The sequence below is a fragment of the Tursiops truncatus genome, chromosome 1 (genome assembly GCF_011762595.2).
Source record: "Tursiops truncatus isolate mTurTru1 chromosome 1, mTurTru1.mat.Y, whole genome shotgun sequence".
Taxonomy (NCBI): Eukaryota; Metazoa; Chordata; class Mammalia; order Artiodactyla; family Delphinidae; genus Tursiops; species Tursiops truncatus.
In genome coordinates this window covers 178,799,992-179,051,363 of record NC_047034.1, presented here as the reverse complement: position 1 = coordinate 179,051,363, position 251,372 = coordinate 178,799,992, and the positions used below count along the sequence as shown (strand labels likewise).

Here is a 251,372-nt window from a genome sequence, read left to right as displayed (position 1 = left end):
CATTGGACCGATAAGAAAATATGATGTGCCAATTCAGTGCTGACTCAGCACCCACTGCTCATAGGAAATTCCTGGCATAGCTATTTTCTTGCAAATCCCGAGAATGTGTCAAGGAATGCAAGACAGTCCCATTAGATGGATGGCCCCAGACTGTGGAGCTCTAAGAAGGGAGAGAGAACGCCACGTGGTTCTGAGCCCACATGTGGGAAGCTCAGCAGTGTCTCATTAAGACCACTGCTGGACTGCTGGAAAGACTCAAACTTTTAGAACAGAAAGAGAAAAAGGACTGAGTTTTAACGCATTTCAAACTGTAAGGCCGGCTAGCTTAGAAGGGTTTCCCCTATACCCTATTTAGAAATAGTGAAACACCAAAAAGACGCCACGCCAAAAGAACAGTTGGTTTTATCTCAATCACACAAACATTGAAAAAGGGAGCCTCATGTTTGACTAGTGTTTAAAAAACAACAACACTTGCCATTTTTACCACTGTTTCCTCTGTAGAGAAACTTTGGAACTGGCACAAGAGGAAAAGGGTTTCCACGTTGCCGTTCTTATCATTAGAAATTGTGGAAGTCATCAGCTGCGTTATGCTTGCGAGAGCAGCTGGACCTGTGTGCGTGTCATTGGTTGAGTGTCTGCGACAAAATGCTTGGCTGCGGTCCCCGTGGCTTACATGGGTGCATCTTTTTTTGGGGGGACTGTTTTCAATTTTAATTTTTTTGAAGCACAGTTGATTTACAATGTTGTGTTAATTTCTGCTGTATAACAAAGTGATTCAGTTATACATATATATATACATTCTTTTTTTTTTAATTAAAAAATTTTTTTTGGCTGCGTTGGGTGTTCGTTGCTGCACACGGGCTTTCTCTAGTTGCAGCGAGCGGGGGCTGCTCTTCGTTGCAGTGCACGGACTTCTCATTGCGGTGGCTTCTCTTGTTGCGGAGCATGGGCTCTAGGAGCACGGGCTCAGTAGTTGTGGTGTGCAGGCTCAGTAGTTGTGGCGCAGCACGGGCTTAGTTGCTCCACGGCATGTGGGATCTTCCCGGACCAGGGCTCAAACCCGTGTCCCCTGCATTGACAGGCGGATTCTTAACCACTGCTCCACCAGGGAAGTCCGCATTCTTTTTTTTTAAATATTTTTTTCCATTATGGTTTATCATCTGATATTGAATGTAGTTCTCTGTGCTATACAGTATGTGTGCTTCTTAAAGAAGTCTATAAGTTAAGAACGCTCCAGACAGGGCACCTAGAAGGTAAAGGCGTAAAGAAAAGTCCCTTCTCACTCCACCCTCCAACTTTCTAGTGTTTCCCCCTCCCAAAGGTAAGGACTAAAGGGCGTGGAGGCTGACCATCTGGGGCAGCACTTCTGAAACTTCAGTTCACGTCAGAATCACCTGGGCGATTTGTTAAGACACAAAGCATGGGGCTCCTCTTCTCCAGGAGTTTCTGATTCAGTAGGTCTGGGGTGGGACCCTGGGATCTGCCTTTCTCACAGTTTCCTGGAAAATGCTGATGCAGCGAATCCAGCCCCCACCACCCCCGCACTTTGAGAAGCACTCATACAGAGGCACATCCCACAAGAAAAGGGTGTGGACATCCCCATTTCCGACACATCCGACTCCTTAATATTCTGAAGGTGGACAGGTATTTACAGAACTGTCCACACTTAACAAAGAAAATCTGAAGTCAACCCTTCACTCTCTCCTGGCACCTAAGTCACACTGATACTGACTCACCAAGAAACGATGGGGCTGTGTTGTGGCTGCATTCTAGTTCCCTAAGAAAAGGAACTGGCTACAAAATTATTCACATTTCATTCTTAACTATTCTTGACGATTAACGTTTTATTTTTAAAGGATTAACGTTGACAACATGTTTATTCTTGGTCCACCAGTGGCAGAACAAATGACAAGCAGACTCTTGATTATGGACTTTGGAACTCCAAGCTCACATCTCCTAAATGAAGCTGGAGGAAGGATGCTGGGAAGGACCTAGCTCCCCCAGGGCAGGCATTTGGTCCAGAGGATGATCCGACGTCCAGTGGTGAGTTTAATCCTCCCCCACAAACACACTTCCCCTTCTTGGAATCATTCTGCTTTTTTTTTTTTAAATTTTTAAATTGAAGTCTAGTTGATTTACAATGTTGTGTTAGTTTCAGGTGTACAGCAAAGTGATTCAGTCTCTCTCTATATATATACGTATGCATTCTTTTTCAGATTCTTTTCCATTACAGGTGATTACAAGATACTGAGTAGAGTTCCCTGTGCTGTATAGTAGGTCCTTGTTGTTTATTTTATGTATAGTGTTGTGTGTCTGTTAGCCCCAAACTCTTAATTTATCCCTCCCCCTTTCCCCTTTGGTAACGGTAAGATTGTGTGAGTCTGTTTCTGGTTTGTAGACAAGTTCATTTGTATCATTGTTTTAGATTCCATCATTCCTGACTCTTCCCTTTCTCTCCCACTCTGCATACTGTCCGCCAGTAAGTCCTGACTGCTCAGCCTTCAGCGTCCATCCAGAGCCTGACCCCTTCTCTCCACTCCCACCTCTCTCACTCCGGAGCCACCCACCATCACCTCCTGCCATGACTGTGCAATTACTTCGTAACTGGTCTCTTTTGCTTTTTCCGCTGCCGCCCCTCCTGGCCCCCAAGTGTCTATGCTCCACACTGTGGCCAAATTGATGATTCCTGTGTCAGATCAAGGCACTCCTATCCCCTCTGACGGCTTCCCACTGCACCCAGAATGAAAGCCGCAGTCCTCACACTGCTAGCAAAGCCCCACTTCAACAGATCTGCTCGCTTGCTGCTTTGAACTCTGAGCACATCTCCCACTGTGTTCTGTGCTGTTACTGTAGTTTAGCTTCCCTGTTCTGCCTCCAATCCACAGGGAAGCTCTTGCGACAGGGTCTTTGCACTGGCTCCCTTCCCTGCCTGGGATGCTCTTTCCCCAGGGACCCACAAGGCTCTTTCTCACCCGCTTCTATCTTTGCCCAGATATCACCTGAGGGCTGCCCTCCCTGACTGCCCTTCTGGAAATTGCAATTCCATTCCTCACTCTTACTGCCCTCATTCCCCTTTCCAACCTGAATTTATGTTCCGCATAACACTTACCACTATCTGATATATGTACTTAACTTTTGCACTTTACCATCTATCTCCCATTATAAGAACGTTGAAATCCACAAAGGCAGTTTTGCTACAGGGGCTGCCATATAGTGGGTGCTAATAAATATTTGCTGAATGAACTCCCACGTCAAGTGTAAGAATAGGTGGGCTAGGGAATGAGAGGAGGACGGGAGGGAAGGTCTGCGAAGGCGGGGGTCGGGGAGGTGAGTGGCAGGTGATCAAACTTTTTGGTCTCAGACAAGAAGCTGCACAGAACCCAAGAAGCACGTGCCCGAGGTACTGTCCTCTGAGAGCTCCCCCTCTATGTATTTTCTCTTTTTCTTTCCTCTCCTCCAGGTAGGTAGCTGGCTCTGCATCCCATTGCCTCTGACGAGCTCTGGGACTGGCAGACTGCAGGGGTAGCTGCAAGACTCTGCTTTTGTTTCTTTTTTCCTCTTACGAATTTATTTATTTATGGCTGCGTTGGGTCTTTGTTGCTGTGCGCGGGCCTTCTCTAGTTGCGGCGAGCGGGGGCTACTCTTCGTTGTGGTGCAAGGGCTTCTCATGGCTGTGACTTCTCTTGTTGTGGAGCATGGGGTCTAGGCACACGGGCTTCAGTAGTTGTGGCTCATGGGCTCAGTAGTTGTGGTGCACAGGCTTAGTTGCTCTGAGGCATGTGGGATCTTCCCGGACCAAGGCTCAAACCTGTGTCCCCTGCATTGGCAGGTGGATTCTTAACCCCTGTGTCACCAGGGAAGTCCCCAACTTGATATATTTTTTTACTGAGGTAAAATATACATAACATAAAACGTACCATTAAAATTTTTTTTGTTGAAGTACAGTTAATTTACAATGTTGTGTTAGTTTCTGGTGTATGACAAAGTGATTCAGTTATATATATATATATATCTAATCTCCATATACACACAGATATATATATATATATATATATATATATATATATATATACTTTTTCAGATCCTTTACCGTTATGGTTTACTGCAGTATACTGACTATAGTTCCCTGTGCTATAGAGTAGTTCCTTGTTGTTTGTCTATTTTATATATAGTAGTTTGCATCTGCCAGTTCCAAACTCCTAATTTATCCCTTCCCCTCCCCCTCGCTTTCCCCTTTGGTAACCAAAAATTTTTCTTTTTTTTCTTTTTATTAAATTTATTAAATTTATTAATTTATTTTTGGCTGTGTTGGGTCTTTGTTGCTGTGCGTGCGGGCTTTCTCTAGTTGTGGCGAGCGGGGGCCACACTTCATTGTGGTGCAAGGGCTTCTCTTTGGCGTGGTTTCTTTTGTTGCAGAGCACGGGGTCTAGGCATGCAGGCTTCAGTAGTTGTGGCACACGGGTTCAGTAGTTGTGGCTCACGGGCTCTAGAGCACAGGCTCAGTAGTTGTGGCACACGGGCTTAGTTGCTCCACAGCTCTTCCCAGACCAGGGCTCGAACCCGTGTCCCCTGCATTGGCAGGGCTCAGAACCACTGAGCCACCAGGGAAGGCCCCAATATTTGTCTTCTATGTCTGAGAGTCTGTTTCTGTTTTGTAAGTAAGTTAATTTGTATCATAGTTTAGATTCCACATATAAGTGATGTCACATGGTATTTGTCTTTCTCTTTCTGGCTTACGTCACTTAGTGTGATAATGTCTGCGTCCAACCATGTTGCTGCAAATGTCATTATTTCATTCTTTTTTATGGCTAAGTCTTCTTTAGCCATTCATCTGTTGATCGACATTTAAGTTGCTTGCTGTTAGTGGGAATGGAAACTGGTTCAGCCACTATGGAAAGCAGTATGGAGGTTCCTTAAAAAACTAAAATGGATTCCATATATATGTGTTAGCATACGGTATTTGTTTTTCTCTTTCTGACCTACTTCACTGTCATGAGGAACCTAGGGGCAAGACAGGAATAAAGACACAGACCTGATAGAGAATGGACTTGAGGATACGGGGAAGGGGAAGGGTAAGCTGGAACGAAGTGAGAGAGGCGTGGACATATATACACTACCAAACGTAAGGTAGATAGCTAGTGGGAAGCAGCCCCATAGCACAGGGAGATCAGCTCGGTGCTTTGTGACCACCTAGAGGGGTGGGATAGGGAGGTGGGAGGGAGGGAGATGCAAGGAGGAAGAGATATGGGGACATATGTATAACTGATTCACTTTGTTATAAAGCAGAGACTAACACACCATTGTAAAGCAATTATACTCCAATAAAGATGTTAAAAAAAAAACACTAAAATGGAGTTACCATATCATCCAGCAATCCCACTCTTGGGCATATTATCTGGATAAAACTCTAATTTGAAAAGACTTGCACATCCCACTGTTCATAGCAGCACTATTTAAAATTAACCATTTTTCAGTGTACAGCTCAGTGGTATTAAGCACATTCACATTGTTGTGCAACTGTCGCCACCATCCATCTCCAGAACCTTTCATCTTCCCCAGTTGAACTCTGCACCCATTAAACACTCATTCTCCATTTTTCCCTCTCCTCAGCCCTTGGCAGCCACCCTTCTATTCTCTATCTCTATGCATCTGACTACCCTAGGGACCTCATATAAGTAGAATCCTATAATATCTTTCTTTTTGTGACTGGCTTATTTGTGACGTAGCGTAATAGCCTGAGGATTCATCCATTTTGTAGCACGTCAGAATTTCATTCTTTTTTGACAGATGAATGGTATTCCACTGTATGAATACCATGTCTTGTTTATCCATTCATCCATCGATGGACACTTGGGTGGCTTTTACCTTTTGTCTATTGTGAAGAGAGCTACTATAAACATGGGTGTACAAATACCTGTTCAAGTCCTTGCTTTCAAACCTTTGGGGTATATGCCCAGAAGTGGAATTGCTGGATCCTATGATCATTCTATGTTTGATTTTTTGAGGAGCCCCCGTACTATTTTCCACAGCAACTGCACTGTTTTACGCTCCCACCAGTAATGTACAAGGGTTCCCGTTCCTCCACATTTCTGCCAACGCTTGTTATTCTGTTCTTCTTTTTTCTCTCTTTTGATAATAGTCAATCTAATGGTTGTGAAATGGTTCTAACCTGACTTTTCTGTGACTTTTTTCTCTATGGACACTTCCTTCTCAAAGGAAGTGTCCATAGAGACACTTCCCCTTCCCTCTTTTCCTCCACATTTTTTGGGTTTTCTTTTCTACTTTTCTGGTTGTTTTCTCCCCTCATTCATGCTAGCATTTTCCAGAGCTTCATCCAAGCTCTCTCATTCTATATACTCATGTACTCCTTATAATTCCTAACCTCCATATGCTCATAAATTCCATCCACTCATTGTATATTCATTGTAACTTCATCGACACCCTGACTTCACCTCCTGCTTGGACGGTGTGGATTCTCAAATCCTTATCCCTAATCCAGATTTTCCTGAGCTCTGGACTTGTATGTCCAATCATCTACGAAAAACAGGAATTAAAAAGCATTTGAAAAAGCTAATATTTGTGTCAGGCACAGGGGTGTGTGGTTTATAAGCACTTTGTCCTTTAAACTTTGTTTTTAATCCTTTGACACTCTCACCAACCCTATCGTTAACTCCTTACTGTTACTTAGTAAACTGAGGCTTAGGGGAGCAACTTCGAGGTCACTTTATTCCAAAGTCCATGTTTTTCATCCTGGCCCCCATATGACCATTACTGGCTACTCCAGACTCCTTCGAGCAAACATTTCTCACCCTGAGATGTAATCACGTATTTTCTTCTGTCTCTATCACTGGACTAGAATAGATGAGGACAACAGGGGCAAAACTTTTTTTAAAATTTTTATCTACTTCTGGATTCCCAGGTCCATAGTGCTTGGTGTCAGAGTATGTGCCCAACTAGTGCTTGTTTAATATATGAATGAATGAGTGGACGGCATGCATCTCATACCATCTTTATTTATTCGTGATCACCTGACACCAGTGTCCCTGTTATGCATACATATCACGTAGGCTTCTACTAAAGAAATTAATGATTCAATTTTTGTTGTTTTAGAACTAAACTTGATGATTAAATGTTACGTGTAGGCAGAATCTTGCATGATGTGAAATTGGATGCAATTTTTTTTTTTTCCTGGACAAGGGAAGAAATAGCAGAGAAGTAATTCACAGATGGGAATTTAAATGTTTAATTTCACTATTAAGTAATTCAATGATATTTAATAATTATTTAATTATATTATTATTAATTATTTAACTATATTTAATAATTATTGTCCAGTATTTGCTTTTTCTTCAGAAGATAACTATCATTTGAATAATAATAGTGAATTCATTTTATTTTTATTTATTTATTTTAAAATAGTCATTTCTCTTGCTTTCATGGTAGCAATATTCTTTTTATTTATTTATTTTTTGGCTGTGTCACGCAGAGTGTGAGATCTCAGTTCCCCTATCAGGGATCAAAGCCACACCCCATGCATTGGAAGCACGGAGTCTTAACCACTGGACCGCCAAGGAAGTCCCCGTGAATTCGTTTTAAAAGCGGAATTGCTGCTTTTAAAAACAATGTGTTTTTATTTGTAACTGCCCTGCCAAATGTATTGCTACTCCCACTGACTTTCTGAGTTTTACTTAATTAATAAAATAACTTATTGAAAAAAAAACCCAATGTGTTTTAAAAATAGGTAGCATGTATATGTTAAAAAAATCAGATAGGGTTTATGATGAGAAGCCTTCTTCCCACCCCTGTCTCCGGACCCCAGGTCTTTATCTCAGAGGTAACCCCCTGTCACCACTTTCCTGGGTATCACTCCGAAGTGCGCTCGGCATTCACATGCGTTTATAAATGCGCCCCCCCCCCCCACATCTTTCTTTTTTAAACAAATGGGATCACCTTGTTCTGCACCTGGATTTTTTCACTTTTTAATATATCTCAACAATTGTTCCATATTGATGCATGGAGGGCAGCCTCATATATCTTCACGGGCATAACCAGCACCGCTGAAACTGTTCTTACCCAAGTACTTGGGGTGGCAGAAATGTCTAGGTGGCAACAAGGACACGATTTATTTGAAACCTTCAGTTTTATTTGCCTTTCACACCAATTTTCCATTCTGCTTCCTAGTGCATCTGTGCTTATTTTAATATAAAGATCATATTTTGAAACAGTTGCTCTAGAAAGATGCGTTTGTGTATTCAGAGATTTATACCCCTCTGCAGGCACGTGCACCCAGTTTAACATGGAAACATGACATCGTGGGACCATCACAGTGATGCTATGAGGCAGGCAGGGCAGGGATTACTAAGCCTTTTCTGAAGATGAGGTGACTGGGGCCCAGCAATGTTGCGTGACCTGCCCCAGGTGAGGGCACAGGCAGGAGGGCACCAGCACCTGAGAACATGCCCTACTGCCTCTCAGGACACAGATGAAAGCTGATAGAAAACCAGGATCTTAAAAGACAAAGTGCACCCGGGTTTACATTGAAGGGATACTTGTATAACGTGTTTTGCTGAGTGTGGGATGAAAGACCTGGGAAATGTAGTCTTAGTTAATATGGCAGGAAATGGGACCAATGCTCTTTTAAGAAGCACCGAAGTGTTGAATGTTAGTGTGAGAATAGCCCATGTAAGTTATGGGCTAAATTGTGCTCCCCTGAAATTCGTTTCCTGAAGTCCTAATGCCGGGTACCTCAGAACGTGATTATATTTGGAGGTAGGGCTTCAGAAAAGGTGATGATGTTAAAATGAGGTCATTAGGGTGGGCCCTGATTCAATATAACTGTTGTCCTCATAAGGAGAGGAAATCTGGACACACAAGAGAGACACCGTGAATGCTTGGGTGTAGAGGAATGTACCACCCTGTCCGTGGTACTTTGTTATCACAGCCTGAGCAGATGAATACAGCATCCATTCAAGGGCTGTCTTCTCCTCTATGTGAATTTCCTGCCTCTGCAACGACTTGGTTCCTTTGGATAGGGCCGGGCTGAGTGTTCACTCACTCACTCATTCATTCATTCATTCAGTATTTACTGCACAGTGTCCTGTGCCTGGTCCAATCTAGGTGTCAGGCACACAGCAGTACCTGTGGCAAAGTCCCTGTTATCCTGGAGCTACCATGTCCAAAATGACCTGCTCTCCACTGTCTTCTCCAGGTGAGACACTGCGAACATTTACTAGAGAAAAGGGGGAAAGAAGAGACATTAAAAGTAAATTAAACGATCCAAATCACAAGTTCCAAATGTTTGTTTGTGTGCTTTTGCTTTTAAACATAAGCTTTGTTTGTAGATTGCCTTGCTGACATGGACGTGCAAGAAAAAGGAACAGAGGTGGATTCTAATTATGCTTCTCTTCATTATGAAAGTGGTTCAAAATGCCCAGCACAGCCGATTTGCAGGCTGACGACTGTGACGGCGCTCAGAGTTATTGATTTCCTTGCCTGCGTTTGTGTGTTTCCAGAGACCACCCAGATTCAGCGAAGAGCCTGGATGCTACCGGCGCTGTTTAGGATCAGATCCCCTCTTGGCAGGGAAGATGAGGGGGGAGACGGAATGACCAGCGTGTGGGTTGGCTTCTCTCTCCATCAGCAGCTCCACCTGCTTCCCCGGTCCTTTATGCTACTGGGTGCCAGAAAGAGCTAGAGAATCTGGCCGTGACTCATCTGCCTCCCCAACTTTGCTCTCAGAATGTGCTCTCCGGACTTTCTCAGGCGAGCCTGAGTGGTTCATTGCAGGTACCCATCATTAATGTGCCTTCCACGCTTCTTAATTCCCTCTAGGACTTCAACAATCATCGCAAACATGGGCAGGGGATCCTTCCCAGAGCAAGGCATTCATCATGACGGTACCCAGACTCCAGCGCAGGAATCACTTCCATTGCCAATGGGAAGAGGGAGCCAACAGGTATTTTTAAAGAGGCTCTATCCACTGGAGGATCGAAAAGAAAATATCCTCTTTAAGCATTTAGTCACACACATCAAAGGAAACAACAGTTTCAATCTTCATTTGCATCGTAGAGGCATTAGATGTGGTCCAGTCACACTGAGCTCCGCTTGAAAAGGCAGAGGTACCAGTACTTTTCAAGCCTTGACGGAGACAGAGAGAAAATGCAGCCAGGCAGATAATATATCACCCTGCCAAGGCATTTTCCATTTTTAAAAGGACAGAACAATTTTACATTATTTCTGGAGCCTCTTTGCAGCAAATATCCCTTGACATTTGTTCCAGAGCCCTGTCCAACCAGCCTAAAAGCGCTGGCTGGTCCCAGCCTGCTGCTCCCGTGTGCTGGGGCCCGCACTCTGACTTTTGGTCTTGAAGCACCAGATGTGAGAAGGACAAGAGGGCCCGTTGTTTTTAGAAGCACAGGCAGATGGAGGCTGGCTCTGCAGAAGGGGCCAATTAAGACACCACCCTGGTGGAAAGAACATGGTGTTTCGGGTCACTTGAAGATGCCCAATGAAGAATCAACACTCAGGGTTTCGAGCCACAGGGGTGAAAACGCAAGGAGGGTTTGGGATTTTCAGCGAATTCCCTAGAAGGCCCAAGGGGATTCAGAGATTAAAAACAATGAAGTGTGCTTGCATTTGATGGTGGGGCCTCTTGGGAAAGCAGAAAACGGTCACTAGTTCTGGAATCATTAGTACAAATGACTTCTAGTTAGGGTAACAAATGAACACATTTTCCCAGACCTGAAGAATCAAGGTTGGGCTGTTTGGTTAAAATTTCCCAAACTCAGGTGGTCTCAGGTCGACACCTGGCCACGTGTGAGGTCTTCTGTTAGAAGGCAAACCCTGGTTTTATTGTTTCTAATCCTCAGCCCTGGCTGGCCTGAAAAATCTCAGGATGCTGAATGATTAATTCCAACCTGCCCTAGAAAACGTTAGTCAGCTGGTAAAAGGAAATAGCCCAACGTGAAGGCAAGAAGAGCAAATTGACTTTATCTGTGAGTGATTATGCTTGACAAGATGAAAAAAGAAAGAAATCTTTTGTCACTGAAGAAAACTGTGCTTTGAGAAATCTTTGCACAAGTCTTAAGGCTCTGCGTTACACGGTTTGAATTAAAATGGAAATAATCCCAGCCCCCCTTTCTCTCCAAATAAGCAGCAGAGAAACAAAACTTAATTTTCCCACGTTGACTGCAGCAGAGTTTTGGAAATCAGATCAGGAGTTCCACATCTACTCCAGAGCGGCACTTTCATTAACTAGCAGATATTCTCTTTAAAGAAACCTATTACTGAATTGCTATTTACTACTAAAATGTTCATTTTCCTTTAAGTATTGTCACACATGTAGTCTGATTCTTTGTGGGTGGGAGAGTGAGGCAGATGGATCTCTCCTCCAATAAAAACGAAGAGCCAATTTTCCTTCTGAAAGGGGAAAAGATCAGGACAAAATTATTCTTCTGATTTCACATTTATCTCGTACTCACAGCATCTGTCTGCTTAGAATTTGAAAGAATGAGTCGTAGGGAGGAAAACAAAATGTTTTGACTCAACCTATGATTCCAATTTTACTGCTTTTTTTCACCAATTAAAAACAAAATTAACCTTTTTTTAAAAATTCCAAACTCTTTTTATATTTTCAGCATTTTTCTCTTCTATATCCACAGGGCTAACCCCCTCACCTCTTTCGAGTCTTGGTAGAAATGTCAATTTCTTTTTTCTTTCTTTTTTTTTTTTTTTTGCGGTACGCGGGCCTCTCACTGCTGTGGCCTCTCCCGTTGCGGAGCACAGGCTCCGGACGCGCAGGCTCAGCGGCCATGGCTCACGGGCCCAGCCGCTCCGCGGCATGTGGGATCTTCCCGGACCGGGGCATGAACCCGTGTCCCCTGCATCGGCAGGCAGACTCTCAACCACTGTGCCACCAGGGAAGCCCTGAATTTATTTCTTTATTATGTTTATTGTCTCCTGAAGATAAGCACCAAGAGACCTGGGATCTGGGTTTTGTTCAGTGATGTACTCTGATTTCACAGAGGGGTGCCTGTCCCTTAGTAGATGCTGCATAAATGCCGAATGATGCAGCCACTATGGAGAACAGCATGGAGGTTCCTCAAATAACTAAAAATAGAACTACCATATGATCCAGCAACCCCACTACTGGGCATATAGCCGGACAAAACTATAACTCAAAAAGATACATGCACCCCTATGTTCATAGCAGCACTATCTATAATAACCAAGACGTGGAAGCAACCTAAATGTCCATTGACAGATGAATGGATAAAGCAGATGTGGTATACACACACACACACACACACACACACACAGGAATACTACTCAGCCATTAAAAAGAATGAAATCATGCCATTTGCAGCAACATGGATGGAACTAGAGATGATCATACTAAGTAAAAAACTAGAGATGATCATACTAAGTAAAATGAGTCAGAAAGAGAAAGACAAATACCATATGATATCACTTACATGTGGAATCTAAAATATGACACGAATGAACTTATCTACAAAACAGAAACAGACTCACAGACACAGAGAACAGACTTGTAGTTGCCAAGGGGGAGGAGGCATGGGGGAGGGATGGAGTGGGAGTCTGGGGTCAGCAGATGCAAATCATCATACAGAGAATGGATAAAAAACAAGGTCCTTGTGCATAGCACAGGGAACTATATTCGGTATCCTGTGATAAACCAAAATGGAAAAGAATATGAAAAAGAATATATGTATGTATAAATGAATCACTTTGTGGTACAGCAGAAAGTAACACAACATTGTAAATCAACTATACTTCTTTCTTTTAAAAAATTTATTTATTTATTTATTTTGGCTGCACTGGGTCCCAGATGTGGAACGTGGGATCTTAGCTGAGGCATGTGGACTTAGTTGCAATATGCGTGTGGGATCTAGTTCCCCAACCAGGTATCAAACCCAGGCCCCCTGCATTGGGAGCACAGAGTCCCACCCACTGGACCACCAGGGAAGTCCCTCAACTATACTTCAGTAAAATAAATTTTAAAAATGCTGAATGAGAATGTCCGGAAAAATTTGCCTGTGATTTGGAAACGAAGAGCATCCTTTCAGCACAGTGTTGGGCATTGCCTAGTGGACCCTCTGGGGAGGAGCTGATTCTCCAGGAACAAGCACCTTTAACTCCTTTCTATGGACTCAGCAGAAGTAGAAACCTGAGAGTAATGCAAATGATTCTTGCCCATGGATGTAATTAATTTTTGTCCTACAGGAAAGATAACCCCAAATATGACACTTCATTGCCCTGTAGGATGTGAATGAACTTTGCATCTTTTAGCAAGCATTCTTCCTTGTCTACGAATATACCTGTGTTCTTCAAATTCTCCTTTGAACCAGTTTCAACGCCTTACTAGTTCCCTCATTAATTAAAGAGCTAAAGAAAACTCTCCGTACATATTCACTTTATTTCATGATTTTAAAATTTTTTTGAAAATTATCATTGAGTAAAAGAGTGAATTACACTCCCTCCCCTAGGAAACCTTATCATGTTCCATAGTTGTAGATGCCATTGAATGCTGGTTACTCATCAATTTTGTATCTCTTAGCCACAACCTCTCTGGGCCTCAGATGCATATATCCAGTTGCCTTCTTGATATCTCCACTTGGATATGTAATAGACATTTCAGAATTTAAAAGTCCTAAATGGAATTCTTATCCTTAACTTGCTCTGTCCCTGTCTTTAAGTGGCAACACTATTAACTCAGCCGCTCAGGCAAAATTCTAAGAGTGAAACCTTGGCCCAAAGCATTTCTTTCTTAAATAATTCACTTCCAATTCATCAGCAAAAGCTGGGCAATATCTCTACCTTCAGTACATATTCCAAATCCACGTACCTCTTAGGACGTCCACTTTGGTCTAAGACCTGTGGCTGGTTTTTGTAAAGTTCTTTTGGGACATAGGCATACCTCTTTATTTCCATATTGTCCATGGTTGCTTTTGCACTGCAATGGCAGTTGTGACAGTTGAGTAGTTGTGACAGAGACCATAGGGTCTGCAAAGCTTAAATATTTACTACCTGGTCCTTTACCGAAAAAAATTTGCCCCGCCCTGGTATGTTGGACTGAATGATGGCCCCCAAAGATATCAGGTCATGATCCCTGGAACCTGTAACTGTGACCTTATTTGGAAAAAGTCTTTGCAGATGTGATCAAGTTAAGGGTCTTGAGATGAGGCAGATGATCCAGGATTACCTGGGTGGTCTCTAAATGCCATCACAAACGTCCTTATAAGAGAGACGCAGAGGGAGATTTGGAACACACACACACAGGAGAGGGCAATGTGAAGATGGGGCAGACAGAGATTTGATGCTGGCCTCAAAGATGGGCGTGGCGGCCACAAGCCGAGGATGGTTGGCAGGCACTAGAAGCTGGAAGAGGCAAAGAACGGTTATTCCCTGGAGCCTCCGGAGAGAGCACAGCACTGCCAACACCTTGATTTTGGCTCAGTGAAACTGACTTTTGGAACTCTGGCCTCCAGAACTGTGAGAGAAGAAACTTAACGTTGTTTGAAGCCACTAAGGTAACTTGTTACTGCTGCCACAGGAAATGAATGCACCTTGTTTAAGCCACCATCAAGTCTTGATGACTGCAAGAGTCTCCCAACAAGTCTCTCTGCTTCCGCTCTTGCTCCATTGTAGGATATTCTGCACATCATGGCAGGGGGATACTTTTACAGCACCGCTGAGATAATACTCTCAGCTCAATACCCTCCATCAGCTTTCTGGGACCGTGGAATTCAAAGTCCTGTGTGAACTGGCTTTAGATTCCTCTTTGGATTCTTGTTCCAGAGCTCCTTCTGAGTGGTTTCATCACAGTTCCTACAACACCCCGAGTGTGCATCTGCCCCAGGGCTTTTGCGCTTGCTGTTCCCTCTGCCCAGAATATTCCTCCCCCACATAACTGCCTGGCTCTCCTCAATTCCTTCAGGCCTGAGACCTCACCTTATCTAAAGCAGCACCTTCATCCCTCCACCCTCTCCTTCTATGTTTTTTCCCAGTATTTATCCTTCTCTAACCTGCGATCATACATTTGCTTGTTTATCACGTCTCTCCCACTTCCATATCAGCTCCAGGAGAGCAGGATTTTTGTCTGTTTTGTTCACTGTTGTATCCCCAGCACCTAGAACCAGTATCTGGTACATGGGAGGCACCCAATAAATATTTGTTGGATGAATGTACCTGGCAAAAATATTTAAACCATATCAAACGAAGAGTAAGCCTTATTTTATTTTCTGTTCCACCCTCAAAGGCAACTACAGGCAATACATTTCTTGTTATTCTTCCAGAAACTTTTTCTGTATATACAAGAATATCTATATATGCAATGAACGTTGTATCTATACATACACAAGAATAGTATACATTATAACCTGTGCCTTTCTTTTTTTTTCAGTGACACATTTAAGCTGAAGAACCTTCCATAACAGCACACATTGATTTACCCCCATCTTTTTAACGGCTGTGTAATATGCCACAGATTAATACACAAAGAAAAATACATTGCTCACTTCGTTTGAAAAACAGAAAAGCTAATGACAAGGAAATGCCTCTGAGTCTACACCTTTCTTATTTTCTAGGGTAGACAGCATCGGTCTGATTCTTCTTGGGCACTGGCTTCTCCGTGACTGCCAAAGAAAACTATTGATAGTCTTTGATAGAGTGGCAGCTTTTCCCTTCAGGTGTTTTGACAGGTCATTTTACTTGCAACAACTAAACAAAGTTTCCCTGGGAGACCGAGAGTCGACATAAATTACATTGGAACGTGTTGCAGCAAATAAGCGAGAAAACAGAGAAAACAAACATGTGAGCCCTCCACATGGTCTCACCAGTCTTCAGTGGTAGCTGGGGGTGACTTCAGCAACCTTACCATCCCCCTCAGCCTCCTGGAAGCACCCCAGATAAACAGACAATGGATGTGCAAGCTGGGCCCCGCTGTGCATATGCTGAAGTCCTCTTGCCCCCTCCCTCCAATCACACTGCTCTCCCCAAGTCCTTGTTCTATAGAGATTTTGGGGCTCCACTGATGTCTCTCTGGGTCCCAGGAATCAGAGGTGGCATCCTGGTCTCCTAGATCTGTTTTTTCTTTTTCTGGCCAGAGGTATTTTTATTTTATGTAATAAATACATATATAGTGTTAACAAAGTTCAAGGCATTATTCTAAGTTCTTAACAAAGATCAACTAATTCTTACAATTGTCTGAGGTTGGTACTGTTATTATCTCCATTTTCTGGTTAGGAAATCTCAGAGAGGTGAAGGAACTTGCTGGAAGTCACACAGCTGGTGAACAAGAGTCATGATGTGAACCCAGGCAGTCTAGTTTCCGAGTCCACTGTCTTGCTGGTCTCCTAGATCTGTTAACTTTGGAAGTCATGAAGCGCCCATCCGAACCAGCAAAGCCCCATCTCTTTAGCATTTTCCCTCTTTAGAAAAAAAAAAAAAAGGCATTTCTTTGGTCCTGAGTTTGGATTGAATAAAAGAAACTATCCGGCTCTCATACCAGAAGACTCAAGAAGGAGGGGAAACACTCCAGTTTTAAAGGGAAAGTCTAGGAAAAACTGGGTTGACTCTTTATTAGGGTATGGAGGTGAGATACATTCTATCAAAGGTGTTTAGCTATAACTCCAGGGAGGGTCCCTGGAGAGCGGGTGCACTCAGGTATGTTGTATGCAATAGTTGGGTGATGTGGAAAGATTTTATGATTGTTTAAACAACATCTCCTTTTCTACTGAAGTATAGTTGATTTACAATGTTGTGTTAATTTCTGCTGTACAGCAAAGTGATTCAGTTATACATATATATACATTTCTTTTTTTATATTCTTTTCCATTGTGGTTTATCACAGGATATTGAATGCAGCTCCCTCTCTATACAGTACGACCTGTTGTTTATCCATTCTATATATAATAGTTTGCACCTGCTAACTCCAAATTCCCATTCCATCTCATCCTCACCCCTCCTCCCCCTGGGCAACCACAAGTCTGTTCTCTATGTCTGTGAATCTCTTTCTGTTTCCTAGATACATTCATTTGTGTCATACTGTAGATTTGACATATAAGTGACATCATATATTTGTCTTTCTCTTTCTCACTTATTTCTCTTAGTATGATCATCTCTAGTTCCATCCATGTTGCAGTAAATGGCATTATTTCATTCCTTTTCATGGCTGAGTAGTATTCTATTAAAAACATCTCTTGAAACTCCTATTGCGATGGATAATGTGCTGTTCTAGTATTTTTTAAAATTATTATTATTATTATTTTTTTTTGCGGTACGAGGGCCTCTCACTGCTGTGGCCTCTCCCGTTGCGGAGCACAGGCTCCGGACACGCAGGCTCAGCGGCGACGGCTCACGGGGCCAGCCGCTCCGTGGCACGTGGGATCTTCCCCGACCGGGGCACGAACCCGTGTCCCCTGCATCGGCAGGCGGACTCTCAACCACTGCGCCACCAGGGAAGCCCTAATTATTATTTTTTTAAAAGTTTTTTTTGATGTGTACCATTTTTAAAGTCTTTATTGAGTTTGTTACAATATTACTTCTGTTCTATGTTTTTTTGTTTTTTGGCCTCAAGGCATGTGGGATCTTAGCTCCCCAACCAGGGATTGAACCCGCACCCCCTGCACCAGAAGGTGAAGTCTTAACCACTGAACCGCCAGGGAAGTCCCTGTTCTGGCTTTTAATATTAAAAGGAAAACAAAACAGCCATTAGTGGTGTGGTTTGTCCTTAGACTACTGTCCATTCTGCCTTACTACACTTCAGTAAATACTGAACAAGGGAAACGACTTATTCATTTCAAAATTTCAGCAGATTACTGGTCCGCAAATCGGGCCTTTTATGTTCAAATTATATTTCAAGTGAGCTGAAATTCAGGTCTACTAGGCGTAGATCTCCTTATATTTGGGGTATCAGACAAGTCTTTACTCTTGTATACTGATGGTAGGTATTCCGAGATTGCAATGGTTGCCAGAACTGCTGAATGGACATGGGGGGAGGAGGGAAGATGAGTGTTTGCAGGATAGGGAAAACAAGGAATATTAGTGAAAGGTTTGTTCTCAGAAGCTCACAAGTTTTCATTATTTTTTATCTTGTAAAGGCGAGGGGACAAAGGATCTCTCTGTATTATTTCCTATAATGGCATGCAAATCTACAGTGATCTCGAAATTTAAAAAATTACTTAAAGGAAAGGCAAGGGGAGAAACTTATTGGAAGCAGGACTTTTGGATATCATCATTACCTTTCTAAGCTAAGGAAGACACAAATAGAATAATTCTTTCTTTCTTGACCTGTGTTGGTGAGTTTCCCTTTTAGGAGTCTTTGAGCTCTCAAATGGGTTCAGTTCAGTCCTTGCTTTCGTCTCTCAACCCAGTAACATGGAGCTTCGGTACCTTGAGTTTAAGGAAGCAAGTCCAAGCACTTTTATTATTATCATCAGCAGTAACAATAGTCACTTTAATTACTTCAGAAAGCTGACCAGGAAACAAAGCTCTTTTACAAATATGTTTGAGGTAAAAAGTAACCATTTAATATTCCCACTATTTACCTATGTCCATCTGGTCCTGGACAGTAACATTCTTTCCTTGAAGAACATTAGGGCCAAAATGGCCAAGGATTCAAAGGATGGAATGGGGCGTCCAGCACATCTTCTGACTCCTCTGCTTTCCAACTGGGCTCTTTTAGCAACTCAGGTCACTTCCCTTACTGGAAGTACCCACCTCTTGGTTACCCTCCCAAGCAAAGGCAAACACCAGCTGTTATGAACTGAATGTTTGTGTTTCCCCCCAGATTCATGTGTTGAAACCTTACCTTCCATGTGATGGTATTAGGAGGTGGGGCCTTCAGGAGGTGATTAGGATTAAATGAGGCCATGGGGGATGGGGTGTGCCATGATGGGGTTAGTGTCCTTTTAAGAGTCATGAGACAGTTTGCTCTCTGCTCCCTGATCTCCGACTTCCAGCCTCCAGAACTGGAGGGAGTAAATTTCTGTTGCTATAAGCCACCCAATCCTTGGTACTTTGTTACAGTCTCCGGAATGGTCTAGGACACCAGCCAGCCAGTCCACCTAAAAACATCTCATTCTGCAGCCCAGAGGCTTTCAAACTCATTGGTCTCAGGATACATTCACTACACTCATAAAAATAATTGAGGACTCCAAAGAGCTTTTGTTTTGTTTATCTGTTGTGTATGGGCTGTATAGAAATACAAAAAAAAATTATTAGTTCATTAAAAATAGAAACCCATTACATGTTAACATACATCATATTTTTTATAACTTCATTTTCCAAAACAAAAAAAGTTAGTGATAAGAGCAGCACTGTTTGGCTGCACTTGAGGCCCAGGTGATATTCATTACCTTCTCCTGTGTCGCCACTGCACCTTGACCTGCTGTTGTTCACATCTGTTCACCCTGCTAGGCTGTGAGCTCCTTGGAGGGAGACACTCAACTTTATTCAACCTTACATCCTCAGGATCTAACAGAGTCTGGTCTCCAGTACACACTGGATAACATTATCTTTAAATTTAAGTATATGTTTTAATTATAAAAACAGCATAGCTATATTATATGAGAGACAATAAGAGAAACCACTCACAATACCCCAAATATCATTTCTTGGGTGTATTTTATATCAGTCTTTTTTTAAAATGCAGTTTTTTCTACCTGGAATCACATCATATGTAACAAGTGGATGCCATAATTTTGAAAACTTCTTTCCCCCCACCTAGCAACGGGTAAACTTTTCTTTCTGTGTTTAATGTCTGTGACTACCATGATGTTCTATTGTGTAGATACAACACAATTTAGTTATTAAACATCCAGCATTAGCACAATTCTTTTTTTGTTGTAATAAATACGGTGATTCTGTGAAGAATACCTTCACACATATAGCTTTTTGGCATTTAGTGTTATTTCCTTAGAATAGATTCCCAGAAGTAAGATTACTGGGTCAAAAGATGCAGACTTTTTATGGCTTTTAATACATACTGTAAAATTGCTTTTCAAAAAGGGTTACATTAATTTTCAATGCCACCAGCACTTTTAAGAATATGTTTCACCACACAGATCGTCAACATAGGTGGTATTAAGAATGCTAATTGATAAAATATTGTATCCTAGTTGTTAAAATTTTGCATTTTTTGACCCTCATAAAATGAAAGTTTGTTGAAGAATTAGTGTATAATACAAAACATTCTTTTGGGACATCTTTACTTCTTCTGAAAAACTTAAGAAATTTTCAGTTGTGAAGACGAGAAAAAGAACACATGTTTTTAGGACTGGCACAAAATTCACTTTGACACTCAATCGTGGTGCCAAAATACTCAAACGAGGACCTTTCGCTGCTGCTGCTAGCTGTCATCCACGGGAAGCAAAGGACAAAACAAAATGTAAAGGACTGAAAGGTTCTCACTGCAAACCGTACAAGATTCACACAGAGCGGCTGGAGCTCTGCTTTTCATTCAACTTTTCTTCCTTTTCTTAAAACTTGGAGATTTCAGCCCTCTCCTTTGTTTCCGGTCTTACCTGCCCACGTGCACAATTCCTGAATTTCTCTGGGAGGGGGCATTTTCATCTTTGCCATCTCATCTGGCTTTAGGCTTGTCTGTACAGTGTGTGCTGGTTTACTAGATGTGGACGGATTTCCAGAGAAGCTGCAGCGGTGTTTCTGTTCCCCCCCAGGATGGATCCTAACCCGCTTCTGAGCTCTCTCCCCGCGACTGAAACCCAGCTGTCTCCCCACCTCGCACAGGGCGTGAGTGAGGTGGACGCCGAAATATTTGATCGGAAAACCCACGAATGTGAGCCCAGGACCGAAGCAAACTTGGCCTGCCTCGCCCACCGAGCACGCTCGCCGAGGTTTAACGTTTCTATAAGATTCTGCTCAGCGGCCTCATCCTGGGACAGGCATCTATGAGTCATCGGCTCTGCGGGTCACATGGCCAACGTGACCAAAATAAAGTTTCAGTATTTTAAGCCTCTAGAAAAGGGGACAACGGAGCATACCGGGGGCGGGCAACGACAGGCACAAGCGGGCCAGGCACCCGCTCGAGGGGCCGCGGCGGCGCGGGCCGAGGGGGCGGGGCGCCGGTGAGGGGGGAGGGGAAGGGGCGGGACCTGGCGGAGGCGCGCCCCTCCCCCACCGCCCGCAGCGACGCCCGGACCCCAGGGCCGGCCGGCTCTCGAGCGCGGCGCCCGGCCGACGCCAGCCCCGAGGCCCCCGGCCCTCGCTGCCCCCCGGAAGCGACAGGCCGAGGGATCCCGGAGATTCCGCCGCGTCCTCCACTGCCACCGGGACCCCACGCGCCGGCAGCGGCTTCCCCGGGAACGTCCTTCAGCCCCGGGAGCACGCGGGAAAAGCCCCAACGCGCCAATGAGCGAGCGCCTTCCTCATGACGGTCACGCTCGGGGGCGGGGCTTCCCTTCGCCGCTCCCGAGTTCCGGGAGCCCCCTTTGATTGGTCTGGACGGCCTGGGAAACACTGTAGTAACGCCCAATCAAAACGCCACGTCTCGGCCTCGAGGAAATATTCCGTGTCGGCCCCTTCCTGATTGGGCAGTTCTTTCGTGCTCTGGCCACTGGAAAGCTTTGTTTAGGTCTGGAAGGCGGGCTTTCCTGGGAGTGGGTGGGGAGGGGGCGTTGATTCTTGACCAATCCTTTCATTCCGTTGGGTGGTGACTAGCCAATGGGCCGGATGGATAGGACGCTCCTCCCGGAGAGTAGTGAGACCCCTGGTGCGGGACGATTGGTGGCGGGAGCGATGAGTGGCAGCCGCGCGGCCCAACGGGCTCAGTGCGTGGGCCGCGGGGCGGGGCCAGGGCGGGTGCGCGGCGGCGGCGGGGTGGCTGGGCCGGCGGCGGCGGCGGCGGTACGAGGCGCGCGCTCGGGGTCCCGGTCGCGAGGAGGAGGAGGATGTGGCGCGCGGAGGGGAAATGGCTGCCGAAAACAAGCCGGAAGGTAAGAGCCGGAGCGTGAGGGGCCGGGGGTGGCGCGGCGGGCGGCGGGACCCGGCCCCGCCGGACATCCCGGGCATCGGCGGCGCCGGGCGGGAGCGCGGGGGCGCGGCGGCGGCGGCGGCGGGCGGGCGCCCCGGGCCGGGGAGGGGGCGGTGGGTGGGGGGGCGGAGCGCGGCCGGGTCCTGAGGTGACACGCGGGGCGGCGGAGCGCGGCGCCGCACACCCCCACCCGGGGGCGGGCTGGGGCCGGAGGGGCGGGGGGCCGGCGGGCGGGGGCCGGGCCCAGCGAGGAGGAGGAGCCGCGGAGGGAGGGCCGGCGCCTCCCCCACCCGGACCGGGCATCCCCGCCGCTCCCGGGCCCGGCGCGGCCCCCGCCCCCCGCGCCGGGCCCGGTGGGGGCCGCGGGGCGGAAAGTTTATCCTCCTCAGGCCCCCTCCGGCCCCGCGCCCCGCTGCCCCGGACCGGTCCCTGTCGGGGCACCGCCGGCGCTTAGCCTCGCCGTCCCTGGTTCTCGGCGGCGGGGCCGGGCAGTCTCTGTCCAGCCTCACCCTGGAGCCCCGTGGGCGCCTCCCAGAGCCGGAGGGGTCCCCGCGCTTCTCCCCACCAGGGGGACCCCCTCCTGCTGAGCGTCCCCGGGCCGAAGGGCCTCGTGTGACCCCTCCCCCTTCCGTTCCTGGGAGGGGGCCTGCGCAGCATCCCCGCCCCCAGCAGTCGCTCCCATCCTACTCTTGCCCTTGCACCCCTCGCAGCCAGGAGGGTGGGGTCTTCGTTTCTGTGGCAAGTGATGATCTCCATATTCCCTTGCCCTTTACCTTCTGTGACCCTGATCCTCCTTTGGCAGAGGGGTCCGTATCATCCTCTCATCCTCTGTGGAATCTTTTGGGGCCTCTGCACACCATTTATTGACCCTTTTGTCAGGACAAGGGGACTCGGGCTCCCCATGTTCTTCTTCTCTCACCCAGTGGATAGTGGGGGCCTGTGCAGCTCTGAAGTCATTTCTAAATAGGAAAGCACATACTTCTTACAGATTATGCACGCTCTCCGCACACTTTCCTGGGTTAGGGTGAGCTCATTTCCTGAATACCCTTTGAGTTGCCCTCTCTCTCTTTTGGGAGGAACTGGACATTCCACTGCTCCTTTCCCCATCTGTCTCTCTCCCCTGACACGTCTCTCTCCTTGGAGTTTCTCGTCTGGGTGAGGGTGGTTGCCCCATCAGATATAGGGCCGGGGTCCCGGCAGTGACGGCCTGTGTCTGAGGAAAACGGGTCTATTTTTGCTTCCAGTTTACTCTCGCTCTTAGGTCGGGGCAGCATTCATCAGTTGACGCTACCCTCCCCCCCCCCGAAAGAGGTTCATGTGCCCTTGGCTTTTGGTGTTCGGATTACTGTCTTCTGTGCAGTGAGAACCAGACTTCATACATCCTACATTCAAGAGACTTTGAACCTTCCCTGGAAATAAACTTCCCATTTCTTTTTTAAGAGAACTCATATCCTCCTTATGGCTTCTGTTTCCCAGTCAGCCATATTTAGTGAGCCTGTTACCTTGACTTTTTCTAATTTTCTTAAATTGTATTCATGTTGGCTGGGTAAGAAGAAGCCATATGCCTTTCCATCCAGAAAAGGGAGTGTAGACACCCATGTCGCCCACATGCCATTCGGGAAGAGGTTGCTAGTGTGCTCCTTGTTGTACTAGAACCTTCCTTGGGCCCTGGTGTTGTCTCTCGTGGGATGCAAACATTTCTTTCAATCTTATAGGTTCCAGGTGAAGGGGAAATTTAGATGCTTTCTGTTTTTTTGCTGCTCTGGTTCCTTTTTGGCAAAAAATGATACTATGCATTTGTTTATATGTATATATGCACATAGGCATGTATTTATATGTGAAATCATATCCTTTACTTATACACAGGAAGTTGGAAGGGTTAGATGACTCTCTGTACATCTTGGGTGTATATGGGGACCTTGACGTGTAAGGACATAGCTATGTATCACTGTTGTTGGTAACTCTTCAGGCTTAGAGGAATCAGAAGACTCATTGATAAATGGCCAATTCTTAACCGCTCTTTCCTTTGTCATTTGTACTGTACTGAATAAGCAGAATGACATCCTGAATGTCCACCAAGTCCCTGAATACACAAAGTGTAGAGGGCTTGCCCATGTGCGCCAAAACTTAGGCATTCTGAATTTAGGGGTGGTCTTCTCTGCTTGGTTCTTCACGGGGTGAAAAGTTCCCATCTTGACTTCTTTACTGCCGTGTAGGAGAGAGAGATTTCATGTATTTTGGGCACAGGATAGGGGCAGGTGAGAAGAATATGTGTTTCTCTGACAGAACTAGGAATGAATGGCCATAAATATGTCACTGTTTTATTTTGACCATTTAAATAATTGAGAGAGGTTGTGCACATTAGGAAAAGTTACCTTTGGGAAGGCCTATGACACTTTGTGGAAGGGTGGGAGGGATGATTCTCCAGGTTTTCTCTGAGCATCACAGTTTGTGTATTTGGCCATTTCCCCTTGGCTCTGGGGCCCCTCCCTCCCCTCCCTCCCATAGCTGGAATGGTTGTTGGGTGCCTCACTCAGCAGCCCAGTCTTACTTTGGGACAGGTCGAGTGTGGAGCCCCGTCCTCCCCGACAAGCTTTGTCAAGACTGCGCTTTTGGACCTTGAAGCGCTTTTCTAGCCAGGAGACTCTCTACCTGGGTTACTGAGTCCGGGGCAAGGTTACCTGGAGGATTGCTCAGCATGAGTCGTTGACTTCACGGCTTTGCCCCTCAGTCAGTATTGAGTTATCCGGTGGGTATCATACCCATTGTCTGAAAGTTGTGCTTTTGACCTCAATTTCCTTTTTTTTTTTTTTAAAGTTTTTATGCTATTTCTATTCTGCCTGCATCTATATTCAGTTGGTGGAATTGTGTATTTTTAGGGTGTAGTATTAACGACCCTGGGAAAACAAGAGTTGACTATCTGCTGTATATGTTGGCGTGTTCCCAGTAGAGTCCTCTCTCTTCCAGTGGTGGATCCTCTCCTGCTCTTCCCTGTACCACCGACTGCCTTTTGGAATTTTCCCTGCCCACCAGGGTGCTCCATTCCGAGGGCAGTAGAACGAAAATGGTAAAGGTTAGAGGAACACACTGGAGGTTAGTGTGCAAAGTTAATGTTCCTTTCTTGGAGTTTGATGCAGTTGTGCTTTCTGTGTCACCTGTCCCCGTAGATTATTGGAGATCAGCTTTTTCCTCTTACTTTTCCAGTGCACGGTCAGGTAGACAGGTTCTGTTCTCTTAATGATTTTTCTTTTTTATATCTTTCTGTTAGAGCATCACTCTCCCCTGCCCGCAGCCCCCTCTCCCCTTACCCCCAGCTTTCTGGACAAGGTTGGGTGACCCACGGGACATCTCTTCCCTGGCCTTTTTGAAGACCTGACTTATCCTGCGCCTGGGAAATGTTGGGTTTCTTCATCTCATTGTTCAGTGGATTCAGAATGTTGACGTGTTCGCGGCAACCTGTACTCATGGTCAGGTTGGGTCAGATTTTCCTTTTCCAAACAGTAGGGTTGCTCTTGCCTCCTCTTTGAGACATCTTTATATATCCTGCTTATCCACATTTTTCCATTTCTTTAGTTTTTAGGCTTTTCTCTTAAAATAACCTATTCTTTAGAGTCAGGTGGCATTATTTTAGCTCTCTGTTTATGCTGGGTGTGGCCCCTGTGCCTGGTGGGATTATATTTCTTTCTGGCTGCTTCTCAGTTGGCCCATCTTCTAGCTTAACATTTCTTCCCTTCCTCATTCCTCTGGGCCATTCTTCGTTTCCCATTTCCTGAGTTTTGGGGAAATACATCTTTGTGTGCAGTTGTACTTCTTTCTAATTTCCTTATGGAAAAAGCAACAGAAGGTGATTCTCATGTTCTCTTCCTTTCCCCTCCTAGTTGTGTGCATTGCCTCCTTTGTGGGACCTTTGCATTTGGCCTTTTGGAGAGAAGTTGTTTTTACATCCACGTTCCCATCACTGAGTGCATTCATCCTGGAGACCTTCATTCACTGAGCTTGTATTACGTGCAGGGATCTGTGTGTGCGTGGGGGGGCAGGTTATGTGACTGCTTGAGACCATAGGGGTCTTGTTAGCCTTTTAGTGCAAATGACATCGCTGCGTATCTTGTGCTTGTCTTTTTATGTATTCGTGTAAGGAATTCTTTTCTGAACTTGTTTGGATTGTACTCTTACAAAGAGATAACTCTAATAGTGTACTATCCCATTGAGCTTTTCCCTGTCCCTGCAGGAGTCGGGGTGGTGGAGAGGGTGGAGGGCAGACTGGGAGAAGCACTCAACAGCCTTCCTTCAGACTGTGTGTGGGGTGTGTGGGGGTGTGGGTGTGTGTGTAGAAAAAGTAGTCAGTCTTCTTCCTAAATGTCTAGGTATAACTTCTAGGTCATTTAGATATATGTTGATTGGGGCCCTTGTATAACATCTGAACAGCAGCATAGTGGGGATGGTATAGAACGTGAAATCAAATACATCCTTTCTAGAAGGAAGTGATAGCACATTTTCTCATGATTAACTGGTAAATTTCATATTATCAGCTAGTAAGGACAGTATGTGCTGCTGGTACATTTTCGCTGCCAGGAAGTGTTATATCTAAATTTTACGCCTAATTGTAGTGACCATTCTTAGGCTAGGTATCTGGTATACATATCACTGCTTTTGTTTATTATGTGACTTTTAATTCTTTACACTTTTTATTGGTACTGTTATTTGTGTCTTTTCTTTATTTTGGTAAATAGCCTTATAGTATTTTGGGGTGTAGGTTTGGTGTACCTAATGATGAGAGTAATGATAAAGAATTAACCTGAAGTGCACTTTTTCTTTTCCTCCTATGTTAAATCAGATTTCCCCTCTACAATATCTGTAGAAACCAATTTTGCTAGTGTTTCAGTCTTAAGAAGAGCTCTTGTTTAAGATTGTTGTAGTATGGGGTTTGCCATTGTCCTTTATCTGTGTGAATATGTGACTGAATATTTTCTGTGGGGACAAGGTGATGTGTGTTTCTGTTGTATTTCCATTATAACAGATCATTTTCTAAAATGTTCTGTATCTTCTGGAATTACTTACCATGATCTTTTTTTTTCTTTTTGATGTTCTAGGTGACTTAAATCCTACCTCCCTTTCTTCCCACAAGGTTTGTTTATTGCCCTTCTCATTGTTATTATAATAAAAAATTGTAGATTACTGTATTTATAGCCTTTCTGTCATTCAGTAAAGAGGGATGCCCACCATTCTTTTTGTCCTGTAGTAAGAGGCAGTGTTACTCCTTGTAGGGAGATGGAATGGGATTTAAGCCACAAGGTAAGGGGTGATGGTAGTATTTGTAACTGGATAGCATCCTCGGTGAAACACTGTGTCCTTTTGGCGCCTGGGCCTCCCCGTGTAGAATTTTGGAAATTTTTGTTTTTGCTGCATTTAGCCAACTTCTTTCTGTTTCTTTGCCTTGATAACGATACACTTCTTTGGGCAGAGGCAGCAAGTATGCTACTGATACTTCATTTGGGGCCTTCATTCACGAGGTAGTGTGGGGTCTTCTAATGTCATGCTGCCTGTCTTAGTACCATCTCTGGTCTTTGGTGTCTTTGAGGGTGAGGGCAGGAAGTGTTCTGGCTCCGCTTCTATGTCCATAGAACATGAGTTAGGATGCACGGTCATTCACCCCCTATTCCAGATTATAGTGTGTAATCTGTCTTTCTTTTCTTTTTATTTATTTTTTGAATACCTAATCAGGTTCAGGATATAGTTGATCAGACGCTATTAGATCCCTGTATCTTGTGCCATCCATGGATGTCGTGGCCATCAGTCCTGCGATTAAGATGTGTTACCATTCTGTCATTGGGACTTGTAAACATATAGATGGTCTTCCGTCCTGTGATATTTGTCATGTATTTGTAAGGAGAGTGTTTCTTTGTATATATTGACAAGGACAGCCATCCTTGAATTTTTTATATGGTGGGACGCAGTAAAGGGTGTTTTTTTTTCTCCCCATCAGTATGCTGGCTGTGTATTTCTGAGGTTCTCTTGCATCTTTCTGCTTTGAACGCCATTGCTTGTAGAAGGTCATGGGCCTCCTTGTGTAAAGATTGGTAATGCTTCCTGAGCATTTTTTAGTTCATTACCCTGGACTAAAAAAGAAATATGTACCCCACTGCAAAGAGAGGCCAAGTGTCAGCCACATTACTTCCCTTTTCACTTTTTTTAAAGAGGGTCGTTCATTTACTTTCAGCTAATTGACATACCGTAAGCTGGAATGACCAGAGATATTTTTGAAATGGTTCTTCTTCTACATTCACCCCAGTGTTTTGCTCATTCTTGGTAGAATTGCATGTTCTCTTCCACATGAGTCCCTCATTTGGAAAAGTGCAGTCCCATTTTATTTCTCTTTTTCAGATTTAGCAAGGCCCTTCAAGACATGTAATGAACGTATCCCTTTCTGAGCCTGTTAGGAGAGGGTATCGGCAGGGGAGGAAGACGTGCTGGCTGGGGCTGGACCCCTCACTCTGCTCTCTGCAGTTTGGCTTTGTACTTACAGGTGCCTGATGTGACGTGCCTTCAAGTAAATGTTTGGGGCTGAGTTCTGAACAGTTTTAAACACGTCATCACCTGGACACTGATTAAGTGGCATTAATCTCACCCGTGATCTCACTTCCTAATGTCACCCAAAATACAACCCCCCCCCCCACCCCCACCGCCCAAATCTAAAAACAGCACTCATAACAAAATCCCCAGAAAGGAAACCATGAAGGCCGGCTCTGACCCCGCCTCCTCTGCGGCTCAGCTGCTAGCTTTGGACACGTTGTCAGTCGCTCCTTTTTGCATAGACAGCCTTCAGTGGGGTTGGCAGGTGACACAGACCGTTCAGTCATTTAACAGACCGTGCCGGTCTCTCCTATCTTTCCTTAGCAGTTACCACAAGGTAAGATCATGTATTTAGTCACTTAAAAACACTTGCCAAGTGGATTTTTCCTCCTTTATTTCCACCTAACCTTTAGAATGAATACTGGAATTTGTCTTCTCATGGTAATAGTGAGTTACTGTGTCCCTACTTTTGTGCCCAACCTCTATGAGAAAATGGGGCACTAACTCTCTGAAACGGCAGTCCGACTCACCAGGACTCGGACCTTCTCTCTGTGGCCTGCACATCATTGCGGAGATGACTTATAACTTTCAGCTAAATCTAGTGTCTGTAACAAGTGATAAACCAGATATCTAAGTCTATTGAATCTTTTTTACAGCATACGTTTAACAGTATGTATCTGTGTTATATTAGAATGATATGCAGATACAGCCAGAGGTACTCCTGCAACTAAAAAAAAAGAAAGAGAGAAAGAAAACAAAGGCTTTTTTCTACTTTGAAAAACAGGTACTATCTTTTCTTCCTTCATCAGGGTTGATTTAGATTGCCAGAAAGCATTTCTGAGGGTACAGCAATACAATCAAGAGTTAGTCTTTTTAAAACTTAGATTTGGTTTTTAATTCTTAGCTGAAAAGTTATTTTTATTTATTTATTTATTTTTGCGGCATGTGGGCCTCTCACTGTTGCGGCCTCTCCCGTTGCGGAGCACAGGCTCCAGACGCGCAGGCTCAGCGGCCATGGCTCACGGGCCCAGCTGCTCCGCGGCACGTGGGATCTTCCCGGACCGGGGCACGAACCCGTGTCCCCTGCATCAGCAGGCGGACTCTCAACCACTGCACCACCAGGGAAGTCCCCTGAAAAGTTATTCTTGAGGAGGTATGTGCCCCACTGGTTTTCTGGGGCACATGGATATCAAACCATTTGGAAGCAATAAAAAGAAATTGGTACAAAGTGGGAGGTTATCAAAGACAAGGAAAAGATGCGATAGTGAAGAAATTACCCATTTATTTTATTTTATTTTTTTTTACCCATTTATTTTTAAAAAATAATCTCAAAATGATGACTGTGATTGTAAATTCAGAAATTCTAAGGAAAAAAAATGGAACGTTGGTATGGTTACCATGCTGAAATCGGCAAATATACTTATTGTATGAAGAACACTCCCCAAAATGGGGATGCTTAGAAGATAAAGAAGTTGATGGGATTGGTTATTTTAAAATGTTAAGTGTTTTTTCTCTTTTAAAAAGTAATTGAAATAAAGTAACCCTTAGTTAAGAGAATGTAAACTTTAATGGAAGTTCAGCAGAATGAAACATTTAAAAAGTGAAATTTGAAGATAAGGATTTTTTATTGTGAATCCACAAGGGGGTAGTGATGTTCTATCAAAGATACTTGTGGTGGAAATGTGAGATGATCTCTTTTAACATTTTAGATTTTCAGATAAAACCGGTATGTTTGCATTTTAACTTAATAAGATCTTTTTAAAATGTTTATTGGCAAAATTGTTTACTGCTTAAATTAAAAAAAAAAATCCGTTTTGGGTGAATGGCTATTTTAAGCCATGTGAGTGGTAAAGAAGAGAAAATGTCCCTGTAGTTTTGTGCTCTGGAGGGGTGATCGAGGCTCTGAGGGTCACTTATTTTCTAAGACTGTAATAATCTTAAGTTTCCTGGGAAACATTAGGAATCTAGGAATCAGTTACTTAAGTGTCCTGAATAATAGGATTTTAGTAAATTGTGTCTAAACTTCATAGACGTTTGTAATACTAGTTGTATTTTTTTTTTAGTAGTTGTATTTTAAGTTCTGTCAAGAGATGAAAAATGTGAACAGTCCACATACTAGCTATTCTTAATAGTTCTAAGTAAATCAGTTTTTTTTTTGCAATACGCGGGCCTCTCACTGTTGTGTCCTCTCCCGTTGCGGAGCACAGGCTCCGGACGCACAGGCTCAGCGGCCATGGCTCATGGGCCCGGCCGCTCTGCGGCATGGGGGATCTTACTGGACCGGGGCACGAACCCGTGTCCCCTGCACTGGCAGGCGGACTCTCAACCACTGCGCCACCAGGGAAGCCCCTAAATCAAATTTTTATAATCTCTTTTTTTATTAGTTTATATTACATCATTAGATAAAAGCATTTTTTCCCCTGTTACATAAAACTTGCCTGAGGTCACTGAGTCCCACCCTGTATATTCAGAATTGTTTAAATATTAGGCATGGGGCTTCCCTGGTGGCACAGTGGTTGAGAGTCCGCCTGACGATGCAGGGGACATGGGTTCGTGCCCCGGTCCGGGAAGATCCCACATGCCGTGGAGCCTGCGTGTCCGGAGCCTGTGCTCCGCAACGGGAGAGGCCACAACAGTGAGAGGCCCGCGTACCGCAAAAAAAAATTAGGCATGGTTTGGCAATGCCAGATAGGTTTTAGTGAAGAACTAAAACTATGTTGTGTGCTCTTTTTTGAATGTGATGGCACACGGCGGGAGGAAGATTTAAGATGCGAATGAGACTTTGTTCTTATTTAGAGACATAGCTAACCATACTTTAAAAAAAATAGTACTTTTAACAATAATATGAAATATTTCCGTGGTTTAGAAGTTATGATTGTTCATGGCATATGCCATGTGTATTTTTCATATTTGGCCTAGGGAAAAGGTTGTTAATGTGGTTCTTTCTCTCTCTCTCTTCTCTCTTTTTTCCCCTCCCTTGTTTTGAGCAAGGGCTTTTTCTATCTTATATCCTTTATTAAATGACTAGTGGCTTAACATCCCCAAAGATGCACTGTTTCTTCACAGACTACCCTGAGCTCTGCTGGGAGCTGAACTATGACGTCAGCGTTTTCATTCATGAGTTTGGTTCTTCCAAATCTCTTCTCTTGTTCTGTGTTCCCAAGCTGAGTTCTGGCACATGGACAAATCAGTTTACCATCAGCCCATAAATCAGCGATAAAAGGTAAAACAAAAGATAAGATACTGGAGTTGTTTCAACAGAGCTGGAGTTGCTCATGCTGATTTGCATCAGTGTAGCTTGGACAAGGTTTCTGGCGAAACAGATTGAATCCTAAAAACAGTCAGTTTAATTATCTCATGATTTTGTGGATTGAGCTGTGTTGTGAACATATTGACACTACATTTTTGTTCTCCCATGAAGTTCAGGGTGCTGTGCTGTAGCTCCTTTGTTATAAAGCAGCATTTCTGTTGTAATTTGGCTAAATCAGAGGATTCTACTTTATTTCAGAGAGGTTAGGCCTGCAGATTAAATTATATTCTATGCAAATTACTTTTGGAATACATTTGGTTTTTTTTGAGGGGGGAGGGATTCTCTTCCTCTTGAAATATTTTAAATAACTATTGTTTGATACTTAGAGTTTCAGTATGTTGTGATTATAATTATGTAACTGGCATGGCAGCTCTTGTGTCGGGGTTGGGTTTTATCTTCCTAGATCACATACTCCTGTAGCTGTTGACTCTAGCTTCTCCTCCAGGGAGGTCACTGCTTGTAATTTAGTGCTGCGTGAGAGCAGTTCTTGAAGAAATCTTGTTTGGAGTTTGCCTCTGCAGGGCCGTGTTGGAGGCTGAGCCTCTGGCGTCTGGCATCTTTCGGGCCTCCTGTAGTTGATGAATGGTGAGCTATAAAAAAAAGTTCATTTTCTCTGGTTTCTTGGGGGTTTGTTGACTTTCCAGTTATTTAATTGCCAAGAAACATCTAGAAGTAAAATGTGTTATATTTAAAAATCATTTTGGCTCAGTTACAATTTATGGTTAGAGATGATTCAAATTGCAACCATTTTGATTGATACCCAGTGTTACTCCTGAGATGACTTTTTAAACCTCCTGACAACTCAGAGATATTGTCTTCTCCCAGCCTTAAATGAAATGAGAGCTTGGTGTTCCTTTAGGTTGAGCCAAGTTTTCTGGTGGGGAACAGAGATTCGTGGTCTGTTATTTAGCTTCCTCCTTTAAGTAGATGCTCTGAGGAAAAAAATGAGAGCAAGTAGACATGCATAAGCATTTGAAGCTGACTTAAATGACATTTATTATTTTCTCTAAGAACTGAATCATTTTAAAATTATTTAAACACAATCTCCAGGAAGGAATCTAATTGTAAATACTGTTGAAGAAAGGAATAGTTAATGGTAGAGGGTTTCCGTAAACACGCAGTCATTTTCAAAACGGTGTTCTACTGTGTACTGCTGTAGGATTTATGAAAAGTTATGGGTTTTGATATCAGATTTCAAAATGTTGGGCAGCCTAGCTGTAGTGCCAGCAATATCATTTTTGTCTTACCCTGAACCAAACAGTGCTAGATGAGTCCTCTGGCCACAAAGGCTTAGGTTTCCTGTATGGCTTTGAGAACAAGTCCACTGTGGTTCCCAGCGCGTACTCTTCTCTTTCAGTAGCCAGGAACACTGGCGAACAGGAGCAAGGACCCCAGCTAGAGGTGTATTTGCTGTGCTTGCTGCCACTTCTGTAGGCTGGGTGCTAGGAGCCTCTCTCCCTGGCCTCTGCAGCCTTCTCTTCCTTACCAGATCCTACTTCGTCACTCTTGATTCTGGCTCAGCATCTCATCTTGCTTTTCCTAGGCTTCTGCTCTCGTGTAATGAGTTAGTCGGTCATAATTTTAAGGGGATTCACGTGTTGGGTAGAGGGTAGTCCTGGCGACAGCCTCTAAAGTTCCTTCCCAATCTGACTTATGATGCTAAGAAAACGAAGTTGCATGTGTGGGATTTCGCTTCATGGCTTGCTGTGCTGGTGTGCAGCTGTCTTATTCTGTGTAACTCTCTTTTCCTTTTGAGGTACTTGCTCCAGGTCAGGCCGTCTGTGTACGAGGAATTTGAACTATAGTCACCGAGGTGCCTCCTTTCTGGTATACGGAGAGGGCTTAATTTTTTAGGTCTAACACGTTGCGAGTTAAAAATTGCAAAAGAAATTGTTAAAGTTGTTAAAGATGCACAGCACAAAAATGTTGATTCTGCTTAGTTCTTCCCTGTGACACATTTCAGGTCTTTATTCTGATATGGATGAGAGTTTATAGTGTTGGAAAAACAGACTTAGATAACACACGATGACAGATGCGAGAGTGTCTGCTAACCTCAGACATTTATGTTTAAGGTAGTATTATTTATATTCATTTAGCTTTATTTCCTGGAGTTGATTAGTATAACTGTTATTAGGATGTATCTATTGCTAGACTCTTCCTACTAAGAAAGTCTTGTGGATTGGGGAGTTTCGGTGAGTCCACTGTAATTGATCATATAGCATCTTCACTTGTGCATACTCCCCGGGCTGCTCCAGGCCTGGCGTTTGGAGATACCTTGAATATAATTTAGTTTTTGAAAGTTTCTTTCATATTTAAAGATACTGAGGGTCAAGTTAAAGTTCCCGGTGTTCTTGGCAACATTCTCTGCCTTATCCTTTCTGTCTCTGCCATTATGAAATGTGCTGGCTGAATCATTTGCTTTGACAAAGCTTCTGATGGAGGTCTCTTCCTCATTTAATTTTATCAGTAACAGGCTGTTGTGCTTACAAAGAGAGCTATAACAAGCGGAAGGTGACGAGTGGGTACTCAACATTTTTGAAGTACTTGTTTTTCTTCCTAGGGGTCCTCTAGAAATTGATCATGGATTACTTGACCAAGTTCAAGGCCCAGAGGTTTATTCCAGGCACTCTGGGAGGCAAGGACCATCAGTCTTTTTCCACTGAATCTGATTATTCTACAGATGACCCATTGCTGCCCGTATGGGTGTCTTCTGATGCAAATCAGGTGATAGTGGCAGCCTTTCTAACTGGGCTGGATCTCCTTGACAGCCGGTGTGTGTCCTCTGCCGGTATTTTTAGGCTCCAGCTTCTGTGGCCGGGGCTGGAGGAGCCGAGGATGGACTTAGCCGCCCTGGGGCTGCTCCAGGTGGTTGCGGGTGTTCTCTGCCGTCTCCCCGCCAGCGCCTTTAGCACCACCTTGTCGCTTGATGACAGAGCATAGACGGAAATCCCTGTTTAATACAAAAGAATGAAAAAGTCGTGGTTTTCAGAGCGCTTTTAAAGATAAACAGTGGTGAGCGGTGATGGTGCACAACGGCGTGAATGTACTTAATGCCACTGAATTGTACACTCAGAAAGGGTTAAAGTGGTACATTTTAGGTTATGTGTATTTTTCCACAATTAAAAAATAACCCCAAATGGATTTAAAACCCAATGAGAAAAGTAGCTATAAGGAGCTAAAAGTAAATGTATGGCAATGTTTTCATTACACTAAGTTGGCAGGTTGTGCCTTAAATAAAGCATCAAAATCCCTTGCCCCCCCCCACCCTGCCGACCCGTGCATGCGTGCGCGCGCGCGCACACACACACACACACACACACTAAACGAACATCAGGTGGCTCTGAGGTTCATTTATATAGAAAGTGGACACTAGGACACTTGATGTCAGGGAGGGGAAGCTGGCCCTCCTTTAGTTGGAGCTGTTTTTCTTGCAGGGAACACAAGCCACTTAGGTTAAGTGAAGGTGGTTTTTGTATAAGGAGAGCAGAGGCCAACTGGACAGTCTGGGAACTGCACCCGGAGAGCCTGGAGTGGCCTTTTCCTCTGGAGCCCCTGGGGCTGAGCGGGGGTCATGGCTCTGCTGGCCCCCCTCTCTGCTGCTCCCCGTTTCTCCTTGCACACAGGGCTTCTCACTCGCACGCAGGCTTCTTGCCTCACCGTAGTCGGAACGCAGTGGGCAGGGGTCCCGGTCATGGCTTCTGTGCATCCTGACTCTGGTTCCAGGGCTCACTGTCATCTGACTCCAGTCTCTATGGCGTGTGTTTAAAATACTCTAGACTGAGGTTTGGACTGACTCCTCTCAGCCACTTGCTTTGTTCCATGGCTGGGTGTTCACCCCGGTCCAGTGCACGCTGAGAGAGGGCTGGTTAGGGTTGCTGGCCTGCTGATCACTTAGAGGGGCTTAAGGTGAAGGATTGTGGGAGAAGGGGACTGTAGCAGGGGGTCCTGATGCCTTGACCTCTGTCTCCATCAGACAGTGTAAAAGAAAGAATATTGACTCCAAAATGGATTTCTCATGTCCACTCGCTATAGCGAGTAAACTTTTTGCAGAGAAAATGTTCCCTGTGGCTACAGCTATGAGGCGGAGCATCCTCAGCCAGCCAGCCCACTTGTGTGTGGAGCAAGTCAGCAGTGGGTGTAGCAGCTGTCCCAGGGCTCGTGCTTGGAGTGGTGGTGAAGCAGCCGGGACCCGTGGGAACCTGGTGGCCTGGCAGCCATTGCCCTGGTGGTTCTCAGGGAGAACCAGGCAGTGTGAGGGATGCCAGTGTCTTCTGAGGTGTCCCACGGTTGAGATGCTTGGGTGGGCTCCCTTGCCTTTCCCCTTCTTGTGGACCACTAAACCTGGACGGTTGGAGACATTGCCTCTGAAGAGGGAGTCTGGAGGGAGGAAACGGAACAGCCTCTGTCTTAAGCACATGCGGCTACCTGTATGCATACTTGTTTGGCTTTTTCTTCGTATCCTTCCTGCGTCTAATCTCAGGTTTTTCTTGATTTCTCATGGTAGAAGGAGGAAGTAAAATTATAGTAAACAGTAGAAGACTGAAAGCAGGGGTTTGGAGGTCTATGTAAAAGGGCTAGTAGCCAGCACACCAATGAAGTCTGAAAATACAGCTGCTTAGTAATTGATGTTTCATAGTGATGACCTTGAGTGTATTCACAGAAGCAATACTAAGTATGCTCTGCTTAACAAAAGAGGAAAGTATATAATGTTTTAAAGATACATAAAGGGATTTGATTCCTTTTTAGTAACAGCTTTATTGAGGTATAATTCATATAACATAAAATTCACCCTTTTAAAATATACAGTTAAGTGGTTTTTAGTATATTTACACAGTTGTGTAACTATCACCACTATCTAATTCTAGAACATCTTCATCACTCCAAAAAGAAACCTCTACCCGTGAGTAGGCACTCTCCTTTCCTCCCTCTCCTCTGCTCTAGGCAATTAGAAATCCACTCTCTGTCTTTATGGATTTGCCAATTCTGGACATTTCATATAGATGGAATCCTACAATATGTGGCCTTTTGTGACTGGCTTCTTTCCCTTAGCATAATGTTTTCATCCACGTTATACTATATATCAGAACTTCATTTCTTTATGGTGGAATAATACTCTATTATATAGATATACCACATTTTATTTATCTGTCCACCAGTTGATGGACATTTCAGTTATTTCCACTTTTTGGCTACTATGAATAATGCTGCTATGAACATTTGTGTACATGTTTTTGCATGGACATGTGTTTTCACTTCTCTCCGGTGTACACCCAGGAGTGGAATTGCTAGGTCATGTGGTAACTCTGTGATTAACTTTTGAGGAACTGCCTGACTGCTTTCTAAAGTGGCTGCATCATATTACATTCCCGCCAGTGATGTTTGAAGGTTCCAATTTCTCCACAGCCTTGCTGGCACTTGTTATCTGTCTTTTTTTTTTTTTTTTTTTTTTTTTTGCGGTACGCGGGCCTCTCACTGTTGTGGCCTCTCCCATTGCGGAGCACAGGCTCCGGACCGGCAGGCTCAGTGGCCATGGCTCACGGGCCCAGCCGCTCCGTGGCATGTGGGATCTTCCCGGACTGGGGCACGAACCCGTGTCCCCCTCTTCGGCAGGCGGACTCTCAACCACTGCGCCACCAGGGAAGCCCTGTTATCTGTCTTTTTGATTACAGCCATTCTAGTGGATGTGAAGTGGTATCTTATTGTGGTTTTGATTTGCATTTTCTAAAGGCTAATGATGTTGAGCATCTCTTCTTGTGCTTATTGGCCATTTGTGTGTCTCCTTTGAAGGAATGTGTATTCAAGGCCTTGGCCCATTTTTGAATCGAGTTGTTTGGTTTTTTGCTTTTGAGTTGTAGGCATTTTTGATATATTCTGAATATCAATCCCTTATCAGATGTATGATTTGCACATATTTTCTCCCATTCTGTGGATTGTCTTTTCACTTTCTTGCTGGTTTCCTTTGAAGCACAAAAGTTTTAAATTTTGATTGAGTTCAGTCTATCTGTTTTTTCTTCTGTTGCTTATGCTTTTGCTGTCATAATTAAGAAACCATTGCCTAATCCAAGGTCATGAAGATTTACACCTATGTTTTCTTGTCAGAGTTTAATAGTTTTAGCTTTTACATTTAGGTCTCTGATTCATTTTGGGTTTTTGTATGTTGTGAGGTAGGTAGGCTTCCAGCTTCATCCTTTTTTGCATGTGGATATCAGTTGTCCCAGTACCATTTGTTGAAAAGACCATTCTTTTCCCATTGAAGTATCTTGGCACCTTAGCCAAAAATCAGTTGGCCATAAGTGTGTGGGCTTGGTTTTGGAGTCTCAGTTCTAATCCATTGATCTGTATGTCTCTCCTTATGCCAGTACCACACTGTCTTGATTACTGTAGCTTTGTAGTTAAGTTTTGAAATTGGGAAGTGTCTGTCCCCCAACCGTTCTTCTTTTTCAAGATTGTTCTGAATATTCTGGGTTCCTTGATTTTCCATATGAATATCCAGATCAGCTTGTCAATTTCTACAAAAAAGGCTGTTTTGATATTGATAGGGATTATATATTAAATGGGTGGATCAATCTGGGGAGTTTAAATCCTTTTTATGGATCTGCTGGAACTAGTCCTGCCTAACTCAAGCACCCAAGCATCTTGCCTTAAAAAAAAATTGTTGTTTAAACTTATTAATATAGTAGCCTGTGTTGTTGAAAAACCTAATTCTCTATGAGGCTGGAATTGGACTTTTCAGGTTCCAAGACAGCAAATAGTTACTCATATGGCCTGTATAGGTCGGCTTCTTGTGGTGTGTGTTCTTTTGATGTGAAAGTTTGCTGATGCCTTGCGTGTTTAGAAAAAATGTGGTATTCTGGTTAACACTCATTCTGATTAATAGAGAATTAACAGGTTCCACTCATGAATATTTAATTATAAAAGAGTTAGAATATATTACAGTAATATGACATTAAATTTTATGTAATTGTCATTATTATTATTGGAGGTGTCAGAAATTATTTTAGGATCTTGTAGTCCTGTGGAGGCCATGTGACTATCAGTTACTCTTATACTCTTAAGGCAGCTCATTTACTCAGCACATAATAATAAAGTGCCAGGCCCAGAGAAGGACAGTCATGGTCCCTGTCCTCACGCAGCTGACAGGGAAACCAGCGTTAATCAAGGTGCTGTGTGTGATTACAACTGATACACTGCACTTGCCTTCTTAGTGCTGTATCACGTCCACGCTATGCAGGCGAGTGTAGTGCATCAGAAAGGGATTTGCTCATCTGAAAGCTTGGAGGAGCCTTCTTGAGCTGAACTCTGAAGGAAAATAGGAATTAATTGAGGGAAGAGTGAAGGAAAGAAGTTTTAGGTAATCGGATGGCTGGTTAGGGAGATACATGGGGATACTGTGGTTATATCTGGCTGTTTGTAGCTTTTTTTTTTTTTTTTTTGCGGTACGCGGGCCTCTCACTGTTGTGGCCTCTCCCGTTGCGGAGCACAGGCTCCGGACGCGCAGGCTCAGCGGCCATGGCTCACGGGCCTGGCCGCTCCGTGGCATGTGGGATCTTCCCGGACCGGGGCACGAACCTGTGTCCCCTGTATCAGCAGGCGGACTCTCAACCACTGTGCCACCAGGGAAGCCCTGTTTGTAGCTTTTGAGGAGTCCCTGAAGCCTTGACTCTGGTCTTTACCCCTTAAGTGCCTTGTGACTTTGAGCAAGTAACAACCTTTCTGAGCTTATCTACTTACTGTTTTTTTATCTTATGAGGCAGTGTGTAGCCATTTTTACTTAGAGATACTTACTGAAAACATACAGAAATTTAGGCTTGTGATTGATTGTATTTATATAATTCAAAAATAATTATTTTTTCATGACCCTCTTTGGTTGTTTACTTAGAAGTGCAATGCTGATAAATTGAATATTTTTCTGAACATTTTTCCTAGTCTTGGAAATCAGGATTCACTTCTGTTCATAATACTCCAGAAGCTTCCACCCTGCAGGGGAACAGATATGGATGTAACTGAGTCAAGGCAGGTCATGATGCATGGTGTAATCATGCGCTGGAAGGAACTGGGAAGACTTCTGGAAGGAGGTAGAATTTGACCTGGCATTATTGACAGGCAAACATGCTGGTTTGACGAGAAATTCCAAGCGGAGGAAATGGAGCAAAGGCACAGAGCCAGGAGTACCGGGGAGGCTGGGGTTCCTGGTGCATGTGGGTAGATGAGCCGGGCAAAGTAGGTAGGGGCTGGGCTGTAGGGGCTTGGAAAGTCAGACTGAGGAGCCTGGCGTTTACTCTCTCTGCTTTGGGAGAGGCTTTTAGGCTTTTTTGTTGTTGTTTTGTTTGTTTTTTTAGCGGAGGAGTGGGATTGATTGCTTAGTCAGTTCTGCTTGAAGGTGCTAATAAGGACCTGCTTACTGCTCCGGTGTCCTCGCCAGCGTCCCACTGTGGGGAATTGTTTTAGATTCTGGGTGTCTCGGGGCACCATGCTTTCTCTTGGTTTTAGGCCGTGCGCGCTGTCCTCGCCTTGGCTTAGGAGGCGCACTTTCCTCTAAAACAAATACACACATACTTACACATACGGTCTGTTTTGCTGCCTCTCCTCGTCCTCTGGGTTTCTGCTTAAATAACACTTTTCGGAGTAAGCCTTCTTGACCTAGATCGGGTTGTGTGCCCTTCCCTGGTGCACCCACAGTACTTTATGGTTTTCCTGGTCCTAGATCTTTTACTTGTGTTGAACTTGCTTGTTTACTTCTCTTTCTCCTTCAGTTAGATTTACATCTTTAGTGGTCAGAGGCTTGAATACCTGGCACCTGGGGTGGGCTTAGTAAATGTTTGTTGGTTGAATGAATGAATGAGCAAAGAGGAAGGACTGGAGTTGGGAGACAGTAGCTCCTGGCAGGAACGTCGGTAGCAGTGGGTTGGAAAAAGGAGCTGGTGTGACTGAGCTGTATGTGTATGTGTGAGAGAGGCACAGTTTTGTGCCTGACTGACCATGGGCCTTGAGGGATGAGAAGAGTTGGAGGTGACTTTAGCTTGTGAACCTCAACAGCTGGTGTTAGTGAGGCCATTAACTGAGGGAGGGAGGAATAAGGAGGGATATCTTTGGGGGAGACTGGATGCAAACGTATCGGTTCTGTTTTAGGTGTAATTGGGGTAGCGTTATCATGTATGCGTACAATATGACATTGGGAGTGTGGATCAGAGATTAGGGAATCATTCATATCACCCTGTTTTTTCTCTTCATTGAACTTTCAGAGGGCAAGGGAGCCCTGGTGATGGAGTGCATAGAGGTCAGCCTCCCTGGCACAGGGCGGGGTGGAGAAGGGTGGTGAGTGGACCTGGAGGGGCAAATAGAGCCTCTGGCAGAGTATGTAAGTTTCATGAACGTAGAACCTTGATTGTCTTGCTTGTGGCTATTATACAGCTCTGTGCCCAGAACAGTGCCTGTTGGTTGAAAGAATGAATCAGTTCAGATGAATTAGGAGTAGAATTCACAACAGTGGGTGAAATTGTCATGGGAAAAGAGAAGGGACTTGTGGGCAGAAATGTGGTGAATGCTTCCATTTAAGTGACACCAGAGGGGAGAGGACCAGAGGAGACCAAGGAAGAATGGTCAGAGAGGTGTGGTAGAACAAGAACATAAAGTCAGGGACGCTTAGTGCAAAGGGTTGTAAGGAGGTTATCAGTTGTAATGCCGAGAGGTTGAGTAGAATGAAGACTAAGAAAAAGGTACTGATTTTTGTCAATTTGATAGTGAGTTGAGAGGATGAGAAAGAGGTAGTGAGAGAGTAGACAATTCTTTCAAGGGTTTTGGTGGTAAATGCAGAGTGCTGGTAAAATGATAGTGAAATGATTGATCAAGTCCAAGGTGAGAAAAGAAATCACTGGGCCCTGATCAGTGTATTAGTTATCTTTGCTGCTGTAACAAATTACCATAAACTTAGTGGTTTAGAAAAAGACACATTTATTATCTGGTTCTGTGGGTCCGGAGTTCAGGCAGGGCTTTGCTGGACCTGTTGCTTCATGGCCTCCCAAGCCTGCAGTCAAGGTCTCATTTGAAGGCCCGACTGGGGAAGGGTACTCTTCTAAGCTCACGTGGTTCCTTCATGGGCAGAGCCAGCACGGTAGCTTGCTTCATCAGAACCAGCAAAGGAGAGTCTGCTAGGAAGACAGGAGGCACGATGCATGTTGCCTATTCATGGAAGTGATGTCCCAGTGCCACATTCTGTTGTCAGAAGAAAGTCACTAGGTCCAGTGCACACTCAAGGGGAGGAGGTTATACAAGAGTGTGTGCTAACTTCAGGGGGTGGGGGTCATGGGCAGTCCACCGTGGAGTTCCAGTAGGGAGGGGTGATGGCCCTAGGGGGCATAGGGCAGTTCTTCGGATAGATGCCCTATAGGGCAGGATGGGAAGTTTTGGAGGTGCAGTTCCAGCTGAGGGTTCAGGTATGTCGCGTTGGGGACCCTTCTGAGGAAGCCTTCCCTGCCGTCTCTCTTCATCCCCGATGAGAGGCGTAGGTGCCTCTTGAAGTGCTCTCTCCTATTAGATGGATTAACAGACTGTATTGTAATTGTCATTGATAAACCCTCTGCTCTGCGAAAATTGAATTATTTATCAGCAAATTCTTGGCCAATGGGGGTATCTGTCCTGCTTGCCTTAGGATGTTGCTAAGGATAAAATCAGGTAATTCATGTGGAAGTATTTTATGGAATGTAAAGAGATTTGCAAACAAAAGGCGTTGCCACTTTCCCCCCATGTTCAGTAGAGCACGTGGACTATAGCGTACATTTTACTTGTTAACTTGGGTTCATTTTGTTGTACCTAAGTTACTGAACTGGGCTTTATTTAATGCTGTGATATTTTTAGGACTTTTCCAGTAGACTGTTTGCTTTTATGATAAATGACCCCAAACTGCTGCACCTTTCAAGTCCTTGTATCTAGTTTATTGTTTTTTAAAAATCTGTCCTTGCTGTTCCTTGTCACTTTTGCTTCTACTTATCTGTCAGTCTCTAGCTGTCCTTTCCCCTTCTGATTTGTTGCTTCTGATCTTCTCTGGGCTTGGCAACCTGATAATTAAGCTTATTAGAACTATGCATGGTTTAATAGTAATCAAGCTAGGACTGTGGATCAGAGAGCCCTTCTCACAGTGAAGTGTGTGAGCTTTTGCGCGTGGACAGATGTCTTTGGCCACTGAGAGTGTCTTGGCATTCTTCCTAGTTCTGGCAACATTTGGATGAGGTGAGGCCCCACGTGGCCAGGTTCCATTCAAGGGGACGCCTCATTGCTCTGCTATGAGAAACAGTGTTCTCCTCCCCTTTGGTTTTGTTTTTTTTTAAAAAAATTTATTTATTTATTTATTTATGGCTACATTGGGTCCTCGTTGCTGCGCGTGGGCTTTCTCTAGTTGCGGCAAGCAGGGGCTACTCTTCGTTGCAGTGCATGGGCTTCTCATTGCGATGGCTTCTCTTGTTGCGGAGCATGGGCTCTAGGCGTGCCGGCATCAGTAGTTGTGGCTCACAGGGTCTAGAGCGCAGGCTCAGTAGTTGTGGCACACAGGCTTAGTTGCTCCGTGGCATGTGGAATCTACCCGGACCAGAGCTCAAACCCGTGTCCCCTGCATTGGCAGGCGGATTCTTAACCACTGCGCCACCAGGGAAGTCCCCTCCCCTTTGGTTTTGATGAGGTTTTAGTTTTGGGGCCGTAGCAAATAGTGATCGGTTATGGGTGGTCTGTGGTTCATGGACTAAAAAATGTTTGAGAAGCACGGAAAATCTTTCTACGAGATCAACATCCAGACTTGTGTGTGTGTAGCTGTTGTGTTGCTGGCCTTTCCTTTAGGATGTTGAACTCCCAGCTTGCATTCCTAGGTATTCTTCCATGTTCCTCGTATGTTTTGGCTTTTCTGTCAGAGCAACTTGTGAACTTTTTCTGCCCCAACTTTTGCATTGGTTCTTTGTGGAGAAGCATTATTGCATTATTGGGAGAGAGCCTGTGTTCTGTGGGAACAGCCCAGGAGTTGTGTAGGGAGCCCTGCTCCTGGTTCTTGCTCTGTCCTCTCCCAGCCTGTGCCCCTTGGCAGGTGTCTCTGCCTGTGCCTTGATGCCTTTTCTAGAACAGACATCATGTCTGCTCTGCTGCCTTCTGGGGCCAGAATAAGATTTTAAATGTGAAAATGCTTGTTATATGTACATAATATCAAATGGAATGCCTAGCTTGTTGAGTTGATATTTTATATCTCTCTTTGAGTAGTTAAAAAAGTTATCAGTATTAGTAATGGTAAGTGCTACTGAGACAGTGTAATTTTAAATTTCATATAGCGTTTTTTTTTTCTGAATATGTTCTACTAGAATCTATTTATACAGGTGAGGACATTTAATAAGTGCTCTTTGATTATTTTCAGAGTATTGAGTATACTGGCTTCCTAGCCAAATTAAATTTATAAAAATTCTAATGATATTGCGATTCATACCTAGAAAGAATTTTTTTTTTCATTCTGAAATCAGTTTAAATACGCTTTACATGAATCTCTGGTAGTAGTGAATCAATTAATGTGATTTCTCAGGTCATAAATCAGGCTCGATATATTGTAGTATTAGTTCCTGTATTAGCTTCGTAGCCCTTCAACTGTTTTGTGCTTTGTTTTAGCAACTTGTTTGCTGTTGAACTCAATTCTAGGTGTTGAACTCAATTTGAGAGCCTAAAATGGTTTGTGCCCCAATTACCTTAGAGGTTACTGCTTCACTTTCTTACTGCGCTGGCCCCAGTAGTAGGAAGTCAGCCACCTAGCAGACTCGCAGTTTTCCTTTTAACTTGAGTACACACTTTAATTTTGTCTCTAATACATGAGCACAAAATATTTTTGTACTGTACCATGTAATTTTTTCCCCCACTAACCTTTTGTGGTTTGTGTTTAGGGTGCATGTTGGCTTTCTAGTCTCAGAGGTCATTAGCCCGGTTTTATCGAGGCTTCCAGAGCCTGGTCTCTGACAGACCCTGTGTTCCTCTTTGTCGAGCAGCCCTGTGCTCTCAATGGTAGCGTTGGCTCTGTTGTTGTCCGTCAACATGGTAGAGTATTTTCACCCCCTTAGTTCTTCTTACTGGGTCGAAAGTAGCTCTTGTCTTACTGCTTGATTGTTCATGTTCCAGAAGACAGGTGGCAACTCGGGGTGGCCTCAGGAGAGGGAGACAGAGGTTCTTAAAAAGACTGCTGGTCTTCAGTAAATCCTACCGTCACCAGAGCAAGAGATGGGACCATTCTTTTTCCTTTCCATGAACTTCTGGGAATGCCATTCGTCCATGAATTCAACGAATATTTGTGCTTCTATTATGTGCCAGACATTAAGTACCAAAAAAGCCAGACATCCCTTCAAGGATGTCCTGGATGTAGTCTTATCTTGAATATGTTAGAAAAATATTTATCGGAGTAGAAAAACTGCTAGATTGGGTTTAGATGCTGAATGGCCTTAGGGATTAAAGGTGGAGGTTGTAGGTTTAGAAGGTATTTCTGAAAGGAATGACTCTTCTATAATTAAAAAAAAAACCAAACAGTTACAGATGACATTGTGGCAGAGACTGCTAGCTGATTGCGAAACCTAGCTCCTCTTCCTGGGCAGGTAGCCAGACTGCATTTCCCAATCTCCCTTGCAATTAGGTGTGGCTTTGTGGCCATATCCTAGCCAATGGCGTGAGAGCTGAGAAGTGTGCCACTTCCAGGCCTGGCCCGTAGAACCGTCCGGCTCGGTTATCCGTGTCCTTTACCTCTGCTGGCTGATGCAGAAGAGCCCAGTGACGTAGGAAGGCTCCTGCCATGAGATGGAAGGAGATGTGGGGCCTGAGCCGCTGCTTGGAGGAGAGCTGCCTCCTGATCTACTGTGTTGGACTTTACACGAGCAGGAAGTAAATATTTATGGTATTTGAGCCATGACACAGTTTGTTCTAAGAGTTAGCCTGCCTAACTAGGCACGATGCCTAGAATGCTAGGCAAAACTGGTGAGTTTAGTAAAGGTGCTGAGAATTTCGGACTCTGCCTTAATTTTGATTTTTTATATGTCATGTTATGTGTAATGATCAGTGAATTTCAAGGCTCAGTTTAAAGCTATGTGACAAAATCTTTTTAATGTATCACTTTTAATTGATACAGCTGGTTTATTGCATTCAATGGGGCATCTCTCTGCCTTTGTTTTAATAAGCTATGTGGGTCCTCAGCTAGTTTTAAAGGGACTCTATGGAGACTTAAGCATTGTCAGTCCTTATTTCAAAGAACTGTAAATACAGTTTTCATCATGCAGCTTCTCTGTCCAAAAGCCAGTAATCACTTCTCATTATATAGCATTTTGTTTCATTTATTCCATCATCCAAAACTATATATATATATTTATATATATATATTTTAGTATATAAAACGAATGTGGCTATGTGTAACCCTCTGACCTAGGTTCTCTGAAGGGAGGCAAAAATGGATAAAACATATTTCATGCCTCCAAGGAGTTTGTGCTGGTACACAGATAGTTACTAGGTTTCCATACTGCTCTCATCTCCTCACTTCAGGCTTTAATAAATCATGTATTATTTCTTCATTACATTTTTTTTTTTTTTTTTTTTTTAGTATTGTCTCCAATTAGATATACCTTTTGAAGGCAGGGAATACTTTAAAGAGCTTCTGTGTCCTCTCTTGGGTACTTCTAGCGGACACTGGACTGTACTTAATTGAGTAACCATCTTTGTAGTGTCTTTTGCTTTTCTTGCTTGGATATTCTGGTATAGTTTTGTATTATAGTTTGTGTTAACAGGCAAAAGTACTTTCTCAGTCTATTAGGAATCCATGGAATTGTGCAGTCAGGAGTGTTGGGACTGGATCTTTATTAGATCTAATTCCTCATCTTTTAGATCATCTAGTTTCTGATAGTCTAGGTGTGGCCGGTGTCAAAGCACATTAAATTTATAAATTTAATTTGGCTAGGAATCATGGGGGTGTCTCAGAGGCACAGACTCAGGCACCACTCAGACCTGTGGGTCAGAACCTGCAAGAGCCTCAGATGACCCACATGTGCGTTAAAGTTGGGGATGCGCTGCTCAAGGTCAACCTGTGATTTTATTCTCGAGAAAACTGGCAAAGTCAGAGAGTTAGCAGCGTCATGCAGCTGTTTGTTTCAGTGGCTCCCATCCTGGATACACCTTGGGATCACTTGGGAACCTTTAAAAAATACTGATGCCTGGGTTCCATCTCCATACATTCTGGCTGAAGTGGTCAGGATTGCAGCCTGGGCATCAGAATTTAAAAAATCTCCCTAGATGACTGAAGTGCAGCCACGCTGAGAGCCGCTCAACCTAGTTAATGAGAGAATCCGGGTTTCCTGATGCTCTAATCAAGTAGTCCCTTTGCTCCACACATGGATGTACTTTCAGAAACAGAGCTCTCCCTACCTGATTTTTCATTGTAGAGCATCACTCCGTTTTATTTCCTTCACAGCATTTATCCCACTTACCACCTGCCTCCCCCACTGGCATGTACCCCATGAGTGTGGGACCTTTGTTAGTCTTGTGTACTGCTGGGTCCCAGCTCCTAGGACGGTGCGTCTGGCACACGTGAGGTGCTCCTTTCATGTGTGTAGAACACATGGAAGGAGTTATGATAAAGATGGAGGCATCCGGCAGGAGGGAAATACAGGCTATTCAGACAGCACCAGTTGGGCTGCTCGCCTCAGTCAGCGGGAGGCTCCCGAGGGCAGAGAGGTCCGAGTCAGACTTGAGAGCCAGCCAGGGAGGGCAGCATGCAGACTGGAATCCAGAGCTGGCGTTAGAGCTTGTACTTTTCCCACTCGGCCCTTGCCTGTGCGCAGAGAGCTCAGCTGTCTGTCCCGGCCTTGCCAGCAGGCGGTGGTGGGCCTGGCTCAGGACCCCGTGGCTCCAGATCCTCCGACCAGTGAGTGCCCCTCTCTGCACTCCGGAGCCAGTCTGGCTTCCAGAGCCAGGTCTCGGCCTGGTGAAAGGACCTAGCTCAGAGGCTGGCCCCGGGGTACTTCATACAAGGTAGCCATTGCTTGTGTGAGTTTGCTTGTTTCGCCTTATTTGCTTTGAGACTCACGTTGTGTTTTTTAGGGTGGGATGTCATTTGATTTCACTCTCAAGTTATGTGAGTGAGTTTCTTTCCTGGTTAAATGAACTATTAAGACTTCATTTATTACGCTAGTGCTATTGAGAAATCACGGTTGGTTGTTCGTGATATTTCTGTTACATATGTTGTTTTTAGCGTTTAATTCTTTTGATTTGTTATTTGATACATTTTACCACTAATTTACCTGTCATCAAACTTTGAAGTCAGGTGTAAAAGTTCTTTTTATGAAGTCATTCACTAATGTGTTCCACTGTACATTAGTGGTTTTTAAAACTTTTGAGAAGACCATTGTGAGATGTCTTGATCAGTGGTAAACCTAAGCTATCTTGTTTTTTGGTAATAGGAAGCCAGAAAATGTTAAGTCTTGAACGTAAAACATTCTTTTTAACACCGTAAAATTTCAAGTTTCAATTTGGAAACCACATTAAGATGAGATGTTGCATTACGGTGCTGAGAAGGCTGTTGCTGGCGACTCTCAAAGATGTTGCCTGAAGTCTAGAATCCCACACTCGGTTGGGGGAGAGACTAATGTTGAATTTTCCAAAGGAACACGAATGCTGAGTCCATAGTTCACAGGGAGAACCCTCAGGCCTGGATTGCTAACCAGTAGTTACCACTATTGATTAAATCAAGCAGAAGAAGGACAGTAAAAGTACTGGAACAAGAATTTTCCAGAAACAAGAAATAAATGATTAGGAGCTGATGGTTATCCTGGTAGCTGGGGTCGCATTGTGGAGAAAGACTTTTTCTGTGGTGAAGCACCCACTTCCCGTGGCTCCAAGGGAGAGGAAGATCAGAGCCTTAGGGGAGTGAGCTTAGTCAGATTTCAGCACTCTTCGCGGCACAAAAAATCCAGGCAGCCATCAGTGTATTGTCAGAAAATGTTAACGTTGTTAAAGATTATCCTCACTGGGGCTTCCCTGGTGGCGCAGTGGTAGAGAGTCTGCCTACCGATGCAGGGGACGCGGGTTTGTGCCCGGTCCGGGAAGATCCCACATGCCGCGGAGCGGCTGGGCCCGTGAGCCATGGCCACTGAACCTGCACGTCCGGAGCCTGTGCTCTGCAATGGGAGAGGCCACAACAGTGAGAGGCCCGCGTACCACAAAAAAAAAAAAAGATGATCCTCATTAACCGTAGTAACAATGGCATTTTATATTGAGTGGTACTCTTGAATCTAAAGCCCTTATCTGTGCAGTATCCCATCCAATTCTCTGTACTTTTTTGGATGAGGTAATACAGAGAGGTTAAATTACTTTCCCAAGGACAGCTAGTAAGTAAGAGAACTGAGTTTTTTATATTTTAAACATGAAATGTTGAGGGTGATTGTTGAACTGTCTTTGGTTTTCTAGGTATATAAATCTGTGGTTTATAGTGCTGGAGGAATAATCTAAAAATTTATTTAATATTACAACTGAACAAAAAGGGACCCAGACTAATTGGCTGGCAAGACTCAGAGAAATTCCCCCCCTCCTTTTTAAAAGTTACTGTGGTATAGGTTTTTTTTTTTTAAATATCTTTATTGGAGTATAACTGCTTTACAATGTTGTGTTAGTTTCTGCTGTACAACATGGTGTAGGTTTTTATATGAAAGCTTTAATTTTATCTACATGAAGCAGCCTGAGAGCAGAGACCTGGTCTTCCACCGTCTCCCTGACTCACTCCGCCCGCCATGCTGTTAGTTGGCACTCACAGGTCCGTTTGAATCAGTCAGGTATGGGCCTTGCTGTTGGGAAGCGGTAATGATGTCGTTGAATGTTGACTGAGCTGCAGAATGAAATGGCATTGGTTCTTCTTAGTAACAATTTACTGTACGTACAGCACATATGCTCCCTGTTAAAAAAAACTGCTCAGGTACTGGAGGTTCAGCAGCATATATCTTTTTTTCACACACGTGTACTTTACATTTTGAAACACTGTTAGCCTACAGAAACATCGCAGGTGTAGTGCAGAGAACTTCTTTCCCCATGTGAGAGAGTGAGTTGCCGGTATGTTTCATCGCCCTTGACTGTCAGTACTTTATTATGTGTTTCCTACAAACAAGAACATTCTCCTCCATCACCACAATGCAGGCATCAAAATCAGGAAATGAACACACAGACCTCTCTACCGTCGAATCCTCCGAGCTATTCTGGTGGTGCCAGTTGACCCAGTGCTGACCTTGTAGAGAAAGGCCCCGCGGGGACCCTGGGTGGCGCTTGATTGTCTCCTCAGCCTCCTTTGATCCAGAACAGTTCTCAGTCCTTTCTGACTTCCATGACCTTGACGTTTGTGAAGACTACAGGCCATTTTGTGGAATGTTCCTCAATTTGGATTTGTCCGATGTTTCCTCATGATTAGATTCAGGTTTTGCATCTTTGGCAGGAATATCACAGAAGAGCCAGTATTTATCTTTTTCAAAGATTAGTTTTACATTTTATTTTCTGTTTCCTTAGAGCGTTTCCCAAAGTGTATTCTGCGGAACTAGCACCTACTGTGTTCTCAACACCGTGCCACCTATAGAAGGTAGGATTCGAAAGCTTTTGACTTACAGGAAGGGGTGGGCTTGGCAGTGAGAGTAATTCCATCACTGTAGTGCAGGAAAGCCTGTGATGAGGAGGCCTGGGTTCTGCCTTTAACTTGCTGTGTGATCTTAGATGAGTTACTTAATCCATCTGGGGGTAGCAAAATAATACTCCCCTCGTAAAGTTTCTGTGAGGATTACAAAGGCAAAGGGTTTAATCACATGGAAAACTCAGAGCACTCTGCAAATGTTAGATACACTAATACAACGATTTTGTAATTCTAGTGTCAAATTCTGGGTGACTTAGAGTAGGAGCCTTGTGGTATTGCCGGAAAAGCCAGAGGTCATGTCTGAATCCCATTTGAGCCACTTACTAGCTGTAGATCTTGGGCAAATTAATCTGAACCTCAGGTTCTTCATCTGTAAAATGGGGGTGATTATGCCCAGACGGGTTATTGTGACGATTAAATGAAGGAGGACAATGTAAAATCCTTTCTGGATGCCTGATATAGAGTCCCACAAATGTCTGCTCCCTCATAAATAGTAGAAAATAAATGTACTTGATCACATGTAGCTCAGATTGAAGTTGAGTGGGACGAAGCAGGAGAGGATGCCCCAAACCCAAATTGACGGCAATTGATCGCAAGGCTTCTGGGCCTCGCCGCTTTATCTGCCCCCACCTACATGTTTTTAGATTGAAAATATAAAATTCAGGTAAACAGTGAGAAGTTTATTAAACCTGAGTTTGAGTTGACCTAGACCTGGGTCAGAGGTTTGGTAATATGATTGACAGGGAGAGGGTATCTGGCCACCTAAAAATAGAAAGGGTAAGATTTGATGATCACACGCACTCTAAGAAGAGGAAAGGGGTTGTGAAATAGCAAAACTAGTTATACTTTTCTATTAAAAAAACTTATTATTTTTTTTAACCTTTAAAAAATCTTTTGGATAATTACAACTGAGTTTAATTAATTTTGGAGAATTTCTTTCGAGAAGAATAAGAGGAAATCATACCAAGGCTTGGCACATCGTTGGTGCTTAATTAATATTTATTTTGGATGGATAGCGATTTGAAGGTCTTAGATTAGTAATGGCAGTATTTGCTGCTGTGAGCACTGTGCTGACTTGAATTTAACAATATGTGCTTATGTTTCCCTGAATCAGTTCCTATCCTACTAATTAAATCTAAGCACATAATAATTAGAGCTAAACAGAAAATTGTAGCGCTTCCTTTTAATTTTACCACTCCAAGTTGTTGATCAGATATATTCCCAGTAAGACTGAGCAATTTGGTACACTGTTAGACCAGCTTATTTTGAACAGTTTGTTCTAGAGGTTGAGAGGTTAATCATAATCAACTTGATTGAATGACAGTGTTTGTAATTATTCACAAAACCAAAATTATTGAATTTTTATTAATTATGAATCAAAATAAAATGTATACATCATTTCCAGGTTAGACTTAATACAGTTATGATTTACCTTGTAGAAGTCAACAGTGTGTTCCAAGGAAAAGGTCAAATACATTTCTTTGGATTTAAATGAAGGATTTGGTAATGTGAAATCTCAGATTTAGAAATAAAACATGAAAATAAGAATTCTGCTTTTTGTCTAATTAACTAAGTGAATGAGCATTCTCGTACATTTTAGAAAGTTTTAGTTGAGTTATACGATGCCTCTAAAGTTATTATTTGGAAAATATTTGAAGGTTGACTGGAAAAGGTGGTTCATTCTCTGGAATTAATAGCTGTCAGCCAAACAAATCATCTGTCAATTTCAAGAGCTTCACAAGTTCTTTTTATTGTGAAGTAGGTTAGAAAATTATTTTGTGAAGTCATGTATCAGACACGCATATTTTGCTAGATAATGATAGTGAAGTGTTTTACTGTATTTGGTTGACACTTCCATTTTGCAGTGTCAGAGTTTAACTCGGGATTTAAATACCGAGATGCAGTTGAAACCACTGTATAACTTACTTTTAACATTAACTCAAGATACTGTTGGAATCCTTGTACTGAGACAAGGATTTAAAAACTGGTACATGTGTTATCTAATTATGATATCAATTATAGTTACTCCAAAAACATTAAAAAGCAACATTTAATTAAACAACACAACTTTATACAGTATAGCCATGTGAGCAGTTCTTTTCTAATGTGAAAGCAAAGTTACTCTTTATTCCATTTTAACTAGAAAAACTGAAATTTGAAAAGGCGAGTTTTAACAGTTTGGCTGTTTGAATTCCTGATATTCTTTTCCCAGTGTGAAAACTGCCCTCTTCATAATGCACAGTGGGAAAATTTACCCATTGTTATGTTTCTTAAAAACATCCAATTTATATACAGCATGAACCTAAAATTCTGGAAATAGCACAGTTTAAAAACTGATTAAGGGGAACCCGTTGGCCTGTCATACTTCTATTCCTTTTGAACCCATGGCCGCACATCCCCATATAGTGCTAAATTTAGGAACTTGATTGAGACAGTGCTCACACAGCTATTCTCCTTTTCCTCTTTAAAAGCCTTTGGGCCGATTCACTGCTGCCTGATTTGGTATCAGAGTGGAAGACAGAAAGAAGCCTTTTCTCTAGCAGTTAGTTGTGCTGTTGAGAAGAGTGCTCGCTCGCTCGCTCCGTCTCTCTCTCTCTCTCTCTCTCTCTCTCTCTGTCTGTCTCTGTCTCTGTCTCTCTCTGTCTCTCCCCAACCCCACACACACCCACACATACACCCACACACTCACTCATATGCTTCCTATGCCGCAGGACAGCCGGGTTCTTCAAGGAGGCTAAAAGGACAGATGATTAACATCAGGTTGTGACCACAAACATAGAAATAGAAGCGGGGGTTTCATATTCCATTCATTGTCAAAATTATACATAAATAGTTTTTTCAGAGCTGTGACTAGTCATATACTATTCAAAGTAAGCCAATTGATTGAGCGTCTAGCATAGTACTGTTTTCATAGAAGGTACCCTGTAATTGGTAAATATCGGAATTGAGTATAGATTTTAGAATTTTTTCACCTCTACTTTGAAGATTCTACACATCAGGGGAGATTTTTAAAGAGCAGAGTAAAACCACTTTAGGGAAAGAGAGAAGGGAGGTAAAGGCTCATGTGATTTGGTATTGTGCACTTTAAAGTTTTATGGCCATGGTACCTCCCTTGAGAGGATGAAGTGCAGGGAGCATGCATAAGCACATAAAATTACAAAGGTTTTATAGTGTGTAATTAATACAGAACTTTCTATGAACTTGCTTTTACTTAAACCCTTTTTGTTTTTTGGTTTTGTAGCAAGGTTTTTTAAAAGTTTAATTTTATTTTGCTATTAAATTAAAATTTTGCAGTCAATTTTTAAGTTTTTCAAGTTTTTATACTGCTTATAGAAATAGAGGATAGGCATTATAATTCAATTGGTTGTGTAGTTCATGGACCAAAAAAGATTTAATATGCTAAAACTCTCAAGTTCTTCCCTATGGGAAGATGTAGTAAATTTCTTAGATGTTATTTCTGTACCCAGTATTTCCCTGTTAAGATCTTTTCCTTGAGAAGAAATGTGTTAATCAGATGAAAAGTGTTTGGAGAAGATTTTATTATGACTGTAGAAGTATTTTTTATTCTTTTATGTTTTTCGCATGTTCAAAAAATAGTCTATGCTAAACAAAATTGTAGTAAATGACTGGAAAAATATACTACTGTATTTCACTTTCAACATTCTTAACTAATACCCGTATGCCCATATAAGGTTGTTTAATTGTAAGGCATTTAAAATTACTGAATGTGACAGTAAATTCTCTAGGGATCTATGCCTGGAGGAGAATTAGAGATTATCTCATTCTCCTTGATTTGGGAAGGCTGAAAATATTAAGTAACTTACCCAAGGTCACACAATTAGAAAGTAGCAGAACTGGGCCAGAATCCTGGGCTCTTGACTTCGAGTCCTTTCTTACCTTACTGATATCAGAGTTAAGTCATTTCACCTGTGACTTTCTGGAGCGAATTCAGTCTTCAGTATTTTAATATATTGCTCCTTGGCACCCAGTTATGCATTGTACCTTTTGGATGTTGGGGCTTCCATTTGGCATTAAAAAAAATTGGAGTGGGTAATTTGAAACTCTGACCTAAATGTGTCAAACCTGGCAAGAAATTAGGAGCCAGGCAAAGGGACTTTGTTACAGGAATGAAACAAGAAATGATATGTAAATAAATAAGTGAATGAAAGAAGGAAATGATCTGTTTTAGAAAGTATCAGGGAGACTGATTATCAGATAGACATACCATCTAGTCTGAAAGTAAGGAGCTTTTCCCTCACTGATTTAGAAGAGTTACGTTTTGATGAAATACATTAATCGTGTAGATATATATGTAAATCAGATTAATTAAAAGTGTATGTTTTTAGATTTAGGCTAGAAAGGCCAGCCTCTGTATTACCTAGGTAGCTAACTGGAGGTTTAAATTCCTTATATGTATAAGATTTGTAATTTTCTTTGGAAAGGATAAGTATCATTTGTATTCTACGGGATGAAGTAGTATTAATTTATCAATAAAGTAAGCAGTCATATTTTATTATAATTCCTCTTTTCTAAAAACCTTAAAAACATTTTCAGCTGTTAATAGAAGATTTCTAGGTGTTGTGAGTTTAAATCATTTTATAGTTTTGATGTACTTCATGGAAACCTGGTGAAAGACCCTTTAAAAGCGATGTTCTGTTTATGGGCAGCTGCTGGGGTATTCCCTGTTCATTTGCTCGCCACGGAGCAAAAAGCTCAATCTTATTTTAGAGCCTCTTGACCAGATTCCTGCTGCCATCTATCTGATAAGTGTGTAAATGAGTTTTGTTAACTAAGAGGAATAATGCTCTTGGTCTCCCAGTGACTAAAACTCAGCTGCTGTTTCTGACCTTGCCAGTGTACTTAACAGGAGATTTTCTCTATGATCTTCTCTGAATTTATTGTTTTCTTCTTTATAGATGATCATGGGAACAGCAATAGTAGTCATGTAAAAATCTTTTTACCGAAAAAGCTGCTTGAATGTCTGCCGAAATGTTCAAGTTTACCCAAAGAGAGGCACCGTTGGAACACTAATGAGGTAGATAAATTTCTATTTTTAGGGGTACAATTTTTTTAAGGGCAAACTCGCTAGGTCATTTTGCATAGTACTACTTTATATTAGCTTTAAATTCAAAATATTGAACTAGGAAATTGTAAATGAGAAGAATACTTAATTTGGATTTGACAGAAACCAACATGTTTTTTGACCTATCTCTGATCTGCTTGGCTTGTGTTGCAAACTATCAAATGTGCACGCTGACTTACTAAGGTAGCATGAGTTTCTTCTGTCTTTGTGTTTTCTTGCATTTTGGTGTGTTGCATTTGGTGGTTGACTCTGTTTGCATCTCAGTTAAACCTTAGTTCTTACGTTGTCATGAATTGATAAGGGTACAGCTCCAGTATTCTACAGAATGTGCCATGTCTTGACAATGTGAAGTTTCTGTAGAATTTGGAAGGGCAGGGTTCTTATTAGCAAAATAGCTCTTGTCCTCTCTGATGAAGAAAGTTTGCATGGAGAATTAACTGGTTTACCTTAACGATAGGAATTTGTATTAAGAATGAAGGCTGTATAGTAGGTTGTTGATCTGACATTCAGTTAGAAGGAAGATTGATGAAGTAGAGTGAATCAGAGTTTATTTTGTTGGATGATGTTTCCTTTTTTGGTAAATCTTAATCTGGAAGTCTCAATATTAGGGGTGGATTGCTTTGTCATCTTTTTTATTTTGAAATCTGACTATTTCAATTTAGGGTAATACCCATTTAGTGTGGTGATGAGAATTGGGTCTGTGTCCATCATGCTGGGAATTCTATTCCTTTAATTCAAATGGCTGGGGTTATTGGTTTTGCAAAGTTGGTCTCAATCAATTCGTGTTGCTGGTTCAACATTTATCAGTACTTCAAAGTTAAATTATAAATATAACACCCTGCCCTGTATTGGGCACTCAGTTTTATTAAGATACAAGAAGAAAATAGTGCTGCCTATTTACCCTTATTTTTAAAAAATCGTTTTCTCAAATTCTTGACTTACAATGCTTTTGTTTTGAGTTATGAGGTTATGTGAAAGTCTCTTCATTTATCCTAGTTTACAGAGTTAAATACTCACTAGAATCTCATAGTTTTGTTACCTTGTCTCAACTGATTTTAAACTTCTTTTAAGGTATGCGTATTTTGATTATTTGAATAAATTATATTTCCCCCCTCAGACAGAATACTTTTGTTTTGACAAACAGCTAGTTTGGAGGCCTGTTGTTTTAATCAGTCATCTATTAACTGTTTCAAACATTTTAGACATGAAAACAAAGTAAAGGTGCTGAAAATTAGTCCTAATCGTAGATCATTACTCTGTCAGCAAAATAGTACAATTTGGGAGCCATTCAGTAAGTCAAAACTAGGTCATGAAATATTAAAGAACTCAGTAAGTTTCTTAGTAATCCCTGAAACAGGATTTGATACTATGTTATTATACATTAGTTCCAGTTTTTTTATAAATGTAACAAAACATAATTTTTTCAGTATTATCTTTTTATGTAATTGGCAATTTATTTTAATTATGACTTGAAATTATATTTGAAACCAGCAATTGCTTAGTGAATTAAAGTTAGTGGTCTTAGGAGTCTTACGAAGCTGTAGGCAACGGTGTCAGAAGTTTAGTCGGTACATTCTTTAGCTGAGTGGTTTCAACATTTAGTCGGTAGATTCTTTAGCTGAGTGGTTTCAACATTTAGTCGGTAGATTCTTTAGCTGAGTGGTTTCAAAACTTTCTGGAACTTTTGAGCACAGCCCTTCAACTTTCACACATTTGTTTACCTCTGAATTATTTACGTGTTCCACCTTACTAATATTTTAGATACATTGTGAAACACCCAATAAGGAATTTTTATAGAGGACAAAATTAAGAGGCAGATAAGAAGTCGTTCTGCATTTTCTTCTAGGACCCAGTACACCTAGCCCCTCGGAGACCGCTGGTTTAGGTCCCAGTGTGGCTTCAGTTCAAGTCCTAAGAGGGGAGACTGCGTCCCCTTCCGACCGGTGCAGCGTGAGACTGGGGGCTGAGAAATGTGGGGTGGTTGCGCGAGCTGTCACTGCTGCTGAAATGTGGGTAGAAGAGCGTGTGCTCCTGTGGAAGGCGGGGGCGTGGCAGGGGGCCTCGGCTGGCAGGGGCCAAGGCACACGCCCTCTTCCCTTGCCATGGGTTGTGCTTTTGGTGATCTCCCTGCTGAAAACCGACAAAAACTCCTACGACAGAACTGAATTCAAAGGCTGGCCCATATTTCTGTGTGGAGGACTTTGGCTTTTTTTTCTTGTTGATTTTTGGCTTTAGGAAAAAAACGGGAATCTTGGAGTGGCAGCAGGAGTTTTTAATTCTGTAGGGTGTTACGTGGTGATGGTGACATGTCATTTTTTTTTTTTTTACTGGCTCGGATAATAGAAACAAAACAATTAGTACTCCTGTGAAAGTACTTGTTTCTCTGACCTGGCTGGGTTTGGCATTTTCCCATGTCTTTCAGTCTGCCATCCTTAATGTTGCCACTGAGACCTGAAGGGGCTGTGTCGCAGTGGGGCTTTGTGACCCCGGGTAAGGCGGAGTCAGTCACGTTCGGGCAGCATTGCCCGTGGAATCTTCAGTCGTTCAGGGAGTAGAGTGTAGCCACCCCGCTTTGCGAAGGGCCCACCCTCCCCCTGGGGGTGGGGTAGCTTGCTGTGTTCTGGCGGAGGACCCCGTGAAGGAGTAGGCTGCTGCTTAGGAGCTGTGTTGTACAGAAACTACATTCCTGTTGATCCCACTTCCTGGGACCAGGCACTCGCACTGGGAGGTGCATGTGGCACCAGCGCAGTTGCGAGCACAGCCGATGTGGGTGTTTTCCATCTCACTCTCTGCACAGCATCTGTTCGCCAAGTAGACTGGCGGCCGGGGTTGCCTGTATGAGATGTCAACTGTCATCTTTCTCTGTCACCCGTGTTCTCTCTCTCTCTCTCTGATGGGTGTATACAGTTGAGTTCCTGGGTATAATTTGACTCCTCTGTACTTTTGAGACAGCCCTTTCCTCAGACCTGTGTTGTAACATCTGCGGTTACTTGAGAAAACCCACCGTGTATACTGTGCGTGTGCATCCATTGAGAGAGGGAGGGCGAGATGATGCCCTTTCACGTGTCGCCGCGTATCAGCACCCGCTCCCTGCTGGTGACTGGGTGCTGTGTATCGTTAGTTCTGAGCCTTCTAATGATATTGCAAGGTGTGTAATGTTTCCTTTTACAGATGAGGGAGTGTGGGTAGAAAGTGGTGAAATAATTCGGTCAAGGTAGCACACTTGACAGGGCCTGTCTCTCTCTGTCTGAGCTTCATTTCTTCTACGTTGCTGATTAATTCTTGGGAACATTCATTCTACTGTGTGTCGTCTAGGCTTTGAATTAAAGACGCATAACCCTTAACCACATTAGCGTACCTGGCAGATCCATTCTGGAATTTAGTTTCGGATTAAAAAGAGTTAATATAAGATTAGTATTGTGGGTTCACATGCAAATTTGGTAAAGCTGAAAGTCACTGAAGAGGAAGACTCTTAGAAGATAAGACCGATTTTAGGGCCTACTTAAGCACTTTTAACCTTTTCTAACTCACTGGAATAAGTAAAATCTCCTGCCCTTCTTGAATGTTATTTGCAATTGCAAAATAACTGTTGTATCTAAAAACAAATCAATTGTAGATTATGCTTTCTCAGCCATAAACACTCTTTTCCCAGGTTCTGAAAACAATACGGAGATGGTGATGATGGTCATTATGGCAGCGAACATTTATTGACCATCTACTGTTATGCTAGGCACTGTTGAGTTCTTTCTGTGAATAATCACGTTTACTCCTTGAACTAATACTATGAGGTAGGTCTTGTGATTATTCTTACAATATAGATGAGGAAACTTGAGCCACAGAGATGTTAAAGTACCTGAAAGTGGTGGCCTTGGAAGTCCAAGCCTATAGCCTGATTTTGGAGTCCATACTTTTCTACAGTTCTGTCCCGAAGAACGATTTCAAATAAGACCTTCCCAAGATCTCGTGCTGTTTAGTGACTTCTAATCCTTTTGTTTTTATTCATTTGCTTCTTTTTTCACTTTGCATTTTCCAGTATTATACGTAAACTTAATGTATTTTTTTCTGAGGATTAAAAAAAAAAGTAGCAAACACTCATTTCTTAGGGAAGGAGTTTTGATTCTTAATAATGAATATTCACATGTGGGCTCTGGGTGAGGAAGAAAATATATTAAAAAATAGAAACTTTGTACCTGTGCACAACTGGAGGGTTGATAGGCTTGATTTTTATATCCTGGGCAGGAGAGAAAGAATGTATTAAACACAGAGCACATTTGTTAAAGAACCAACTCTTATTTCATAATCAGTTTGGTATTCACACCTTCATTAGGTGAACTATTACAATTTTCTGCATTTTAAGTTAATATTTTTAAAGCCCAGAGCCAGAAATAATTATGCTAATGCAGCTTTCTGATTACACAAATGACTACTTCATAATTACACATATTAGTACTCCATATATGTTGTCCAGACTGAAATTCCTTCTGTTTAGTCATTAATTAGCTGTTTGACTTAAAATGTAACTACTGCATTCCCCACTTGCTGGATCTGGATTTCAAATGGCATTCTTCCAAAGCCAAACTAATGCAGCACCATGAACCTTTTATAATGAAAATGTTCTCCTTACCTATGTTCAGATCATTTTTGTGTGCTGCTATTTTTGAACTATTAATGCTCTTTCTTTTGTTTGTTTTTCTGCTAATACAAAGTTTCTCCAGAGTAAGCAAACAAAAAAGAATTCTAGCTTGTATTGATCTTAAAGAAAGTTGCAGCACAGGTTTGTAGTTAGTGATAGCTTCAGAGATTTTCATGTTAAATGCATTTTTTTAATGGTAAAAATGTCTGTCGAGGGAGCAGTACACATATAGACTGATGCATTCTCAGCCATACCAGAGAAGCTGAAGAAGAAAAACTCCTTGAGTATAATGCTTTTCAAAGGGAGAGAAGTACCCTTTTAAGTCCTGAATACTTTTTTCCCTCAACTTTTTATATTCAAGTGAGAAAAATGGACTTTATGACTTTGAAAATTGTTAAATTATATTTCATTCCGGTTATTTTGTTTTAACAACAAGACGCCACCTTACTTTAAAAAAGTTTTAAAATCATTTTTTTGTATAGGCATATATTCTTGAGTATTTTTGTCTTTTTAATTTTTGTCTGTATAACTTATAAAGTCACAGATTTAGGGCTGTAATTTTTTTCATTGATTGGTTTTACTAGTATATTTACATATTATCTTTTTGAAACATAGACCCATATTTTTGGGGGATTATTTAAGACTCTTTAAATTTCCAAGATGTGAGCTAAACTGAAAAGTATTTTTATATTCTGATTCTAAAGGTGAGTGAGATAGTTTGGCAGTGTTAAGGGTTTTTTAAAATTTAATTTATTTACTTTTGGCTGCATTGGGTCTTCGTTGCTGTGCACGGGCTTTCTCTAGTTGGGGTGAGCGGGGGCTACTCTTCGTTGCGGTGCATGGGCTTCTCATTGCAGTGGCTTCTCTTGTTGCGTGCAGAGCACAGGCTCTAGGTGCACGGGCTTCAGTAGTTACGGCATGCAGGCTCAGTAGTTGTGGCTCGCGGGCTCTAGAGCACAGGCTCAGTAGTTGTGGCACATGGGCTTAGGTGCTCCGCGGCATGTGGGATCTTCCTGGACCAGGGCTCGAACCCATATCCCCTGCATTGGCAGGCGGATTCTTAACCACTGTGCCACCAAGGAAGCTCCAGTGTTAAGGGTTTGACTGGTCCCAGGTCATTCTCTGAGGCCAGGCAGGGCTTTTCTGGTTAAATCACAAAAAGGAAAATGCACACATGACCCACAATACACAGAGCCAGGTTTTAAGAGTGAAAGCGTTTGATTTTTATATATGGTACCAAATTTGTAATTAAATGTTAATTTTGTAGCAGTTGGATTAACCATAATTCCTCTGTTTAACTTAGTATGAAGTGAGGTAAATGGATACTGAGATCCAAATGAGCACAGGCCCGTTTGTCAGACAGCCTGCGTCACCTTGGCGTTGGTGGTAGCAAAGGTAGCAGCAGAGGGTGCATTGGAAAGCTGGAGGCAGCACGTCCTTCCATGTCAGTGAGGGGAGACAGGAGAAGAGAGATCAATACGGATGGGGTTTGGCTCTGAGGAGCAGTAAAAGAAGCAGATCTTATTACCTGCAGAGAGTGGGGTAGTGTTTATAAAATTTGAATAAGATGTTAAAGAAATCCTTATTTAAAGGAAGAACATTTCTGTAGACCCAGCACAGTTTGACCTAAACTATTTTTATTATATTACTTCAAAATGTAGCACATAGAAGAATATTTGGCCCATACTCAGTGTTCAGTAAATATTTGCTGGATGAATGAAATATGGAAGAACACAAAAAACTCAGGATAAATTTCTTAATTCTTAGAATTCTTCTGTGAATATAAAACTCAAATAGATATATACATTACATAAAAGAAACCACAAAACTAATAACATTTATATTAAGAACATTAGTTCAATGCAACGGATGATGTTTTGCCCAAACTGAATTGGCTCTTGCAACATGAATATAACCCTGACTGTTCTTAGGCAGGTTCTTTTGAATTTGGCACGTGGCACTACTGTGTGCCCTGCAGTTATCCTGCCCCTCCCCCACTGAACTAGTCATAAACAGCTTTTTGCTCAGCAAGCCTTTCTCTAAGTCTGTCATTAGGCCTTGGCGCAAATATATCATTTAGTCTTAAGTTCACTTCTGGTTTTTCTCATCAGTTCAAGAACAACTTAAATGACGCTACTGGATACCCCTGCCACTGTAATTGCAAACCATAGACTTGAGCAATGAATTCGCGTGTTAGAATATATTTGTTATAGGTTTTACTTTTTCAGATTGTGAATTAAGATGTGAAATGAAAACTTTCTTAGTGAACCCAAGGATCACTGATGTCTTGGAAAGGATACAGAGTTGGCAGGTTAGAAACAGGTATAGTCTTGGCTCTGCCCCCAGTCAGCTGAGTGTTAGGTATGATACCTGCTAAGCCTCTTTTGTGTCTTTGGTGGTCGTGTGAGGTTATGCTTTGAGACCTTTAAAGATTTGTCTTAAGCCCAGCTCTCCAGTTTTGGAGGCTAGATCACTGTTGCTTCCAGAGTTGTTTGAGAGTGCCAGCCTGGGAGTTTACTTTTTTTTTTTTTAAACATCTTTATTGGGGTATAATTGCTTTACAATAGTGTGTTAGTTTTTGCTTTATAACAAAGTGAATCAGTTATACATATACATATGTTCCCATATCTCTTCCCTCTTGTGTCTCCCTCCCTCCCACCCTCCCTATCCCACCCCTCCAGGCGGTCACAAAGCACCGAGCTGTTCTCCCTGTGCTCTGCGGCTGCTTCCCACTAGCTATCTACCTTATGTTTGGTAGTGTATATATGTCCATGCCTCTCTCTCGCTTTGTCACAGCTCACCCTTCCCCCTCCCCATATCCTCAAGTCCGTTCTCTAGTAGGTCTGTGTCTTTATTCCTGTCTTACCCCTAGGTTCTTCATGACATTTTTTTTTTAATTCCATATATATGTGTTAGCATACGGTATTTCTCATTCTGACTTACTTCACTCTGTATGACAGACTCTAGGTCTATCCACCTCATTACAAATAGTTCAATTTCGTTTCTTTTTATGGCTGAGTAATATTCCATTGTATATATATGTGCCACATCTTCTTTATCCATTCATCCGATGATGGGCACTTAGGTTGTTTCCATCTCCAGGCTATTGTAAATTGAGCTGCAGTGAACATTTTGGTACATGACTCTTTTTGAATTATGCTTTTCTCAGGGTATATGCTCAGTAGTGGGATTGCTGGGTCATATGGTAGTTCTATTTGTAGTCTTTTAAGGAACCTCCATACTGTTCTCCATAGTGGCTGTACCAATTCACATTCCCACCAGCAGGGCAGGAGTGTTCCCTTTTCTCCACACCCTCTCCAGCATTTATTGTTTGTAGATTTTTTGATGATGGCCATTCTGACTGCTGTGAGATGATATCTCATTGTAGTTTTCATTTGCATTTCTCTAATGATTAATGATGTTGAGCATTCTTTCATGTGTTTGTTGGCAATCTGTATATCTTCTTTGGAGAAATGTCTATTTAGGTCTTCTGCCCATTTTTGGATTGGCTTGTTTTTTTGTTATTGAGCTGCATGAGCTGCTTGTAAATTAATCCTTTGTCAGTTGCTTCATTTGCAAATATTTTCTCCCATTCTGAGGGTTGTCTTTTGGTCTTGTTTATGGTTTCCTTTGCTGTGCAAAAGCTTTGAAGTTTCATTAGGTTGCATTTGTTTATTTTTGTTTTTATTTCCATTTCTCTAGGAGGTGGGTCAAAAAGGATCTTGCTGTGATTTATGTCATAGAGTGTTCTGCCTATGTTTTCCTCTAAGAGTTTGATAGTTTCTGGCCTTAAAAAAAAACAACAACTCTTAATCATCCTTTCATTTATTTTTATGTTTAAGGTGTACAATTCAGTGGTCTGTAGTATGTACACAAAGTGGTGCGCCCATCACCACCATCTAATTCCACAACATTTTCATCACCCTCTGGGGGTTTTCTGTCCCTCTGGCCTTGGTGGAGTCGGCACCTTCAAGGGGCAGGCAGCCTCTCTTCAGGGGGCTGCCTGTTCTTCTTTGGTATCTTCTCCAAGTTTTCATACCCGTCTAGCACTGGAGTTGACAACTGAAGAGTTTGTGCTTTTACCCAGGTCTTAACGTATAGCGCTGTCTCCTGACATTGTTTTTTAAAATGTTAAGGTGCAAATGAGGATGCATTTTGGACCCACATTTTTTAAGTTGGATGGTAGGGGCTTGTAGAGTTTTCAGTTGCATTAAAACTCTGTATATTCTATGGACTCTTTATCGATGGGCTGTGTGGGGATAAAAGAGCCCACTGCTTTCAGTAATGTTGGGAGATTTTGGTGGTGGTTACTCCCATGAGGAGAAGCTGAGACCCACTGAAACATCAGCTGAGACAGAAGAGGGAAGAACACCTGGAAAGGCTGGCATTCTTAAAAAAAAATTTTTTTAAAAAATTTATTTATTTTTGGCTGTGTTGGGTCTTCGTTGCTGTGCGCGGGCTTTCTCTAGTTGCCGCGAGCGGGGGTTACTCTTTGTCGCTGTGCACGGGCTTCTCATTGCAGTGGCTTCTCTTGTTGAGGAGCACGGCTCTAGGAGTGCGGGCTTCAGTAGTTGTGGCTCGTGGGCTCTAGAGCGCGGGCTCAGTAGTTGTGGTGCACGGGCTTAGTTGCTCCGTGGCATGTGGGATCTTCCCGGACCAGGGCTCGAATGTGTGTCCGCTATATTGGCAGGCGGATTCTTAACCACTGGGCCACCAGGGAAGCCCAGCATTCTTTAGCTTAGTGATTTTCTTGCCGAGCTGGCGTCAGAATTACCTGGAGGGCTTGTTAGCACCCAGATTGCTGGGCTCCACCCCAGCGTTTCTGCCCTAGTAGGTCTGGGGTGGGGCCTGAGAATGGGCGTGTCTAACGTGTTCCAGGTGAAACTCATCAAGATGAGGACTCCCAGCCTCCCGGACATGTATTCTGAGCAACTTCACTTGGCTTTAGTCTCAGCTTTGCTACCCCTCAACCACTCAGGTATATGTCAGTGTGCGTTGGCTATATGGGATGTAGTTATGCTTTCTAGAGTCTTTTTCTCATGTCTCATGTGCCTAGAAGTCAGGAAATGCAGTTATTTTTGGGGTATTTACCTAAAGTAATATAGGGAGCCCTTTTTAAAGTATGGGTGGCAGTGGTAGGGGTATGTGGAGGCATATTCCAATTTTTGTGACTTTTTTTTTTAAGAGGGAGCATGAAGGATAATCTCCACCCCATCCCCTCCTTCCATCTCCATTTGGCCCAGATAGCTGAAAACAGCCGAACCCTAAAGCTGACAGCATCTACCTACTTACCTACCTACTTGTCTACCACCTTCCAGTCTTTTTAATACTACCTACCAAATGTTTCTAATGATAAATTATGTTGTCTTGGTGATTATGAAATTCTGTTGGAGATTTTAAAAGAAGTTCCTAAAAAAATAACCTGTTTTCTAGTTTTAATGCTTTTTAGAAGCCTGGGGGAAAAAAGAAAAAGTGCAAAAAGAATTCCTTTCTAGATGGATGAGAAACCACAGATGGGCTGGGGTGAATGTGATGAAAGATAAGTGTGTGTTTGGGAGAGTGTTTTCTCTGTTAGGGAGAATTTTACGGGCAGGATGTGTGGATTTCATGGAGCTTTCTCATAGGCTTCAGTGGTTGTGTGTTCTCTGGTCTGGTGAAGAGTGTAGAGTTGAAATAAATGTAACATTTAAAGAACCTGCTGTTTACATTTGGGGAGAAATGTGGAAAGTGGGAGAAGCTCCAGCTCTGGGGAATTGAACAGGGTTTAGTGGGTGTGTGTGCGCGTCCGGGTCGGGCAGCTGCGGTAGAACCAAGGTGGAATTCTGAGGCAAGCTTCATTTAGCGCTGAATTCCAAAGGAGTTGACGGAAAAAAGGGAAAGGTTCCTGTGTCCAAGAAACCAGGAAGCTGAAAAGTAGCTTGACCTGGGCTGGAAACTAGAGCCACCTGAGCCTGAAGTTAAAGTGAGCAGGTGCCTGAGGGGCTGGGCTCCAGGTATAGTCACAGCCGAAACCCTTGAACCCAGGCCATGCCTTCCATTTTTTGCTGTTTTTTATTATTAAGATTTAAGTTTTAGAGTGGTTTAAGGTTCACAGCAAAATTGAGGGGAGGGTACAGAGAGTTCCCACACGCCCCCTGCCCCCTCATTTGTGCACGCTCTCCCACTGTCAGCATCCCCCACTGGAGTGGTACCTTTCTACAGTCAGTGAACTTACGTCGTCCACGTGTCATCATCATCGAGAGTCCATAGTTTACATTACGGTTCACTCTTGGTGTTGCACATTCTGTGGGTTTGGACAAATGTATAATGACATGCATCCATCAGTGTAGTTTCATACAATGATTAGATTAGTTTCACACAATGATTTGATTAGTTTTACTGCCCTAACAATCCTCTGTGCTCTGCCAGTTTATCCCCCCAGCCCCTGGCAACTGCTGATCTCTCTATTGTCTCCACGGTTTTGCCTTGTCCAGAATGTCAGAGAGTTGGAATCGTGCAGCACGTAACCTTTTCAGATTGGTTTCTTGCACTTAGTAATATGCACTTAAGGTTCCTCCCTGTCCTTTTATGGCTTGGTAGCTCATTTCTTTTTAGCGCTAAATAATACTCCATTGTTTGGGTGAACTGCAGTTTATTTATCCATTCACCTGCTGAAGGACATCTTGGTTGCTTCCAGGTTTTGGCAATTATGAATAAAGCTGATATAAACATTCATGTTCAGGATTTTGCATAGACATAAGTTTCCAACTCCTTCGGGTAAATATCAAAGAGTGCAATTGCTGGATCGTATGGTAAGACTGTTTAGTTTAGTAAGAAACTGCCAAAACTGTCTTCCAAAGTGGCTGTACTGTTTTGTGTTCCCACCAGCAATGAATGAGAGTTCTTTCTGCTCCGCATCCTTACCAACGTTTGGTGTTGTCCGTGTTCTGGATTTTGGCCATTCTAATAGGTACATAGTGGTATCTCACTGTTGTCTTAATTTGCATTTCCTTGGTGACATGTGATGTGGAGCATCTTTTTTTTGTTTTTTATAAATTTATTTATTTAAAAAAATTTTATTTGTTTTTGTCTGCGTTGGGTCTTCATTGCTGCACGTGGGCTTTCTCTAGTTGCAGAGAGCTGGGTCTACTCTTCATTGTGGTGCGTGGGCTTCTCATTGGGGGGCTTCTCTTGTTGTGGAGCACAGGCTCTAGGCGCGTGGGCTTCAGTAGTTGTGGCACACGGGCTCAGTAGTTGTGGCTCACGGGCTCCAGAGCGCAGGCTCAGTAGTTGTGGCGCACGGGCTTAGTTGCTCTGGGGCATGTGGGATCTTCCCAGACCAGGGCTCAAACCCATGTCCCCTGCTTTGGCAAGCAGATTCTTAACCACTGTGCCACCAGGGAAGTCCCTCAAGTTGATTTTTGTGAAGGATGTAAGGCCTGTGTCTAAATTCACAGTTTTTGACACATGTATGTCCATTTATTCCAACACTATCTGGAAGTGTTGGAAAGACTGTTTTTACTCCACTGTATTGCCTTTGTTCTTTTGTCAAAGATCAGTTGATTATGTTTACGTGGGTCTATATTTGGGCTTTCTATTCTGTGTTTCACTGATCTATTTGTCTATTCTTCGGACAGTATCACACTGTTGTGATTATTGTAGCTTCGTAGTAAGTTTTGAGATCGGATGGTGCCAGTCCTCTGATTTTGTTCTTCTCATTCAATACTAAGTTGGTTATTCTAGGCCTCTCCTTGTAAACTTTAGAATCAATTTGTTGCTGGGATTTTGATTAGGATTGTGTTGAATCTATAGATCAAGTTGAGAAGAACTGACAATAGTGAGTCTTCCTATCCATGAATATGGACTATCTCTCCATTTATTTAGTTTTTTAAAATTTAATTCATCAGAGTTTTGGAGTTTTCCTCATATAGCTCTTACACATATTTTGTTTTTATACCTAATTCCTTTTTTGGGGGGTGTGCTAATGTAAATAGTATTGTGTTTTAAATTTCAAATTTCGCTCGTTCATTTCTGATGTATAGGAAAGTGATAGACTTTCTATTATTAATCTTGTATAATCGCTTATTAGCTCCAGGAATTTTTCAAGAAGCCAAGCCCCCGAAAGAGAGACCATCATTTTGTGTGTAGCTCATGCCTGAAATAGTTCTTTTTTTTTTTTTTCTTTTTCTGCGATACGCGGGCCTCTCACTGTTGTGGCCTCTCCCGTTGCGGAGCACAGGCTCCAGACGCGCAGGCTCAGCGGCCATGGCTCACGGGCCCAGCCGCTCCACAGCATGTGGGATCTTCCTGGACCGGGGCACGAACCCGTGTCCCCTGCATCGGCAGGTGGACTCGCAACCACTGCGTCACCAGGGAAGCCCAATAGTTCTCTTTTAAAGAGGTCAGTGGGTATCACTGTTGGGAAGGGGGAAAGTCTCAACACAGAAGGTCAAGGAAAAAGTGTTGAGAGGTCACACCCTCTTAGTGCGCTGTGTGGGGGGACAGAGAAGCTGCCGAGAGGGAGGCTTTCCGATGTTACCTGGGGTTCTTATTTAGGAAAGGCTGCAAAAGGCTGCCTTTTCAGAAAGAGAAGGGGAAAAGACACTTAAATACAAGTTTAGAAAGAATTGAAAGAAAGGGAAAATGTCATCTGCTTCCCATTTCTGAGGAAGGATACATTAAAATAGCTTCAGATTAAGCAGGATCTGTGAAATCGAGGTCAGAATGTAGTCATTTCCCATTTTTCCTGACATGTCTTTAAACTATGTGGTGACAGGCTCCCCTTTCCCGGCATCAGAAGACCAGTTGTTAATGTGCATTTTAAAGTTTTATTTTATTTTTGTGCTGTTGAGCAAAATTTAGACTTCCTAACTCTAATCATTTAAGAATCATTTTTGTTAAATGCTTTAATTATTATCAATCAAGACTCTGTATTTAAGCATTTTCCAGTAATTTTTAACAATCCATTCCTCAGGCAATTCAGAGAACCTGCTGTGTGGTGATTATGTATCTTTTATTTCATAAATGAGGATAGTGAGACATAAGTGTTTTGGAATCAGCATTGATCATCATCTAATATAGCGTATAATTTACTTCTTTTTATTGTGTATTGTGTGGCTGCCCCTGCTAGGCTGTCAGGTCCTGGTGGACAGAAATCCTCATGTGCTCTGTTCACTGATGGATCACAAGAGCTTAGAATTAACTTAGGGGCACCTACTGGGTGTTCAGTGACTGTTCCTTAAATGAACGAGTGCGTGAAGAATCCAACAACAGATGCTGTTTAGGTCTGTACTCAAGTGTGCTGCTAATACGTCATCCCTGAGTGCGACAGCCCGGCTTAGTGATAGTCATTGGTGTCGCCAAACAGATCTACGGGAGCTGCCCCTGAAGAACTTGAGACCTGGAGGAGGGGGTGGGAATGTGTGCTTCCTGCACGCGAGCAGCTTCCAGCTTCCCTCCGTCACAGGAGGGAGGATTGAGGCAGCACGCTCTCTTCTTTGTCTCAGACCCCACGGTTCTCTGCGTCAGGGTGAGTGAGGGTGAGGCCGGAAGCAAGGCAGGAAGCCTTGGGGGAGGGAGGACTTTCCCCACCCCGACTTCACACAGTGCAGCCCAGGTTGAAAGATGGCCAGGTCACCCCGAAGCCTGCCATCAGAGAGGAACAGTTGACTTTCTGATGTAAGTCTCTTCAGACATTTTCCTGCGCTGATGCGGGCATATATTTTATTATTTGTTAACTCAGAATGGGTTTACTGTACATGTAGTTTTGTAGCCTGGCTTTTCTCCTAATATGTTGCGTATATCTTGGGCCTTTTGGACAGTGGGCCACAGCATCGTGTTTATTGACCTCAGCCTGCTGGTGTTCCGTTGGGTTTCATGCCTTCATTCATGCCTTCGGCAACATTTTTGAGGGCTAATATGTGCCAGGCACTGGTTGAGGGTGCTAAGGATCCCAGACAGACGAGGTTCCTGTTGTCGTGCAGCTTATAGTTTAGAAGGGAAGACGGTACACGAGCAAGTAAGTAGATAAGAATTTCAGAGAGTGCTAAGAAGAAAACAGAACAGAATACTGAGGTGTGAGCACGTGAGGTGGGTTGGTTGTGGAAGGCCTTTGTTAGAGGCATTTGAGCGGAGATCCGAATGATGAAGGAGGGCTGCTTGAGGATCTAGGGGAACATTTTAGGCAGAGGGAATAGAAGTGCAAATGCCCTGAGGCAGGAATGCATTTGGCTTGAGGAACAATATAGGCAACATTGTGGCTGGAGCAGAGCGGACATCGGGAAGGTGATCGGCAGGGTAGGCAGGGGCTGGATCCTGAAGTGCTTTGTAGGCACAAAGACTTGGAATTTTACGAGTAACAGGAAGTCATCAGAGGCTGAACTATCAGGAGGTGATAGGCATAATGTGGATTCTTTATTTTCAAAGCTGTTCTCTGGCTGCTCTGTGACTGACGGGGAAGCAGAGAGGCCAGTTAGAGGCTGTTGCAGTAATTGGCGATCTTGGGAAGAGACGATGGAAGCAGTGGAGAAGGTGAAAAGTGGGGTGTCTTTTGGAGGCAGCGGTGTCAGGACTCATGGGATTGGAGATGGGGGGTGGGGGAGGAGAGATCAAGACGGGTTCCTCGTTTGCGGACTCAGCTACCGCACTGGTGCTGGTGTTCATAGCTGAGACAAAGGAGGCCGAAGGGGGCGTGGCGGGGGTGGGTCACGAGTGCTCTCCCGGGCTGTATCGACTGGAGATGTCTCTTAGACACTGAAGTGGCTGTGCTGAGTGGGCCACTGTCTCGAAGCCTGAGTGAGGTCCTGTCTGGAGACATAAATTGGAGGGCTGCTAGACCGGATGAGATCACTCTGGGGCAAAAGATGGATGGAGAAGGGAGGAGATAAGCCCTGAGTGGAGCGGGGTGGGGGAGCCAGCCACGCAGGCTGCGGAGAGCCAGGGAGTAGAGGGGAACCAGGCAAGCGGGAGCTGGGAGCCGGGAGAAGGAGGGGCCCAAGGAGGCTGTATCGGTTTTCTATTTGCTGCTGTAACAAAATGACCACAAACCGAGTGGCTAAAGCAGCGCAGGTTTATTGTTAGAGTTCTGTAGGTCGGCCAGCCGTCTGGCAAGGGTCTCACTGGGCCAGAATCGCGGTGTGGCCAGGGCTGCGTTCCTTCCTGGAGGCCCCAGGGGAGGCTGTTCCCTGCCCTGCTGCACCTTCCAGAGGCTGCTCACGCTCCGGGGCTCGGAGCCCCTCCCTCCCTGTTCAAAGCCATCGCCGTGGCGTCTCTCCGACCCCGCTGTGCCGTCACTTCTCTTTCTCCGACCTGGCCTCTCTCTTCTCCCTCTTCAGTTTTAAGGACCCCTGTGGTTCCATTGGGCCCACACAAGTCGTCCAGGATCCTTTCCCTGTTTTAAGGCCGCCTGATTAGCAACCTTAATTGTTCTATATTTACAGGTTCTGGTGATTAGAACATGGCTATCCTGGGAGGAGGCACTGTTCTTCCTGCCACAGAGGGTGTCATCAGAGGGGACGGAGTAGTCAAGTCAAGTGAGGGCGGGGCCGCCACCGCTGGGTTTGGGCACCGGGAGGCCCTTGGTCACCCTGGTGAATGGTTCCAGTGGAATGTGGGTGGAAGAGCCAATGAGGCGAGGATGGCAGGTGTTAAGGAATGAAGAACCCAGAGTCGAACCAAGATGTGGTTTATAGACATGAAGGTACCTGAAGAAAGAGTTAATGTGGTTATTCTGAAATAAGGAGCAGACGTACTGATGCCTCTCTGCTTGCCCCTGGGCCAGTGGGCAGAGCCCTGGTCATTGGCGGCCGCACCTCCCCACGTCAGGTGCTCTGTCACCCCACGGGCGGCTGGCCACATTTCTGAAGTCAGCGTGGAACTCGTGCCTTTTATCCCTTGGGGACTGGCTGTGGTCTGGCCACAACTCAGTGCTTCGGTGAGAGTGTGTCCTATGTGCAGTGCAGAGCTGCAGTCCCTTCCTGTCCTTTCCTTACTTCATTACGTTTTAATGACATTCATACCCAACAGTATTTATCGAACACTAGGCTCTGGGGAAAACAGGGACGAACCAAACAGATCCCTGCTCTGTGGAGCTTGCCTTCTGGAGGACCTGTCTCAAACGAATGGGTACATCCGAAGCTGTCATAAAGCTGTCATCTCCCTGGAGGCGAGGCATTAAGTTTGCGCGGTCCACTCTCTTCTGGAAATCTCGGGTGCTCCAACCAGCTGGTGGACCCTCCGTTTACCTCGTTACTGTGGCACCTGCTGGAGGTGACCCGTGTTTCCTGCTCCTTACCCGCAGCTGCCCACGGTTACCCCTGCTCTTAGGAGCTAATTCCCACTTATGCTCTTTCTCTGAGAGGTCTTCTTTTCCTTTCTTTCTTCCTTCTCCGGCTTAAATTCCAGACTTCATAGTACATAGTCACTCTCTTATAGGTACCTTGACTTTCCTGCCCTCCTCTCCTCCTCCTCTCACATCGAGCTGGACAAATCCCGATCCCGAATGAACCCTACCTGCTGGCTTCTCTGTGCCTTCACCCAAGCAGCTCAGTGTTGCTGGAGAAACAAGATAAAGACTCAGACTTGCGTCTCTGTAAATTCTTGATCCCCAGCGTCAAGTGGGCAGTGACCACTACCCACAGTTTTGTGAGATTCCCCTCCAGCCGCGCGTGTTCTCACTCTCCACAACCACGTCATACTGCCTGCATTCTTCATGCTAGACCACTCCTTCGCCGTCACCACCACCCCACGCCTCTCAGCCCCTGAACCCCCCCCCAACATTTAGCAAATAAAGGCAGCAGGTGCTCCAGAGCTTCCTGCCACCAAGCCGGGACTGTGTCTTCCCTCCTTCTGTCAGAGGCTGGTCTGTTCACGTGAGCTCTGGACGCGGACCCTCTCCTCTCCAGGGACTTCAGTCCGGCGGTTGTTTTGTGTTCTCCTGCATCATCAGTCCCTCTGTTTGTACCAGATCGTTCTGATTCACATACAGAGGTCTTCTGGGTGTGCCCAATCTGCAACAGAAAATAAACAACCTCCCTCTCCATCAATAGCCCCATTTTAAAATCCTCAACATCAAAACTTCTCAAGAAAGCAATCCACTTATTTCTTCCACTTTATTGGTTTCCAGTTATTCTTCACCTATTCCTGTCCCCCCGCCTCCCCTGCCCGAAACTGCCCATCTTTTCCAACATCATACAAATCGCCAAACCCAGGAGACACGATCCTCACCTTATGCAGCCTCTTAACAGCTTTCAGCGTGGTCGTCCCTCCCTTCCTCCCGAGATGCTTCTCTGTGCTGACACCCTCCTCTGGGTGTTCCTCCTGCCTCTCGTACCACCCCCCCCCCCCCCCCAATCACATCTCTTTTCTCAGTCCAGCCTTTCCAGGGTGAAGTTCCCTGGGGCTTCTGCCCTCCACCTCTCTTCTCATACAACGTTCTCTCGTTAAGTAGTTTCAGCTCCTAACAGAGCTCAAAATACTGTCTACATGTTTCAAATTAAGCCCTGACTTTTCCTCATTTACTCAGATGCCTTACTTGCACCTCAGACATAATCATCCAGAACTGAACTGTCGGTCTTTCCCCAGATCTGCTGCCCCTACAGTGGTCCTTATTTTTTATTTCACCCCTTGATAGAGTTTGCAGCCCCAAACCCTATCAAGCGCCCCCCTCCTCTCTCTGTCACAGGGTTTCTCGGGCCCTTTTGCATTCGAGTGAGGAAGCCTGTGGACATGTTTTCAGAATCAGTCTTGAATAGTTATAAAAATCTTAATGAAACACAGATTTGTGACATGGTGCTATATATACTTCTTAAATGTTCTTAAATAACAGATCTAGTGGTGGGTCTGTAGCTACCATAAATTTGAAGTAATGATAAACACAAATGATACTTCATAGTAATGATAGTAACAGGGATTAAAAAAGAGTCTGAGATTCAAAAGTCACAGGTACTGCCCGTATTGCTGAGTTGTTGCCTGTATTCACAATTAAGCACAATACTGTATTTCATTTGGAGGTTACTGACGTAAGGGTGTAGTTCTTTTCTCATCCAAGTTCATGGACCCCCTGTTCTATCTTCACTTGTTTAATCCTTCCAGTTCCCATTGCCACTGTCACTGCTGCTCACCTGCATGTCCACAGGAGCCTCCTCCTGCCATGCCTCGACTCTGGACCTCCTCTGGTTCATTCTCCCCACAGCAGCCAGAGTTACCTTTTTAAAATAGTAAAATGCAAATCGAATCACGTTTCTTCCCCAGCTTGCACTCTTCAGGAGCTTTCACTGCTCCCTGGATATAAACTCAAGTACATTAAGGTGCCCGGCGGAGCCTGCCTCTCTCTAGCCTTACCCGGGGCCCTCCCTCCCTCCCACGCTTGCTGAGCTCCAGCCACCCCTCCTTGCTTCCAGGTCTTCACCTGTGCCTGGCTCTTCCCCACCTCAGGGCCCTGGAACATGCTGTTTCCACCCTTAGTTACACTCAGTAATCTATTGCCGCATGACGGTGTTACCATAAACTTAGCAGCTTTAAACACCATATGTTTTTTACCTCACAAGTTTTTGTGGGTCTGGTGTCCAGGCCCGGCTTAGCTGGGCCCTCTGCCTTAAGGCTGCATGCAGTCAGGTTGCCGGGCAGGGGTGGAATCTTATCTGAAGGCTTGATTGTGGAAGGAGACTCTTTGTAGCTAAGGAGGTTGTCGGCGGCATTTATTTCCAGGTGAGCCAATGTACTGTGGACTTCAGTGTCTCATTGGTTATCAGCTGAAGGTGGCCCTCAGTGCCTCTTTACCTGTGTCTTCCTAACACGGCCACTTGGCTAAAAGCCAGCAAGGGGGAGAGAGTCCTAGCAAGAAGGATGCTACAGTCTTATCTGATGGAATCACACGCACACACTCACTCCCATCCCTTGGCTGTGTTCTGTTGGTTAGAATCGATTCACGGTCACTCCCGCGTTCAAGGGGAGGGGTTTGCACAGGAGGCCAGGGTCATGGGAGCCACTGTAGAGCTGGTCCAGCTCCCTCCCACCCCACCCTCAACCCACACACCTATGCTTGAAAGAAGAAACAAATTTCCACATGCCTCTCCGGAGAAATGCCTCACATACAGAATCCCTGTGGTCAGGCCACCGTGTGCCAAACTGTACACGACACGCAGGAGCTGAATCTACCTCTTTAGGAACTTGCGGTCCTGAAGACGTTCAAGGTAGTAGATTCAGACAAGGGGGAGAGGACGTCCTCCTCAAATTTCTCCTCATTCCTCTTTTCTTTCTTCCTTTCATTCACCATCAGGTACACAATTCCTACCATGTGCCAAGTGCTGGGGTTAGAAACAGGAGGAACACGACAGGAGCTTGCAGTTTGGAACTGTGTTTCTCAGTTGAATACTTGTATTTTTGAACCGGAAGGTCTGGCAGTTTTCAAACTTAAAAAAATTTTTTTTGAGTGTTTGAGCCTTTCTTTCCAAACATAAACTTATGGGTAAGCTGAATCTGTAAAACAGATGAAAGTGGAGATGCTCTGCTTGAAGCTGGGGAGTGGGGCCAGCTCTTCCCGCTTGGGCTTCTGGCCGCCTCCAGCAGCAGCTGCCCCAGCCAGCCCTTAACCCTGGCTGTTAGCAAGCAAGGTTAGAACACGACTGCTGTCGTCCACGCCGGCACTGGAGCTCAGGAAGCTGCCGCCCAGAGGGGGAGACCAAGTTAGTGCAGACCAGGTCCATGCACGCTCTGGACCAGCGGCTCTCACATGGGGCCGGTGCTGCCCCTTCAGAGGCTGTTTAGCAACAAGTGGGATAGCTTTTGGGGTGTCGGAGTGAGTGTGTATGTGGGTGTTCCGTGATTCTGTGCAAAGTGGTCAGCATGCCCCCCGAGAAGCCCAGTCCTGCTCCCGCTCCCAGGCCCGCGCTCTGTCTCTGTGTTGGCGGTTCTCACTCCTGGCCGCGTGTTAGAGTCACCTGGACAGCCTTTTTTTTTTTTTTTGGCTCCGTTGGGTCTTTGTTGTTGCGCACAGGCTTTCTCTAGTTGTGGCGAGCGGGGGCTACTCTTCGTTGTGGTGCATGGGCCTCTCATTGCAGTGGCTTCTCTTGTTGCAGAGCCCGGGCTCTAGGTGCCCGGGCTTCAGTAGTTGCGGCACGCGGGCTCAGTAGTTGTGGCTGGTGGGCTCTAGAACGCAGGCTCAGTAGTTGTGGCGCACGGGCTTAGTTGCTCCGTGGCATGTGGGATCTTCCCAGACCAGGGCTCGAACCCGTGTCCCCTGCTTTGGCGGGTGGATTCTCAACCACTGCGCCGCCAGGGAAGTCCTGAACAGCTTTTTAAACATACCGGGGCCTGAGCCCCACCCCTGAGCAATTAAACTGAGGTCTCTGGGGTGGGGCCCCGGGCTTGGGGTTTTAAAAGCTCCCTGGGAGATTCTAAAGTGCAGCCAGGTTGGGAATTACCGCCTTAAATCTTCTGTTGACTGCTTTCAGAAGAAGTCTTCACTGTAATTAAACAAATTGTTGTTAAAAGTAAGCAAAAGGAAATCTGGAGGGGAACATCTGTAATAGATAAGTGGGCTTTATTAAATGTGCAGTTACTTTATTAGAACACAGATCATTGGAACGAACTGACAGTTTGGAATTTGGATTAAAACTCTTTAAGCCACGGATAACATCAAAGTCTGGTGTCTGTGAGGGCACAGGTTTTCTGTTTCTGTTTTTTTCTGTGGCCTTCTTTATCCTTTTTTCCCTTCTGAATATTTCAGCCTGATATGAAACACCTATTTGTAACAAATCACTTTTTCTTTCCTTCCCATAGTCCATCTCCATCAGTTAGATGCTCTTCTTTACTCATACCTTAAGGTTCTTTTCTGTCTGTTCCATTACCCACCCAGTCCCAAAACGCTGTGACAGTGAGCATTTCTGATGACGTGGCCATCCAGTTTGGAAAGACACCGTACTTAAAAGATGATCAGTTTCTGAGAAACTTAAGTTGTTAGAAAACTTTATATTGTTGGCTCGGGGAAAGATCTGGAAAAATGACCAAGACGTTAGCTCAGACCTCATGGAGGGAGTTGAGAGGGCACGTATTGGCTACTAATGGCCTCTCATAACTTTTCATTGAGGATAGTCTTACTAGTCTGAAAGTAATTATAAGCATCCTCATTGTACATTCCCATAGTTCTTTTACTGTACTGTTTCTGTCTGAAACTGACATAATCTCACTATGACAACAAATTTAGTATGATTTTAAAAATATTTCACAAATATATAGTGAAGATTGATCTCACTTTGCTTTCTTTTACCAAAATATTTTTTTTCCTCCATGCCCACTCAATTTTTTTTTTTTTTTTTTGCGGTACGCGGGCCTCTCACTGTTGTGTCCTCTCCCTTCGCGGAGCACAGGCTCTGGACGCGCAGGCTCAGCGGCCATGGCTCACGGGCCCAGCCACTCCGCGGCATGTGGGATCTTCCTGGACCGGGGCACGAACCTGTGTCCCCTGCATCGGCAGGCGGACTCTCAACCACTGCGCCACCAGGGAAGCACCCACTCATTAATTTTTGATTTTCTTACTGTTTAATTCTTTTTTTTGCATTATTCATCTGTACCATTGAATTATCTGCTTGTCATTTTCTGTAAATTGATGCCAAGTCTAAATGGTTTAGACTTGTACCATTTCACTCTTTTATGAGATTGCATTGGAAATACAATTTAATCTTTAGTCAGGTTGACTTTTTTTTTTAACTTTATTTATTATTTTAGCATCTTTTTTTTTAACATCTTTATCGGAGTATAATTGCTTTACAATGGTGTGTTAGTTTCTGCTGTGTCACAAAGTGAATCAGCTATACGTATACATATATCCCCATATCCCCTCCCTCTTGCGTCTCCCTCCCACCCTCCCTATCCCACCCCTGTAGGTGGTCACAGAGCACTGAGCTGATCTCCCTGTGCTACGCGGCTGCTTCCCACTAGCTATCTGTTTTACATTTGGTAGTGTATGTATGTCAGTGTTACTCTATTACTTCGTCCCAGCTTACCCTGCTCCCTCCCCACATCCTCAAGTCCATTCTCTACGTCTGTGTCTTTATTCCTGTCCGGCTCCTAGGTTCTTCAGAACTTTTTTTTTTTTTTTTTTTTTTTTTAGATTCCATATATATGTGTTAGCGAATGGTATTTGCTTTTCTCTTTCTGACTTGCTTCACTCTGTATGACAGACTCTAGGTCCGTACACCTCACTACAGATAACTCAGTTTCGTTTCTTTTTATGGCTGAGTAATATTCCATTGTATATATGTGCCACATCTTCTTTATCCACTCACCTGTCGATGGACACTTAGGTTGCTTCCATGTCCTGGCTCTTGTAAACAGTGCTGCAGTGAACATTGTGGTACATGACTCTTTTTGAATTATGCTTTTCTCCAGGTATATGCCCAGTAGTGGGATTGCTGGGTCGTATGGTAGTTCTACTTTTAGTTTTTTAAGGAACCTCCATACTGTTCTCCACAGTGGCTGTATCAACTTACATTCCCACCAACAGTGCAAGAGTGTTCCCTTTTCTCCACACCCTCTGCAGCATTTATTGTTTGTAGAGTTTTTGATGATGGCCATTCTGACCGGTGTGAGGTGATGTCTCATTGTAGTTTTTTTTTTTTTTAACATCTTTATTGGATCATTGTAGTTTTGATTTGCATTTCTCTGATGGTTAGTGATGTTGAGCATCCTTTCATTGTTTGTTGGCCATCTGTACGTCTTCCTTGGAGAAATGTCTATTTAGGTCTTCTGCCCATTTTTGGATTGCGTTGTTTGTTTTTTTGATGTTGAGCTGCATGAGCTGCTTGTAAATTTTGCAGATTAATCCTTTGTCAGTTGCTTTATTTGCAAATATTTTCTCCCATTCTGAGGGTTGTCTTTTGGTCTTATTTATGGTTTCCTGTGCTGTGCAAAAGCTTTTAAATTTCATTAGGTCCCGTTGGTTTATTTTTGTTTTTATTTCCATTTCTCTAGGAGGTGGGTCAAAAAGGATCTTGCTGTGATTTATGTCATAGAGTGTTCTGCCTCTGTTTTCCTCTAAGAGTTTTATAGTGTCTGGCCTTACATTTAGGTCTTTAATCCATTTTGAGTTTATTTTTGTGTATGGTGTTAGGGAGTGTTCTAATTTCATTCTTTTACATGTAGCTGTCCAGTTTTCCCAGCACCACTTATTGAAGAGGCTGTCCTTTCTCCATTGTATATTCTCACCTCCTTTATCAAAAATAAGGTGACCATATGTGCATGGGTCTATCTCTGGGCTTTCTATCCTGTTCCATTGATCGATATTTCTGTTTTATTGCCAGTGCCATACTGTCTTGATTACTGTAGCTTTGTAGTATAGTCTGAAGTCAGGGAGCCTGATTCCTCCAGCTCCGTTTTTCTTTCTCAAGATTGCTTTGGCTATTCGGGGTCTTTTGTGTTTCCATACAAATTGTGAAATTTTTTGTTCTAGTTCTGTGAAAAATGCATTTGGTAGTTGGATAGGGATTGCATTGAATCTGTAGATTGCTTTGGGTAGTGTAGTCATTTTCACAATGTTGATTCTTCCAGTCAAGACCATGGTATATCTCTCCATCTGTTTGTATCATCTTTAATTTCTTTCATCAGTGTCTTATAGTTTTCTGCATACAGGTCTCTGTCTCATTAGGTAGGTTTATTCCCTGGTATTTTATTCTTTTTGTTGCAGTGGTAAATGGGAGTGTTTGCTTAATTTCATTTTCAGATTTTTCATCATTAGTGTATAGAAAGGCAAGAGATTTCTGTGCATTAATTTTGTATCCTGCTACTTTACCAGATTCATTGATTAGCTCTAGTAGTTTTCCGGTAACATCTTTAGGATTCTCTATGTATAGTATCATGTCATCTGCAAACAGCTTTACTTCTTCTTTTCCTATTTGCATTCCTTTTATTTTTCTTCTCTGATTGCTGTGGCTAAAACTTCCAAAACTATGTTGAATAAGAGTGGTGAGAGTGGGCAACCTTGTTTTGTTCCTGGTCTTAGAGGAAATGGTTTCAGTTTTTCACCACTGAGAATGATGTTGGCTGTGGGTTTGTCATATATGGCCTTTATTATGTTGAGGTAAGTTCCCTCTATGCCTACTTTCTGGAGGGTTTTTTATCATAAATGGGTGTTGTATTTTGTCATAACCTTTTTCTGCATCTATGGAGATGATCATATGCTTTTCCTCCTTCAGTTTGTTAATATGGTTTATCACATTGATTGATTTGCATATATTGAAGAATCCTTGCATTCCTGGAATAAACCCCACTTGATCATGGTATATGATCCTTTTAATGTGCTGTTGGATTCTGTTTGCTAGTATTTTGTTGAGGATTTTTGCATCTTTGTTCATCAGTGATATTGGCCTGTAGTTTTCTTTCTTTGTGACATCCTTGTCTGGTTTTGGTATCAGGGTGATGGTGGCCTCATAGAATGGGTTTGGGAGTGTTCCTTCCTCCACTATATTTTGGAAGAGTTTGAGAAGGATAGGTGTTAGCTCTTCTGTAAGTGTTTGATAGAATTCGCCTGTGAAGCCATCTGGTCCTGGACTTTTGTTGGAAGATTTTTATTCACAGTCTCAATTTCAGTGCTTGTGATTGGTCTGTTTGTATTTTCTATTTCTTCCTGGTTCAGCCTCGGAAGGTTGTGCTTTTCGAAGAATGTGTCCATTTCTTCCAGGTTGTCCATTTTATTGGCATATAGTTGCTTGTAGTAATCTCTCACGATCCTTTGTAATTCTGCTGTGTCAGTTGTTACTTCTCCTTTTTTCATTTCTAATTCTATTGATTTGTGTCTTCTCCCTTTTTTTCTTGATGAGTCTGGCTAATGGTTTATCAATTTTGTTTTATTTTTTCAAAGAACCAGCTTTTAGTTTTATTGATCTTTGCTATTGTTTCCTTCATTTCTGATCTGATCTTTATGTTTTCTTTCCTTTTGCTAACTTTGGGTTTTTTTTGTTCTTTCTCTAATTGCTTTAGGTGTAAGGTTAGGTTGTTTATTTGAGATGTTTCTTGTTTCTTGAGGTGGGATTGTATGCTATAAACTTCCCTCTTAGAACTGCTTTTGCTGCATCCCATAGGTTTTGGGTCATTGTGTTTTCATTGTAATTTGTTTCTAGGTACTTTTTGATTTCCTCAGTGATCTCTTGGTTATTTAGTAGTGTATTGTTTAGACTCCATGTGTTTGTGTTTTTTTTTTTTTTTTTGCGGTATGCGGGCTTCTCACTGTTGTGGCCTCTCCTGTTGTGGAGCACAGGCTCCGGACGCTCAGGCTCAGTGGCCATGGCACACGGGCCCAGCCGCTTTGCAGCATGTGGGATCCTCCCGGACCAGGGCACGAACCTGTGTCCCCTGCATTGGCAGGTGGACTCTCAACCACTGCGCCACCAGGGAAGCCCCTGTGTTTGTATTTTTTACGGATTTTTTTTCTGTAATTGATAGCTAGCCTCATAGTGTTGTGGTTGGAAAAGATACTTGATACGATTTAAGTTTTCTTAAATTTACCAGGGCTTGATTTGTGACCCAAGATATGATCTATCATGGAAAATGTTCCATGAACACTTGAGAAGAAAGTGTATTCTGTTGTTTTTGGATGGAATGTCCTATAAATATCAATTAAGTCCATTTTGTTTAATGTATCATTTAAAGCTTGTGTTTCCTTATTTATTTTCATTTTGGATGATCTGTCCATTGGTGAAAGTGGGCTGTTAAAGTCCCCTACTATGATTGTGTTACTGTCGATTTCCCGTTTTATGGTTGTTAGCATTTGCCTTATGTATTGATGTGCTCCTGTGTTGGGTGCATAAATATTTACAGTTGTTATATCTTCTTCTTGGATTGATCCTTTGATCATTATGTAGTATCCTTCTTTGTCTCTTGTAATAGTCTTTATTTTAAAATCTATTTTGTCTGATATGAGAATTGCTACTCCAGTTTTCTTTTGATTTCCATTTGCATGGAATATCTTTTTCCATCCCCTCACTTGCAGTCTGTATGTGTCCCCAGCTCTGAAGTGGGTCTCTTGTAGACAGCATATATACGGGTATTGTTTTTGTATCCATTCAGCCAGTCTATGTCTTTTGGTTGGAGCATTTAATCCATTTCCATTTAAGGTAATTATCGATATGTATGTTCCTATTCCCATTTTCTTAATTGTTTTGGGTTTGATTTTGTAGGTCTTTTCCTTCTCTTGTGTTTCCTGCCTAGAGAAGTCCCTTTAGCATTTGTTCCAAAGCTGGTTTGGTGGTGCTGAATTCTCTTAACTTTTGCTTGTCTGTTAAGGTTTTAATTTCTCTGTCGAATCTGAATGAGATCCTTGCTGGGTAGAATAATCTTGGTTGTAGGTTTTTACCCTTTCATCATTTAAAATATGTCCTGCCAGTCCCTTCTGGCTTGCAGAGTTTCTGCTGAAAGATCAGCTGTTAACCTTATGGGGATTCCCTTGTATGTTATTTGTTGCTTTTCCCTTGTTGGTTTTAATATTTTTTCTTTGTATTTAATTTTTGATAGTTTGATTAATATGTGTCTTGACGTATTTCTCCTTGGATTTATCCTGTATGGGACTCTGCGCTTCCTGGACTTGATTGGCTATTTCCTTTCCCATGTTAGGGAAGTTTTCAAGTATAATCTCTTCAAATGTTTTCTCAGACCCTTTCTTTTTCTCTTCTTTTTTTGCGACCCCTATAATTCAAATGTTGGTGTGTTTAATGTTGTCACAGAGGTCTCTGAGACTGTTGTCAATTCTTTTCATTCTTTTTTCTTTATTCTGCTCTGCAGTAGTTATTTCCACTATTTTATCTTCCAGGTCACTTATCCGTTCTTCTGCCTCAGTTATTCTACTATTGATCCCATCTAGAGTATTTTTCATTTCATTTATTGTGTTGTTCATCGTTGCTTGTTTCATCTTTAGTTCTTCTAGGTCCTTGTTAAATGTTTCTTGCATTTTGTCTATTCTATTTCCAAGATTTTGGATCATCTTCACTATCATTACTCTGAATTCTTTTTCAGGTAGACTGCCTATTTCCTCTTCATTTGTTTGGTCTGGTGGGTTTTTATCTTGCTCCTTCATCTGCTGCATATTTCTCTGTCTTCTCATTTTGCTTAACTGTGTTTGGGGTCTCCTTTTCGCAGGCTGCAGGTTCGTAATTCCTGTTGTTTTTGGTGTCTGCTCCCAGTGGGTAAGGTTGGTTCAGTGGGTTGTGTAGGCTTCCTGGTAGAGGGGACTAGTGCCTGTGTTCTGGTGGATGAGGCTGGATCTTGTCTTTCTGGTGGGCAGGGCTGCGTCCAGTGGTGTGTTTTGGGGTGTCTGTGAACCTAGTATGATTTTAGGCAACCTCTCTGCTAATGGGTTGGGTTGTGTTCCTGTCTTGCTAGTTGTTTGGCATGTGGCATCTAGCACTGGAGCTTGTTGGCCGTTGGGTGGAGCTGGGTCTCAGTGTTGAGACGGAGATCTTTGCGAGACCTCTCACCGATTGATATTACTTGGGGCCAGGCGGCCTCTGGTGGCCCAGTGTCCTGAGTTTGGCTTCTCCCACCTCAGAAGCTCAGGCCTGACACCAGGCAAGAGCACCAAGGTCCTGTCAGCCTGAAGAAAAGGGAGAAAAAAAGAAAGAAAAAAAATAAAAATAAAAACATTATTAAAATGAAAAAATAAATAAGAAATAAAAAAGTAATAATAATAAAAAAAGAAGAGAGCAACCAAACCAATAAACAAATCCAGCAGTTGTAATAAGCGCTAAAAACTATACTAAGATAAACATAAAAATCAGAAATAAGTCAGTTGCGGACAGCAAACCCCAAGTCTACAGTTGCTCCCAAAGTCCACCACCTCAATTTTGGGATGATTCGTTGTCTTTTCAGGTATTCCACAGATGCAGGTACATCAAGTTGATTGTGGAGATTTACTCCGCTTCTCCTGAGGCTGCTGGGAGAGATTCCCCTTCTCTTCTTTGTTAGCACAGCTCCTGGCGTTCAGCTTTGGGTTTGGCCCCTCTTCTGCATGTAGGTCACCCTCTGGCGTCTGTTCCCATCCAGACAGGATGGGGTTAAAGCAGAGGCTGATTAGGGGGCTCTGGCTCATTCAGGTTGTGGGGAGGAAGGGGTACGGTAGTTATAATTGGAATGTGGGGCAAGCCTGCGGCGGCAGAGGCCAGCATGATGTTGCACCGGCCTGAGGTGCGTCGTGTGTTCCCCCCGGGAAGTGTCCCTGGATCTCGGGACCCTGGCAGTGGCGGGCCGCACAGGCTCCCGGGAGGGGAGGTGTGGCTAGTGACCTGTGCTTGCACACAGCCTTCTTTCTTTATTTATTTATGTTTTTGAGGTATGCGGGCCTCTCACTGTTGTGGCCTCTCCCATTGCGGAGCACAGGCTCCGGACACGCAGGCTCAACGGCCATGGCTCACGGGCCCATCCGCTCTGCGGCGTGTGGGATCTTCCTGGACAGGGCACGAAACCCGTGTCCCCTGCATCGGCAGGCGGACTCTCAACCACTGCGCCACCAGGGAAGCCCCACACAGCCTTCTTGGTGGCGGCAGCAGCAGCCTTAGTGTTTCATGCCCGTCTCTGGTGTCTGATAGCCGTGGCTCGCGCCCGTCTCTGGAGCTCATTTAGGTGGTGCTCTGAATCCCCTCTCCTCATGCACCCCGAAACAATAGTCTCTTGCCTCTTAGGCAGTTCCAGACTTTTTCCCAGACTCCCTCCCGGCTAGCTGTGGCGCACTAGCCTGCTTCAGGCTGTGTTCACGCAGCCAACCCCAGTCCTCTGCCCGGAATCTGACCTCCGAAGCCCGAGCCTCAGCTCCCAGCCCTCACCCGCCCCAGCGGGTGAGTAGACAAGCCTCTTGGGTTGGTGAGTGCTGGTCGGCACCGATCCTCCATTTGGGAATCTCTGTGCTTTGCCCTCTGCACCCCTACTGCTGCATTCTCCTCCATGGCTCTGAAGCTTCCTCCCTGCCCACTCCCCGTCTCCATCAGTGAAGGGGCTTCCTAGTGTGTGGAAACTTTTCCTCCTTCACAGCTCCCTCCCAGAGGTGCAGGTCCTGTCCCTTTTCTTTTGTCTCTGTTTTTTCTTTTGCCCTACCCAGGTACGTGGGGATTTTCTTGCCTTTTGGGAAGTCTGACGTATTCTGCCAGTGTTCAGTAGGTGTTCTGTAGGAGTTGTTCCACATGTAGTTGTATTTTTGATGTATTTGTGGAGAGGAAGGTGATCTCCATGTCGTACTCCTCCGTCATCTTGAAGATCCCCCCAGGTTGACTTTTTTAATTTTTGAAATGTGGGCTGGGAGTGTCCTAGGCACGTGAGAAATGTTATGTGCATGTTGTATATATGTATGTCTGTGCATGTTCCGTGTATGTGGGTAAGGATGAGGTGTGGTGGTAAGAGCTCTCTTGGTGGGAGCTGTACTCCCACATGAGTGTGCACAGCTGAGTGGGCAGCACTAAGCTGGTAAGAGTCTGTTTGCTGGATCCGGCAGCCTCCCTTCTGCTGTTCAGTCCATTGCCAGCACCCTGTGTCTCCGGGAGAATCATTCTTTATTTTTGTAGGATGGTTTGGATGATTCCATGAGTTAACAGGGGCAACACGTAACGTAATATTTATAAAACATTAGTTCACTTGCCCATGGTTGGTAGTATATAAATGTTAAGTAAGACACCAAAAGCACTAACTTTATATAAAGTAAAAGGTTGATATGTTGGATTACATTAAAATAACTTCTGTTTATCAAAAGATGGTATTATGTGAATGAAAAGTCAAGTCAAAGTGTGGGATTGGCCAACAGAATGTAATATAATCAGAATATTTTGAGAAGTCCTGCAAGTTAGTAAGAAAGAGACAGACAAGCCCAATAGGAAAATGGGCAAGGGACTTGAACAGGCACTTCACAGACGGTCAGGAAACATGGGAAAAGGTGCTTCACCTCCTCAGTCATCAGACAGACGTAGAATAAACCACAGTGAGATGCCATCACACACCCAGATGACTGCATTCAAAAAGACAATGTCAGGTGCTGGCAGGGAACAGAGCAGTGGGGGCTTTCACGCACTGCTGACGGTCATCTGCATCAGTGCTGGAAATCTAGAATTATCTAGAATTGTCTGCACTGTGTGTCTCAGCAGTTCCTCTCCTGATGTATGTTCCCAACAGAAGTATGTGCATATACGTTCCAAAGACATGTGCAAGAATGTCCTCAGGAGTGTGATTCCAAATTCCTCAAAACTAGAACTGCCCGAATGCTCACAACAACAGAATGGAAAAATTAATTGTGATATATTCATGTACTGTAACCTGGACAGCCACGAAAATGAATGAACTGATGGTATATTCAAGAAACGAATAACTCTCACAAGCATAGTATGGCATGAAAGAAACCAGACTCTCAAATTTATTTATTATATGATTCTGGATACAAGTTCAGAACAGTTCAAAGCCAGGAAAAATAATTTATGGTTGTAGTCAGGAGTAGTTACTTTGGGGAGTAGGGAGACTGTATTAGTGGAGCTTCTGGGGTGCTGGTAAGGTTCTGTTTCTTAAATTTGGGTGTGATACATGTACAGAGACACAGGTACACTTATGACATGTGCTCTTTTTGTATGTTACATTTCAGTAAAAAGTTCATTGAAATGGTATATGGTATAAAATAGTTTATTAAAGTGCAGTGAGAAGTGAGCAAGGAACAGCTGTGTGCAGCAGCATGGAGGAATCTCACAAAATACAGTGTTTGATTCTGTGTTTACGAAGTTCGAAAAGAGTCAATGCTGAGCTATTGTTTAGAGAAACAAGTAGCTGGTGTGTATCAGGATTCAGTCAGGGAAGCAGAACCACTGGGAGTATTATGGAATAAGGGATTTATTTATTACAGAAGTAAGTCTGTACATAATCCTGGGAGAAGGTGAAAAAATAGAGCCCAGAGGAGGAATTAGAAGGTCAGAGAAGGGTCATGAACCACCTCCTGAAACACTGGGGTGGGTGGCCCAGGCAGCCTGCCGGGGTCTGGGAGACTTCTGGGAGGACAGGCTATCCTTTCATGTGTTTGCTGCCCAGCTTCTAGTGTTAGGGGAACTAAAGCTAGTGTCCAAAGAGGAAACATGTGGATGAGCTGGAACTCTCTGGCACCTCAGTTTCTATCTGTCACCACCTCTAACCGTGCAGGCATTCAGAGAGTGGAGGCTGTTCTGTTCCACCTTTTAAATCTTGGGCAGACTCAGGGAAGGGGATCCTGGGAAATTCCAACTTAACCACATCGATGGAGATAAAAACTGCTGCAGTGATGGTCGCACAACTCTGTGAATATCCTAAAAGTACTCTTTATGGTATGTGAATTATATCTCAATAAAGCTGTTATTTAAAGAAAATTGCCACAGGTTGTGAAAACTCTAAAGAAAAGCAAGGAAATAATTGGTACAAAAGTCAGGGTAGTGCTTACCTGTGGGAGAGAGGAGGGGTTGTGAAAAGCAGTTCTGGGGTGTTAAAAACTTCCCCCTTGTAGGTGGGGGGGGGCCGTTCCACAAATGTTTGCTTTATTATTATACAGTCTTGTGTAAACACATATTGCAGAACACACAGAAGACATGAATTCACAGTCTAGTGTGGTAGGCGGAGAAATCAGTGCCGTTTATAAGGTTATGGGGGTACCGTATGCTGTAGTCTTCGTTTTCTAGTTTTTTAATGACTGGAAGATGTTAACATGGCTGATTGACAATATGCTCCTTCTTGAGATCTGGAAGTTTCAGTAGTCATGGCTTCCTATCAGTTTGTATCCATGTCACTCTGAACTGGAGGGTAGTACCTGTGGTCTGTTTTTTAACAAGGTCTTCACGTCTCCTGACAGGTCTGTGAGTGTTTTGAAACAGGTTAATGGGATATTTCTGTCACTTTTCACTGTATATATTTGATTTTAAAATTTGAACTAAGATTTCTTTGTGCTTAAAAGTATACTTTACAAATTTATTAAAACTTTCATATCAAATCCTTTTTGATAATCTGAGAAATCGAAACATTCTTTTCACCTAACTTATTGGAAAATGCCTTTATCTACTCTCCATTTACATGGAGCCACTTTTCTTTTGGATGTTTGTTGTGGCTCTTTTATTCTCTTTGTAATGAGGAAGCAATTGCCCAAATAAAGAAAGATATGCAGCTGTCCTGCCTGGGGCTGTAGTTGTACCATAGTTAGGAAATAGATGTGAAGGTTTTTACAAAAGTTCAAAAACAAAGTGTCTTGTACCATTTGTATGCAAAGACTAGAAAAATTTTTGCTCTAGTTATGTAGACTTTTAGCTTCTTTTTCTGGTGTAGAACTATATCTATCTATCTCATGTTTTTTGAATGAGATGATTTAACTCCTTAACTAACAGGAGCCCTTGAACAAGTGATTTTTACACGGGTTAAATTTGTAATACAGAGCCTCATTAGTATTACTTAGAGTGCTTCTAAGCTATTTGTAAAACTTCAGAGATACATTTGTTACCTAATGAGATTACAATTTGAGTCAGATGTCACTCTTCATAGTTTTCCATTAAGAAATATATTTTTGATAATTTTTATAAACCAGTTTGTTAAGTAAGCATCATGTCTGTTAATCTTCTTATTCAGTGAGCATTTTGAGTGCCTACTGTGTGCCCAAGCCCTGAGGTAAGCCGGGCCATTCAGAGGTGAATAAAAGGGTGTCACAGTCATATGGGGAAGACACGTAAAAAATAATTGCAAAGTGGTGTGATAAGGGATAAAATGGAATTGTGAGGTATGTGTGTACAAGATAAACTTGAGGCATATAAGTGGTGGATGTTTTATAAAATATGACACTAAGACTGTATTTTGAAGATGATTATGAGTTTGCTGGACAAAGAATCAGCAAGAAAACTTTCCTGGCTGAAGGAACCACATGAGCAAAGGATTGGAAGAAGGCAGTAGTTTGGCTTGCTTGAGTAATTAGGTATGGCTGGGTCAGGGTTTAAGGAGAGAGAGATATGAATTAAGGTTAGTGAGGTAGGCAACAACCAGCTCACAGAAAGCCTTGTATGCCATGCTGGGTTTACATTTTTACCTTACAAGTAGTCAGGATCACTTGAAAGATTTTAATCAGAAAAGTAGAATGATCAGATTTTCATTTTACACAGCCACTCTGTGGGCAGTTTAGAGAATGGTTTGGAGGGAAGTTGGGAATTGGGGAGGAATCCATACCAGAGATAATTAAGACCTATTTTAATGCAGCGGCAGTAGAGAAGGATCTGACCAGAGACCTAGAATCAGTAGGATATATCCTGACCTCTAAGATGTGATGCAAAGGAGAGGAGGAGCTACTGAGATTCTGGCTTGGATGATGGTGGTATGTAGATAATGAAATACAGAAAGAAAAGTAGGTTTGAGGAGGCACTGAAATTATATTTGTATAGTGTGTCTTAGAGAGTGCATGTGGAACATGTAGGAAGAGATCTTAGAGGGTAGTTGGATATAGATCTGGGAAGTCAAGAGAGAGCTGGAAGAAACTGACAGTACAGGTGAACAAGGAGAGTAGGGAGAATGAGAGAAGAGAGAGGTTCTAGTAATGAACGGTTTCCATCATCTTCTCTGGAGCATGAGACTGAATAAGGGAAATGGGAAGAAAATTAAGCTTGTAAAGGAGACTCAGAAGGACTAGTTGAAGAGGAATAGAGCTGAGGGGTTACAGAAACCAAGGGAAGTTGGAGTAGCAAGGAGAATGAACAAAAGGGTCAGCAGTGCCAGATAGCAAAGTAAAATTATACAAATATCAAGAAAGTAGTTTTTGATTTATAAGAGATTTATACACTATTTAGAGGAGGAAATAGAGGGTTAATTACTTAAATGAATTTGGGACAGTTGGCTTACCAATTAAAAAAATAAGTTAAGTCTGTCTCATACCTTATACCAAAATAAGTCTAAAGAAGTAAATGTAAAAAGTGGAAATGATAATACACTAGAAGAAAATATGAGTCTGTATTTACATAATGTTCAGTGTTCTTATCATGACATCAGAATTAGAAAGGAGAAGATGGATAAACTGGACTACATATAAACTCACCATTTCTATGTGCTAAAATTAAAATGTAAATGGGAAACTAGGAGAAGTATTTGTCACATATTTGACAGAGGTTTAATATCCTTAATATATAAAAGATCTATCAGTAAAATGAATGACTGGAGATTTCTGGTTAAGCTGTGATGAGTAACAGGTTAAGCAGTTACTCATCGAAGATGTATTTATCTACCGTCCAAAATTTTGGTAAAATGACAGAAAAGAATCACAAAATATAAACCCGCAAAGATAGAAAATATGGGAGTGGGGAAATTTTTGCTAATGGTAGACAGAGTGGTTGGGCCCTCTTTCCTGCAAGTAGAAAAGCTGGACAAAATTTAAAACAAAATTTGTGTGAAGGTAATAGAGGTAACAAAACAGTGAAGATTTGTGGGCTTGAGATCCGGGGAAGTAAGGAAGCTCATAGATGCAAGACCAGATTTGCATCCACTTTTGCCCTGGAGGATCGATCTGCTGATTCAAGAAGAAGCAAGCAAATGAGAAGTTGGAAAGCTGAGGAGATTTTGATAGATTTAAGGAACTGGAGAGTGGGGGACAAAAATTGGAGTTTGGTATAAGTCAGGGAGGAAGGGGCCCTGGAAAACTCCTTAGGCTTTGAGTCCCAAAGGCCTGTATCCTGGGAACAGTGATCTCTGAGAAGTACTGAAGTTGAATTTCAGATCCCCTCGGTCCTTGATTAGATCAAGGTGATCTTGACAGCACCAAATGTGAATTTTTTCTGGAAGAAGATAACATCACCCAGAGCCTCAAATGATCTCTAGATTTATTTACAGTGTCTGGTACTTACCCACTAGATGAGAATTTAGGACAATTTGACAGAAAATCAAGAGGAACAGCAGACTATGCCAATGGATTGTCAGCGATCCAGATAATAGAGTAATTAAATACCATCACATATGTAATATGTTTAAAGAAATAAAAGATAAGATTGAGAATCGGGGAACTAGAACTTAAAAAAAAAAAGAACAAAACGTAAATTCTAGAATTGAAGGTCTATAACTGAATTAATTGAGATTAAGATCTCAATGGTTGGGTTTAACAGTAGATTTGTATAGTAATAAATTGAAAATAAATATTCAGAATGATAAAATATGGAGAGAAAAATGATGGGCAATACATAAAAGATTCTAAGAGACATGGGATTCAGTGAAAATATTTAACAATGTGTAATTGAAATCTGAGTAGGAAAGGAAGGAGGAATAGTACAGAAGCAATATTTGTAGAGATAATGGCTGAGAATTCTCTATAACAGACAAGCCTCTCAAATCAAGAAATACTGTAGACCCTGCACCAGATAAATTCAAATAAAATTTCACTGAAACATAAGATTGCTGAAAACCAAAGATAATGAGAGAATCTTAAACACCTAGAGAAAAATTACGTATTACATTCAAAAGAGCAGTAAGGCTGACAGCTGATTTCTCAACACAAGCAACAGAAGTCAGAAGACAATGGAACAGTATTTTCAAAATGTAAACAGTATTTTCAAAATGTAAACAGTATTTTCAAGAAGGTAAACTGCCAGACTGGAATTCTATACCCAGCAAAACATCCTGCAAAAGGGAAGGCAAAAATATCATCCTTTTAGATCAACAAAATGGAAAAAATTAATACACACCAGACCTGCACTAAAGGGGAGTACTAATAAAGATTCTTCTTTGGGCAGAAGGGAAATGATCCTGGCTGGCAGCTTTAAGATGTAGGAAAAGGTGAAGACCAAAGAGAGGGTAAATGCAAATGAATGTTGATATATGAAACAACAATAATAATGTCTTGTGTGGTTTAAAATATGTATGGAATTAAAAATTTTAATAATAGCATATGAGTTGTGGGGATGTAAATAGGGTTAGTATCCTGTGGTCTTTGCATTGTCCAGGAAGTAGTAAAATTATTAATCTACTTGAGACTTTGATAAGTCAAGGATGCATGTTGTAATCTCTAGGATATTCATTAAAAGAACATTAAAAGAATATATACCTACTAGCTAATGGAGAGGAAATATAGAGGAGGAGGAGGAGGAGGAGGAGTAATAGTAGTAGTAGTAGCCCAAGGAAACTTGATTAATCCAAAAGAAGACAGAAAAGGAACATCGAGTTTGTGGGAATAATAGGAAGCAAATGGTAGGATGATAGATTTACACTCAGGATATCAGTAATTATATTATTATTTATTTTTTAAAATATGGAACGCGTCACGAACTTGCGTGTCATCCTTGCGCAGGAGCCATGCTAATCTTCTCTGTATTGTTCCAATTTTAGTATATGTGCCGCCGAAGCGAGCACAGTAATTATATTATTGATAAATAAAAATGAACTAAAAATTTCAATTAAAAGACAAAGATTGAGAGATTAAATTAAAAAAAAAGGTGGATCACAACTCTGTACTGCTTGCAAGGATGCATAAAAGTGGAAGGAAAGTAAAATGGTAGAAAAAGACATATCACTCAAACACTAACCGAAAGAAAACTGGTGTACCTATGTTAATAAAGTGGAATTTAGGGCAGAAAAGCATTATTAGAGATAAAGAGAGACATTTCATAATGATAAAATACTCAATTCAATAGTTCTACATCTGTACGTGCCTAAAAACATGGCCTCAAAATACAGAAAGGAAAAATTGACAAAACTAACAAAGAATAGACACATCCACAATCATAGTGGGAAGTCTTAATACACTTAATTAACTGATTGAATAAACAAAGAATCACTTGATGATCTCAATAACACACCTAACAGTCTTGACCTAATTGAGGTCACAGTGGGTTTGCCAGTAGATTAGAAACAGTAGGAGAGACCTAGGAGATTGAAAATAACAAATATTGAAAATGAAATACAGAATAAAATGAAATATGCAATAAATAGGACATTGCACCCAATAACTATTATACATGCTTTTTATATACACATGGAACATTTATAAAAATTGCTGATCTATAAAGCAAGTGTTGACAGATTTCAAAAGATTTAAATCAGAGCATCAGACTTATTACAAAGATAGGTTTACTATTTGAAAAATCAATCAGTAGAAATCACTGAGTTAATAGGGTAAAGCAGAAAAATAATGTGATAATGTCAATCGATGTAAAAATTGCCTTTGGTAAAATTCAGCATCTGTTCAAAATGAAATCCCTTAAGACATTATGAGTAAAAGGTAAATTCCTTAATTTGATAGAGATTACTTAGAAAAATCCTATAGCAGACATCATGTTTAATGGTGAAGTGTTGAAAGTTTTCCTCCTGAGACTGGGAATAGAAATAAGTTATTTTCGGGCTTCCCTGGTGGCGCAGTGGTTGAGAGTCCGCCTGCCGATGCAGGGGACACGGGTTTGTGCCCTGGTTTGGGAAGGTCCCACATGCTGCGGAGCGGCTGGGCCTGTGAGCCGTGGCTGCTGAGCCTGCACGTCCGGAGCCTGTGCTCCGCAACGGGAAAGGCCACAGCAGTGAGAGCCCTGTGTACCGCAAAAAAAAAAAAAAAAAAAAAAAAAAGTTATTTTCACCATTACCACTACTTTATTATTTTATTTAGAGACCCTACCTAGTTCAATATGACAAGAAAAATAAAAGGTACAAGGATCAGAAAGGAATGAATAGAACTGTTTTTGTAGATGACATGATTGTGTATGTAGAAAAAAAAATCTCCTTGTAACTTATTGTAATTAATAAATAAGGTTGCAAGATTCAAAGTAACTCTGGACACAATTGCAGTTTTGTGTATCAACAACAAATAGAAAGTGAAATAAAAATATCATTTGTAGTAACATACACAGTCATATTTTTCAGAATAAATGTAAAGAAATGTAAGGCATCTATACAGGGAAAAAATAAACACTGAGAGAAGTTAAAGGTCTAAATCAATAGATGGATATACCATGTTAATGGATTAGAAGAATCAGTGTTGTAAGATGCTGATTCTTCCCAAATTCAACTATGCCTTCAGTATAGTACTAATCAGAATGCCAGCAGATGTTTTCTTGATGGACTTGTCAAACTGATGTTAACATAGGAGTGCAGACAGCAGGGATGGCCAAAATAATTTTGAAGAAAAACAAACTGAGCAGACTTACTATACTGGGTAGCAAGACTTACTGTAAAGCTATAGTCATTAAAATAATATGGTTTTAGTAAAAGGCTAGACAAGTTGACCAAACAAGCAAAATAGTCCAGACACAGATCCGTTCGTATCTGGACACCTGATTTATCGCACAGGAGGCTCTGCAGGATGGCAGAGAAAGAACAGTCTTTTCAATAAATGTGTTTAGTTAGTTAGATACTCATGTAGGGAAGGGGAAAGAAACGCGACCCTTACACTACACACATTAATTCCAAATCTGTATCAGCCTGGATCAAAGCAGGAGAAAAAAAAAACAAAGAGTAAATTGAAGGAAAAAGTTTAATATGAACATTTTATGTTTTTGCGGTACGCGGGCCTCTCACTGTTGTGGCCTCTCCCGTTGTGGAGCACAGGCTCTGGACGCGCAGGCTCAGCAGCCACGGCTCAGGGGCCCAGGCGCTCTGCGGCATGTGGGATCTTCCCGGACCGGGGCACGAACCCGCGTCCCCTGCATCAGCAGGCGGACTCTCAACCACTGTGCTACCAGGGAAGCCCTAATATGAACATTTAAAATCGGGTTGTTTGTTCTTTTGATGTTGAGTTGTATGAGCTGTTTATATATTTGGGGTATTAATCCCTTATCAGTCATATTACTTGCAAATATTTTTTCCCACTCAGTAGGTTGTCTTTTCATTTTGCTGATATAAAACATAATTTGTAAAAAAATGAACATTTTTCACCATAACAGGGAATGGAAGTAATGAGGGATAGGCTCATAAAAAGTGAAGAGAACTCTAAAGGATATAAGAATAGCAGACGTACAGCGTAGCTGCATCCTCTAGAGCTGAGGCAGAGCCCCCAAGGAAGAGTCCCACCCTGCCCAGGGCTGAGACCCATTCCTCGTCCCCAGGGCAGGCTGTGATGTGAGGCTTGCTGCAAGGCGGAGAAGTCGTGGTGGTGTCACACTGGTAGAACCTGATGGAAAGCCGCCCTCTGGAGCTTGCCATAAGCCACTCTCCTGTGCCGGAGGAAGGTGCCTCGTGGGGAGACGTCTCACTGGAGGCGCCCTGGGGGAAGCTGCGGGGGGGTGCTGGGCTGTGTGTGCTGCCATCTCCGGAGGCCTGGGAGGCGGCCCGCACGGCAGGAGCTGAGCGAAGGGGATGCTGCACATATGGGTGAAGACGCCTGGGCTGTAGGAGGATGCTGTGGAGGAACACACCTAAGTAAGATCACCGGAAGGAAGGCTCTGTGTAACAGGATGTCAAGGTGGTAGCAGTTTTTTTTTCCTCTCCTCAGGAATAGGATTATGGTGTCCCTAACCCCTGTATTCGTTCAGCATTTATTTAATAAATGTTAAACATTCTCTCTGTGCCAGACAGCGTATTTGTCACCAGATACATAAGAGAGGACAAAATAGACGTTGAACTTGCTTTTGCCGAGTCTGTGGTCTAGTAGGACAGCCAGCCATTCAGTTGGTCAGTTGAGCTCCTTTTTTCAGACACTGTTCCAGTCCCTGGGGACGTATAGCATGGTCATCAAGACACAGTTTGCCTTTAAAGGGAAACAGCCATTAAGCAGATAATTGTAAGAATAAGTATGTATTTACAAAATGAAGGTTGTGAAAGGTTGTTCAAGAGCAGAGGACCTAATATAGATCAGAAACCAGGGAAAGACTCCCAGGAAGTGAACTTCTTGTGATGGGAGGGACGGGAGGGTTAGAGAGATCAGTGGTCAGGGAGGGGAGTGTTGTGGACAGAGGCAGGCTTGCGGGAAGGCTCTCCGGGGTGAAGAGGCTGGCACATCTGAAGGAGTGGGAGAGGCAGGGTGGCTGGAGGGCAGGGTGCGCTGAGGGTGGCAGAGGGCAGACAACAGCGGCTCTGTGCCTTCGCCTCCGAGAGGAGCCGGGCTGGAGGCTGGGCGGCTGGGCCGGCGTCTAGAGCAGGTTGGTAGGTGTGAGCAACCTGTGCTGGGAGGGAGAGACCACAGAGAGGAGAGGAGGCCATCATTAACCCAACAAATACACGAGTGTCTCTGTGCCAGGCAGTTTCTAAACTCCTGGAATAGAAAAAACAAAAAAAAAGCCTGTCTGCAGGGAGCTTAATTTCTAAAGGGGAGGATAAAAATAAAATGAGTTGCCAAGTGCATTGTAGGAAAAAAAGTCTATTTACCTGCTTCAGATGCCAGTCGCAAGTCCAGGTTGTCACCTGTGCTGCTGACCGGAGGTTCCATGACCCCCTCCCTCGGGTTCAATTAATTTGCTAGAGTCACTCACAGAACTCAGGGAAGTACTTACTTACTACCACTTTATTAAAGGGCACAGATGAACACCCAGACGAAGAGATACATAGGCCGAGGTCTTGGGAGGGTCCTGAGTGCAGGAGTGTCTGTCCCTGTGGAGTTGGGGTGTGTCACTCTCCCAGTGTGGATGTGTTCACATCCACAACCTGGAAGCTTTCTGAATCCGGTGCTACTGGGGCTTTATGGAGGCTTCCTCTTGATCAATTATTAATTTCCTTTCCAGCCTCCTTCCCTCTCTGAAGAATGGGGGGCAGGGCTGAAAATTCCAAGCTGCTTTTCGTGGCTTGGTCTTTCTGGTGACCAGCCCCCACCCAGAGCCATCCTGGAGGGCCCCCTCTCCTGCCTCCAGCCCCCCCAACAGGTGGCCTCACTAGAACAAAAGATGCTCTTAGTGCTTTTATCACTTTGAATTTACAAGGGTTTCAGGAGCCCTGTGTCAGGGACCGGTCAAAGACCAAATATGGGAACAAAAGATGTTCTTAACACTTAGGAAATTACAAGGGTTTTAGGAGTTCTCTGCCAGGAACTGGGCCTAGAGACCAGTATATACTTACTATTATCCCACACTGAGGGACCCAAAGGAGATTAGTTGTAGACGAAGATTTATTGTAGGGAAGGTCTGCATGTTGTAGGGATATTAGTACTGATACCCCCAATTCAAATTACAATTATATTTTCTTTGAAAGGATTTAATTATCCAATTATATTTGGAATTCTTTGAGTTAGCTTTGTTTCATGGCGTTAGTTTTGTCCACTCTTTGTTTCTCAGTTGTATTAATATAATTTACAGATCTACTCATCCTTCCAGGCATTACCCAATTGAGAGGTGACTGTTTTTAGTAATTTTAAAATCAAATCAAATTGGAATTATATATTGATTTATATATTGAAGTTCTTTTCTAGCCTGTCTTGCTTTAAGCATTATACTGCCTTACAGTGGTGTGTGTATGTATGTATGTGTGTGTATATGTATGTATATGTGTGTATATGTGTGTGTATGTGTGTGTGGTGTGTGTGTGTGTATGGTATGTGTGTGTGTCACTCCCCTCCACGGCCCCCCCCCCCCCCAAGGAATCATAGATACCTCTTCTCTGTTTTTCTCCCAATGCCCAAATCTGTTGTGGTCATCTTGCATGCCAGTGCATATGTGTGGAGGTGGATGTACATAACTTGCAGAGCATGGAGTTTCTATAAAAATTGTTAACCAGTCCCTTATTGCTTACCCAGTATTCTGCACACCTCTCCAGTTATTTTCTTAGGGCCTGCCGACATAGCTGCTCACCAAAGAGCACAAGCATTTGCCATATTCCCTCTAGAGAGGCACTGATCGGTACTCTCAGTAGCTGAATATGAGAATGTTCGGCTCCCTAAACTCTAACCAACACTAGGGATTATCAGTTTTTTAAATCTTTCTTAGTTCAGTGGGTGAAAAAATTATGTCTTTTTAAAAAAATTTTTTTTGCGGTATGTGGGCCTCTCACTGTTGTGGCCTCTCCCGTTGTGGAGCACAGGCTCCGGACGCGCAGGCTCAGCGGCCATGGCTCACGGGCCCATCCGCTTTGCGGCATGTGGGATCTTCCTGGACCGGGGCACGAACCTGTGTCCCCTGCATCGGCAGGCGGACTCTCAACCACTGCACCACCAGGGAAGCCCTATGTCTTCTTTTAATTTGCATTTCTTTGTGTGCTCCTGAGATTTAACATGTTTTGGCCACATGTGTTACTTTTTTGAATTGTCTGTTCATTCTTTTGTTCTTTTTTCTCGTAGATTCTTTACCCTTTTTATTTCTGATTTCTATGTGTTTTTCTTAAAAAAGTGTGTATGTATAATTTTTTCCTGGCTAGAAACCTATATTTCAGTCTTTTTTTTTTTTTAAACAATTCTTTTTTTTTAGATGTTGGAGGTAGGAGTTTATTTATTAATTAATTAATTTTTGCTGTGTTGGGTCTTCGTTTATGTGCAAGGACTTTCTCTAGTTGTGGCAAGCGGGGGCCACTCTTCATCGTGGTGCGCGGGCCTCTCGCTATTGCGGCCTCTCTTGTTGCGGAGCACAGGCTCTAGAGCGCAGGTTCAGTACTTGTGGCTCACGGGCCTAGTTGCTCCGCGGCATGTGGGATCCTCCCAGACCAGGGCTCGAACCCGTGTCCCCTGCATTAGCAGGCAGATTCTCAACCACTGCGCCACCAGGGAAGCCCTATATTTCAGTCTTAATTGTCTTCGTTGCGTCCTCACGTCAGTCCTGTGAGTCACGCCTTCAAACTTTGACTCTTTCTGGCCTTGACAGCATACCTAGGAAAGGTTTCCTTACCCCAGTTATTAATTATTCTCCCTGGATTTTCTTCTTTGTTTTGAATTTTTATCCTTAGATGTTTAATACACATAGACATTTTGTATATATTGGCAGAGTGAGGTAGAGCTTCTTATTTCTTTTTTCTCCCCAAATAGATGCTTATTATTGAATCATTGATCCTTTCCTACTGATTTGAAATGTTGCCTTTACCTTGTGCTAAATTTCCACAGATACACGGTTTTGTATCTGGATGCTCTCTGTTCATTGATCTGCTTATCTTATGCCTGCATCAAGTACCACGTTGTTCTTTCCTTTTTCTTTTTTTGTCCCTTACACATTGATTTAGTTTTTGTTGATCTGACTTAGTGTGAAGAGAAAATTGTTGCTCCTATTCTATCCTTAAAAATCTAGCAGAAGTGAGATGTGGCTTTGTAGTAGAGGTTCATTTGTTTCTCTAAGTTGAGGTGACAATCTTTCTTTTTTTTTTTTTTCCTTTTGGCAGCAGAAGTTGTGGGTTGATGAAGAAAACTAATTTAAAGCAGCTTTTCTTGCCACTGAAAATAGAATTGAAATAATCTGTAATTTTCATTTCTTTAGCCATTGTTTCTCAGCTTTTCTCACATCTTAGAACACATCAAAAATAAAAGTATTTATAAGGCATATGGGATTAATGGATGAGTACTCTTGAGATCAGAGACCACTGGTCCGGGGTCTGGGTGGCCCAGGCCCCCTTGCAGAGCATGAGGGGATCAACATCTGTGACTTGTGTGTGTTGTGACACACATCATTAGGGACGTGTTTGGAAAGTGCTGATCTAGGTTAAAGTATCCAGCTTCAAATATTTTTCATTGTAAATCATTATAGCTTGATATGAATTTAACATTCTGAGACTCAGACTTCTTTTTAAAAAGTTTTAATTGTGCTAAGACGTATATAACGTAAAATTTACCATCTTAACCATTTTAAAGTATACAGTTCCTTGGCATTAAATAAATTCACACTGTTGTGCAACTAACTCCCTGTTCCCTTCTCCCTCCAGCCCTGGCAGACACCTTGCTACTTCCTGTCTCTCTGAATGTGATAACTCTAAGTGCCTCATATAAGTGGGATTGTACAGCGTTGGTCTTTTTGTGACTGGCTTATTTCTCTTAGCATAATGTCCTCAAGATTCATCCACATGTCATTTCCTTCCTTTTTAAAGGCTGAATAATATTTCACTATGTATATACCACACTGTTTATCCATTCATCCATCGATAGACGCCTAGGTTGCCTCCACCTTTAGGTGTTGTGAGTAATGTTGCTGTGACCGTGGGTGTGCAAATCTGAGAGCCAGACTTCTTGTAAGAGTTAGTTTTCCTCATTTTTTCACCTCTTACTCAGCTATTCCAGTCTGAATTTAATTCCCATTCTTCTTCTGAAAGCTCTTTCGTAGATCACTAGTGATCTCAGAATTGTTAAAGATAAGGAGCATTTTCCAGGGCTTACTTGATTTCTCAGACATATTCACACAGGTTGACTGTGCTTTTCCCTTGGCCTCTGGGTTGGCATATGCACCCCTGGGTTCTTCTCCCCCGTGTTGGATGTTCCATCTTGCTCTCTTCTACCAGCACCTAAGGTGGGATTTCCTCAGGGCTTGAGACTAGACCTTCTTCTTGTGTGACTGGTAAACGTGGATATTTCTCAGGAAGCAACCGAGGCCCTTCACCTCCTGATATCCACTTTTGCTCTCAGTGACCCTGCCCACTCCCATAGTTTCAGCCTGCCGAGGGCGCCTGCATTTGTTTTGAGCTCAGCTCTCTCTGCCGAGGGCCCCACCAGAGCTGCCCACCTGGTATCTGATTCCTCCAGTGCAGGATCTTGTCCTGTTTCATGTGTCTGAAATGAGCTTGTGGTCTTCCCGTCTGTCTCTCCCGTCTCAATAAAGGGCACCTCCCAGGTGCTTAAGTCAGACCAGGGGGCCAGTTTTAAGATAAACTTTTACATTTAGAGTAGTTTTAGATTTATAGGAAAGTTGCAAGGATATTACAGAGTTCCTGTGTACCACACACCCAGTGTCCCCTAATAACATTAGGGTGGTACGTTCATCCCAGCCAGTAACCAGTACTGATATAGGATTATAAGCTAAACTCCACACATTCTTCATATTTCCTTAGTTTTCCCCTGATGTCCTTTTCTGCTCCAGGACCCCATCCAGGAGGCCACCTGACATTTAGTCATCATGTCTCCTCAGGCTCCTCTGGACTGTGACAGTTTCTCAGACTTCCCTTGTTTTTGGTGACCTTGACAGATCAGGTATTTGTTGATGTCCTTCAGTTTGGGTTCGTCTGCTGTTTTGCTTGTGATTAGGCTGGGATTATGGGTTTTGGGAAGGAAGACCTTGAAGGTGCAGAGCCCTTCTCCTCTCATCTTACCAGGGGCGCCTGCTATCAACAAGACTTCTCACTGTGATGCTCTTAACCTCCATCACCTGGCTGAGGCAGTGCTTATCAGTTTTCTCCAATCTAGAGTTACTGTTTTTTTCCTCTCAGAGGTCATTTTTTTCTTTTTTTGTTACAGCACAACTTATATATTTCAAAGGACAAAAAGTTAGTATCATTTACAGTATCTTAAGATAAACTGCCTTTGAATGGGAGCTTCCTTTTCAGTACTTTGAAGTCTACAAGACGTATCTAGAAAATTTACTACCGTGGAAAACGAAGACTGCTTAAATCGAATGGGGGGTAGGGGAGGGCCTGTGGTTTTTCTTTTCGATTAATTGCTGTAACACCGTCCATCAGGAGGCTGAGGGAGTTTCATATTTTCTTTAGACATCATTAGGTGCCGAAGCTCTTGCAGGACAACTTTGATGCTATATGAATTCTGCCATTTTGCTAGCACTGATATGGCTCTCGGGTCCACCACTCCATTAGAACTATTAACTCCATTCATATTAATTTTTGTTACAGATCTTACACAGGGGGGTGCTTCTGGGTATTTAGGTCCACATTCTATTTTAAGGCTGTATATTCGGTTTTCATAAATTGTCCGAGCCTGTGGTGGCTGCCATCTTGCATCGCTGTCGCTCCTCTGAGGTCATTTTTGACACCTCCTTCGTCTTTTATGTATTGAATCCAAGACTACTAGCTCTATTTCCAAATAAATTTCCGGTCTAAATCACTCTTTACAGCCACCTCTCCAGTCCAGGCCACAATTACCTGTGCCCAGACGGCTTCTAGAGATCTCCTGGCCCCTGTCCCTACTTGCACCCTTGCCCCCTCCCAACCCAGTCTCCACCCAGATGCCAGAGTGGTTTTTTAAAAATGCCAGTTGGATTATGGTACCCCATTTCTCAATCCCTTGAATAATTTTCCATCGTATACTTAAGATACCGTCCAACTTCTCAACATGGTCCTCAAGGCCTGTGTAATCTTGTCTGTCACCCCTCCGGCCTCCTGCCTGGCCTCTCTCCCCTTGTTCTCTGTTCTCTCCCCGAGTTCCTTCTACACTCATGTTCTTCCTCCCACGTTGCCTTTTACGTGTCGTTTTTTCTTCTTCTTAGAATATGGTCCCTGTCCACCTTGTCATCTTCCAGATCTCAGCTAAACATTATTTCCCCAGGGAAAATTGCCTGACCCCCTAGCAGAATTGATGAGGTACCCTTGCTGTGTATTTCCGTAGCATCCTGCACTCTGCTCATGGTGCTTGAAATGACTTGTTCTGTGTCTGAATCCTCGCCTCAGTGGCTAAGATAGACAAAGCTGGGACGTCTTCTCTGCTGTTCATCACACGTCCCGGGCACCTGGTAACCGAGCCTGCCCCATGGTTAGGTGTTCAATATACATTTGTTGAACGAATGAGTTTGTCTTTAAGTTAAATTAGTGAGTAGAACTGCAGAGTGGAAAATCATTACTCTTCCTTTTTTTGTGTGCAAGTTCTTGAATTTATATCTGTGGTTCCCCTGATTGAAGTCCCACATGTATCCTTCTAAATCCATTGTGTAAGGGGCGGTGGGATAGGTACGGTAGTGTATGTAGAAGAGTACATTCCCCTCTGCTGCCCCTGAGGACCTTACTATTCATTCATTGCCTTATTCCCCAAACATGACTGGGAACCTCAGTGTGCAGAGCCCTGTGCAGAGCACGGACATGGGAGGCTGTCAGGGTTGGCGGAACACCTTCCATACCTGTCAGGGCCAGAGCCATGGAGTAGGACAGACCTGGACAGATGGAGTTTCAATTCTAGCTCTGACATTTTTAAGATTTATGTCTTGAACCTTAACCGTTGCTCATCTGAAAAGATGGGGATAGCAGTATCCCTCTTGTAAACCTTGGAAAGAATCAGATAAGCAAAAGAATGCAAGATGATCAGCATCATAATAGTAATCACAGAGCCAGTGTTTATTGCTTTTTTTTAAAAAAACATCTTTATTGGAGTATAATTGCTTTACATTGTTGTGTTAGTTGCTGCTGTATAGCAAAGTGAATCAGCTATACGTATACATATATCCCCACATCCACTCCCTCTTGTGTCTCCCTCCCACCCTCCCTATCCCACCCCTCTAGGTGGTCACAAAGCACCAAGCTGATCTCCCTGTGCTATGCGGCTGCTTCCCACTAGCTATCTATTTTACATTTGGTAGTGTGTATATGTCAGTGCCACTCTCTCACTTCGTCCCTTCCTCCTCCCCACGTCCTCAGTTCCATTCTTTACATCTGCGTCTTTATTCCTGTCCTGCCCCTAGGTTCATCAGAACCATTTTTTCGTTCTTTTTTTTTTTTTTTAGATTCCATATATATGTGTTAGCATACGGTATTTGTCTTTCTCTTTCTGACTTGCTTCACTCTGTGTGACAGACTCTAGGTCCATCCACCTCACTACAGATAACTCAATTTTGTTTGTTTTTATGGCTGAGTAATATTCCATTGTATATATTTGCCACATCTTTATGTTTATTGCTTTTTAAGTCCTAAGCACCATGCTACTCAGTTTATATTACTTATTTTCATTAATACTCATAGCAACCCTATAAGGTAGGGGTGTTGTTATCTTCATGTTATAAATGAAGAAAATGTGACTTAGTTAAAAAAACTAAATAATTTGTCCAAGGTCATAGAAGTAGTAAGTGGTAGAGCTATTACTGGAACCTAGAATTGGTTCTAATTGGAAAAGAACTCCCTGTATCTTATATATAGCTACCCTATCTTTCAGTATAGCTTTATTCTTTGGGGTTTTAGAGACTTTTAAGGCATCCATTGGCATTTAAAAACTTAAGGGCCACCTTAAGCTGATAGCAGCTGGAATTTGTTTCTTTACCCTTTGGCAGCTCTGACATCTGTGCCTGGATGTCTGCAGGAGGCGGGTGTGTGTGGAGACTGGAGGATGGGGTGGACCCACCTGGGCAGTTTTTCTTTTCTCTTCTTTAAAGTAAATAAATAAATAAAACATTAAGTACTTTTGTAAATAAATAAAATTATTTTTGGCTGCTTTGGGTCTTCATTGCTGCGCGCAGGCTTTCTCTAGTTGTGGTGAGGGGGGCTACTCTTCGTTGTGGTGCGTGGGCTTCTCATTGCGGTGGCTTCTCTTGTTGCGGAGCATGGGCTCTAGGCGTGGGCTTCAGTAGTTGTGGCTCGAGGGTTCTAGGCGTGCGGGCTCAAGTAGTTGTGGTGTGTGGGCTCAGTAGTTGTAGCTCGTGGGTTCTAGAGCACAGGCTCAGTAGTTGTGGTGCACGGGCTTAGTTGCTCCGTGGCATGTGGGATCTTCCTGGACCAGAGCTTGAACCCGTGTCCTCTGCATTGGCAGGTGGATTCTTAACCACTGTGCCACCAGGGAAGTCCTGGGCAGTTTTTCTTAAAGTGAGGATTGTGGACTGTTCTAGTCAGACTCACCTGGGGTTTTACTAATGCAGATTGTTTAGCTCCTCTTTTGATGTACTAAACTGTAATCTCTTAGGGGAAGGACTTGAGAATTATTTTTACAAATGACTTGGTTTAAATAGAGGATTCTTATTCATCTGAAGCTTGAGAATCAATGACTAGAGGAAGTGGGAAATGTTGGAGTCTAATCGTTCTGACTGTCACTGTAGGAAGCCAGTAGAGCAATTAAAGTAAGCACTGCGTTGTAGGTTAGTAAACTTAAAAACAGGTCATGCAGAAATAAAGTCAGCAGTGGGTGGGTCTGTTTCGCTTTTGTTTTATTTCTTATAAATTTGTGTTTGGGGAAATTTGGCATGTATTGTATTATTCTTTTTCCCTAGTGGGGATAGTACCTGAAAGGAACGGGTCTCAGTTGTGGTAGAGTTGACATAATATAAATGCTAAGTCTGAGGAAGAAATTTAAGAATATTTGGTGAATTTGCATATCATTTGCAAAGCTAGGAGTATGTCTAAAGCTGATTTTTCAAGTCTCTTAGAGAAACTGTCATACTGTGCCTTGATTTTCAGTTTAGAAACTATGGTAATTTCAGGTTTGCGGCTAATATGAAAGCTAGTAATCAGTATCAAACGTTTTAAATTTATAATATTTATGTATTTATTTATGCATTTATTTTATTTTATTAAAATTTTAAAAAATATATATACATACACACTTAAATTTTTTTCCAGTTTCTTTGCCCAGTTTTAATTAATTAATTAATTTATTTTTATATATACATCTTTATTGGAGTATAATTGCTTTACAATGTTGTGTCAATTTCTGCTGTACAACAGTGAATCAGCTATATGCATACATATATCCCCATATCCCCTCCCTCTTGAGCCTCCCTCCCACCCCTCTAGGTCGTCACAAAGCACTGAGCTGATCTCCCTGTGCTATATGCATTTATTTTAAACAGTGAGATTACTTTTATTATTTCACCTAAGAAGACCAGAACCAGGTGGTTCCAGAATTGGTTGGTTCAGTGGCTTGGAAGGTGGCTCCCACTGTCTCCCCTGTGACTCTTGGCTTCTTCTGCATGGTGGCTACAGCATGGCTGTGTGGTTTAAAGTGTGCAGGGAGAGGGCAAAGTCCCTGCCTTTTGACCGCCCCCCATTCTTTAAAAAAATTTTTTTTAACTAAAAATACTTGATTAATCCAAAAGAAGGCAGAAAGGAAGAGCAAAGGAACAAAGAACACAGGAAATAAATAGAAAACAGCAAGATGGTTCACTAAAACCCAACCATATCTGATTAAAAGGTGGGAGATTGACAGACAAGATTTAAGAGAGCAGGACCCTTTAATTCTTCTTGAACTTTGTTCTGGGATGCAACTAAGTTACTTTTAAGCAGTTTGAACCTTTAAGGTTTTGCTTTGTTAGGTGGGTCTGCAGTAGTGCTCAGTCTAAGGCTAATTTTTTCTCCACTCCTGAGGCCTTCTACACAGTGCTTGAGTACTCTGCCCAATGCTTGGTGAATTTAGAGTTTTTCAGTCTCTGACCCCATTCTTAAATAGCTTTTTTGAGGTATAATTGGCATATAATAAATTGCACATACTTTTGAGAAGTGTGCACATGCACACACCCCATGGCCATCACCATTCCACCAGAATGAGTGTATCCATCACTCTTAAGAGTTCCCTTGTGCTCATGGCAGCCCCTTCCTCCCACTTGCTTTCTCCTTTTGTGAAATCTTCGAAGCTATTAGGGAAAAAATTATATTGTTGAGGATAAAGTCCTAGGTAGAAAGGTATTTAACTTGTAGTTTTAGCTTTTGTTTTCTTTTTGAGGATTGTGGTGGAAATAATATGATGATTGATTGTAGGTGTATGTTGCTGTATCATTTATAAAATGTTTTGAGAAACAGGCACATATTTTAGAACAGACTATCTTTGAGAAGCTTGACAGAGGAAATATATTTTCAGAAAGGTTGAAAAAAATGGCAGAGCTGGTGTCTGTTGTGGGAAGGGGGTCAGGGACGGGGTACCTCTCGCTGGCTGTGCTGCCCTGGGCCCCACTTGGAGGAGCCACAAACATGGAGACCAAATGCTTTTATTTTCTTGGTTTTTCAGCCAGGCAGTATTTCTAATATGCTGAAGAAACTAACAAATTCTAACATGAAAGGGTAAAAGAAATATAGTCCCCACTTAACAGAAGGATATACTTAGCTCAAGTGCATTTTATTCTAGTGAATTACCTGTTTTATTGAGTGACGCTTTGGTGATTTATTTATTTATGTTTATAGATTAAAATTTTTTTCTGCCTCATCACTATAATAAACTTTTGGCTGGACATTTCTCCTTTTACTCTCTGAATACACTTGATAAGATTAGTTTCTGCTGCAGAGAGCATTATATTGTTGAGTTAATAGCCATTTTGTAAAGAATTAGTAAAATATATAGGGCTCTATTTTAATGGGTTTCTTCAGCTGTCTCGTAGCTTCTCTGACTCTCTGAATTTTCTTGGCTCTTTATTTTTTTCTTTCTTTCTGGTTGTTCTATGTGTTTTGAAAGTAATATGCTTGAGGTGAGAATGGCAGCATTTCTGTCATGATTTAACCGTATTAGAAATGATGTTCTTTGTTCTATGTCTGTTTAGTTGAGAAATGAACCAATTCTCTTTGCTTATAAATGCTGGCTGGTCCTTGGCCCAAAATAAAAAAACCCAAACCCAAAAACCAACAACCATAAACAAAAAACACCAAACCAAAGCAAAAAGCGCAAAAAACAACCCCCAAAAACTTAGAGTACAAATTGAGCATGTTGGAAAACATATCCCTACAAAACGTTGTCCAGGAAGTGAGAGCATAATATGGGTGAGAATTTCCCTGGCAAAGTCTTCTTTGCTAGAACTCCAGTGACTTGTTGGTCTTGTGAAAGTGAAACTTGGTGTGTCTCTTATTTCAGTAACATAACTCACCAGTGCTGTGGTACAGTTTTCTTTCCGGTTTTATCTTGAGGGTAGGGTATACTAGTTATGCTCCTAAGGTCTTAGGAGTTAGTAGGGTTTTTGAGCATTCCCTGTTTAGTTCAGTTACTGCTTGTCCTTTGAAGAGGACTCTCCTTCTCTACCCCTTGATGTAACAGTGCTAGTTCTGCGGCTTAGGATTTGTTGTGGGTTAAAGAACCCCCCTCCGCCTACACCCTGAATCTTTGCATGTATTGGTATGTATGAATCCCGTTCATTTGTGGTCCTTAAGGCACTCTTTCTGGGGCCCAGGAATGGGGCTAGTAGAATGTTCTGTTTCCTACGTTTCAGCTTGGGCCAGCCCTTCGGGAAAAAGCAAAAAGCTCCTCAGGTCCCATAGCCTCTAGAATTTGGAGCAGAACTGTTGCTTCAACAGACTTCCGGTTAAGTAGGCAGGTGTCAGACTGTTTCTGTGGGAAGAAGGATGTGTGTCCCAGATACCTGCCTCCACAAAGGGGCTCTGGCCTCAGCTCTTTGTTGTTGCAGCTGAATCCGTGCTCCCCAGTTGTGCTGGCCCCTGGCTGTTTCTAGCCCTCTTATTACTTATTAAATTATATTCTAGGATCCTTGAATAGTAGGGACGTGGTAAACTCCTTCCTGGTAGCCCTTCCCTTCTTCCACCCCAAATAGCAAACGCATTTGAAAACATTAGCTGAAATCCTTCATATTACAGATTTTCTTAAATCACCTAAAATGTTATCATTACTGGCACAAATTTATTCAAATTGTTGGAATTTCTAAGTGCCTAGGTGGGGAGTGTTCTGTTTGTTTTGTGTTTATTACTTAGATTATATTCATTTCCGTGAAATTATTTGTGGGAATTTCGTTGGTTGTAATGCTTTCAGGTCCTCAAAGAGCACTTCCTTCTATTTGGGGATCACATAATGTTGGCATAGGCTGGTGTGTGCAACTTTTGGCAGGGCTTAAGCTAGTAGAAAATTTGGGCTAACACATTTTTTTTCTGAGTCGGTGAATTTTAGAAATGATTTAGAATTTCGAGAAGCATCTATAAGTATTCTCCTCTTGTTGTCCAGAAGTTTTTTAATAAATACATGTGTTTTGATAATGAAGGGGTACATATATTTGATCTGAATATACTTTTTCTCATTTTTAATAGGAAATATTTTAATAAAACAAAACTTGGCTAATGGTATACTTGCTGGCTTCTTGCCTTTTCTTACAAACGTGCTAAAGTGGTCTGAATAACAGTGCTACTAAAACAACATATGCCTTGTTTTGATGGGGTATCGATTCCTTCTATAGTGTTCAAAATTGTTGCATGCCTCCCAGCAACAAATACGTATGTGACAGACTTTACATGAGATGAGCATCCCAGATAAATGAAATGCTAGTTTACTTTTCAGTAGCTCTGGAACTTAAAAAGAAAGTCGTTTTTTAGAAATGTGGCCTTGAGGCGCTAACACACTTGTGTCTAGTGCATGAAGCTCTGCAAGTTATTTTTTAACAAAACCTAATTGGGGGAACAAAATCTTTATAGAGTATATTTATTGATTGCTCTAAGCCACCAGAAAGAGTATTCTGTTCCTCTTAATAAAATCCTTTGGGGCAGTTGTCTATATTTTAATATGGAAGTATTTGGGGAATTTGATTTTATCAGGGTAAACTCAAATGTTAGATATTGTAAGATTGAAACTAAGCTAGGAGACTGGAAGAACGAATGGTACTTACAGTTCCTTTTGGCTAGTGGTGCTCTCGTTTACCCTCGTAGATGGAGAGGCGCTATTTCTATTGTTGCCTGTCCAGCAGCAAGTAAGGAATTTGGATCCTGAAATCAGGAAAGTGTAGCCTGCTCAAGTTTAGTTTCAGAGATAGACTAAAGATCACTAATAGTAGTCATTTTATTTACTAGTGAAAGGAATATGGAAATTATTTACTGTAACTCCTAATCGTTATGCTTGCTGTTGCCGCAAAGTTAATAAGTATGTTTGTCATGATATCCGTGGTGGCCACATGATGCAAAACAAAACCTTAGCCCTTTCTGTCCTTTTAAGGTTTATTAATGTCCTTTTTGGTTTGTTAATGAGGGAGATGAGTAAATAATAACAGGAAATTTAGGCCTAAACTGTCTTTTTCTGTTGTTAAGATATTGCTGGTGTCAAGCTTCTATTAATTCTGTGTAATTCCAGTGGAGACAGCAAGTTATTTTGCTTAAAATGTCGTGTCCCCCCCCACCCCGCACCAACCCTGTCCCGCAGTGAGAGTTGAATGTGAGAACAGATCTTAATAGATATAGTTACACAGTTTATTTTATCATGTATCACTTTATTGCTGTCTTCTAGAACATTGTTATACTAAATGTTCCAATAATGGAAATTTTATGCAGCTACTTCAAATGAAACAAATTTGCAAAAACTCAATTTTGGAACTCATTCCTTGAGGAGAGGAAAAAAACTCACCACGCTGTGACCAAATTAGATTTCTGATGTGTTGGCAACTTAACAAACACTGTCATTTCCAGAAAACAGGGTGTGGGGTCCAGTGGAATTGTCAGCACTTCTTAGTCACTTATAATGGGAGATATTTGGGGTTTTAATATGATTGAATGGTTAAATTTTTACAAAAGGTAATTAAAATTTGGTGTTGTACCTAAATAAAAATGGCTCTACACGGAATCAGGAATGACTGTGTTCTATTACAGGGGAGTCTTCTTTTCAAGAACTTGATTTTAAATTCTCGGAGATATTAGTTTTACTTACTGGAGCTCCTTTGTTTTGCAGAGATCATGATGCAGCCGTCCTTTTGGATTTCTTTTTAATAATGTGTGACCCTTCACCTTTGATCCCCTGACCTGCATTACCTTGGTAACCATTTCATTTTTTAATTTAATTTCATTTTTTGATTTTGGTGTACAAGCTGTAACATTTCATCTCTCAAAGTGTAACACGCTGATTTCCTCAAATAGAGATACCCCTTTGAGCGATAAATTTGCAAAATGCTGTCTTCATTTTCTGTATTAAAATTCATTTCAGTTTTAAAAATAAAGTGTAATCTGTGTTTTCATCCTTTTAAAATTTAAGTTTAATGAGTGCATTTCCCCATGCAGTATATTTCCTCTTCTATTCATGTTTTGCAGTAGCCAAATGAACTTGGTGTTCACACATAACTTGCATACACAGCGGACACCCAGAGCCCCCCCACCCCCCCATGCCCCTGCCCCGCCCCTTCTCACACACACCCCCTCACCATCACCACACACCCCCTCACCACCACCACACACCCCTTCCTTTGCAGATTAACTCATCTTTCAGAAATAGTGGCAACTTGAACTTACTGGTCTCAGCTGCCACATTCTACAACCTCACATTATGTTTTATATTTTCAAGTGTTGGTGGGAGGAAAAGTTTAGCCCTTTAATTCCATGTACGGACTGGAAGATAAGAAAGTTGTCTCATTTCCAAAATTCACCTTTCCCCCTCCTTCAGTATTTTATTCTTTATTTGAGGTATAAGTTAAGAACGAGCAACATTTTTAACCTGATCAAAAGTGGCCTTTTGTCTCTGCTGAAACCTGGTCAGTCAGCTGTGATGGTCCATATACCAGATTGCTTTATGCCATATGCTGTTTCATGACTGTTTTTCAGACAATGCATTTTTAATTGTATTCCACTTTTCAAAAAATTCTTATTCAAAAGCAAAAAAACTGAAATCTAAAAAATGAAACTTGAGTTAATTCTTGGAACTGACAAGATATTCCTGAGAATTCATGTTCTTTAAAAAAAAAAATCATGTGAAATCTCCTAGCATGGCCTGCTGAAGCACAGATTATTTTTTAAGTGTCTCATTATTTTATTCTCCAACATTTAATGCTGACGCTTTAATTGCACACAGCTGAAGCTGCTGAATGAGCACTGAAATGGATTTAAGTCCTCTCTGAGCTTTGTTGATACCTATAAAAGTTTATGTCATTCATTAGAACCACAAATTAAAATTAGCTGTAGTGAGCTGCTCAGTGGAGATTGGAACTCTTAGGAACACTTCTTCAGGCTTACTAGCTCGTCTTTGTCTGTTACACTTACATCCCTGGGAAATTGCCTTTGGCCTGTTGGGTACCTTTTCACAGAATTGCAAAATATCAGAGCTGAGAAGTATGAGTAGGTAAAACATTCCATGATTACAAAGCCAGAAAGCACATGGAATGAATGTTCCAGAAGCTAGGAGCATTTATTTATCCAACCTTGCATTTTAAGGTGATTTTTTTTTTTTTATGATAATGCTTTCAGAGTTGCATAGGAATGTATTCCGTATCCTTCTAGCACCAGAAGAAGAATGTGTAGCTTGGAGTTTATTGAACAGGCGTCGCAGGGCTGAAAGGGGCTGTGAGTGGCGGTCTTCTGCACTCCTCTTGCTTAAGCAGCCCTATACCTGCCCGACCCCTGAGGGGGAGCTAGCTGATGAGAGTCACAAGCTCCCTGTTGACAGAATCAGGGCCTCTTGACATCTCCCTGAAGGCTCCTAGGTCCTCTAGAGACAGTCAAATACTTTATTCATAAGTCCAGTAGGAGCTAAGGAGACGTTAATAGGCACCCAAGAGAAATGTTTTTATTGTGATAATTTTATTTTGCAGTTACGTCGACGAGAGCTGGTATACGGACACATTCGTTACCTATTTTCAGTGAGCAGTGCTTATTTGGTTAGTATTTAGGAATTCTGGTGAGTTGTAAGCCACACGGATGTAGTTTCTGTGAGCATGATTCAGTGAGAAAACCCTAGGCTGAGAGTCAGAAAACCTGCTTTGGACCAGCCGGGTCTCTGGATGTGCCAGGGGTATCTTGTGAGGTAGCGACACACAAAACTCAGAAACTCAAATAGCAAGACTTCAAAAGACTTCCACGTTAGGGTTGAAAACAGTGAAATCAGTTGTTCCACTTAACGTACAGGAATGTGTAGAACATTTCACTGATTCGACTTCCGTTTTATCCTGTGTGAAACGTAGATATTGTACGTCTCCTGCTTGCTTTTTAGGGTTGTTGGCAGGATAAATGAAAATGCGTGATGGACACCCTGGGAACCCAGAAGAAAGGTGCCTTTGAAAGTAAACCTCATGCGAGGGCTGTGCGCTCAGCAGCGGCAGTCTTCATGCTGAGAGGCTGCTGTAGTGCATCCTCTGGGAGCGGCCGGGAGCGTGGGCGCTGGGGCCAGGCTGCCTTGCGTCGCATCCCACCTCGGCCCTTTGCAGGTGGTCGGATCGAGACAGTTAGCTAACCCCTCTGTGCCGCAGCTTCCTCTTTAAAGTGGGGTTGATAATAACAGTACCTGCTCAGAGCGTCATGAAGAGTCCTAGGGGAGCTGCTGCATGTGAAGTGTGTACTTAGAGCAGCGGCCGGCAGGCAGTGTGGCCGTGGCCGTGGCATCTGGGCCCGATCCTGTGCGCCAGGAGAAACCCAGGCAGCGTGGGAGTTCCCATGAAGTGGAATTTCATGAAATGGAATTTTCTACACCTTGCAGAAAACTAAACTTGAAAGAGTGTCCCTGTTAGTATTCTGCTATTGTCTTGGAGGCCCAGGCATGCTTACAGGAAGAGGCACTGGGTAGTTTATGGGAATCAGGCACCTCTCAAACAATGTAAGTTCAGGTGCTGCAAGTTAAATCTGGGCTCCTAACCTTTTAGGAAGAAAAGTTTAGATAATTAAGAGCTTATTGGCCCTTTGTTGATAGGTTCTTTTGTTTTAGCTATTTTTGGCTATGGAGGCACAGGAAAGACCCGTGGGAGAGACCCCATCCTTTACTTAGTCAGCACTTACTCATTCTCTCAGCTTCAGTCAGCTGTCTAGTGAGCTTTCACAGAGTCAGAAAGCATTTATGTGTTGAGAGATTTTTACCTTGCTGTAGGAGGCTTCACTGCTTCATCCTCAGTAGAATAAGGGGGAAGAAAGTGACCGCTGTGTGTCACATATTCCCAAGCGTTTCCACATAATTATATACATTTATCTATGAGGTCGGTGGTGTTTGTTAACCCTGTTTTGCACCTGAGAACACTGACACTCAGGTCGGTTAAATAAACTCGTGCAGGGTCACACCCCTAGTAGGTTGCAAAACTGGGACTTGAATCCAGGAGCTGCCCTTCTGGTACCTGCTGCCTTGTGCTTGCCGGCAAGCCTGGCTGCACCCCTGACAGGAGATCCTGCCATTTGGTTGCAGGGGCCTCCTCTGCATGCATTTGTGTCCCTCAGCCGTCAGTGCCCCAGACTTACTTAGTGAGGCCTCCAGCACCCCACCACCCGCATCACCAGGAAGCCCCCGCCGTTCACGTGGCGCCTGGAGGGGCTGCATAGCAGCGGCTTCCTTGCTCTTGGCTGCACGTCCAGGATCCCTTGTACAGCTTTAAAATGTGGAGCACTGGCCCCATCCCAGACTCTGAGCTGCCTGTACTAGCAGAGAACCATCGATCAGAGCACAAAGATGCAGGATGTTTATGTTACTCGTAAGTAAGGAAAAGCTATCACTAATCCAGAACACGGGCCAGTGCCGTTAATTCTATAGTTAGCTGCATTGTAAGCTACAGTGGGCCTTTGTGGGCCAGTGTGGTGGTGCACTCACCAGCAACCAGCAGCCATTTTGTGGGAAGAGTCCCAGCTATTTCGGTGGGATGCAGTCTTCTGGAAGTGGGCATCTGACCATCACAAAAACCAGGTTTGAGATCGCTCATGGGGCGAAATGAAGCAGTGGGCTGTCTCCTTTCTCCTTCGCCTTTTCACTTTCTTTTCTCTGCCCTACTTGCGTGCATTTATTTTTTACAACCCTCCTTCCCTCTCCTCCCCAACCCTTCCCTGTCTTATCTTTCCTCTGTTTCTCTTTTTCTCCATCGTCTGCCAGATGCTTCTGAGTGTATCTGTCATCAGACTGTAAATGCTTGAAATCCTGCAAGGGGCCGGGCACATCGCAGGTGTTCCTAGCAGTTGACGCATCTCGGTATGTCCTGGGATCTTTCAGAGGTGAAGGCGCTACCCTGAGTCACCTTGAAAGTTGTCAGATTTTGTTTGTGATCATCAACCTTAAGTTGGGTGCTTTATCTTGAGAATTCAGATAATCTGGCATGACAGTTTGAGAAACGCCGTCACTAACTAGGACAGAGTGCTGGCCAACGATGGACTTGACCCCTCTAGAGGCACTGGCATCCGGCTTTTAGTGTATTTGCTGCTGAAGGTCTGAGGTCATGGGTCAGGCCCCCCATTTTGGTGACGAGGAGCCATTCCTGAGAGGGGGAGCCCTTCCCGGAGGCCCTCAGCCAGTCCAGACTTGCTGCCCGGGGAGGGGAGCAGAGCCAGCGCTGGGGCGCGTGGATGCCCTGCGGCCGTGCACGGTGACCTGTGTGCCTCGGGAGATGACGGAGAAATACCCGGCCCTGATGGGTAGGCTGGTGGGTAGGAGGGGCCCCTGCGCTGAGCAGGCCCCTTGGGGGGCAGTTCTGATGGCGTTTAACCCCTCTGGAGGCGGTAGGAGACCAAGAAACATGGTCCAAGTGTGAAAAGTTATTTTTTGTCATTCTTCAGTGAAAATCTGCCCTCGCCAGCAGGGGGGCGACTGAAGGCCAAGGCGGCAGCAGGATCATTGCTCAGTCAGGAGCGAAGGGGAAGCATCTCCTGTTTGTGCTCGTTTGTGGGTGCCATCTCCCTGGGAAACCGTGGCCCTGGTTACCGTGGCACCAGGTGACATGCCTCCGAATCACAGGATTTAGACCAGACTTTCCACTTTCCACATGTGTCTCTAGGTGGGTTCAGAACTATACCATGTGATAGACACATGTGCCCGCACAGAGCGTGGATATTAGTCAGCCTGTGGTGTCGAGTTCTCCTCTCTCTTCTTATTGATCCTTTGGAGTATTTCACCCCTCTCCGCCCCTCGTTTTCCCCTGGGAGAAGCCCAAAGGACATTTCTCCTTCTTCCGTAGCAATGGGAAGACGACTGGCAGGGAGGGGGGCAAGTTGTTGGCGGCCGTTTGACTCTGGGTTTCTCGTACCTGCTCTGGCATGTTTAACGGCATGTGGCACAAGTGCTGGCACGTAGGAGACACCCAGCAAACGTTCACTCTCCTTTCAGCTGTCATTAGCACAGGTAATTAAGAACAGGAGCTGATAGACTTCACGTATCTGTGCAGAGATACATCTGTAATTAAAGTTTTAATTAAAGAAACACCAGACCAGGCAGATGGTTCTTATCCCCGCATCCTGTAAACTAAACAGCCATGGCTTTTTGATCTTGCAAACAAGCAAAGCAGAGGGTAGCAGCGGCGCTCCCAGAAGTGGACCAGAGGGGAGAGATAGTCTTATTAACTAGCCATAATCTAATTTTGGTAGCATTCTGTGCGATGCCAAAGCCAGGGATAATCATCGCAGTTTGAAATGGAAATTCAATACATCAAAGTTCTGTCCCAGCCAAAGCTTTTAAGCCTCAAGTCAAGGGCATTACCAGAGCCCAGCTGGTATATCACAAGGCATGTGGTTTCGTGCTAGATCACAAAAGCTGACAAAGTGTTATTTAGGATCATCAGCTAAATACAGTATTAAATTAGCACGCCATCATCCTGACTTTTCAGGTTCTTGCCCCCGTGTAGCAGTGCAGGACTGAGATGGGACGGGTGCTGCCTGCCTCATGTGTGTCCTCTGTGCTGTGTCACGGTGACCTGAGTGACCAGCCAGCTGCAGAGTGAAAAAACGAAACCATCACTGGGATACCAGGAAAAGACAGATCTCAGGTCTTATCATTTCTGGGAAAAAACCTGCCCCCAGTGGCCCTGGCCATTTGCTCCGCTATGTCCCTGTCAGCAGGAGGCCAGAGCCGTGCAGGCAGGGGTCAGGCAGTTCACTTTGACCTCTTGGGGTTCACCCCCTCCTTGACCCCCAATTTCTTACCCTTCCTCATAGTCTTTTACTTATCCAGGCACACGGTTTTCTGGCATTCAGCACAGGGAGGCACTTATACACCTGAACTCTCTACTAATGGATATAGGTGTTTTTTTTTAAAAATTTATTTTATTTGTTTATTTTTGGCTGTGTTGGGTCTTTGTTGCTGCGCGTGGGCTTTCTCTAGTTGCGGCGAGCGGGGTTACTCTTCGTTGCGGTGTGTGGGCTTCTCATCGCGGTGGCTTCTCTTGTTGCGGAGCATGGGCTCTAGGTGCGTGGGCTTCAGTAGTTGTGGATTGCAGGCTTCGGTAGTTGTGGCTCACGGGCTCTAGAGCGCAGGCTCAGTAGTTGTGGCACACGGGCTTACTTGCTCCACGGCATGTGAGATCTTCCTGGACCAGGGCTCAAACCCGTGTCCCCTGCATTGGCAGGCGGATTCTTAACCACTGTGCCACCAGGGAAGCCCTATAGGTGTGTTTTTACCACCTACATCTCACTCATTTGTTTCCCACTTGGTAGAACCAATACTGAAGATGTTCCTTATTTCACAGGGAAACGTCTTAGAGGGTCAGGAGGGCAGTTGTCTGCTTTGCTTAATGGTGTGTGACCCTATCGTTCCTGTTTCTTTTAAAGGAAGTAGGGGGTTCTCACTGGAAGAAGAGCCCGTGTGACACCAGGATATGTATCAGTATCTTCACAGTAAAGACTCGTCCCCAGAACGGTAGAACTCGGAAGTACTTTAGCTCACGTTAATACCATTTATAAATCAAACCTCAGTCCTCTTAGGAGAGTGGCCGAATCCATAGTGCTGTGATGGTTGTGAGTGACTGAGTGTGTATGACGGGTGGACGGAAATGTTTTTACCACCTTTTTGCTCGGGAAAGACTTTTATTTGACGAGATGTTCTTTGTTTTTAGAAGTCAATTAAATGTCGGCTACTTTGAGTAAGCAGTCTTTTGTGCTTGTATCCAGGAAATTTGGTCAGGCCTGTACAGAACTGTGCTACTGGGTTGGCATTTTGCATGCGGAATTTGAGCCTGACTATGGAATCTGTTTCTTCTCCAATCTGGTTAGAGACCTGAACACGTGACCTCTGAGGCGGCAGCACAGTTTGAGATCGTAGAAGGCCCCTTACGAAGTGACACTGGTGCTCCTCGGAGCACGGCGGTTATGGCTCACTTCAAGGCTTCTCCACAGAGAGAAGCATCTGCAAACACACCTGGAATAGTAGGGTTTTTATTTCTCTTTCTGCGGTGGGTTTTAAGAAAGCTTTGCCCTTCCTGGTATCAGTGTGGTGCTGGGGGTGGGGGAGTGTTCTGCCCTCTCTGAGAGGGACTTAAATTCAAAGGTTTATACATTCGTTTAATAAGTATTTATGGAAAGCCTAGTACCAGGCACTGTCCTAGGTGCCCGGAGTAAAGCAGTAAACAAATCAAGGCCATTTCTGTCACAAAGAGCCTATTTTCTGGGAAGGGTCAGTAAACAATAAACAAAAAGCAAGTAACACTAACTGAGTGATCACATGTGCCAGTTACATTTATTACCTCATCAGCGCTCAGAACACTGAGGAGGTAGGGGCTGTTATTGTCCCCATTTCACAGAGGAGGAAACTGAGGTACAGAGAGGTAAAAATAACTCGCTCAATGTCACACAGCTAGTACATGGTGCTGTTGGCATTCCAGCCCAGGTAATCTGCCTCCAGATTTCATGCTCTTAAACACTACGCTATTTTGTCTCCCTGTTAAAAAACTGCCTGATCAGTTTATTTCTACCTAAATAAATATCATAAAGAAACATCATATGACAGTGAGTGTGACGCAGAACAGCGAAGCAAGGTAAACCGTTTCAAGGGTCCCTGGATGTTGGTGTGCGTGCGCGTGCTGCTCTGGCTGGCATGGCTGGAGCAGGTGTCTCTCCTAAGGTGATTTGAAGGAAGTGACACATTGATGCATGTAGCTATCTGGGCTAAGAGTATTCCAAGCAGAGGGAACAGCAAAGGCAGAGGCCCCAGGGTAGATGTGGGCTTGGCAATAGCAAAAGAGAAGCAGGGAGGCCGCCACGGTCGCGTCGAGTGAGCACAGTGGACAGGAGCAGATGAGGCGGTCAGCAGCGAGATCCCGCGGGGCCTTATAGGGCGTGGGAAGGTCTTTGATTTTACTGAATGAGAAGGGGAGCCATCCAAGAACTTTTGAGCAGGAAAACAACGTGATTAAAAGGATCACTTTGAATGCAGTGCAGAGAGTAGTCTAGGGCCGGGGTCGGCAATACTGTGTAGGCCTGAGCGCCAGATCCAGCCTGCCACCTGTTTTTGTGCAGCCAGCAAACTAAGAATGCTTTTCACATTTTTAGATGGCTGAAAAAGTAAGGTGAATAGTAATATGTTGTGGCACCTGAAACGTACATGAAGTCCAGGTTTCAGTGTCCGTTTAAGTTCCAGTTTTATTCGCACAGGGCCGTGCTCATTTGTCTGCGTATTGTCTGAGCCTGCTTCCAAGCTGCAACGGCCAAGTCGAGTAGTTGCAGCAGAGACCATCCGGCCCACAGTCTACAGTATTGACTGTCTGGCTCTTTAAGAAAAAGTTTGCTGATTCCTGGTTTAGGGGGATAGGGATGGAGTCAGGGAGACCAGTGAGGAGACTGTGACAGGGGCCGGGGGTGGCTTGGACCAGAGCAGCAAGAAGTGATCAGCTGCTGGTTGTGTTTCAAAGGGAGAGCTGATTGGCTCTCTGCAGACATGGGGAGTTGGGGGCGATGCCAGGGTTTTTGCACCGAGCAACTGTAAATGCAGTTCCCATTCACCGAGATGGGGAAGATGGTGGGAGCAGCAGGCTGGGAGGTGGGTGAGGAGAAAGGTCTCGGCTGTGTTAACTTCATGATGCCGCGTGGAGGTGTCCAGTAAGCAGTCACAGTTCAGAGGAGGGGCCTAGCCTTGAGCCAGTCTTCAGTGTTGTCAGCGTATCGAAGGTTCTTAAAGCTCTGGGATAGATGAAATCCGTAGTGGGTGTGGATGGATGGAGAAGTTCAGACACAGAGTGCGGGAGGTACCCAGTGGTAAGGGGAGGGGTGAGAAGGAAGTGAAGGAGATGGGAAGGAACGCCAGGGAAGGAAATGGGAGAGCGGGGTGTCCTGAAGGAACGTGTTTCCAAGCAGAGAGCCTGATCGTCTGTGTTCAAGTGTTGCTAAACGTCAGGTCAGATACAGGCTGAGAACTGACCCTGGATCTGGCAGCGTGGAGGTCATTGGTGACTTTGATAAGAGCCGGATGAGTGAAATGGTGAGGACGTCACCGATTCCAGCTGGTTCAAGCAAAAATGGGAGGAGAGGAAGCGGAGCAGGTGCTTTCAAGGAGTTGTATTTGCTGCTGCCCCAGTGCGGGCCAGGAGAGGGCAGAGAGTTGGATTTAACCTGGGATGGGGATTTTGCCAGGGAAGTGCTGGGAAGGGAGGGAGGGGCAAGGGAGCTGAGCACTGATGTGACGGTGGGCAGTGGACTCTGAGCTTGGCCGGGAGCAAAAGTGGAGCACGAGGGAGACGAGGGGCAACAAGAAGCCCTGGGGTCGCTGGACTCGAGGAGTGGGGCCATGGAATTGTTGGCGTAGGGACAGTCAGAGAGTGGGATGCTTCAATCTGGTATCACCAAGGGGTGCAGTTACGGTTAACATCAAGGTCTAGGGCAGTGCTGTCCAGTAGAAATATAATGGAGCCGCACGTGTAATTTGTAATGTTCTAGGACCCATATTTTTAAAAAGTATAAACAAACGAAATTAATTTTAATAATATATTTTCTTTAGCCCCATGTATTATGTGAACATGTAATTAATATAAAAACTGTTGAGATATTTTGCCTTTATTCTGTACTACATCTTTGACATTTGATATGGATTTTATGCTTCCAAAGCATCTTAGTTCAGACCAGGCACATTTCAATAGCCATGTGTGGCTTGTGGCTACCATACCGGACAGCGTAGGTCTTGGGAATGATCGTGGAAATACAGTCCAAGGGTATGGGGGGCATTGGGTTAAGGAACAGGGAGGCCAGGGTTTGTGAAGGATTGTCTGTGCGGATCTGAAACCACTTATGGTCCTGATGAGACGAGCAGGGTCGGAGAGGCAGGAGAGGGAGACCGGGGCTGTTGGTAGGGTTGCTGCTGCAGTGGCCTCTGCTCTAACTTTCTACCCACCAAGGAGCCCTTCTGCCCCTGATCCCGTTACACTTCTCAAAGCATCTGTGAGGTTCTGAGGGATTGTTCTTGCCTCAAGTCAGATCCAAGTGGTAACTCCTTGGAATTAGGGGCTTGAGGCAAGAATTCTGAGTCACAGAAAACATCAGAACACAAGGCCGTAATTTTGCAGGATCTCCACCAAATGGCAACTTTTCACTGGGGTTTTGACTTTTATCCTTTAGATTCCTATCTTTAATTTGGCATAATCTTCACATTCCTCAAATTCTATTAATTGTATTTAACAATGCTAAATGTGTTTGAATCCCTGCAGAAGCCCACATTTAGTAGCTTTGAGGCAGTCCCATGTAATAGAGTATACAGAACCTGCCTGCCGTCTGATGCTTTTAAAAGGCAGGCGTGGTCAGCCTTTTATTATGCAAAGACTTCACATACGTGTGTGTGTGTGTGTGTGTGTGTGTGTGTGTGTGTGTACAGGCAGACGTCAGAGATACTGTGGGTTTGGTTCCAGACCAGTGCAATAAATTAAATAATGCAGTAAAGAGAGTCACATGAATTTTTTTGGTTTCCCAGTGCATTTAAAAGTTATGTTTACACTATACTGTACTCTGTTAAGTGTGCAATAATAGCATTATGTCTAAAAAACAAGGAACATACTTTAATTAAAAACATACTTTATTGCTAGAAAATGTTAACCATCATCAAGCCTTCAGCGAGTTGTAATCTTTTTGCAAGAGTAGCATCAAAGATCGTAGAATAATAATAGAAAAGTTTGAAATATCGCAAGAGTTACCAAAACGTGACACAGAGACGTGAAGTAGGCAAATGCTGTTTGAAAAATGGTGCTTATAGACTTGCTTGTTACAGGGCTGCCACCAACCTTCCAATCTGTCAAAAACGCGATATTGTGAGGTGCAATAAAACGAGGTATGCCTCTGTGTGTGTGTGTGTGTGTGTGTGTGTATAGGCTTTGATCCACAGTGTGTCTTTAAAGGTTAATCAACATTGAAGGTGAGGTCAGAAAGCTATTTTTTAGCCTTGTAGGCTAGGGAAAGTGATGAACTGTTTGGAAAGAGTAAACAGGATACCTCAGCAGCACACGCTCTTAATACTTCCCATACCAATAATGAACCCCCCGGGGAAAAGGTGAATGGCTACCCTGATTCTGTCCCTTTATCAAGTTGAAATTACTTTAGGTTCCCTTTAGTTTGTTTTCTGTATTAAGATTAACCCCCAAATCCTCAAAAGTCCTATCAGCCCCCAAATTAGGGGGAGCCCACTTTGAGCCGAGCATTTGTGAACCATATGCCCTTGGATGACTTAGTGTTGAGGGCGTCGTTGCTTGTTGATTCCATGTGAGCTGACATCACGAGGAAGCGGGGTCTACCTGGTAGTCTGTGTTTTCAGCATCCCAACTTCAGTAATGCCCTCAGTATCACAGAGAATCCGCTTGGTCCCTGACTGTGCACTTTTATATTTTAAGTTTATCTTTTAAGTATGACGGCCTTCTCGCCCATTGTAGTCACAGGAAAGAAAAAACTCAGTAAACACAATTTAGTAATAATGAAAGCTTACTCATTATATAAGTTTTGTTAAACTCTATTCTAATTCAAATGTTTCCATCTGACGGGGAAATGAATACCAAAAGCTGGAAGTTAAGCAAGAAATTAAAAGAACGTTAATGGCTTAATTGCCGTTTGTTTTGAGGTTTTCCTCCCCAGTAAGTGGTATTTTACTTATAAAGTCACTCCTTTACACACACATCTTTATGACGAATGGACTGGAATGTATCCCAGCAAAAGAAGAGCTATTTTATGATGCCACTTGTAAATTATAACACGTTACGTTAGAGAACCAAAGGATTAGCTTTTTAAAATCATCGTTAGCGTAATTACTTAATTTGCTACACACACAATCCTGATTTCTTAGAAAGTGAAGGTCAGCGTGTCGAGGAGACCAGGAAGGTGAGCATTTGGACATCTGTTCATTTTTTAAAAATTTAGACGTGGGTCGCTAGCGTGCTCTTGTTATAAGTCTAGCCTCAAAAAATCCAGAGTGTAGCATTTAAATTTGTAATTTATTCCTTCAGAACTTTACTGCTGAAATTTAAGCTGTAACCACGTAGTCGGTGTAACCTCAGCCAAGGCAGGTGTCTGGCCTGCAGTAGGCAAGCTCCTGCCCCTCCTGCCTCCTCAGGGTGCAGAGACCCCACACGCACGCCAGCTCTCTGGATGGTTCTGTGCACTGTCATCTGCATCTGCCCTTACTAGTAACGTACTCATTAACCTGATGCCCCCGTCTCTGGATGTAGATGTAGGTGCAGGGAGAGAAATACCAGAGCCCACAGCCCAGCACGCCTGCACCAGCCACCTCTCACCTCACCCCCACTGCCGGACACTTCTGTCCCTCACACGTGCTGTTTCTTTCTCTCCCCTGGCCCTTCCTCCCCAGATCTGCTTTATCTCGCAGAAGTTCCTTCTAGACGCCAGCCCAGCTGTCACTTCTCCACACACCCTTTCTGCACAGCCTGACCTGTTGGTTCACTCTTACCGTGGGCACTGCTTTCCATCCCTCTGAGGGCCCTTGCCACCTTGTATTGTAATTTCTCTCTTTATCGGCATCTTTAATTCACGAAACTGTGAGTCTGGAGCAGGTGCTGGGCCTCACCTATTTCTTTTTCCATAGCACCCAGCCCAGCATCTGCATGTAGTTGTGGGTGGCTGAATGGGGCAGGTGACACACTGTGGTCATGTACCTTCAAGCCAAAGAGGTACACTTAATAACTGTTTTGAGGGAAGAGAATAGATACTGTTTTTGTTGGTACACATCTTAAAATTTTGGTAGCAGAAAGCAGATGGGCAAAGAGCAATAGAAAACAAGTCAGAAACTGCTGTCTGATTCCATAGAGACAATCACGTTATGGTAAAAAAAAAAAATATATATATATATACACACACACACACACACACACACACATATATGTATATATAAAATTTACATTTGATCGCCTTGAAACCTTCCATCTGTTGTTCTGCTGTCTTAACTAATTATTTAATTGAATAGCACCTAGGGAAATAGATAGAAATGTCACGAGAGCTTCCCTTGTAAGAAGCTCTTTTCTTTTTGTAATGTGTCCTTTTTAGGACGCCTTCAAGGCTTGTGAAATCGACTGTCTTCTGAGCATTGGACACGTGCCTGAATATGATGGTTCTTTTTTACTTACCTCGATTCATTGGAATTCAATGGTCATGCTAATATTCAGTCAATTTGAGGACTGGTTGGAAATCAGTCGCAAAATCAAAAAACAAATCAGACAGCATCACTCCCCCCAGAACACCATGCGTTCCCAACTTGCCCTGTAAGACTCATTGGTACAGTGTTCAGTGTCTTACCCCAAATCACTTAGTTTATGGCTCTTCCCCCCAAGAGTACCTAAGCAAGGGGTTGTAAATGAGAGACAGATTCGAGAAAACAGATCTGAGGCTTTCCTTCACCATCAGTGTGCATTTGGGTAATTTTAAGGGGACTGTAGAAATCACCTATGGCTTATTATTGGGATCTTACATAATTAGCAACTGGTAGTCCGTTTCCTTATTCTGTATCCTTTGAAATCCTGTATTTTTCTAACCTGTGAAACTGGCCTAGGAAGTAACGATTGGGAGTGCTTGGAATTCAGTTTAAGAAGTTCACCTTTTTAGTCCTGTGCTTCAACTAATAGTCTCTAGCAGGGGAGCCTCTCGAAACATTGTGTTCTGTTATATCAATGTGTACTTAGACACGTTAATCTGAATTAGAGAGCTGATTGTACATAATGACTCCCCCGGGATGCTATGTTAGAAAAAAACAAAACAAAAACTTAAGTAGTTTACTGAATATGCATAGTCAGTAAAAAATTCTTCTAAAATTAATGTTAATTGAATCTGAACCTTGATCATCTTCAAACCTTTAATTTGATCCTTTACAAAAGTTTTGTGGCCTCTTAAAGATACAACCTGCAACCCAATGAAAGTTATGCTGTAATGATTACGAAAAGAACGGCTGTAAAAGAACCAATTTTGAGTTACCGTAGAGAAATAAGTCAGATGTGTGGGAACATATATGTACATATATGCATGTACATATACATACGTATATATACGTTTAACATATACTTTAGTTTGCCTTTACCCAGAGGTCTCTTCTCTCTGCCTCTGGAAATGGGGCAAACTTTCTTCAGTTAAAAACAGAAATAGAAGCGACGGTCTTGACCCATTTTACACTTATTTATTTCAGGCTCTCACCACACACTTGTTCATGGGCGCAGCAAGAAGAGAGATCCACAGAGCTGGAGCCGTGAGGGCTGACATATTGGAATGAAAGCTGGCAGAATTCGTAGGGAGAGCTTTGCCATCCTGCCAGCTCCATATCTGGCTTCAAGACAATTCTATTAGTGAATTAATTGTACTCAAAACCTGAAATTAATTTGAACTGAATGTTACTAAAAAGATTAAAGTGACCCAGTCTTGCTTCATCCAGAGTTATTATGAAGGAGATCTCTGGCCTGACCTAGCTCAGGTAGAGGGGGTCTCTGTCCACATGCCACCTGGTCACAGAGGCCTTGTGACCACCCATATGCCCAGATGCCACTCTCGGTCCCCTTAGCGAGCTGCTATTTTTGTAAGAGCAACAGTCTGTTTGTTGGTCTGACTCCTGGGAGAATGGAAGCTCCATGAGAGCAGGGCCTCTGTCATGTCTACCCTGTGTCCCCAGCACGTAGGACAGAGCCTGCACAGCGTGGAGTCTAAATAAATGCTGCCCAATGGGTCACCTAGCACTGCATCCTTCCTGAACGTTTTCCTTTTAATTTGCCTTTTATACATGACTTCTAAAAATGATAAAGCAGTGAAATTTGGGGAGAAATATAAAAATTTTGTTGTGATTGAAATGACTGTCAGACTAGTAGAGGGTGTTCATAAGAGCACATCAGGACTTGGAATTATGAATTATAAAACTTACTACATGTTATGGTATCCATGCCTCCTGATGAAGAAACAGATGCAAGAAAAACATGAGTCATGTCTGGAATATTTTAATATCAAGACATCTAATGAGAGTCTAGAAAGAAACATTGAAAAATAAAATAGGGAGGTATGGGCTTCCCTGGTGGCGCGGTGGTTGAGAGTCTGCCTGCCGATGCAGGGGACACGGGTTCGTGCCCCGGTCCGGGAAGATCCCACATGCTGCGGAGCTGCTAGGCCCACTTGAGCCATGGCTGCTGAGCCTGCGTGTCTGGAGCCTGTGCTCCGCAACGGGAGAGGCCCGCGTACCGCAAAAAAAAAACAAAAAAAAAGAAAATAGGGAGGTAGAAAATAAGCAGACATTAAAATCTTTTCTTGATATTTAATCATTTAAGAGAATAAAATTTGGCATCAAGTAAACAAGGTAAACCAAAATATTTCCTAGATCAAATGGGCATTAACAAAGATACAGAGGGAACTTGAAGGTATTTATTTAGATATTAGTAACAGAGTACTTTTGTTCCAGATTACCTTCATGAATGTGACAGGGACTCCATCTTTATTCTTTGTGTGTTGGCATAGGCTGGAATACCCATGTTGTTCTTGAAGATGTTGTTCTTTGAGGAGGTGGTTCCTTCCCTCCCTCCCTCCCTCCTCCCTCCCTCCCTCCCTCCCTCCTCCCTCCCTCCCTCCCTCCCTCCCTCCTCCCTCCCTCCCTCCCTCCCTCCTCCCTCCCTCCCTCCCTCCCTCTTTGCCCCCTTCCTTCCCTCCCTCCCTTCCTTCCTTCCCTCCCTCCCTCCCTCCCTCCCTCCCTCTCTCTCTCCCTCCCTCCTCCCTCCCTCCCTCCCTCCCTCCCTCCTCCCTCCCTCCCTCCCTCCATCCTCCCTCCCTCCCTCCCTCTTTGCCCCCTTCCTTCCCTCCCTTCCTTCCTTCCCTCCCTTCCTTCCTTCCCTCCCTTCCTTCCTTCCCTCCCTCCCTCCCTCCCTCCCTCCCTCCTCCCTCCTTCCTCCTTCCTCCCTCCCTCCCTCCCTCCCTCCTCCCTCCCTCCCTCTCTCTCTCCCGCAAAAACAAAACCAAGGAGACAGTACCCTGTGATGGGGGCTGTTGCCTCAAGGTGAGTTTATTTGTGGCACCAGCTCGTGACGAATTGTCTAAAGGACTGAAACTTCTTTTCAGGTGTAGCGTATTTTATTGGTCCAATTTTGTCCATTTCAGTGTAAACTTCAGTTATTTATTGGACACTGAAGGAATCAACTAAAAGCAGAAAAAGCAGGACCAATTGAGCTGGCATTTTATGTCACACAGAGAAGTAACCAGCATTTCTGATCAAACAGTAAATATGTTTCAGTTCCTTTTAACTTAAGTGTGAAAAGCCAAGATTTTTATGATTTTTATGTACCACAAAGCAAAACAAAACCCCTTTCAGGGCATAATGCATTTTTCATTAAACTGATCACTGAACTCTTGATGTAATCTTATCGTCGCATGGAAGTGTAAGAAGTGTGAATTCTGGGGTGAAGAAATAATTGCAGAAGGGGGTTAATGAAGCAGAACTCACAAGTCTGAATTTATAGTCTTGTGGACAAATAAATCATCGGTGGAAGACACAAATGTAAAGAAAAATTCTTGATTGCCTTCAAGAAATGCAAGTTTGAACTTTTTACTAAAATAGAGTTTTATAGCCTCTCAGAGGGATGTTGTATTAAATAAGTGTAATGTACTCAGAATAGCAACCTAGGGCGTAATGAGCACCGGTAAATGTTCGCTATTTATTCTTACAGGGATTTTCATACAAAAGATTAAATCATGTTTTAATCATGCATAATAAACTACTATAATTTTATTATGGTACGTGTCCACTGGTAATTCAATGAAGAGTGGCTTTTTAAAGCAACGAAGAAGTGAAGTGTTTTTCTTTGTGCTCTTTTGTGTACACGTCAGAGCTGCTGGGACATGTTATACAAACGACAGCCCCAGTGACAAAAGATGCAGGAGCAAATGTGTAACTCTTAGCTCTATTTTGAAATCCATTATTTTCATAAATCTGAAGAGTTGGTTAACTTACTGTTTTTAGCCTACTCTGCTGCGTCATATGTGTACTTCTAAGTTTTACGGAATTAAATTGAAATTTATGACTACCAAGTCCTTAAAGCCCGTATCAAATTTGTCCTTTCATTAATTTGAAATTTAGCTTTCATTCAACATTCCTGCAGTTCAAAATGTGTGACTTCAGAATTTCAAGAGCGATTACATGAGTTAGTGCCCTCTGGTGGCACACAGGACATCAGGCAGAGAGGGTGACCCATGAGCCTTCAGATGGCTCTTCTAAAGGGGAGCCACCTTATAATTGGTTATTTCTGAGCTTTCCTTTTGGTGGGTTTTGAGAAGTTGCATGGTGGTTGGTTTATGCCCACCTGTGATTTTGTATTTTTCACGTGTGTGGTGCTTGTCAGTTTCCTATTCCGTGGAGCTGTGGCCCTGAGTTCACTAGAAACAGCCTTTCAGGGAGCCTCCTTTATTTATTTATTTTTTTATAAATGTATTTATTTATTTATTTTTGGCTGCATTGGGTCTTCGTTGCTGCGCGCGGGCTTTCTCTAGTTGCAGCGAGCGGGGGCTACTCTTCGTTGCAGTGCGTGGGCTTCTTACTGTGGTGGTTCCTCTTGTCGTGGAGCACGGGCTCTCGATGCGCGGGCTTTAATAGTTGTCGCGCCCGGGCTCAGCAGGTGTGGCACGTGGGCTCTAGAGCGCAGGCCCAGTAGGTGTGGTGCACGGGCTTAGTTGCTCTGCGGCATGTGTGATCTTCCTGGACCAGGGCTCAGACCCATGTCCCCCTGCATTGGCAGGTGGATTCTTAACCACTGCTGCCATCAGGGAAGTACCCAGGGAGCCTTCTTTAGAAGCTTAGCTTGTGGGTCGATTTCTGGGTTGAAAACATTTTCAGGTGAACTTGCTGTAAGAAGGTATACCAACGTCAAGGTTTTCCACGGGGCACCAGGACATCCATTTTTAGATGTATCTCTTAACTTGCCTTCTCAAGGAGGGGACCATGTCACTTCCTGGACTGATGGCCTTTGGGTGACTCACTGGTACGGCTGAGATGAGCCTGCCCAGTAGATTAGTATTACGTGGACGTCCGTGTCCCGTTTCCATCTTCCCTAGTGGGCAGCACCCCCATTCCCACTTAGGTCCCCTGGCCAGACCTGGTTACGCTTTGGGCTTTGGGCTTTGTGGTCAGGCGGACCAGGAACTGGATCCCACCTCCACCTCTGAAGAACTGTGGGATCCCCTGGGAAGATTGTTCTTTTATGAGTTTCTTTAGATGTCAGGTAGGACTGCTGCTGCTGATTCTAACCTGTGTCAAGAGATGGTTGTGAGGTTGAAATTAGTTGATATGTGAAAAAGTCTTACATTGAACTGCACAGAGTGCTATTAAATATGTTAGCTTCCTTTTCTTCCTCAAAAGCAAGCTTCTCCCCCCTTTTTAAATTTAACAGATCATTTCGAAAAATGAACTTTTAATTTTGGAATAGTTTTATATTTACAGCAAAGTTGCAAAAATGGTACAGAGTTCTCATATACTCCTTACCTAGTTTTTCCTGCAAGCCTCACTTTTATACTGTTGAGTTTTCCTGATAACTTTTCATGTATAATCCCTGTGAACTTTGATCAAATTAGGCTGTAAGTGCCAATTCACTGCTTTGCTAAGGCTGAAATGATGGCCTTGAATACCTGAGTTTTGCTGTAGATGTGGCATTTGCTTCCAAACCCTCTTTGTGTTTTTATGTTGGTCCATGTCTGTGACCGTTTGACATCAGAATACCTTCTTTGATTTTCCAGGATCTTAACACCTAAATAGTTTCCCTGTTTATGCAGTTAATGAGCTGTGCAACCAAAGGAAAGACGAAATAGGCAGTTTATGTCATTATTTCAGCTGGGCATTTTTGCAGTCTGAGGGCTACTTCTCACACCATCAGTTTAAGTCAAGGTAGAAGCACATGCATTTTCAGTCCCCCCCTCCCCTAATCCCCCAATATTTCTAATATTCAGAAATACAGGAAGAAACTTGCTGGGTTTCCCAGTTAAAAGTTCACTGGCTAGTTTTAATATATCAGTAACCTATAATTAGCATTATTATATAAACCCAGAATATCAGCAACTCCAATTTTATGTGCCTTTACGGTTAAGCAAATGATTTCACAGACATGTTATTTGGTTTCTTAACAACCCCGAGAAAGAGGCAGGGAAAGCCTTGTCACCCCTGGTTGAGGTCACATAGCAAGAGTTGGAGTTGAAGTTCAGTAGAGGCATCCTGCAGATATAGACTGAGCCCCTCCAGCCCATGTCTGCCTGGTACTCCTGCAAGGATGTGGCTGTGAAAATGCTCCTTTCCTCCCCCGTTTAAATTGGCCAACTTCCACCCCAGTGATATTTGTGCTTTTAATATGCAAAACACTTCTTCAATACTTAATTGACAGTTGATGTATTTTGTTTCAGCCCAGATCCTTACTGAGTATTGTGAAATCAGCAATATTAGGCTTGATTTAACAGAGTCTCCCTATGCTGTGCCTTCAGCAGAAATAACTGGTCTGTGCCGTCACCGAGCTTCCACAGGCCCCAGTATAACTGCAGCTTCTTCTGAGGCGGCATCCTGTTTGTGATCTTTGGGTACACCCTGTACTGCAGAGACACCTTGACATTAGGGACACGAGCAGCATCTTTCCTACAAGAGTCACTGAGATATTTGAATGGGAAGATGATGTAGTTCGAAAAAGTGATAAATGGGCCAGGTTTTTTGAAAGCTAGCAGACGTCTTATTTAAACATTTAGATCTGAACAGAAAACAAAAATGAGTCTCAAAAAATTGTTTTTGCAAATATTGTGGGGTAGATGCTTTAAATTCGAATACCTGTTTCTGTGGTTTAAAAATTTAATTTTGTCGTCACGTACGTTTGTTTGGCTTTGGTTAGGTCTCTATTTTTATCAGCTCATTTTAACCCTTCTGGAACCATGAGTTCAGAGGAACCCATTGGTGGCTGTAGTGGCAGCTTTTCCCAGGCTGTTAAGTTCTCACTGATCACTTGGCTGAGTTTGGTGGGTGGTGTTTGTTTTTTTTTTTTTTTTTTTTTTTTTTTTTTTTTTTTTTTGCGGTACGCGGGCCGCTCCGGACGCACAGGCTCAGCGGCCATGGCTCACGGGCCCAGCTGCTCTGCGGCACGTGGGATCCTCCCGGACCGGGGCACGAACCCACGTCCCCCGCATCGGCAGGCGGACTCCCAACCACTGCGCCACGAGGGAAGCCCGGTGGTCTTTTTTAAAATCAATAAAGTAGACGAATCTACAAAGCCAAAGTCAAGTGTAAGAATTAAGACACATTTTTATTATTTTAAGATACATTTTAATCTTTTGAGGTTCTCACAGTCTCATTAAGAACCATCTTTTTAAAGAAATTGTTTTAAGCTGACAGAGCATCCAGGTGCTTGCCCGGTTCTAGCCTGGCAGCTCAGGATTCTGGAGCAGCATCCGGGATAAATCCCCAGTGGCTTTTCTAATGGCCTCTAGCCTGGGTGGATACACTGCTGTCTTACAGCAATGTCGGATGTCACTTGATAAATCTTTGTTTTCATTGTTTTGGTTACCCTCTTTAGGTTTGGTGCCTTTTAGGAAGTTATAGAACAAATGGGATGGTCTGGCTGGACTGAGAGGTTGGGTCACCATTGATCTGAGATGGTCCCTATTGATATGTTTGGAAAATGTAAAGTGAAGACTTTAGCTTCCTGTGCACATTATGGGGGAGATGCATGTTTTACTAGGATTTTGTCCCATCGGGGGGGCTCCCATGGGACTGATGCCAGAAAGTCAGACGAGATGGGGTCCCAGGCTTCCTGTGGCTGGTGGACTTTGCTGTGGATCACTCGACAAGTGTGTTACCACTTTTCTTTCTTTGAGTCCTGTGACCTGGGTCACCAGTCTGAGAGAGAGATGATTTGTGTCCACTTGTAGCTTACTGACACTGATTGGAAAAGAGATTAAGATTTTGGTTATGTAAGTTACAATAATGATCAAAAACATCAAGCCCACTGCCCACAAATGATCCAGTTATCCAAATAGTTATTGAGATTACACGTCTTTCTGCCACAGATGGGTGCTTCTTTCCCTGTCTTTTTTCTTTCTGTTTTCTTTACCCACCGGATAGATTCATATGAAGAACTAAACAAGGCCCCGGTATTTACATGTTGAGAAATGAGATCTGTGTTCAGAGGTACCTTGTGGCACACACAGTTTAGTGAGTGGAGGAGGGGGCAGTCGTTTCTTTGCAGGTTGGGTGTTACAACCCACCTGTCTGTCCTGGACTGAAATATGCATTTGGAGTGGGGTTTGCATTTTAAATTCAATTTTGAGAACCAGCCATTCGCTGTGAAAGTGAAGTTGCTGGGAAGTTTGTTTTAAAAGATGCTACCACCCTCTTATTTCCATGAATCCAACAAAAATAGCGTGGAATAAAATTTAATTATGCTATACTGAATATTTCATGTGGAATTAAGGGGCAAGAGTTGCCTTTAAAAAGCATTAGGTTTGGAAAGAATAAAGGCTTTGTAGGTTCTTTGAAAGTTACTGTAATTAAAGGTTTGCTCACATGTATTTTTCCTTTTTTGAAGAGTTTAAAGAAACCCATCCCTCCCTTCCGAAATTGATTACCTCTCAAACCTCAGCCCTGCTTGGCAGTAAATACGGTGAGGCTGTTGCTTTGCTGATTTGACGGCTTCTTTCTGTTAAATGTAAAATAGGCTTTTAATCTTCTGATTTAGATGTTTAATAGAAAGTAAATGTGTGACTTGCTTTGGTTTCTGCTGAACCTGTATTTAAATCCACACAAACGGTTCGACTAAAGTGAAAACATCACTGGACTAGCTATTTTAAACATTTCAGGATGTAAGAATGCAAAATGGGGTTCCCTTTTAAAAGTAGACATGGCTGCTTGCATTTACATAATTACCACTAACCAGTACAACATTTTAAATGGTGACAAACTTAGGGTAGAAAAAGTATCTGTTTTTAAAAGCCTGGTTAAAGGAAGCTGAAAATGCTCCGTGAGCAGCTCTTCGTCTGGAAGGCCTGGGCAGAGCCAGGAAGCAGAGTCTCCCGGTCCAGAGGGTGGTGTCGCGGGCGGAGTCGGGTGAGTAGCTCGGGCAGCTTCTTCTGGACTCTCGTCAGGCCTCCCTTAGGCTGGAACTTACCTTTCATTTTGGAGCATGATTATAAGTATTAGTTCCCAAGTCTGCCTTTCAGTTTTGCAGGGGGTGCAGTATTCTCTGTCCACTGTTAAAAGGTGGCTGGTGAGGGTTGAAGTTCACTGTTGGTGGAAAGAGCCTGGAGAATACTTGTGAAAGTGAAGACGAGGGCTGACATCCAAACCCAGCAGTGCTTCAAGCCAGAGGCTCAGGAGTGTCCTTGATTCTGCCCTTTCCCTCAACCCAAACGTGGACTCCATCTGTAGGTCCTTCGGTTCTCCTTCCAGGACGTGTTCTGCTTTGCACGTCTCCACGGGTACCTCCCGAGTCCAAGCATCCTTCGTTTTCCTTGCCTGGACATCCATCACCTTTTCCCGGGTGGACTCCTCGGCTCCCTGGGCGGGGCCCGGGTGAGTTATTCAGAATGTAATCAGGATGAGGTCACTAGCTTGCTTGAACCCTGCGGTGACTTTCCATCCGTGTGATGTACAGTCGGCCTTCGTGGTCTGGTCCTGCCATGGCTCACACTTCCCACCGTTTGCCCTCCTCCTGGGCACACTGACGCTGCCTGTACCCGGAACACATCAAGTGTGCTTCTCTCCCATTGGCTGTTTCTTCTGCGTGATGCCCTCCCCTCCTCCCCCTCTTGCTATGCTGGCTTCTTCATGCCATTCAGGTCTCCCCTCAAATGTCATCTTCCTAGAGAGGCCCTTCCCGGTCAACCCAATCTAGCATAGTCCCCCTTCATTCTGTCATCTGGCAGGTTTCGTGTGTGTGTTTTTAATAGCATTTATTACTGTCTGGAATGTTTTATCTTTCTTTTCCTTCCTTCTCTCCTCCCCACCCCACTAGAATGCATGCTCTTTTAGGGCAGGGACCTTGTCTCCTCAGCTGTATTCCCAGCAGCTAGAAGTGACTGTACGTGTGCACAGATCATCACTGATAAAGTGGATGCAGGCGAGGAACCCCGGAGATCACTGCTGTCCTAGGGGAGCGCTGACCTGGTATAACTGGGCCCCTAGAAGGACAGTCCTGAAGTCCTTTGGGGAACCGTTGAGGAAACACTGCTGTAAACCTTGCCTTTAGACATTGAAAGTTGGCATTCCGGGATTCACGGAATGGCTGTGCTTCAGCAGAATGGGCCTGTGTCCTGAGGAGGATGTGAATGTGGTTGCCCCCGCCCATGAAGAGTTCATGTTGCCGGCATTCTTGGCTCTCAGTGGGCGCCCCCCCAGCGGTGCTCTGCGTCTTTGCTGGGGCCGTGGGACAGGGCGGCGCTGCCTCCCTTGCCGGAGGCTGAATGTGAACTCACTTGCACCCAGCTTGAAAGCCAGGCCTCATTTTCTGTGTTTTCTCCTGTGGCGTGTTTCTTAGGAGCGTGATGGGGACGCTATGTTCAACCTTCATTCTGGGGTGAGGGAACGAATCTGCTAAGATACCGATATTTGCAGAAATCTAAACTTTGGTGGGGAGCTTTCTTTTTGCTTCCTTGGTTTTTCCTCCTGGAGACATCTCAGATTTTTAGGAGGAAAATGTGGTAAGTCTGCTGATACCTAGAAAGTTGGTGACAGTGCCTGGAAGTAGTTAATTGAACCCTTCACGTTCACCTTCCTCAGGGAGAAAAGAATCATATTTCCAGCTCACTGAATCTCAGCTATATCACGCCATTCCATGCTGGTGATTGAAGCATTTACTTTGGTCTCAAATGCGCTAGTTGGGGACTGGGTTGTAGAGCCCAGGAGACCCGTCTGCTAAGCAAAATCTCCCCTGTGCAGCTTTCCATTCTTGCTGCTACCTTGATCAGCACGTTGTTACAGTGGTTAGGCTGTATGAAAGAAACAGTAACTTCTCAGATGATTTGTAGTGAAATGGACCTTTTTGGCGCTCAGACCTGTGGACAGAGCCCTTGAGCAGGAGGGCTGAGTCGTTTTCGAGCGTCAGCTCATTGGACTCGGCTTAAGACAGTCTCCCCCTTCCACGTGTGACGGAGCCTCACGCACTCAAGTCAAGGCACTTGACTGCCTGCTCCCGGCTTGCCTGGCCTGTGCAGGATTGAGACATGTGAGATGAAGGTGGGTAGATAGGGCTGGAAGAGGGGTTTTGACCAGTTTATGGAGGGTCCTGTTTGTAAGAAGTGGGCAGCACAGCAGGCAGTGTTCCCACCATGAGTTGCTGGTGTGTGTTTAGGGTCAGCTGGTCGCAGGGAGAGGAGTTGGGAGTGCCTGTCAGTCATTGGTTTCCTAGTTACCGAACACTCAGTAAGCCTGTCTCCACTGGAGCCACTTTTCTCTGATAACAAACACTAGAAACCATCCACTGCATACTCTTAAATGGTCTCGCTTTCCTGATTCGACCCTTTGGTTGATTGCTTTTGAAATTAACATGCTGGCTTAGTCAACTGAATACTCTAAACCTATTCCCATACATACCTGGCTACTAGTGGTCAATAATCCCGTTAAGTATTTGAAGGGCAGTGACTTTCCCATGTGGCTTATTAGAAATTAGTGTGTATGGTACACTTGACAGTGTGTGTGCTCCTTGTTATTTGTTTGAAAATGAAGCAGACAGGGCCGTCTGATCCAGCTTGAATAAGTGAGGCTGGCCCTTCTTGATGGACACACTGGTTGCATTTCACTGGCCATATTTCCCTGGCCTTGGATGTTAGCAAGGGAAAAGCACTCATTTACCATTGTTCATTTCTCCTTTCTAACCCTTAAAAGAGCCTAAATGATTTCCTGCTCACGAACTGCTTGGTTGTCTTTTTCTGGTATGTCCTCTCTTGTCTTAGATATTTGCAGACATTTCTGGCTGTCCACCAGCCAGTAACTTCCGTCTTCATTGCAGACGCTGTGTTTAGTGGTATCTGAAACCCCCCACCGATTCAAAGTGGTTGCCTTAGGAAAGCTGAGATTCCAGTGGTTCAGTTAGTAAGATGCAGTTCTATGTTCCTTGCCTTGGTACTGTGGTTGGCTCATTAAATGTTTCTTATTATTTTTTAAATAGATAAATTAATTAATTTGTTTTTGGCCGCGCTGGGTCTTTGTTGCTGCCCGCGGGCTTTCTCTAGTTGAGGCGAGAGGGGGCTACTCTTCCTTGCGGTGCGCGGGCTTCTCATCGCGGTGGCTTTTCTTGTTGCGGAGCACGGGCTCTAGGTGTGCAGGCTCAGTAGTTGTGGCTCGCGGGCTCTAGAGCGCAGGCTCAGTAGTTGTGGTGCACGGGCTTAGTTGCTTCCCAGCATGTAGGATTTTCCCGGGCCAGGGATCGAACCCGTGTCCCCTGCATTGGCAGGCGGATTCTTAACCACTGTGCCACCAGGGAAGTCCCTAAATGTTTCTTAAAGTTGGTTGAGAGACTTAAATATTTGTTAAATTTTAGTATGTCCTGATCTAGAGGAAACTAATCATTATGTATACTTTACAAGATTCATCTGTTGCCCATTCCTCAGGTCGGAGTGATGGAAGGAGAGGTTATAAATTCTCTCTTTCAGGCATATAAGTTAGAGCTCACAGACAGTGAGAAAATGGGCTCGTCATTGGGAACAGTTATTCTGGGTGGAATTGGCTTGTGGGTTGGCCCCTCAGCGTGGTACAGAAGGTTTCCAGGGGGAGTTCAGGGAAGACACTGGAAAGAGACTTCCCGAGTCTCATCTCAGATGGACTCTCCTCTACTTCAGTTGGCCAAGGTTAACTGGCCCAGCTAGCCTGATCCCTAGAAGGGCCACTGGCCTCTTATCACATAGCAGACCTCCTGGTTGACAACAGGTACTTGGTTGCCATGGAGCCCTGGTTTGTTTTGTTTGAACTGTTATCTCTCTTTTTTTTTTTTTTTTTTGCGGTACGTGGGCCTCTCACCGCTGTGGCCTCTCCCGTTGCAGAGCACGGGCTCCAGAGGCGCAGGCTCAGTGGCCATGGCTCACAAGTCCAGCCGCTCCGCGGCATGTGGGATCCTCCCGGACCGGGGCACGAACCCGCGTCCCCCGCATCGGCAGGCGGACTCCCAACCACTGTGCCACCAGGGGAGCCCTGAACTGTTATCTCTTAATGGAGTAGTAACTGATCTAGACCCAGCACCAAGGTGCTCAGGCCTTCCATCCCTCTTCTGTGCCTCAGTGCTCTCGTGAGGATCCACAGGGAGAACCAGGTGGTTTTCTAGGGTCCCTGAGATCATCTGGGTGGGGGAGGGTCTGCCACCCTGGACAGCTCGGCCGCCATCGTGGAAGCGTGGCCAGCCCGCTTATCCATCTTAGATGCACCGAGGGTGATGAATCATAATCATGGCAGTGTAGTGGCTGAGCCTCAGGCCCCAGCCAGGGTGTGCTGGCTTGTAGTGTTTTCCTGATGGATGGAGCCTATTCTGGGAAGCAGCGTATTGTCTCACATGAACAGGCTTTCTAAAATAAATGACCGCTTTCTTAATATTTTCAATCATTTTCTTCAGCACGTGTTTTGTAGCCGTGCTTTGAAAGCTTGCCAAATATATGCCTTTGCACAACTCCCTGTAGGGCTGGATATACAACCAGACCAAGCAGTGTGATTTAAGGTTGAACGTAATTGGGAACTCAGCAATCACTTGCCTTGCATTTGATAGAATGGCAGCGGAGTGCTCTAGAGTTATTTCTCTGTTAAAAAAATTATATATATAACACACAAATGCACATACATATATAGTCTCACTGCCTCATAATAGAGAAATCACATGTGAGGCTATTGGGCAGACACACTAGCATGATAAGTAATTACTTGATTTTTGTGATGGAGGCAATCATTAACTTCAAACAGATCCTAGTGGTTGATACCATAGATCTGACTGAGGACGTTAGTCAAATTGTATAAGATTGCAGGATGGAAAAAAATCAGATGGGGGCAGAAATACATTTAAAACCCAATCCCTTGTCAAGTCTTTCATCAGTTGATCTGTTTCCTTGTTTTTGTGGACTTCAGTAATTGAGCCATAAACTTGGTGAACTTGATGCTGCCTTCCTGTTCAACAAGGGTGTTTTCAGTTTTTACATTTCAAACACTGCTATGTGTTTATTGTCATTGGATTATTGGTTACCTGTAATTGAGACTTTATCACGTGCCTCCTGTGCTGGTGGAAAAAGTGCTATTAACAGCCCCACTCCCTGGAGCTCTTTGAAAAATCACATGTGAAATCCAAAGTTTGTTTACAAGGCCCACCGAGATCTTATTATCAGAAGCTTATGGTAAATATCCAGGTGATAGAGGGTGGAGAGGCACTAAGACGTCTGCTTCGTTCCCTGGGCTGCTGGTGTTCTGCAGGCTTGTTGCCAACACTGACACCACCGGAGAAAGAGGCGATGTATAGAAGGAGTAACTGAAGCTGTGTGTAGGTTGTCCCGTCCACCCGAATGCCCGGATGACCGCATCCCACTGCCATGCAGCGAAACAGCCTCCCACCCTCCTTGTAAGAGGGCGTTAATCTAACAAGAGAAGGAAATAAAACTCTGAGATAAAAATCTGCCATCTCAACTTAACGCAGTTAAATTTTCTCCAAGGCTTTTTTTTTTCCCCCCTGAAATTTGGAACACTTTCTTATCATTGAAAAGCACCTATCCTTTGTAGTTTCAGACAAAGTAATCTATCTCCAGAATGTAACCTGTATTTGCACACAACATGATTATGAAAAATCCTGGGGAATAAATATATACATATATGCAGCGCATGAAAGAATGAGTGAATTCAACAAGGCTGCAAGATGTAAGGTCAATTGTATTTCTATATGTTAGGAAAAAAAAGAAAAATTAAAAAATCAATACCATTTACAATCGTTTCAAAAACATCAAATACCTTAGAGTAAAACTGAGTAAATGTGTGTAAAGACTTCTACACTGAAAACTACAAAACATTGCTGGGAAGCATGAGAGAAGAGCTACGTAAATGGAGGGCTGTACTGCGGATTGAGAGATTCAATGTAGTTAAGATGCCCCCTTTCCCTAAAATGATTGATGAATTCTGTGCCATCCTAGTCAGAGTTTAGACAAGTTGACTGTAAAGTTTATATGGAAATGCAAAGGACCTAGAAAAACCAAATCAATTTTGAAAAAGAACAAAGCTAGAAGATTGCAATGCCTGATTTTCAAGACTTCCTATAAAGCTACCGTAATCAAGACAGTTTGGTATTGCAAAAGGATAGACACATAGATCAATGGGATAGAACAGACAGTACAGAAATAGACCCACACATACATGGTCAGTTGATTTTTGACAAAGGTGCAAAGGCAATTCAATGGAGAAAGGATAGTCTTTTCAACAAATCATAATGGAACAGTTAGACATCATATGCAAAAAACATGAACCTCTCGACCCATACCTTGGACCATGTACAAAAATTAACTCAAAATGAATTATAGGCCAAAGTTTAGATTCTAAAACTGTAAAGCTTCCAGAAGAAAAAAGGGAAAGTTTTTGTGACTTTGGAACAAGCAAAGATTTCTTAGATACCAAAAGGCCAATCCACAAGAGAAAAAAAATGTATTTCAGACTTGATCAAAATTTTAAAATTCGAGCTTCCCTGGTGGCGCAGTGGTTGAGAGTCCGCCTGCCGATGCAGGGGACACGGGTTCGTGCCCTGGTCCGGGAAGATCCCACATGCCGCGGGGCGGCTGGGCCTGTGAGCCATGGCCGCTGAGCCTGCGTGTCCGGAGCCTGTGCTCCGCAATGGGAGAGGCCACAACAGTGAGAGGCCTGCGTACCGCCAAAAAAAAAAAAATTTTTTTTTAAATTCTCTTCTTCCAAAGATACCGTTAAGACAATGGAAAGATACAGACTGGGAGGGAACTTTTGTAAAGCATATGTCTAATAAAGGACTAATATTCAGGATATATGAAGAACTCTTAAAACTCAATAGTATGCAAACAACGCAGTTTAAAAATGGGCAAGAGATTTGAATAGACACTTTAAGATGTACAGATGGCGGCAAAGCACATGAAAGAAGTTCAACCTCATTATCAGGGAAATGAGACTAAAAGCCACAATGAGGTACTAGTAAACACCTGTTAGAATGCCTTCAAAACAAAAACAGGGATTTCCCTGGTGGTCCAGCGGTTAAGACTCCACGCTCCCAGTGCAGGGGGCCCAGGTTCGATCCCTGGTCCGGGAACTAGATTCCACATGACAAAACTAAGAGCCCACATGCCACAATGAAGATCCTGTGTGCTGCAACTAAGACCTGGTGTAGCCAAGTAAATAGATATATAAATATATAAAACAAAACAAAAACAAAAACAAAACCTGATAACACCAACTCTCATACCTTGCTGGTGGGAAGGCAGAGTGGCACAGCCATTTTGGAAGGAGGTTTGGCAGTGTCTTATAAATCTACCCTGGAAAACAATTTTAAATCTCTACTCACAATATGACCCAGCAATCCCACTTCTAGGTATTTACCTAAGAGAATGAAAAGTTGTGTTTTCAGTGCCTTTATTCATGATTTCCAGTAGCTGAAAACCCAAATGGCATTCGTTCAACTGGTGAATGAATCAACACCTTTGTTGGAGTACTACTCAGTAATAAAAACAGACTGATACAATGTGGCTGAATCTCACATGCATTCTGTGAGTGGAAAGAAGCCAGAGACTCAACAGGCTATGTACTGCCTGACAACATTTATCTGACATTCTGGAAAAGGTAAAACTATATGGAAAGAAAACAGATCAGTGGTTGCTGGGCATTGGATGTGGAGGTGAGTTGACCAAGAAGGGCACACAGGAACTTTTGGGGGTGATGGAAATTTTCTGTATTTTGATTATGGTTGTGGTCACACAACCCTGTTTGTCAGAACATATACACCTGTGCACTTTTGAGCAGTTACTTCACGAAGGAAGATCCCCGGATGGCCAATAAACATGTGGCTAGGTGCTGGACATCTGACTCATCAGGGAATACAAATGAAAACCACCATGAGATACCACCTATTAGAATGGCTCAAATAAGAATGACTGCCAACATCAAATATTAGTGAGATTGTGGAGTATTACGTGCATTCAGTGGTACAACCTCTTTGGAGACCTGTTTGGCACTTTTTATGAAGTTGAACATCTACAGTATGATCCAGCAATTCCAGTACCTTAGAAGAAAATACACATTCATGAAAAGACTTGTGCAGGAATGTTCATGTAAAGCCCCGAACTGGAAACAGCCCAAATACCTATCATCTGAAAAATGGGTAAATAAATTGTTACCACAATGGAACACCACTGAGCAATACAAGGAATGAACGACTGATATAACCATACGGATGGATCTAGAAAACAAAAGAAGTACAAGCCAATCTATGGTGGTAAAGTGGCTTCTTGAGGGCAGGGAGGGCAAGTGACCGGGAAGAGCAAGGAAGCTGCCTCGGTGATGGAAAAGGACTAGATGCCAATTGGGGCTGTGATCACCTGGGCATAGGTAGTTAAAACTCATCAGATTAAGGTCTCTACATTTTATTGTATGGCAGTTGTACTTTAATGGAAGCGTCTTAAAATCTCACTTGGGTAGACATTTTGTTGAGTCCTGACTTTTTTTAGCTGTCCCTTCTGTTTGGTTATCATTATGTGCACTTTGCATAACCCACGTTTCTTTCTTTCTTTTTTGCCGTACGCGGGCCTCTCACTGTTGTGGCCTCTCCCGTTGTGGAGCACAGGCTCTGGACGCGCAGGCTCAGCGGCCATGGCTCACGGGCCGAGCCGCTCCGCGGCATGTGGGATCTTCCCGGACCGGGACACGAACCCATGTCCCCTGCGTCGGCAGGCGGACTCTCAACCCCTGCGCCACCAGGGAAGCCCAACCCACGTTTCTATTTGGTACATGTCGTTGATGTTATCCAGTATTCTCCTGGAGTTAATAGGGAAGGCTCAACTTTCTGATTGATTGATTTGACATGTCTCAAAGCTTCAGAATATCAAAGGGACAGGTAAGTAACCTGTGTTTTTGACCCTGGGTCCCATAGGACCTGACTTTATTTACCCATTTCACCATTCACTGAGAACCTCAGTGTTGCAAAGAACTTGAAGACTTTCCATGTGCCTTAATCATCGGAGCACCCCCTTCTAGAAGGAAATGTGGCTGGAATTCCAGCCTTATGGATTGAGCTGGATGTGGGGATGGGTTTGGAAAAGAAGCTCTTGCTCCAGCTCCTTTAAACCCCAGGGTCCTTGCTTTTCTCTCTGGACTCTCCATGAGCCGTGTCGTCCATGGGCACGGCTTCAACCATCACCACTTTTTGGATGATTCCCAAGGTATCTGCAGCTCACACTTCTCTTTGAGTTGCGGCTAGTAAAGATCCAGATGTCTACTCCGAATGGCTCTTTCTCGTTTACTCACAAATGTGCTGCTGTTCTCACTTGCTGTAAAGTTTCTCTCAGACCTTTCCTGCCACTATTTTCTCTTTCCACTTCCCTTCCCGTCTTCTCCTTGACCATAGAAGTCGGGCCTCTGCCTCCCCACCCATTCACTAGAACCTTCTCATTTTAGGACTCTCTGCAACATTTGTTGATGTTAATTGTCCCTTTCTTTCCTCGAAGAAAAACCATCCTCCCCCTTGGTCTGGGACGCCGTCCTCTCTCCTGCTTACCGCACAGACGCTGCCTTTTTCCTGGCTCCCCTTTGAGATTCCAGGGCCTCTGTGTGTGTCCTTGGCCCTCTTTTCTCTTGTAAGAGGACTCTGGCATAAAAGAAACTGTTTCTTTCTCATGGTTTCAGTGTCCATGGTACACCCATGATGCCGCATCTGTATCTTCAGGCCCCGCCTCCCTCCTGAGTTTCACATCTGTGTTTCATTGCATACTGAGCGTTTCACACTCACTGTCCAAACCAAACTCATCAATCCTCCAGCTACTGTTCCCTCTGGTTCTGGGTGTCCCCTGAGACCAGTAGCCCAGGCCCACCGCTCCTTGGTGCCTTTGGTGCTCTCTGGAGTCTGTGGGTGAACATCTGTCACTTCTGCCTGTTCTTCTTTGTGTCCCTCCCCCACTTCCGTCTTCTCCATCCCTCCCACCACTGCCCCAGAGTGGGCCCCCGTGAGCCCCTGACCTGTTCCTGGGTCTCCCTGCCTTCTTCCCCCTTTCTCTACAACCCACTTCTGCTTTCAGTTCCCCCCCGCTCCGCAAGGTAAAGCCTCAGCTCCTTAGAATGACAGTGAAGCCCTTGGTCCACGCAGTGCCTGCCCCGTCTGTCCCTGCGTGATGGTAGCACCGTGAGTTTCAGTGACATTTATCCTCCTGTGTTATCCTCGTCCCCCGGCAGAATGGGCTGTTCCGTGCTTTGGGTTGGTGCTGCACTTCACATATTTCTTTGTTAGTAATTCGTGAGTGTGTATACACACACCGGGGACAGTACTGGATCTCTCACTCGTGTGTCCTGGGCCCAGACACAGGGCCTCATACACAGAGGGGCTCACATAGGGTTATTGAAGTCCGCCTGGGCAGCCTGGTGGAAGCACCTGCCTCTCCCTCCCTGGAAAAGCTCCACGCTCCCACACTCGGGGCTCCCCCAGGTGCCCCAAGGGGTGCGGAGCTGGTGCTGTACTTTCCTGAGTGTCTGTGCTCTGGCCACAGGAGCCCCCCGAGTCACCCACCATCTCTTCTGACGACCAGGAGGGACCACTCTGGGATCTGGAAGCTTTCTAGAGTCGATGCTAAGAAGAGGGATTGCCTCTTTCATGTCACGTCCCAAGTGGACCTGGCGATCGGACTCTCCCAGGCTTCCCTTCCTGGGGAGGGGCGGGGAGGAGAATGGAGAGGAACCCACTCACTACCTGGCGTCCTTCCACAGGAGGCGGAAAGGTTGGCTCCCAACAGGGGAGTTGTCTTCCACGCCAAGTGCAGGTGCTGTGTCTGGGCTACTGATGCTGATGAGAGGTGGCAGAACAGGCCCGTGTCGTGTCTGCTGCTTCTCACTCCTGGCAGGGCCGTGGGTGGGCCGTGGTCTCTCTTCTGGCCTTAAATGAAGTGGCTCTTGGTGCCAGAGAAGAGGCTCTATTCTAGCCTGGTCCTACCCCACTGACACAGAAAGCCAGGGTGGCGGCAGGGATGGGCCGGGGATCGCGGCCCCGGTAGCGGTGGAGCGGGCGTTTTTCTTTGATGTCTTTAATAATTACTGTTTAAGCAACAGAAGGCAGAGTGAGATTGTCTCAGAGGCAGATCAGAGCCACGTGAGTCTGGAGGTCGGCTCAGAAATCTGCCTCCCCTTCTCGCTAGGTGGCCGTTAATTCGATGTATTTTTTATTTTATTTTCCCTCCCCCTCATTTTTGAGTGCGGCAGTCTTTTCCCTAAAGGGAGTGCGGGAGGAAGGTGCTATGTGAAATATTCTCATAGTTATTATTTGCCTGCGGCAACGCAAGTTTCTTCAGTAAGTCAAAATATGCATTTCAGCGAAGTTTAAACCTGCCAGGCTGAGCAGCTGCGGGTGACGGAGGCGGAGCGGAGGTGACCGCTAGGAGGTCGGTGCCGTCTGAGCCGGGACTCGGCCTTGCTGTCCCTGGGGTTGGAAGAGGAAGTGGAGACGTCAGTTTCAGGCCTCAGTATTTAAATATTTGTGATTCGTCTGTTCTAAGTGCTTTGCAGTTTGTTTGCTTTTTAAAACTCCAGTGTGTGGTTTCCACTGCGTCCTTGAGTTGGAGAAACAGTAAGAGTCATGGGCTGTCCTGGCCTGAGCAGCAGCGTCCACCTTCACTATTTGCTGAGTTGCCAGACATCTGGGCCCTGGGACGGAGGAGGGGACACAGTCCCTGACCTCTGGGAACACTCGCTGCGAAGAGACAGGACAAACCAACTTGCAGCCTCAGCTGCTGCACCCTCCGCCTCCTGGCCGCCCACCTCCCTTGGTCCCCAGGTTCGTGGGAGGGGCGCAGAAGTTTTGAAGGGCGAGATTGGGACGCCGCAGCTTAATTCAGGAACTCGGGCGAAGCCTGCTGTGGGGTGAGCTTCGAATGAAGGCCAGGCAGGAGTCCTGGGCCTTGTCCAAACTGCCGCTTGGTGACCTTCCGGAGCTGGGGCACCTCCCGGGGCTCATGTGACTCTTGCCAGGTAGCGAGCTGGCATGGTTCCCTGGGTTGCCGGTCCCTTCCCTGCGAGACACTGAAGGCTCTGGGAGGGGGAGCAGCGGGTACTGGGCCAGCCTGACAGGGAGGATGGGCAGCCACCCAGGCAGGGACTGTGGCCCTGACTTCTGAGAGAGAGAGCCAGCCGCCTGCCCTCTGCGCTTGCCCCCAGACAGAAGCTGGCGCGAAGCCCAGCTGAGCTCCCATCACGCTTGTGGTGAAATCTAGAGCCCGCCCGTGACCTCCGGGCCTCGGGTGGTCTGGCTTCAGCTCCTGTGTTCTTGATGGCTGTGTACTTGTGTTCCTTCTGCCTGGAACCCCAGACCGTTCTCACCATGCCTCCTCCCCTCAGCTCTGCTCAGATGCCCCGTTCACATGGCTCCCCTTGTCACCCCATCGAAGAGCACCCCTCACCCTGTGTGTCTGCTGGTTTTCTTCAAGGCGCCTCAGCTGCCTGACACGCACCACCTCCTTGCGTCTTATCCGTCTCCCTGCAGATAAGGCACAGGAAGGGGTTTTTAATGCCCAACCTCCACTGTGGCCCCTGGCCTTCCGAGCCTGGCAGAGTGGGTGCCTGGCATCTGTGGAGGACTCCCAGCTGCTCTCCATGCTGCGCAGGTGGATGGCCGGGGCTTTTGTCTTTTTTTTTTTTTAAGTAATTAATTAATTTTTGGCTGCGTTGGATCTTTGTTGCTGCGTGCAGGCTTTCTCTAGTTGCGGCGAGCGGGGACTACTCTTTTTTGCCGTGTGCAGGCTTCTCATTGTGGTGACTTCTCTTGTTGTGGAGTACGGGCTCTAGGCGCACGGGCTTCAGTAGTTGTGGCGCGTGGGCTCAGTAGTTATAGCACACGGATTCAGTGGTTGTGGCGTGTGGGCTCAGTAGTTGTGGCTCGCGGGATCTAGAGTGCAGGCTCAGTAGTTGTGGCGCACGGGCTCTGCGGTGTGTGGGATCTTCCTGGACCAGAGCTCGAACCCCTGTTGCCTGCACTGGCAGGTGGATTCCTAACCACTGCGCCACCAGGGAAGTCCCGGTGCTTCTGTCTTGCTCCCACCATGCAGCCCTTTTACCCACAGCTTATCCGTTTCCTGGCACACAGGACACTTTGCAGCTCACTGCAGATGCTAAGCTAGAGTATTCAAGAAGCAGACTGAAAGAAAGTTCAGTGCGTTTTCCCCAAGAAAAGGTTTTTGTGTCAGCGAATTGGCAACTTGCTCACCTCCTGATTCTCCCCATAAATTCAAGCCTCTTAGGACACTGGTCCTGTCACCCTTCTCCGGGTTTGGCACAGTCTGAGTTCACAGTCGTGAACCAAAATCTGCATCCATTTTATTTTCTTGGAGTGGAGTTGGGAAGGTGGACATAAAATTTTTAAAAATATGCTTTGATTCAACTTTTATAAAAATACTATTCACGAGGCATTGTGTACGATGTTGTGAGACCAGACTCTACAGGTAGCTGGGAATCTGTCCTGAGATGCTCCTTGCCTCGTCCTCCCAGCACTACTTAGTGGGACAGTCTTTGCCAGCCTCCTGAATGTGCAATTTTTCACCAGGAGTTGTTATTGGCAGGTGAGTGTGAAGTATTAATTTAGCCAGATTCTAGCATCTTCAGAATCACACATGAGTATTGAGAAATCATTGCTGAAACTGCTCGATCAATTTAAATTTAATTAAAAGGCATCGAATCAAAGAATAACATGGTGAAGTACAATAATAACCACAAGCATCCTGGTCATTTTACATCCTAATCCCTTTTCTGTTTTTTCAATGGAGGCAGGTAGGATTAAGCAGGCTGACTTGCACGTTCTCTTTTACTCTCCAGGAAAATGAGGATTTCCTTGCCTTAAGAGAAAAAATTTGTCTGCTTTGGTCGTCCGAAGTATTATATGTGGGCTTTTAATAATTTAGATGAAAGGGTGCGTGAAGTAAAGTCACCTCATATTCTTTATTCGGATAGAGTATTTCTGAATTAATGCAAAATACGTGTGAAAGGTCAGTTTTGCCTCCCTGTTCCAGCTGCATTTGGAAGAGAAATACGACTAACTCTTCTTTCTAAGCAAAAATCATAGAAATGCTGCTGGCCCCTTGGGGCGGGGCGGGAACAGCCACCATCTGGAAATTCATAGCCAGAAAGGGCCCGCCTCGGGGCTGCTGGGCCCCGGGGCCTCTCCAACAGGGGCGCAGTTCCCAGGTGAACGTGCTCCACCCTGAGGTGGGGCCCTAGAGCAGACCCCTGGGTCAGTTGGCACAGCTGAGGACTGAGCTATACCTGGCAGAGCTGCAGTTGTGTGCGAGGGGGAGAGAACGCTGGGGTAGAGAAGGCTCTAGTCCTCCTAGGAGCTGGTGCGGCTGTAGAGCTGTTCATTTGTAATGTGGGTCTAAGCGCAGCAGGTGGGGTGGCCCACCAGAGGCAGCCCTGTGACAGGTGAGGCCTGGGTGCACCCACCTGCCTCCCTGGGGTGACCTCAGATCGTGAGTGTGACCCGGGTGAAATTAATACGTGTGCGCGAAAAGACTTGTGAAAAGCTCCCGAGTGAGCTGTCCGGGTCTGGTTCTTTCGGGCTCAGCTCTCAGAGGGGATGGCGGCTTCTGGGTTTCCTCCCTCCCATGTTACCCTAACACCAAGGAAGGTTTCCTGCATCTGCTCTGCTCTTCACCCTGAGGGCGGCCCAGCCTGTTTCGAGCTCTGAGCAGCTAACCTCGTCCCGCTCACTGGTCCCCGAGTCCGTGGGCCTTTCACGATGTGCCATTGTGGGGTCTGCAGCCGTCCCTTCTCTGCTCTTGGCTTTATCTGTATCGTGACTGGGCCCTGGGGTCTGGCCACACCCCCTCACTGCCCTTGTGGAGCAGATGTGCTGAAGCAGTGTTAACTTTTTTGGGGCCCAGGTGGCTGCTCAGGGATCGAAGGGACACTTTGTGTATCTTCTTCTGCTGGGTCATCATTGAAGTTCACCATCCAGGTGATTCCAAAGCCGCCAAGGGCTTTACCTAGGCGACCTGCTGGGAAAGAAAAGAAGGGTTGTCATGTCAACACACCAGTATGGTAACCTTTTTTCTTCTTTTTTCCCCAGTTATCTTCCAGCTTCTGCATGGGTAGAGTCACCTGGGTGGCCCAAAACTACCCGTGTGTCTCTTTGGAGCCAGGCTGGAGCATAACTTTGCAGGGTTAACCCTCTCTACTGAAATGTTTCTGCTGTATTTGAGGCTTACAAGATGAATATATATATATATATATATTTTTTTTTTTTCTTGGAAGTGGGGAGAAATGCTGGTCTTGTTTCTTTTCTTTTTTTTCATTCAGTTTCTTATTTATTTATTTATATTTCCCCCCACTTTATTTATTTATTACATCTTTATTGGAGTATAATTGCTTTACAATGATGTGTTAGTTTCTGCTTTATAACAAAGTGAATCAGCTATATATATACATATATCCCCATATCTCCTCCCTCTTGCATCTCCCTCCCTATTTATTTATTTTTAAATTGAAGTATAGTTGATTTACAACATGTTTCAGGTGTATAGCACAGTGATTCAGGTATATATCCATCTATCTATGTATCTATGTATCTGTCTATCTGTCCTTTTTCAGATTCTTTTCCCTTATAGGTTAGCTGGTCTTGTTTCTTGAAGGGAAAATGCTAAAATGACTTGATGTGATGTTTGGAAGCAGCCCTCTGCTTAACTTGTGTCCCTCCAGCAGGTCGTGGTTTGGGAAGGCCACCACGTCCTCTTGGTCCATCTTTGTCTCCTGTGTTTGCAGAGCGCAGCGAACAGGGTCAGGAACCCACGCTGACTCTTTAATGGGGAAGTATTTAAAAGCTGGAGCTGAGGGCTTCCCTGGTGGCGCAGTGGTTGAGGGTCCGCCTGCCGGTGCGGGGGACGCGGGTTCATGCCCCGTTCCGGGAGGGTCCCAAGTGCCGCAGAGCGGCTGGGCCCGTGAGCCGTGGCTGCTGGGCCTGCCCGTCCGGAGCCTGTGCTCCGCGGAGGGAGGGGCCGCGGCGGTGGGAGGCCCGCGTACGGCAAAAAAAAAAAAAAAAAAAAAAAGCTGGAGCTGTGCTCTCCTGTCCCCTAGCGGGTCTCTGCATGGGACCCTGTGGTTAGCTGGGTCCGGGGTGCTTTGGGCCTGGCCCCCAGGCCGCCAGCCATTCCGGCACCAGCACCTCTTGCTGGGCTTCCGGCAGCTCGGAGCCTTCTGCTGGGAGAGCTTTGTTTGTCATTGCTCGACAGCCAGGAAACTGAAGTGGCGGGCGAGGCACGGACCTGAAAGGTGGCTGCGTGTCCCCGTTGCCGTCCTCCAGGCTGTCATCCTAAATTGCTGTGCACCTGCTGATGAGTTGATGAGGCATCACCTTGCGTTTGGAGCGGCTGCGTTAATTACATCCTCACAGCCATCCCCTGTGCCCACCACTCCTGGCAGCTTCCTTTGCTTTAAATTAATAGACCAAATTAGAGGGAAATGGGGAGGGTGTCCCTGGAGGCCAGATGCCCTCTGCTCCCCGGACGCAGATGATGACTTTTGTTAAGGACCAGGAAGCGCAGTCCATAAGGCGGTCCCTGGAGGGCGTTGGGGCGCCTGGGAGGCCACATGAATGAAGGTGGCTCCTCTGAGCTGGGAGGGCCCTGCCTGTGCTCGTTTTCTTTGGCACCTCGTGCCCTCGTGGGCGACGGGGAGGAGGGGGCTGAGCGATTGTCCCACCTGCTGGCAATTATCGTCCATCCAGAAAATAAGACCTTAGTGACACACCTGAAAGCCTGGAAACAAAGCTCATCTGCAGAGTCTTTGCATGTGTTTTGTCATCTCTAAATGCCCCGAAAGGTAGACCAACAAGGGCAGAGCAGGTCCAGGACCCAGAGCCCTCCTGCCAGGCCCCTCCCTTTACCGCATCCCTGCCTCCGGCTGTAAGGACAGGCAGCCGAGTCTGTGGCTTGAGCTGCGGAGGGCAGTTAACTTCCCTGAGCTATTTTCATCATCTGAAAAATGGGAACACCGAGCCTGCCTCTTGGGTCTGCTGTGAAACGTAAGCCCTCAAACTTCATTACTTCTCTCTGCTTCCGTGCCTGCTGTCTGCTTCCTGCCCTGTGCCCAGCCTCAAGCTTATTCCTGGCACACGCTAGGTGTTTGGTACATATTTGCTGAGCAAGTGAAAGTGACAGTGATTTGCACAATGGTAGCTAAGGACACCCCACCCCTTATCTTCCTGAATCCCTGCCCCCTTGCCTCCCCTCCCCTGCCCTCCACTGTAGCTGTAACTGTAGGGCCAGAGGTGATGGCCAGGGTGTTAGGATCCCTCAGGTGGTGGGTGGCCTGGAGGGGTGAGCAGTACAAGCCTGGTTTGAGAAGCATAAGGAAGGCTTTGCCTCCCTACTTTTTCACTTCAGTTGCTTGGGTTTCATCTGGATTAGCAGGTATTTTAGGAGCCTCCCAGAAAGTCACACACTCTTGAGTTCACTGGCTGGGGTAGCCATAACCCTGAAGGTCAAGTCCTTTCCGATTGGCTGCTGCAGCATGCTTCGCAGGCCAGCAGGGTAAGCGGCAGTGGTGTCCCCGTTTGTTTCTGAATAAGACATTATTCCCAAGAAGTCACCAAGTGTGAAAACGTGTGTTATCTTGCTAATGGGACACTAATGAAATATTAAAGTGCATCTCTCTTCCTGTCAGTTTCCTGGGAGCCACTCCATCCTCTTGATTCTAGTCTATCTTTACATAAAGAGCCCCAGGGAATTAACATTTCTTATACTTTTCAAAATAACCTTGGTATTTCTGCTGCCGCAGTGGAGAAGTTCGTAATTTCCACTTGGTGACCGGCTGGGTTGAGACCGGCTCTCCCTCTGCAGGGGGTGCCCTACCTGGGGGGGGGGGTTCCCTTTTGTCAGTCCTCCCAGCACCTGTCCTCCTGGCTGACAGCTTCTCCCAGCTCCCTTGTGGTCCCCACTGTCTCCCTCTCAGCAGAAGACTTGACCCCAGTGCGCAGGGGATACTCTGTTGTAGCCACTCTGGGCTGAGCCAGGCCACTGCCAGTTGCCATACATGGGTCACAGAATACTTCCCACTACCCGGTCAGGCAGCTGGGGAGGCGTTTCTGTTCCCACTTTGCAGGGAAGGCAGCTTGGGCTCCATGAGGTTAAGTGGCCTGCCCAAAGGTACCCCGCTGGTAAGTCAGAGGCAGGATTTGAACCCAGCCCACGCCCTGTAACGCCAGCGCTGGGCTGCTTTCCCCAGCAACCCCGTCCAGCTACAGGTGTGACCTACCCAGGTTGCCATCAGTGTACCATGACCTTGAGTGAGTCACGTTATCTATGCTTCAGTTCCCCCTCTCTGAAAGGGCCTAAGTGCCACCCTTCCTTCTCTATGTGTGAACGTTCCTGGGGACAGAGGCCATGGAGGAGGGGTTGGACTTCTGGGGCCAGTTTCTCCCCCTGGCCTCTAGATTGGAGCCCTCATCTTTGCTCTGGCCGCCACATCCTCTGGCTCAGATGCTTGGGGAGGTTGAGTCCCCTACACCCCCCACCTGTGAGTCCCACACAGCTGGACACTGGCTCCATCAGGTTGCTCATTGCACTGCTGGGGAGCCTGTGGGTCCCCCCAGAGCCACTTGCCTTTGGGGTTCCCCACACCCCCATCCTTGTTGGGGTGCCCTCCCCAGCACAGTGCAGTCATGGCAAGGGAGGCATTCTGCTTGATCCCCGGGAGTTTTTGGCCAGGTGCTGGCCCCTGCCTAGAGTACCTTGCTCCTCCCTCACCCCACTTAGCTTCTTCCAGCAGAGACTCAGGTCAGCTTCTTCCTGGAAGCTTCCACTAACTGTTCCCTACCCTGAATGCTGTTCTTTCTCTTCCTGAGTGTTTCTGAGTTGCTTTATGCATGAGCATTTCTGTGTGAGCCCCTCAAACTGTGCTGTGCCGGGCTCCGCACTCCATGCCGGAGACCAAGCTGAGGAACGGGCAGAGGAGGGAGGTGTGGGGAGGGGACCAGGAGAGACTCGCAGAGGAGGTGGCCTGGATTTTGGTTCTGAAGGCAGAGTAGGGTGTTTGAGAGGTAAAGAGGGGGCCCTTCCTAGGGGAAGGAATAGCACAAATGCAGGCATGGGAGCAGGCAAGGATGGATTTGGAGGCAAATGAATAGTCCATTTTGTCTGGAGCACAGGGTTCATGTCAGCATCTCGAGAGGGGGCAAAGACCCTGCACTAGGGCAAGGGTCTCTGTCAGATGGTCTAAACTGCCTGTGGGGGTGCTGAGCATAATCACACTTGATCACTTCTGAGGGATTCTGGTTGCTGCCTGCCTCCCCCAGTTGAATGTAGGTTGCAAGAAGGCAGGGCTTTTCCACTGTTGTGCCTCTGGTGTTAGGACAGCACCTGGTACGTTTAACAAGTACTGAATTCTCAAGTAAATGAATGTGCACTTGAATTAAGGCAGAGCAATTCACACACAGAGCTACTAGCTAGGATGGCCTAGCTAGTGGCCATCCATGGCCATTTATCGTGGCCTCTGCCCAGTGGTACTAGTTGTAGGCCACATGGGGTGCTCTCAGTCTCTTCTCAGCGCCTGGTCCCAGGCAGACCCATAGGGAGGGTGGCACAGGTGCATGGTTGGGTCACAGACCTTTCCCTCTTTGAGATGCAGCCCGCTTAGGCCTGGCTTGCGGAAGTCGGGGCTTTTAGTTCAGCAGGTCTGAGGAAACGGGGAGCCCCTGTTAGCCAGGGAGGTGCCAGGAGCCACCAACTCTGGGGCCAGTGTTCTGCTGCTTTCTCTCCCCTCCTCAGGAACACATTCTTGTCTCCATCCCACCAGCTTTGTCTTTTGAAGAAAAATTAAGTCTTATTTATTTTTAAAACCAAACCACTAGGGAAATGTGTCACAGTCTTGAAACAGCAAACAGACAGGCTATGTTATCAAGTAATAAGTTGGTAAAAACGCAACAAGGTCCTTAATAAAACGATAAGGTGCCTGAACTGCGGCAAGAACAATGCATGTCACACAAGCGGTATTTGGTGACGGGGGGCTGTCCCGTTTTTTGCTCTAAAGGAGTCACAGCTCGCCCCTGAGTTGCTGACTTTTTCTCCTTTGACCTTCGTGTTGCCAAGGGATTGTTTCAACAGAGCTCTGTTATTACAGGGGACAAAGTAAGCAATACTGGGTTTAGGCTTTCATTCTATTTTGTTTTATGGAAACCAGATTTTTCCAAAGCCAGTACTTCATAACTCTCTTAATTAATAAGCAGCGAACAATTCCTCTTTCGCTGTTCATTCCTGAATACTAGCATACAGCACAGTCAAAATCCCCTTTCCCTTCAAGGGTGAGTGTCACTGCAAGATTGTCTTGTCACTCTGCTGACTCTGCTGCAGACAGCCTCAGGGCTCATCACGGCTGCCAGTTAGAGGGGAGGTTTGCTTCCCCTGCCAGTGTGATAGCGCTTCTTATGTTTTTGCAGGGTCTCCAGGCTGAAAGATGTCATGTGTGAGAATTTTAAGAAATGCACATGCACATTCTGACGGCCAGAACTGAACATCCGCAAGGGCCCTTTCAAAGTTTTTATCCAAACTACCTCCCCCAACTCTACATCTTAAAGTAGCTTCATGCCCTTGTACATAAAACAAAACCACGCAAAACAAAGCCCCAGAGGCCCCCTTTCCCCTTCTAAATTAGTGACCTCCTGGATTTTGTTTTACTTCCAGTTTGTGGAACATGTTGTAGTGATCTTTCAGACAAACAGGAGGCTGGCAACGAACAGAAACAGCTCTCCTCACACCCCACCAGCTCATAGGCGGGTCAGGTGAACCTGCCAGCCTGCTGGTATCTGTGTACTAAGAGAATCTGGTACCTTGGAGGGCTCTGGTTTGGTGCAAGGGAGACTCCCTGTTGCCGGGATAAGCCCTGGCCACATGAAATTCAGCCTCACACAAACTCTCCTGTGCTATCTCTGACCCAAATTTTAGCACCAGGTTTTTTCACTTTCTAGGATTCACACACAAAGAACCAGTGTCCAGAGGCAAGTGACATAGGCCTTAAACTTGCTGCCATCCTTAATTTCCTCATTCATAAACTTTCCTTAGAAAACCCAAATCCCCGTTCCTCTTTTTAAATAGATTCCTGCCTTCAGCCCCGATGGCCAGTAGCAGACAGCTATTTCCCAATGGACGAGAGAGACTCCTTCATCTTCTTGGTCTTGGTTGGGATGAGGTTCACGTGGCCATCCACACACTTGGTCACGGAACTCTCCAGCTGCCGCTTCACCTGAAGCTCTTTACTCCCCGCGTCTATTGAATCCCTGGCTTTGTCGTTGCAGTGTATGGTGCACAGGGCCAGGCGGTCCTGGAACTTCTCCAACTCGCAGGTCACCAGGGCCTGGGCTTGAGCCAGAGGTGCATGGCAGCGCTCAATGCACTGGTGCACTTGCTGCATGGATGCCTGGTCGTCCTCACAACAGCCGGTGCTGCACCGGAACGTGAGGCCCTGCATCTTCCGGATGTTCTCTCTCCAGACTCTTCACCACAGAGTCCGCCGCCTCCTGCACCCGGAGCTGCTGCAGCTCTGCTATGGCGACCCCGCGCAGCTCCCGGCCGCGCCGGCGCCCACACGCTCACCAGCTTTTTATCTTAATTTACGAGCTGCTGTAGCACCAATGAAGACGTACTGTACTGCCTGGGAAAAAACCACGGCCGAAGTCTAATTCTGTACGATTCAAAGGCACGCCTTTGGCCGGAGCTGCTTCAGAAATAAGAAAAGTAGGAGACACAGCCCTGCTCGGGCTTGCTGGACTTGTCAGGGAGCCTTGTCCTGGCCGTCTCCTATTGGCCCTGGGCTTCATGAAGCCTTCTGATTTATTTTTCTAGTCACTATTTTTTGAAAAAAGAAAAGCTGCCTTAATGGAAACTTCTAAAATCCAGGAGCTTTGGATTCCTCTACTTTGTCAGGCAAAAGTGGATTCATTTAGGTAGGTTTAGCCACAAAAATGCACATATTTATGAAGGCTTCAAAAATTAGATTTTTCACTTCTTTTACTCCGGGAACCTAAAAACCAGACTTGGAAGATAATTTTTGTAGTGGGGTATGTGCATTCAGTCAACTAAGAAATCTAGCAGTTTTCGAAGGTCTCAGAATTTCTGCATCTCATAATTCCTTTGTCCGGTCCTCTTGGGGACTTGCTCCTGAGTTCTTTTCCTGCCCAGCCTCCTGATTCGGAGGTGAGGTGTCGGTGTGACTGCAGTTTGAGAAGTTTCACAAGAAGGTGAGGAGTGGCCAGAGGAGGGGGGATGGGGAGAATAGAGCTGAGCGAGCCTTGCTTTTCAAGATGGGGGAGCCCAGCGCAGCCTGGATGGAGAGGGAGGGCTGGACTTTCTTTGCTGGAGGCAGGTCCACGGGCAGAGCCTGGGGGCGAGAGGAGGTGGTGTGCCGTGGAGGGCGTGAGGGCCCACGTGGTGAATGAGCCAGAGGCAGCCGTGGGCCTCTGGCCTCCCCCTCCAGCAGCTGTGGCCACTGGCATGGTGGGAGACGCTGGTCTGGGGAGGAGGATAGAGTCAGTGATGTTCACGGTCGCTGAGGAAGCGAACAGGCAGCCCTGCTGCTGACCAAGCCTTTCTCTGAGGTCGGGGTCTGGAGGCGGGGTAGCCCTCCACCTTACAAACAAGAGTCTGGTCCCAGCATTATGCCACTCCCAGTTGCTGGCGTGGGACCGATGCCCCCCTTCCCACCCTGGTCTGTGGCCGGTTGCTCTCTGGTGGGTCCCTCACGCTGGGTGTGGGCAGTGGAGCCCCCAAATCTCCAGGGCACGTCCTGTGAACGCCCTCCTGTTCCCAGGCCCAGCTGCCTCGGAGGTGACCACGCTGCCTGGGAAGGGGTCGAGAAGGGGGCCGGGGTACACAGTGTGTCTGCGTTCTTCCTCTGTGCTTTCTCCTGCCACCGGGTGGGAATCCCCAGGACAGTAGAAATCTCCGGGTGTCTCCCTGGCTGGGGCTCCCCCACCTGTCAGCACAGAGCCAGGCCTTTCCCAGGCATCACAAAGTAGAAAGCGCATCTGTTTTCCAAGAAAGGACGCTGAGAGAGATGGCCAAATTGAGTTAGGAGTGCCAGGAATCCAGACCCACGAGTTCCTGTAAGGCCCGCCTTACCTCTGAACTACAGCTGCTTCCCGCGTTTCTGCAGGGAAACCGAGCCGCTCTCCCCGCGGCATTTACAACGGCTTGATTTACAGGCCCGCATGCTCGCTGCGCACTGCACATCCATCCTCTCTCCGTCTTTAAACTTTTAAGCCTTTGCCTTATGAATGAGGCGACTGATTTTCTAGGTTCCCTGGGCTTTTTATATGAGGTCTTTTTCTTTCTTCTCTGCTGGTTTCTCCGTAAACATGTTCTGAACACCTACTCTGTGCAAGACCTGTGACGGGCTCCCCAGGGGTCCAGAAACGAACTTGTCAGAGTTCTGGGCCTCAAGGACTTTGCATTCAAGGGCGGGTGGGAGGGGAGATGCCCAACATGCAGAGAGGTTCCCTACTCGGTGTCCCCACTGAGCAACCCTGTAACGGACGCTTATTCTGCGCTGACTCCGTGTGAAGTGCTCGGGCCTAGTGCTGATGGCCAGGACCGACGAGGACCCCGAGCTCACTCCGTGGGGAGGGGGCGGTGTGTCGGGGGTAGGAGGACAGGATCACAGACCACTCCTGGAGCCCACAGCAAAGCCTGTGTGCTCTGGTGGGGGGGTCAGGGATGGTTTCTCTGAGTGAGCGATGGCTAAGCTGAGACCTGGGGGCTGAGCAGGAGGTCGCAGGTGAAGGGGGCAGGGGAGAGGGAATTGTTCCAGGCAGGTGGAGTTACCCCGTGAAGATGTGGCATCCAGAGAGAGCACGGCGTGTCCGAGAAACCGCCCGAAGTCCAGAGAGTGTGCAGCGTGGAGCAAGGCAGAGGTTGGGGTGCTGGAGCTGTCTCTGCCCCAGGCGGAGCGGAGCCCCAACAGCGGTGGCCAGCGTGTGTGACGAGCCTGGGGAGACACTGGGGGGCCCAGGTCGGGCGGCTGATGCGATTTCTGTTGCTCGGAGGCAGGGCCACGGTGGCAAGACCGTACGTGAGGAAAACTGTTCAGAGACCCTGAACTTGCTGCCATTAATCTCAGTGACAACTGGGCCAGAGTGGGAGAGAAGTGACAGGTTCGAGACATTGTTAAGGAGAGGACTCTGTAGGACTTGGTCATCAGTCCGACCTGGAGGGTGAGGGCCGGAGGGGAGCCAGCACAGCTCCAGGGCTTCTGTCTTGGCCTGCTGGGCTGGAGGAGGTCGCGTTCACTGCCACGTGGGACCCCGGGGTGTACGGAAGCCTGCGGTTCGAGACCCCTAGGAGACACCCGCGGGCAGTAGGATCTGTGAGTGTAAAGCTTAGAATCAAGGAGGGCCTGGGAAATACAGCTTCGGGGGTCAGCAGCAGCTACGGCCCGGGGAGTAGATAGACACCCCCAAGGGGCGCAGTGGAGTGAGAGGGAAGGAGAGCCTCAGGGAGCCCCCCAGAGACACAGCATTTAGGGGGAGACAGAGGGAGAACCGCCAAGCAGCAGCAGCGAGGCCTTCTCAAGGGGGTCGTTCGCCCTCTTTGGTGCAGGACAATGGCAGGACCTCAGAGACCCTGGGGCCCTGGGAGAAGACGCGGGTCACTGGACCAAGTGGCCCAGCAGGACCACAGCAGAGAAGCAGGGAGGAGCTCGGTCTGCCTGGGACCTAGGTTGGTGGGGCTGCGTCAGACCCAGCACCTGGGGGCCCAGACCCCCTGAGCCCCTGGGCCCTGCTCGCCTGCCTTTAACTTTCCTGCTGTGGCGAAGGCCTTCCCAGCTCCTCTCTGCAAAGAACTGTGCACTTCTTGACTGGAGCTCATGGAGCGGCCTGACGCCGAGGAGAGAACACATGTTTGAGGAAGAGGAGCCTTTCCCCCAGTCCTGAACCGGCCGCTCTGGACGAGAAAACTGCGTTTTTAATCTCAAAGAACTTTACGTTTACGCTTGACTGAAGCCCAGGCCACTTTTGTCCTGGGAGCCAATGGGAAGCCGGGGTTTGGGTAATCTATGCGAGGCCCCTTAGCCGCCCTGCATCCATCATCCCAAGTGACAGAATTTACATCATTAGTCATTGGTGGCAATAGAAAAGTCATTGGAATAGAATGTTGTCACAGGATAAATGTCTCCCAACTGCATATAAATGTCTCGGCTTTACTGTACTGTTTGTGCTCGAGAAATACTGTGGTGGCTTCAAAATGGTATTTATGTGGCGTCAGGAAGCCATCAACACAGCCTGTCCTGCCCACACCCCCTCCCAGGGAAGCCTGGACCCCCTCAGGGGCCTCAGCCTGGGGCCACCGCACACCTGGATTTGGGCAAAGGGAGGGATGCTGCCGGCTCCCGGGTGCCTTAGGGTGGCCGAGGCCGTGAGGGTTAGAAAACGCTCCAGCCCAGTACTCCTGCCGTGACACCCTGGTCGTCGTCCCGTGGCTAGAGGGATGTGCACCTTCCCTCTCCATGGCCACAGACCCTCTGATGCAGGGGAGGAGAGGATGTGAGCCTGGCCGGGTTGCAAGGCCAGAGGGCCAGACGCTTCCAGGCGGCTTCACCGTTTCAGAAATCAAGCCCACAGCGTTTTTCTGGCTGGCGTCTCTCTGTTCCGTGACCTGGAAACACGCTGTTTTTGGAAAGTGCAGATCTGCTGACAGACACCCTTTTCTGGAGGTTTGTGTGTTTCTCTCTGGGGCGAGCCGCCCTGCCTCGGATGGGCCAGATGCTGCTGGAGAAGGCGCTGGGCTTAGGAAGCGAGGCCCTTTTTGCTGGGATTTGAAGGAATTCTTTCTGCTTGAGCCTCAGGCTCTTCGTCCACTCAGGGTTCCTGGAGCCCTGCAGGGCCCGGTGGGAGGAGTGGGCACCCCCAGAAGCGGGGTGGGCACGCCAGGGGCCTGAGGCAGGGGGCTGCCTCGGGTGGAAGGGCTTGCAGGCCTGTTAAGGACCGACTCTGTGTGACCAACGAGCTGTGTTAAACCGGAGCCAGGTGTCTGAGCTGATAAGCCGGGGCCGGGCTTTGTGGAGTATATTTGGCGGGAGGAGAGGTAGCTCCCCTTTTCTGTAGGGAATTTCGTAAATCACGGCCTATCAGATATGGAAGTGATCTGAGACCAGGTGGATCCCCGACTTTGGATGTCACAGACTGGTCAAATTTTAAAAGTTTTAATTTGACCAAGTGAGGCCATTAAAAGCCAGAGGCCAGCTACTATATCATCATTTCATAAGTGGAAGAATATTCTAATACCAGCAATATAAGAGGGACATAATTGCAATATAAAGAGTATTTCTCAAACGGAATAAGTTTAGCTTTATGAAGAATTTGTTCCATTTTACCTGTTTTGTTTTGATTTTTCTTTTTGTCTCTCGTTTTTTTAAAATCGAGAGAAAAGTCCGGCAAAAATCTGTTCCTGGTCCCCGGTCCCCTCATTTCAGGCGAGCAAAAGGAGGGAAGGTGTCTGGCCAGAGCCCCACGGCCAGCAAGGCTTGTGTATCGTTCCAGCTAATTCTGGCTTCATAACAAGTCACCTCAGGCTTCGCAGAATCCTTTATTATTATCACCTCTCCTGGTTCTGGCGGCGGCTGGGCCGGGCCAGGGGCCCTCACTCAGGGTCCCAGTGCTGCCGAGTCGTCCGGAGGGCCCCTCACTCCGTGTCTGGGAAGACGCAAACCACTGGGGGCAGAGCAGCGGGGGGCTCCTTGGGCCTCCCTCCTTCTGTGTGGTCTCCACAGCAGCGGCAGGACAGCCAGACTTCTCACGTGGGCCCTAGAGGTGCGAGTCCTGACAGGGAACCCAGGGGAAGCTGTGTTGCCTTCACGAAGTCACACAGCATCGCTTCTGTGAGCTTGTATTCAAGGAGGGGGGAATTACATGCCCTTCTTGTTGGGAGAAATGCCAAAGGGTTGGCTGACATGCTCTAAAGCCACCCCATGGCTCCCAAGTTCCCCTGAGAGCCAGGTTTTAATCTGGGGTGCTGGGACCTTAGATCCCCCCTCCCCTTACCTGTTCCAGGAACAAGTCTGGTGGAGGATAAAGCAGGTGGCTCTCTGGTGATGGGGGGCTGTTTCCGCTTGCTGGTCGCTGCTTGCACTTCTCTGAAGTAGTAAAAATTTCATAGATAAGGTAGATTCCATCAAATAAGTTATCAGTTAAGCTCTTTGATGATCATAAGCGAGATGATGAATTAAAAAGTTAATCTAGAGAAATAACTGATAAAGAACAGAGACTTCGGGAATACAGCGTAAACTCGCGGAACTCCAAGCGCTCACTCTTTATACGAAGGCGGCCTGCAGCCCTGCTTGCGCACCTGCCGTGCGCAGGCCCAGTGGTGTGCAGAGGTGTGGGGGATGCGAGCCTGAGCCCCCGAGTATCCGTGATCAGGTTGGGGGCCTCCTCGTGTCACCATGTCGGGACCAGAGCGTGGACAGGGATGACAGCAGACCCTTATTAAATCCCTCTGCTCGGGGTGGGCTCGTGGGCTGCTGGCTTTCAGCTCTGCAGCTCCCCATCTGGGAGGTCTGTAAGGGCTTGCAGGGAGGTGAGGAGGGATAGCAGGCCACCCCAGAGCCACGTGGCCAGGCCCTGTGGGGACGCCCACAGCCCAGCCCCCAGCACGGGGCCGGCAACCCGTTCAAGCCGCACCGGGTGAAGTGCGAGCAGGTGGGGCAGGGAGATAGGTTTCCACCAGCCTGGGGAGGGTCCCGCGTGGTTGCTCTCCATGGGGATGAGCTGCCCAGACGGGGGGTTTAGGGTCAGCTGGGGCAGGAAGTCCATGTCCGTCACCGTTTCCTAGTTACTGGACACCAGGTGATCCCCCAGCCCCGCCCGGGTCTGGCCCAGGGTCCTGCCTCCACGGGGACCCCGGCTCCCATGAAAGCCTTCTGGGGTGTCCCTGGCTTCTGCCCCACGAGCTGTGTGTCTGTTCCTGTGTCTCCCTGCTTGGGTGGCAGACACCCCAGAGACCTCCGTCCTTTGAAGCCTCAGGGGGGAACCTTCTTGTTTGCTCAGGGTGACAGGCGCCGTCCCCAGGAGGTCCTGCAGAGCTGCCCCACCATGTACCCGCCCCCCGCATCCCCTGCGACTCCTGGGAAAACAGCGGGGAAGGCTTTGCGTTTCTGCCCAGCCCGCAGCCCCTCTGAGACCTCTCTTCCACCAGCGCCAGATGAAGCATGGGGGCCGTGAATGAGTTCCCGGGGAAGCTGGCCAGACGCCTACCCGTGGGCCTGCGGAGGCGCCAGCACCCGGCACAGAGCAGTGGATGGACAGACACACTTAACCTTCCCCACGGACTGCCCAGAGGCCTCGTTCTTTCCCTCCGAATCACTGAGACCTGCTGGGTTGGTGGGTAATTGTTTCATACTACAGCTCTTGCCAAAAGGAGGGGGAAAAACAGTTTTCCAAGGTATGGAAGTCATCAGAAACAAGGACCCCCTCCGAGGCCATCACGCAAGCTGGCTTGCAGCTTCGCAGATGAAGGGGCGACTCGGGTACGTTCCCGCGTAGAAACGAGATGGAGGCTGACAGGATCAGAAACAGCGCTGGGAGCACAGGCCAGCCAGGCCCGCCTGTCACCTCCTCGTTCATTTCATAGAGTTGACTTACCACATGCCAGGTTCCAGGAATGGGTGTACAAGTAGTGAACCCAAGGGGCGACGCCCCCCTTCTGGAACTTTCCTACTAGCTGGGGAGACAGACGGTGGGGACACAGGAGCTGCTGGGGAGGAGGCAGGTCAAGGAAGGCCTGGCCGAGCCCCATGACCTTCAGCAGGGCTGCTGGAGCCGAGAGTCAGTCCTGGGGCGTGGGCTCCCCAGAGGCACCCGCTGCCACCCTGGCCCTCGGGAGTGCGGGGTGGTAACCGGGGGCCTGGCCTCTCCCTCCTTCGCCTCCTGGGTGTCGACGCTGCTTTTCTGATCTGGTGCCTGTGAGGAGGAAATATATATTTAGACTCTTCTGTACTTTCCGTGGTAACAGTCGCTTTATTCCTGGTGAAGAATGAGGAAAATGGGTCAGCTGTATTTACTAAGAAGCGTGTTCCAGCTCCTTTTCCGAGGCTATTTATAAACTTTAAAAAATGTGAGCGAAGTTTTTTGCATCTTACTGGAAGCCGGAGTGCCTATGAATACCCTTTCTATTACTATACCGGGAATCTGGCACTTCGGATTTGAAACAAGTCAACTGGGGCAGATAGAAATCTTGCAAACAGTGATTTTGATGCACTCTGGCAGGATGGGTTTGCCTCGTGGTCGGATTTCTCTGGGCGTTTTCTCCGTGAGATGTAGTCTAGCTTTCCTGGGTGTGGCGAGTGGACCACACAGTCTGACCCTGGCCCCACTGGGCCCTCGGGGGCTGCAGGTCCCTGGGGTGGCGGGTGCCCGAAGCCTGGGGACTTGGGGAATTTTGGAATCGCTCATCCATCCTTTGGGGCAACGGGGCCGTGGGCCGCTCCATGGTGGGCTCTGCTGGCTTGGCCCAGGGCTCACCTTCACTCACGTCCTCCGTCTCTGATGCCTCGGCCCGTGTGTTGCAGGGTCACCGGTCCACTTACATTGTGTCCCGTGTGTGCACAGAAAACGTAGCTTCTCTCCTTCTCTCCACGTGGCCTGACCTTGCTTTCGAGAGCGGAGGGCTGGGCTCCTAGATTTTAGGTCCACTCTGGGAGTGTAGTCGAATGGCTTGTATCAGCCCCTGAGGGAACCCCTCTCTGCCTGGATGTTTTGGGTCCCTGTTCAGTCTTTCGGAGCGCCCCTCCCCCGCTTCCCCCTGCCCCTTGGGGTTTGGGGAGGGGTGTGTGCTCGTGGCCTGGTGGTGGCTGAGGGAGGAGTCCCTGCACTCCACGGGTGGCTCCGTGGGTGCTGCTTGCAGAAAGCCTGGACAGATGAGCCCCAGGAACCACTGGCCCATCTGGCCTCTGGGGAGGCAGCCCCGGAGGTGGAGCTGGTCCACTTTTATCTTCTCAGCGTTCCAAGGCCCCTTCCAAAGCGGCCTCCGCATCTTGACCATCAGAGGCCTCAGCCTTCCCGCCTTCTCCCACCGAGGCCCTGGGGCCCGCAGGTCATGGGGCACTAAGCCACCCGCTGGGGGTGTCTGTCCACCTGGGGGCAGGTCTTGGGGGGCTCCTCCCCTCACTGCCTTAACGGCTGCAGGGGCCTTATTTCCTCTCTGTGCCCCTGCCTTCTAGGGGTATCACATCCATAATAAAGGTAATAATGATAAGAATGATCAACAGTCACCACTCGCTGATCACTTACTCTGTGCCCAGCAGAGTTCTGCACCCTCCTGTGTAGCGGCTGATTCCTCTTCAAGGCAAAGAGGGTTATTAGCGGATGAAACCAGTTGTTCCAAAGTCAGTTCTCAGAACAGTACCCGGCAGCCTGAGCGTGAGCTCCGGGCGGGCCGCCGTCCACGATTGCTCTCCGTCTCGTCCGTCTACCTGCTCCAGAGCAGAAGTTTCCAAACTTCCTTGGTTCTTGGCACCCCGAGTGCCTCAGTGATTTTCTTTTTTTTTTTTATGGCATCCCTAGAATACTTAACGGTTCCGTTAAGAATACTTAACAGTTCCGTTTATTAAGAATGCTTAATAGTTCAAAGAATACTTAACAGTTCCGTTTATTAAGCAGTTAGATCCAAAAGCCTTAATAAATATTTGTGTCCTAACAACAGCTGCTCGAAAATATCATACTCATAATTTTTTATTTCATTCTTAAATTACCCAGTTACTTACTAATGGGATATGTGTGACCATCGGGGGCTGGACAGCTTTTCAAATCCCGGAGTCAGACTGGGTGCCGCCAACCCCACTTCCTGTTCCATCCAGATTTTTTCCAGGTCCTTCTTATCTCAGCAATCACTGAAAACTCAGCTTCACAGTGACGTGATGTCCTCAAAAGGCTCGTAGGCTCATCTCTCGGTGAAACTGTTATCCCAGTGGTGTCTGACAGGGGTCCGACAGATATGTAGTATTGCTTGTTTCCCTCCATAACTTAAAATATCCTGTGGTCTCATGAGTTCTCGGAGGCTCTCCAGGGTGCCTGGGTGCACAGTTTGGGAACCGTGTTCCTAGGGCCTTTGGTTCCTCCTTGGTACCCAGGAAGCAGATCATTGACCCTCAGGTCTCAGACTCCTGGTACCCATCTGGGGGGTGGTGTGTGTGGGAGAGATGACGAGGGTCTCGTGCCCACCTCCATCCTCCCTCTCGGCCCCTCCCCAGTCTCTCGGGACAGGAAGGGGTGTTCCCTGCGCTCCCTCCCTCTGCATTTCATTCTCCTCCCGCCTGGGCATCAGCCAAAGGGTGAGGGTGCGGAGGGGCATCTTCTCCACACTCGAGGAGGAACCCAGGCCCCGGATTCCGAAAACCCTCCCTCTGAACAAAATGCTCTCCGATCTGCGGCCATGCTGCTTACACTAACAAAAATCATGCCAGCCGTTCAGAGCTGAGAATTCCCTTTGTTGTTTTGGTGGGTAACGTGTCCTCTCCTCTGCCTGAAGTACTGAAATCCGTTGCTTCAACGGGCAGGGAGCTCCCCAAACCACTCGGTTTACAAGACAGCGAGTCTGAAAAGACTTCTAAAATGCCGTGCTCACTCTGCAAGCATCAGAGGAGGAACCAGGTGTCTGTACCTTCCTGTTCAGCAGGTGCGAATGTCTTAGGCCGATGGTACACCAGGCGGGCAGGGCTGCATCTTATTAAACAGGTTCTTCACCCCAGGTCCTCTGTGCTATTCCTGCTCTCACACAGCCCCTCCTCTTTACCTTTACTCCCACCTGCCTTCCCCATCTTAACCCTCCCAGGGAAGAGTTGATTACCTCCGTCTCCCCTGGGAAGATGCCCCTGCCTGCCTTGTTCCCAGACAGGCCCTTCCCTGCCATTCCAGCTGCGGCCACTGCACCCTCCCTCCTTCGCCTGGGTCGGTTCCAAGATCTCACCCAGCTCATTGGCACTCGGGCGGGACCTTTGCTCTTGCTGTCGCCTCCATCTGGCCTCTCTGTCTTCAGCCGCTCCCATGCTGCCGCAGCTCATTTTGGTCTCACTTTAAATGTTGCTTCCCAAAAAGGCCGTCCGTGAGACCCCGTCTAAAGGAGGCCCCCAGCCCCTCAGTCCCGTCAGAGACCCCGTCTGCATCGTGCTGTTTTCTCGGCACCGAGCGCTTTCTCAGAGCCGGGAATTTTTTTAACAGGAGGGACGTTCAGGGTCGCCAACTTTGAATTTTGCCAAGTAAGACTTTGAAAAATTCCAGCGACCATATATCATCGGCGTTTCAGAACAGAAAAGTTGGAAGGACATAATCTCCGGATGAAGGACAGTTCTTCAGATGAAATCAATTTGGCTTTATTGGGAACGTGTTGCATTGGCCCTTCTCTCATCTCGAGGAGGATGGATGGAAACCCTCACGACACGACATGAGTCCGTCAGTGAGCGCTTTGGGGACTCCGTGGTCACCCTCCCAAGGCCGTCCTTGTTTTGTTCTCGTGACGTTTGTCCCCTTCACTCAGCTGTGAGCTTCTGGTGGGGGGACCACCCTTTAGACTTAAGTTGTCTTTGCTGGGCTTCACATGCCCGTGTTGGTCTCTGGGTGCTTCCAGATCTGTCCAGATGCCCTCTCCTGTAGCTTCGAGCCGGCCTCACCTCCCCTTGGACCTTGGAGACTTGTCATCACCCATCCACACGCCTGTCCCCCTGGTGGAGAGCCGGTGCCCAGACAGGGTCCAGGGCTCCCTCCGTTCTGTTCCGCGGGGCTGGCACCCGCGTTCCTCACTGTGTCGCGCGCTGCTTCGATCCGCTGAAGACAAACCCTCAGCCAGTGGTGACCGCAGATAAGTCTGTGACAGAGACCACCCTCAGGCCACAGCGCAGGGTATGCGACACGGAGCTGTCTGTCTGTCTCTCCAATACGGAATTTAGTTTCTACTTCAATCCTTCCTTCCACCAGGACGCAGAAACATAATCTCGTTTAATTCTGGGGTTTCTCAGCACATTTAAAGCTGCCCCTAAACCACCACTGGGTTTGTCGGTGTGTGAGGGGCAGGTGGCAGGAGGGGTCTGGCCCTCAGTTACTGCCATTTCCTCAGGTTCCTGGCTGCCACCCCGTATGGGTCACGGCTCTGCCCCCCTGTCCCCTGGCCTCTCCAGGGCCAGGTTTCCTCAGCTGCTTTATGCCCCTCTTGGGGGCTGAGGGACCCTTTTGCTGCACGGCCCCCCCCAGCAGCCCTCTCTGTTCTCTGGGGCATAGGGTGCATGCAGTTGGCACCACGTAAGGAAGAAGACCCCTGCTGGGGACGATGGGCCTCTCTGGGGTCCTCATGTCACCTGGCGCCAGGGCGGGAGCAGGTGGGACCACGCCGCACATGGCTTTGATTCTTCCGTTCTCTGTTCCACGCACCAGCCCTTGCCTGGGGCAGAGATGCCCTCAGTCTGATTCGCATAAAAGGCTACAGGAAGCCGGGGCCAAGAGAAACCTCTGTTCACACCTCCCACCTGTGAACCTGCTGCAGATAAAGGTTCTGGTCGGGGCTTTTGCGGGGAGACTCCTAGGCTGTCTGAGGAAGGAGGGAGGGTGCGGGCTGAGCACCCACAGGGAGCTTGTTCAAAGGGGGTGTGGGCTGGTACCTACTGGAGCTGTCGAGTGTTCTAGATTATTTGTTCATCTGTGTATTTGCATTTGCTTAAAACTTTCACTTTAGAAGTAATACATGTTTAATGAGGAAAAGTAAGGAGAGACAGAAAAACGAGTAGAATCAGTCATTTATCTCAGCACCTGGATTTATCTTTACATCTCGGTGGGCGTCTCTGAGAAGGGTTAGTCATAAAAGCAGTGATAATTATAGCACCAAATATGGCTCTTGGTTGAGTGCTTACGATGCCTCCTTCTAAGAATCACACAGGTATTAATTGATTGAATCATAACAGCTCTGTAGGGTGGATACGACTGTTATCCTCATTTTACAGAGGAGGACGCAGAGGCACAAAGTGTTTGTGTGATTTGTCTGAAGTCAGTCCGCTGGGGAGCCTGGCGGCGCACTCACACTGCACACCTGCACACATGGTACGAATTTATGACCAAGATACACAACAGTGATGCACCCACCAGTCAGGGTTCTTGTCCCAATTTCTTTCAGGAGAAGAACCATACTTTCCTCTGTGTCATCAGGGCTCGGAACACCAATTTACTGAATGAATGAATGAATGAATTCTGATGCGCGCTTTTCCTCCACGAGTCACGGGCAAATTACTGTTCCTCCTGTTGGCTCCTTTCTTTCCTTTCCCTGCTCACAGCACGCACACATCCTGGGGGCCTCCTCACACAGCTCCAGGGGCCCCCTTCACCTTTTTAGTCCTTATCTAAAAATAACGTCACCGAGGCATCATCGACATATGATAAACTGCACATATTTAAAACGTACACCTTGGTGGGTTTTGACATCACCATCACCAGATCAGGAGAATGAAATGCCCAGCCCCCCCCAGAAGTGTCCTGGACCCCTTTGTAATTCCTCGCTCCAGGTCCGCCCCGCCTCCTTCCCTGGCACTGCTGTTCTGCTTTCCATCACCATAGTTAGTTTGCATTTCCTAGAGTGTTATAGAAATGGAATCATACAGTCTGCACTCTTTTTTCCGTCTGCCTTCTTTCACTCCACACAATTATTTGGCGGCTCATCCATGTTGCAGGTATCAGTTCATTGCTTTTTATCGAAGAGCAGTGTTCCACTGTGTGGATAGGAGGTGATTTGTCCATTCACCTGTTGATGGGCCTTTGGGTTGCTTCCAGTTTTTGACTCTTACAAATAAAGCTGATATGAGCATTCGTGTGCAAGCCTCTGCATGGTCGTATGCTTTCTCTTCTCTTGGGTAAACACCTAAAAGTGGAAGCCCGGATCATGTGGAAGGTGCCAAACTGCTTTCCAAAGCAGCTGTACCACTTTCCATTCCAACCAGCAGCAGGGCATGAGAGTCCCAGTTCCCTCACATCCTTGCCAACATTTTGTATGGTCATTCGCTTTCTTTTTATTATTTTTTTAGATTTATGTTATTGAAGTATAGTTGATTTACAATGCTGTGTTCATTTCTACTGTACAGTGAAGGGATTCAGTTATACATACATATATATATATATATATATATATATATATATATATATATATATTCTTTTTCCTATTCTTCTCCATTATGGTTTACCACAGGCTATTGACTATAGCCCCCTGGGCTCTACAGTAGGACCTTGTTGTTTATCCGTCTTCTGTGTAACAGTTTGCATCTGCTAACCTCAGATTCCCACACTCCCCCTTCCCCCCTCCCGCCCCGCCCCGGCCCCCTGGCGACCACGAGTCTGTTCTCTGTGTCTGCGAGTCTGCTTCCGTTTTGGATTCGCTTTAATTTTAGCCATTCCAGTAGGTGGTTGGTGGCACCTGGTCGTGGTTTTAATCTGCATTTCCTTAATCACTAATGATGTTCACACACTTAATTGCCACCCCTGTGTCTTCTTGGTGAAATATCTGTTCACGTCTTTTGTCCATTTCCAAAAAATTGGGTTCCCTGTGTTTTTATTATTGGGTTTTGAGAGTTCTTTATATATAGTCTAGAAAAAGTCCTTTAGCAGATATAGGCTTTACAGAGATTTTCTTCTAGTCTGTGACTTCTCTTCATTCTCGTAACGGTATCTTTTGAAGAACAGAAATTAATTTTGATGAAGTCCAATTTATGGATCATTTTGTTGTCATAGCTCATGCTTTTGGTGTTGTATCGAAGCAATCTTTGCCTAACCCAGGGCCACAGATATTTTCTCCTATGTTTTCTTACCAAAATTTTATACATTTAAACTTAGGTCTATAAGCCACTTTGAGTTCATTTTTGTATATGGGGTGAGGTTCATTTTTCTGGTTTTTTTGCATGTGGATGTCCGGTTATCCCAGCACTATTTGTTGGAAAGCCTCCCACTTCTCCACTGAGTTGCCTTTTGCTGCTTTATGGAAAGTCATTCGTTCACAGGTATGAGGGTCTGTTTCTGGACCCTGTTCTATTTCAGTGATCGGTTGTCTGTCTTCACGCCAAACCCACTGACTTGACTGCCGTAGCTTTATAATAAATCTTAAAATCCTTAGAACCGGGCTTCCCTGGTGGCGCAGTGGTTGAGAGTCCGCCTGCCGATGCAGGGGACACGGGTTCGTATCCCGGTCCGGGAAGATCCCACATGCCGCGGAGCGGCTGGGCCCGTGAGCCATGGCCGCTGAGCCTGCGCGTCCGGAGCCTGTGCTCCGCAATGGGAGAGGCCACAGCAGTGAGAGGCCCGCGTACCACAAAAAAAAAAAAATCCTTAGAATCAAAGCTCTGTTAACTCTCCATCCTTCTCTTTCAGAGCACGTTGGCAGCTCTGGGTCCTTCGTGCTTCCGTATGGATTTTAGAATTGGCTCCCGTTTCTAAAACAAAGTGTGCTGGGATCGCGATTGGGATCCAGCCTCACGCTGTATTCTCTGTGGGTTCCCTCCTCCGGAGTCGTCAACTGGTTCCCCCTACACGGGGCAGCTCTGGGGTCAAATGAGTGGCCTGGTGGGAAGACACCTCAGTCAGTAGAAGGAGAGGGTGTTAGTATTTATAAAGCGTTTTCAGAGACACTTTGCATTGACCTTAGGGTGTCAAGATGTGATTTTTTTTGTTGTTATTGAGCTGGGGGGTCTCTGCTGAGGAATGCAGACCTGACAGATTCCTAGATGCTTGTGGAAGCTTCCATCACTTGTGGTCCTGGGTCAGTCCTGGCAAGGAAACCGCTCTTCCTTTTGCAAAGTACACGTGGAGATTTAATCCGCCCGGGTGGCCTGCCAGAGGTTCCACAGGTGTGAACGCCCGCCGACCTGGGTGGAGCCACAGGTAACCCTGCGAGTGGGCACTGGGCAAGGATTTCCTTCTAGAACATTCCTTTGAGGAGGAAGGAGGAGACTTGGTAACTGCAGCCCTGCCTGGCTGGCCATGTCTCCGTGTGTTCCTGGCCTTAACATGTGCGTGGAACCCCTCACCTCCTTCCAGGGGTGGTGTGTGGCCCGCAGGAACTGCCTGAAGCCCTGCGGCAGGTGCCCCGTTCCCTCCGCTTTCCTGGGCCAGCTCTTCAGGGAAGGTGTTCTGCAGGGGCCGTGTGGTCAGAGAGGAGGGAAAGGCTTCGAGGAAGCTCTGATGGGCCATTTCAGTGGGCTTTTCCGAGGACTGTGCACTAGGGGCTGCCCCTGGGGAGAAGGAGCTGTTAAACTGTCGAAATAAAAAGTCATCCAAACTCCTTGGGCCAATCGAAAGCACTTAACTCACACGACAGGCAGCGAAGGCAGCAGATTTCCCTGCAGTTGTGTTATGGGGGCCGGGGGGGAAAGGCTGTTGGGGAATTGAAAGAACAGAGAGAAAGTTTTAAAATACTGGAATCTACCTAGTCAATAATACATTAAATTTGGGATTCATAAAAAGTAATAGCGGTGAAAATCTCCCCAAATAAGTTTTTATTCTAGAATGGGATGGCAGGTCTCCTGGAGCACTGATTATCCCATAGGTGTGGTATTCTGAAATACAACCTGGGGCATATATATTGTCAAATAATAAAGTATTATGAAACCAATCAGCTGTGAGCTCCCCACTTGGCAGTTTGGAAGTAAAACCCTTTCTCCTTTGCAAGGCCAAGTGACTCTTAATTCCTCCCGGGAGATTTCATGTTAAAATGTGTTCACTGCCAGCTGACAAAAGAGGCGAGTCCAGATTTATTACCCTGGCACCTGCAGCAAAAAAAAAAAATGACGGATGATGAAAATATATTTAATTATCATTCCACGCCACATCTCTGCTTGCTCCAGTCACAGGGCTGCAGCTGTTGGCGCACACTTTATTTTAAAGTCAATGTGCTTATCTGGAGCGAAGGCTGCTAGCTCCGAGTAAATTGACTTGTGGGAGGAAAGGGTGGCGATCTTCTCTAGCCCCGGCCAAACAAGTGCAGATTTGTATTCTGTGCACCTGCTTTAATTGTCTAATCCGCCCCCATCATATCAGTTCTGGGATTTGGCTTTTGTAAAGAAAACATTTGCAAGGAGTAAACTTTTCCGTGGCCTTTCTCAGTGGAAATGAATGATTTTCCTTCCTAGACTGTGAAGCTGAAGGTGGATGCTCATGTTTCTGGAGAGGCGTCTCAGACAGGAGGAGCCCTAGAGAGGCCCTGGCTGGACCCTCTTCCTCACCAGATGAGGACAGAGTCCAGAGGGCAGGCGCTGGGGCTGCCACGGTGGGAAGTCTGGGACTGGAGCCCTGGCCTCCTGGCTCCCGGGCAGCCCCTGTGTTCTTATGACTTGTGTCTGTGAGAGGTCCAGCCGTTTGGAGTGATGAGCCCGAGCCTAGAGGATGAGCCACAGAGCTGCTCTCCTGTTTGTCTTATGTTGGAGCCTTCTGGACAGTGAAACCCTGGGAAGGGCAGCAGCGCTCCGACTTGGGTGAAATGGGTCAGATTTCGTGGAGTGCAGGTCAGGGGGTATCTGGCTTGGCCGTCCGGAGTGCATACCATTAACCTGCACCTAAGATGATGCAATTTTCAACAAGAAAAGCCCAGATAATAGGCAGTACATAATGTGGCAATATTCCGGCTGTATCTCTTCTTATCAGGAGAAGCCACTCAGTGTTTTGTGTATGGTGGGATTTAGTACAAAGTGATGGAATTTCCACTGAAAGTAAAATACAATAACTGGATTAGCAGTTGGGAGAGATGACGCTGAGTGTCTCTGACGGTGCCTTGTGTTGCCGGTGGCTGGAGGTGGATGCCTGTGGATGGGGGCGGGAGGGGATGAGGTTTCTGTGAATGTGAGCTGGCACGGGGAGGGGCGCGTTTCCTCTGACCTTCTCTTTGATGAGTAAGGATGCAAGATTGCATCTGCTGAGTCTGCAGGACCTGAGGCTTGGGGGAGGACGGAGAGTTCTGTCTTACGGATTTGGGCTGTGAGCAGAGTTCTTAGCCACCAAGCTTTCCACGTATTGATCACCTTTTGTCTGTAAACCAGAGAGAGTCCGTCGTCATTGCCACCGTCTCTCCCATCACCGTCACCATCACCGTATTCCTCCTCTTCTTCACCGTCACTTATTATGTGCCAGGCCCTTCGCTGAGTCTTTTAAACTTGTCATCTCCTGTAATCCCACGAGGTAGATATTATTCTGCTTATTTTACAGTTGAGAAAACTGAAGTTTAGGTAAGTGACAGAGCTAGGACTTGAAGCCAGACCGTGGAGCCCATTCCCTCAATTATACTTTTTCACTTAGGAAATTTAAACATATAGATTTAACTTTATAGGTTAACGGAAGGAAGGAGAAAGCCAACTCTGTCCTTTTTAAGAAAAAAGTTTGAGGACATCAACAATTTTGAGCTTGAAGACTGATGCTTGGGGATTTCTGTTCCCGTGTGGCTGACAGCCCCTCAGCTCTGGGAGAAGGCTGGTGTGTGTGGGGGGCAAAGCTGTGAGGGTACGTGGAGGAGGTGCTGGGGGTCCTGGCCCCAGGACTCCCCAGGGAGAGTCACAGCCTGCAGCAGGGAGCCCCAGTGGGAAGGGAGCCTCTGCTCCATCCTGGCAGTGCTGGAGCCGTCGCCCCTGGAGTGGGACAGGGACGGGGCCCTTTGGTGGCTTGCCTGGGAGGCCTGGGCACAGACACTCAACCGCGCTGTCCTCCCAGGTCTCCTACGTGGTCTCTGCCCTCCCTCACAAGCCGCACTGTCCCCGGTGTGTGTTGGTCCTGTTGGTGTCGCTTGTTTTCTTGTGATAAGTCAGAGCAGGTGGGGCCGTGCTGAGTGGCCCGCACTCTGATCCCCCTCTGCCCTGGCCACACGGCCTCCAGGAGGCCTGACCTTTGTCTCTCTGGTCTCCCATGACTCCTCTGGCACCCAGCGGCTGGCCCAGCGGGGGCGCTGGCTTTGACGCTTGACTGTCGTGTAGGCTGAGTGGGATTGTGACTCCATCTTCTGGGCTGAGCTGCCTGGACACGTGACAGGGTGGCAGCCCCCAGAGCACGGGGACATCCTGCACTCTCGTCTGCTGCCCGCAGCTGCTCACTCACAGCAGGATCTCGGGGTTTACACCAGCTCCCCACGACCACAGAGCCAGACCGATCTGTGTCTCAGAGACCAGCTCTCAGCAGATACTGGTTATGTGTCTGCTGTAGGCGCGGCGCCGGGGACCCAAGGCTCAGGGAACTCAGGGGGTCATGATGGCTCACAGGGCTGCACCCACATTCACGCTGTCGTCACCATGCCCTGGGCCAGCGGGACTTGCGGCCACGGCCAGGGGAGCAGACGTCTCCCACGTGGATTGTATCAAAGGTCGAGGAGACGGGCCACGTCATGACTGGCTCATCAGGGTAACTGTGGACAAGAAATTAATGCCGATTTTATTTCCAAGTGAGGCTGATGACTCTCTTTACCACATTAATTTTTATTAAGCATTTTATGTATTATTCCATAACCACAGAGTATGCAGAGACAGTTTAGAACACATTATGGGTTGTGCGTTTGGTAATTATCATATGGCCTCAGTCCAGAATGTAGAAAAGAAAGTAAACATGATTGTTTTCCAGTAGAAGGGAATCACCATGGTGATGTATGGACAGGCCTTGGAACCAGCGGCACTGCCCACAGTCTGGGCTCACGAGCCAGTGCCACCCTGTCCTCGGGACAGTGGTGACGCCCGACCCTCGTCTCGGGCTGCCGGGCTTCTGCTCAGCCCCGTTCCCTCCCCCGGCCTCTGCTGCCAGCACCCTTTTCTACTCCATCACTGGACACATCACACAGGTCCTTCTTGCTGCTCAGGTGTCCCCTCAGGGAAGCCTTCCTTCCTGCCCAAAGCATGTAACCCCGTCACTCCTGATCACAGTGCAAGGTCTGTTTTCATCATGACATTGATTTACCTGGAGGGCTTTTGCTTAGCGTTTGTCTCCTCACTGCCTCGAGCTCCAGGAGATCAGGGGCCTTATCTGTCCATCCCAGCATCTCTAGTAACTAGCCCACCCACAGCGCCTAGTAGGCCTGCAACAAATACTTACTGGATGAATGAATGAATGAATGAATGAATGTCTGCTCCCCTGGACTGTGACGTCCCCAGGAGCAGTGCTGAGCATCCCGGTGCCTCTGCCTGCATCTCTGTGGAGCCTTAAACAGTCCAGCCGGGAGGCCGGGACGGAGCGTCTGTCGGGGAACCGGTGCTGGGCTGGGGGCTGTGGATTGCTTCCTGAAAGCTCAGAAGAGATTTCTGAGCCTTTTGGGGAGGCAGGAGCCTGAAACGAGTAACCATCCAGGGACTCCAGGAGCGGTAGAATCAGGGGTGCGATGGTGTGACGTGGGTCATAGGAGGACGGAGAAGGCCCGTGTCCACTCTGCAGGTGTCATCATCGCCTTTGTCTCTGTCTTGGTCACCATCATCGCCTATTTCTTCCTGTGCCGGGCCAGGCCAGCACGAGCCCCACCTGCTCGTGGCATCCTCAGTCTCCTGACAGGTGGGCGGGGATAGTCTCCTACCCCGGAGGAGCCCACCAGCCGGTAAGTGCGGGGCAGGGGAGGACTTGGGACCCTCTCCTCCCTCCACCTGCTCTTGCCTCTCTGGGCACACCCCAGGGGGCATCTCACAACTGTAGGGGAGTCCCAGCAGGACTCCTAAGTCAGCTTCAGTGTTGTCCACGGGCGCTGGGGGCCGGAATGCTTGAAGCTGCAGTGCACCATTGGGAGACCCTGCCGCCTGGGATCTCACAGGTTCCCAGCTCTCCAGCAGCTCTTCCCTGATCCCAGGCCCTCCAGGGTCAGGTGCTAGTGTGTCCATTTGACATCGAGGAAGCTGTGATCTGGAGAGCACAGGGCCTTGACGTCATCATGTGTCTCCCGACCCTGAGGCACAGATTTGGGTGCAAGTGCTTCGTGTTGCAGGCGACCCCTCAGGAGTCAATGAGCAGTTAGCGCTGTGGGCTCAGAGACAGCTGGAGCACACCGCAAAGTGGCCCCGGTGTGGGGGGACGGAGCCGGGGCATCGATCCGCCGGCCCCTGAGAGCAGTGGTCAAATGCTCAGAGTGGTCTGTGGGTGACCTCTGGCCAGGTGGAGGCCGTACAGGCGGGCTGGACGCCCTGTAACCTTGCCGAGCCAGGCAGTGCTTGGGATGGGCCAGAAGCCAGGTGTGGCCTCTCAGGGCTCTTCCCCAGGACTCCAGAAGGAGAGGTGGGAGGCCTGAGTCTTGATAAATTCAGCCACCAGAGTCTGAAAACCAGGGGAGTCCAGCTGGCCTTGCTGGGGCAGCATGGCTGGGGGTGCGCGTGGGGCTGTGCTGCCGTCACAGGGGGCAGCCTTGCCCGCGGGGTTCAGCGTGGGAACCTGTGCCCTTAGTGGTTCCATGGGCTGCACGCAGGCCTGCCTCCATGCCCCCATTCTCTTCTCACCATTTTTTTCTTTAAAGAAATCTCATTTTACAAATGGTTTCCTGCACATTACAAGTGCTGTTCGCAGCGCTTAACCCTGTTTCATAATTGGCCCATACAATATTCTGTTCAGAATTCTGTTCAGAATTTTTAATCAACGATGGCAAGTTGCCCCAGCAATTTAAATAAAAAGTATATAAATGAATTTAGTATTTTAATATTACAATGACATTAGCCTTATATATGTACTTAGCAATTTCATGCAGTATTATAATTTCGTAAAATAGTCCTCTTCCTTTGGCCGGCGGATAAACCCTGGAGTTAAAACCATGGGCTCTTTGTGCAACCAGCAGAGAAGGGAGAGAGCTCAGAAGGAGGAGGACAACGTGCAGGCCAGGCCGTCCCCTCCCTGGTGATTCCACTGCACCTGTGCTGGGAGGTGGGAATTCAGCCGGTGGCCTTGGGCAACCCTGACTCAGCGGTGCTGCCGCCACTGCACACCTGGGCAGCCTGTCGCGTGCCCGGAGCTGGTGGGGGGAGCACGAGATGGTGCCTCAGGGCAGAATGAGAACGTCAGTGCAGGGAGGGCCAGCCCTGCCAGCTTCCAGTCATTTCTGAGGTCCTCCTCCTACTGTGCTGGGAATTGTACCGACCACTCTGCGGGTGTTAGCCCTCCTCAGGGTCACAGTGACCTGCCCGTGGCTGATGCAGTGGACGGTCCTCATGTCCCTTGATGGCCAGCAGCATCTAACACGGCTGATCCCTCCTCCTCTCTGGAGTGGTCCACTTGGCTTCTGGGACGCCATGGTTTCCTGGTTTCCTGCCACCTCTGTCTCCTCTGGAGGCCTCAGGGCTCGGCTGTGGTCCCCTTCTCTCCCGCTGAGTCCCTTGGGACTGCTTCACTCTGGAAAGTTACTGCCCCTGAGGTCAAGGGAGAGAGGTTATGGGGCGTCGTCGGAGGGTGGGGAAGTGCCAGAAGCAGGTGGTGGACGCTGCTGCCCACCAGCCTCCTACCCCATCTCCCACCTCTGCCCTCGCCTCCCTTCAGTCCCCTCCCGGCTTAGCTGCCAGAGTGATTCCTTTTTTTCTTTTAAATTATTTATAATTGTGGTAATTGCAATACACATACCATAAAATTGGCCATTTTAAGTGTGCAGTTCAGTGGCATTAAGTGCATTCCCACTGTGGTTCCCCACCGTCCATTTCCAGAATTCTTTTCATCTTGGAAAATGGAAACTCTGTCTCCATTAAACACTAACTTCCTGCTTCCCCTCCTCCAGCTCCCGGCACCCACCATCTACTTCCTTCCTCTATGATTTTGACCCGTCTGAGCACTTCATGTGAGTGGAATCATATAGTACTTGTCCTTCTGCAACTGGCTTATTTCACTGAGTGTGATGTCTTCAAGGTTCATCCACATTGTAGCTTGTGGCAGAATTTCCTTCTTTTTAAGGCTGATTAACATTCCATTGTGTGGATGGACCATATTTTGCCTGTCCATTCATCTGTCCATGGACACTTGGGTTGCTTCTACCCTTTGGCTCTTGTGAATGATGTTCTCTGAATGTGGGTGCACAGATACAGAGTGATTCTTTAAAACACGAGTCAGACTACCCTGTGACCCAGCAATCCCACTGCTGGGTATATATTTGAGAAAAACAAAAACACTAATTTGAAAAGATACATGCACTCCAGTGTTCATGGCAGCACTGTTTACAATAGCCAAGATATGGAAGCAACCTAACCGTCCACCAGCAGATGAATGGGTAGAGAAGATGTGGTGTATATATGTATACAATGGAATATTACTCAGCCATAAAAAAGGGAAAATTTGCCATTTGCAACAACATGGATGGACTTGGAGGGTTTTATGCTGAGTGAAATAATTCAGACAGAGAAAGACATACACTATATGATATCCCTTTCACGTGGACTCTAAAAATACAACAACCTAGTGAATATGACAAAAAAGAAACAGACTCACAGATACAGAGAACAAAGCTGTGGTTACCAGTGGGGAGAGGGAAACGGGGAGGGGCAGCGAAGGGGTAGCGGAGTGGAAGGTACAAACTACTATGTATAAAATAAGCCACAAGGATATATTGTACAGCACAGGGAATATACCCAATATTTTATAATAACTATAAATGGAGTATAACCTTTAAAAATGTTGAATCACTATACTGTTCACCTATAACTTAAGAAATAGTGTACATCTAGAGACTGTCATACAGAGTGAAGTAAGTCAGAAAGAGAAAAACAAACATCGTATATTAACGCATATATGTGGAATCTAGAAAAATAGTACAGATGAACCGGTTTGCAAGGCAGAAATAGAGACACATTTGTAGAGAACAAACGTATGGACACCAGGGAAGGAAAGTGGCGGCGGGGGGGTGGTGGTGGGATGAATTGGGAGATTGGGATTGACATATATACACTAATATGTATAAAATGGATAACTAATGAGAACCTACTGTATAAAAAATGAAAAAATATATTGTTCATCAACTATACTTAAAAAAACAACACAAAAAAACCACACGTCAGACCACACGGCGCTTTAGTTCTCTTGGTGCAGAAGCCCGCGGCCACACGATGCCACACTGCCTCATTTACCCCTGCCCTCTACTCCTCACTCCCCTGCGGCCGCGCCGAGCTGGGCTCACCCCTGCTTCCCGTACAGGCACAGGCACAGGCTGTGCCCTCTGTGTCCTCTGCCCGGACGCCCTGCCCTGAGGGCTTTCTCCCTCACCTCCCTTAGGTCTTTGTTCGGGTGTTACACCTGCCCTGATCACCCCAGTTGACGTTGTGTCATCCCCCTCCTCTGCACTTCCAATCCTCCCGACCTGGTTCTCCTTCTCAAAATATTAGCACTGATCACTTTCTAGCATGACATATAATTTACTTTTGCATTATGTGGATTATCTGTCTTCTACTCTTAGAGGGCAGAAATCTTTTCTGTTTTGTTCACTGATGTTTCCTGAGCACCTAGAATAGTGCTTGGTATGTAATAGGTACTCAGTAAATATGCATTGAATGAATACATGATTCTATTTCTGTAGCAGCTTTGTTATGAGATAATTCCTACAGCATATGATTCACCCATTAAAGCGCACAATTCAGTGGGTTTAGTATATTCACTGAGTTGTGCTCCCATCAGCACAGCCAATTTTGGGGCATTTTCATAACCCTCCAAAGAAACCCTTTAGCTGTCGCTCCCCAATCTCTCTAGCCCTAGGCAACCGCTAATCTGTTTTCTGTCTCTATAGATTACTGTCTTCCGGACATTTCATATAAACGGGATCATATAATAGGTGGTCTTTTGTGTCTGGCTTCTTTCCCTTAGCACAATGTTTCCAAGGGTCATCCATATTGTAGCAGGTATCAGTACTTCATTCGTTTCTGTACTGCTGGATAATATTCCACTGTATAGATATATCGTATTTTGTTTATCCATTCATTACCTGATGGACGTTTGGGTTGTTTCTACTTTTTGGCTGTTATGAATAATGCTGCTGTGACCATTCATGCGCAATCCCTTTTGTGTGGACATATATTTTGATTTCTCTTAGGTGTATACCTAGGAGTGGAATTGCTGGGGCATATGGAAACTTTACTTTTAACCTTTTGAGGAACTGCTAGATTGTTTTCCAAAGTGGCTGCACTATTTTACATTCCTCCCAGCTGTATATGAGAATTTTAATTTTCCTGCATCTTCACCAACATTATCTTTCTTTTTGACTGTAGCCATCCAAAATGGGTGTGAGGTGGTGTCTCATGTGGTTTTTTTTAAAAATTTTTTTCTCATGTGGTTTTGATTTGCATTTCCCTGGTGACTAATGATTTTGAGACTCTTCCATTTGCATATTTGTATATCTTCCATTTGCTTACTTTTTTTGGAGAAATGTCAGTTCACATTCTTCGCCCATTTTTAAATTGTCTGTCTTTTTATTATTGTTGTAAGAGTTTCTAAATATACTCTAGACGCAAGTTCCTCATGATTTGAAACATTCTCTCCTATTCTGTGGGTTGCCTTTTCACTTTCTTGATCTGTTCCTTGAAGCGTAAAAGTTTTACATTTTGATGAAGTCCGATTTATTTTTCTTTGATTGCTTCTGCTTTTGATGTCGCACGTAAGAAACCATTGCCAAATACAAACTCATGAAAATTTATCCCTATGTTTTCTTTTACGAGTTTTATAGTTTTCACTCTTACATTTAGGTCTATGACCCATTTTGAGTTATTTTTTTATACGGTGTGAAGTAGGGGTCCAACTTCATTCTTCTGTGGATTTCCAGTTGTCCCAGCACTGTTTGTTAAAAAGACAATTCTCCCCCTGTTAAATGGTCTTGACATCCTTGTTGAAAATCAGTTGACCTGGGACTTCCCTGGAGGCCCAGTGGTTAAGACTTTGCGCTTCCACTGCAGGGGGCATGGGTTTGATCCCTGGTCAAGGAACTTAGAGCCCTCATGGTGCGTGGCATGGCCAAAGAAAGAAAGAAAGAAAGAAAGAAAAAATCAATTGACCATAAATGTGAGGGTTTACTTCTGAACGCTCTGTTCTTTTCCGTTGATCTATATATCTGTCCTTACGTCAGTACCACACTGTCTTGATTATTGTAGCTCTGTAGTAAATTTTGAAATTGGGAAGTGGGAGGCCTCCAATTTGTTCTACTAAAGATTGTTTGGCTATTCTAGGTCCCTTGTATTTCCATATGAATTTTAGAATCAGCTTGTCAATTTCTGCAAAGAAGCCAGCTAGATAGAGATTGTGTTGAATTTGTAGATCAGTGTGGAGGAATATTGTCATCTTAGCACTATTAAGCCTTCTAATCCATGAGCAGGGGATGTCTTTCCATTTATTTAGATCTTAAATTTCTTTTAACAGTGTTTTGTAGTTTTCAGAGTATAGGTTTTGCACTACTTTTGTTAAATTTATTCCTAAGTATTTTATCCCTTTGATGCTATTACAAATGGAATTGTTTTCTTAATTTCATTTTTGGACTTATTCATTGCAAGTGTATACAAATTGATTTTTGTATATTGATCTTGTATCCTGCAACCTTGCTAAATTTGTTTATTAGTTCTAGTAGGGGTGTGTGTGTGTGTGTGTGTGTGTGTGTGTATTCCTTAGGATTTTCTATGTATGAGATCATCTCATCTGTGAATAAAGATAGTTTTATTTCTTCCTTTCCAATCTGGATACCTTTTATTTTATTTTCTTGCTTAATTTCCCTGACTAGAACCTCAAGTACAATGTTGAATCGAAGGAATAAATGAATTTTAATTAATCCTCACATCATCCCAGTAAAGTAATTATAGTTTTTTGTTTTTGTTTTTTTTCCTTTTTTGCGGTACGCGGACCTCTCACTGTTGTGGCCTCTCCCGTTGTGGAGCACAGGCTCCGGACGCACAGGCTCAGCGGCCATGGCTCACGGGCCCAGGCGCTCCGCGGCATGTGGGATCTTCCCAGACCAGGGCACGAACCCGTGTCCCCTGCATCGGCAGTCGGACTCTCAACCACTGCGCCACCAGGGAAACCCAGTAATTATAGTTTTTATTCCCATTCGACAGATAGCCAAACTGAGGCTTAGAGAAGTTAAGGCCCCACAGCCTACCATCTGGCTAGTGGTAGGCTGTGGAGTCAGCCCAGAACTGCTCCCTGCAGTTTACTTGTTGGAATGCCTTCTCCTCCCACGGTACTATCTCTAAAAATGGTGGGGACTTGGAAAGAGACCAAGGCCAAGCTGATTGATGACGTCCAGAGGGTTTAATGACAAACTCTGAAAGTCTCACTAGCAGCACTAAGTTCCTCTCTGTGTGGCTGGATGACCCCCCATATGGACACATGTAGGCAAGAGAGCAGAATGGAGATTGTAACACTTGTGCGTCCTACGGAGGGCTCCCTCTTCCATATCTCATTTCATCCTCTAGCAACCCTGACAGATAAAAAGGATGAGTTTTATTGTCCCCATTTTACTGATGAGGAACAGATGCTCAGAAAGGTTGAGTGGCTGCCTGGCCTCTGGGAAATGCTGGCATGGTAGGGATGGGGTGGGAGGTGATGTGGATTGGATATCTTCCATGCACCAGAGACTCCGCTGGACACTTTACATACCATTTGTGCTTCATCCTCACGCAGCACCACCATCTCCTTGCTGCTGCTCAGAAAACTGATGGTTAAAGGGGCTAAGTGAGTGACTCCATGCACACCCAAGGCCCGAGACAATTAAGGAAATTCATTAAAGGGAAACAAACATGGAAGAAGCCCCATCCCCACAAGGCCAGCCTTGCCAGGTTCTGTCTCTCCTTGAGATGTGTCCCCTCACTGTCTCACCCCCCTCCCCCCCACTGTGGTTTAGCTGCTGTCAAGAGAGGCTGGATAATGTTTCAGGGAAAAGCTGAGACCTGCTCACATGAACTCCTGCCTTTTCCGAGAGAAGTCTGACTAATCCAGTCCCTGTGACTAATTCTCTCCCTGACTTTATCTTTAGAACTGATGATTAACCGAAATGGGTTAAGTTGGTCCCATTTCAGCCCCATTTCAGGGAACCTGGCAGTTCCCTGGGGGAAGCGGGGTTAGGGGAGGAGGGTGATAATGGCTTTGGCGTCTCGTAGGCGTGAGGGTCTTTGAACTGCTGGGATCTCAAAGTTTCCAGCAGACGGGCCTGGGGCCAATCCCACGTGGGAACTGCAGCCTCTTATGCTGATGTCAAGGTGATTCCGTTTGGATGCTGGGGCAGCACCAGATGCCATGCAGACGGACGTACACAGGGCGGTTCCCTTTTTAGAGACGTGAGGGGTGATGCTGTGGGTGAGAATTCTGGGAAGATGATGCTGGCCTCTTTGTGACTTTCCTTTCCCTCTGTATTCCAAGATCCAGTATTCTGCTCCAAGATTATGAAACTCCCGGCAGGGTGGGGGAGGGATAACCTGGGAGTTTGGGGTTAATAGATGCAAACTGTTACATATATAGAGAATGGATGGACAACAAGACCCTACTGTATAGCACAGGGAACTATATTCAATATCCTGGGATAAACCATAATGGAAAAGGATATGAAAAAGAATGTATATATGTGTATAACTGAGTGACCTTGCTGTACAGCAGAAATTAACATGACACTGTAAGTCAACTATATTTCAATTAAAAAAAGTAAAAAATAAAACCCTAAGCCCTCCAAAACTCCCTGCAGGCAGGGACAGAGTTGACAAAGCTGTGAAGTGCCGTAGAGAGGCTGCTGGCCAGGAATCCACCCACCCAGCCCACCCTTCAGACCCTCACCGTCTGGAGACCCAGATTGGAGCAGACAGAACCTGGACTTTGGAGTCAGAGCCTTGGGCAACTCACTCTCCGTCTGGCCTTCAGCTGTGATTTTGTATTTTTTTTTTTTGGGATGTGGGCCTCTCACTGTTGTGGCCTCTCCCGTTGCGGAGCACAGCCTCCGGACGCGCAGGCTCAGCGGCCATGGCTCACGGCCCAGCCGCTCCGCGGCACGTGGGATCCTCCCGGACCGGGGCACGAACCCGTGTCCCCTGCCTCGGCAGGCGGACTCTCAACCACTGCGCCACCAGGGAAGCCCCGTGATTTTGTATTTTTGATCCTCAGTTTTCCCATCTTAGAGCTCACTTAGTCCAGGTTCATTTTTCAAAAGAAGGCACAGAATTTTGGGGTCATCACCAAAGCCACACAACGAGTCAGTGACAGGAGGGCAGGGCGGTAACTTCTGTTGCTGGCCCACGACATGCCAGGCTCTTCTGGGGCCACCCTCTCATCCCCTCCTCACAACCGGCCTCAAAAGAGCTGGCGTTACCCCATCTGACAGGGAAGGAGAAAGAAACTCGGGTGGGCGGGTTCCTCTGCTGAGGCCACACAGCAAAAGGCAGGCAGAGCCAGGCTAGAATCCACACGTGCCTGACTGCAGGCCCCGTGTGGGTCCCACGACGCGCAGGGATGGATGAGTCCCTGGGCCTTTCCCTCTGCCAGCTGGCTCTCGGCTCGGCCACCACCATTGCCTCCTGGATGCTTGAGCAGGGGCCTTCTCTGCCTGGGGCAGGGGACGGTGTCAGCTGGGGGAGCCCGGGGAGGAGGCGGAGAGGAAGGGGACGGCCTTCTCCTGCCCCCCAGACTGCTCCGCGCTCTCCCTTTGCACACAAGCCTAGTCGTGAAGAGGAGCCTGGGGCCCGTGGAGGCTGTCAGCTCCTGCAGCGTCTTGGCAGCCTCCTATCTTGATGGTGTGTTGTGTGTTACGTGTTTAGATCACAGACAGTGGGGTGTTCCCTTGGCATCCAGGGCTGAGAGTTTGGGGGTTTTGCATGGTGAAAAAAAGAGCCCAAGTGCCTCCTGTGCCCGGTTCCTCCAACCTGCATGTCAGGAGAGACTGGGAACAGCGGCCCCCAAGCCTCGGCGACTTGAAACAGCAGCAGGTGACTGCTCACTCCTGCCTCAGGTCACTGCAGGTGGCAGGGGCTTGCTGTGGCCACGCAGGGACCTGGCTGATGGGGCAGCCACCATCTCAGGCGCACTGGTCCCTGCGCTGGCGGGCAAGCGAGAGCTCTGGGGTCCTGACCTGGGTATGAAATGTTCCGGCCAGAAGTGACGTGTTACTTCACAGCTCATGGGCCACAACTAGTCCCATCCCCGCCTCCCACCCCCAACCAGGGAGGGACCCAGGGGCAATCCTGCCACATGCTGTGAGGGGACAGCGGGTCATAGCAGCGAGGACCACCACAGCGGGGGCAGAGAAGTGGGACCAGGGCTCTGCGAGGTGGGGGACTTCCCGTCATGGGCTGCCCAGCAAGCGGGGGGTCTGGCGGGTGTTCCTGAGGCCTGTGCTGGCCTCCTGCGGGGGTCTGCATCGTTCCTGCTCGGGGGGAGAGACTGCAAACGGGGCCCAGCCTTTTTTCTTGGAGCAGAAGGAAGAGGCGGCAGAGTGAACTCTGCTGTGTTTTTCTTTCAGCATTGGCTGGGATTTGCAGACAAGCTTTCTGATCTGGGGTCGGGAGTCTCGATTAGGGCCTAAGCACAAGGTCCCAGAGGAAGGAAACGTGCCTGTTCCCGCTTTTCTGTGGGGTGAAATGATGCTCTGCCACCGCATGCTTGACAGACAGAGGGAGTTAATGGGCCAACACTGAGCCCGGGGGTCACAACTTGACCTTGTGGTTGATTTCCTTCCAGCCCCTTTCCGTCTATTTACGCATGTGTTTGTTCTGTTTTGTTTCATAAAATTGGGGTCATGTTGTTGGCAACTTACTTTTTCATTTAACAACATATTGTGAGCGCTTCCCCCGGTCATTCTCTGCAAACATCGTTTTTAATGTTTGCCTAATAGCCCATCCGGCGGCCGTCCCATCATTTTCTCTCTACGTTGCTGTTCTAGCTTCAAGGAATTCAGTATGGATTCCCTTTGTGGAGTCCAGCCCAGTCTGAGAGAGAGGAAGATGACAGAAATGGCCCTGGCCAGTGCCATCTGTGCAGAGACCGGAAGAGCAGCTCAGAGGGGCCAGGGTCCCACCTTGGGGACTTGGCGGAGACCAGAGCCGTCTGTGTTCCTTCACTCTGTGTCCTCGGTCCGACCCTGCTCTGCGGCCCCTCCCCCAGGCATGCCCGTCTCAGCCCTGGTGGGGGTGGGGTAGGGTGGGGGGCTTCCTCACCATCACACCCACATGCCTGGAGAAGCACAGATCACCCAGGACCTGGCTTTCTGGCTCTGGGCTGACTTCCTCGTGGACAGCGGGCTTAGGACCTAAGCCTGTGCCCGGGGAATTTCCCAGCTCCCTGACCTTGGAATCTACTTTGCTCACCTCTTTGTTACCTCCTTCTGCCCAGAGCCTGCTTTAATTGAGGAACTCTCTGATACGAGATGGAAAAAACCCAAGGGTATGAAAGTCACTGCACTTTATAGCATTTTAAGGGCCTTTTAAAAACAATGTTCATTCAATTTTTTTTACACTGGCGTAAAAACCCAGCGTGGATGTGAACCGCGGTGGAGTTATGGGCCCGCTTCCGTGGGAGAAGCCTCAGTTCTCCAGCCCTGAGGGGGTTCCTGACGGCAGCCCTCAGGTGGTCGAATTCTTGGGGAGGGAGGCTCAGGCCCCCTTCCTGGGGGTTGACTCCGATGTGGCTTGAACCCTGACCTCCAGAGTCAGCTGCCTGAGCTGTTTTGTGCTTGTCCCTTTTCTCATCATTTGTGAACAGTCTGCGTTGCTTCCGTGAGGCAGGCTGGGAAAGCCGGTCCCATGTCGTGGCTTCTTTAATGTGGCCCCTGGATGGCGGCTTGATGATTGACCGGTCCATAGGCCGGGAAGGGGTGATGACTGTGTGCAGAAGTGAGGAGATTGGACCAGCTTGGCCACAGATCCCAGACCGTGGTGGGGTTTGAGGGCACTTACACCTGGGAGGCCCCCAGCCCGGTGCGTGGTGCCCGGGGCGGGTTAGCACGCAGCTGCGGCTCAAGCCCAGGTTGGCTGGGAGTGGGAGACGCTCCAGTTCTAAGTATCCTCATAACCGTGACTCTTCCATTTACCCTCTTACACCACAGCGCTGTCCCACTTGTCCTGCACGTTCCAATATTTCATTATCCTAAGTGGATCTCCCAAATCACCTCCCAAACCCACAAATTGCACACAATTATTTTGTCAGAGCTTGAGATCTGAGTTTTGCTTTGCAGAGTAGAAATAGTGTTTCTGCTCATGGCGTGTTCACTCTGTGCCAGGCTTGTCTCTGCTGCCTAGCAGCCCAAGCGGTGGGGACTCTGCCAGTGAGACCATGAGAGATTCAGAGAGGTTAAGTCACTTGCCCAAGGCCACACAGGAGACAGGCCCTGAGCTCGGAGCAGACTGGTTCCAAGACCAAGGATCGAGAGCCCCTTTGAAAATCCACTGGGGCCCCTGGGGCAGCTGGGAGTTGGAATAGCACCAGTGAGCGTGTGTTTCTGAACAGATAGGGCTGTGGCTGCAACTCTGCCACCTCCCGGGACAGCCCCCTCCCTCTCCTCGCCCAGGGCAGGGTGGCTTCTTGGCTGGGGTGGGTGGGGCAGAGCTGACCCCTGCCAGCCTCCAGTCTGGGCTCCAGCTCGCCCTCTCAGGATCACCCTGACATTCCTCAGTGTGCGCCTGCTTCCAGGTCGCTGTTGGGACTCCTCTTTCCGTCCCGGTCTTTATTCTCCTCCGTTAGAAGGGCTTCGCGTTTACTGATTGTTGCCTCCGGACCTTCCGTTTTTCTCTGCAGCTCCTGCAATCTGAAAATGAATCTTCCAGCCTCGTTAGCCACTGTATTCTGAAGAGCATCCGACCTTTCCCTGATCAGCTCCAACTAGTCGTGGCCGGTGGCTTCGACTGAGCTGGGCCAGGGAGTGGGGGCTGCAGTGCTGGGGGCTGCCTGGAGGCCGCAGGTGGGCCCAAGGGATGGATGACACCAGGTGCCCGCCGGGCGCCACCCCTGCTGCCTGTCTCACCGCCTCTCCCACCTCTGCTCCTCCCCTCTGCCCAGGGGTCGAAGGCACTTGTCCCTCAACGTGACAGGGGCTGCTGGGCCTCACCGTCAGGTGCCGGGCTGGGGAGGAGGCTGCCGCTTGTTGGGAGCCCAAAGCCCAGTCCGTAGATGGCACAGGGGATGGAGCCGGGGCTTTGGGGTCAGTTAGGTCTGGTGGAAGGGGGCCTGCCTTATCTCTCTATACGTGGGTGGAGGGAGCGTAAGAGCGCTGGCGCTCGTGCTGCCGGGCGTGGCGGCGCTCAGGATTACGTTGTCACTGTGGTGGTGGAGTGGGACCACGTCTGTGCCCCTCGCTCTGCGTCCGGTTTGCGGTTCATGGAGCCCGGCTGCGCTCTGGCGGGGGCTTCCCGTTTTGCGGCCCATGGCGTGGGAGTGGCTGGGATTGGGTGGGGCGTGGCTGCCAGGACTGTGGATCTGACCTCCGTCCTGCCCCTTGGCCAGTGGGAGAAGAGTCAAAACAGTCGGAGAGATTTCCTCCACTGGGTCTTTCTGTGCAAATAAATAACCCTTCAGGCAGAGCTGGGCGAGAAGTGCGCGCGTCAGAGGACGTGAGGTTTCAGGGCTGCTTCCGGGGTGCCCTCCGCTCCTCTGCAGCAGTATCTTCCAGCATTTTCTGCTTGAGAAGTTGCTGCAGCAGGGCCTCATTTTGGAGCCAGAGCTCATCTTTTTTCATTGGACAGATACATCTTGGGTGTCTACTCTGTTTCAGGCACACTGCTTGGGGCACCCCACTTCCCGGGTCCAGAACCACCTGGGTCCTGCCGACTTCCGGCCCCGGCAGCCCTATCGGTGCCCCAGCTCCTAGTAGGAATTTGGGAGGCAGGCAGTACTCCACCCCTCACCGCGGCCAGGTTGGGTACTCAGGTGCACACCACGTGCTTGAAGTTCACGGCCAACCTGCGGGGCTGCCGGGCTGTGTGGGCTTCTGGAGAGCTCTGCGGGGTCCAAGGTGTCATCCCTCCCTCTGCCCCGTTTGATCAATGATTTGTTAGCACTCTCTTGGCTGGTCTGCCTCATCTCTTGTTTACCATTCGCTGTTAACAACAGTAATTACAGTATAGTTGTGAGATGAAAACATGACTAAATTATGACACTGTTTGTGTAACAGTCTCTTAAAACTGACTCAGAAGGCAACAGCTGCACAATTAGGCTATAAATTCTCTTCAATGAACTTGTCGGTGGCAACGGTACCTGTGTGGCAGCGTTGTGCGGGAGATAACTAGGCTTAATCGGCTCGGAGAGCGAGCATCCAGGATGGCCTCGTAAAGAAGGAAACTTTGTTCTTTGCCGTAAACCGCTTGTTCTCTTATAAAAACAAAGGGCTCGGTGTTGGACCATTAGCTCCCGCTGTCTGTTAGGGACCGCGGTGGCGGAGCACCGTTCGACAAGCGGACACCAGGTGTCCTCTCCTGCCTTGAGGTGTGGCCTTCTCTGAGCCTCCTGTGGGTGCAGTGCCAGCAAGAGGCCTGGGTGGGATTCAGTGAGTAGCGGGCGGCAAGCGTGGCCTCTGTGGGGGCCCCGGCGAGCTTCTGCAGGCCTCCAGATGGGCTAGCGAGGCCTGCCACTCTGACCTCAACAACCCATTGAAGATGAAATCCCTGAGGCAGGGCACCTGCCAGGGATGTGGGTCTGGGAGCTGTAAAGCTGTGAGCTTCAACGGGGGATGAAGGAGGCTTTCCTCCACTTTGTTATTCGAGAGCAAACGTTGTATAGCACAGAACTAAGAAGGATGAAGACCGGCAGGCTGTTAAGGACTTTCGTCCCCGCCCTACCCTGACTTCGGTTGGCGCCTGACTCAGTGACACTCTCACGGGAGGCTCTGCTGTCTGTCTCCACACGGCTCTCAGAAGGGCATTCACTTCCTTTTGCTGCCGTAACAAATTACCCTGGACTTTGTGGCTTAAAACAGCACAGATTTATGGTTTTATGTCTCCAAAGTCAGAAGTCTGACATAGATCTCACCGGGCTAAAATCAAGGAGTGGGCAGGGCAGCTTCTAGGGACCGCCTGCACCCCTCGGTTCCATCTTCAAGGCCGGCAGTGGCGGAGTCCTTCTCCTGTCATCGCTCTCTGACCCTCTCTCCGGCCTTCTTCTTCGCTTCCATTCTTAAGGGTTCATGTGATTACATTGTACCCCGGATAACCTTCCCATCTCAGGATCAGCAGCCTTAATTGCACCTGCAATCTGAATTTCCTTTTGCCCTGTAGCATGACATATACGCAGGTGCTGAGGGTGATGACGTGCACATCTTTGGGGGGGGTGTTCTCCTGACCAGAGTCAGGGGAGAGCAGGACCATGGGCCAGTTTGACCTCTGTGCCCTCTGAGCTCACACGGCCAAGGCTGGGACTTGAGGAAGGTAGAACTGAGCTGGTCTTGCTTGAAACCAGAAAGAAGAAAGTGCAGCTGCCTCAGTTGCATGGCCTGTCCATGCAGGGGGCTGTCTACATTGCAGATGTGACTTGCGTTTTCCAGGAACTCCTGCTCAGGGACAGAGTGTGAACTCGTGTGAACAAAACCCAGAAGCGGATGTACCCCACAGTGTCATGGACTGTGCCAGAACCTTCCTGGATTAAAATCACAAGTGGGGGGGGCGGTCAGTGGCAACCTTTTCCTCTTGGAGAAGGTGTAGATCAGGAAGCTGGCTTTAAAAGATTGTTCCGTGTTAACGGTTTTCAAAATAAATGAACACACAGCAAACCCCAGATGTGCCGCAGACCCACGGGTGGGAGTCGTGGCCGTGGGCTTGATAACTCACCGTTCGGGGACTACAATGCTTTTCACCCACAGCCGTGGACCAACAGGCCGCCTCCACTGTCTCCCAGCCCAGCCTGGATAGGAGGCTGCTGGACCTTCCTCTCAGGCAGCTTTCATGATGATTTGCAGGCATCTCCCTGGACCTGTCCGCACAATGGATTTCTGGAGCATGTCCTCAGGGACCTCTAGCTCCAGGCCTATTACTGAAGTCCGTAACCCAGAAAATCTGTTGACGGAACTGTTCTCTCTGAACTGCAAGCAAATTGGGAAATTGGAATGTGATGCAATAAGCTTCAATAAAACAGAGTCTCCGAGAAGTGCAGGAGACGCATCTCCTCCCAGCCCCCGTCTGCCACGCTGCCGCAGCTTCCCGAGCTGTCATCCTTGAGGGTGGCCACGTACGGTATTTATTTTTTTTAATTAAGCTGCGTTGCCGTGTGACCCACCCTCCACAGGTGCCTTACAAAGCCCAGCCGTATACGTTGCTGAAAGTTTTTTATTTTTTTTTTAAGCGGATAGTAAAATTAAGCAGTTATTAGTATTCACGAAAAATGCTCATGGCAGGCTTCGTACACGTAATGAGAAGCCACCTGCAGTTCAAAGCAGTACTTGATAATGCTGTAATTAGATTTGAGATGCAAAAAAGCTCATTAAAATTAAATAACATATTTGTCACTGTTTTAAGAGGTACAGATTGCCTAGAACCACGCTGGTCTCTTGACCTTGAGTATTTTGGCGGAGCCCTTGCTGCCAACAATTGGAAAATAACGTCAGCAGTTCTGCAGAGAGTCCTAAAAACATGTTCATCCTCGGTTCAGTTTGAGTTGAAAAAAAATGATATAGGTATCCAGGGGAAATCACAGGTTTGTACACAGTGTGATCTGGGAGAAAAGGGGAACCAGAATCCTCTCCGAACAGGCAGTTCAAGTAACACCAAGGGGGGATGAGCGTGTGTATGTGGGGACACTGTGACGGGGTCTGCAGGAAGTGGCGACGGTGGCACCGGGCACCACTGCTCACCCCTCTGGCCCCGACTTGGATGAAGCTGCTTGCTCAGAGCAGGCCCAGGACTACTGAGAATCAGACCATCAGCAATGCAAGTGCCGGTGAGATGTGTCCCAGACTTCCAGAAGGTCACAGTCTCGTTGGGCAGACAAGGCACAGAAGAGTCAGGTGCCAGGGAAGCGTGTATTGTTCATAAAAATAGCTAATGTTTACTGAGTGTGTCTTGCATACCAGGTGCAAAGCGTGTGGCATGCGTTCTCTAGTCCCTCGCCACGGTCTAGGGGCGTGGCCCCGGCTGTCCCGTCTTCCTTGGGGAGGTTAAGGCACTTGCCTGAAGTCACATAGTCAGCGTGTAGCTGAGCCAGGATTCAGATCCAGGTCGGACTCCTGCAGCCCCCCTGCACTGGATCACAAAGTAGCTGGGTTGCCATGGCCGGAGCAGAGACCTTGGGTGGGAGGAAATACCCAGGAACCTATCAGAACACCCTGAGTGCCCACTGTTGGACTAAAACTGTTCTAGAAACTTCACGTCTCTGAATCATTTCATCCCCATAGCAACCCTGTTACTCCATTTTACAGATGTGGAAACTGAGGCATGAGGAGTCAAATAACCAGCCCAAAGTCACGAAGCAGCTGGCTACAGAGCTGGGATTAAGCTCTGCCCTTGACAAATATTCTGTTATCGCTTCTCTCTTGAAATCTGTAAAGCATCCTACAAAGGAAGGATATAATTTAGGTGCAATCGTGATTATTTTTGTTCTTGGAGGAAGAAGATGCAAGTTGCATTCAAGGGGCAGAGTCCAGGGGAGCTTCCCTGGAACAGAGAGCTCTTAGCTGGAGGTGAGTGGATGGCCAGGTGGTTGGAAAAGGTGTCAGCAGAGGCCTGGCTGGGCCTCCAGGGAGAGCCAGGCCTCAGCAGTCCTCGGGGCAGTGAGCCCAGCCGGCCTGTGGCCCGCTGCCCCTCCCCCTGGGGGCTGGATTGATTTTCCAGGATGACTCTCTTGGCACTGGGTCCAGATTTAGTTCAGTGGAGAGCTCGTCTTTCAAAGTCCTGCTCAAATGTCACCTCCTCTGCAAAGACTCCCCCCACCCCCGAAGCAGAATTAATCACCCCTCCTCTTGGCTCCCACAGCTCTGGTGATACCTCCAGAATAGTCTTATCACATCGGACTCGGATTTATGTGTTTACAGGTCTCTCTCCAGCTCACAGGGACTTCTCAAGCACGGTCCCCTGCCACTCTGCCTTTGTGTCCTCCTGCCTGGGGCAGTGCTGTGTATGCATTGGGTACTAAATAAATGATGAGGGCACAAATGACGGACCGAGAAGAGATTGAATTTGATTTAATTCAGCAGACACTTATGTGCAGGTCTTGCCGTGAGCCCTTTACGTGGATGAACTTATTAGTCTTTGTGACAACCCTGTGAGATCAGTTCTCTTATCATCTCCATTTTACAGGTGAGGAAACTGAGGCCCAGAGAGGTTACGTACCTTCTCCGTATCATACAGATAGTAAGCGGTGGAGCTGGGATTAAACCCCAGGCAGTCTGGGGTGGACACATCTGCTTAAAGCAATCTTGCAGACAAGCCCATTCTGATTGTGAGTAGTGATTCTTACTAGGGGAATCTCTGGAATTAATTCTTATTTCATTTATAAAAAATATCTGAATTTAGGTAGGTTTGGGCTGTGATGCAATTAAGGTTCCTTGGTTGTAAGCCACAGAAATCAGCTCTAGCTAAATTAAGTGAAAGTGGATTCTACTGTGAGGATCTGGGTAGTTTGCAGAGTGGATGCGCTGGAAGGAGGAGATTTGGGAAGGCCAGCGGACCTCCTAGCAGCAGCTGAGGACGGACTTGCTGGGATGCATTTGCCCCTGTTCCGTCCTCATGTCACCACTCCCCCACCCCCGTGTAGATTCCTTGGCCCCGTGGCCCATCACCTTGTGTCTGTGTGGTGAAGCGGGAAGACCCACACTGTTCAGAGAGCTGTTCAGACTGTGACCGTGGAGATGGGTGCTTCTTTGTCCTCCCCCGCTGTTCACCCCCCTTCACACCCGCAGCCTGGTCACAGGGCCGAGGGGCATGAGGGCTCAAGCCTCACAGTCGTATTTCCTTGAGACGTAGTTGTGGAGTTGGGTGTGGGCAGGGTGATTCTCCCTGAGAGGAATATTCACCGGCAGCGGCCTTTCTTAGGTTTTTAACATTTCGAGGGGATTGATTGAATTGATCCAAGCCCATTCATTGTTATCCTCCAAAGGACAGGAATACCACAGGGCCAACCCAGCCTGGAGGTTTGGCAACGGGGGCAAACCCAGGCTAGATGGAGTCTCTCTCTCACTGGGTTGGCACCAGCCTCTGAAACGGGAAGGTGGGACCAGGCTGTCCCAGGGGCCCTGGGCAGACTGAGCGGACCTTCTCAGAGGTTGTTGCCCTGGTCCAGGACCGGGTGGAGGGGCGCCATTTCCAGGGGTGGTAGAGGGGCTGCTGTGCATTGCTCCACGGTAGCCAGTCCAGGGCCTTCCGGGATGGGAATCATCTTGCCCCGTTTTGTCAAACCCAAGCCCCCAGCCTCTGCTGTTCCTCCCCACTGTCCCACTAACGTGTGTCCCCCGGCCCTGCCCAGGGCGCGGGCTGTATCTCCCGGTGTCCGCCGTACCAGAGCATCAGCACCTACTGGTCTGATGGTCTTCATGCCTCTCCGAGGCGCCTTTATTTATTCATTACACAGATGGGCAAGGAGCGTCTGCTCTGTGTTAGGCACAGAGCGCAGTGGGAAGGGGGCAGACAGGGTCTCTGCTCAGAGACAGGCAGGTAGCCCTGGCTGAGGTGCCCGTCTCTCCTCGAGCCCCTCCTCTGATCCCGCCTCGCTTCCGTCAAGGTCAGCTCGCCCTTGCTGGCAGGTGGGCCTCGGTGTGAGCGCCCTGAGTCCCAGGTCAAGAAGTGGGTGGCCAGGGTGCCCCGCCCCTCCCTGCCTTCTGGTCCCGCCCCTCTCCTCCCCCTTTGCCCCGTCCCTGTCAGGCCCCTCCCCTTTGACTCCGTCCTTCAGGCCCTTTTCTCCCCTCCCCTCCCGCTCTCGCCCCTCCTCTCTCTTCCTGAATGGTCTTGCCTCTCTGGCCCCGCCCCTGCCCCACCTTTCCAAATCAGGCCCCTCCCCTCCATTTGCCCCCGCCCCTACCTCCCTGGCCCCTCTCCTCTCTCTGGCCCCGCCCCCTCCTGCCCCCCTCCCCTCCGCCGCCCGCCTGAGCCGGCGTGATTTATAAGGCCGTCTGGGCGGTGACCTATAAACCCTGTTCTTCAGAGGGTGCCTGCTCTTGGATTAAATGCCTCTGAAAAGAGCCTCTGCCTCAGAAGTGTCATGTAGAATGTTTCCGCGGACGGAGAACATGACCTTTAAAACCCCAAGTAAAGGAATCAAAGCTACCAGGAGGAGAAGGATGGGGCAGGCGGGCTTTACGACCCCTCCCCCAACCCGCTCAGGGCTGGGGGCTTGCGGTTCCCAGAGGGGTGGAGGCGCTGGGGGCGCCCTTTGGGGACGAGAGGTAGCGATTTGCACCCCGATGCCCGCTCCTGCGGGTGCTCGCCAATCCTGGGTGAAAAGCGAGTGGGTGGGAAATGTTCCTCACCAAGTCCGGACCCTTGATGACCTTAGTGGGGAAAGAGGGCCCCCTGGGGGATGGTGGGGGGCTCCTCATGAAGGCTGGGGCGTCCTGCTTCATCCTGATGTTACCCGAACTTAGCCTGAGACTGCCCTGGGTAGGGCCTGGTGCCTGGGTGGCGGCCCAGGGTTCTGGGAGCCTGGGTAGGGGTGCAGCATTTGGGGGGCTCTGGGTGTCCCTTCTGCAGTGACTTGGGGACTGGCAAAGAGCCTGGGAGAATCACTGTACCTCAGTCCCGCATGTCGTCTGAGACCGCGGGTCTTTCTTGCTTGGGTGGAAGATGTGCTGGTGGTGGCTGCTTCCCTCCAGTGTAGGAGAGCAGTGGCCGCTCTGTGGTCCACATGGGCGCTTCACACTAAGGGGCTGCATTATCTCACTCTCCTACTCCCAGAGGCAATGATCGTACGTAGAAAGGTGACTGACTCACTCATTCCTGTCTACATTTTCATAGGAAACCTTTGCAGACATCGTTTTGCTTTGATCCCTGTGCAGTGCGTAGACGGGTGGCTGGATTCTCTTCTCCACCCGGCCTCCTGGTGGAAGCAGTTAGTGTGTCTTGCTCATGGGATGCCACCAGGAATTCTCTGGAAGAGGGACCGAGGGGTTTCTCTGCGAAGATGAATCAGTCGCGGGCCTGTGGGCCTTTGTGGCTGAACGCAGGGGACTGTCTTCCATCATGTCATCTTCTGGAAGGGCTCACGGAGGGGAGGCTGGGCCAGCCAGGGAAAGAGCTGTCTCGTGTTGGGGGGTTTGAGGCCCTCCTCCAAGGATCTCAGAGCGGCAGGTGGAGGTTTCGTTGTGTTCAGAGAGGAAGGGTCTTGTCTTGGAGAGCTGCCCCGACCTCTCTTACCTGGGTGCGTAGTGCCAGGAGGGAAGAGAGACGAGTTTCTCCACCAAGGCACAGAGTGGCAGGGCCCAGCAGGGAGTTGGATGGATGGATGGATGGATGTTGCTTTGGGAAAAGCAGTGTGATATGTGAGTGTGTGCACGTGTGCACATGTGCATGCTTGCATGTGTGTGTTTTCATGCCCGTGTGTGCTTCTGTGTGTGTGATGTGTGCATGTATGTGCCGTGTGTGCGTGAATGCATGTACATGGCAGGGCCGGGTCTCACTGGGGGAACAGAACATTCCGTTGTTATAAATAAGGCTGATTTTTATATTCCCAGTCGACCAGGGAGGGCAACCAGCAGACCAAAGGTAATGCATTTCAGCCGCCCGTGGGGAAAGGTAAATGTGGTTTATAAGCCCCTCTGGCTCAGAGGGGGCTGGGCAGTGGTGGCAGCTGAAGCCAGGCACACTCCAGATGGAGGGAGGGGACGGGTCGGCGATTGCGAGCCCCGATTTCTCTAAAGGAAAAAAAATGACGTGCCGCCTGTTAGCTAATCAACGGTAAGGAGAAAGTCCTGACAACAAGTAAAGAAAACTTAGCTGGCAATAAAGTAAGAGACTTTTTATGGTGGTTTTTATGGGAACATTTTCACTGTTGGGAGTTATTAGAGTTGGTGCCAGTTGTGACAAAAGCCGCATTTGCATACCGCCTGTGATGGAGGCTGGATGGAGCCTGAATGCGGCATTAACTGCGTATCGGAGACCCTTTCAGAAGCCAAACAGGAGGACATTTATTGCAAGCTCGGTGCCGCGCGTCTGGCATTGGTTACTGCTCGTTGTGTCCTGTGGAATGTAGATCTTCAGTCCTGGGATCTTTCTGGCACTGTCGCAGCGGCTTCCTGTGTCAAGAGCAAGCTAGGGCTTTTGAGTGGGGACAGGGGGTGGGGAATGGGCAGCCTTGGACAGGGGAAGGGGCGTTAAGCTTTGCCCAGGCTCCAGTCGGCAGACCTGGGGGACACGGCCATGCTAAGAATCAGGCCCCATGCAGGAGAAACAGGAATTTCTTCCAAGTGCTTCTTTTTTTTTTTTTTAAATTGAGATAGAATCCATATAGCAAACAATTCACCCATTTAATGTGTACAGTTCAGTGACTTTTAGTATATTCCCAGAATTGTCTAACCATCACCACAATCAATTGTAGAAGATTTTCATCACCCCCCAAAGAAACCCCTTACCACCACCTCCAGCGCCCTAACCCCTCCCAGCCCTCAATGCCACTAATTCCTGTCTCTACGGATTTGCTTACTCCGGACCCGACATATCTATGGACTCATACAATCTGTGACCTTTGTATCTGGTTTCTTTCACTCAGCATCATATTTTCAAGGTTCACCCACGTGGTAGCTTGTGTCAGTGCTTCTTTCCTTTTGGTGTCTGAGTAATATTCCATTGTATGGATGAGACCACATTTTATTTATGTTTTCATCAGTTGATTTCCCTCTCTCTTTTTTTTTGCGGTACGCGGGCCTCTCACTGTTGTGGCCTCTCCTGTTGCGGAGCACAGGCTCGGGACGCGCAGGCTCAGCGGCCATGGCTCACAGGCCCAGCCGCTCTGCGGCATGTGGGATCTTCCCGGACCGGGACACGAACCCGTGTCCCCTGCATCAGCAGGCGGACTCTCAACCACTGCGCCACCAGGGAAGCCCGATTTCCCTCTCTTTTAAAACCTATTTCCTTTTTCATTTTAAAAGATACTCGTGGAAAAATCGTGGTTGAACTCACTGGAACAAACCTGAGTTTTCCCCTTGGAAAGTAGAGCTCTGGTTGGAGGAGGAAGCGGAGAATGTGGGGAGGGGCTGGGTGATGGGCCTCAGAATGACATTTCCTCTTGAAAAGGTGGAGCTGCTTCTTTGCTATCAGACCTGGCCAAGGGGCTCACTCAGTGAGAGGTCCGCTGCCTCTGACCCCATAATTGATGTTGGAGTCCCGGCGGGGCTTTGCTGCTGGTCATTCAGAGAGCTTTCTGTATCAAAGGGGACCCTCAGCGCCTATGTTCAAGGATTCCCTGGGGGACGTCAGCATGGAGAGGGCCCTTGGGTTGGGGGCCTCATGTGCCTGCCTTGGCCCCCTCCTCCCCACAGCTCTAGCCATGCCGTGCACGTGGGGTGTCCCGCACTTGGAAGGTCTGGGCTGAGTCTGCTAAGGAGGGGCAGCAAGTGTGCATTTCACGGAGCGTCTGTCTTCTGCTGACGTCAGAGGGTGGTCACGGGGGAGGCACAGGGGGCTTCTGCCTGGCGCAGATTTAGGGAGGGTCTTAGGGCAGCGTGTGAAGTCAGATTGTCCCATTTTTTTCCCCTCCAGGAAAATCAGTAGGATCCCTGGGTGACTCAGCTTTTAGTGTTAATTATGCTGCTGTGTAAATATTTCTGAGGTCTCTTGGTTTTCTCGGTTGGCATTATATCACCGTTAATGACTAGAGGGCACATTATAAATATGCAAACTAATAATAATGCATTAAACTCCAGGAACGCCGACACATTGCCAAACCGAACCTGAAGCATTGGGCAGCTTGTTTCCTCTGCTGCCGAGAGCACCCCCATGCTCTGAGTCATGGAGCCCCTGAACTCCCTTGGCTCACCCTGCCCTAGACGGCACCCTCAGGAGTAGCCGGCTGCCCCCTTCCTTTGCCCAGGGAACTGCTCCTAAAGAGGCTCCGGCTGTGTTCTCCAGATCGCTGCTGAGGACCGCGGGCCGTGCTGTGGCCTGGCCTGCCCACAGCTTCGGTCTGTGCTGGGACAAGACCAGACATCAAGGCTGATGGGATTGGCCTTGCCCTTCTCCTCATCCTTGGTTAAGTTGGAAAGGTCACAGCCTCCAGCGTCCACCTTACCTGAGTTCCTGTCCCAGCTTTCCACCTGTGAACCTGACCTTGGGAAGTCATGTCAGCTTGTTTGTCTGAAACCGATGAACTTGATAAATATTTACTGTGTCCCTGCTGTGTGCCAGGCGCTGTGCTGGGCTGTCTTCGAGCTGACAGTCCTCTGGGGGAGGTAGACAAGCAACAGGCAGTGATGAAGAATGTGATCAGTGTGTGCACTGGAAGTGTGGCAGGGGTTCCTGGAGCACTTGTTCAGGGCATATAATCCAGTCCTGGTGGGTCAGGGAAGAGTCCCGCAGGAAGTGCTGAGGATGAACTGGAGATACCCTGGCAGAAGGAGGTGGATGGATAGAGGGTGGAGGTGGTGGCTGGGTTACAGGGAAGAGCATGCTGGGCGGAGGGAACAGAATGTGCGTGGCTTGGAGATGACAGTGCAGGGTGTGAGTGTGGCTGCAGCGTGGAGCGAGGGGAGGAGAGGTGTGCTGAGGTGGGCTGCAAGGGTCTGTCTTCAAGGGTTGGGGGACATTTAAGGAGTTCGGATTTTATCCTAAATGAGAGAGGAGCCACTGAGGAAGGCACCCATCTTGCCTTAGAAAGCTCCTGGCTGCATCTTGGTGAGTAGATCAAAGGGGCAAGGCTGGCAGCTGACATACACTGTTGGGGGGTGGGGTGGGGTCTGGGGGGAGGGTCCTTGCTTGGCCTCCGTGAGCATTTGCAGCATGGGCTAAACCGGCTGCCTCATCCACTGCCAGGTGCACTGTCACATCAGCCCGAGCTGGGCTAAATCAGGCAACTTACGAACAGGATACAGGTTACAGGCCTGAACTTGGAGTCTGGGCAGAAAGGAGGTGGTGTTTGTGATCTGTGGCGGCGGCAGTGGGATGCATGTGACCTGCACAGAGCCGGGCTGGGGTGGGGGTGGGGCCGCAGAAGTGAGGCAGCCGGGGAGGGGAGTGTGCCCACCCAGCAGGCAGAGTACTGGGCCCAGTTGCTGTGACGTTTCTTACCCGTGACCTGGTCGGGCTCCCCCTCAAAACTGCAGAGGCTCAATGACATGCTGGGTGTAAGTGGTACCCATGGGAGATGAACTTTTGGATGCAGACCATGGTCAGATGGGCTCATTTGAGCTCTGTGCACATTTCCTGCCTCGGTGTCCTCATCCGTAACATGGGGACCTACCTTCTGGGTTTCTGGGACGGCTAAACACAATGGGAAAGTGTGCGATCTCGGTGCTTTATGTGTTTACCAGACAAAGGTTGAATGGGTGTTTATTGGCCTTAAGAGCTAGTGTAGGCCCACAGTTTAGGCTTCGCCCATCTTCCTCTGCATTAGATGTGGACCAGTTAGATCTAGCTCAAACTTTTATCTTGAAATCATGAGAAAATTACAGGGAGTTGCCAAGATGGTATGGAGAGACCCATGTACCCTTCACCCAGCCCCTCGCCCCAGGGCCACCTCTCACCTAACTGTAGTACCATGTCACAAGCTGGAAACAGGCACTGACACAGTGTGGGTGTAAGTGTCTAGTCACTTCATGTCACGTGTGTAGGTCTGTGTAACCTCCACCACAATTAAGATCCAGAACTGGTCCATCAGCACGAAGCTTTCCCGCTACCCTTCCTAGTCAGCCTGTCTTCCCCTCCCCCTGTCTCTAACCCCAGTCAACCACTGGTTTGTTCTCCATCTCTGTAAGATCATTTTAAATTATGAATTTATTTATTTTTATTAATTAAATAATATATAGTAATGCTCTTCCAGAAACTTTAGGAATGTGAAAAGAAAATATTTCCATTGATTTGCCACACACACAGCCACCATTGCCATTTTTCAAAAAGTTTATGTCATCTATTATTATAATAGTTTCTGTTTTTAAATTGAAGTATAGTTGATTTACAACATTGTGTTAGTTTCAGGTATATAGCAAAGTAATTCAGTTTTATATATATATATATATATATATATATATATATATACACACACACACACACACGTATTTTTTTTCAGATTATTTTCCGTTATAGGTTATTACAAGATATTGAATATAATTCCCTGTGCTATACAGTAGGTCCTTATTGTCTATCTGTTTGATTTTATTTTTGATTTTATTTTTTTGGCTGCACCGTGCAGCTTGTGGGATCTTAGTTCCCTGACCAGGGATTGAACCCGGGCCCTTGGTAGTGAAAGCGTGGAATCCTAACCACCGGACCGCCAGGGAATTCCCGTGTCTATCTATTTTATATTATTTGTTTATTTTTAAAATTTATTTATTTGTTTATTTTTGGCTGCCTTGGGTCTTAGCTGTGGCACACGAGATCTTTTGTTGTGGCACATGGGCTTCTCTCTAGTTTTGGTGAGTGGGCTCCAGAGCGTGTGGGCTCTGTAGTTGCGGTGCATGCGGGCTTAGTTGCCCTGCGGCATGTGAGATCTTATTTCCCCGACCAGGAGTCGAACCCACGTCCCCTGCATTGCAAGGCAGATTCTTAACCACTGGACCACCAGGGAAGTCCTTGTTTTATATATAGCAGTGTGTATCTGTAAATCCCCAACTCCTAATTTGTCCCTCCGCCCCCACACCTTCCCCTTTGTTAACCATAAGATTGTTTTCTATGTCTGTGAGTCTGCTTCTGTTTTGTAAATAAGATCATTTGTATCATTTTTTAAGATTCCACATATGTGATATTATATGATATTTGTCTAACTTACTTCACTTAGTATAATAATCTCTAGGGCCCTCCATGTTGCTGCAAATGGCAATATTTCATTCTTTTTTTACGGCTGAGTAATATTCCATTGTATATATATGTATCACATCTTCTTTATCCATTCATCTGTCGATGGACACTTAGGGTGTTTCCATGTCTTGACTATTGTAAATAGTGCTGTTAATGAACATAGGGGTGCATGTATCTTTTTGAATTATAGTTTTCTCCGGATATATGCCCAGGAGTAGGATTGCTAGATCATATGGTAACCCTATTTTTAGTTTTTTAAGGAATCTCCATACTGTTCTCCATAGTGGTTGTACCCATTTACGTTCCCACCACCAGTGTAGGAGGGTTCCTTTTTCTCCACACCCTCTCCAGCACTTGTTGTTTGTAGATTTTCCGATGCTACCCATTCTAAGCGGTGTGAGGGGATACCTCACTGTAGTTTTGATTTGCATTTCTCTAATAATTAGCGATGTTGAACATCTTTTCATGTTCCTGTTGGCCACTCACCATGTCGTTTCGATGTACATCTTCTATGCCTTCTTTTGTATGTCTGCATATATTTAATGTGTGTGTAATCCTACTCTATATAGGATTTTATGTCCTGCTGTTTCTGCCTGACATGTCATATGCATTTTCCATATGTGCTGCGGGGAGCAGAACAGTGAGATGCAAATAGCTCCCAGGTTATGGAATCAGGTGGTGGGGATACTGCAGGAGAGCGGAGGCCGGGGCAGAGACCAGGCATTGGAGAAGAGGCGTTGGGGGCCTCCCTCAGCCTTGCCTGCCATCCTCCAGGGGCTCTGAAGCCCCTTTGCTTTCCCGAGTGATCTGCCTCTCCGTCACCCAGCTGCTGGTTCTCTGTCATCTTCAGACTGTCAAGGAGCAGAAAGCTGAGATGGAGTAAACCTTGAAAGTAATTAATAGAGGGAGCACAAGAAGTTCCTGAAGAAGCAAAGCACATAACGGGTCCTCGCTCTCCCCTCATCCTCCTTATTCTTTATGAGTAATTGCACGTAGGTGTCTGGGAGTGGGAGTATTTATAGCAATGTCTCTTTTGCTGGAGTGTCAAAATTTCTTCTTTGTGGCACTACGCTTATGAAAAGGTAATCAGATAGCAGGATGTGCAGTTGTATTGTGTCATTCTGCTGCAACTTCAATTAGGATCACAAATAAATAGAAAACAGAAAAATTGAAACTGTAATATCCCAAGGCGTTTGTAAGCACTCTGGGGGAGGGGGCAGTTCTTTCCCCTCCACCCTTACTATGACTTTTACGGTTGTCTCGTAAGCTGCACAGTGGCAAAAGCACCTTCTGGGTAGATTTCTAACTGAAGAATAGATCCACAGCCAGGCCTTTGATAGAAAGGCCTTGAATAACTTTTAAGTCTTCATCGTATTAGAGCTGATTTGGTGCAGGGTAATGGTGTCTGTGGCCAGGATGAAAACACCCGTGACTGTTCTCCATCATTAGCAGGTAAGGGATGGGGATGGAGTTCCTGCTTCCTGAAGAAGGAAGGAAAGAGAAGGACAGGGCTGTGCTGGAGAAGCAGGTGGGCTTGTCTGTGCCGGGTCCCCGGGTCCCCTGGCGGCATCATCGCTGCCACCAAGGTGTGACTTACTGCGCTCTCCACCTGCCCCTCAGCCTCCCGCGGGAGCCGCTGGCTGCTTTTTCGAGGGGAGACCTTGTGTGTCTCTGACAGGCTGTGAGCAGGAGGCGGATGGTCTTAGCGCAGTGCCTCAGGGCAGGCAAAGCGCCAACCCGGCTTTGCACTTGGCATTGTTGGGAAGGAGAAAAGCAGGGGGTGATGCTGAGGGCTCTGGAAGGAGCACGCGCCTTCTCTCTACCTCCCAGCAAGGAGCGTCTGCACAGAGAAGGTCTGATAAGGCAGGGTCTCGTGCCCAGGAGAGAACTGTTCCCTTGCTCTAGAGGGGAGGGAACTTGGTTTCTAGAGTGTCTAAGGAGCGTAAGCTTCTGTAAATTGCAGGGAAGCATAATAAGCAACTTAAAGAGTCCTGTGTGTACTCCTAGTGACGCACCTGGTCATCTGTCTTTAATAAAGACAAAAATGCCTCGTTTAAGGCATTTACTCGTGCCTTTGAGTAAATTAATATGGGTTTGACATTCGACAGGTGTCTGAATTTTTACTTTTTCTGCATGTGGAGTGAGGATCCATGTTTAGTAAGCACTGTCTTGTGCCAGTGTCTGCAGTGAATCTTTATTCATTCTGGTCGATTCCACTGAGTGCGCTGGGTGCCAGGCTGCTTTCTCCAGGCATTAGGGTGGCTAACCAGGCAAGCATGGTCTCTGCCCTCACTGAGCTTATATTCTAAGAAGAATGCTGCCTACCCAGCTACCTGAAGAATGCTGCCTCCCCAGCTACCTGAGGGGCTGGTGATGGGCCAGGGAAATCTTGGTTCAGGGAACTTAGTTTATGTGGGCTAGGATAATAAAATGACATAGAACGCGTGTCTCATAAGCAGCAGACATCTATTTCTCATAATTCTGAGGGCTGGGGAGCCGCTCTCCGGGGTCCCTTTTAAAGGAGCACTAATCCCATTCATGAGGGCCTCACCCTCATGACCTAGTCACCTCCTGTAGGCCCCACCTCCTAATCCCATCACATTAGGGGTTAGGATTTCAACATGTGAGTTTCTGGGGAAACAAACATTCAGTTTATAGCAGGGGCTGAGAGTGGAGGGAAGTCCAGGTGGGGTAGACTTTACTCTCTGTATCCGCACACAGGCTGAACTGTGAACTGTGGCAACTGCTCATGAGTGCTGGCTGTTCCTGTGGCCATTAGCATGAATAAAGGATCCCCTTCTTCTTACTTCCACTGTGTCTGGCTGGGAGCCTGAGCTGGAGAGGCTGCCTGCCACATCCAGGAAGTCTGGCCTGGGGAAGAAACTTTCACACCAAATCTCAGAGCCAAAATGGACTTTCCCCGTCAGGACCGGCCTGCCTGGGAGGCCCATGGTGAAATGTGATTCCCGAATCCAGCTTGAAGCTGCGGCTGCTTCTCTTGGTGGGGTTGTCATTAGTTAAAATTTGCCCTGGAATGGCATTCTGGTCTGAAGAAAGACAGAAGCTGGAGCTTATCGGACCCCCTGCACAGCACACAGGGCAGCTCGGGCCCCTGCAGCTTGGTTTGCGCTGTTCTGATGGGGAGGTCATTTGTAATATGTACTGATCTTGGTGCCGGGAGCTGCAGTGTCTCAGGTGAGGAAGCAGGAGAGGGAGAGCAGGAGGGGAACAGAGGAGCTGAGAATTCAATTTTTCATACAGTAACACAACAATACAGCTGTGTATTCCCATAATATCCCTTCAGTTTCTTGGGGTCTGGAGTTGCATCTATTTTTAAAAACACTTGGACCAATAACTCTGCCTTACGCAGACCGACTGGAGGGTCTCTGGCTTGGAGATTTAATGTAAAATAAACTCTAAATGGGATGGCACACAGCATGGCGGTCTTTAATCATAGGCACACAATTTTTCTTAAATAAGCTGAGAGAATGATGGAAAGAGCTGCTCTGTTGGGTTCTGTCCCAGAGCAAAGGGCTCTCTGTGGACTGGGGAGTTGGGTGGTGCCCGGGGAGATGGCTGGGGAAGCTTGTCCCACAGCCTCCTGTCGGCTCCGTTCTCCATGCCGTGCATGTCTTGCTCGGGCCCCGGCTGGCACAGAGGCTCCCAAAGGGGAGGCTTTGAGGAAGCTGGGCTCCTTTCACCTGGCCGGATGTTCCCTGGCCAGTCACCAGCCCCTCAGGTAGCTGGGTAGGCAGCATTCTTCTTAGAATATAAGCTCAGTGAGGGCAGAGACCATGCTTGCCTGGTTAGCCACCCTAATGCCTGGAGAAAGCAGGCAGGACTGTCATTTCTTGGCCCTTTGCAGCTGGGCACAGAAGGCTTACGTTTGGCGTGTGTGTGGGGAAGCTGTGTTCTGCAGATTGGTTTGAAGCAGGACTGGGGGTGAGCTCTGAGCCACATCGAATTGGGATATTCGTCTTGGTCCATCTCCCATGGTTTAGAGCCCTACGTTTGCTGTCTAGAACCTATTTGTTTTTGGAAAATATTCTCCCACTGAGATTCACAGCCACCTGCCTAAGCCCTGGCAAGGGAAATGATGTGTCCCTGGGACCCCTGCCATCGGGCTCCCAGCCACGGGCTGTCCTCAGGATTAGGACTAATCTCTAAGATTTCAATATTATTAATCAGTAAATCAGTATTCAGAGGCTCACCTCTTATTCCAAGAGCACTTTGGGAGCCGCAGGGCTCTTTCATTTTTAACAGGGTTCCCACTCTCTTCTGTTCCCAGCCTTTTTTCCTGAATATTCTGTGCCTGTTCTCTGTCTGTCTGTCCCAGGGTTTTGAAGCATTCTTCAGGATCCCTTTCAGCTTGTTTCTTTCCTTACTTTTCTGGGATCCCCGAACCAGTGGGAGCTTTTGAAAGACCATGCTTTTCTCTCAGCCCCAGTTCTCTGAGGGTTTTCTGGTCTTGTCTCAAAAAATGAAACGTCCGTTGTTTCCCAGTCTAGGACTTGTGCTCGGCTGATGAGGTAGTTATGAACGAATCATCTCCGAGAATCCCCCCTGAATGTCAGGTTGGAACTGTTCCGAGATCCTGGGAGTGCAGGCAAGGTTACATTTCTTTGCTTAAATCCAGTGAAATCCAGCTCAAGGCCCCATCCGCCATGAGGAGAGGTTCGTCCCACATCCAGAGCTCTCAGGGCCCCCCTGGGGTCTTAGAAGAGTCCAGAAGAGCCCCTCTGTATGTGGCTTGCCCAGCTGTGCTGAGGCCAGCGGAGGAAAGCAGAGGACTTTTGGGGTTGGGTGGCCCCTCTGGTGGCTCTGCTTGCCAAGCAGGGTCACTGATAGCCTTGCTTTGATGCCTGGTGCTCACGGGCCCCCACCCCACTTCTGAGGTCCTGCATTGCTGTGTCTGGTCAAGTTCAGGTCCCTGCACCCTGAGATCCTCCACTTGCGTCCTCTCCAGACCATGAACGAGCTGACGCCCCAGGATCAGGCCTCCTCTGGGTGGAAACTCGGCCCTCTCCCATCTCAGGAGTCATCTCAGAGACCTTGGAAGTACAGAGACCTCTGTCCAGGGATACTCCTTCAGGGCAGTCAAACAACTTCTTCTTCCAGCCCTGAAACCTTCTCCATAGGGGTACGTAATCAGAAAAAAAAGTCATCCACTCATCCAACAAATACCAATATTTGTCGGAATGAATAAAAAGCTTGCCATCTTCCTGGGAGAAGGGGAAACTACCTTTCTTTCATTTCTGTTGAGTCTACAAGATACAAGTTAGTTCTTCAACAGATTCTCTTGCCAAATTAAATTCCCAATAAATCAGCCTGCTACACACGGCTCTTCTCGTGGAGGAGGCGCCATTGCTGTTTTCTAGGGGGTCAGCAGTGGGCAGAGATGAAGTGCTGCCCAGGGTCACACCGTCGATGGAGCTGGAAGCCGATCCCAGGTCTTCTGAAGCCAATTCCAGCACTCGCTCCACCCACTACAAGCCGTGTGAGCTGTGGGGGGAAAGAGAGCCTGCAGAACATTGTTCTTGTCCAGGATCTTCTCAAGAGGCATAAGAGAAACCAGGAAAACTCAGTAAAAATATTAAGGACCAAGGGAATGGAATGGTTAGCACCACTGCACTGTAACCCTCCTTTGGCTTCTTTCCTGTTTCTCGTTGTTGTTTGTTTTTCATTTAGGCACTGGGTGCTCTTGAATTCTCGGTACGTCCACAGTCATCATTTGTTGAAAGCATGTGTGAGTGAATGAATGAATGAATGAATGAATGAGTGCCACAGGAGCTTGAGGAGCTGGGCCTTGAAGGATGAGTATTCTTTAGATAGGTTGAATGGAATGACAAATCCCAGTTCAGGCTGGTAGGGGAGGATGGTGGGAGAAAATGGAGGTAGAGCCTGATTGGAGCATAAAAACAGCTTTATAAAGATAGAATTCATCCATTTAAGATGTACAATTCAGTGGTTTTTAGTACATTCAGAGTTTTGCATCGATCACTACAATTAATTTTAGAATGTTTTTATCACCTCAAGGAGAGACCCCACAGCCCCTGGAGACCACTAATCTACTTTCTGTCTCTATGGCTTTTTCGACTCTGAACATTTCATGTCTGTGGAATCCTACGATATGTGATGTTTTGTGTCCGGCTTCTTTCACTCAGTGTAATGTTTTCAAGGTTCTCCTGTGCTGTGTTGTGTGCCAGGGCTTCCTTCCTTTCTGTTGCCAAATGATGGACGTGGATTTAGGTTGGGCAACTGGAACGGACTCAAGTTAGGCACAGGGACACGTACACCGAAGCTGCTGGGGCAGGAGCCTGACCTAATCAGATGGGAATTGTGGGAATCTCAATGGGCAGCAGCATCAAATGAAACGGGGGCGGGGGGCGCGTCTGGAGGCAGAGACCAACATGGAGGCTTTCTTGGGTTTCTTGGTAAGAAGTGATGAAAGTCAGAACCAGGGAAAAGAAAGAGAAGCATGAATGGGCAAGATATTGAAGAAGACACGTCCATAGGACCTTCTGTGAGGTGTATAAGGGACCTAGGAGGGAGGACCTGGAGACAAGGGCTCCTTCCTTGAGGAAACTGCCCTTGAGAGAGAGAGAGCATCCACCTGAAAGTCAGGCCCTTGGAGCAGCTGGCACATCTGCGATGGGCACGGAGTCACCCACGAGGAGGTGAGCACAGGCCAGGATGGTCCAGGGGGCTTTCTGGAAGGCAGGGGCCAAGTTCTCCCTGAAGGATGGATGAGCCATGAATAGGCAGAGAGGAGGGAAGGGAATATTCTGGATCCAAGCCAGGCAAACAGCAGGAGCAGGGGCACTGGATGGGAGAGAGGGAATGAGGGTCCAGCCCTAGGCTGGACCCTGCACCCCACAGAGAACCTGAGAGAAGCAGCAGGGCAGGCAGGGTGGCGTCAACACAGCAAAGAAACTGAGCACGCTCTGTGTGCCAAGCACTGGGTTAAGCTTTCTATGTTCCAGAGAAAGAGATCCATTTAAGCTGCGGTCCCCGGTGGTCCTGGGGAGGAAGCTTGGGTAGAGCAGCCCTCACTGAGTTCTTGCGTTTTGCAGCCTTCTGGAACAGAGCAGCTTTTAGAGTTTCAAGCCACAATTTGTATTCAAATGAAGGTCGTTTGAAAGGTGTAACAGAGTAAACAGCCATTATTTCATTTTGATGGCGGCACTGAAATTATAGCGTTGGTTGAATTATTTTAGTGTAGGACCATTACCATCTCCCTAAAACACTTAGAGGGGTTCTCAGAATGCTGCTAGGATCCTAAAATTAGAAGAACGTTAAAAATCACAAAGCCATGGGGGGGTGTAATTTGGGGGAGACGACCCCTGGGGTGTGGGATGCTTTCTCCATCCCGTTCAAGTTCATTGTGCTTTCTTTGCACATCACAGGTATCAGGAGGATCCACTGCACACGGAGAGGGGGTATCATAGTGCTTCGAACTTTGGGACAGAAAGGAATGCCGCTCCTGACCCACCCCATCCTGTCATTCAAGTCCCTAAAAGTCCCACTGGGACTTGGCTCCCCTGGGCCTTTCTTCCAGGGAGGAGCACCTTGGAGGGAGCCCCTTGGAGAGGCAGTTTGCTAGCCCCTCCCACTGCCCCTTACTGATGACCAGGCAGGAGCACTTGCTGGAACTTGCAGTCATGCTTAGGGCTTGCCCATCGGGGCCTGCAAGTTCGGGGTGGGATCAAGGGCAGGCAGTGCCTTCCCCTTGGGCAGTTACCATTCTGTTGCCACCAGATGTCCGGAAACCTTCTTCCCCTCCCATGGGCCTGGGGCTCCTCTGTCTGGCTGGCCAGGGATGGAAGAGCCACTGGGTAGGCTGAAGGGATGGGCCCTCTTTGGGGACTCTTCCCATCGTTGTGGCACCAGGAATCACGAGCGTATGGAAAGGCAGACCCAGGAGAGATTTAAGATCTTCCTCCTTCATGGTGCAAATCCAGAAACTGAGGCCCAGAGAGACGTGACTCCTGTAAGATCGCACAGGAAGTCAGCAGTATCAGACCCGAAACTTGAGACTCGGTTGAAAACCGGGGCTTCCTTGCTGTTACTGGGTGTGTGTTTTAAATTTCTGTACCCGTCTCAGGAACCCTTGGGTCAGTTGTTTGCCGAATTCAGAATCCTTCGGATTTGGGAAGAGTCATCGGTGTGTGTGCTGGCTAACCCCAGTGGCTTTGGAGCAAAGCCCGCTAAGCAAACACGGTGATATTTCCGCAGCGAAACACATGAATATTCACACCAAGCGGGGTAAATAAGGGCTAGAACTTGTGTCAGTTCAGATTAAGTCTCGCCACCACATGCTGCTAAATTTAAGAAGAAAACTGGGTTTCCTGAGCCTTTGTGGATTTCAGAATTTCCAGTAGAGGATGTGGCCATCCGGGTCTCGTAGCGACATGTGCTCCTGAAGGAAAGGTCGAAGGGTTTAAAAAAGTACCTTTAGAAGAACTTGGGAGTTGCCCCGATTTCGCCAATTTCTACACCTTTGCCTCTGGATTTGTACGCAGCTGGGTTCTCACTCTGTGCAATTTTGTACCCTACATTTTTCACTTTGTTTTACATAATAAACACTTTTCTGTTTCTGAACTCCTAAGCTTTTTGAAAGTCGCTGTGTTGGAAGCCGGGTGTCTTGACTCTCAGCCTGTAACTTTTCTCCCTACAGCACACGCTGCTTCTCCACCCGTCAGACTATTACCCCGCTCCCCGCCCCCCATCCAGAGCTCCTCCCAGTTCCCAGAATGTTCTCCAGCATCTGGGAGTCCCCGTGGGAGTGGGCCCCGGCTGAGGTCTGCAGGAGCTGTGTGGTGGGAGCAGTCTTCCGGGGCAGAGCTCGGGGGGCTGTTCCCAGAATGTTTCCCTCTCCATGCTGGCCACAGGCAATTGGGAATCCCGGCAGCTTGGACAAGGAGGGAAGATCTTGGAGGGGGGGCTCTGTGTTTGTCCGCACGTGTGGAGGGTGGAAGGAGGGGCAGAGTGGGGGTCTTCCCCAGACTCCCCATGTGGGTGGGTGAAACGGCACTTGAAGCAAGAGTTTCCTGCCTGCCTTTCACACACGAGGGCCCTTTATTTGTTCCTCGGGGCGTCAAGTACTTCTCCCGGGACCCAGGGTCCCTACTCTGAGTCGCAGGCAACATCGCCCTGGTGCCGGCTCCCTGCCCCTAGGGAGGTAGCAGAGAGTGGCTCCAGGACCTTGGTCCTGAGAGGACCCTCTCGCCACCTCCCCCTCTACCTGCAGGGGTCCTCCTTCAGCTCTCTGCAGTGGCCCGGGGTGAGTGCACTGACCTGGGAGGGCCTGATGGGGAGGGGCGGGGGCGGCCCTGCCTCAGTAGCTCTGCCTGCTGGACTGGGCTTGATGGGAAGCAGGCCACTGGAAACTACTGGTCCCGGCTTGCAGGCTTCCTGGAGATGGGGATTTCGGACTACGCGACTTTGAAGTCCTTTCCGGGTAGGGGAGCCTCTGAGCTGCCCTGCTTATACTTTTCTAGATGGTCATCCTCCAAAACTCTGCTTGGGGTTTGGAAGAGCCACTAGGGCTTATGGAACGTGCTGGGTGTTTGGGTCCTCTTTGGTGTCTTTATCCTATGTTACTCTCCCCTGAGGCAGGTCATACAAATGTGAATTCCAGAAAGAAACCCAGAGTGTGTGCTGGGAAACCTGCATTCCTGGAAACGCTTCCTATCTACACGTCCTTAGAAAGCATATTTGCTTTCAGAAAGAGCTGGTCTTTAAGCTCCGGGTAACCCCCTCGGCATTGTCCCCTCCCTCCCTCCACCGTATTCCAGTTCTACTGGCCGCCTTCTGGTTCCCAAGGTACTGACGCTGTTCTGGCCTCTGGCCTCCGGTACCCACTCTCCCTCTTCCTCCCCTTCCTCATTTGCTACCTCTTACTAGATCTCAGCTTAAATCTCAACCCCCCAAACCTACCAGGTACCCCGTCATAATCTGCCATAACACTATGTGCTTTTCCTTCATAACACTCTCGTATTATGTCTTTATGTATTTATTTTAGTGTTTTATTTCATATTTACCTTCTCTCCAGAGCTCCGTGGAGGCAGGTTCCATAAATAATTTGTTCACCTCTCTAGCCCGGTGCCTGGCATATGGTAGTCACTAAATAAATAGATCTATTAAATGGATGGAGGGATGGATGGATGAATGGGTAGATGGATAGATGGATGGATGATTGGGTAGATGGAAAGATAGATGGATGGATGGATGGATGGATGGATGGATGGATGGATGGATGGATGGATGGATAGATGGTTAGCTGAATGGATGGATAGATGGGTAGATGGATAGATGGGTGGATGATTGGGTAGATGGAAAGATAGATGGATGGGTGGATGGATGGATGGATGCGTGGGTGGATGGGGGGATGATGGGTGGATGGATGGATGGATAGATAGATGGCAATACCAAGTACTTCTGGGGCATTCCATAAACATTAAGCTAAGCATCTCAAAATGTCTCTAAACCCATCCTACATTAGCCAACTATATTCTGACTCTTGGTCACACAGTACAGAAGAAAATTCAAGCCAGCTTGAGAAAAAGGGAACTTACTGTGAGGGCATAGGAATGTCTCACGGGGGGAAGTAGGCTTAGTTAGAAACTGGAGCAGGGCTTGGAAGGCTGTCCAGACTCTCTCTCTCTCTGCATTTCGTGCCTCTCTACACGTTGTTTTGTCTCTCGGCATACGGGCTTGGTTCTGTCCTCAGTTCCGTGGCAGGACACTGATACCCTCAGTCCTGTATGCATACAGTATCAGGCCAGCCACACAGAGAGGCAACTGGCAGGCCCTCAAACCCAATCCCAGATTCCTGGAGAAGAGAGTCTGGAGTCATCTGTTGCTGGGGGTGGGGCAGGGTCACATCGCTGGGGCACAGCCCTGTGGTGCCGGGTTCGCTTCACAGAGAAGGGGATCGTAGGCTGTCCTGTGGGTCTTATTTCCAGTTTTGGCTAAAGTTCTTACATCCCATTTGATGACTGCCTGGCCGGTTGCCTGTGAGATCCCGGGCCTGGAAGCCTGCACTGATTGTGAGGCTCTCCCCTCAGCTGCGAGCCCGGGAAACCTGCCCGTGTGGAGCACAGGGGGAGTGAGGCTGAGCTGCAGAGCTGAGAAGGTCAGCCCAGCCGGGCCCGGCCTGGTTTTGGGAAGAGGACCGCGGCTGTAGCCACAGTGGTCCCCAAGTAAAGGCTTCGTGGCTTTGCCCTGGGGTGTGTCATACACCCACCATGGAACAGGAAGCAGGCAGTGTCCGGCTTCTTCAGACCAGCCCTGCCCTTCCCGTCAATTGAGTTTTGCATCAGGCAACATGCTGCCGTTTCAGAACAGAAATTTTCTCCACGAAAAGAAAGAAACCTCTTTATGCACTTTTATAATGCAGAATCTAATTTCGGTTTCAATAAGGGAAGGAACCATTATATCACCCTACTTCAGTGCTTCTTGTCATTACATTGTATTTTTTAAAAATACTTTCATCGGAGGCCCGATATACACTTACAATCTCTCTGCATTTATTTTCTCTTAAGAACACATATAATAAAACTCAAAGTTAATAGCATGAAAATTATTTCTACAATAACAGTTGTAGCAAATCTTAGAATTGCCAGGGTGAATGTGGCTAGACAGAGTGAGGCAATTACGTCTATCATTAGCAGCGCTCGGGTAGGATTGATGTACAGTGGGCCACGTGTAAGCAGAAGCCTTCAGACGTGAACTACATTTTAATAGTGAAATTCTCATAGATTATAACTCCCTTCATTAACATTTTCACACATCGCTGGCTAACAAATGAGGAGAGAGGCCTCTGGACTCTCAGATTTATTGTGAGCGGGTGTTCTCTGCACCTCTGTATGGGCAAGAGCTTCATCTTTTAACCTCTGACTATGGGAGGATTAACTCTTCCTGGGCTGCCCTTCTTCCTTTCGGGATGGGAGAACATTCTGGAAACACAGGCTTTGCACTTTCAGACTTGTAAGGGGTGGCTGCTGGGTCCAGCCGTCCTGGGACTTTCTCTGCATTTCCCTGTTGGCATCCGAGGGCAGCTCTCAAGAGGATGCAGGGTCCAGGGGAGCAGGTCAGGAGAGGCCTGGGCTCTGCTTCCACACCCCACCCCGCAGGGCACCCTCCTCACGGGACGATCCCTGCTCAGGCACTTGAGTGGGCGGGTGGGGTGGGGGTCCTTTTAGCATCAGGGGAGGGTCGTTTGATGGAAAGTTTAGATGTCCTTTTGGCAAGGGTCAAGCAGCCTTTTGTCCCCAGCTGAGGCAGGGAACACAGCCCAGATGTGACAGAGGGAGTTTTGGAGGGAGGTGTTGCTGGGCAGACTGGATTCCAGAGAGGGGGAAGTGGACTCTGGTCAGGGTCAGGGTCAGGGTCAGGGTGGGCTGACTGCCCATGTGGACAGTCTTGTCCTGGGAGGGGCTGAGCGTTTTATAAAGGACTTAGGCACCACAGTGCCTGCCCTGGAGGGATTTATAACCTAATGAGAGAGAAAGTGGAGGAAAGGACAGTGTTCTTGTGTCATTTTCTAACAGTTGTCAGTGGTTGCACACGAAGCATGAGAGTGAGTGCGGGGGCATGTGGACAAAGGCCACCCATGGTTACCTCATCAATCAGGGGAGGCTTCCTGCAAGAGTCTGCAAGTCTTCAGGTCTCCAGGAAGGTGGTTCCTGGTATATTGTCTGTACCTGGCGCAAAGTGGGTTAGAAAAACACTGAGGATGGGGGTTAATGCAGGGAGAAAGCCCCCCAGCCTTTGGAGCAGCGGGGATGAGTTTTCAACCCAAGCTCCCTTTGCTGCTTGCTTTCAGGACACAGACCCTTGGTGACTTGGGGGCCAATAGCTTATAAACTCTTGGGCAGATTCTGTGATTTGATTGGGCCCCCAGTGGCCTATGAGCCCCCTGGGGTCAGTTCACTCCGATGCTCCTCTGTGTGTCTCTGACTTAGCATGAGCATTTTGGTAAACTTCTCAAAGACGATCTGATCCAGGCCTTCTCACCCCTGTCTGCACGTTACCATCACTTGGGGAAACTTTTAAGAGCACTTGTGCCAGGGGACCTCAGAGATTTTATTTTACATGGTCTGAGGTGGTACTCAGGTGCCCTGAAGATTCTAATGTTCAACCCAGGTGGAGGACCCCTGTGACCATACAGGCAGGTGAGCTGGCCTTCAGGTGCAGTAGCTGGAGGAATGTAGGTCTGAGCAGAACAGTAATTCGGCTGCGGACAAGTGGGGGTGTTTACAGAGTCCCCTGCTCTTCCTTTCTCCCCTTGGATAACCTGCAGATATTCTTTGCTGTCAGACACAATGAAGGATGCACGGGACCACATCCCATAGGGTGATGTGAAAAGGGGCCTCCTTGCCCTTGGTCCCGGGAACCCAGGTTTCCCTTCCTCCCTGTGTCTCCTTCCTTCCCTCCTCCATTCCCGGCCTGTGCCATGTGTTACCCACCCCAGCCTCATGGTCCCTGGCGAGCCTCATCTGCAGCGAGGGCTGGCTTCTGGAATCTTTGATCTCCTCCTGTAACTCTGTGGGGCTCAGCCGGCTCTGTTTGACTCTGGTACTGAACCATCAGCAGATGTTGCTTTGCCTCCCATCCCTCCTCCCTGGGAACATTATCCCTTAACTAGAATCAGCAGGCCCAGGACATGCTTGGAATCTAGAATCTCATCTTTCACAAGTTCTGCCTTCCTGTTAGAGTTCTCCTAGTGGCCATCACTGGGCCGTGCAGGCTTGGGGGAGTGGGAGTGGGTGCACAGGCAGGGGCTCAGAGAGGGCCTCTCTGTGGTGGAGGGGTGGCATGGCTGTGCTGGGCTGGATGGCCCTGCTGGGAGAGGGCCCAGGATGCTCTGAGAGCTGGTGCTGGGCTTCCTTCCCTGTTCAGGGCTCCCTCCTGCATCCCGGCACCCCATCAAGTGTTAAGGAGCTCCGGCACCAAACCTAATGAAAACCCAGTCTCATTCTGCATAATCAGGCGCTACTGAAATGATCCTTCCCATGCTGCATGCTGCAAATTAACAATCTGACTTAATATACAATAAAAACCCGAGTATTGTACCAAGCAATACTTCTTAGGTGGTGGAGACACAGATGGAAATTCATTTAATGAACTACAAGTCCCCGATTGGATCCTAAACTTCTTGTAATTACCCTGGAAAGAACCCTGGTAGAAACCGAAAAAAAAGCTCTTTGTACTCCCCCACCCTGCTTCATGGCAGCCGGCTCTCTCCATCTTTAAGATTGCTTTGTCGGAAATGAGTATCTTTATGTGAAGAGTTCTTCGGGGCTTGGCCAGTGGGTAGGGTTGGGCCACATGCAAATTAGCCAACTCCCTCCTCCCGCCCCAGGTTCTGAAAATAGGGTGATTTGCAAAGACTTTGGCGCTGAGCAGAATGTGACTTAAGTGGTATTGTGAAGAGTTTTACCCATAACCCCGGTGTCAGCTGCTGGACGATCTGGCTGGCTGCCAGGGGGATCAGGGAGACCTGGTCTCTGAAGCATCGGGCAGACAGCGTCTAGACGGAGCTCATCCTCGGCGGGTGACTCAAGCCTCCTCCTGGTAGTTTTCCTAAAGATGCTCTTCCAGTGTGGGAGGCCAACAGAAGTGGTCCCCTAGGCCAGGAGTTGCTTTCCCTTCTGATGAGGCAGGAGGGGCAGGGGGACAGGAAGGATGGAGGTGCCTTGGGCACCAGAGCAGAGCTGAGGACCACTCCTCGGGAGAGCCACCTCCCACCTCCCACCATCAGGGGCCCCATGCATCGGGAGCCCTCGGGGACGGGCCTCCCCTCAGGGGTCAGTTCCATGGGACGAATGTGGCAGCCACTAAGTTGCCACACTCAGTAGGTATCACAACCTGTACCATATTTATTATGGGCAACAATTTGACTAACGGAGAATTTAGATTAATAACATTCAGGCCGGAGAAGTAATTTCCTTTGAGAAAGCGATTTACATGCACTCTGCCAGAAAGAGCCGTCACCGCTCCCTCGTTGTGTCAGCTCAGATAATGAAGTTGAAAATAGCATGGAAGGTTAATAGGTCCGACTTATCTCCTTAGAACTGAAAAGGAAGATTTACAGTGTGGACGCTGTTTTGCATATTTCCGCTGGGAATTGAAAGGGTTTTTTTTCCCCCCAAACAAGATTTATGAGAACCCGTGGTTCAAGGTATCTGCTTTGTTATTACTCCAAAGTGAGGCAGGAAGCCTCTTCACTTGGGTGGTGCCTGCACGCCTCACGGAGAGCCATCGCCCTGGCCAGGCCCCGGGTCCGGATACTGGTGCTGCCAGGGGAAGAGTCTACTTTAAGAGGAGCCTTTCGACTCTGGAAGCGCACATCGTTGGTTTGCTAACGACTAAAAGAGGTTTAAATATTTTCCACCACCTGGGTGTATTTTTTTTTTTAATTCAATTTATTTTGTCATCATCATTGACTGCCCCCAGAGCTTGGTGGGCTGGCCCTGGGCTTGAGGAATATAGGGAAGCAGCTGGATCGGAGCAACGGAGGGTGCAGGAGTAGAAAGCAACAGGACTTCTGGACTCCAGGCAAGGAGTCAACAGAAGAGCTGTCGGCCTCTTAAGGAGCTTTCTTGGAAGTTCCACCCAACCACTTCTGGTAACATCTCACTGGCCAACTCCATGTGCAAAGGGGGCTGGGACGGGTGGTCTTTTATTCAGTACCTTCCTGCCAGTGGTAAAATCTGGGTGTGTTGCTTAGGAAGGACGGGAGCACAAATGCTTAGTGTATTTATTTTTAATTTTTCTTGTTTTCTGTTAAATGCATTCGAGCGATAAAATTCCCCTTCGATACTGCTTAAGCTGTGTTCCACAATTTTCTTTTTTTCCCAACGTTATATTAGGAATAACTTCAAACATAAAGAAAAGTGGAAAGAATTGTACCTTACGTCCTTATACCCATCCCTTTAACATTTTGCTCTATTTGCCCGATCACATATCCATTCATGTATCTATTCCAATCGATCTTAGCTTTGTATGCATTTCATAGTGAATTGCAGATAACAGTCCATGTCACTCCTAAATATTTAGGAACGCATATTATGAACTGTTTATTTAGTTTTTAAGGTAAAATTTACATATAGTGAAATGCACAATCTTAAGTTGCCTTTTGATGAGCTCTGACAAATACGTACACCCACATCACGTGTCTTTTAGGATACAGACATTTCCATCACCCCAAAAGGCTCCCTTTTTTTGCATCTCCCCAGTCAGTACACCCCTACCACAGGCAACCACTGTTTTGATTATTTTTTTCACCAGATTGTTTTTGCCTGTTCTAGAACTTCACATAAATGAATTCGTATAATGCGTACTTGTCTGGATAAGGCTTTCTTCACTCAGCATGTTTTTGAGATTCATCTATGTCGTTCCATGTATCAGTAGTTGTTTGTTTGTTTTTTTCCTTTTTATTGATGAGTAATAATCTATTGTATGAATGTACCGGAGTTTGTTTATCCATTTGTTAATGGACATCCATCTGGTGTGTTTCCGGTTTTTGGCTATTATGAATAAAACTGCCGTGAATATTTTGTACAAATCTCTCTTTGGGATTTGTGTTTTTTTATCTCTGGAATAAACGCCTAAGAGAAAATTGTTGGGTGCTATTTTTTCTTTTAAAAGAAACTGGCAGACTTTTCCCCTAAAGTGCTTGGACCATTTCACATTTCCACCAACAATGTATGATGGTTCTAGTTGCTCCACATGCTTGCCAACATTTAATGTTGTCAGTCTTTTTAATTTTAGCCATTCTGGTGGGTGTATAGTGGATCTCATTATAGTTTCAATTTACATTTCCCTGATGACTAACAATATTTTTGACGTGCTATTGGCCATTCATATATCTTCCTTTATGAAGTGTCTGTTCTAATCTTTTGCCCATTAAAATTTTTGGATTTTATTTTTATTATAGGCTTGTAGGAGTTCTTTATCTAGTCTGGATACAAGTCCTTAGTCAGTGGTATGTTTTGAAAATATTTTCCCCTAGGGTGTGGCCGCTTTTTCATTTTTATAATGGTGTCTTTTTAGGAGCAGTTTTAAATTTTGCTGAAGTTTAATTTATCACTCTTTTCCTTTTTTGGTTGTTGATCACCATGTCCTCTCTAAGAAATCTTTGCTTGCTACCTCATTCTGAAGATCTTCTTCTGTGTTTTCTTCTAGAAGCTTTATAGTTTTAGCTTTTACATGTGAGTCTGTTATCTATCTTAAATTAATTTTTGTGTATGGTGTAAGGTAGGAGAAGTGTAAGGTTAATTTCCGTATTGATGTCCAGTTGTGTCAGTATTGTTTGCTGAAAAGACTTTCCTTTCCCCATTGGATTGCTCTGGTACCTAAAATTAATTAACCATATAAGAGTGGGTGTATTCTGGGCTCTTTTCTGTTCCACTAATCTATTTGTTTGTCCTGTGTCAGTACGTTGCCATCTTGATTGCTGTAGCTTTATAGCAATTCTTGAAGACAGGCTTCCGACTCTGTTCTTTTTAAAAATAGCTTTGGCTATTCTACTTCCTTTGCATTTTCCTTTTAAATTTTAGAATCACTTTGTCAATTTATAAAAAAAAAATCCTGCAGGTGTTTTCAATGGAATGGCGTTAGAGGTACAGACCAATTTGGAGACAATTGTCATCTTTAAAATACTGAGTCTTCCAGTCCATAAGTATGGTATATCTCTCTGTTTATTTAGGTCTTCTTTAATCTTCCTCAGTAATGTTTTGTAGTTTTCAGTGTAGAGGTTTTGCACATCATTTGTTACTTTATTTCTAGGCATTTTATGTTTTTTGGACACTGTTGTGTCCCAGTTAAGACAATGGATTTTTCTATTTCTTTCTTTATATCTGTCAGCTTTTGCTTTTTGTCTTTTAAGCCTTATTATTGGGCACATTCAAATTTATGATTGAAATGTCTCCCTGATGAATTACCATTTATCATAATGGAATGTTTCTATTTCTGATAACACTCTTGACCTTGAAATTTATATAGCCACTCCTGCTGTCCTATGCTTATGGTTTGCATGGTTTTTCTGTTTTCACATATTACTTTCTTTGTCTCTATATTTAAAGTATTTTTCTTGTAGACAGCATATGGTTGGGTCTTGTTCTTTCAACAGTTCTAACAGTCTCTGGAGTGCTTAGTCTATTTACATATAATGTAATTATTGATATAGTTGGATTTAGGTCTACAATGTTGATAATTGTTTTCTGTTTGTCTCATCTTTTTTTTATTTCTCTTGGGGTTAATTGAATGTTTAAAAAGGGTCTCATTTTAATTTCTCTTTTTAGCTGTGTTCTTTGCATGTTTTGCATTTTGGGGGTGATTGCACTAGGGAATATAATATGTATTATATAAATTTTTATAGTCTACTTATAGTTAGTATTTATACCACTTCATGGTAAGAATTGTTCATTGTAAGGATCTTGTAAAAATATAGTTTAATGTATCTCTACTCCTTCATGCTATACTTGTTATATGTATTACATCTATATATGCTGTAAACCTCATAATGTACTTTTATTTATTATTTGCTATAAATAGTCACATATATTTTAGGAAAGTAAGAGAGGAAAATGATATCTTTTATAATCACTCACATTTCTGAGGATCTTTGTTCCTCCCTGAAATCAGAATTCCCATTTGTATCACTTCTCTTCAGCCTGAAGAATTTCATTTAAATTTTTTCATAGGGAACGTGTTATGGTGGTAAATTTTCTTATATTTTATTTTTCCAAATGTCTCTATTTACCTTCATTATTGGGAGATATTTTCATTGCGTATAGAGTTCTTGGTTGACAGTTTTTCCTTTTAGAGTATTAAAGATGTTGTTCTCCTCTCTTCTATCCTCTTGTTCTTGATAAGAAGTTATTCAGCATTTATTTATTTATCTCTTTTATGTAATGTGTTATCTCTGGGTGCCTTCTCTGTGTCTTTGATGTTAGTCACTTTGACCTTGATGTGCTGAGAAATTTTTTGCTTTGTTTGTTTATTTTGTTTGGAGTTTGCTGAAATTCTTGAACCTGAAAATCTATGTCTTTCAACACATTAGGGAACATTTAGTCCATTATTTCCTCAAATAATTTTTTTCTGCCCTATTCTCATTGTCGTCTTCTGCGACTCCAGGTATATGTATATTTGACCTTGCATTATTTTCTCACAGATCATCAAAACTTGTTCACTTTTAAAAAACATTTTTGTTTTCCCAATAGATCAGGATTTATTAACCCCAGCACGACTGACATTTTGGGCCAGATCAGCTGGTTGCCTTGTGTGGGAAGGGTTTCCTGTGTGTTGTCAGATGATTAGCAGAATCCCTGGCCTCTACACTGGATGCCAGTAGCATAGCCTCCCAGTTGTGACAACCAAAAATGTCTCCAGACATTCCTGAATATCTGTTGGGGGACAAAATCACCTCCAGTTGAAAATCACTGACATAAATCAACAGAAATTATCCAGGCTTCAAGTTCATTGACTCTTCCTCTGTTATCTCCAGTCCAGTAAATCCATTTCAGACATTTTACCTTTTAGTTATAGCATTTTCATTTGGTTCTTTTTTTGGTCGTTTCTACTTCTTTAATGAGATGACCTATCTGTACATTCATTACAAACAGAATTTTTTACAAATTAGAATTTCAGCATTGTTTTAAAATGTAGGTCTTAATATTATTCATATATGGTGAGACTAACCCATCAGGAGATGATTGCCATTGAAAATATAATTTGTTATTCACAGTTCCCAGGAGGAAGGGACACAGCATGGCATACTGGCTACATGGGAAGCACCAGAGCTGGTCCAGAGGCAGAAGGAGCAAGGAAAAAATGTGAACAAGAGCCTTTATTGTAGTTTTTGAGGGAAGGGCAAAGCAAGGCAGGGTAAGCAGGGATAGGATTGGCTAGTTGGAATAATTCCAGTGGGCTCTAGAGGGTAGTGGCTGCCCCTAGTTGTCTGGTACTGGCCCTGGGGTGATTAGGGCGAGAGAATAGTGGTCTGTATGTGAGAGGCCAGTAAAGGAGAGGATCAGGGTATGGCCTTCAGATTGGTTGGTTTTCATATGAAAGGTACGCTCCTGGGCAAGCTGTTTGCTATCTCTAGGAATTCGCTAACCCTAGGAGGAACAGTCCCTTCCAGTATCAGCAAGGCCCCCAGGTGTCAAAAAATCCGGATGAAAAGACTAGCTTGATACAGACATTTGTGGCATCTCAGAGTCAGTCTTTACTTTTCCTTGAGTATGAGTCACATTTTCCTGCTCGTATGTTTTTGTAAGTTGGGATTGTATTCTGGACCTTGTGAATGATAATATGCAAGGACTTGGGGTTCTGTTATGTTATTCTGAATAATATCAAGTTTTTGTTTTAGCAGACACTTAACTTTGCCAAATTCAAACTCTAAACTGTTCCTTTTGAGCTGGGCAGCAGCAGAAATCTCGGTTCAGGTCTGTAGCCTTAGCTGGGTGGCTTAGAGCCTGCTCCACGTGTGTATAATTCAGGGATTAGCCAGAGATCTGGGCTGAGTTTACACACAAAATTTGGAACTCCGGCTCTTGGCTCTCTCCTTTTGGGGATTTCCTCCTGCATTTTCTAGATGCCGTGGTCACCCACACTCTGTCCTCTGATTCTACAGCCAGCAAACTGCAGGTTTCTATCTGAGTATTAATTGCTCCCTGATACTGACTGCGGTCTGCCTCAGGCAAAAAGCTGTAAAGAAAAAAAAAAAAAAAAACCCAACACCCTCAGAAACTCACCCGGTACTATCAGCTTCTTCTAAGTGTCCAGATCTCTCCAATTTCTGCCTGCTTTTGGTCTCTCACAGGTGTCTTCAGATTAAAAGATATATATTATAAATTTGGAGGGTTTGTCCAATACTAGCTACTCCTCCATTATTGGAAGGGGAATTTCTCTGTGTCCCATAAATTTTGACATATAGCGATTTTACGACATGCTCTAAACATTGAAAAAATCTCCCTTATGATTTTTCCTTTAACAAGGATCAATAGAATGTTTCTTAGCTCCTAGATATATTGTATTTACAAGCGATCCTTTTGTTAATATTTTAAAAATTTATTATGTTATGGTCTCAACATGGTTTGTATGATGTTGATTCTCTGGCATTTACTGAATCTTCCTTTATGGCCTAGTGCACGTTTAATTTTTGTGAATGATCTATGTGCACTCAAAAATGATGTGTATTCTCTGTTGGGTGAATTCTCCATGTATTTATTAGTTTAACTGTAATAAATATCTTTGTTTTTTGCTTTTTGTGTTGTTTAAACCATCAATTTCCAAGAGGGATGTGTTAAAGTCTTCAACCAAATCTCTTGATTTATTTGTTTCTTTTTGTAGCTCTGTCAGTTGTTATTCTGATCTTTTCTTTCTTTCTTTCTTTTTTATTTTTTTAAGGCCAAATTCTTAGGTCTCATATCTTTTCACGATTATTGTATCTTCTTGAGTTATGGCTCCTTTCGGAAGCATCTAATGTTCGTCTATCTCTCTTCTCCATCCTTTGGCACTCTGCGCATCCTTCGAGTGTAAGGTTTTTACATCTCTCTTTAATTCTGGGAAATTCTTGGTTATTAGTTCTTCATTTGTTTCCCCCTCCATTTATGTCTCTGTCCTTCTGAGTCTCCTAGAATATGGATGTTTACAGGTCAACTTCTGTTCTCCAAATTTCCTTTTATTTATCTACTTAAAAAAATATTTCCCATCTCTTTATCCTTTCCTGATGCTTTCTGGGAAAGTTCCCTGATGTGATCTTCTAGCTCACTAGATTATTCCTTGGTTGTTACTGAGTGCTTGATTTTAGGAATAAAATGTAAGTCTGCACCTCCGGGAGCTTTCATCCCCTCGTGTGAGTCCAGAGGGGTGCCCGGAGCTCTGTACATCCTTGGCACTGTCCCCACCCTTCCCATGTGTCCCCTCACCACCACTCCCTGCCTCTCATCATCGGCCACCACAAGGATCTCGGAGTCCCAGGAGCGGTCCCCAGGGAGACCTTTCCTCACCATTCCATGGGGAATCCACTCTCATCCTCTTTACCTTCTCCATCATATCTATCACCATCTGGTATTTGCTGCATTTTATTTCTTTATCTTATTTATTTTCTGTCTCTCCTGCCAGAATGTAAGGGCCAGGAAGGCAGCACTTCTTGTCTGTTTTGTCCTCTAATATTTCCCCAGCATCTGGCATGTAGTGGACACTCAATAAATATTTGCTAAGTGAATCAGTGATTGTACTGTAGTCTTTCTTTATCTCACCTATTATTATTATTAATTTTTTAGAGCTACCTTTTATTGAACAGCTTCTTTGCAGCAGAAAGAGCGCTAGGGTCTTTATATTCATGGTATTATTTACATATTTATTTATTAATTTCTCTATATTCTTATTGTGGAAAAATATGTGTAATATAAAATCCATCACTTTAACCCTTTTTAGGTGGCTAGTTCGTTGGCGCTGAGTACGTTCACATTCTTGCGCAACCATCACCCCGGCCACCTCCAGACCTTTTTCATCTCCCCAGGTTGAAACTCTGTCCCCATGAAACAAAGCTTTTTTGTGTCTCATACCCAGTGTTTCCAGCTGGTTCTGCTTTACAACTGCCTGTTCCTACTTTATCTTCCCCATATCTGCCCTTATCTCTTGGAGGATGTTTATTTCTTAGCTTGAATTCTTGTTTGGGCTATTACCCCTCCTTCATGGACAGCAGTATCTCCTGTCTTTCTTTCAGGGTGGCTGCTCTCCTTAGAGGCCTTGTGATTTTCCCCCGGGGGTCCCAGCCATCTTGGATGGCAACAGGACTGGGGAGAGGTAGTGCCAGACCCATACCGGCGCTTTTCCCGATGAGTTTTTGCGAACGGGCGGGGGCAGGGGTGCCCCTCAGTATGGAGACCTGGGTGTTAAAGCTGGGCTTGCTCGTTCCCTGATTTCTGGTGCCCCCGCTCGCACCCTGGCCAACCGGACCCTCTTCTGAAAGCTGCCAGCCTTTGCAGCAAGCCCCTCGTCTGTGGGGCGGAGCGCTCGGAGGTCACCCCACTGCCCGTCCCCGTTGTCGCATGCCCCCACCTTCTCCGAGCCCAGCCACCACGGCTGGCACGGGGTGAGGGGCTGGTGCTTCTTCTCTTTTGCTGTCCTTTCCTAGCAACGGGGTGAGACATGACCGTCCGGGGAAGGTGAAGCGAGTCCTGGGGCTCGCTTGCAGCCCCACTCGGCCTGGAGCTGGCTTCCCTCCCAGTTCCCAGGCCTGCAAATGCCTCAGTCATCCTTCCTCCCCCTGAGAAGTTCTCGCCACTTCTACTTCTTGCTCAGGGGTCTCTGCAGAGCACAGGGAGCTGGCGCATGCCTCCCGCCTCCTGAGCTACCTCTGCTTTGAAGCTGCTTTGTTCCAAAGGGCGAAGGGGCGGGGGAATTGTAGCAAACGGCCGTGCTTGGGGTGAGGCCTTGAGGAGCATGTCTTGTGGGGAGAGGCCCGGAGAGCGAGCAGAGGAACAGTCTGGAAGTCTCCCCAGCCTGTGGAGCAGGCCAGGCCTCGGGGGCCACAGTCCTGCTAGGGACAGAGGGTGTCAGCCGGTGCCTGCAGCCCTTTCCTTGGGGCCTCTTCCCCTTGCGGCTTGAGGTTCTGGGTTATGTGGCTTCCCTTGGCTCTGACCTTGGTGCCTTTGACCCAGTTACTTTCAAAGTCGGTTTCTCCGCTTTCCCGCCCTGATTTGTTAACCTTCCCCCATGCCTGCTCCTCCTTTTGCCCAGTGGGCTGCCAGCGAGTCCCAAGTCTCAGCTCAGTGTTGTAAAGTGGTCAGGCTTGTTTCAGAAAGAGACTTCGTGGGAAGCCACAGACATGTTTTTATAGAATCCCAGTGTCTTCGGGCAGGAAGGAACTTTGGAGGTGACGGGTCTTGTTGGTCTCAGATGATCTTATGTTTGACTCACTAGTGACTCATTTAAGGAACTCAGATCCCATGCTGATGGGAAAACCCTCACACTTTCTTTTAGCTGCACACTTAAATATTTACAGTTATTTCTTATTACATTTCTAGTTTCTTTAAGTTTTAAGGACCTGGATATTGGAGTAATAGTGTTGGATGATAATCTGATGGGAAGTTCTTAATTATCACGAAAGCCCCGAGTCTTCACAGCACTCCCCAGCACCTCCTCATTGCTGACCCTCTATGCCCCACGAGAACGGGATTTTGTCTTTTGTTCACTGCTCTCCCCTGCTGCTCCTAGGACCATGCTCTCAATACGTATTTGCTGAAAAAACAAGTGACGTAGTTTAGAACCTTACCCCTGAAGCCCTTCTCTTAGCTCCATCCTGAGCTTGAACACTTTCAAGGCTGGGGAGCTCACCATCTGGCATGGCGACCTGCCTGCCATTTCTGAGTGGTATAAATAAATGGTCAGGAAGTCCTGTCTGTGGAGCTTAAATGATTCCCATTGAATATATATTAGCCCTGCACCTGTCCTCCGGAACCACAGAGAATACCTTGAATCCATCTTGTCCATGACAGCACCTCTGCCTTTGAAGACAGCATTGTGGGTGCCCTTGGGTGTCTCTAATGAGCAAATATCTCTTGTTCTTTCCACCTTCTTCACAGGACTTGCTGTTGCTCTCTGCTGTCTTAATCCTCCTTCTCTGGGTGAGCTCTTTTTTCCAGCTCTGCTTTGAATTGTGGTAGCCAAACCAACACCAAACCACGAATGTGGCAGCCGATCAGGGCAGAGGAGTGGCATTGCCACCTTCTTTTCATTGACGTTATCCTCGCCTTAGCTCAGCCAAGGGAATGCCTTTCAAGTTGGTGCTCAGCTAGAACCCTTTTCCAAAGGACTCTCTCCCCGGTCCTGGACTCCAGCCAGGAGAGGTGCAGCCTCTTGACCCCTCAGCAAGGTGGGATATAGAATGGACGCTGGGCTGGGAGTCAGGAGACCCACCCACATTATGGCCTGGCGATGATGATCAAATGAAATAGCCTAGTGAAAAATGCTTTGAAAGCCATAAAGATGTCCAAGGCTCCCTATTACTGCCATGCAGCTGGTTTATTCTATTATGAATCCCTTGAGGTCTGTTTGAATTGTGTCTCAGCCTACCAGAAGATCAGCAGCGTCCTTCTCAATGATGTTATTCATGGGATTTCATAAGAATACTTTCTGTGACCTTATTCAAGCCGTCGATTGAAATGTCTCGTGTGGTAGGGTGGAGGGCAAAGCCTGTGGTGGGCTTTGGCCTCCCTCTGGGGTGACTGGGATCTATTATTCCCCACTTTGCAAGTTTGGTCATTCAACCAAGGATGAATCTCCCCACCTGTACCACCGTCTAATTTTCAAGGATACACGGGGACTTTGCTGGCTGCCTGGCCGAAAGCTAGAGGCGCTGAGACGTACAGAATGCGAGTCCTATCAGTAGAGATGAGACGGTTTGTCATGACCTGCTCTGATGATGTTCGTCAGCTCCCGGTGGTCACAGCTTTGTTCTAAGCGCTCCCGAAACCTGTAATCCCCGGCATTTCATCACAGAGGACAAAATAAACAAGTCCCAGCAACTCCATGAAGGCACATGGTAAAGACCATGGTGAACTGCTGCTGATCTAACTCAGGGTCTCTCAATCTCGGCACTACTGACATTTTGGACAGGATAACTCCTCACTGGGGTGGGGGGCTGGCCTGTGCATTGTAGGATGTTTAGCAACATCCCTGTCCTCTACATACTGGGTACCAGTAGTGCTCACCTCCAGCTGGGACAGTACAGAATGTCTCCCGACATTGCCAAATGTCTCTTGGGTGGAGAGGTGGGAGTGGAATTGCCCCTGTTGAGAACCGTGGGTCTAACTAAAAGAGAGAGGGCAGAAATATTTAGGACAATGATATCAATCATTACTACCATGTTTTCTGAACTTGGCTTCAGAATCACACTAGTTTGCTGCCCTAATTGTGTTTTGCAAAGGCCAGCATTAAAATGAGTTCATATGCTTTGATTTTGCTCTGTCAACATTGAGTAATGTGGTCCAGTAGCACGTTTGGTGACTGGGGCAGGCATGGGGGGGGACAAGATTGAGAATAATACTTGGGGCCTAGATAACTGGTTAAGTGGGTGGTCCACGAGAGAGCAACTGGAGTCGGACTTGACTCTTGGAGGAGATGTTGATGGAATCCCAGGTCTCATCGGTGCATGTCTATAGCGAAGGAGCTTCGGGACTTTGTTACTGTGGTCTGAGACAGCGAAACCAAATAAAGGGGGATCTCTTAAGGTCCTTTGGTGTTAAGAAATCACTCATGCAGGTAGGTTGGTGGTCAGGGGAGACCACACAGGTGCTTTGTTCAGAAGTTATTGTTTCCATTAGAAAGAGTAATGATTTTCATCTACCAGCAAGAATAAACCTATGTTATCACAGGCTGAGGATGAGAATAATGGGAAATCTCCAACTTTACCAAAGTATCTGGTTTATGCCCTGGGAGGTAATAGCGATTGTGAGAGGTGAGTCAAAGCCTGTCAAACAAGAGATTATTCATCATTATTATCTTTATTTTGAAAATTCACTCCCCAAAGGGTCCAGACTGTGCTTTGCTTCTCGAAGGTACATCTCCACTTTAAAGTGTAAGCTGTTTTGAGATGATCTGAGCATAAGAATGCGTCCAGCTACAGAAAATAACTTCCCTAGCTTTTCTTTCTTTTTAATAAATTTTATTTTTGGCTGTGTTGGGTCTGGGTTGCTGCGCACGGGCTTTTCTCTGGTTGCGGTGAGTGGGGGCTATTCTTCGTCGCAGTTTGCGGGCTTCTCATTGCGGTAACTTCTCTTGTTAGGGAGCACAGGCTCTAGGCACGCGGGCTCAGTAGTTGTGGCACACAGGCTCAGTAGTTGTGGCACACGGGCTTTGCTCCGCGGCATGTGGGATCTTCCTGGACCAAGGCTCGAACCATGTCCTCTGCATTGGCAGGCAGATTCTTAACCACTGCACCACCAGGGAACCCCCTCCCTAGATTTTCTTGAAATAGAAAATAGACCAACATGCCTAGGAAATGGGAATTATGGTGGCCACTACATTATTTTCTAGATGGATCACCTTACCAACTAAAGGCCCGTCATCGGGTTAATGGTGAAAAATGGTCTATTTGAAGAGAGAGTGATCGCCTAGGAGCAGAGAGGCCAAGTCTGTTTTTTTTTTTTTTTTTCCAAAAATTGGGGTTTGGTATCAATTTCACTTGGCCTTTTGCATGTGGCAGCTGGGACCTCAGCTGGAGAACTTGGGTGGGAACCCAAAACTGCGTCAGGAAGGGGAGGCAGCTGCCCTGGACTGGCTTCCAGAATCCGACCCGGGCCTTGGCCCGTCAGCTGGACAGAGCTCAGGCTGTCCCGCCCTCCTGCTAGAATGTTCTCATGAGCCCACAGAGCATTCAGAAATATGTGTATTTTGTTTGCTTTTCAAAAAAACTTGTGTTTTTATTGTGACATTAAGCATATACACAAAAAAGTGTGCCAAACAGGAAGTTTTTAACTGTGATATAGTTAATTTATCTATTGTTTTTCCTTTGCTGCCTGTGCTTTTGGTGTCGTATCAAAGAAATTATTGCCAAATCCAAAAAAAACCAAAACAGAAACAAAAAAGTGTGCCAAACACAACTGGGCAGGTCAGTGAAAGTGTGAAAAGCACCTATTTCAATAATGTGCCGGGACCTAAGAAGCCCCTCCCCAGCCACCCCCTCCTTAAAGACAGCCACTGCCTTGATTTCTAAAACGATCATTGAGTTTTGTCTGTTTTCTCAGATTTTTTGAGCTTGAAAAGTTTTAAACCTACAGAGAAGTTGCAAAAGGGATATAATGAATACCTGTCCACCCTTCACCTCGATGGACTGACTATAACTATTTTGCCGCATCTGCTTTTCTCACCTGAGAAATTCTTAGACGCCAACCTTGGAGCCAGGCTTCTGTGTCATCAGATTACATTCAGGTCAGTTTCCCAGACAGAGCCCTGACCAGGGCTGAGTACCCATTTGAGGCTCCTGGTGAAATGAAGAGGGTGGGGCCTCTTTGGAGCCCCCAGGAGTCCAGGTTCAGTTATCTGGGGAAAATGACCAATCAACCCATTGATGAATGAATTCATTAAACTCTCCCTCTCCCCTTTCTTCTTCCTGTCTTTTCTCCTTTCTTCCTTTCAACAGATACTTTCTGAACACAGAAAGTCTTCGAGTGCTAGGGTACAAGATAGGCAAGATGGGTCTGATCTTTGCCTTCATGGATCTTACCTACTGGGTGTGAGGGGGAAGCCTGATCATTATACACATAATGACAAAAAGTGTTTTACAGAGAGTAGAGGTTAGTTAGGAAGGGGACCAACCTAGTCTAGGAGGGTCAGGGTGGCTTTCTGTGGGTAGGAACCTCGAAACAGAAGGATGAGACTGTGCTTTGGAATGAACTGTGTCCCCCCAGATTCACATGTTGAAGTCTTAACTTTCAGTGTCTTTGGAGGTGAGGCTTTTCTGGGGGTAGTTAGGGTTAGATGAGGTCATGGGGCCCTCGTGATGCAATTAGAGTTCAGAACAGAGTTCACTCTCCACCATGTGAGGACACAGGGAGAAGGTGGCAGTCTGCAGTTCAGGAACGGGGCTTCACCAGACACCTGCCACACCTTGATCGTGAACCTTCTGGGCTCCAGAACTGTGATAAAATTAATTATTTTTTAAGCCACTCAGTCTATGATATTTTGTTACAGCAGCTAGAGCAGTATAAGACTGATGGCATCATGCAGGAAAGAAGGGGGAGAAGAGGTTTCCAGCCAGGGCTAGCACAAGCCCTATGTACTCAGAGTGCTGTAAGCCGTTCTAGCAAGTGCACTGAGCACTCAGACGCACACAGCCATTCACAGAGCCTGCACAACTGGACACAGGGTCTGGAGGAGGGTGCATCCCTGGTGGAGTGGCAGCTGTAAGAGCTGGCTGAGTAGGAGATGGTGCAGACCAGACAGAGGCAGGGAGTATGATGGAGGAAGAACACAGGAAAGAACACTTTCTTGGTAGGCCAGGGAAAGTTAGAGGAATTTTGACTAAGGTTGGCCTGAAGCATTTGGATGGTGGAGAAGAGGGTGGGGGGGGGGCATGTCAATGCTGTGTTCTGGGCTTAGCTAGACTTGGAGAAAATCTGGACATTGCTTCTTAGACCCGCCCACAGTGTTTGGGTTTGGAAACTTTCCAGATTTAAATCTAGTCTTGCTTTGGGCAATGAGATGTCTTCAAATTCTCCTAAATCTGTTCTTAAAACCCTGAATAGTGAGATCTGGTAAGCAAAGAGGTTTTTAAGAATTGAGTTTACTTTTTCCAATTATAAACTAATATATGCTTATTACAGAAAATTCAGAAAGTATAGAAAAGTAGAAAGAAAAAAAATAAGTGGTTGTGTTTTACTGACGTGTGGCATTAGTTCTAGAAATTTCATTGAGTGGAAGATGGCAGGCTTTATTCCTTTTATTTCTTGTTTGATGAAAAAATCCCCCATAAAAACCAAGCCCTGTGCTCCTTTCAGAATCACCCTGAGGCTCAGGCATAACAAATTAGCTTAGTAATTACAAGGAAAATGATACAGCTGAGAAGAAGTTCCCCATCCCTAAGGCAAGCTCAGGAACACAGTTGGGGGGTGTGAGATGGTGACAACCATCTCCAAAGCACTGAGCTGGTTGAGTCCCCCACGGGCCACCACTGGCACTGGGCAATTGCCATGACTGAGATTGGATCACCCATCATGGGGGATGGTCTACACCTGACACATCTGAGTTCACCTCCAGGGTGGAGGGCAGAAGCCTGTCTCCATCTGAGCTGCAAGATTTCTCTTTCCTTCCTCTCCACATTCACATTCTATGACTTCTCCTTCAACCTCTTTATGAAGTCAAACATTGGAAATGTATAATTTTTAGTTTTCCTGGTCAGAGGACATATTTACTTTGGTTTACATCCCCTTTGCTTCCAGAAGGATTTGTCATGGCTTGTTATAAAATTCACTTTTCATCAGGGCTGCCACATAGAAGTAAAAACTAAAAATAACAGTATTCCTAATATTACTGTAATTTTTGTTTAGCTATGAGTGCCCTGGTAGCAGGAGGAAACGATGATGGTGCATGATTATTTGTTTAGGTGGAAACAGATCAACTCAGAGCACAGGGCCACTCTGTCACTAAGCCCTCCGCGGAGATGATTGCCCAGGATCTTACCTGAGGGATGTTAAGCAAGATAAAGGCCCCTGCTGGGCCTTATATGGCTTAGAGCACATGTGTGTTTCCTGTAACCATCTCTTAATGAGTTGTGGCCTAATAGAACAGGACTTGGGAAGTGAGGGGTCTGAAAACAGGGACCCCTGCTAGGGACCAGTGTGCTGAGTGCTCATGGTGAGTAGCCATGTGCTGGAACCCTTGCATGTGCTGATGGAGCTTCCAGTCCAGTTGGGGAGGTGGGACGTCACTCCTAGGTCCTTCCCTTGTTCAAGACCCCTGAGGGTATTCCCACTTCCCACTAGAGGAACTAGTTCAAACTCCTTAGGACTCCTTTCATGGTCCTGATGGCTGGGACTCAGTTTACCTTCCTGCCTTTAGCTCTCACCCACTTCCTCCTCACCCTGCCCTTCACCCCCTGGGGCAAAATAGCTTTGGCAACTTCTTGGGAGCGTCCTGCAACTCACTGTTCCAGGGTTGGCTAGCCACGAGCAGCTGACGGGCACACTTGGGTCCCAGTGATCGTCCTACTGTGGGAAGCCCCTGGCGGGAGACCAGAGGAGTCTTTTGGGTGCTAGTCTCCTGGCTGGCTCGCCGAAGTCTGCCGGCTTCCTGAATAAAGCATCTTTCTTTTTCTACCAACCCTCATCTCTTGGACATTGACATTTGGGTGACGAGCAGCTGAACCTGAGTTCAGTTCCGGCTCTGGCTGGTAACACTTCAGTCCCACTGCCCTGGGATGCCCAGCTCTGTGTCCTTCCCGAAGGCCCCTTGGTGGGCTCCCAGAATCCTGCTTCTGTCCTTACAGCACCAGTGCCTGCACTGCCTCTGTGCTTGTCCACCCGACCCCCTTACTAGGTTGTAAACTCCACAGAGAGAGAGGCCGTGGCTCTTTCCACTTGTTTTCCTTCCCCTAGGCCTTTGCACTTAATAGGTACTTAATTCCTGTTAGCTGAGTTGACCCACAAAGCCCCTAGAGTTTGCAAGACCTGAAAAACAGCATCCCACACAATTAGTGCACAAAGTCCTGAGTGCAGACGGACACTCAGAGGGGACAAGAGGGAGGCCTAGGTGGGCACCCCTTCCTCATTCAGGAGGAGGAAAGGAGGGCTTTGAAAAGGAAGACTTGGAGCCCTGCCTCTGTCTGTGTGTTTCTCTGGCAGCAGGATTTGGAAAGCAGGGCAGTGATGGAGGGTCAACCTTGTGGTCAGTGCCATCCAGGGCACCCTGGGAGTAGGAGGAAGGTGCCAAAGGAGCCAGCCTCTTAAGGAACCTTTAATTCCTACCTGGGGCCTCAGATTTATTCCAGCGAGAGTCTCTTAGAGCCAACCATGGGGATACGAGATAAATGCTGGCTGAGTCATGCAGAGAAACAGCAAGCACAGAAATGAGAGGAGGTAAAGGGAACTCTGAGCTGGAGCCATGGGCAGAGGTGTGAAGGGACCCTGATGGTGACAGGAGGGTGGTGGGGGGCACAGGCAGACACAGCCCTTGCACAGAGCATGTGCTGAATAAAACTTCAGCGGCTTGTTGATTTCTTGCTTTAACTGACATGAACGGGATGCCAGGGAGAATCCGGACAGGCCAGGGATGAGCTTGGCTCTGTGTGGGGCAGGAGATGCGCCCATCCCAGCCAGAAGGTCTGTGAAGAAACAAGGAGCTGGGTCTGGCCAGGAGGGCACATTCTAACCCCACATCTACACAGAATCAGTAGAACTTTTACAAGTTGATGACTTTGTCTTGACTGTTTAAATTTCCTAAGGCATTGGGTCCCCTTACGAGTGGCTCTGAAAGGAATTGCATTGCTAATAAATGCAAACTGTAAAATATTCATTTAAGATGATTATTTCATATTATTGAGTAAGTGTAGAAAGAATTAACTTTCTGCTCACTTATGGTAGAATTCATAACTATCTGAGCTATCTAGTGAATTAAATGTTTAACCCAATTTATATGCTTTAAGTGACCTAAAGATAAATGTTATGGTTTAGTGCTGGAGATGAGACCAAGGGAAATAAACAGATGCTTCAGGCCTCCTGCCAACCTTCCTGGGTGAGAAGCCCTTGGGAGGCCAGACAGCCTCCCAAGGAATTAGGGTTAGGGGTCAGCAGGGGCCGCTCATCCACTAACCCTGGGCAAGGGGGCCAAGGGTCACATCCCCTTCGCCATGGTTCTGCCTTTTCCCCAGTGGTGGCCGTTCATGGATGGGAGGGAGCAAGGAAGCTGGCGGTTCCCTTTTGGCTGTGTGACCTTGGTCAAGGTCGTATCCCTCACTGAGTCTCAGTCTCCTCGTCTTCACCCTGGCGTGACAATCCTTATTCCTCAGGGTGGTGTAGGGATTTGATTGCATAACCTGGATCCAGTCCCTGGCCCACAGACTGCAGTGCAGGTGGGAGAGGCCCTCAGAGCTGTCTGTCTGAACCCTCTGCTCTCGGGCAGCATAGGGATGGGCAATTTTGGTGGAAATCAGAGCTTGGGGAATTTCTGCTGTATCTCTCGGGCTGGCTTTACTCTTTTTCCTCTTCCTCCCTTTTCTTTCTGCTTTTTCCTCCCCCAGTTCAGCACTGGTCCTGCTTGCGGAGGGAGGCGGGGCTTAGCCAGGACTGGGGAGGGGACCTTCCTGTTTCCCTCCTTGCCTGGAGCCTCTCAGGAGCCCAGGCAGATCTGGGGTTGGGCCAGGCCTGCTTCCCCAGGGCCTGGTGGGATGGGAGGTATGGGGGCTGGAGGGGGCTCAGGCAGAAGGGAGCATGGAAGCTGTGGTGGCCTCTTTGGGGCAGGCTAGTCTGTCTGCAGGGACAGGCCAGAGCTTGCACCTGGGCCCAGGTGCAGGTACCAGCAGAGGATGGCTTCTGCTGGCCAGTCCTTAATTTGGGGGCAAAAGTTCTAGCCCCAAACATCACAACCGCTGTCCATACAGCATCCGTACAGACACCTCCTGGTTTGGAACCTGCTGTTGTGTGCGCGAGCGCTAGCTACTGATTTCTGCCTTGGCCCTGTCCCTTCAGAAGGAATCCACCACAGACTTCGTGGCTCCTTGGCAATGTTGGGGTCGAACTGGCGGTTAGATGTTCCAGTTTGGATTGTGTTACTTGGCTATGAAAACTCTTCAGATGCTCCAGCTGCCCTTACACTAAGCCTCTGGACTTCTTCCCAAGTTTCTAGCACCGTCTCTGGCCCTTCCCCACGCTCTCTGTTCTGCAGATACCAGGTCCTCCCTCAATATGACACACAGGCTCACACCTTCTCATCATTCAGGTCTCAGCTGGAACCTCCTCAAGGGGTGACCACTGATCACTCTGTTTAAATCAGCCCCTCCCCTGTTCTCTGTCTCCTGGCACGTTTGTTTCCTGCAGGACATGTATCTCAGTCTGTAGCTATTTTATTGTTTTGTTCCTTTCCTTTTTGGTCTATTCTCCGCTGGAGTGTAAACTGTGTGAAGGAGGAGACTCCACTGTCCTGTTAATATGTGTTGTCTGAGACCTTGTCCTTCCCAATAGTCACCCCTCCTTCCAGTTCCCCAGGCCCCTGGGACTGCAGACTGTGGACGCCCGGGCCCTCTTCCAGCCTCGCCTCCTTGTTTCTCACTTCATGCCCTCCTTGACTAAATGCTCAGTCATGCTCTTTCTGACTCTGCCCCTTTCTCCACCGCATTGTTCTCACTTGGTGAAGCCACAGCCCGGCTTAAGTCTGCTCCTGCCTGCTCCTCGCTTGGCCGGTGGGCTGGCCGCACAGTTCCGTGTTGCTGCCCAGAGGCACCCGTGGTCCCCTATCTGCTCTCAAGGCAACTCGTATACCCCTGCTCCCTTTCCTCCAGCCCCCAACACTTCTCCTGCCCTCTCTCGGCCCACGACCTTGCTAATCAGACACCATCACATAGAACTTCCTCAGGCTCCTCCTGCCAGACCTGCCAGCTCCTGCTCCTGCGCCGTGAACGACCTTCTCCACGGTTACCGGGAGGCCCTGGCTCTGTCCTCGCTGTTCTTCTCCACCCTCCCAAGCATCTGTTTTTCTCTCCTGGATCTTCCCGTCAGCATACAAACGTGCCATGATTCCTCCCATCTTAAAAATATCCCTCTCGATGTGGAGAAATTGGAACCCTTGTGCATGGCTGGTGGGGATGTAAAATGGTGCAGCTGCTATGGAAAACAGTATGACTGTTCCTCAAAGAATTAAAAATAGAATTAGCATATGATCCTGTAATTCCATTTCTGGGTATAGACCCAAGAGAACTGAAAGCAGGGTCTCAGAGAGGTGTTTGTACACCCGTGTTCACGGCAGCGTTATTCACGTTAACCAAAAGCTGGAAGCAACACAACTGTCCCTCAAGGGTTGAATGGATAAATAACATGTGGTAGATCCATACAGTGGAATATTATGCAGCCTGAAAAAGGAAGGAGGTTCTGACACCGGCTACAACATGAATGAACCCTGAAGACACTGTGCTCAGGGAAACAAACGAGTCCCCGAAGGACAAGTACTGTATGATTCCTCTTTTATGAGTTACTTAGAGCCGTCAAAATTCATAGAGACCGAAAGTAGAAGGGTGGGTTCCAGGGGCCGGTGAGAAGGGAGAATGGGGCGTTCGTGTTTGCTGGGGACAGAGTTTCAGTTTCGCAAGATGAAGAGTTCTGGAGATGGATGGGGTGACGGTTGCACAGCGGTGGGAATGTACTTAATGCCAGCGAACTGCACACTTAATACGGTTAAGATGGCAAAGTGTATGTTATGTGTATTTTACCACAATTAAGAATTTAATAAAAGTAACATACAGAAGCTTGGAAAGTCTAGAAAGTTGTGAAGAAGAAAATTAAAATACACGCTTCCTCCCTTGACCCCGTTCTCCTCCAGCTCTGGCCCATCTCTCTCCTCTTTTACGGTGAGGCTCTGGGAGAGGTTGCTTCGCCCCGTAGGGCCTGCTGATCCCCGTTCTCCCGAGAGCCCTCCATGTTCTAAGGCCACCTGTGACCTCCACCCTGTCGGCCCCATGGTCTGTTCTCCGTCACCTCCTACCCGCCCACAGCACTGGGCTCTCCTCGCCACACTCCCTTCCCCTTCCGCCCCGGCTGCCCCTGGACTTGCTTGGTTTCCATTCACGTCTTGGGGCTCCTTCTCTGCGCTTCCTTTCTTTTCCTCCTCGTCTCCCCTGTTGTAAACTTTGTAGCGCTCCGGGCTCTGCCCTTGGAATCCCTGTGTTTACCACTCACACCTGCTCTTGGGCTTCTAAATATCACCCTGACCAGGCGTCTGTAGTCTGGACTCCAGACTCGCTGGTCCAGCCGCTTCTCTGATGCCTCCCCTTGTTAACGGTCCAAAACTCAACTCCTCTGATTTCTCCCCAAATCTGCTCTTCTGATTCTCTCTCCCGTCTCTGTTCACGCCAACCTCAGTCTTAGGCCAAAAGCCTCGGGGACATCTTCGAATCCTCTCTGTCTCTCCATATCCAACCCGTCCACAAGCCTGTTGGCTCTGCCTTTGAAGGCAGTCTCGTGTCTCCCACCTTTTGACACACCCACGTGGCCAGCGTCCCTCGCTCGGATGGTTGCAGCCTCCTCCCTGCTGTCTTCTGCCCTTGTCCTTCCTCAGACTCTCCTGCCCTGGCAGCCAGAGTGATTGTGCACAGATGAAGGGCACCCTGCACTCCGAGCCCCCAGTGGCTCCCATCTCACCAAGAGCAAGGGGCAGAGTCCTTCCGCTGAGCCCCGGCCCCTGGGCGCCTGGCCCCTCTTTTTGCCTCTCCCCTCCGTTCCTGCCCTGTCCCCTCCTGCCCTCTGCTCCAGCCACGCCGGCCTCCGTGCTCACTCCTCCTGGTTCAGGGTGGCCAAGCAGGCTGTTTGCATTTGCCTTTCTTTCTTTTCCTTCTTCCGGAAGGAAGCGCTCTTCCTTCCTCTTGCATTGCCAGCTCCCGCAATGCATGGTGCTAGAGATGCTGAGCATCTTTTCATGTGCTTGTTGGCCCTTTGTGTGTCTGCTTTGGAGAAAAGTCTATTCAAGTCCTTTGTTCATCTTTTGAGTTGGGTTGTTTGGTATTTTGTTATTGAGTTGGATGAGGTTTTGGATGAGCCTGGTTTGCCTGTGAGGCCTAAAGAAGTTGCATTTTATCCTGGGGAGCAAGGGAGGAATGGAAGGCTTCTGAGCAGAGGAGTGACATGCTCAGACATGTGCTTTGGAATGCTTACCCAGGTGGTGGTACAGGATGGACCAGGCCGGGGAGAGAGGCAGGCAGGGATGGGTGTTAGGTGATGGACAGGGAGAGTCCCGTTGACAGAGAGACAGCAAAGGGAGGACCACACTAGGGCCACGTCCCAGATAGTGTCACCAGGCCTAGTGCATGGAGGAGAAAGCCAAGAGGAAGTCTTCCTGGAGACCCTGTGCTGCTTCCCACGATGGGGCGATCCTCGAGGCTTCACAACGATGCTAGCGGAATAGCTATCCCTCAGGTGAGTCAATAGTTGGACTGCTTCATCTCGCTCATTCACAATGATCCCACCAGGTAGGCCTGGCTGTCCTCACCTCAGTGCGCAGGTGAGCAGGTGTGGCTCACAGGTGTTCTGCTCCTGGCTGCAGGTAACGGGTTCAGGATGGAACCAGGAGTTGAACACTGGGGTACCCGACTCGCTACCTCCCCGGTGTGGAGAGGGCCCTTCACAGTCTGTTGGTTCCTGGTATGTTCTTGGCAGTGAGGCCGGGGATGCCTTTGCAATTCTCAGCTTCCAGGAGCTGGTGGAATTTTCCGTCACGCGCTGCCTCTACTCTTCCAGACCCGAAACCAGCCCCTAATGCGACCCTCCTCAAGATTCCATTTCCTTAGGCCCAGACCACAAACGGTCGGCCGAAAGCAGCCTCCAAAGTCAAAGACGAGGAGGCCCGGCAGTGCAGCTGCCGCCAGAGGCGGGGCCGTGATCTTGGTCTATGGAAACCCAGCGCATTTGCTTGTCCTAAAAATACAGCTCTTAGAATAGACCGGTCCACGTGGGACGGGGGAGCCCGCCCATGGTGCAGGCGCGGCCGGGGGGATGGAGCCTGCTGGGCGCTGTGTGCGCTGGGCAGCTAGCTGTGCCCTTGGAAGGTGCCTGTGGTCTCACCCCATTGTGTGGGGAAGGCGAGGCCCAGGCTCTGTTCCAGGGGCTCGTGTTCCGGGGTGGCCCCATCCTTGCTCTTGAACCCCCCTCAGGAGGCAGTGCCCATTACCTGCTGTACGTTTGCACATATGGAAATCGGAATTGAAGCAGAACCTTGGGCTAGACCTTGGAAAAGCTGCAGACAACAGTTTTTGTTTTGGGTGTGAGGCTATAAATAGCCCAGGAGGCCTGAGGGGGGTGGAGATGCAGTCAACTGTGAACAAGCCGGAGACAGGCTCCTTTTCCCGGGAATCCCAACGCCCTCTAGAAGTGTGAGCTCATCTCTGCTTATTACACACCGCAGCAACAGTGCGGGTGGCTGCAGGGACCGGCCCTTCGGTAACTAAAGCCCAAACCAACTGCAGGTGGAAGTATCTGACCTCCCGTTTTAAGGCAGCAAGACAGAGTGTGAGCTTGGGCCCTTGCCTCCCAGCCTCGAATTATTTCTAGTAAACAGTTCCCAAAACGGAACCATCTTCTCTTTGATGCCATCTCCAGGCTCCTTGTCACTGGTGGGACTGGATGGGGTTGAGTGAGCTGGAGATTACACATTCTGTGTGCGATCTGGGACCTGGGGAAGCCGGGCCCCTCAGGGTCCTGTCTGGGAATCTTAACCTGGGACTTGTGGACAGTCTGCCACCCACAGTGTGTCCAGGGGTGAGCACCAGGGCGTTGAGGAAGGTCTGAAAATCGTTTGCATAACTCCATCTCTACGTGTCTTTTTCTGGAGAAGGAGTATGAAGCTTTTCTCCCTGATTTTTAGAGGCTCCCTGACTCACCAGGCACAAATTAAATGAACGTTAAATTTCCTTCCAGCCTGATCGTCTGTGGCCCTATTATTCCAAAGCAAGAAATTTTGAAAGTTATAGGAGCGCGTTCCCTCTCAGAACAGATGCTAGGCGTTTGGAAGTTTCCACTCCCACTGCCGCAGTGGGTTTTGCTAGATGGACCGGCACCTTGGAATCTTCAAGATTTCAAATCTTCAAAGAGGCTCTCATCTCCTGCTCGGTGAGCTGTGTTGTCCTCATGGCAAGTAACCCTTTCGTTGGACCGAATGGAGACAGTTAAATTCGACGTCTCCCCCTCTAGTGCATCCGCCACGTGATCCCACCGAGTGCCTTGGTCTGGCTTGTCCTCTGTGCCCGGAGCGTTGGCTGCTCCCTGTGTCCCAGTCCTGTCAACCTGCAGGGTCTGATCAGAGTCTTCCGATGGGACCGCAGCCAGACGTGGTCTGCCTCTCCTCTGAGTGCCCATCGTGTTATGTGTTTTCAATTTAAAAAATTTTATTTTTAAATTGTCATCATGTAAGATTGATTTTTTGGGGGGTGTGTGGTTCTATGAACTGTAACTCACATAACCAGAACTGCAGTCGGTGTGCAGAACATCCCTATCGCCCCAAACACCCCTTGGTGCTGCCCCTTTGTACCCAGTCCTGCCCCTGCCCAACCCTGAGGTCACTGAGATGCCCTCCATCCCAGAATCTGGTCTTTTCGAGAATGTCGTACAGAGGCTGCCTCTTCCTCAGCCTGATGCCTCTGACATTCATCCAAGTTGTGTGTCTCCTTTTGGTGGCTGGGTACGAATCCGATTCCCACAGCACATTTGCACCTTCTCCTGGTGAATTTTACCTTCTTTTGTGCATGTCCTGTGTCGCTAGAACAGGGGTCAGGGTCAGTGTCTCATTCATTTTTCTAACCTTCCAAGTGCTGTGCAAATAGTAGGAACTCGGTTGTCGAATGGATGAATGAATGAACCCCAGCACGTGACATGAAAGTGAAATTCATTTTATAGAACTTTGGTATTTCCTCTGCGTAAAAAATTCTCTCATAAACATAACCTTCAATTTCCTGAATTTAAAACAATTAATTTTCCCCTACCTTCTGTTAGCAGGAGAGACAGGAGAAAAGAAATCAAGGTAGCCTGATAACAGGGATGTCTTTCTACCTACTTGTGCACCTTCTTATCTCATTTTTTTGGGCAAGCATCTTCTAGGCTGTGTCATCAGATCTGTAACCATCCTTCCCATTTCTTAAGCCGCACCGTCAGTAGTCTTCAGCAACTCGAGTATAGGAGAAGAAGGCCACACTTCCGGAAGGTCCTGAACAGACCAAGTCTGAGATGTTTCACTCCTCTGAACCTCCCGGGGAGGTGGGCCCAGCAACGGAATGAGATGGGCTCAGCCTGGAAGTTGAGACCCCTGACTGTGGTCTGGCTCTGCTGCTCCCCACTGTGTGACCTTGTTTAGGTAGCTTCCCCTCTCTGGTCTTTGTTTTCTTTTCTTTATTTTGTACACATCTGTTAAACAATGAAACTGCAACAGATGATTTCTGTGGTCTCTTCAAGCTCTGAAATGGTGTGATTTTGGGATTAGATGACATCAGTGCACACACAGACATATATAAACACAAACAAGGAGGATTTTCCTGACGAAGTAGCTTTTGTTCTTCGTGAAATGTAAATTCCTCGCTTATTTGTGCCTATACTCAGCAAGTATTTATTAGGTGCCAGTTTGAACTTGAGAGTTTTAGTGTTTGTAGGATTTGGAAAAACTGTCTGATGTCTTTTTTTTTTTTTTTTTTTTTGGTACGTGGGCCTCTCACTGTTGTGGCCTCTCCCGTTGTGGAGCACAGGCTCCGGACACGCAGGCTCAGCGGCCATGGCTCACGGGCCCAGCCGCTCTGCGGCATGTGGGATCTTCCTAGACCGGGGCACGAACCCATGTCCCCTGCATCGGCAGGCAGACTCTCAACCACTGCGCCATCAGGGAAGCCCTGTCTGATGTCTTTAGATTTATTCTTTAAATGAAGAGAGGACAGTGCTGTCGTGGCCCCATCTAGTTTTTATGGACCGTTCTCTTTTCTCCTGCCTTTTTTCCTTGGATGACCCGATTCAGGTGGGTGTCCTTCAGATAAACCTCGTGAGGACGGAACGCCCAAGTGCCCCAGAAACGTGGGTTGCGTGGTTGGGGCCTGAGCCTGGACCCACTGCTCTCTGAGCATCCTTCACTCCCCCAGCAGAAGAGCAGACTGAGGGGCTCCCTGGCGGTTGCTTTTTCTCCAAAAGGGATTTGGTGCAGAGCTGGGTGCAGCGAGGTCTTTTATGTGAACGTCTGGGCTTGCTCCTCTGAGCCTTGATTTCTGAGAGTCTTGGAGGCCTCCCTTGTCAAGGATTCCTACAACGGCACCCTTTCTCTGCCCCACCCTCGGTAGTCGCCAAAGTCTCTGCATGGACCACTGTCTGGTCCTCCTGAGCTCTGAGGGTCCAGGGGCTTGTCCATGTGATGCAGGCGGTGGAGCTGCAGGTTAAGACACATCTGTTGATTCCTACATCAGAAAGTCACTCCATTGAGCAAATTTTTTTATGGTCTCAAATGGATTTAACAAGAAAGAAATTGTGGAGGGAATGAATAAGACCCAGCTGAAGGCTGTAGCGGGAAAGTGTCAGATCTGCCTGTGGGTAACCGTGCTTGTGGCATAGGGAATGCAGATGTTTTCTGTCCCCGGTGGGCTTGCTCTGAGGGGTCCCAACGTTTTATTTTTATCTTTATCCCAGAAAGAACAGGTAGGAGTGAGATTCATGTAGGACTCTCCTTTCCCCATCTGGAGAACGCCATGATAATTTTACAAATATTCTCTATCCTTCCAACCCCCCCCACCAACTCCCCACGCAAATTTATATGCCAATTATACTAGCCTAGCAAAAGAAAGTTCTCTGAGAAAAAGGCTGCTTTAACAGATACCTTTTCAATAGCTAACAATATGGTCTCAATAACAAATACTAGACTCTACCCCCCTTGCAGCCACCAGCTGCGGTAATCACAGAGCGTGTATATCTGAGGGGATGTTTCCCGTCGTGAGGTCAAAACCATTTTTGGAGCCATTTCTGGGTTTTCAACCCGTGCTTTCCCCTCCCAGCCATTAAAGCTTCTAGGCTCTTCTGGCATCATTTTATCCCGAGAGAAGCCGGCCTGACCCGATGCCCTGGCCCTGCTATCTCTGCTCAGCATCAGGGAAGCAGCTGGGGACCCAGAAGAGAGGCCCCTGGGGACGGGAATCAGGGCACAGACACTCCTGGCATCAGGGTGTCTGTTCCAGCTCTGACTCCATGGGCTGCCATCCTGGCAAGAGGGCCCTGGTGGGGCAGAGTGGTCGTCTGCACAACTTTGGTCCCTGGTGGTGAGGTGGACTGGCCTGGGCGCACGTGGAGGCCCAGGTCCCCCAGTGCCTCAAAAGTGCCAGCGTTTCTTGGGGCTGTGGTTCAGTGCTCCCCTGAGCCCTTGGACTTGGGTGGGCTCTCAGGTTGGCACGTTGAGAAGCTGGTTCAGCGGGCTGGGTAGCGTCCCCAAGCGTCCCTGTGGTCTAAGCCTCTGTTGTCAGCTTGAACAGTCCTGTGAAGGCGTGTTGGGGACGTTTGGAAACGGTTCCCTCTGAACAACAGCCTGCTTGCCTGCTGGAAAGACCTTCCAAATGAGAAAGATGGGGTTAGGGATAGGATTCTAGGGTGTGTGTGTAAATTCAACAGGGTTCCCTGTGTACGAGGAGACACACGGGTCGGGGCCGCCCCAGGGAGACTGTGGGACAGCTATCACAAAGCCCCCAGTGAGGAGTGAAGTGGTCAAGGGCAGACCCTCCTAACACTCTGGGTCTGGCACCGGATGCCCTCCCTGCTTCCCAGAGGGGACAGTGTTTCACGGTCAGAAATGCGCTAGGACCGTCTGAGTACAAGAAATCAGCCACAGGAATGATGACACCACAAGCCAGAGTCTGTTTGTTCTGCTACTGTGTAAACACAGTAAAAATTGTCATCCAGCTTGAAAACAAGGACACAAAACCCTTCCACCCTGAAACCAAACTACTTCCTGGAGAAACCCGGTCTGCTGTGTGCAGGCACCTGTGACCGGCGAACCCCTACCCCATTCCACCTGGACCCTCCCCATCCCAGCTCCTGGGGAAACACTGTCTTGTGACACAGTCTTGAAGGTCAACGGCTCCCTTTCCTCCTCTTTCCCGATTATGGGGTTCGTAGTTTCAGGAATGATTTAGACTCAAGCCCTAGAGTGACAGGCATTGATGGTTCCTCATCCAGGGGGCCCCCTGGGGGTTGACTGAAGCCAACACAGCACATGTCTGCTTTTCCGGAAGCAGCGTGATGGCGCGTGCGTGTCAGTGTCACCCACTGGAAGACGTCCTGTGTTTTCTAACAGGCAGTTCTGCCCTGAGCTCTGAAGGAGTTTATGCTGTAATCAGGAGGGTGAGTTGGCGTCAGTTAGGGCTAAGCGTATATTCTAAAACATATGCAGGCAACAAATAAATACGTAGCTAAGGAACAATTTCCTACTGCCTGATGGCTGAAGGGTTACGACCCTCCGAGGACTCCTGCGGGATGTGCTCCTTGCTTCTGTCACGGCGCTGGGCTGAGAGCTGGGGTTGCGTACTGTGGGCTTGGCCTCGAGCTGTGACACGGGCAGCACGACGATCAGGACAGATGTGCGGCCTGGGGATGGGCGGGGCTGACCCAAGGCTGCAGGAAGCAGCCAGGCCGTCCTCCTCCGCAGGGGCCTGAGCTCCAGACTCACTCTCACAGGCTGGTGCACCGAGCCGGGTGGATCTCCTGCCTGGGCCCTTGGAGCCCACACCGGCCCTGGGCCAGCCTCTTGGATTCCGGGCTCAGGCCATGGCTGCTGCATCTTGCAGAGGTGTGGGCCACCCAGGCCTGCTCACCCCCTGCTTTTAACCCTTCTCTGTGCCCTGGCTCAGGAGTGAGTCCGGGGACCCGCCCAGATGCGGGGGGCCGTGATGGCGGACGCAGACCAGACAAGGGTGTCAGAGCTGCTTTGAGAAACCCCCTTCAGGGCAATTAAGCCCCTGTCAGGAGGAATCACTCTGCATTTACATGGGTAGTTTCCGAACATGGCCATGATGAATTGTGCTCTAGCAGGGGCTTGACAGTGAAAAATGGGGCAGTGCAATGGGGTGTGACGGCGGGGTCCCTGCTGAGCAGTGCCTTGAGCCACCGGAAGCAGTGGGGTCCCCTCCCCCACCAGGGGACGCAGACAGATGTGCACACCTGTCCTCAGCTTCTCTCTCGTCCTGCTCTGTTCCCTGCATGCACGTCATCTTTCTGTTTCTCCCTATGTCTCTCCAGGCCGTCAAACACATGTTCTCCTGCTTCCTCACTTGCCCCCCACCCCCTTTCTGTCCCTTTCCACCTTTCTCTTTCCTTCTTTCTTTAATCATTCTTTTCTTTTTTTTCTTAATGAATTTATTTTATTTTGGGCTGCGTTGGGTCTTCGTTGCTGCCCGCGGCCTTTCTCTAGTTGCCGCGAACAAGGGCTACTCTTTGTTGTGGCACGCGGGCTTCTCATTGCAGTGGTTTCTCTTGTGGAGCACGGGCTCTAGGCGTGTGAGCTTCAGTAGTTGTGGCACTTGGGTTTCAGTAGTTGTGGCACTTGGGCTTCAGTAGTTGTGGCACGTGGGCTCAGTAGTTGTGGCTCATGGGTTTAGTTGCTCTGTGGCATGTGGGATCTTCCCGGACCAGGACACGGACCTGTGTCCCCTGCATTGGCAAACGGATTCCTAACCACTGCGCCACCAGGGAAGACCTCTTTCCTTCTGCCTGTTGGACAAAGGGAGAAGGGGTGGGAGGGAGGGGAGACAAGGGCACCAGGGAAATTTGGAGAAGACGGGTAAGCTCACTGTCTTGATTTGGTGATGGTTTCGCAGGTGTAACACTTGTCAGAACCCATCACTTGCACACCCTAAGTATATCAGCTCATTGTATGTCGGTTCTACTCCAATTAAGCTGTTTGTAAAAACCTCACCCATGTGGAGCAGGAGAGCAATGAGGAAATGTTTTTGAATATTTAACTTTTAGAAAAGCTTGTCTTCTGCTTCCCTGTCAACCAGAGGGAGGGTGAGACCCAGCACAGGGCGGTTTGGGTGCTCTAAGATCATTCTTTTATTTTCATTTTTTCAATTGCAGTATAGTTGGTTTACAATGTTGTGTTAGTTTCCCTGAGATCTTTATTAACAGCGTCCACTACTACTGCTGTTTGGGGAGCAGTTGAGTCTGCACGACAGGCCTATGAAATACCTCTCGTGTCTGTTGCCAGAGACTTAGAGAGGGGAAGTGAGGTGACCTGCCCAAGGCCACACAGCAAGTCAATTGTAAAATTCTGCACCGCACCCAGGTCTCCAGGGTGTGACCTCTCCTCCACCACCAATCGAGAGATGGGACAAAATGCCACTCAGAACAATCAGCAGAGAGAGCGTTGGAAATTGCCTGTCACCTACCCTGGAGATTGGGTTTGAGTTTGCAGAGCAGATGTTCTCTGCTTCTCTTGCTCATGGGCGTTGCCCCTTTGCCTCTCTCTGCCCTGTCCCCATTCCCAACAGTGTGCCACTGTGCTGGGGGAGGGGCTCCTTATCATCTCTTTGTCCGGAGGTTGTCTGGCTGGTTGTTGAAAGGCCCTAGGGTGGCCCGGACGTGAGCTTTGGGTGGAGCTGGTATTCTGCGGCTGGTTATGCAACAAGGGGACACGAGGAGAGAGGCTTTTGTCTTGGTTTGGCCTCCCTGATGAGTCCAGGATGACATAAAACAGGCTCTCCTTAAAAAAAGTCAAATTTGATCAGACCTTGGTTTCCAAGTTTTTGGAATATCCAGGCAGAATTGCAGTGACAACTTCTGAAATCCTGGAGACGTATGTGGGCCTAAAATGCTGGGGGACATTTTTTTTTTTGCCATTATCATTTCTCTATCAAATTAGATGGCATTTACTGGACACATGCCTGAGGTACTTGAAGGAGGGCCAGCTATGTCTATGGTTTAGTATGTGCTTACTGACTAACAGGCAAGAGTATAATTCCCTTGGGGTGGAGGGATTACAGCAGAACTTCCAATCAAGACGCAGACCATGCACTTGTGGGAATTGCCCCTCTAACTCTAAACCCATAGAAATATTAGGTTATAACAGCAGCACAAACATAATTGAATTCAAAGTTGAGATCGGGGGATTTCCAGGGGTCAGAAATTGAAGATGAAATTCAGAGTTGAAGTTGAGTAGTCCTGCTGGGGTTTTCACAGGAAATCCCTTAAGGGCTGGGTTTTCACAGGTCCTGGAGAAGTGGACTAGATCTCCTGCATGAAACTAGAAGCAAGAGGGGCCTGTCCTTTATGTCAATAAAAAGTAGAAAGATTCTCTCCATTGGCCCAGGGAATGATATGCCCCTATCCCAACCTATAGCTATGAAAAGAGTTTCCTGCAAGAAAGGGCGAAAGCAAGCCTGCAACATCTATAAATATGAGAGCAAATCATACACTGTCTCTGCAGGGCAGAAACCCTGAACTGAGGACCGAACATAAATTCGGTCCAGAACTAGTGAGACCCTAGGGCTTTGTCAGGCATAAGTGTAAAACTGCCCTGTATAGACGCTTCCTCAGCATAGGGCACATATGGGGCTCCCATGGGAAAAAACAGGGAGACTCCCAATGTAGATAGGCCCTTAGACAAAAATTGCAAAGCAAGCCAGAAAACCCACCACCACAAGAGGTAATCAACAGATGCTGTGAGGGGAGGATTCATGTAGCAGGAACTATGGATAACAGAGCAATCTGGGCAGAATATTAGACCAAATTGGTTCACAGTGTTTGGAGATGAAATATGAAATAAAATCCATAGGACTTGAAAAAGAGAACATGGAGCAGGTTTTTTTTTTTTAAAGAATCAATTAGTTATTCTAGAAGTAAAAAAATATATGGTACCTGAAACTCGAAAAAAGCAAACCAAAAAACCCCAATAGATGGGGTAAACAAAAGAATAGATGCACTTCTAAAGAAAGAGTTGGCAAACCATAAGATAACCCAGAGGAGGTCATCCAGACTGTAGCTCAGGAAGTACAGATGGGAAATGTGAATGAGAAGGTCCAACGTGTATCTAATGGGAGTCTCAGAAGGAGAAGACAGGGTGAGGAAAAAGATAGAATGGGCCAAGGGACGGAATATTTCTAGTTTGTACTGACAGAAAGGACGGCCCCTTCTTGCTCCCAGTTTCATGCAGGAGATCTAGCTCTACCACCCCAGGACTTATATTTGAAAGAAATATAGCTGAAGGAATAAAGTCACAAGCCCTCCTATGGAAATTGAACACGGGTCAATTTTTGTTCTTTGAGCAAAAATCCCCATGTGGGTACATCATGGTGGAACTGGTGAATATCAGAGATAAGGAGATGTCTTGAAAACCACCAGGAAAACAACCGCAGTAAGACCTCACTCATTTTGGATAAATATAAAATGGGGAAAATGCAGAATAGCGGCTGCTTTCTCTATTTTAATATGTCTTGCTAGGAAAGTTACAGGGGAAAATGTGATACTTTTGCTTCTTCAGTTGATCTGCACTAGCCATGTAATGCTGGCCTTTCAAAACAAAAACATCGCGTGTGTCTGTTCCTGGTGCTTTGTGAAGTCTCGTTCGCGAGACGTGTTGCTAGTGCAGTGTCTGCTCCATGAATACCTTTCAGGGATAAACTTTCAAATATGGGCCGTGGGCCTGGGATCCCCTTGACAGGTGCTGCTGAGAACGAAAGTGTGATCTTTCCAGGGTGCTTACCTCCTATTAATAAAAGAGAAAAGGAAACTAAATGAATCTTGGGAAGTAACGTGCCATGTGAATCAGCTTTCCTCACTCTGAACGTAACTTGCTCAGAATTTATAGATCCCCTAAGTTCTGCTGATTTTTTCTATTGTTTACTTTCCTCTCCAAAATATCAAATAATTCACAGGTGGTAGGTAGGGTGGCTCTATGGATAATCTGAAATGAGGAACGGACAGCAAGAGAAATTTCCTTCTAGGGGGTCAGTGCTAGGATGACTCCCTAAGACTAATGGTGCTGGATTAATGACCAAGGGCTGCTTCAATATTCATAGCCTGTCCCCTCGGAAGGCTGGGATATTTCCCGCGTTTATGTCCTGCACAAAACTGTAAAGCAAAGATGGTTTCATTGCAGCTCTGTGCATAATGAGATGCGCAGGAGCTGCTCCTGCCCATTAATCAGCGTTTGGGGGAGGCTTTTGGAAGCCTGACCTATTGCCGCGGCAGCTGATCTGAATGCAATGACTTTCCCCCGTGGGCGTTGATGCCGCAGGACAGGAGGGCTGGCTCTGGAGGCCTGGGGGCCCCAGCATGCCTGCGCTGTGGAGAGAGCTGGCACGCGGAGAGCTGGGGTCTCTTAAATGAAAGGGCTGCAGGGTGTTGGAGGGAACCGTGGGATGCAGGTGTGGGATGTAGGGTTGCCATCTGTTTCTGGGGTCCATCTCATCAGCCCCTCTGGCCCCAGCCGGGTGGGGGCGGTTGAGGAGGGTGGGCGTGGCTGCATTTATCAGGAATTGGGGTGCACCTCTGTGCCAGGCTCTGGCCAGGTGCTGGGGAGACACCTACAGAATTAAGACCTTGCCTCTGCCTCCAAGGTGCTCCTGGGGGGATGGGAAAGGCAGAGACCCAAACAGATGATTTCAGTGAACCAGATTGGTGAAGTGGTAGATATTTGATCAATGCACAAATAACCCCTGCTTCCCCACTTTGTGGATGGAGGTGGAAGAGGGGGCCTGGGTAAGGCCTCCTAGAGAAGTGGTGTCTGAGCAAAATCTAAGGAGTCATTCAGATTTGACCAAGGGCAGGTGAGGAGGGCACATGAGGGCAAAGGGCCAGGAGGGAGACCCGCCATCACGGCCAGGGCTGCGAGGATGTGGTTGATGGTGGCTTAGAGCCTGAGGTAGGAGGAGGTGAGACTAGCAGAAAGCTGGGTGGTAGACTGCCGCTCAGACCTGTAAGATTCTTGGGCTTAATCCCACTCTTTTTCGGTTTATGTTTAGGCAGGCTGCGTGGCACGGCCGATGTGTAATTCAGGTGAGTGGATTTCCGAGGGTGGAAGGCAGGAGGAGAAAGGGAAGGGACTCGGGGCAGCGGCTAGGGTTCTGTTATCTGGTGGCTACTCTTGCCAGAATTTGAATACAAGCTAAAAACATAAAATTAGCTTCAAAAGGTTTTAGAGGCCTTCATGGGGTATTTCCAAAAACAGGAAGATAGAGGCTGGCTGGGAGGCATTTCTCTAAACTTCGATCCAAAAATTAAGGGCTGGGAGGATCCACAGCTGTCCATCCCCCGTCTCTGGCACGAAATCCCCCAGCCACTTCAATAGGCCTTATCCTCGCGCTGGTAACTTGCCCTGAGAGGTGGCAAAGCCAGGTTGGGGGTGGATCCCTCGTCCTGGGATTCTTTTGAGCTATGGTTGGAGTCTTTTCTTCAAGAAGTTTCCACCTCTAGGGCTGGAGAAGGGGGTGGGAAACAGCTGGAGGATCCACGCACAGCATTCTGTTTCTCACCTTTGGGGGATAAAGTCAAAACCAAACAAGCAAAAACCCACCTTTCCTGCTTGTATTTGGATAGGCGCGTGCGCATGCATGCACACGCACATCGTTCACTCACACGCACACAGACACACACGCATCACTCACTAGCTGCTGAGATTCATGATGACATCATGAATCTCAGCATTAAAAGCTGCTTTGAGGATCAATAGCAATACACGTGCTGCATTTAAATATCAGCAATTAAGGTCGAAGCTTGAAAGCGTAACTCCTGGGAGGCCAACTGGACCTGGGGTAGGGGATGAGTTGAACCTTAGTTACATATTTCAGTGACCTAGGGGTCCATATATGCCAGGTTACATTTTCTTATCTGTCCTTTAAATCTTGGTCCTCCCTTGGGTCCATATTTTTAGTGTCCTCGGTCAGCTTGGTGTTTTTGGTGGCAGATGTGATGACTGTGACGTTTTAATTTGTTCCCTTCTCTAGTAAGGCCTGGGTCTGCATTTACGGTCAAACCAGAAATATTCTTTAGCGTCTTTCTTTCTGTTACTTCTCTGGGTCCAAGTTTATGGCAGAAACAAAGCTGAAGAGGAAAGGTATGGACTAGCAAGCAGTGAAATGGCCATGAGGCATTGTCCTGCCTTCTAGAGCACAGGTATTAGTGCCAGGGAATTTCTGGGTGGTAGAGCTGGCGGTCAGAGTGGTCCTACTGCCGGAGATCACAGCATGAGCCACTGAGAACTGCCAAATACACTCAACTTCCTGGTTCCTCCAACTTAAGAAGCTGTTTTAGGCACAGGTATCCTCTCCAGGCAGGTCCCCGATTGCTCTCTGAAACTACAATTTGATTTCCTACAGAGCCTCCTTCTTGTTTCTGCCCATGAATCTAGGTCCCCCTCTTAAGGTTATCCTTTCTCCTGATGTTTCGCTCATCAACCTAACCCTTGGCCACCATGCTTGGCTCTGGACTCCCCACAGAACTTGTCCATTGGCATCCCCATGGGGCTTGGGGAGGTACTTTGGTATTGTCATTTGTCACAGTGTGTGTGTGCATGCGTGCGTGCGTGTGGGTGTCCCCACCCTCCCCACCACCACCAGCTTTGAGGTCCATCTTACCTGTTTGCCTACCCAGAGCATCACAAAAGTCTGCACATGCTCAGTAAGTGTTTGCGCTGTCAGAGGTGAATAAACGTGCACTCTTGTTCTTTCTGACCTGGCCCTCAAAGTATTCTCAAGTTACGATTTTTAGTAACTTTAAATAACCCAAAACAGATTAAAGGCTGAATGCCTAGTTCCTATCCTAAGATCTGGGGACTGAACACTAATCCAAAGCCAGAGAGCTTCTCCTGAAGCCTGCAGGACCTGGAGCAAACAACCATCAGGAACTTGAGCTCTCCTTCCATAAAATGGGCGGATTGATCCCTGCCCTTATCTATGGTATGAATGTGTGGTCTGCATAAATTAAGCCATATTAAAAAATTGATGAGGGCTAAAACAAATGTCAATGCAATTAGAGCTCTAAGCACCACAGATTACAGAATTGTCTGTTACCGTGATGAATCACTCGTTCACGCATCCAGCAACTATTTATTGGCTGTCTGCTATGATGCCCCAGATACTGCTGTAGACCTTGTGATGCAGGAGAACAGATACAAATCTCTGCTGACCTCATGGAGTTACATTCTAACAGGGCAGAGAAAGACAATACACAAATGGTATGTGACATGCCAGGCAAGTGCTAAGAAGGAAAACATAGCCGAGTAAAAAGATAGAATATCACGGCACAGTTTCAGAGACATTTCAAAGCGGGAGATGTTATTGGTTTGGAATCAGACAG

At 46.7% G+C, this 251,372-nt stretch overlaps 1 non-coding gene and 3 pseudogenes across 1 annotated transcript; 1 reads left to right on the top strand and 3 right to left on the bottom strand.

Annotated features, from left to right (window-relative positions):
• Nucleotides 1-21,814: 21,814 nt before the first annotated feature.
• LOC101317034 (calmodulin-binding transcription activator 1-like) lies at nucleotides 21,815-125,332 on the top strand (annotated as a pseudogene).
• Nucleotides 92,461-92,567, bottom strand: LOC117309664 (U6 spliceosomal RNA). Its single transcript, XR_004523971.1, has one exon. It is a non-coding gene; the product is annotated as a U6 spliceosomal RNA (small nuclear RNA).
• On the bottom strand, nucleotides 101,677-102,585 carry LOC101330738 (ubiquitin-conjugating enzyme E2 variant 1 pseudogene; annotated as a pseudogene).
• A 28,868-nt stretch (nucleotides 125,333-154,200) lies between the features above and the next one.
• On the bottom strand, nucleotides 154,201-160,891 carry LOC117309390 (protein FAM136A pseudogene; annotated as a pseudogene).
• Between the last annotated feature and the right edge of the window lie 90,481 nt (nucleotides 160,892-251,372).